This window comes from Anabrus simplex, chromosome 3 (genome assembly GCF_040414725.1).
Source record: "Anabrus simplex isolate iqAnaSimp1 chromosome 3, ASM4041472v1, whole genome shotgun sequence".
NCBI classification, from domain to species: domain Eukaryota; kingdom Metazoa; phylum Arthropoda; class Insecta; order Orthoptera; family Tettigoniidae; genus Anabrus; species Anabrus simplex.
In genome coordinates, this window is record NC_090267.1 from 398658269 (window position 1) to 398946626 (window position 288358).

Below are 288358 nucleotides of genomic sequence, written 5' to 3' on the forward strand. Positions count from 1 at the left end.
GTTTCTTTCTTTGCTTTGATATTTGTCAACTCATGTGCAAATTTATATTGTTCTAATACATCTTGAACAAAAGTGAGTGAATCTATACACATTCAATATACAAGAAAGGAAAATGAATCTTACTGTACCGTACCGTAGGAATGTATGTTTGCATGACATGTTTACCCACTCCTAGAGTTCACTTTCCTTTACACTTAAGAAAATGTACTCAATGAAAATTGTTCTGATGGACTACATATCAATATGTGGCTGGGAGACGTGACCAGTCTTAAGGAAAATTATGAATAGGAAGAGCATTGTCACATTCACCGTTTTGGCACAGCAGCGACGATATGTAATAATCTCACAAGGATGATATTTAGCAAAACATATGAACTGGATTGGCTATTACAAATATTTTATGTGAGCCTCACAAGGTGTTTTATGTACCAATTTATTGGATAGACTCATAATTTTGGAAATCCAAGAATAGAACAAAGTATAAAAACCACATTTTTCTGCAGGGTTGATTGTAAACATGAGCCACATGGCCTAGAGTCTTGCATGGAACCTAAAATATTAGAATACATTGTTCAATTTTGAAAATTGCTTGCATCAACTGGGATTTGAACTGCAAGTGAGAAGATAACACTGCAAACACTCAAATAATACTCCACTTACAAAAATTTATTTAATAGTGGCCATAAGCGTTCCAATGTAGTAAATTGTTTATCATCAAAATCAGTCTTCTTCTTCTTCCTGGCTTCTTTCCCAATTAGAGGATGCTTGGCCAAGGTGGTAAAGGCATGCTCGGTTCACCCGGAAATACGTGGGAAATCAAAAAGTTTAAGAAATGAGATTTCCACTTCAGGAGGTGCACATGCCTCCACCTACATAAGTTGTTCATTCTCTCTCTGTTTTACCATTCTCTGCAAGTTATCAACTATATTTTATGTCTAATTCAAAGGAATAAGCAAGTGCAAATCAAGCTATATAGAGAGATATGAACATTGAAATGAACCCATAATAGGATAAACGCAATGAAAGGTTAGTATGGAAGGAGGGAGGAACAGAAAGGAAACACAAAATAACAATGACAATCTTCACATCTTCATACACTGCTGTCTTGAGACAGTCTGGCTCTCTCCTCATCAATCCCAGTTCTTCTACATTAATTTCTTCTCAGCCCATGATGAGCTTATTTTCACTTTCCAGCTTGATCCATTGAGATGTCGTCTCAACAGATCTGAGAATAATTGGATGTAGAAGAACTGGACTTATGAGGAGAGAGCCAGTCTATTTGAGGATGACTATATATGAAGATTGCTCTTGTTCTGTTGCATTTTTCTTTTCTCCCTCTTCTGTCACTGACCTGATGTTGTGTTTATCCTGGTGTTCCTTTTGATGTTCCTATATATGGCTATATTTTATGTCATTTGCTTTGAAGTATTATTTTGAAGTTAACAATATATTTTAAGACTCCTACTAAGTAGCCATATACAGGAATTTCTATTCATTCTGACAGAAATAACCCAAATCTCTTATTAGTCATATGTTTAGGTTTATTGGGTTGTAGTTACAATTTAAAATAATGAGAAATCTTTGTATCCAGAAATCCCTAATCCATTTATATATATAAAATAAAACAAAGTTTATTTGTTTGTTATACAAATCTACACACCTCCACTGTTCAGTACAGTACAAAACTTTACACCATGGCACTCAGATCACAGAGGTAGTATTTTGTCAAATTAAAAATTTAACGTCATCTTGTAAAGGCATAAAAGAAAAATTAGCAGGCCATAGCAGGAACATTTTAGCTTATTTTATCCCCCTTACTGTGAGAAATAATACTCAGTTAGTCCCAGAGAGACACTAAAAATAACATTTTATGGCCATAAAAGCAACCATTTCCAAGATATTTCCAAAAAAATCCTTGCTCTCGGAAACTGACCAAGAAATGGCCAGCCATAACTATGGTAACACCAGCTCAAGATGTCCCATTCAACTTTTCCCCTAGCTGTGTAAGAGGTACTGCCCAAAAATTGGTGGGGCTAACTTCAACAACTGCATATTTTGTGGTACCACCTCTTATTGTCCTAAAAAAAGGCCTTCGTTAAGTCTTCACCACCTCTCATTGTCCTAAAAAAAGGCCTTCGTTAAGTCTTCAAGGCATGCTGTGATAGCTTACTTTAAAGCTAGATTTTGCTCTATGATACAATCTAGAAATTCATTCTCTGGAAAATTAATCTCACTGCCATGAATGTGTATGGAATGATTGCTTTCAGGTTTGGATTACTTGCTTTAATCGTATGTACCATAGTTTTGCATTCCTCTTATTTCTTGATTCTAAAACAATGCTTACTGCATATTTTCTTGACTCTGTTTATTCTAACTTGTAGAGACTTCATTTTGGTCATGGACTGCAGTAATAGGAAAGTCTGCTCTGAATCTGTCACCTCAACTTCATCATCAGGTCAAATCATAACTGCATGTTTAGTAGTAGAAACTGTTGCTGGTTTATAAGATTGTACTACAACAGCGTAATGAAGCTTTCACGATGACTAAACAAGTCTCAAGGACACTTACGGAATTTAGCAGGGTTTAATATGGAAACGCTGTTTTTCTCATGGTCAGTTTTATATAGATTGCTCCAGGGTTGGAACTCGGAGGCATTTATACATTTACACTCCTAACAGTTTGACATTCTTTATCCTACAGCACTGGATTTTACAATTAGAAAAGATGTACAAAGTTAACAAATTTAAATAAACAACTCACAATAAGTTTAAAAAGTTACCAGACTGCAAAAATTCAAGTGTACTTCAATTTTTTTCTTTCTAATGGTTTAACATTGCACTAACAAATTGAAGGTTTTTGGTGACAGAAGGATGGGAAAGGGCTAGGATTGGGATGGAAGGGGCTGTGGCCTTAGTTAAGGTACAGCCCCAGTATTTGCCTGGTGTGGAAATGGAAGCAATAAAAAACCATCTTCAGGGCTGCCGATGGTGGGATTTGAACCCTCCATATCCCAAATGCAAGCTCACAGCTATGCAATAATTAAATTTCTGCTTGTGATGTATTTTCAATTGTTTGTTGATATAATATTACATTCTATTCTCCCACCTACTGGGAACATCATACTTCCTCATCTGTGCAGGATAGCTGCTCTGTTTCGAGAATGCAAGAAGATTGTAGGAGCTGGGCTGAGTGGCTCAGACAGTTGAGGTGCTGGCATTCTGGCTCCAACTTGGCAGATTCGATCCTGGCTCAATCCGGTGGTATTTGAAGGTGTTCAGATATGTCAGCCTCATGTTGGGTAAATTTACTGGCATATAAAAGAACTCCTGCAGGACTACATTCCGGCACCTCAGCATCTCCGAAAACCATAAAAGTAGTTAGTGGAACATAAAGCCAATAACATTATGTAACGTTGTTGTTGTTGTCGTTGTCGTTTTCGTTGTTGTTGTTGTTGTTGTCGTTGTTGTTGGAAACTTGGGTCTGCCTATTCATGAAGGCATACCTGACCTCAATAGGAACTGGCTAAAATCCAAATATCCACCGATGAACTATGTCCAGAGATTAACAGAGAATCATTTTGATGCAAGTAGGCTACCCAGTGGAGAGAAGAATGGAGATTGAACACCAGTCCTCAGCTTTGGTCTTATTTGAAGATAAACAATCCTGCACCTGGTTTTAATCTACCAAGGAAATCTTGGACTGCCCTTAACAGGATTCAGATCAATCATGCAATCTGTGCCAAGTCTCTTTATAGGTGGGACAAAATTTCATCTCCTCAGTGTGACTGTGATGCTTTCATACAGTCTATTCAGCACATTGTGTCCAAATGGAAGACAAGGGCATATTTAGGAGACTTGTCTGATTTTCAGCTGGCAATCTAGAGTCCTATAGTGGATCAGCACATTAGAACTGAGTATATTCCTTGTCATGTGCCTGTGTAAATAATTGTAAATATTTGTACATAATATTGTGAAAAATAAATAAATAAATAAATAAATAAATAAATAAATAAATAAATACTAATAGGCCTACACTGTGGGTAGAGCCCATCAAAAACTGCTTGTCTTATCATAAAACTACTTTATAGTGAAATTTAGGTGTAGTCTGAGGAATAACACGGTATCTTAAATTATGGAAAATACTGAACTGCAGTGAGGTAATACTCAGGATTCCTTCTGAGAAACATGACATAGATAAAATTTCCAGGGATAAATAATGAGTTTCCACAGATCATGCAACGAATTCTTTAAGATATAGGAAATAGTTACTGTTTTTATAGAGATCATGAAATAAATATTTTATTATTCTTTTTATACAATGTCAGTTTTCATTTAATGAATAAATAAATACATTTATTTGTACAATGATTTACTGTATATAGTACCACACTTTCTACATACAGTTATATACAAATAACTGTGAATTTATGGTGTGATTGTCTATAAGAACAAGAAGTAAATTATACATGCAGCTGTTCTAAAGCTTTGTTAATTCTTAAAAATGATCTATAGAATGGAGGAATAATAAAGGAGACAGTGCAGGCCTACTACAAATTAAATGAATGAAAATTGTTGGTTCCATACATCCAAAGAATGTAACATGTAGAATAGTAACCCATGCAAGTCAGGACTCTAGAATACTGGTACAAGTCTATTTACAAGTAAGGTAGAGAGAAAGGGTACTTCTTTTGACCTAATGATTGATAATATTTTGGTTTCACATATTTTTATTCATCTCTGATTGAGGAGAGGAGGTTCTTCCCAAAGGGTACATGTAATTACTGTACTTCTTTATTAGAATTCTTGATGTACTTGGGGTAAGGAACTGATCGTTTGTCCAAAGATCATGGGTCTACAGTATTATAAAGAGCATTGTCACTGTTTTGCTTTCCTTCTTGTGCTGTTTATTAAATATTTTGTCTTTGACAATTAGTTGTCTACTATTTATCTGATCTTTTATAAAACCTTCAGAAAGTTACAGAAATTCAAGATGATAGAGCATTGACCTTCTGAGCTTAAGTTGGTGGGTTCAGTCCCAACTCATTCCAATGGTATTTGCAAGTGCTCAAATATATCAACCTTTTGTCAGTAGGTTTACTGGCATGTAAAAGAACTCCTACGGGGCAAAATTCTAACACTTTCATATCCCCTGAAAACCATAAAGTAGTTTGTGGGATGTAAAACCAGTTAACATTATTGTAGAAATTCTCAAATTTTAGTTTCTCTGTTTGGCATTGTTAATATTCAGCTTACTGTTTTTCTGGAATAGCTTTCTCTGGACATCTTTCAGTTAATCTAGTTTTCTGGTTCACTCTGCATATGATACCACAGGCTTCAAGAAGTGACTCATGTGTGTTAATGACCACATTATCTGCCTTGTCAAGGCTATACTGTTTGAATACTTCCCATCTGAGTCACACCTTTACGTCCTCCCTGTATAGACAAATCAAAGTGCAAATGTACTTCTAAATTTTGATATTTGACCTTGATAATACTAAGCGAAACATCAATACTATACAGGCTGGTCAGAAACAATGCAAACTGGGTATATGAGCATTAGAGGGTATGGTTATACCGATAAATAATTTGAAAAAAAAAAAATTGATATCTCACACCGTTGCCATTTTATTAGATGTTGAAGTTAGTCAATGAGATCACTTCGTGGGTGAATTCCAATGGACTTTTAAGGTGGAGTTGCTAAATCTGCACGTGGCTTAAGACTGGCTTGACAGCACCAATCGAAGGAAAAAGCTTCTCCTGAGGAAGGATTTTAACATGGATCTCCAAACTGAAATGATCCCAATATAGCAAGTGAATGACTGTGACACTGTCTGAAATCCATGGTGTGTTTGATGCTGATTTCTCAGCATGGCTCTCAAGCTGGTCTTACGTCACGTGGAGATTTAGCAACATCACCTCACAAAGCCCATCTGAATTCACCCGTGAAGTGATCTGATTGGCTAACTCAGCAGCAAATAAATTTTTTTTCAAATTATTCATCAGTATGATTAACCCTCTAATGCTCAAATACTTGGTTCATGTTGTTTTTGACCACTCTGTATACTATTAATGTAATGTAACATAATATTCTTAAAATCTAGAGTTAAATTGATAATGGTAGAGTGTTGGGAATTAGTTTGGTGTATAGATGAGCATTGTCACTGTTTTGCTTTTCTTCTTGTGCTGTTTATTAGATATTTTGTCTTTGACAATTAGTTGTCTACTATTTATCTGATCTTTTATAAAACCTTCAGAAAGTTACAGAAATTCAAGATGGTAGAGCAATGACCTTCTGAGCTTAAGCTGGTAGGTTCAGTCCTAACTCATTCCAATGGTATTTGCAAGTGCTCAAATATACAGAATGGCTAAATAATCTGATGAATTTGCAGTTATCTCCAAATATCACCAAGCATACCATAATATCACAAAGCAACATACTTTTTACTTAGATTTTGGTGGGCTGCTACCTTGAATGGGTATTTTAGCTTTTATGCTAATGATATGAAAGTTACTTGGAATTCAATGAGATTTCCACTGGTTCATACTAGTATTTTCATTTCAATTATCTGAGCATATTAAAAAACCTGACTTTAATATAAATTTAAAAATAGGCTACATGGATGAAAGTTTTGTTTTGAACATGTTATTCAAATGACAGTAATTATATTTGAATAACTTTATGTAGTAACAATTTAGGTGTGAACCTCGTGTGACCTAAAACTAAGTAAAAACACAATGTCTGTGAGGTGCCATTCTATTTGTTTTATGTATTCTTACAAAACTTACTGAGTATGTTATTGTTGTTCCTTCAAACTTTCAGGAGATGCTTCTTCTTGTAAATAATACCATGATTAGGTTTAATTGCTATTATTTACTCATGGTGAAAGGCTTATTATAGTGTCGACTCCTGTGGCGTAGACGCCATGGACCTCTTCTACCACTTTACTTCAAAGTTCTTATATCTTCATGTTTTCATTCATTGTTCTTCTTTTGCATTGTACATTCAAAAAAGAAATATTACATGTCATTAATGCCACTTTTACGGTTGTGAAAGTTTGAAAATGGCAAAACAACTGTTTTTTTGACCTATCAAACGATGCTTCTCGATGAAACAAAGCAAGGTGGAGAAAATGAGGAATGGAATGAAACAGAAAAGGACCATGTTGAAACCCATGCAAAAGACATGGAGACTGAGCAGGAATTACGAGGTAGTGATGTAAGATAGTCTGAATATGATGCGAGTGGATTATCTTCAAACAATTTTATTGGGCACCACAAAGTTAAGTGGTAAAAAAAAAGACTGTCCAGCAAGAAATGTTCAAACTCAGTGGTACAATATTTCTAGTTGATTTTTGGGGTTGCAGGCTTCAGTGGAGAAAGCTAGAACTCCCGAAGAGTGCCAGGAATACTTCTTTGAAGATAAGTTGATTTTTATGATTGTTGAGTTTACTGATAAAAAGCACATTTCTGATGTTCAGCCACATTACACTTGAGGGAGGAATGTTAAAACTACCAATTTGGCTGAAGTGAAAGCACTGTTAGGTATGTTATATCTGTGTGCTGCTACAAAGGATAACCATACTAATGAAGATATATGGGCTACTGATAAGACTCGTATTGAGCTGACCGGGTGAGTTGGCCGTGCGGTTACGGGCGCGCTGCTGTGAGCTTGCATCCGGGAGATAGTGGGTTTGAATCCCACTGTCGGCAGCCCTGAAGTTTGTTTTCCGTGGTTTTCCATTTCCACAGCAGGCAAATGCTGGGTCTATACTTTAATTAAGGTCACGGCCACTTCTTTCCAACTCCTAGGCCTTTCCTATCCCATCGTCGCCATAAGGCCTATCTGTGTCGGTGCGATGTAAAGCCACTAGCAAAAAAAAAAAAGTATTGAGCTGTGCTGCCTAATAATGAGAGAAAAGTGATTCAAATTTTTGCTGTACTGGCTTTGATTTGATGACAAGGATGCCAGAGAGATTAAGAAACAAATTGATAATTCAGCTGCAATCAGAAGATTTTTACCATGTTTGTCACAGTCAGAAATGTTATTGCATTGGAGAGTACTGCAGAGCTGATGAGGAATTAAAAGGCTTAGGGGCAGGTGTCATTTCAGAGAGAGGAAATCCAGCAAGTATGATATAAAAATAGTTGCACAGGTAAGTGCAACACTTCTAAACTTGTAATGTGTGTTGGTAAACAGCTCCTTGGTCCCTTTGATGTCAGTAATAAGCCAACAGATGTTGAACAGCTCACCTCTTTAATTTTCCAAATACCCAGTTGTTTCTTTACAAAAATAAGAAATAAAAAAATAAAATAAAATAAATAAATAAATAAAAAAATGAGAGAACCTCATTCCAGTTAATTTGGTTTTCAAGAAAAGTGTGCATTTGTTTCCTATATTCCTTAAAAAGAGAAGAATGCATTATTAATTTCTACAATGCAACATGACAAAAAAAACTGATACATCAACAGGTGAGAAGAAGAAACCTAAAATAATAATGTTTTACATTTCTACAAAATCTGGTGTTGAGGACCAGCTGAGCAGCACATATGACCTGGCAATTGACAACCTGAATAGTTATAGATGGCCCTTTGCTTTTTTATTTCCTGCAGTATGCTAAGTATGACAGGAATAAATACTACTTTATTCATCATAGCAAGAATGAGGCTGGTATCAAAAAGCGACATCAATTCTTGAAAGTTCCATCACAAGAATTTGCTGAAGATTTCCTATGTGCACGTTTGCAGTACTTATCCCTACCAGGGAACTTGGGCATGATATTCAATGTCTTTTGCCAGAACTCCTAGATAGGGCAGTAAATTCTGGCTCAAAGAGACAAAGGTGTTATAAATGTGATCGATCGAAAAACAGATATTCACATTATAAATGCAGAATTTTAAGAACTGCTTTTACCTACAACATGTAGAAAAAATCTGTTCTGACTACTGACCAGTTGTGAATGTTATCTTGTTTGTTCCTCTTGTCTGTGCATAACTTATGTCCATAGGTGATTTGAAAATTTTCCATAAAATGGTGTAATTTCAGCCATCCAGGGTACATTCGGCCACTGACGCATGGCAGCACTGATTTTCTTCTTCTCCCTATACTACAAAAGATGAATCACTTGCAACAACTAAAATACGTGTGCAACAGAATACTCTATTAACACTCATAGTTCAAACGCAGCACTAACTATTGTCTTGTTGGGTAACATTGGAAAACGAACTGTTCTCCATCCCGAACATTTGATTCTCTCCTCCAGAGGTTTATGGTGTTAGAAAACAAGTACGTATGGTAATTCAATTTGATGCATTTTATTCAAATAGGTTTTTCATGGAATAATTTTGTGATAAAATGATAAAAGTTGTCCTCTTCCAGGATAATTTTGGCTATGCCAAGAAGATACAAGAAAGTTTCAGGCGGCCGTGGGTATTGTAATTAAAATCTCATTTACCTAAAAAATGCATTAGAAGAGATAAAGAAAGGCATAATAATGGTTTGGAAAACATCAAAAGAATATGTTGTTCCATAATTCGTGCATTCTTTCAGCTGAGGTATGCGTTGATGCTTATATGTATCTGCTTCCTTTATACCCTTCTGAGGTATTACTAACCGAGATCTTTTATTTACCTAATTATCTCTGGTGTGTTTTCAAGAAGGAGCTGACTCTACCTAAAACAGAATTTCCCAGAGTTTTCAAGGCGGCTCTGGATGATATAGGGGATGAAAGGTTGAAAGCTAGCCTGAAATCTAGCTTCAAAGCTGCAGAACATTGTCCTCTAAATAGAGATGCTGTCTTAAAAAGACTTACTGACTTTACCAAAAATCAGAGTTCGGAAAAGTCATGGAGCGAATCATTCACAAATCTCCTGAAGATATCTCGATTAAGAGAGAATAATTCCAGATTCAAAGGAAAATGACTGAATGTGAGGCGTGGATGAAGTGTAACCACAAACTGCATTTCAGAGCAACCCCAAGATGAACAGAAACAGCTTAAAGAAAATGGTGAACTTTGCAGCCAAGGAGAGAGAATTTCAACTGAAGACAAGCTGGCAAGTTTGAAAATGCAAGCAGATAGGACTGATAATTATGAAGTAGGAAATTTTGTACTTGTAAAATTTTCCAAAGACAAAATTCAGCGATTTTATGTCGGAGAAGTTAAAGAAACTGGAGAGTACTTATTAGTGAAGTTTTCGAGGAAGAAAGCTGGAAAGGATGTGTTCTTCACTTTCCCAATTAGTAATGATGAACGTGAAGTCCAGAAAGATGATATTGTGAGGAAATTGGAAGTTTGCAACCCAGTCAGACGTGGGTGATACAAATTCAAGAGCTTAATTGACTGCTCAGATATTTTTTAATGTAGAAGTCAGAGTACTGTAAGGACAATCTAAGAGTTTTTCTTTTTCCAACTTGTTTTTCTCTTCATATGCTGGACTGAAGAGAATATGATTTTGCTATCTTGATTATCTTTCATGCCCTTCAACATAGTTATGTAACGTAACACATATCTTTTATATCATTTAATTCTTGTAGGCTTAAATAAACTTGTTTCTTCTTTGGGGTGATTTGTTTACAAATATCTTGAAAATTTGATTGCTATATGTCTGTTTTACCATGAATCATTTTAATTTGTTTGCTGACTATTGATAGTGGCGTTCTACAAGTTTTTAAAAATGTTCACGGTGGCCGAAGTAATACTAAGTCAGAGAAAACTTTGTTTCTTGAGTTATTTATATGGAGGCCTAAGTTAACAATTACTATTATGTACATACATAACAATGAACAAATACAGCAGAACTTACATAATTTTTTTTCTAGAAAATTAGAGGGAGTATTCCATGTTTAAATTAAAAAAATATACAAAAAAGTGGCCGAAGTTATCCCGTTTTATGGTATTTCAATTTTTTCATATATAATGCTTCATATGATTTCTTTTGCCTTTACTTAATTCTACATTGAACATTACGTTTTTCTTAACCTTCATATGTATCATTAAGCAGGTCAGGCCAATAGCTGGAAACTGAGTATGGTGATGATGATAGGAACTGGGAGTAACTGAAAACAAAATAAGAAACTGAGCACCTCCAGAAGAATAATCAAACAAAACAGGTTTCAGGACAGACAACCCTGTAAGAAAACAGGCACCCTCTGGACAAAGGATAGAGGGCAGAAACATAGCCAGAGAATGAGCAAGTACTGGGCAAACATAAGTTGCTCTCTAAGCGGAAAAGTTGAACATCGAAAGAATAATAATAATTACGGCTCAGATGTTTAGGAAAAGTCATACTTTTTCTTTGTCTCTATTTTCTTGTCTGATTGGATGTTGGTGCAAATCAGGTGATTATTGTCACAATTAAGTGATTTTAATTTGTCATATAAATGCATATTTTGGTTATTTTTTGCCATAAGGTCTTATTTTGAGCTATTTTAGTAGAAACATCATATTTCGGTCATATTTTGGCAGTTCGACGACAGCTGTAGGTGTGCGAAATCATCTTCAGCTTACCGAATGCGAACTAGTGTTTACAAAACTGCTTCTCGGTATCACGCTGTTGATACAAGTCGAATAGTCGAATAACCAACCCGCTGTACTCGGCAACCCGGTCTCCCAGGTAGAGACAGAAATAATCCAGAAAATCCCGTCCCAGCAGTGAGCTAATTACTTCTGGTAATCACTCACTTGTCTTTGTTCAGATATTAAGAAACTCAACCTTCTTTCACTTACACAAGCGTTAGTTTACAGTAAATCGTATCCCAACACACATTCCAGTATGCCTAAGGAAAAGTCTTCTACTAGTGGTAAGTTACGAAGCTTTGTTAAGGAATTTGGAGAAGAATATTTCTGTACAGACGGTTTAGTTCTATTTTGCAAGTTGTGTGAAGTGAAAGTTGTGGATGAAAAACGTTTTAATGTGCAACAACATTGTAACATGGCGAAACACAGCAACGATGTCAAACGACAACATGTCGATAAGAAGAGGCAGCAATTGATATTCGATAAGGCTGTTACATCTTCAGCGATGGACAGATGTTCGGATTTTTCAAAGGAACTTTGTGAGATGATGGTGTCTGAAAATATTCCTCTAAACAAGGAGAACAATGCCCATTTCAAGAATTTTCTGGAGAAATACACTAAAAAAATCTGTTCCTAGTGAATCAACACTGCGAAAAAACTATTTATCGCGTTGTTATGAAGATACTCTAAATCGAATATGACACAGTGTAGCAGACAATAAGATTTGGATATCTACTGATGAGACGATGGACACTGCAGATAGATATATAGGGAATGTAATTATTGGAACACTCCGTGCTGATATTTTTCTACTAACCTCAGAAATTTTAGAGAGAGCAAATCATTCAATGATTGCAATTCTTTTTAATAATGCACTAAAAATTTTGTGGAAGGATAAAATTAAGCAGGCAAACATTCTTCTCTTTGTTACTGATGCTGCTCCATACATAGTGAAAGCTGCTGAAGGTCTCAAGCTGTTTTATCCAAGAATGATTCAAGTCACTTGCCTTGCGCATGCTCTGCATAGGGTGGCAGAAGAAATTCGTGGACATTTTCCTGAAGTCGATAAATTAATAATTTTCCTGAAGTCGATAAATTAATATCTAACGTCAATTTTTTTTTTTTTTTTGAAAGCACCACTGCGGGTTGTGACTTTCAAGGAGTTATCTCCTTTGACGCCACTCCCTCCACAGCCAGTTCTTACTAGGTGGGGGACGTGGCTCAATGCTGCCGCGTATTATTGCGTAAACTACTCCACTATCAAAAACATTGTTAACGGCTTCAACAAAGATGTTGCCTCTTCTATCAAGATTGCCCAGGAATTGTTTTCCAACAGTTTGTCAGATAGTTTGGCATATATTAAGTCGAACTTTGGAATTATATCAAGTGTAATTACTCGTTTAGAATCTGCTGGCTTAGAAATTTATGCAAGTATTGACATTGTGAGAAGTGTTGAACTTTCAGTACAACAATCACATGGAATAGTTGGTGACAGTGTAAAATGGAAACTTCAAAATGTGCTTAATCGAAATTTTGATTTTCACCATGTGTGCAAGATAAATGATGTTCTTAGAGAAGAAGGTACCAGTACACTTCAAGAGGAGTGCATACTCGACACCAGTGATTTAACATTATTTAAATATGCACCAATAACGTCTTGTGATGTAGAAAGGAGCTTCTCCTCTTACAAGAATGTGTTAAATGATAATCGAAGGTCTTTCGCACCTGATGCTTTGAAGATGAATCTTGTCATACACTTCAATTCCACCCGCAGAGAAGAATGAAAAAGGTATGCGAGTTTGCACTATAGGCTCCGACGCCCTACCATAATGTACTGAAAGACATCTATTTAATTCGTTTCTTGGTGCTCAGTTTAAACTTTAACGCATTTGAATAATGTTAATGAAATCTGGCTTAAACGTTCCAAAATATATTTTTTAAATAGATTGATTTCTAGTTTTCTCATATTTCAAACCACCAATGCAGGGTGCAAACATGGTCTTTTACAATGTTGTGTGATCTGATCTTAGCGAACTTATTTCACAAAAGTTTGATAAGTGAATCAAGGATATTAGACTGAATAATTGCTGCACATGTATATTAGAAAACTAATATTAAAGTAAGAATAAAGAATTTGGTTAACAAAATAATATGTATCAGAGGAATTACCGTTCCAATCTATAATTTATTTTAAAATGCCCATATTTTGATTAATCATTTTCGGGTCATATTTTGTCATTTTTACGTCATATTTCGTCACTTTTGAGGTCATATTTCCTCATTTTTTAGGTCATATTTGCTTGCTTATTTGGGCTATTTTTAGGTCTTAAACATCCGAGCCCTAATAATAATAATACAAGGAGGAGAACAAAAAAGAAATTGGTATCTGTCAGGTGCCAAGTGATATGTAAAGCAAGCTTTTGGCAAGCAACCTGTCTAGGTTTAATAGAGAACCATGAAATTAAATCATATGGGAATTTTTTTAAATGTAATATAGTACCATCATAACAGCAATTATGGTAAGACTAGATATATATATATATATTTCATATAAGGCTATGAAGTGGACATGCTGTTATGGAATTGGGATCTTCATTTGATTTTGTCTGTTAGATATATTTCAAGGAAAATGATATGAGACACATCAATGACTCAAGAGACAATAATCTCACCATAAATTCACAATAACTATGTTCTATTTTAACATACAAACTTGTGAATTACTGTAATCTGAACATAAACAATTATTGACTTGGAGGATGTGCAAGTATATTTTCATCTTGAATGTGTTAATTTGTACTTCAAGTGTTTATCAGGTTTGTGTGTGCATCTCTAGCACTATTTAGTTTGCCTGCTGAGTGAGCAAATTTAAAAGTTCTTCATGGTCCATGTTATTAAGGGTATGGATGTCTATACCTAAGGCATTTGCCACACTCATCATGTCCAAACCAAATGACTTAAGAAGTTCTATAAAATCCATTTCTTCTCCAGTGAAAGGATTATGCAGTTTAGGGCATGAATGATTACACTGTGGCCATGAACACCTTTCTATTAGATGACGCTGGCAAGACTGGCTGAAGTTGTGAGTTCGATGAGAAGTAACAATGGATCTTTGTTGCCTTCGTCGGTTTCCTCGCCGACCTGCAATGAGAGAAATGAATGAGACAAAGAAGAAAGCAATTACTAGGTAGAGTTAATGTTGTATTTAGTTGTAGACCTTATACAATGGGGCCTAGAACAGCAAATTTCGAGGAGCAGCACGAATTGTGACAGTTTATTTTTGTAACATGAAACACATCCTTTATGTTGCTTACACTCATAAAAGAAATTTATTTTTTCATTGTAAGTATAAACTGTAAACATATTGCTGACAGGTCTTCAAAAGAAGATGAAAAAAGACGAAACATGTACCAAATTATGCATAAATAATTCAAGAATAAATGTATTGCAAAGTGAGGTGTATTGATTAGGTGGATTACATACATACATACATACATACATACATACATACATACATACATACATACATACATACCCCGCGTCGTTCCATCTTAAGTGATGGGTCGGCGAACAAGGCTTCTCCACCAGTTGGGGTCTCTGAACTTCTCTCTTTCTTCGATGCTTTCCAAAGTATGTCCTCATTGTTGAATGTCAATCTTCACCATGTCCTTGTACCTGAGTCTTGGTCGCCCTCTTGGTCTTTTGTCTTCAAGTTTAAGATCATAAGTTTTTTCAGTAATCTGTTATCTCCCATGCGTCGAATATGTCCATACCATCTCAGTCGCTGTGCTGTTATTTTGTCCTGCAGTCTTACAACTTGAGCCTGCTTGCAGATTTCCTCATTACAGACTCTGTCCCTCCGTGATTTACCGATCATGCTACGGACAAATCTAATTTCTGCTGCCTGGATTCTACTAACATCTTTATTTCTCATGGTCTATGTTTTGCAACCATAGGTCAGGATTGATATGTAATAGGTTTCATATATGACTCTCTTACATTTTGTTGGTATTTTCTTATTCCATATTATGTCTTTAACTATTTTGTAAAAGTTGCTACCTGCCTGAATTCTGTGGGAAATTTCCTTGTCTATAGAACCAGTATCAGAGATAACATTTCCAAGATATTTGAATTGATGGTTCATCTGTAGCTGTTTCCCCTCCATTTCAATGTGTCCCATTGGTTGTCTGTATCTCTTCATGACCATAACTCACTTTTCTCTTGGCTGAAGATGAGTCCATATTCTTTAGCAGCTTCTGTCCAGGACTTTATTTGTCCTTTAAGGTCTTCTTTAGAGTCTCCCCACAAGCATATATCGTCTGCGCACAAGATAACTTTCATTTTCTTACCTCCAATGGTTTGGTGAACTTTTCTCTGAATCTCGTTCATCACAGATTTATATCAAAGGTTTCAGTCATTCCTACAGGTGTTTTGACTTTACTTCGGGTATCTTCATACAAATTCTTGATCCGGTGTATCATGTCATCCTGTATTCCAATTTTCTTCAGTGTTTCCCACACCTTCTCTCTGTTTACAGTATCAAATGCGCTCTTGATATCCAGACAGGCTAACCACAAATCTTGGTTGTGTTCGTAGTATTTTTCCATTAACTGACGGACTGTAAAGATTAAATCAGTTGTTGATCTTCCCTTCCTGAATCCATACTGTTCTTCAAAGAGGTTCTCTTCAATAAGGGGCCTGATTTTACGCTCTATAATTCTTTCATAAAGTTTACCAACTTGAGATGTTAAAGTGATGCCTCTATAGTTGAAACATTTCTTTCTATCTCCTTTCTTGAAAATTGGAATTATGATGCCTGTTTTCCAATTGACTGGTATGTCCCCTTCTTTCCAGATCTTACGAAAGAGTCTGTAGATCCAATGTTTTCCAGAAGTGCCCATAGCCATTAATTTCATCAGCACCAGCTGATTTTCCAGTTTCAATGTATTTCCAGGCATATTCTATATCACTCCATGTTAAGTCTAACCCATTGTCAGAGGCAGACTTGCATGAGATAGTACTGGTACTGTCTTTTTTGTGTAGGCTGCATGCAATTCACATTTAGCAATTCATCAAACTAAGTCCTCCAAGTCTCTTTGATCTTCTCATCTTCGGTGATCAGATTTTCATTATCATCTCTTAGGTATTTGGAGTGTTCTTTATCTCTTTTTCTATTTTTCACCATCCCATAAAACATTTTTTATTACCATTAACATCCTCTTTCAATTCATCACTCCACTTGTTCAACCACTTCTCTCGTTCTTCTGTAACAACTTTGTTTGCTTGTTTCTTAGCAACCCTATATAGTTCCTTATTGTGGTCAGTCCAGCCTTTAATGTTTTTAATAAACCCTGACAGTAACATGTCTATAAATATCGTTTTAGTTACACCACACGTCTCGAAGACGTGCCACTCAAAGTCTATTATTTAAAGTTACATTTTGGTAGGCGTTATGCTCTAGAAATAGTTTGCACCAATTGCAAGTTTTATTGAATTCGATCATTTTAATTTACAAGGAAATAGAACGACTGAAAAATTAAAAGAATTGTTTCAGCTAGCATATCTATATTACCATTTGATATTGAACAATTTAAAAACTTTCGTTGTAAGAAGTGATTACAATAAAAAGTCTGAATTTGATATAGGCAAATGAGAAAAAACGCGCTAGATGGCGTTCAAGCGCACGACATGTCAGAAAGTCGTATGGTGTAACTGTCAGGGTTAAGTTGTATCAATATGGACCAATATAATGAAATTTGTTAATTGTATAAGTGGAATGTTCCGAACTGTTGGTGGAGCGATGACGTGGAATGACATTAGTAGACAAATAAGTCTGAGTGGTGTTTTTAAAAGTAGGAAAGATCACAATATGAAGATAAAGTTGGAATTCAAGAGGACAAATTGAAGCAAATATTCATTTATAGGAAGAGGAGTTAGGGATTGGAATAAATCAAGGGAGATGTTCAATAAATTTCCAAATTGTTCACAATTATTTAAGAAAAGACTAGGTAAACAGCAGATGGGTAATCTGCTGCCTGGGCAACTGACCTAACTGCAGATCAGTTGTAACTGATTGATGGAGCAGAATGTCTGAAAGGTTTTGGAATCTTAATTTAGTTCTTCTTTCTTGGAAAAATAGTATCAATACAAGATGCTGAATAAGACTCAATATTACAGTTACGATAATCACTACCTCATCCATCCTTCCTACACCTGATTTAAACGTTTTGGAAAGAGCACAACACATGATCTACGCATTTAAGCACAAGAATGACTAATAGAAAGTAGCAGGTGTTTTCTCATTTATTGCAAACAGATGGATTTTTATTTGTTAAAATTGTTCATTGTTGAAAGTGAGTATGAGAAAGAAGTAATGTAAACATCTGTGATACATGGTATTAGCAGTTACATGAAATATGAAAAATCTATACGTGATATTGGAATTAATTTACGTGATATTAGCACATAGGTTTGATTTCAACCTGATGTGAGGTATTGGAAAAGTAATTTTTAGGCACTGTATAATTTTTTTACAAATGGATAATTACAATAGATTGTAGAGCATAACCTTCTGCTTCTGTACATATTATAATCTCATTTTTGCCAAAAAATCTCTTAAATAGAATTAGTATTAGAACTAGAACTAGGACTGGATAAGTATTAGAACTAGAACAATGATATGCATTAATTTATGACGGAATGTTCAGAGATACCTTTACACTATATGAAAGTAGGTGGGTTAGTTTTCAGTGGTACTATTTGTTTAACATTTACATAAACATTAAATTGGTAAAAGTTCTACTGTCTATGGAAGCTCAAGTTTCTTATGACACTGTTATAAAGTAATTATTATACCTTTTCTTTTCTTGTTTTTACTTCTTTCTGTTTTATTTCTAGTTCGATGATTTTTCTTCCTGCGGCGCCTTCTTGACTCTTCGTTTGGAGATGCTGTTGATGTCAATGAAGTTGTAATATTGACTTGTAACTTTTGACTTCTGGATCGTACCAAGTTCCGTGCTAATTTAACATTTGGCACTGAAGGAGCATCTCCAAGCATTGGAACTGGTGCTCTGTATATTGGAAATAAATTAGACTTCAAATAACTACAGTAAAGTCCAACAACAGCAATCCAAAAATATCACTTAAGCTACCCTATATTAGAAGGAAATGTAATTGAAATGCAAATATATATCTTATTTAGGTAAAGTTGCCCATGAGAAAAAACCTGAAATAATAGGAGAGGAAGTCAGAAAGGCAACAAAGAACCTGAAAAACTGCAAGGTAGGTGTAGTATTACAGCAAAAATCTTCAACGTCATGGAAAATAAGGGTGTGGATATATTACGTCTCTCTATTAAAATATGGACCATTGGACAGTGGCCAAAAGACTTGTGCCTCTCTGTATTTATACCACTGTACAAAAAGAGATCTCCACTGAATGGTGATTACAGATTAATTGCTTTCTTGTCTAGTCCCAGTAAGATTCTTTACTCAATCATAAATAAAATATTAAAATCCTACCGTCTGCCACAGATTTCAGCAGGGCAATTAGTATTTATTCCAGGCAAGAGCAGGAAACAAAAAGTACTGAACATGCACCGGCTAAGTCAAAAAGTTAGGGAGAGTAATGAAACTCTAATTTTATGTATCATAGCATTTGATTTGGTGAAATGGACCTAACTGTGGGAAAAACTGGAAGGTACGGGTGTACTAAAACATCTGATAGGTCTGGTAAAGAGCATATATGACAATGATATAGCAACAATAAGGAATAATGGTTTGTATTCAAGTAATTTCCAGATCAAGGAAGGAGTTAGGCAGGGTTGCTTTCTGTTGCAACTGCTCTTCAATATCTACAGTGAGCACATAATGACGGAGTTCCTTGATAGTTGGGAAGATGGCATTGCTGTAAGTGGTATGCTTATGATATTGTCCTCATAGTTACCTCTCAAAAACACCCAAAAAGTACAGCAGAAGCTTGAAATTTCAAGTCAAAAATCTGGTTTACATCTCAGTAAGAATAAAACAAAAGTGATGATTGTCGATAGAACAAATCAAGCATACTGGAAGAAAGTCAACTCCTTCAAAATGTGGGCATACAGAAGGATGCTAAGAGTATCTTGAACAAAAATTGTACAAACACATCAATCGTGAAACAACTACAGATCAAAAATAAACCTCATCCAAAATTAGCAAAAGATACCTGAAATAATCTCGAAAAGCTTATAATTCTTGGAAAGGTAAATGGGAAGTGGCCAAGAGGACGGAGACCTACATGATGGCTGGATCAACTGGTTTCACAGACTGGCCTGAGCCCAAGACAGAGAAGCCTGGAGAATGATTAAATTTTTTTTTTTTTTTGCTAGTTTGCTTTATGTTGCACCGACACAGATAGGTCTTGTGGCAACGATGGGACAGGAAAGGGCTAGGAGTGGGAAGGAAGCGGCCGTGGCCTTAATTAAGGTACAGCCCCAGCATTTGCCTGGTGTGAAAATGGGAAACCACGGAAAACCATTTTCAGGGCTGCCGACAGTGGGGTTCGAACCTACTATCTCCCGAATACTGGATACTGGCTGCACTTAAGTGACTGCAGCTATCGATCTCGGTGGATCATGAATGAGACAGCAGCATCATAATGCTACTACACCCTCATGAGGGTGAATGGAAAGAGAGTTGCCCAAGGATAAGTTGACCACATTTTTCTTCTGCAACTTTAAATTTTATTTTATGGATTATAGTATAAAAGAAAATAGTAAAATTTATGGATAAAAACAGACATTCTTATATATTCTTATATTAACCTTAGGTCGGTCGCGCTGTATCTGTGAGATATGCGAGTGTTTCAGCACATCATATTTCTTAACGATAAGCTCCATTGTTGTAATTTATGAGCTTCATATCTGTATTGATGATTCACACAAATGCAAAGAGGAGAAGAATTCCACCTAATCAAGTATAGACATGGAGCACTTCAACCCAGAAAACACAAATGACCCTAAATTAATTCGTTCACTTCTATAGGAAAGTGACAGTGACTGTTATAATGAGTGTAATAGTGATGAGAGTTCTGAAAGTGATGATGATATTGTTGAGGAAAGAGAAAATGATGGAGAGTGAGATGGATGTGCATGACTCTTGTTCTGTAGACAAGCCTGGTACATACTTTATATTTCTTAATGAACGGTTTTTATTAACCACCTAATGTATCAATACGGACACTAATAATGAAATTCATTGCTTACACATACTTTATAGGAAAAGATGGTGTGACAAAGTGAAGAAAGATACACTGCTCCTTCCAAGTATGTCAGAGATCTCATAATAAATAATACTGATTAAACTGCCTGGAGTCATTGGTGAAGCAAGAAACAAAGGCACAATTGGATTTGTGGAGCTATTTAGTGACTGAAGATATGCTGGATGATGCAGTTCAATATACAGATCAGTACATAGGAGATGTTCACGCCAACTTCAGAAGAGAAAGGGACTCCAAGTTGACAGACAGATTTGAATTAAAAGCTCTTATTGGCTCATTATATCTGGCAGGTGCACTGAGAGGCAGCAAGCAGAGACTTGTGGAATTGTGGGAAACAGATGGTGATGGTGTTGAGAAGTTCAGACTTGTGATGCTATTATGATATTTCAAATTTCTAATCAGGTGCATTAGTTTCGATGACTGGACGACCAGGGAAGAAAGAGGGAAAATTGATCTCTTGCACCAGTTTGGGACTTGTTCACAAAATTCGTGAATAATAATGTAAAAGCATTACTCTGTTGGACAAAATGTCACACTTGATGAAAAACTAGAAGCGTTCAGAGGAAGATGCAGATTTAGGCTGTGGTATTTATTCTGTTTGTATGTCCATGATATATTTATTATTTAGGAAGGGGCTTAATGAATTCTCTGAAAGTGAGTAAATGCCATAAACTATCTGAGATATCTTAATAAATTAACTTCTTAAGACAAATTTGAGTACTTTTAAGCAACATCATATCTGTATCTGACAGATACATTGTGACCAATCATGTTATATTTTAGTGTGCGACCAACAGAGTGTTAAAGAAGACTGTAAAAACAAGAAATAATATAAGATGCAAGGATATAAGCAAACAGCAATTCCAAGTAGTGAGAATCTTCTTACGTAAATATATATAAATATAAATATAACTTATAATAAAAGGGAAAAACTATAGTTACATATACAAGGAACCAATATATACAAAGATTTTAATGGATATTGACAAACAAGCAAAAATGTTATCTAATTAATTTAAATCTACAAGTAATAGAAAAAGTAACTGAAAAAAAATAAATAAATAAGAAATGGCGTATGGCTTTTAGTGCTGGGAGTGTCTGAGGACAAGTTTGGCTCGCCAGATGCAGGTCTTTTGATTTGACGCCCGTAGGCGACCTGCGCGTCATGATGAGGATGAAATGATTATGAAGACAACACATACACCCAGCCCCCATGTCAGCGAAATTAACCAATTGTGCTTAAAATTCCCAACTCTGCCGGGAATTGAACTCGGGACCCCTGTGACCAAAGGTCAGCAAGCTAACCAGTTAGCCATGGAGCCAGACGGTGATTGTAAAGGGGATTATGGAGGGAGGGAAGACAGCATAAACATAAACAAGGTACTATTATATATTCCAGGTGTGGAAGTACCTAATACCTTTTAAACTACAGTATTACAAAATGGCCTAATTTTAGAGATGATTGATATATCGTGCGGTAAATTATTATAATCAGATATGAGTGAATACTCTATTGCTTTTTATACCAAATTTTGTTGTGTGATTCCTAAGAACACGTAGCTTATATTTCTCCCTTGTCCAATGTGTATGAATTTTACTAACTAAAGGAAATTCAATGTTAGTGAAAATAGATTATGCACAATTTTGTAAATAATCAATATGGAATTAATGATAGAGCAAATTCAAAGGTAATATATCAGTTTCAGAGTAGGGGAGACTGTTGTACCTTGGATCATCATCATCATCATCATCATCATCATCATCATCCCTTTAATTTCATGGCATGTCTCAGGCTATGAAGCCTGCTATTCTGCCAAACAATGTCTTAAAATGTACACACAGTTTAACAAATTGTTACACAAATTACATACACACTATAGTACTAAACTGTACACATAGTTATAGAAACACATTAAATGAAAGAAAAACTTAGTCTACTTAAAATAAAGAAAGTTGTCCTAATTTGTCAATGAAAAAGAAATTTAGCATGAAACTTAGTATTACATGGAATGAAATAAGAAAATAGGAAAACAGAATTCATGTATTTATACTCGACTTAATCTGGGCAAGAATCACTGCCAACATTTCTTTTCAATTACCGATTCACCGGGCGAGTTGGCCGTGCGTGTAGAGGCGCGCGGCTATGAGCTTGCATCCGGGAGATAGTAGGTTCGAATCCCACTATCGGCAGCCCTGAAAATGGTTTTCCGTGGTTTCCCATTTTCACACCAGGCAAATGCTGGGGCTGTACCTTAATTAAGGCCACGGCCGCTTCCTTCCAACTCCTAGGCCTTTCCTATCCCATCGTCGCCATAAGACCTATCTGTGTCGGTGCGACGTAAAGCCCCTAGCAAAAAAAAAAAAAAAAAAAAAAAAAATTTACCGATTCAGATATGGTGTCCCAAATTCCATGTTCAAATTATACTAACATCAGAGAGATTATTATAGAGGGTAGATCTGTGATTTGCAGCTCTTGTTGGGATTTTATGAATGGTTTAGTGTAACTGGAAAGAATCTGTTGGATAAGAGGGGGTCTTTCTGTATATTATTTTGTAGAGTAGAAACAAAGAGTGATAGCTATGATGGTGGTTTAAGTCAATTTAGCTCATGGAATACAGGAGTATATAAAGTGGACAAAAGCATTCTGAGCATACATGTACATGATGTTATAATAGTCAAACAAACACATTGTTAGGTGTGGAACTAACAGCTTTCTGACCTTGAAAGGATGTCTTTCATTCTTTGAAGTGAGTGATGGGGGAAAAATACTTGTTGGAATTATAGCTGTTCTGTATTCTGTCCAGTCAAGGTTTTCGTCCAGTATTAATACTAAGATAACTTTGTTTTTGAAATTGATAATGATTCCATTCAATGCTATTGAGGGGTATTTATGTTTCTTAAGTGATAACGGGTTTTGGATGTATCTATCATTATAGCTTGAGATTTCAAGGGGATGATTCTGAGTCCGTTTAGTTTAGTCCACAGTTCTGCACATGCAAGGCTCAAAATCAATAAAACTGTAGAAAATGCCAGTGGATAGCATAGACAATAGTTATGATTTGTTATGTTAACAAATATGCATGCTGTAGACAAAATATGTTTAGCGTTGAATCTTATTTTGATTGTTTTCATATGCTTTGCAACACATAAATGAAATTGTGTTTGCTACTATAATCACCGCTGTATATTTCTTATCTGGTGAGTGAATTCATATACTGACTGAAGTGATTTATTACAATAATGTACCTTATGTATTCTGACAATCAGGTGTCCAAAAGGTTCTGGATGATCTGGATGTTTTGAAGAAAGCTACTTAAGCAGCCATGGTTCCTCCAGAAACCAACATTTCCATTAAAGAAGCTTGGAAAGTGTACAGTATAAAGTTAGCTACTGTGTTGAGACATTTGTCAAAATGTTGAAACTCTGAAGCTGAAACTTTTGTTATAACCAAAGATATGACAGAAGAAAATTATGGTATTTTTTGAGACCAAAGTTGAAGTACATAAACACAATTGCAAAAATAAACTATGGTACGACCAGCCAGAAAGGGTGTAAGGGAACTGGCCTACAAGTTAGCCCATGTCAGCAGTAACAATTACCCTCAGTTATGAAAAAACTACTACCGTACTACTTGTGTTGTATTCTATCATTGTGAAAGTAATTATGTATCTTCTCCATATAGTTGAAGATTTATAGCTATTTAAAGCCTTCAGAATAAGTTTAAATGTATTTTTTTTTTGCTATGGGCTTTACGTCGCACCGACACAGATAGGTCTTATGGCGATGAAAATGTATTGTTTTTAACTTAAATAATGGTGTACATTATTTCTGTCAACAATCATGACTTCTTGAATTTTTATAAATAAAACAATTCATTTCTTTATAATTTGGTTTTATTTTACAATAACTGTTAGGCAAACACTTTGTTAATAACAATCTATATATATAAAATAAGAGTTTTGTTTGTACATTGCTCAGAATTTTAAAAAAATGTTATTTCTGTATTGGTTGCGTCCACAGTAACAAGGAAGTGCACTTTTTAATTTTCCTTCATCTCTGTCTGTCTACTTGTCTATACGACCGACCGACCGACCGACCGACCGACCGAGAACATGTAATAGCAAATGATATAGATGTTGATTCCCATAGGGAATCTGAAATATTTGTCCTGAATGAGCAAATTTATAATACCAATATAAATGGTCCGTTATTGGACATTATAAATTTTCCAGCTAGCTCATTCTTGGTTGCCAGCGTTTCGCCCTCGTGTGCTAGGGTGGGCTCATCAGTTGGTACCTAGCACACCTACCAATACGCTGGCTAGTGCATACCATGGAGGCCACTGCGTAGGCTAACTGGAGCCACCGGCAGTGCCAGTGCACTAAGAGACTCTGTCTCATCACTAAAAATTGATGCCTGCTTGGCCATCAGATGATATAGATGTTGATTCCCATAGGGAATCTGAAATATTTGTCCTGAATGAGCAAATTTATAATACCACAAATGATCTTTGCTCCAATACGGCTGATGATGACCCCTAGATGGGTCGAAACTAGTACCGTGTAATTTGTAATTTTGTGAATATATTGTAGTATTGAAAAGGTGGAAACGTTTACGTTGTTATTATTATTACTTATATATCATTCTTGGTTGCCAGCGTTTCGCCCTCGTGTGCTAGGGTGGGCTCATCAGTTGGTACCTAGCACACCTACCAATACGCTGGCTAGTGCATACCGTGGAGGGCGAAACACTGGCAACCAAGAATGAGCTAGCTGGAAAATTTATAATGTCCAATAACGGACCATTTATATTGGTATTATAAATTTGCTCATTCAGGACAAATATTTCAGATTCCCTATGGGAATCAACATCTATATCATCTGATGGCCAAGCAGGCATCAATTTTTAGTGATGAGACAGAGTCTCTTAGTGCATTGGCACTGCCGGTGGCTCCAGTTAGCCTACGCAGTGGCCTCCACGGTATGCACTAGCCAGCGTATTGGTAGGTGTGCTAGGTACCAACTGATGAGCCCACCCTAGCACATGAGGGCAAAACGCTGGCAACCAAGAATGAGCTAGCTGGAAAATTTATAATGTCCAATAACGGACCATTTATATTGGTATTATGTAATAGCAAATACATCCCTCCACAACATGTGCAACACAGCTCGCTCCCAGGTCCCACTAAGGTGAGAGGAAAGCAGTGGAACAAGTGGTAAGTAGGTTTCCGTTTTGATGTACCAGGATTACCTACAAGTTTTAAATTACTAATTCACTTTTATGTGGCAGTGACCCTGTCATTTTCTACCATTAGAAAGAATGACGACTAGAATAATCACCACTGAGTTTGGACAGTGAAATCAGAATGACACAATTAGAAAGAACCTTGAGAATTCCACTAGCAATAATAAAACTCACGCAAATAATCTTCTCGCTTCCTTGGTGCTGCTAACTGCATATCCAACTCATCTTCACTGGATAAAGATTCAACGAAATCCTCACAACCTTCCATTTTATTGCGTATTTATTAATTCGTTATTTACTAATTATTACTAACTTATTATTTATTAATTTTTACTTATTTATTATTGCTACTCCTCAATTCACAAGTACCTTAACAGAATTCATTAACAGATTTAGAAATAATTATTACCGCTTAGAGGTTATGGCAATGTTAACAAACCACATTTGAGAAGAACAAGGAACAGAACAGGAGTGGAAATGGACGTGGTCTGTCCAGTGAGTTTCCTCTCTCGCACTTGTATTCCATTGCGCATGTCCGTACTACCGGTTCATGCCACAGGCCACAGGCCACGGGCCACGGATGAGTTCTGGTGGTCAGTAACTGCAGTTTGAGATGTGTTGGAATGCCAAATTTTAGTATGTACATCAGTCTGAGATTGGTTTGGTGTGCGTTGGAACACTTTCTCTCAACTGCGCATGAGTTGGACGGTCAGGGACTCGTGTTGGAACGAACCTATAATTGATCAACAATAACATTACATTGACCATTATTTGTTGAGATGTACTTTGTCTCTTCATCTGCCATTCATCTCCGATAGATGAGATTACTGCTGCATCCTGAGTAAAGCAGCCGGCCTGAATATGGCAAGAAGTAGCTGGGGAGCTAGATAACATATTTTTAGCATGCTATTCCTCTGGTTTATAAATTTTCTGATGACTACTGGCCCGTAAGACACTGATTCATCATAGTATTCCAACTATTAGATCCCTACTCTGAGGCACTGATTGGGATGAACAGTCTGCAAACTTGACGGAATACGGCAGAGGAGTGTTCACAGATGTCTGCAGCCTGCTCACTCTGTAGCGAAGCACGGGCACGTCAACTAGTAGAAAATAATAATATATAAATCCGGAAATATGATTTTGTAGTTGTTACAAAAAGAATGCGGTCCTCAATTACGCACACGTGCAACTATGTTCTGATTAGAGGCGGATGTTGAGAAAGGTTAAGATATTAGATACTTACATTTCAGCACAGTTGTCTGCAATTTGGTAAGGTTGCATTTCCCAACATCTCAGAGCATGGGGAAGAGATATTTCATCTATCTTGACATTTTGCCAGTCTCTTTTTGTTAGGACTGAGTGTGAGATGCAAGATGGAGCAAATACTGCTCTGAAAAATTAAAGAGGAACAACATTTATTTAAAATTAGTAGTACAGACGGACAAAAAGTAAATCCCAAAATACTGATCTCTTCATGGTGAATCTCAAATGAGACATACTTTTATTTCTGAACTGGATTTAAATTTATATTTTATCAGCTTATTTTCTAGTAGATTCATTCTGAATTCTAAAAGTATTAATGTGAAACTTACGTGACATTTAGGAATGAGTTCCGTAAGCTGTCTCCCATCTTATGTATGTAATCCCACTGCTGCTTAGTTACTGGAGCACCCACATTATCTGCTGTCATCTGTGCTTCATCAAAAAGCCATTGAAAGACGAATAGTGGAGCTAAAACATATGTGTTTAAAGTTGATATTAATTTTGTAACTTATTATTTAAGATGTTTCCTTTACATCTTCATTGCATCTAGATTTTACTATTAATTAGCTAATACCATATTCATGAATCCACAGGAACATTTAGAAATTATGTAATGGATAGGATGAAGTTCTAAATTTATTCTAGTCTCTCTCAGCAACACAAAATTTCTAGTTTACAAACAAGGTTAGTGTCAGACCATTGATTTCTTGTTTGATGGTATTTTCAGTTGAGGCGTAGCTGCCTGAATATTTGAAGTTGTTTATGATGTGCAATGGCATCCTGACCAATTTTAAGCTGGACTGTTTCAGTTTCTATGCTTATCACTAAGCCAACAGTCTTATTTCTGTTAATTCTTAATCCTAACTTTTCAAACTCTGTCTTCCAGAGATCTAACTTTACCTGTGCCTTAGATACTGTCTCTCCCCCATAACATCATCAGCAAAGACAAGTGGATTTCTTTTCTTTTTCTTCACAGCTCTGATTACCTCATCCAGTACAGTAATGAAGATGATTGATGATAGACAACTACATTGTTTTACTCTGCTCTTAGTTTTAAACCACTCTAACTTGCCAACTTCACAGCTCCTTGTCTCTCAGAAGAGTTGTCTGATGCAAGAAATAATCTTGCCTGGCACTTCCTTTCATTTCAGACTTCCCCCTTAATATTTTTGTTGTATATTGTCATGAGTTTTCTCTGCGTACAGAAAGACGACAATGTCATTTTTCCCCCCAATGTTTTTCAAGGAGCATTCTGGTTGCACAAATAAGGTTTAATCTACTCAGTTAGAAATCATGCTGCTGCTCCTCATATTTGGGCTCTACAAATTTTATTATTTTGGTTTCAAGAATGGACTTGTATACTTTCAGACCATGAGACAGCTGAGCTATTCCCCTATATTTGGAACAGTTCTTCTTTCTTAAACAATGTGGTTTGTTTTCCTGTTTTATTGCTTTATAAATCTAAGAAAAGTAAGCATGCACAAGCCACAGGCAGGGACATAGACAAGTGGGGGTTACTGGGGGTTAGGAACTTCCCCGCCCCCACCATGGAATTTTTATAAAAGTAAATGAACAGAAACTGCAAGTGAAAGTCGACTCAAAGGGTTGGTTCTTTTGAATATTCATAGAAACAAAATTGTAAAACCAACAGATTTCTTGAAACTATTTTCTAAGAAGCTTTTAAAGTTTAGATTGTAATCTGAACATACCATCCACCACACAACTATTTACTTTGATCATATTGTTCTTGTTCTGCATTTTAATGTAAGATTTTGTAATATACTGGTACTGTAATCCAAAAATGAAAATCCGCAGCCAGTTTCCGGTCATTCAACTAGGTCAGGAATGGAATGAATGAAGCCCCCATCTTGCGGTGAGGATAGGAATTGTGCTGGCTGCCAAAGCCTGTCGCACTCCTCTGGGGCAATGGTTAATGAATGAGTGATGAAATGAAATGATATTGGAGAGTGTTGTTGGAATGAAATATGACAGGGAAAACCAGAGTACCCAGAGAAAAACCTGTCCCACCTCCGCTTTGTCCACCACAAATCTCAAATGGAGTGACTGGGATTTGAACCACAGAACCCAGCGGTGAGAGGCCAGCACTCTGCCCTCTGAGCCATGGAGGCTCTTACTGTAATCTGAATATCAATATAATTTACTTGTATCAGTGTCCTTATGACACTCGTGCATGTGCGCTCCACATACGCACAAACACCAGCATTATGTTCTATCATAATTTTGTAACTATATCCCCCCCTCCCCCCATTCGGTCGATCCTGGCTATGTTACTGCCACAGGGCCGAGATTCTTATGTGAAATCCGATCTAATGAGTTGCGATTATGTTTATAAAATATTACATGCATTGATTAAGATTAAAATGTTTTTTTATCTTTATATGAATTTAGTGTTGGAAAGGAACAAACAAATGTCAAATTAAGTAGTATTTAGAGAGAGAGAAGAATATGAAAATTAATCTGTTATAGGATTAATAAAATGACAGGTTCTTGTGGGAAGAGCAAGCAACAGAAAGAGAAGAAAAAGACAAACATGTAAACACAAAATAGAAGGACAATCTTCACAACAAAAACCAGACCCAGTGGCGCAACAGCCCCAAAGGTCCATGGTCTACTAAACAACCACAGTTTAGCCCGAAAGCCTGCAGATTATGAGGTGTCATGTGGTCAGCACGACACATCCTTTTGGTTGTTATTTTTGGCTTCCTTAGATGGACAGTCTTCACATCTTCTGTTAAATTGGCCCTCCCCTCATCATCCTAGTTTTTTTACATCCATTCCTTCTCAGCTCATTTCTGCTTACTTGTTAGCTTCATCTTCGTCTGTCTTTTCTTTTCTTGCTTCCTCTTCCTGAGCTGACCTGTCATTATGTTAATCCTATTATATTTTCCTTTCATGTCCCTATCTCCCTAAATATGACTTGAAATGAAGGTAGCAACAATGTCTCCATAGTACCACATTCCACAATAACTCAAACAGTTGAGACATACTCATTCATTTAAAATTTTGGACATTTACAGAAAGTATGCTAACAATCTGAATTTCATAATCATTCAGAAATTCAAGGAACACATCTGGAAACATGTACACTTCTTTCTTACCTGATAATGTTGGATAGATTCTATAACCAAAATAACATCTCCAGGGCTCATTGCTATAATGAGCCTTACAGCGATCTGGTACTTGTCCTTGCCATAATACTAGGCCTCTCTTTATTGCCTCAAGAGGAGCTAAGGAGTGTGAGTCATGAGAATAAGGATCTCGATCAAGAAACCATCCTGAATCAGACACTCCTCGTACCTGAATGTGTTTCAAGCCTGCATCTTTATGAAGGAAATCTTTAACTGGATCCAGATTCATGATCACTCCAGTACCACCAGCACTGAAAACATTAAAATTCTTTCGAATATCTTACTATTACTAATGATAATGTAGGTTAATTAAACAACATTTTATTTAATTTGTATCACATATCCTACAGGCTTAGTTCTCTCATGAATTGTGAAAAAGAGAAATCAAATCAGGTAAAAATTAATTATATTAGTCAAAATTGCAACTAAGAAAAAGTTTATAGCCCAGTGTGGAAAACTGTTGAAATATATGCTAATAATATTGAGATTAGTAGTTCTCATATGGTAATTTAAAATCTTCAGATGATTATTGGTATATTGGTATATAAATTCCTTATACATGACAGCTACATGTTTTAAAGAAACAGGCATCAAATGTGAGCAATGGATGAAAGACCGACTGAAATCAAAGATTTATTGCACCATCATTCCTATGTTGCACTTTATGGTACTGAATATTGGCCAAATATGAAAGAGGCAGAAAGTCAACTAAGTTTCATGGAAACAAAAATACTGAGATGGTCAACCAATATCTTTAGACTGAATTTATTTCCAGTCTAGATAAGTAAGGAAATGATTTGACCTTGCACCAATTCAGGAGAAAATAAGCAAAAGTTGACTACTTTAATTTGGATATGGGCTGCAAATGGAAACAGATGAACTGCATGCCAAAGTCATAGTGAAGATGACATTAGCAACAATGAGCACTACATGACAACATTAAAGAGAGTAAATTACATTTTGACGTGGTCTATAACCAAATTAAATGGAGACAGTGGAGTCACATAGATCCTGCCACTAGACAGTACAAAATTTGTTCTTTCCTGTTTGTGATGGTATTATGCTTGTGATGCCTAAAGAATCTTTTTTCTCTGTCCATAGCTCTTATCAACACCCCTTTTAATACTATTGTAAGAAGTTTCAGACAAGACCGGGATCTCAGTGGCAACAAAGATGACGTAATTTAAAAGAATAGTGTACAATACACACATGTACAGTTTATAGTTCTTTACAGTCAGAGATCATGTGTTCACTGCATGAAATAAGACACTATCACATACTGGACTCCTCTCCCTCTCCTTACTTTTTATGGCTATAAAAAAGAATAAAAAGGGGGTTTAATCTGAGAGGAAATACAGTAAATTGTTAAAAATAAAACATGACACCCAAACACACTCATTTCAGAAAGTAGGCCCACATCATTTTGATCACATACTTGTGAAAAACTCTGCCAGATATTTCCATATTCTGGTAATTATTCCCAAATGAAAATAGAGTACAAGTAAAATATTTCTAGCGAGATTGAACAAGTTACTTACCTACTGCCGGCTAACAGAAGAGTTGAAGCATTTTTCAGTCCTAGAGGTAATAGGTCACGTATAACTTGCTGCACAATGTTTGCACCCATGAATGTGAAACGTACTTCTGCCGAGGGTTTAGATCGTGACCCGCTCCATGAATCACTGGTGCAGTATGGTACAAAGCTAAAACATAACAAAAAATGTTTACTATACCAAAGAAGGTTAACTTCCATTAACTTCTGCAGATACAAGACTAGACAAAGTTAAAAATGAATTTCTATATTAACACATAATGGTCTATGGTATTTATTTCACAGGACTGTTGTGATAGATATTGCATATTGAATTACAATATTTTGAGATTTATTACTGAAATGATTGTGAAATAGATGAAACCATCAATAAGGAGGGTGTAAAGAAAAAAAAAATGAATATCACAACAACCAAAATATGAGCTCACTAGAAAGCATTTTCATCTGTCTGCCATCTTGATATTACCCAATATTTCCCTCCAATATGGTCTTGCTCTGAGGCCAAATAGCCATAAATTGACATGAATTGATCCAAATTGTTTCTCCTTTTAGCAACACAAATTAACCATTTACCCCTGTATTTTAAGTTTATTCAGCCCAAGCTCTCGCTATATCAGTTTTTATTATTGATAGTGCGATTTATCAATTTCTCATGTTTAGTTACATTTCAAAATTTCTCATCAGGTTATTCAAAAGATAAATTCTCTTGGATATTACACCTCATAATGTTAATCAGTGTTTGTCTCATCTAGCAGTAGGGAAAGCTATGTGGATCTGAATGGTTGGTGTTCTGGCTATTGGTTCAGAGGACCCCAGGTCTGATTTCTGCCTGGGTCAGAGATTTTAATTTTGTTTAGTTAATTCCTCTAGCTCATGACCTGGGTTGTTGTGTTTGTCTTAATAAACATTCATTTACATACAACATGTCACACTACAAACCTCCACAGAGACAGGCAATAGTGAATACATCCCCCACATACTATGGTCGTCCGATGAGAAGACGCGTGAAGAGCAACATGCGCTAATATCAAGTGCATGACAATAAACATCTGTTCTGTCTGCGGTGATTCTTGCGAACTGGGGTGTTGTTATGAAGTTTAAAAGTGGTAGTGCAATTGTGCTTTAGTTACACATTTACTGTATTTACTACAAAATTAACTGTTTGATAATGAACATGCATATGTTTCGGAGAGCTCACACTGCCTATCACAACTAATGGTTGTAGCTTAGTGTAGTATTTGTTATTCATGCCATACCTAAAAGCTGCCACAACATCTCGTCAGACGCAGATAGTAGGGTCGGCGTCGGGAAAGCCATCCGGCCTCAAAAGTGGGCTAAATTAATAAAAAGTGCTGACCCCCAGGTAACTGGGAAAAGACTGGGAGGAAGAAAATGATTTTGCTCTGTTATAAACTGCCACTGGCATCGATTTCACAGACTTGGATTCAAAAATGTGTTCTTATAGTCATGTTTCATGAAACATAACCAGGTGCTGACAAAATAATTAAGTGGAGGCACACACTTGTATACCACTAGTGTGAAAAAACTATGTAATGAAAAGAGAACAAACAAGTTTATAATCTCCATTAAGTCCAATGATCTCTTTGTTTTTCACTTTACAAGACCAACAAAAACTTCCATTGAAATACTTTGTAAGTAATTCAAGCTCATAGTTTTACATACTGTTGATATGGTGATTATAGCCCTGTGATCTCCAATTTTTATTGGAATCCAAACTACAGGGATGTGAATTTTCATTTCAGAAATCCCACATGCATTGGCCAGGATTCAAACTGTGACTGGCTTGGTGAGAAGCCAGTCCCAATGCTACTTGGCTATCAAGATGTAGAATCAGCAAGCAGGGCCTCTTCACTATAAGGGAGATAATGCAGAATGCAACCCAACACTTCAAAAAATAACTATAAGACACTAGTGTCTGTTGTTTGCATCAGCTGTGGAAATATATACAGGTGTTTGCACTGTTGCCCAGGAAGGATTTCTGTACTGATTTAGAGAGAAGAAAACAACAGAGGGATTTCCACCATCCACTTTATGGATATCAACACACAGCTCAGCAATTCAGTTCTAGGAAGAATTACCTATCCAGAATGCAAATTTTGAAGGCAATGCTGGAAACAAACTGCATCACCAAGTGGAGGAACGAATTGAGCCATCAGAACATCCAGGTCAGAAGAATGTGGTCTGGCAGTGATCAGCCTTACATGATATGGAAAACTTCGAACTGTGTGAGAATGGGTGTTCTACAATGTAAGATCAACTTGCAGAGAGAGAAGGTCTGCTGATGCAGACATTCAGAGTGACTGTAGTGGTGTGCAAGATCTGGACCATTTGATGACCTGCCCACAGCTAGAATTTCCTTGCACAGTTGAAGATATTGTGCAAGTCAGTGATATAGCCATATTGGCTACTAGGTTTTGGAGAACTGTTGTTTGATAGGACAAGGATATAATATTTTAGCTTCTGTAGTAGTGGGGACCTCTCTGAAGATCCAGAGAAACTGAGGAAAGCCATTATGGCCTCAGTTGCAATGGTAGTGAAATCCTGACATTCACTTCCCCAGGGTAAAGAGGGGGCAACGACTGTTTATGACAATTTTGTTATATGCAGGCGACTAACGAATGAAGTGATCGAGTATTTTTCGGTATAAAAAGATCCCCACTAACAAGTGCCAACAGTCTCCTTGAGGGTGGATGAGTGGGTAGAGGTTAGGGCACACTATTGTCCTTGGGATAGGAAATAGTCCCAAAAGGCAGAAGAACCTACAATTGGTCAATGGCATTAGGATGTGGAAGGCAACAGGAAACCACTGCATTAAAGATCCTGAAGGATATCTCTTTAAGTTCATATGGCATGGCTCTGTTTAATGTAAAATTATTATTCGAAGCTTCTATTCCCCCATTCGAATCACCGGGGGGGGAATGCTTGGAACACTGCTATGACTAGAAAGCCCGGCAGTTTTGGAAAGATCAAACTGTACGACAACAAAGTTCGAATTGAAGGACATCCAAAAATGGCACAACTGCACTTCAGAAGATTCTTTCCATGCTGCAACATCACGTTCGGAGCTGACTATGTGGGCCGCCAACCTCTGCTTGGAGAAGGCGCCTCAAGAAGAAGAAGAAGAAGAAGAAGAAGAAGAAGAAGAAGAAGAAGAAGAAGAAGAAGAAGAAGAAGAAGAAGAAGTGGGGAAGAAACCTTAAAATTATGTGATACTGACAGTACAATGTTACATGGATGTTGGGAACAATTTGTCATCTAGTCCTTTTGTTTCTGTTATTTAGCTATTTGCTTTACGTCGCACCGACACAGATAGGTCTTATGGCGATAATGGGATAGGGAAGGCCTAAGAGTGGGAAGGAAACAGCCGTGGCCTTAATTAAGGTATAGCCCCAGCATTTGCCTGGTGTGAAAAATGAGAAACCATGGAAAACTATCTTCAGGGCTGCCGAGAGTGGGATTCGAACCCACTATCTCCCGGATGCAAGCTCACGGCTGCGCGACAATAACCACATGGCCAATTCGCCCGGTCTTTCTTATTTAGTTCAAATAATAAACATACTTACACATGATTTGTATTCCACCAGAAAGGATTTTCTTCTGGATTTGACGATAATATGCCACCAACTAAAACATAAATAATAATTTATGAAATACATGCTATTAAACAGTTACTGTAAATTAATTCAAACACTACTAAACATATTTCAGACTTTTGGAGTTTACATATTTAACTTGATTACAACTGTAATGCTGTGACTGGTAAAAGTTGAATATATCACCAACTCTCTACACCTGCTCTATAGGTGCCCTTCACATTTTATCTCACAATGCTTTGTTAAATGCAATTAAACATTAACAACTGAATGCAATCAGAAAATTTTATATATTTGAGGACTAAACTCAATAATCTCTGTCAAAATAGAAGACCTTGCTGATTAAATGTTGAAAGTTTATTTAGAGTACAATGTGGTCATGAAAATTAAATATTCATAAATTGACATGAAGTGATCCAAATTGTTTATGCTTTTAGCAACCCAAATTAACCATTTACTCCTATATTTTAAGTTTAGTCAGCCAAAAAATTTATTACTGATAGTGCAATTTATCAATTTCTCATGTTTAGTTTCATTTCAAAATTTCTCATCAGATTATTTTGAAAATCATTTTCTAGGATATTACACCTCATCATGTTAATCAGTGTTTTTCCCATCTAGTGGCAGGGAAAGTCATGTGGTTCTGCTGTCTCAATTTCATTTGGTCGTGGGCTATGTCAGGTTGAAGATTTACTCTCTTCATATTATTGTGTAGTGAATGAACTCATTAATGCTTATGTCATCCCTTAGATTTCTTTTCAAAAACTTTCAGCATATAGCTCATATTCAAATTGTACAGTATCTTCTTCTTGAATCAGGTATCAGGTAATCCTGGTGAGGGTCCCATACACTGGAACCATACTCTAGTTGGGGTCTTACCAGAGACTTATATGCTCTCTCCTTTACATCCTTACTGCAACCCCTAAACACCCTCATAACCATGTGCATTCATGGTCCGTGACCAAACCATCATTGTCAATGTTTGCACATTTTCTCCTGGATTCATGCAACACCAAATCATTGGAAATCCAATGTAATCTAGTGATACTGACTGACCATTTTAGAATCTTTGTTTCAGTCACACTAAATTGACTTTCTACTTCTTTTATAGTCGGTCAACATTGGGTATCATAGAGTGAAACAGAATGGATGATGGTGCCATAAATCTTTGATTTTAGTTGGTCTTTCTTCTGGTGCTCATAGGTGATGTCATTTTGTCATTCATCTCTTCATCCACGCATTAATTCTTTCATTCACTTCTTCAATAAATTGGCTAGTGTCCAAAGTTGTAAATCCAATAAGTTTAAACTTATCAACTTGGATTGTTTCAATTTCTTTTAGGTTGAAACCTTCTGTTGAAATGCAGTTTATATAGTGCCAATCAATCATTCCATTCTTGGGTTTGATATTGGAGGTCAAGTTTGTGTTTGGTGATTAGCATGATGTCATCAGCATATAGAAGTCTAGGGGTAATGCTAATGTTATTGATATTTACGTCCCACTGACTTTTACGGTTTTTGGAGATACTGAGGTGCCAGAATTTAGTCCCATAGGAGTTCCTTTATGTGCCAGTAAACCTACAGACACAAGGGTGACATATTTGAGTACCTTCAAATACCACCGGACTGAGCCAGGATCGAACCTGACAAGTTGGCGTCAAAGGGCAATGATTAGTGCAGATTAGCTACTACAGTGTCAGTCACAAGGTTAATTAGCGAGTGGTGACCCTGATGGATGCCAACTGTAATGTCAAAGGCATTGGATGCTCCTCTACTGGCCTGACATTTTATAAAAACATCTGCATCCAACCAATGGGCTACTCTGGGACCCTATCTTATCAAATTGCTAGCCAGATCGTCACGTGGTAAGTTCCAGGAAAGCAACATAGAACAGTTTGTTCATCTCACACCGTTTCTCAATTAGAAGACATACTGTAATTCTCACAAATCCAACCCCCTCTGTGTGGGGGCAGTAGAATAACACCCATGGTATTCCCTGCCTGTCATAAGAGGCAACTAAAGGGGGGTCCTAGAAGCTCTTCTGGGTGAGTTGGTCATGCGGTTAGGGGCGCGCGGCTGTGAGCTTGCATCCAAGAGATAGTGGGTTCGAATCCCACTGTCGGCAGCCCTGAAGATGGTTTTCCATGCTTTCCCATTTTCACACCAGGCAAATGCTGGGGCTGCACCTTAATTAAGGCTATGGCCACTTCCTTCCAACTCCTAGGCTTTCCTATCCCATCATCGCCATAAGACCTATCTGTGTCGATGCAACGTAAAGCCACTAGCAAGAAAAAGTAGAGGCTCTTAACTTGGGAGTGAGGGTTGGCGACCACGGGGCCCTTAGCTGATTCCTGGAATTGATTCCACTTGTGCCAGGCTCCTCACTTTCATCTATTCTATCTGACCTCCTTGGTCGACTCTTGTTTTATTAGGTTCTGAGAATTAGGGAGACTTACATTTTCATGCTCTTTGTGGCCCTTGTCTTTTATTTTTCAAAGTGTCAGATCACTTCTATTTTTTCTCTCTGATTAGTGTTATATAAAGGATGACAGCCCAGTTGTACTTCCTCTTGAAACAATCACCACCACCACCACCACCACCACCACCACCTCTCACAAATCCAACTTAATATTTGGTTAATTTTGCTGATTTTGCTAATCTGTTTGAAGATCTTCATCATGTGACTTAAAAGCTGAATTGGGCTATAATTAGTACACTTGCTGGGATGTTATTTCTCTTTTAATGTGGATGAGTGACGCTGTGTTCCCAGTCGGTCAGCATTTGGCACTTTTTGATAAATTGTTTGAACAGCGATGTTAACCAGCAGTTTCATCTCACCTTTGACAGTACCACAGTGCTACTGCAAGGTCATCCAAGCTAGTGGCTTTTCCTTGCTTCATTTGAGACAAAGCAGTTTTGCCTTTTGTGATGTTGATTTTAGCCACGTTGAAAGCGTATGTGTATATACTTCCTACTGTTTCAGGATGTTCAATTGGTCTGATACTCATGTGAAATAAGGTTAGTTATTTGGTTCTTGATAACAATAAATGCAAAATTATATTCATTGTCATATCTGTGAAGTGTATAGCCCCAATACTATGAGTGAGGATAAATTTCATATGGTAAACTTTGTCACATTTAGGCAGCCTATCATTGTAGGAAGTACAAATAAATAAAATCAAGGAAGGTTGGAACAACATGCTTAATAAGCTGTGAGCAAGTCACAACTCAATCAGTTTCCTAAATTTTGAATAGCCAATATGAACAGTATTTCAATATTAAATGACACAGTTTTCACATTGTCATTGTATTTTCCACAAGTTTCAGGGTCACTTTTTGAAAAAAAATATGTCAGAAAACTTGGACTTCATGAAGTTCTGCACCCAATGGGCTCTGAAGACTTATCTCAGAAACACAACACAAAGTTCTTTGAGTTTTTTTGACCCAAGAGATGTGAAGAACTATTGGACCATATCATCTCAGGGGACAAGACATAGGTGTCCTAAGTGACTCCTGAATCCAAGCTGCAATGGATGGTGTGGTGACACACATCATCACTGACAAAAATGTAATTCAAAAAGACATTCTCAACTTGTGAGATATGTCAACCATGTTTTGGGACAATTGCTGTTCTTAGCTTGTGGACTTCATGTCACTAAAGACAAACATAAATGAAGCTGCATATTGTCAGACCTTAAAGAAATGTTGCCATATAATTGAGAATAAATTAAAGGAGTGGTAATACACAAAAGTGAAATGGAAAAAGACATCTTCAACTTGCTGACTGCCTGAGTTTTGTTGCTTCACATTAATGCGAGACCTCACATTGCTGCTCAAATGTAAACTCATTTGAATATTTTTGTAGGCAACAATTGGATCACTCTCCCTACAGTCTAGACCTTGGACCTAGTGATTGCCACATCTTCCTGTATCTGAATACGTAGGTCGAGTCACAAGTCATGGCAACTATTTTTTTCTCGTGAACAGGAGATAACACGGAAAATATAAGATATGCATTTGGAAACATACGGTATATACTTGCGCATGATGCCACTAGATGGTGTATGTAAACAACAGTGTGGGCCTAAGCATGCCCCCAAGTTCAGTGTGCGAGTGAGAGTGTCACAAAATGGAAGTCAACAAGCAGGAGCAACGATCATATATTAAAATAGCAGTTCTCTGTGGCAGAAATGCATGCCAATGCCATGCAGAGCTGTGGGAAGCATTAGGTGTGCATGCCATGCCCTATAGAACAGTGGCCCAATAAGGTTATGGTAATCCTGTCATACGATGTTCAAGGTGTTCTTGTGTGTCATCCAGTGCGTGAGGGGCACACTGTCAATGCAGTTTATTACAATTCCTTTTTGTTATACCAATTGCACCATGCAGTGCGAACCAAACATCCAGATCTTTTGGACAACGCCATAATCCTACACGATAACGCAACAGCTCACACAGCAGCCATCATTCAGCGTCGCTTACAACGGTGAGGATGGGAAGTTCTTCCACACCTGCTTTATTCGCCTGATCTGAGCACATGTGACTATGATCTAATCCCCGAAGTCAAGAAGCCATTACGTGGAAAATGGTTTACTAACAAAGAGGACATCGTAACAGCATTTCGGAGAGAGGTGTCACACATTAGCGATACACATGCAGAGAATGGTATTCAGCGCCTGCCCCACTGCTGGCAACACACAGTGGAAACCTTGGGTGATTATTTCGAAGGTTTGTAACCAGTGGAGACCTGTCCTTTGTACGTAGTCATGTGTATTTGCTGTCTATACCATAATAAAACAATGTTTACCAATGGCCTGTGTTCTGTCACTTTCCTACAAGAATCTCCTGAAATCAGAATTTGTCTTCAGGCACTGTGCATAAGTACATGCCCTATATTTCCAAATGCATATCTTAGATTTTCCGTGTTGTCTCCTGTTCGTGAGAAAAAAATAGTTGCCATGACTTATGACTTGACCCTCGTATCTGAAGAGGTTTTGTGCTGGTAAGCATTTCCACATGGACAGCAAAGTCGTTATTTCATATGCGGCATTTTGACAAAGCAGGAAAGGCTTTCCTTACAGGCAGCAGACTTCTTTGACAAGGGTTTACAAAAGCTCATCATCATACACTATGACAAATGTTTAAATAACAACAGAAATTGTGTGGGAGAGTAGCTGAAGGAATGTAAAGATCTAGAATAAATGACCCAAACATATTTATTGCAAAATCTTACTTGAGAAATACACCTTACACCTTAAATATATATTGCCAGGCTTAGCTATACTTCCTCAATGCATAATTTTTGTTAAAACATCGGATTTAAGCTGCCAAGAGAACAAGAATGACCAGGGCCGCTGTAGTTCAATCAGAAGAGCATTAGATGACGAGTCCAAAGGTTGTGGGATCGGTTCCCACTGGTGTCAGCTGGGCCATTTTATTCTATACTTAACGTCTCTTCAGCATATACTATAAGTTATATACTTAACATGACTTAGTAAACTCATTGAATTTAATATTACATATAAATATTATTTTGTGATACCATAATGAAATTTAAAAAGAAAGGACAGAACTTAACTGAAACTATATACCATACTTGTTATATGTAAAATGCATTAGAATAGAAGATGTTCACTCGTGTACCATTCCTCACTTCTGGCCATTGTTTTGATGTCATCAGATGCCGTAAGCGCATCCATCGATTATGGCAGCTTCGTTGATCATAACAGTACCATCCTCCTAAAAAATAAATTGCATATTTCGAGTAACTGCAGTCCAAGGAAAGTTATACACAGGGTTTTTTCGTGAGTAATGCATACAACCCACAAAACTAAAATTAAGTAATTTTAAAAAAATGTTCTGGTATGTCAAATTTAATATTTTGAGAGGAATATTTTACAGAAAGCAAAGAAAGTTTTCTGTCATTATGCTACAGGATGTGATGTCATCAAAAAGATACTTATTGACATAAATATATCTTAGAGCTTGGGGTCATCCGAATATTTGTGTAACAAAAGGTGTAATGCGATATTACCTAGCAACAGTACCTTGAGAGCTGCACAGGCCCTGGATCTGTATATCATGGCCATCCATCAATACTTCACATCACAGCCTGCACAGTTGCTAGGTAGCATTTCATCACATATTTTACTGAAAGAAATATTTGATACTCCCAAGGAGAACTACAATAAAATCACTTGTTTCTTCCGTTGCATGCAAAATTTTATTTGTTTCATATAGAAGTTTTGGTTGCTATGGGAACAGCTTAATTCTTGATTTAATTTTTAGCTTACCCCACAATTTACACAAGTATAGTACTATAACAGATGAATTTTGAATTATGTATTTAATAAGGCATTCAAAGTACTTTATTACCTTTCTCTGCAATTTGCTCTCGTACAACAAATACATTTCGAATTATTTAATAAGGCATTCAAAATGCTCCCCATTAACAATCTAGCAATCGCAAAGTCAGATTATGAATTCCTTTCAAACATTTTCAATTACCGCTGGTGGTACATCTGTGCATTCTTTCCTGATCCTTATTTTCAACTTCCGTATTAGCAGGTCTCTTAATAAAGACTCTGTATTTCGAATATTCCCATAAAGAGTAAAAGTGGAAAGAGGTGGTGATTTTGCATGCCACTCTATTATGAAGCTGAGACTAGCATACTTAGGCAACGTTATGTGATCAGATGCATTGAAAAAAGCAATCATGCTAGGAATGATCAGCGGTACAAGAAGACCAGGTTACCAGAGGACTCGTTGCTTAGACACCATTAAAACAGACAAAACTCTCACCCTGGAACAACTAAAGGAGGCAGTGTGGAACAGGACAACTTGGAGAGCGCTAATTCATAGAATCGCCGAGAGTCAGATCCGACTGAACGGATGACATCACATCATCTATAAATCATCTTCCGATCCATCTATTTGGAAACGTTCGAGGGGAAGTACAATCTTGTTGATACCAGATCAAATCATGTGGAATGTTTGGATCTTTAAAATTTCGATGGAAGACAGCAAGAGATGGTATTAGAACTTCATGCAAGAATTCTGAATAATGGTCACCTGTAAGTGTTTTGTCAAAGAAATAAGGGCCCAAAATTCTGATTCCCAGAATTCTTGTCGACATGCTTATGCTGTGTGTGCCAGTATGGACTCTTATCTAACCAATACCTGCAATTTTGTCTGTTCACTTCTCCACCTGGACAAAATAAAGTTTCATCAGAAAATAGCACATTTAATATAAAGATCAGTTTTCTATCACACAGATCACCCATTGTCTCACAGAACTGTACTACTCCAAAGACAGAAATAAAGACTTGCTGTGAAACACTTGTAATGCCACTCAAGGAAAGGTTGTTGATTGTGATGATGAAGAGAAGGAAGAAGGTCAAGCCTAGTAGAATGGAAATACTGTTACTTATGCAACTAGAGGCAGATGACAACCATTTAGATCTACTGTCTGTTTGTATTAAACCTATTTGCAGGCAGCAACAGAGGAAAAGGTGTACAAACTTCTGACCACCACCAAAGAGATACACCATAGTGCTGATAGGAGTAAAATGAAATGTATCTGCTCATCCTAATTTTGTTATTGAAGTCTTCTTCACTTTTTCTTTCCTCTGTTCCTTTCACATGCTGCACATTTTGTGTTGACCTCCCTTAGTACCACTGTTAATTCATTTCTTGCGGTCTAGATGCTTGAAGTATTATTATAATAATTACAAGTTATCCTGCATTGCCTCCTATTGCTTCTCTACAACCAATAACACAGTAATTTTCCAAACAGAACATAATTATTAGTACATATTTCATATTCATTATGACCCTTTTGTTATGATTTCTTTTTCCAAAGTATGCTCATGTCAACAAAATTGAATGAATAATAGAAGTTGATAAAATAAAATAGAAGCACAGAGTAAAAATAATGACATTTTCTTTATTTTTCCTGAACATTCCTAGAGGGCATAATACCCTGATGAGCAACTGAATTAGCTCTTATTTTGGCCAAATGATTGGGGTCTACATGACAAATATCATACAGATCTCCATAGGTCACCAATTCAAGAGTGTACCATGAGTACCGTATGTGGATTTGGGCTAAACAACCGCTGCTAGGGTCAAGTGCTGTGGTTCATGACAGGTTTCATTGTCGACTAGCTCAGATGGTAGGAGGGAACAGACGAACCAGACTGCAGTGATTACTCGTGAATTCATTGTAGGACAACAACTAAGTGTGAGTAGCCATACCATCCCAAGCCATCACCTCGCGACAGATGTCACCATTCCTGTAAGGTACTTCTGCCTACCTCACATCACAAGACACAAAGACTGACAAGGGGACAGGAACACAGTCTTTGGACTCGAAGCATGAATGGGTCCCTCGCACCAGGAGGGTACAGTACAGACTGGTGGTGGTAGTACTCTCATATAGAGACCATTCACATGGGATATAATAGGATGCTTGGTACAACTGCCAATATCCCTTACCGGCGAATTATACAGGAACCTGCTGTCAGATCATCCCGACCCATTTGTTCACCCCCAACATCCTGCAGGTGACCTGTATTTGATGAATACTCCACAGACATGCGGATACTTGCCTAGTCCCTATCGTCACCAGATCCTAATCCTATTGAACACATCTGGGATGCTATGGAGAGGGATGTGAGCCCTCTTAATCCTGCTCTGACCAATTTCCATGCATTATGTGAGGTTGTATTTGGCTTCTTGGATAAATGGTCAAAGTAGTACCCTTTGGTTTAAAGGGCTCCAGGTCTGTTTCCCAGCCAGGTTGGAGATTTTAAACTTAAATCCTTTGGCTCAGGGACTGGGTGTTTGTGCTGCTCCCAACATCCCTGCAACTCGTACACCACACATAACACTATCCTCAACCACAATAACACGCAGTTTCCTATATACCTATATACAGCAGATATTGCCCACCCTCGTTGGAGGGTTCGACTTACAAGCACTGCACCCAGCTAGAAATTGCTGCATGAAACTGTTATGTAAATATGTGAGGTTGTGCAGTGGTCATGGTTCATTATGGCTCCTCAATACTTCCAGTGTCTTGTGGAGTCCACCCACACCGTATTGTTATCATCAGAGCAAAAGGTGGTTCCACATGTACTAGGCAGGTAATTCAATTGCTCATCAGCATATTTGCATGTTGTTGGAACCTAGCAACAACTCAATATATTGACAATCTAGTGTTAAGGAATGAGTCTGTATTTGGCCATGTTACTCACACACATCAATGAGTGCTCTGCTTTGTGATAGTGCAAATACTGTGCATAGGTTTTTGGTTCCGTGACTCTCACTTTTCTACAGATATATATATGGATGAGCTATGGGGAAAGAATATGAAGGTGAAAATCATTGAAGTAATTACAGTTTTATCAATACATTCAGACTGAAGGGAATAATAGAACTTACCCTCAAGGAATATAACCCATCGTTTACTGCCATGTGACTTCCGCAAGTAGAACCTAGAAAGTGAGAAATAGGTTACCAAGACTGATGAAAAATAGCTTGTTTCCCTTGACATACAGGACAGTCGTAGTACCTAACTCCATAGCTGATCATGTTAAGATATGCACTATGAGTAAAAAGAAATGGCTCAAGATTGATGTTGGTGCTGTAGCTGGAAAATACTGAGATGACACTTTTCCCATTCTTACTAACACTTAATTACAGTCGTATACATCAGCATAGAATTTGTTGTAAAGCAGATTATCTGGTGAAGTTAAAACAGAGCAAGTTGCTGCTGTTGTTTTTTAGAGGGAATAATACTTCTTCACAGAGATGACAAACTCAACACAGAGGTAAGCTCACCAGACAAAAATTTAGTCACCAATGGAGAAATCATTATAAGCATAATTTAATACCGTGTAACTTCACCTCTGGACTTGATAACCGCCTGCATTCAGTTAGGAAGTGAGTCCGCGAGGTTGTGCAGGTACTGTTGCATCCAAGTTAAGCCACTCTCTGAGGATTTGATTGTGCAATTCTACCAAATTGCGGGGATGCTGTTGTACAATAATAATTATTAATTAATGATGTGTATTGGAAAAGGTGGACCATACAACATTAATTTAATAATAATTATTGTGATCACAATTCAATATGGATCAAAACCATGAAGTTTATATCTTATGATGCTGTTGTAGGCATTTTACCCGCTGTTCCAACAGGTCCCACATGTTTTCAATGGGGGTAAAGTCAGGTGATTCTGCAGGCCAATTGAGATGTAATAGGGTGGGCGGGTGTTCATAAAACCAGTCACATATGTGTCCAGCCTGATGAACTTTGCTGTTGTCATCTTGAAAAATCAGGGTATCAATAGCATACTCATCACACAGATGTTGACTGAAAGGCAACACCTGATCATCCAAAATGTTTAAATAAACATGCTGGTTTATATTAGCGGTCACCTCAGTGAGCGGACCCAATCCATGATACAAAAATCACCCCGAAAATATCACAGACCCACCTCCGGCTTGAACCTGACCTTGTACACATCCAGAATGAAATGCTTCATTTGGCCTTCGATGTACTCAATGACGTGTGTCACTGGAATATAGGCAAAAATGTGACTCGTCAGACCACATCATGTTCCACCAGTTAGCTACTGTCCACGTTCGATGATTTCTAGCCAATTGAAAATGCGCAGATTTTTAAGCCTGTGTGAGCAATGGCCTCTTGCGAGGTGACCGACTCCAAATGTTTATTGCATGCAGTTCCCGTCGCAATGTTCTCTTGCTAACAGTTTGGGATGGACCTTCATATTCACTGACTGTAGCAATTTCTGTCAGCTTGGATTTTGATTTACAAGCTGTGAACAAGTCTCCAGTCTCTCTCAGTCAGGATCTTTTTCTGACCACAATGCTGACATTGTGTTTCATAGCCACGTGTAGTACACCACTGCTTGTAGACACGCTGAACAGTCCACTGCGAAACATCAACAAAACCAGCAACTTCATGCACCGTATGGTCATGAGCACGGCCAAACACGATTGCCCCCTTTTTTCCACTCTGTCATATCCTCACATCTACCCATGTTGACATACACTGTCCGCTTGAAACATCAATATCTCAGTGATTGCTACTGTCTTATTCTCACGTAGAGGCAATGCGCGTGCGGTTGAGCACGGGACTCGTTTGCTGCGCCATCTGTACAGGCTTAACGATCCATCTGTGCGTGCGTACTAGGGTGACTGATTTTCTGTCCGGTGAGCGTAGTTTGACAGAGCATTCCAGACCATTTAGTACATATCATAAGCTTTTGCTTTTACCTAACTATTGATATGGCCATCATAATTAGTTTTACATGGAATTCCGACCACAAGAACGTGACATTTCGTTTCAAAAATCTCACATGCATTGGACGAGATTCGAACTGCGACCACCTCAGCGAGAATCTAGTAACAATACCACAAAAAATGACACATATCAGAGATGATCTCCGGCATATCACAACAATAATAGACGATAAAGTTGACGCAGAAGTGATCAGGACATGTCAGACAGTCCACATGTTCTTTAGACATAATATTAAGGTAAGATATGTTAAAGTCGACCCAAAAGTTGCACACACTGAAAATACAATAAATTTCGAATTTATCACATCAGTAGATAATTTTTTGCTAATGTTATTACCGACAGTTTACTTTGTTCTCTAATAGAATTAATTTCTGCGTATGTTATATCACTGCCTTCGTCTCATTGTGATACACGGGATAAGACTTGGGTCACAGAAAAATGGGGAAATACGTCGCGATGAAGAAACCAAGTAGCAAAGCGCTATTATTATTATTATTATTATTATTATTATTATTATTATTATTATTATTATTATTATTATTATCATCATCATTATCATTATCATTATTATTATATTTCGTTGTGAAAAGCTGTATAACAAACATGTAAGGATACTGGAGATTTATCTTGGTGATTGATATACAATTACCTGCATTCCTTTCGAGTCAAGCGACTGTTTCAGATTCACAAACGTTGAACCGTCCACTGAGAAACACCAACGATCCAGCTATTTCACACACCGTATGGCCATGAGCACTGCCAAACACGATTGCCCCCTTTTGTCACTCTGTCACATCCTTACATCTGTTGACGTACAGAAGGGTGGCAACGTAGAGACTCGACTAATTTATTCCTCTCCGATTAAAATCTTTTCAATTTGACAGCATCTTTATAGTAGCACTTTATTCTTTTAGTAGACGGCATGTCCAACTTTTTTAGTTGAGAGGTGCAAGTAAAGGTGGTGATAGCTTCGACCAGGAAGCAAGAATTCGTCATCGAAATATATTGCTTAATGAGTTAGTTCAAAAGAAATGTATGTTATACATTCTTTCAAGGCGGAATTACCGAAGTACTAAAGTATGGGATAAAGTGAAGGGGCCTCTCCGAAGATCGTGCTGGAGAAGTTCTAGAGAATATTAATTACTTACGACATGAAGATATTATACATACATGCTTTTATCGAAAAAAAAAATCAACCTGTATTAATAGGCTGTCATTAATGACAAGGTAATACAGATCATTTGTGATAAATGGAGACGTTACGAAGGAGTAAACATAGAAAGGGCGTAATTTCGAAAGTGTAAATTGAAATCAGATATTGTTTTTTTCCAGAAACGACATCATGCACCGAATATGTGATGCCTCAGGAGCCTAACAGGACCTCGGATAGCTATCATAACTATATAGTTAATATCCTCCATGGATAACTGCAAACCCTTCCATGTGTCGGCATACTGTCGAGATATGGTGCCGCGTGCTCCGACCATTATTTCAATTTCTCGAAGACCGGGCGAGATGGCCGTGCGGTTAGGGGCGCGCAGCTGAGAGCTCGCATCCGGGAGATAGTGGGTTCGAACCCCACTGTCGGCAGCACTGAAGATGGTTTTCCGTGGTTTCCCATTTTCATACCAGGCAAATGCCGGGGCTGTATATTAAGGCCACGGCTACTTCCTTCCCATTCCTAGGCTTTTCCTGTCCCATTGTCGCCATAAGACCTATCTGTGTCGGTGCGACGTAAAGCAAAAAATAAAAAAATAAAAATAAAAATCTTGAAGATGGCATTTGGTTTTGTAATAGGGGATTTTGTGTTCGTAAACTTCTTTTTCTCTCTCTCTTTCTAGGTTTAGGCATACCTCTTCTGGTTGGTCTCTGTGGTGTTCGAATCACACAGCTGGGTCTATGACGGAGCCTTTAGGGCTGTTTTCTTTAAAGGCTATTATGTCGATACGACGAGAACTGCCGTTCATGGCCAGTCCACCAGCTTCTTTATGGACATTAAAGGCCTTATTCCTTAGTTCATAGGCTATGAAGGATCTAATTTGATGATGTCGAGTGTTTCGCAGAAGTTCTCCGTGTTTGCAAGATCCTAGGACATGAGCAGGAGTTCTTTCCCTCCGCGGCAACGCCGACAGAAATGGTTGTCCAGGAATCTGACGGGAACAGAGCGTATTGCAGAAACGTTCGTCGTCATTTTTATCTCCTCTCGTTATTAGACAGGCCGATGCGATTTCTGACCTAAGAATTTGCTTATTATCTTCGTATAGTTCTAATCTGAGTCATCTTTGAGTTAGTGAACACCAGGAGGTGATTTCACGATCTCTTAATACTTGCCGATTTTTTTTTTTTTTTTTGTTTCTTACACACATCAATTTAGGAAATATTCAGAATTTTCAAACATTCCTTAGTTTTTTTTACAATCTGTTTTACGTCGCACCGACACAGATAGGTCTTATGGAGACAATGGGCTAAGAAAGAGAAGAAAGTGGCCGTGGCCTTAATTCTTCTTTCTTCTTTATTCGTGTCAGAAGTATCAACTTTACTTACAGATATTTAACAAAAAGCAACAAGATATCTACATTCCTACTATACAAATATACAAGTCTATTATACAGTCACAGATAGAGCAACAATATTCGAGAGCTAGATGATGCTTGCCCAGTATTGGGCGACGTCAATAGCGTTGGGGGAGGCTGCAATCAAGTCTTTCATAGTGCACATTGAAGGACATAAAACACACTGACATAGATGTTTGATCGTCTGCTGCTCTCCGCAGTCACAAAGTGGTGAAAATGGGAAACCACGGAAACCTATCTTCAGGACTGCCAACAGTGGGGTTCGAACCTACAATCTCCAGGATGCAAGCTCACAGCTGCACGCCCCTAACCGCATGGCCAACTCTTTAGTTTCCGTATGAGAATCTCTCGAGGCGTGAACCAACAGATTAACATTCTCAAGGAGTGTGTTGCATGAGGTAATGCATTGAAGGTAAGTTTTCCATAACATTTAGAATAGATCATGTTGCCTGCTACGACGGTAGGAAGTTTCAAGATTTCCTTTGTTGAGCTTTTATCGTCATCAGGCAAAAATTGGAATTTTCCTGGAATCACATGTTAGCAATGAGTATTTAAGACTTGGGCAGATGGAGCCATTCAAGACTATGAATCACTCGCGGTGCTTTCCTGAATGAGAGCGACTTATGTGGATGGTAACTCGCCTCTTACCGCAGAACTGGCATTTCGCTTGTGCAGACTCTTTAATGTGGTTTGAATCTCGAGTGGAGTAACTCTAAGAAATGTCTTCTTCTTCATCTGCTTACCCTCCAGGGTCGGTTTTTCCCTCGGAATCAGAGAGGGATCCCACCTCTACCGCCTCAAGGACAGTGTCCTGGAGCTTCAGACTCTGGGTAGGGGGATACAACTGGGGAGGATGGCCAGTACCTCGCCCAGGCGGCCTCACCTGCTATGCTGAACGGGAGCCGTGTGGGGGGATGGGAAGATTGGAAGGGATAGACAAGGAAGAGGGAAGGAAGCGGCCGTGGCCTTAAGTTAGGTACCATTCCGGCATTTGCCTGGAGAAGTGGGAAACCACGGAAAATCACTTCCAGGATCGCTGAGGAGGGAATCGAACGCCCCTCTACTCAGTTGACCTCCCGAGGCTGGGTGGACACCGTTCCAGCCCTCGTACCACGTTTCAAATTTCGTGGCATAGCCGGGAATCGAACCCGGGCCTCCGGGGTTGGCAGCTAATCACGCTAACCATTACACCACAGAGGCGGACTAAGAAATGTCTGCCGATCGTTTTGTTAGTTTATTCTCGATTTTGAATGGTAAGTGACTGTGCCAAGGATCAGTAGTGGCGATTGGGGGGGGGGGCGAAGGGGTGCCAGGGATCAGTAGCGGCGATTTGGGGGGCAAGGGGGGCCAGGGATCAGTAGCGGTGACTGGGGGGCAAGGGGGGCGGTCGCCCCCCACTTTGTGGAGAAAACATTAAACTTTTATTCCATTTTAGCCGGCTGAAACTAGGAATTATTTTTTTAAAAGCAGTTTGTACAAGCCCTGTTGTCTTATCAGCTAATTCTTTCCTTTATTTTCTTTCATTATTAACAAAATTATTGGTGGAAATACGCACAAAATGTCGTTTGTCGCGGCAAACCGATTTTTATAGCGCCACAGCTAGTAGTGGAGACTTTGCATGTGCTGTGAGGAAGGGTAGCAGGGGTATATGTTTTTTTGTGCCAACATCATGGACACAGGTATGATTCACCCGCTTGTCACATGCATTCGTCAGTCTGGGAGTTTCTTTAGTGTCTATCAGTTCCTTTTTATTTGTACAATCACGCCGCACTTCAATTTAATTGTAACAGATGTGTAATTATTCTTCCTTTGCTGAAAGTTTTATTGTACAGTATTGAATCAACATCTCAAAAAAGTATTATTACCACACTTTGGGTAAACTGTCAATCTTTACCTCTCTCGAAAATCGCTCAGAGAGCTTAAAAAACTTACTATTTTGTAGCTTTTTTTTTTCCAAGTTTGATGTATATACTCCCCCCTCCCCCAATCACCCGCTATATCCCACAAAACCCGGGTGCTTTTTGTTGTCTGTACCTCCCCCACCCCCCACTTCTAATTGCCAATCACCACTACTGCCAGGGATATTCAATAGATTTGAATCTTTGATAGTGTGTTTTTATCAGGACGCACGTGCCATACATGAACAATACCCCTTTCCCTGAGAAAGGACTGTTCGAAAAGAAAAGGTATTTAATTGTAATAGGCTGTTCTGTCCATGGATGTTGCGGAGTTGGTCTTCGGGTACCCTATCAAATTACCATGTAGGCTATTTGATTGCATAATGTGATTTGAGTTTTGATGTAATGATACGGTAACGCCTGTATACAGTAGACTGTTCCTTGTTAATAATTATATGTATACCCACGAGGAGCTTAGTCGGTGGATCCAGGGAGGGTCTCCGCCCACAAGTGGCCACGGCTGGTCCGTGGTCCAACAGCTCTGCACTCCGACCGGCCAACCGAGCAGAGGAGCCTCTGCATTCGGGAGACGGGACAGGGCTGGACCTCACGGCTGTCCCCAACCGTCGGCTGTTCTGAGAATGGTTTTCCATTCTCCTGCACTAAGGCGAATGCGGGGACAGTTCCTAGTATAGGCTACGGCCGCCAACCGCCTCACCTTCTCCGTGCATCTCCTTCACTGTAGCAAATCTCCCGGCCTGAGAGACGTTACCGTCTAAGAGGCCCTCCTCCCCCTTCAGGGAAAGAAGTAGTAGTAGAGGAACTTAATTGTCTTCATTGAAATATTTAAATATGCATCAGTATAATTTCAATATTCCTACTGAGCTTGGTATAACGTAAACAAAATACTATAACTTGATATACAGCCTACGTATACTGTATAGGCCTATACTGGAAGAGGAAATTTAATTTAATTTTTTAAGATTTCGTCTGGTTATTGCTATTATTCTTATTATTCAGCCCTCATAAGGCAGACCCTCCGACAAGGGTGGGTGACATCTGCCGTGTATGGGGGAATGCGTGTCAGTGTGATGGCGGATAGTGTTGTGAGTGATGTGTGAGTTGCAGGGATGTTGAGGACATTACAAACACGTATTTAAGGTTAAAATCTCCGACCCTGCCAGGGATCGAACCCGGGGCCCTCTGAACCGAAGGCGACGACGCCAAGGAGCCGAACGAAGTTGAAATGATATATCTTCACTAACCTGATGTTTATGCTTAGACACAGCTGACACAGTGGTAACAAAAGTAGGCTATGTGTGGCAATATATAATTTGCTGTAAAGTCTGAGTATGTAATTGGCTTCGGTTAATATAATTACGAGTCACAATGAAACAGAGTCCAAACATATTCAAATAAAGATATGTGTATTTTTACATGTCTAGCCCACTAAGGATAGGTTATGTCCGATAAACGACAATCGCACACTATGATTATATCAAATAATTCGATTTGAGTTTACACAAACAACATAAGTTAACATATAGGCCCTACTACAAAATAATTATATAAAATTACTATCTACACAATAAAATAATCAATTAATGGCCGTAAAGTATTATTAGGTATCACATTCTCAGGACTTAATCACCAGTAAAGGCGGACATGTCTATTCCCGTTTGGTTATCGTAGCATTTAGAAATGATTGCCAGTTATGAAGAGCTCCTGGAATTCATTCAACTTACAAGAGAAATGGTACCAGGTTTATTCTTGGATATAAAGAAAAAAGACTATCATAGAGAAAACAACTGAATGCCAAAGTTACGAGTAGTAAAAGCCACTACCTTCCGCTCCCATACGGACTTTCACAGCCTGTAGGGTGACGACTAACAGACTGGAGATATCCTTCGAAACATAACTTCACGTTTACTGATAACCATATGTGTTCGCTCTGTGAATATAAATAAATAAATAAATAAATAAATAAATAAATAAATAAATAAATAAATAAATAAATAAATAAATAAATCACTCGATCAATCAAATGATGCAATTATACGGTATATTAACAAATCTAATATTCAGGAAAGTATTGCAGGTTTTCCTATCAGATATCCTCTAATTTCTTTCTGCGTTACGATATAAATTGGTTAACATTCCATAATAATAATAATAATAATAATAATAATAATAATAATAATAATAATAATAATAATAATAATAATAATAATAATAATAATTGTACCGGGCGGTACACCTCCACGCCGCTAATTTAAAATTTGCGCCAGTTGAAACTCCTCTGCTGGAGGAAGTCTGAACTTTATCTACGGTATTAATTTTTAAGTTTCTCAGAAGATGTCACTACTTGGAAATTTTGGAGTTTTTGAACTGTGTCATTTTTTATGTATTTTTGTTTTACCTGTAGTGAGAAGTGTGAACTTTCTCTTCTAGAGGACACTACTGAAAACCTACAATGGTGCACCCTAGTGCGAAGTGAAAGAACTGTTTTTTGGAGAAATTTTTATTTCAAAAGTTTGTTTCTTGTTAAATTTCTTTCTGTTATTGTTTGAGTTGGCTGTATACCCCTCTCTTTCCCCTTGTTTTGTATTTAGCCAATCCCGAATTTCTTTAATTAATTTCTGACCAATCTGATGTATCTTCCCCCAACTTGAATATGCTGCTTATCCCTAACCAATAAAGTTTTGGTGGGAGGGTGTTCTCATTCCAAAAACGCCTCGAACTTTCCGCGAGAGTATATAAACTGCTGATTTTTGGGTCTCTGCGCCACTTCTGTTCCATCTTTTAGTGTGTAAAGTACATAGCAGGGGGCGGGAAGCGCCTCTTTCTTCGGCAACAGTCAACAACAAGGTAATGGCCGATTAATAACTTCTTTCCTTGCTAGCTCAGCAGTTTAACTCTCGGGGCGGGTCCGAAGCTTTTCCATAATGTAACCTTCCTCAAAATGTAAAGACACTTAGTATCTATTCTATCTTTTAAACTGCATATCGGGATAGAGAGTGCTTAACCCTCTCGAGCTCCCACTCATATTGTTTTGAGGTGAACTTATTTTTTTCTCAACCTATTCTTCTTTAACGTAATGTAAATTGTTCCTTTCTAAAGTCACCTCTTTAGTATGGGATTAGCCCTTGCATTAATGGCCTAGTGCCAAGTAGGTTTTAAACAAATGTATTAGGAGAGCAAGTCGCCTCCTTTCAATTGGTTATTTTTGAGGTCATGTAATTAACCTTTTTCTCACTTAATAGGCCTCAGTAGGTTGGGTATTTTGCCCCTGTGTCTATGTCCTTAGAGGACAACTTGAAGGTGGAATTTGGTGTGGCCTTTGACAGGCTTAAATTTTGAGGGCAAGTTGCTCTTTCTTGAAAATTTTGTTTTCTGCGCGCCGCCTCAAGGAGGCCTTACTGTGTAATTTGGAGCAAGTGCTCCTGGGCATGAATGGGGTTTTCTGCCCCTCTGTTGAAACTTGTTTTGGGGTAAAGTTGGGCTAATTGCCCAAGAATTGTGAGTTAGGGGCTCGAAGCCCAAATCTTGTGAATACTGTAATCGTAATTTGTTACCTTGCTACTCTGTACCTGCCATTCGTGTTATTTCTGAATTTTGAAAAGAGAATATAACCTTGTTAAATTTTACATCAACTTTAATTTCGTAGTTTGAGACCCGTTCACCCCCGCACCTTCTTTCACCTCTACCTACCACAAAAACTTGGTAATAATAATAATAATAATAATAATAATAATAATAATAATAATAATAATAATAATAATAATAATAATAATAATAATAATAATAATGGTGGCCTGAGAGGATCCATTAAAAATACGGAAGTCCAGATCACAGTACCCTTGTGCAACATACCCTGCCAAGTATTTGCCACCCATCAATTGCCTCGCTACACGTTTTCGATTCTGTCGCTCCATCACTTTCCCATACCTCATTGGTTTACTGAAGGAAAGTTACTCTGGCTCGTGTAAAGCTCCGAGTTACGACTTAGAAATATGCCTATGAGACGAGATTTCTTCACATTTCAGGGAGAGGTGATGATAAGTCCACTCCGTGTATTAGCCTCTGAAGTACAATGTTTTAGAGGTCATTTTCTCCTGAGTACATTGACGCATGAAGGCTTGCCTATCCTATTTATTACAGGAGTATTAACGTTGACTGGCATTCAGAAATGAGCGGATAAGCAAGTCAATACAGAGAAGACGAGGAAATTTTTCGCTGCCCCCGAGGTTCTCTATCAAACTGAAGAAGAGATGGACTTTCAGGATCGTGTGCTTCATTGAATCAATGGGCAGGGACAGGATTTTGGATATTATATTCCGAGTTAAGAAACTACCAGTATTTGTTTCTAGTGGTTAGCCACATGGTGTCGTATGAGTTGCGCCGAGTATAAGTTGCGCCGTGTTAAAATCAGTATAACTTGCGCCGTGGTCATTAATCATTCTAGGAACTAGAGGTCTTGTTTGGGAATTCCACAGGTAAGTTTAGTGTTTCAGAATGTGACAGTGTCCACTCCCTACCAAGGTTTTGAAAAAGCTTCTTCATGATGCTGATTGAACGTAGGCTTCCCATCACTGCTCCGGGGGTTAAATCTACGATAACTTTAGATAGCGTTTATGCTGGACAAAGCTGGCGTCAAACTATTATTTCTGATTTCTTCATATTTATATCAGCATCACTGTTTGAAACAATTCCATTTGTCATTTATTAATCTTTCATACCCAGGAAATGTGACAGGCCTCGCCAGGGCACACAATTTCCTTTCTTTGGCAGTAGCTATGGTTCATTCTTGAGCCCTATCACTTCATAAGGGGTGCATGTCGGCGAAACGTAGGGTGAGACAGTTTTTTTCTGTTTTCACTGGTCATTCTTTATTCAACAAATTCGCTACATTCCATTTGCCATCCATTAATCTTTGTCCGCAAAAGCACGTCAGATCTCGCATTCGGCAATATTTTCTGCCTTTAGCGATATTTCATCCTTCATTCATTCTATTCCTGACCCTATCAGTTAGCTACAAACAGGCTGTGGATATTCTTCATAAGACTGAAAGACTGATTCCATGTTTCCACACTTGGTTTGTAAATTAAGTCAAACTACGTAGTTATACACATTTCACCCACTAATATAAATATGATGCAGCTTTTCTAAATATGCAAGAAACCAACATTGATAGAGTGAATACTGAGCTCGATAGCTGCAGTCGCTTAAGTGCGGCCAGTATCCAGTATACGGGAGATAGTAGGTTCGAACCCCACTGTCGGCAGCCCTGAAAATGGTTTTCCGTGGTTTCCCATCTTCACACCAGGCAAATGCTGGGGCTGTACCTTCCCACTCCTAGCCCTTTCCTGTCCCATCGTCGCCGTAAGACCTATCTGTGTCGGTGCGACGTAAAACAACTAGCAAAAAAAAGATAGAGTGAATGATATTTTTTTATATATTAATTTCAAAATCTCAGTACTACAGATATTCACAGACATTCCTTGAACTTGGAAATAACCCCCTGCGGTGCAGCGCAGGTATCAGATGCTTAAGACAGCTGTCAAACCACTTCTACTCCCAGTGGGGAATCTCCACGGCGCAAATTATACCCGGCGCAACTTTTACTCGGCGCAACTCATACAGAACCAGCCACATGTCTAGCATATTGGTTCTTTTATGCAAACTAATTATGGAATAAATAGACTTTAGTCCGTACGGACTAAAATATTTGTCATAAAATCCTATTTTTACAAAAGTGACACGAAAATCAATTGATTTTATCGCATCATAGTACTGCTTATCATTGTTAGAGTAATGTCTCTGATTTAATTTAATTTCGTGTGGCTATTTCTAGCCGAGTGCAGCCCTTGTAAGGCAGACCCTCCGATGAGGGTGGGCGGCATCTGCCAGGGGTAGGTAACTGCGTGTTGTTGTGGTGGAGGATAGTGTTATGTGTGGTGTGTGAGTTGTAGGGATGTTGGGGACAGCACAAGCACCCAGCCCCCGGGGCCACTGGAATTAACCAATGAAGGTTAAAATCCCCGACCTGGCCGCGAGTCGAACCCGGGACCCTCTAAACCGAAGGCCAGTACGCTGACCATTCAGCCAGCGAGTCGGACAATGTATCTGATGAAAAGACCAGACAAGCCTTCCTGTAGTAACGAGCCCAGGATCAAACGGTTTCAATACGCGGGCCTAAAGCACCACTTGGCGTAAATGCTATAGAGATCAACGTATTGCTGTTATTAGACCCACGTATTAATATATGCACATGAAGTCTGTAACCTGCCTTGTTTACATGCTATTTAGACAGGAAAATGGAAGAGAATAATCTGTAAATAACCCCAGCACACATGGGCATTATTTTGAATGCACATTTGTATAGATAAATTAAAATTACGTAGGTCCATTTACTTTATAAAAATATTTATGTCACGTATATGAAATGATGTCGTAAAATATCTTTGTTATAATTTAGACCATTTACAGCTTTGCAGCACCCTAATCAAGTCAATATCAATACGTGAAATAATTTAGTCAGATAATTTGAACTTACCCAGCATTAGATCCATCATTACATGTAATGTTGGAAGTGGTTAAGAACACTCTCTTCAAACCATGTTGCTCATCCAAACCACAGCCTTCGAGGATCTAGAGACAGAAGGAGACACCATTCTTAAATAGTATTCAAGAACAACTAAGCCTATTTTTAATTATATTTTACATATTTTATTCATACCTTCATCAGTTTCTGTATTGCATTCAGTGGTGGTGCGCTGTAATCCGAAACCAAATTTGAATTCAGTTCTTCGTTACTTGAAGTACTTCTTATTTCCTGGGGTCGTCCAAGGGCTTGAATCATAACACTCACTACCACACAAAACTGAAAGTGAAGCAAAATTAAGATTTTTAAAAAGATTTTGATCCTTCGTAAGAGCAGCAAGTGATACATAAAAAATAACAAGATTTCTCTGATTTGGGATGGTGAGAATATTTGGTTGGTTGATTTACTCATTGTGACTTCTAAGACGTAGCTGCAAGATGATATATCTTAGTTCAGATTCCGGACACTTTTTATAGAATGTTCATATCACAGACACACTAAAAGTTTAGAAGTCAGATTACTGGCTGACCTCTGTGATCTAGGTACATCCCTTGATTTGAGTAAGTCCGTGCTGTTTATGATACCTATGTATAGAGTGTCTTAGGACTACTACTACTACTAATTTCTTCTTGATCTGTTTACCTTCCAGGGTTGGTTTTTCCCTCGGACTCAGCGAGGGATCCCACCTGTACTGCCTCAAGGGTAGTGTCCTGGAGCATGAGACTTTCGGTCGGTTGATACATCTGGGAAGGAGGACCAGTACCTCTCCCAGGCAGCCTCACCTGCTATGTTGAACAGGGGTCTTTTGGGGGGATGAGAAGATTGGAAGGGATAGACAAGGAAGAGGAAAGGAAGCGGCCGTGGCCTTAAGTTAGATACCATTCCGGCATTTGCCTGGAGGAGAAGTGGAAAACCACGGAAAACCACTTCCAGGATCGCTGAGGAGGGAATCGAACCCTCCTCTACTCAGTTGACCTCCCGATGCTGAGTGGATCCCGTTTCAGGCCTCGTACCACTTTTCAAATTGCGTGGCAGAGCCGGGAATCGAACCCATGCCTCTGGGGGTGGCAGCTAATTACGCTAACCACTACGCCACAGAGGCGGACAATAATAATAATAATAATAATAATAATAATAATAATAATAATAATAATAATAATAATAATAATAATAATAATAATAATAATGATAACCTGGAATTTCTTAAACAGAACACTAGTACTTTCCTTGAAAGTATTCTTACTCACAATCCTTCGAACTGGTTAGAACTCAAAGACGTACTTTTGAAGGCTTCTCGAAATGTTGGCACACCACCCAGGAAAAACATAGGTGGTGGAATGAAACCTGCGACAAGGCCATAAACTTTAGAACTAAAGCCTGGCAGAATTGGAATTCTCATAAAACTGAACAAACCTGGCAGGAATTTACCAAAATACAGAAATAAACATAAAAAATTATCAGGTCTGAAAAACGCAAATACGAACACTACAGATTGGCAGAAATTAAACAAGATTTTACAGAAAACAATACACGAAACTTCTGTAAAACATTCAGAGAAGAATGATCAAATTATCAGGCACCTGGTCTTTGCTTCAAACGCCCAGATGGGACACTGGAAACGATTAATCAAGAGAACTGAAAACTTCTAGCAGTTTATTTCCAGTATCTTTTAAACTGTGAATCCCCTAAAGAACAACTCACCTTAATAAAAACCCTTATCTAATCAAGATTCAGAACCCCCAACACAGGAAGAAGTCAAAGAAATAATCCAAGGACTCAAAAATAACACAGCCCCGGGGGAAGATGGTATAATTGCCGAAATGCTGAAGATAGGAGGTGACAGCGTATCCCGGAAAATCCGCTCGATTCTTGAGGAGAACATCTGAATCACTGAAGAAATCCCGGAAGATTGGAAATGTGCGCTAATCCATCCACTACACAAGAAAGGGGATAAAACGAACATCAATAATTATAGAGGAATTAGCTCGATACCAGTTGCTTACAAATTCTTTCCCAAAGCCCTGCTCACTAGACTTGAGAAACAAACAGACCATCTAATTGGTGAATACCAGACAGGTTTCCGAAAAGGAAGATCTTGTACAGAACAAATCCTTAATCTCAAAATTATGCTCCAAATGCGCAAAACAAGACAAACAGTCATTACTTTTTTAGATTTCAGAAAAGCATATGACTCCATAGACCATCAAACACTTTTCAGTACTCTAGAAGAATTTCAAGTGGATAAAAAAGAAGAGAATTAATCAAACAAACATTAACTGGCACTACTTCAAAAGTTAAATTCCTAGGCGAAATATCTGAGCCTTTTCCTGTTAATACCGAGGTCCGTCAAGGGGATGGTTTATCTCCGTTACTGTTCAACTTGGTACTTGAGAAAGTAATCAGGACCTGGGAAAAGGAAACTAAAGAAATAACCCTTGGAAGACAACGTAAAGACAGAATTCACGTGCAATGTCTGGTCTTTGCTGATGACATAGCAATCCTTTCCAATAATAGGCATGAAGCAATTCATTCCATTGAAAAACTACATGAAATTGTCATCAAAACGGGACTTCAAATTTCGTATGAGAAAACTCAGTACATGGAAAGAGCCTCACGATACTTAGATGGACAACCTATGATAATTAAATTCGGCAAAATTGTTCAAGTGAACTAATTTAAATATTTGGGAGAAATTATTCAGACCTCTGGTTTAAACCGCAAAGCAAATAAAGAAAGATTTTCAAGATTACAGAAAGAATACAGGATCACTTGGAACAGGTATAATAAAAAATCAGTATCTCGGAATACAAAACTTAGACACTATAATACAGTAATCAAACCTGAAGCGTTATATGCCTCAGAAATCTTAATCATTGGTGGGGCTTTAACCAAAGACATTGAGAAACAAGAAAGGAAAATTTTACGAAAACTTTTTGGCCCAGTTTGTATAGATGCAATATGCAATATGGAGGAAAAAATCATCCCAGGAGATATATTGTCATTCTGAAAAAAAATTCTCACATTTTTCGGAAAAGACGATTGAAATTTTATGCACACATTATCAGAATGAACACTAACAGGCTAACTAAAAGAATTCCCAACCTGGCCCTTTCATTAAAAACCAAGAACAGCTGGCTTCGTGAAATTGAAACAGAACTCCAGGAAATCAACATATCAGAAGACAGGACAGATGTAAATTCAGAACCAAAATCGACAATCACCACGTTGAAGATAATCCCAAGACCAGAGCTACTATAGCTTGGACAGAAGAACGAAGGAAGAAGCTCAGCGAGAGGATGAAGAGATTTTGGGAGGAAAAGAAGGCCAACACATCAGCTAAGCAAGTTCAACCGTACTCATAACGATGTAAAAAAAAACTTTTAATACAGAAAATAAACCATTTTTTGCCTACTACATTACGGCTGTAGTTAACAATTAGATACGATTCCCCAAAGATAAAACATTATAGTGAAATCTTATTAAAAATGTGGTGAATGAATGTTAAAAAATGAGAATAGCAACCTTCATTTTTTAAATTTATGATACAGAGGTTTTACCAGTTCATTGTCACAATAGTTCAGGTGTCAGTCTGCAGAATGTCTTACTCTTCCAAGTGCAGGACATTCAAAAAACAGGTAATGTACGTACAGTTCGAGGGGATCTACAAAAGCATGAACATCTTAAATCGCTCAAAATACGACTTAAATTTACCATGCCCAGATAAGAAGTGAGTAAGCACAAAGTTCGGCACACGTATTTTACACCGGGCGAGTTGGCCATGTGGTTATGGGCGCGCAGCTGTGAGCTCGCATCCAGGAGATAGTGGGTTCGAACCCCACTGTCGGCAGCCCTGAAGATGGTTTTCCGTGGTTTCCCATTTTCACACCAGGCATATGCTGGGGCTGTGCCTTAGTGAATGCCACGGCCGATTCCTTGCCATTCCTGGACCTTTCCTATCTCATCGTCACCATAAGACCTATCTGTGTCGGTGCGACGTAAAACAAATAACAAAAAAAAAAGTATTTTACACTAAAGAAATCTTGGGAAATAATTTTTCTCTCGCAATGGGTCCTTTTAATGTAGCGGTCCCGATATTATTCCACTGGGGGGTTGTACGAGTTCTATTGTATGAAATTTCCATCGTAAATTTTCAGATTCTTTTGCTAGGAGGCCTCCGTGGCTCAGACAGCAGCGCGCCGGCCTCTCACCGCTGAGTTCCGTGGTTCAAATCCCGGTCACTCCATGTGAGATTTGTGCTGGACAAAGCGGAGATGAGACAGGTTTTTCTCGGGCTACTGCGGGTTTCCGTGTCCTCTTTCATTCCAGTAACACTCTCCAATATCCTTTCATCTGTCACTCATTAATCATTGCTCCAGAAGAGTGTGACAGGCTTCGGGCAGCCGGCACAATTCCTAACCTCGCCGCTAGATGGGGATTCATTCATTCCATTTCTTTTTTTTTTCTTTTTGCTATTTGCTTTACGTCGCACCTACACATACCGGTCCTATGGCGACGATGGGATAGGAAATACCTAGGAGTGGGAAGGAAGCGGCCGTGGCCTTAATTAATTTGCCTGGTGTGAAAACGGGAAACCACGGGAAACCATCTTCAGGACTGCCGACAGTGGGATTCGAACCCACTACCTCCCGGATGCAAGCTCACAGCTGCGCGACTCTAACTGCACGGCCAACTCGCCCGGTCATTCCTTTTCTGACCTGGTCGAATGACTGGAAACAGGCTGTGGATTTTAATTTTTCCATTTTGCTAGGAGGTGATTTTTCATTTCTGATTGTCCCTATGTGTCTACGAGCTCAGGAGAGACACGACCGTTTATTGAGTTCAGTGCTGCCTGTGAATTGCTTTGTAATTTTTCCTTTTTGTTACAACAATAATAATAATAATAATAATAATAATAATAATAATAATAATAATAATCATCATCATCATCATCATCATCAATCATCATCCTCAAACCCCATGACGTAACAGCCCCGAGAGTTCTTGGCCTAGCAAACGACCGCTGCTCAGCCCGAAGGCCTGCAGATTACGAGGTATTGTGTGGTCTGCACGACGAATCCTCTCAGCCGTTTTTCTTGATTTTCTAGACCGGGGACGCTATCTCACCGTCAGATAGCTCATCAATTGTAGTCACGTAGGGTGAGTTGACCTCGAATCAGCCCTCAGACCCAGGTAAAAATACCCTGACCTAGCCGGAATCGAACCCTGAGCCTCCGAGTGAGAGACAGGCATGTTATCCCAACACCACAGGGCCGTTAATAATAATAATAATAATAATAATAATAATAATAATAATAATAATAATAATAATAATAATAATAATAATAATAATAATAAGCAGATGCATTGAAATTAGAAGGATTAAGGTGAACAGGATCTCTAACCAAATACTGTACGAAGGTAGTTAGAATCATCGTCAATACACACAAGATTTTAATGCACTACAGACTTTGAAAATATTACGTATGAAAAATAGAGTGGATGAAACTTGTAACACGGACGGTGCAACTATAGTATTACTTATTCCAAGGACGATTGCACTTGGGCGAATCGACGTTGGTATTTGCTTATCACAGCGAGCAGGTGACAGCGGAGTGAGCAGGGGGTACGTCAGTACAACGAATACAGTGATCACAATGATCTCACATTGCTGACAGGACGAGATGATTTTTTAGAGATTTCAGAACTATTCCGGGGCTAGCGACGTTAGAGCGAAAGGATTCACTGTGTCATCAAGGACTTACCGACTAACTAATCACTCATATATTAAGTGCGCTACTGTACCTGGAGACAGATCACCGGACATAAACAATCCTATTCAGAACACACAAGGATGATGCAAACTTTTGGCTGGGAAGACTTGGAAATAATGAGACGAACAACTCCACTAAGCAGAATGTTTCTATGAAGGGATGGTTTGGAATAACGTTAGCAGACAAAGCTCGCGTGGAGATTTTAAATGTAGGAAATATCATGATATTAACTTGGAATTCAAAAGGACAAACTAGGGGAAGTATTCGTTTATAGGAAGAGGATCAAGGACTGGAATAACTTGTAAAGGAAAATGCTTGATAAATTTCCAGCTGCTTCGCAATCATTTAAGAAAAGACTAGGTAAACAGCTGATTTAAGCACCTTCAAATACCACCGGACTGAGCCAGGATCGAACCTGCCAAGTTGAGGCCAGAAGAGCGGCGCCTCGACCGTGTGGGCCACTCAGCCCGACTTTAGTATTACGCAGTAATATATTTCGTGAATAACGGGCGCAGCATAACATTGTTCAATAGAATTTAGACTTTCTTCTTTTTTTCTTAATCTGTTTACCCTCCAGGGTCAGTTTTCCCTCTGACTCAGCGAGGGATCCCACCTCTACCGCCTCAAGGGCAGTGTCCTGGAGCGTGAGACATTGGGTTGGGGGATACAACTGGGGAGGATGTCCAGTACCTCGTCCAGGCGGCCTCACCTGCTATGCTGAACAGGGTCCTTCGTGGGGGATGGGAAGATTGGAAGGGATAGACAAGGAAGAGGGAAGAGGCGGCCGTGGCCTTAAGTTTGGTACCATCCCGGCATTTGCCCGGAGGAGAAGTGGGAAACCACGGAAAACCACTCCCAGTATGGCTGAGATGGCAATCGAACCCACCACTACTCAGTTGACCTCCCGAGGCTGAGTGGACCCCGTTCCAGCCCTCGTACCACTTTTCAAATTTCGTGGCAGAGCCGGGAATAGAACCCGGGCCTCCGGGGGTGGCAGCTAAGCACACTAACCACTACACCACAGAGGCGAACGAATTTAGAATTTAATACGTTATATTCGTATACTGAGAGCCTCCGTGGCCCTAAATGCGGATCAATAGTGGTTGGTTGATATCAAGCAATATTAGATGTTTTAGCGATCTCGGAGCTTAAGTTTCGGAACTTTAACGGTTTAGTCGGTCAAGACACGAAAATGAATATCCAGTCATTCAACCGGATGAGGAATGGAATGAATGAAACCCCTATTTTGCGGTGAGGAATTATGCCGGCTGCTGAAGCCTGTCGCACTCCTCTGGGGCAATGATTAATGACTGACAGATGAAATGAAACGATATTGGAGAGTGTCGCTGGAATGAAAGACTAGAGTACCCCGAGAAAAACCCGTCCCGACTCCACTTTATCCAGCACAAATAGATTCTAAATATGAAGTTTGGTCAAGATCTCTTCAGCCGTTTACCCGTGATGGTGGAACAAACAAACAAACAAACAAACAAACAAACAAACAAACAAACAAACAAACAAACAAACAAACAAACAAACAAACAAACAAACAAACAAACAAACAAACAAACAAACAAACAAACAAACAAACAAACAAAAAGACACGAAAGCTAAACACTACTGATACGATCTTGAGTTGACCCAAAACGGATAAATATATTTAAAATGGCGAGATAAATGACATTACAGACAGCGGACCCCCTACAATTGTATTTATAAGATATAACGGCATCTTTAAAGCTTATTTTCAAAGATTATAAAGTCACCAATTTGTATGAATAACTAACATTTTCGTCCGCCTCTGTGGTGTAGTGGTTAGCGTGATTAGCTGCCACCCCCGGAGGCCCGGGTTCGATTCCCGGCTCTGCCACGAAATTTGAAAAGTGGTACGAGGGCTGGAACGGGGTCCACTCAGCCTCGGGAGGTCAACTGAGTAGAGGTGGGTTCGATTCCCACCTCGGCCATCCTGGAAGTGGTTTTCCGTGGTTTCCCACTTCTCCTCCAGGCGAATGCCGGGATGGTACCTAACTTAAGGCCACGGCCGCTTCCTTCCCTCTTCCTTGCCTATCCCTTCCACTCTTCCCATCCCTTCACAAGGCCCCTGTTCAGCATAGCAGGTGAGGCCGCCTGGGCGAGGTACTGGTCATACTCCCCAGTTGTATCCCCGACCAAGAGTCTGAAGCTCCAGGACACTGCCCTTGAGGCGGTAGAGGTGGGATCCCTCGCTAAGTCCGAGGGAAAAACCGAACCTGGAGGGTAAACAGATGATGATGATGATGAACTAACATTTTCGGTAAATGCAGCGTAGACGTTCATAACCTTCGCACTCCTCTCGATGTTCTACCAACCGTGAATGAATCATCAGGAATACATAATAAGTCTTACGGGCCAGAACAGTGGTTGCTTGATTGGCACCTGTACGGAGGTGCTATTAAAAGTAGAGGTATATTTAGAACAAATGTACTCAAGTCAGTCCTGTGGTAGCGGTACGGAAGACACTAGGTGACGGTTTCGTTTTCCTTATCTACAGTCTGAAAATCTTTCTCCTTCCAGTGGTGCCAGCCAGCACTTCCTTCTGAGGCTTTGAAGATAGGCCGACTGTGGCAGTAACCGTTCTTTACTGCAGGCGCCCAGGACTTTATTGCTTCTCCAGAGCGGCGAAGATAGCTATGTTTGAGTCTCGCTGCATTCATAGCTTTCACGAACTCCGAGACCAGGCTGTAATACCACAAGGGCGGGTTTGGACACATAGCTTATTTGCATGAAGGGAACGTCGCTTCTTTCATCTCGCCTATTCACGTTCCAAGAACAGTTCCTTTCTATTTGCTAAAGAAACCTAAACAGATCATTAAACTGTTCCCGTTTATTATTCCTCTTTAAGGAAATTAGTGTGGCAAAATCTTGAGGTTTTGAAACTCAATTCATCTTTGTAAGATCTTCTAATAAAAAAAAATCTTAAACGAAATGACGCAAGAACGAAGGGTACATACAGAGATGAAGCAAGGCGGTTCAAGTTGTTGTTATATATTTCTCTTTCTCTTTTTATTTTGTTCTTGTTATTGCTGTTGTTTAGGAACTGGAAAAAATGATCACCAGCCCCAATAAGCTTCGTGTGCGAAATCAGTCGTTATCATGATAGTATTTTGGTCTATGTAAAGATGCGTGCCCCAGGACATTTAAGATCGGTAAATGTCAGCGCCGGACTCGAACAACGAATATACTTAATGTTACAACGATCCATGTTTAACTCAGAGGTTCTCGAACATTATAAAGATAGTACCCCTCACTAATGATTAAAAGTTGAATATACCCCTACGATAAAATGTCCCGAAATAATAGGTTAAAAAGTATGAGTGCTTGCCAAATTATGAAGGCAGATTCTAATCGATTAAGCAGTTCTTTTAAAAACACTTTGTAAATAATAGGACAAGACAGTGAAGGAATATATAACAACAATTTTAGGATTATGTTTGTGTGTATCAAATATTAAGCAATTATAACAAAAAACGCAGCATTCCATGTTTTTATCAAAGTTTACTAAACACTATGTGTTAGCTTCAATCTGTAATTCTGTTTTTTTTTAAATAGCGAAAGTTTAAAACAAAAAATAAGTAAAAGTGAACTTGGTCTATTTCATGTGCATGTGTCAAACTGTTAACGTTCAAGATGCTTCGTAACTTTAAGTGCTTAAGTATTGTTGAAGCCATACTCACCAACGTATTAACGGTAACTGAACGGTGTTAAAATAATTGTGTATAAACAACAATTTGCAAGTAAAATACAGGGTGTAATTTATATAAGGTACGACATTTGAACTGGTGATGGGAGACCGTATTCTAAACAGACATCTTCAAAAAAAGTTACTCCTATCACAAAACTTCGGTCAATGTTTTTGAGAAATCAATATAGACACTGGATACTCCATCTGCTAAACAGAACGTCAACAATACAACTGTGATTTCCCCAGGTCGCCCTCTCCTCCAAGGCTGTGCAATGTAGGCCTATGTCAATGTAACTCGAAGTTAGTGCTCTACCTGCAGACAAACTCTGAGTACAGGTGAAATGGCTTTATCAAATCATGAAATGTGTGATATGATTTGTCTTTCTTTCCGTTTTGCTTTACGTCGCATCGATACAGATAGGTCTTATGGCGACGATGGGACAGGAAAGACCTAGGAATGGGAAGGAAGCGGCCGTGGCCTTAATTAAGGTACAGTCCCAGCATTTTCCTGGTGTAAAAATGGCAAACCACGGAAAACCATCTTCAGGCCCAACAACAACAACAACAACATCAATTTGTTTAAAATTTAATTTGTTCTATTATATCTTCCCGCGTTGCTGTAAGCTCGCATCCGGGAGATAGTGGGTTCGAACCCCTTAACCACACAGCCAACTCGCCCGGAATCTGCCACGAAATTGGAGAAATATTACGAGGGATGGAACGGGGTCCACTCAGCCTCGGAAAGTCAAATGAGTAGAGGGGGGGGGGGGGTTCGATTCCCACGTCAGTCATCCTCGAAGTGGTTTACCGTGGTTTCCCACCACTCCTCCAGGCAAGTGTCGGGACTGTACCTAACTTAAGACCATGGCCGCTTCCTTCTCTTTTCCTTGCCTATCCCTTCCAATCTTCCCATCCTCCAACAAAGCCCCTACTCAGTATAGCAGGTGAGGACGCCTGGGCGAGGTAATGGTCCTCCAAGCCAGTTTCATCCCCCAACCCAAAGTCTCACTGCCCTTGAGGTGGTAGAGGTGGGATCCCTCGCTGAGTCCGATGGAAAAGCCAACCCTGGAGGGTAAACAGATTAAGAAAGAAAAAAAGAAAGAAAGAAAGAAAGAAAGAAAGAAAGTAAGAAGAATAAACCAATAAATACATACAGTTATACTCAAGTCACAGTTCAAGGTAAATTGTACTACACAAAAAACTACATAATGCAATTAACGACGTTCTCAAAGAGAAAATGCCTGTGTTGAAAAATACTACTGAAATTGCAGTCTAAATGCGGGAAGCGAAATATTTTAAGGAAGATCGCGAAAATGAATTGCAGATCAGTATTTAGGCCTGTTTGATTAAATGCGAGTAATTTTCGGCGCTAAAACGGAAAGAGAAATTTAAGAAATATTGTCTTAAAGTAAGTTACAGAAAAATAAAGGAAAGTGAGAATTCCGGTGCTGTTACACATCGTTCAATAGGAATCCGCTAAATATGTAAGTTTATAGAACAGTTATGCGAGCGTAATTTAGTGCACCGAGTTCTTGCTTCAATTGAGGTACTCTAGCTAGGAGGAAGGTAAATGGCCTGTCCTCCTCCACGGCCTCGGGAACTTGTAATGTGCCATTAGCACAATGACGCCCTATTTACTCCTCAAATTGCAGCCAATCACCGATTTCACGAGCACTACGCAGCGCGGTCTTCTCTTGTTGTGGTCCGGCGCTGCGGGGCGGAACAGAACGGGAAGAGATGGACATTCAACATCCTCCTGCTGGGCTGGGATGGGAGAGGAGTATTCCTCCATGTTATGTTACAAAGACCCAGCCAAGGTCCATCTAATCAGTTTTACCGATCACGATTGGTATATCTCGGATGTTCTTGACCTTAGAATCACAAAATATTCACACAAATTGCTCTTAAAAATTAACGAACTATCGATTAGACTTGCTAGAAGTGATGGGATAATCGAATACAAAATAACAGTTTATTCAATTATTTTTTCCATGATATTATATTTTCTGTTAATCGATTGTTTTTAGAATATTCCTCGAAATTCCATTCGAATGAATGAGGCAATCGGATAGTGAATGCTTTCGAGACAATCGAATGAAAAGTAATCCAAATATTGTCATTTGTCCCACCGTGTGGTTAGGGGCGCGTAGCGGTGAGCTTGCATCCGAGAGATAGTGGGTTCGAACCGCACTGTCGGCAGCCCTGAAGATGGTTTTCCGTGGTTTCCCATTTTGACGCCAGGCAAATTCTGGGGTTGTACCTTAATTAAGGCCACGGGCGCTTCCTTCCCACTCGTAGCCCTTTGCTGTCCCATCGTTGCCATAAGACTTATCTGTGTCGGTGAGACGTAAAAAGCAACTTGTTAAAAAAACTGACTCTATAAAAGTCGGACATGACAATAAAGGTTCGAAATGTTTTTAAAATTCTTATTTGAAGTGTCTAAATAAAGCAACTCTCCTCTTGACCACCTTTCTCCTTTGCCAATTAGCCAATTGTAAAATATATGCCGAGTTTCAAAAAAGTATGCTCTGCCACTTTCATGTGATGCTCGGAAAAGCAATCACTAACACACTAGATGACCCAAAAGTCTGTTAACATTTGACGAGGCAATACTTCACGGAATATTGGAGGTAGAGAGGTAATAATTGACACACATGGGGTTTTATTGACACCAAAATAAAGTAAATAAAGCTTCACTAACAGTGCCTCTTCTGGTAACGTCAACACGCCACGATTGCAGGCGCATCTGACGCCCTCTCTCACGACAGCTCCTTTTATACAGTACACGGGTCTCACGTGACATCGCCGACGTGTTGCTGTCCAGCACCATCTGTTTACCTGTTTGTGCACTCATTGTTGGTGTCAATAAAACCCCATGTCATGCCAATCATGTCTGTCAATTATTATCTCTTTTCCTTCAATATTCCGTGAAGTATTGCCTCGTCAAATGTTAATGGACTTTTGGGTCATTCTGTGCATACATACATACATACATACATACATACATACATACATAATGTACATAAATGCAGTGCTCCTTTTCTAGGAGGAAAGGTGCCGGTACTCCCCATGTAGGTGCTACAGCAGAGGTGCTCAGCTGGGTGCCCGTTGAGGCTAGCCCAGTGCGGCCGGGCAGGCGTGACGTAAATGCGGGCAGCTTACGTAGCAATAGCGGGGTAGTTTCGTATCGAGTGGGGGCATAGAAATTTACTATCCAAGATTAAAGTACAACAACAACAACAACGTAAATGTATTTACCAAATAGATGTACGGTATGTCTTCAAATAAATAACCTAACTGATCCGGTAAGCATGATTTGATTGTTGGTGAGTTTATCAGATAATTTAAACCCAAGCATTCACAAGCCACAGCTTATCCACCTTAACTCTGTATTATATTAGAAATGCTTCTAAAGCATTGTAAAAATTGTAGTTCATTACGTACATTACAAAAGTATTTGAGGTTGTAGGCCTCTTTATAATGAAAATGAAAACCTACAACCTGTTTTCCAGTCATCGACCGGGTCAGGGATGTAATGAATGAATCATATATAGGCTGTTAGTACAATGGAGTTGCCACTCCCAAAGTGATTTACTAATGACTGATAGATGCTATGAAATGAGAATGGATAGTGTTGCTGGAATGAAAGATGACAGGGAAAACCGGAGTACCGTGAGAAAAACCTGTCCCGCCTCCGCATTGTCCAGCACAAATCTCACATGGAGTGACCGGGATTTGAACCACAGTATCCAGCGGTGAAGGGCCGACGCGTTGCCGTCTGAGCCACGGAGGCTCTCCTGTTTATAGTATCTGATCAAAGTACGTAAACTGCATTGAACATAACTTATTTCTTACAACGTAAATTGAAAATGGCATGGATTTCTGTCTCCTTTCTTTCATTACTTCCTGGCTTCATTTCAAACTCGTGTATCGCCGCGCTGATCGAGAGTAACTGGGAGAATTTCGCCCAATCTTCACGGCCTGTGACGTAGCCACAACGTCACTGTCAGCCTGCCTGCCCGCCCGGTTAGGCTGATGACACACGGAGCGGTTTTCGCCGAGTCGGCAGCCGAGTCGGCGCATGTTTCTGTTGTATCAGATGGGATGAAACAGACAGAGCGGTGCTCGCCGACAGGCGGCAGATTTGCCGACTCGGCCTGTCGTGTAGCTGGCGGTGCAGCGAGCGTTTTGAAGACTTTGTGCGCGCTCTAGCACCATAGATTTAATACATTCAGCTGAATCACGGCCGACTTGATGCTTCGCTCTAGTCGGGCGTGGCTGAATTTACGCGGCGATTGCATCATTGGTAGGTATTCTTGTATTAGATATCATGAAGTATCTTTGAAATTCAATAATATACACGTAAAAGGACATATAGAGTAAGTAGACTTTTGGAATAAGAATAAGAACAATCCTTTATTTTTCGGTAATTTTAGCTAGCTTCCTCACCTAACGTCACGCTCGCTAATGTGTTTTGTCCACTGCTTATAAGCAGTCATTTTAGATGCAGTTCGAGCAGGCAGTGGTTTCGTCACAGTCGGCAAAAACCGCTCTGTGTATCAATCACAGGCGGCTGCCGACTCGGCAAAAACCGCTCCGTGTGTCATCAGCCTTACTGTGCTGTGCACTCGCGGAAAGAAATACCCAGCGTGACCACCTCTGAGCTACAGTATTACAGCTACTTCCACATTTCTAACATACTAACAAACTTCGATATACCCTCGTCGTCCCCATCCGCTCCGTTTCCCCAGCAGAAGCCATATTTTGCGAAACTGTTCCACGTTCACGCCTATCATTATCAGAATCTGCTTCTTTTTGACCCGGTGGATCTTCGATCTTCATGATCCTCTTCACCACCAGTATTTTCGGTGCTAGTTGTTTGTTTTACAGGATCACAAGTAGACTTGACGATTTCCACCTCATCAGTCTTCCTTATTGTACTGACTGACATAAAGTAACTACTTATTGTACTCATTTTGAACAAGGACTGCATTGATTTAACTTACAGTAGATTAATTCAAACCTGTCCGGCTCCATGGCTAAGTGGTTAGCGTGCTGGCCTTTGGTCACAGAGGTCCCGGGTTTGATTCTGGGCAGAGTCAGGAATTTTAACCATCATTGGTTAATTTCACTGAAACGGGGGCTGGGTGTATGTGTCGTCATCTTAATCTCATCCTCATCACGACGCGCAGGTCACCTACGGGAGTCAAATCAAACGACCTGCACCTGGCGAGCCGAACATGTCCTCGGACACTCCCGGCACTAAAAGCCATACACCATTTCATTTTATTTCAATTCAAAACTCACGCGAACTGGAACCGGTTATCTAACGCTAGAAACAATCGGAAGTGAACAGAATTTCCTGTTTTTGCCGCGTTACCAACCTATGAAGCCTATGAAACATATAAGTATGGTACCAACTTGCGAGAATCAAAACTGAAAATTTAATTCGTACCATCTGCTAGAATATTTATGATAAATTTCTCTGTCAGTAAATCGCAATTCTTTTTTTTAACTTGAGAAAATAAGCTACCGGTACTGCATACCGTTGTGTAACAGCAGAAAAAAAAAAGCACTGCGTACATACATACATAACTTGAATCAGTGGTCTCTAAGGTCTTTATATAACTGTTACGGAGTTGTCCGTGGTAGGTAGAGGTGAAAGAAGGTGCTGGGATGAACAGGTCTCAAGCTACGAAATTAAAGTTAATTTAAAATTTAACAAGGTTATATTTTCTTTGCAAAATCAAGAAATAACAAGAATGGCAGGTACAGAGTAGCAAAGCAACTATTCGAGAATGCACAATTACAGAGTTACAGGATTTGGGCTCCGAGAGCCGGACACACAATTCTTGAGCAATAAGCCCAACTTTCCTTGTATACAAGGTTCAACAAAGGGGCAGAAAACCCCAATCATGCCTAGGAGCACTTGCTCCCCTTTACACAGTAAAGCCTCCTCGAGGCACGCAAAAACAAATTTTTATTTTGGAAAGAGCAACCCGCTCTCAAAGTTCTAGCCTATCAAAGGCTACACCAAATTCCACCTTCAAGCTGTCCTCCAAGGACATAGACACAGGGGTACAAATACCCAACCTACTGAGGCCTATTAAGTGAAGAAACAGAAATATTACATGGCCTCGACAACACCAACTTGAGAGGAGGCACAACTGCACTCCTAATATATTTTACTAAAACCTACTTGGCACTAGGCCGCTTATGCAAGGGCTAATCCCATACTAAAGAGGTGACTTATATAAGAAAATGATTTACATTACATTAGAAGGGAAGAAACGGTTGTGAAAATAAGTTCACCTCAAAGCAATATGAGTGGGAGCTCGAGAGGGTTAAGCACTCTCTATCCCAATTTGTAGTTAAAAAAAAGATAGAATAGATACCAAGTGTTTTTACATTTTAGGGGAAAGTTACATGGTAAAACGCTTCGGACCTGCCCCGAGAGTTAAACTGCTGAGCTAGCAAGAAAAGAAGTTATTAAACGGCCATTACCTGGTAGTTGAACTGCTGCCCGAAGAAAGAGGCGCTACCCGCCCCCTGCTACATAATTTACACACTGATAGCTGTTACTGAAGTGGCGCGGAGAGCCGAAAATCAGCAGTTTATATACTCTCGCGGAAAGTTCGAGGCGTTTCAAGAATGAGAACACCCTCCCACAAGAATTTTATTGGCTAACCAAGAAAACCCCTACACAAGATGAAGAAGAAACACATTATTGGTGGAAAATTAATTCGAGAAATTCGGGATCGGTAAATTCAAAACAAGGGGAAAGAAAGGGTTAATATTGCCAACTTAAACAATGACTGAAAGAAATTTAACAAAGAACAAACTTTTGAACCCAAAATTTCTCCAAAAACACAGTTATTTCACTTCGCACTAGGGTGCACCATTGTAGTTCTTCAGTAGTGTCCTCTAGAAGAGAATGTTCACACTTCTTACTACAGGCAAAACAAAAATACATTGAAAATGACACTGTTCAGAACACTTCAAAATTTACAAGTAGTGACACCTTCTGAAAAACTTGAGAATTAGCACTGTAGTTAAAGTTCAGGCTTCCTCCAGTAGGAGAGTTTCAACTGGCGCAAATTTTAAATTAGCGGCGCGGAGGTGTACCGCCCGGTACAATAACATGGAAGGTTTTTATTAGTCAAACAAAGTGGTCATTTTCATAAGGTAAAACAAAACGTCAATTGTATTTATGGAGATATTCGAACCATGGTCGGCTTGGTGAGAAGCCAGGGATTGAAATAACCGAATTAATGGCTCTGACAACACCACCACCAACACCAAGGATGACGGCCCGCAATACAAGTACTGATTTAGAGTGAGAAGTAAATCCTAGTTTTACCCTGGAAGTTCAAAGGCGCAGCACACGGGTTTATATTGGATTAAATGAGGACATGGAACAATCACATCCGAAGCTGGAGACTGATGGTTGCACGACGCCCGTTCCATTAAGCTCTTAACTACGCTGTATCCGAATGCTTGGCGGAAGTCCATTCAATAACTGTTGTCAGTTTGCAAGGAAGACCAAGCATAGAGCAACAGACCTATGAACAATTCTTAACTATGTAGCCAACGAAAATGTATGAGATTCTAAGAAAATAACTGAAGATAATCTTTTATCAGATGTGTCATCCCAGCTAATGATAACTAGATTTGGAAATTGGCCACCTTAACAACTCAGCGTTTAGATACTCGTTCAATAAACTGCTCTCTAAACACAGGACGTAAACAAACTAACGCTGCTTTAATGCATTCGAATGACGTTGAAATATGAAGTTCATTGACCCTTACAGAGAGACATAATAGCCGAGTGACACAGTCGCTGACTTCTCAGCAAGACTGCTCGCTGTCGTTCAGATCGATAGGAAACTGCAGGTCACTTGATTATGATGACGAAATCAATAGTCACGTAAAACTAGAAGCTTGTTTGTTTTTCGGACCTAACTATTTTCATTTATCTCTTTCGGTTTAATAGCGGTCTGTCTGTCTTGTTACCAGCCTAGAGGTTGACTCGATCCTCAAATACCATCACCAAAAGTTATGTGGTTATAGTTTAACTGCATAAACCAACAGCACCATAATGAGGCACATTAGGCAATACAAGGAGTATTTCCCATTGCTTTCCTGAGTGGACCAGAGAGTAATAGTGGGCATCGCACTCAGTAACGAGTCCCACTCCTGGCTCAGTTGTCAACGATTCTTGGCCGGGCCGGGGATTTTAGCTGCGTCTGCTTAATTCCTTTGGCTCGGGGACTGGATGCTTACTTTTGTTTTAATTCATACTTCTCCATTCATACAAAACACACACCACTGTCAAGAACAACTGAGGCTTCAATATTTTTTTTACAATTTCTTTAACGTCAGATCGACACAGATAGATCTTATCGTGACGATGGAATGGGAAAGGCTTAGGAATGGGCCGGAAACGGCGGGTGGCCTTAACTAAGGTACAGTCTCAACGTTTGCCTGGAATGAAAATGGGAAACCACGGAAAACTATCTTCAGAGCTGTCGAAAGTGGGGTTCGAACCCACTATCTCCCTGTTGCAAGCTCACAGCTGCGCGCCCCCTAATCGCACGGCCAAATCGCCCGGTACTGAAACTTCAATACACCCCTTCACATAGGATTGTCTTCAGGAAGGGTGTCCGGTTGAAAAACTGCGCTCAAGTTCACTAGTACGACACAGATCGCACAAACGATCCAAATAGAGTGTGGGGAAAGCGGTGGAAATGGACGGAAAGAAAGAAAGAAAGAAACAGAAAAAGAGAAAGAAAAATTACACTGAAGAAAGATGGACATTCGCAAACTTCCGAATGTTAGTGTTGTGAGGGGTAGTAGTTTTAAGAGGAAGTAGGCCTACAGCTAGGCAACCATGTTCAATGCTGGTACAAACCTGACAGAAGTAGTCGGAATTTTGAAGGGCGGGAAAAGTCCATTCGACACTCCCATGTCAGATAATCGTTGAGACATTTAATCTTTCATAATATATATATATATATATGAAAAAAAGAAAGAATGAATTTGTCTGATATTTATTCCTGTTTTCACTCGTATATTGCGCATCGCTAGAAACCTCCCGATTTCATTGTTTGTCATCATCATCATCATCATCTGTTTACCCTCCAGGTTCGGTTTTTCCCTCGGACTTAGCGAGGGATCCCACCTCTACCGCCTCAAGGGCAGTGTCCTGGAGCTTCAGACTCTTGGTCAAGGGATACAACTGGGGAGTATGACCAGTACCTCGCCCAGGCGGCCTCACCTGCTATGGTGAACAGGGGCCTTGTAGGGGGATGGGAAGATTGGAAGGGATAGGCAAGGAATAGGGAAGGAAGCGGCCGTGGCCTTAAGTTAGGTACCATCCCGGCATTTGCCTGGAGGAGAAGTGGGAAACCACGGAAAACCACTTCCAGGATGGCTGAGGTGGGAATCGAACCCACCTCTACTCAGTTGACCTCCCGAGGCTGAGTGGAGCCCGTTCCAGCCCTCGTACCACTTTTCAAATTTCGTGGCAGAGCCGGGAATCGAACCCGGACCTCCGGGGGTGGCAGCTAATCACGCTAACCACTACACCACAGAGGCGGACTTCATTGTTTGTTCTATTCAGTATAGCAGTGGTTCTCAAACTGTTTGGGGTACGCCTGAGACTTTTAGTAGGGCACGCGAGCAATCTTCAAGGAAGAAATCGAGGAAAAATTAAAATATAGATTTAAAAAAATATTTTTACAATTTACTTTACGTCGCTCCGACAAAGATAGGTGTTATGGAGACGATGGGATAGGAAAGGGCTAGGAGTGGGAAAGAAGCGACCGCGGCCTTAATTAAGGTGCAGCCCCAGCATTTGTCTGATGTGAAAATGGCAAACCAAGGAAAACCATCTTCAGGGCTGCCGAAAGTGGGGTTCGAACCCACTATCTCCGGAATGCAGGTGCGTGACCCAAGCCGCGAAGAGCTTGAAGTAGAGTGTGATGTTTGTGAGGTAGGTAGTAGCTCCGTTTGGCCATCGGCTTATACCACCCGCCGTACCATATTTTAGGCAGTATGCATGCGTAATGTGTAAGAAACAATTCTAAGAACATTGCTGCACTACGGCCGTACACATCACTTCATTGCGGCTTCAGGACGTATTCTACATACGTAATATGTAAGAAAGAATTCTAAGTACATCAGTACACAGCAGCTGCAGGTTGTATGCATGCTTGAGAAGCACATAGGCGAACAGACGTTTTCACATTGGAAAATACTGAAATGTATGTCAGCAAAGCCGTAAGTTATCCATCATAAAATAATACCTGAGTTACAAGCATCAAATTTTCAACTTCATTTTTAATGTTGAGATTCGACATGGCACTACAGCCCTTGGGGGCCTTGGCCTACCAAGCGACCGCTGCTCAGCCCGAAGGCCTGCAGATTACGAGGTGTCATATGGTCAGTACGACGAATCCTCTCGGCCGAGGTCCACTCCGCCTACGTGATTAGAATTGAGGAGCTATCTGACGGTGAGATAGCGGCCCCGGTCTCGAAAACCAAGAATAACGGCCGAGAGGACGACACCTCGTAATCTGCAGGCCTTCGGGCTGAGCAGCGGTCGCTTGGTAGGCCAAGGCCCTTCAAGGGCTGTAGTGCCATGGGGGGGGGGGGTCAAACCAGCCCTCAGGTCCAGGTAAAAATCCCTGACCTGGCTGGGAATCGAACCCGTGGCCTCCGGGTAAGAGGCAAGCACGCTACCTCTACACCACGGGGCCGGCGTATGACTTGTAATACAACTAGATAACGTCTTGAATAAGAATCCATGTCGGGAAACGTACCATCGCCGCACTCAAAATGTTACCACGTGGCAAGCTTTTGATATTCCATGTTGACCGTGAGGCCTTTCGCACATCCGCACCAATCACGCGTACCTTCACGATTGTCGTAGCCAATGAGATGACTCGCTGACTCTTAAGGAATCTGCGATTGTCGTAGCCAATGAGATGACTCGCTGACTCAGGAATCTGCATTTCTCCCTCACATGCAGTCACTATTGCAGCATAAGGGGAACAGGAAGGCGATATCTGCAAAATTAAAGCCTGGATGAGATCCTTAATCAATGGACCTTCTAACTAGTCGCTGCATCATCACTTCCTTATATCAGCTCTTAAGCAGGGAAGTTGCTTAGAAAGTTCAGTAGTCGATGCTGGTGTTCTAGGTGTGTTGTGTTTCATTGCGAATTGTTGAGGTGTGGGGACAATGGGAAAATGGTATAAATAACAGCTTGAAATGTCAAAACCTTTTGAAATCAAAGCTGGAATTAGACAAGGTGAAGGTCTTTCTCCAATACTTAACTGTGTTTTAGAGAAAGAGATCAGAGAACGCAAAACCAAACTGCAAAGAAAAGACATTAAGGAAATCAGAACTGGATAAAAAGGAACTCTGACATTAAACCGAACTGTTTAGCCTTTGCAGATGATTTAGCTATTCTATCAGGCAATAAAGAGGATGAAATGATGATGAAGACGACACATACACCCAGCCCCCGTGCCAGTGAAATTAACCAATGATGGTTAAAATTCCCGACCCAGCCGGGAATAGAACCTGGGACCGCTGGGACCAAAGGCCGGCACGCTAACCATTTAGCCATGGAGCCGGTCACAGTCACAATGATGTGAGTTTATCTAGCCTCATTGATGTAAGGTTGCACCGGTTCGGGCAGTGCCACATCGACTTCTGTTCAGTTGTGACCAGATAGCCCGAGGGAGGTGTAATACAGTTAGTTTTATGGTGGAGTCATGAGTTTCAATCAGAACACGAGGTGGAGGTTTAGACCACTCATCCTTCCATATATCATCATCATCATCATCTGTTTACCCTCCAGGTTCGGTTTTTCCCTCGGACTTAGCGAGGGATCCCACCTCTACCGCCTCAAGGGCAGTGTCCTGGAGCTTCAGACTCTTGGTCGGGGATACAACTGGGGAGTATGACCAGTACCTCGCCCAGGCGGCCTCACCTGCTATGCTGAACAGGGGCCTTGTGGAGGGATGGGAAGATTGGAAGGGATAGGCAAGGAAGAGGGAAGGAAGCGGCCGTGGCCTTAAGTTAGGTACCATCCCGGCATTCGCCTGGAGAAGTGGGAAACCACGGAAAACCGCTTCCAGGATAGCTGAGGTGGGAATCGAACCCACCTCTACTCAGTTGACCTCCCGAGGCTGAGTGGACCCCGTTCCAGCCCTCGTACCACTTTTCAAATTTCGTTGCAGACCCGGGAATCGAACCCGGACCTCCGGGGGTGGCAGCTAATCACGCTAACCACTACACCACAGAGGCGGACCTTCCATATATTTTGGGAGTTAAACCGAGTTGAAGTAAGTTCTATAGCAGCCTTGTAGGCTGGTTTTAGTGACTTCAGCCTGGATGTAGTGATTTGGTTGACGTCTTGTTGGATAGGGAGAACGTCATTCTTCATTATTCTAGTCACAGACGGACAAGAGTTTCCTGTCACTTGATGTGAGGGGGAACAATATTACTCAGTACAGGTAGCTACTGAGATGGAGTGCAGTGAAGAGTGCCAGAGATTGTCCTCATTGTCTGGCGGAGTTGGATATCAAACAGTTGTCAATGGGAGTTGTGAAAAAAACCTACAACCTGTTTTCCAGTCATTGACCGGGTCAGGGATGGAATGAATGAAGCAGATATAGGCTGTTAGTACGATGGGGTCGCCACTCCCAAAGTGATGTATTAATGAATGATAGATGCTATGAAATGAGAATGGAGAGTGTTGCTGGAATGAAATATGACAGGGAAAACCGGAGTACCCGGAGAAAAACTTGTCCAGCACAAATCTCACATGGAGCGACCTGGATTTGAACCACGGTATCCAGCAGTGAGAGGCCGACGCGCTGCCGTCTGAGCCACGGAGGCTCCTCAATGGGAGTTGTTCAACCATATTTCTGCACAGTATTCAGCTGGAGAGCATACGAATGTCAAAGCAGTGGTCCTAAGAGTGTTAGCATCAGCGCCCCATGATGTTCCAGCTAACCTGCTGAGTAGGTTATTACGGATTTTTAGTTTTTAGTTTTTTTTTTTTTTAAGTTTCAATATTATGGCTGTAAGTCAGTGCTCTGTCCAATATCACTCTTAAGTACTTCGGACAGCTGTTGTATTTTAAATATTGCTTCCCGAACATCACTCTAACGACTCCTCTGATTTGGATTGCACCGAACTCCGTCGCACCTTCAAATCATTTTTGCTCGGCCGGGTGGCTCACCATCTATAACTTAGCTTCCCGCCGATTCAATCAGCATATTGGGCCGACACCTAGTTGGTAGTCAGCCTCCCCAGCACCATGTCCAGCTGCGTGCTCCATGACATCGATCCCGCTCTCTCTGACCAGGACTTACTTGCCAAACTCCAAATGGCACACGTCCCAGCCCGAAGCGTCTCAAGGATACTGCAAGACTTCGTCCCTACACGTCGGGTCCTGCTACATCTCCACTCAGCTGACGCCGTTTCACATTTTCTCGCCAGCGGAATCTACTTGGACAGCCAGATCCACCGAGTGACATCTTGTCCTTCGTACTTTGCCAACGAAACACCACCACAGTGGACTCCGTCCCAACCATCTTCCTCTCATTTCTACACAACTCCCATCGCCACCACCACCAGCACCACCATCACCACTACCATCGCAACGACCAGCACGCCCTCCATCCCTCTCTATCCTTCTGTCCCGGTCACAACTGTTATAACATGCCATCCTTCTCCTCTCATGACTTCTTTTCTCCCTGTCTGCCCTAGCCCTGAAGGACCTCAACACCTGAACCAACCCACTGAGACATCTCCGTCTACAGCTGCAGCACTGCCTTCGTCACCACCATCTACGCACGCCGCCGACGCAGCAGCCTCCGCCGCACCACCATCCACGCAGTCCTCATCGACCTGTCACACCATGTACAGCTGTGTGATACGCGGAGTGGATCCTGCTCTCTCAGCTCGAACGATTCTCCAGGAACTTCAAGCCGAAGGCGTCCCAGTTCGTCGCGTCTTTCGGATCAAGAACTCCTCCGGCCCGACGTATATGGTCCGCATACACCTTCCAACTGCCGAAGATGTCCAACGACTTATTGCCAATGGAGCTTACATCTATCGCCATCGTCATAAAGTTGAGCCCTCTCTCTCCCCACCTCAACCTATTCGCCAACGTTTCAACCCACCATATTGCCGCCCCCGGCCAATTCCTCCTTTCCAACCTAGTACACCCGTTTGCCCACGCCTTTCCCCACCTAGTTTCTTCCCTCCACCACCTCCAACGCTAGATATCATCCGACTCCTCATCACTTCCCTTAACAATATCACAACAATTCTGCAACTCCTCACATTCCATTTCCACCCTGCTACATTCATTTAAACTTCACTCCTCGCGCACAATTCCTATCGTTCCCATCTCCCCAGCTAAGAAGACCCACCGTTACTTCCTCATGAATATTTACATCGCTATCCCCATCTTCCTCTTCTATCACACCTTCTACTTCTTTTCCCTTCTCCCGGCCCGAGAGATCGCGACACGATCTAGGGGGCCCGCCCCGCCTTCGGGCGGGGAATGAAAACTCTCAAGCAAGCAAGCAAGCATCACTCTATGTTGGTATTTTGCCTGCAAGTTTCCATGGTGAAATGTGGTTACCTCAGGTTTGGAAGGACTTGGTCGAAATCGCCACTTTCTGAAATAAACATCCAGCTTCTGATAAGTGTAACAGTGCAATCGACGTTACACGGTCCTCGACGCAGTTTGTTGGAACCATGGTGCTTGATTAGACGTGTCTAAAGAAACAGTGTGTTACCTGAGGAATTGAGATGTCTCCTCGAAGCCCTTCGCAGTGAATTCTGAGACTTTTTTTTAGCAATTTTGATAATGTGTTGAAAGTCCACGGCGATATTTCTGGAGCACTTGATAGATTGTTACAAAAAGTGATTTCAGAAGAAGTTTCTGTCTCCAAGCTGTTCAGTGTATTATGAGTTGGAACGTTATGCGTATAACCAACCAGAAATAATTGAAACTTTGGATTACGTAGGAAAATTGAATCAGAATGAACACGTACAAAACTTAAAAAATTAAGCTGGTGAAGCAGTAAAGGGTTGAGTACTGTATAGTACAACATGCGACAAAAAACAATACTGTGGTGATTTTCTAAAGTTTTAGTAGGCATGAAGTTCAGTGTACTGTGGATGAATTCAAAGAACCACTGTTTTTATTATGTACATACAGTACACAGCTCAGAGTGTTTCCTTTCCTGCACTGTCAGTATACTTTTGAAATACTGTACACCCACCCTGTAGATTGGACACTCCGCTACATAGGACCCACTTTTAACGAACCGTAGGTGTCCATCTTAGAGGGGTTTCACTGTACACCGTTCGCCACATTCGAAGCGATGTCGATATAAGGATCAGGATACTATCACTGCCTTCATGATATACAGGCCGTACTGTAGTTCTGATGACGTCACACTTTAGGTCGGACTTGGAGGCGATACGCATCCGCTCCGCTTGAATAACACATCATCATCATCATCATCATCATCATCATCATCTGTTTACCCTCCAGGTTCGGTTTTTCCCACGGACGTAGCGAGGGATCCCACCTCTACCGCCTCAAGGGCAGTGTCCTGGAGCTTCAGACTCTTGGTCGGGGGATACAACTGGGGAGTATGACCAGTACCTCGCCCAAGCGGCCTCACCTGCTATGCTGAACAGGGGCCTTGTGGAGGGATAGGAAGATTGGAAGGGATAGGCAAGGAAGAGGGAAGGAAGCGGCCGTGGCCTTAAGTTAGGTACAATCCCGGCATTCGCCTGGAGGAGAATTGGGAAACCACGGAAAACTACTTCCAGGATGGCTGAGGTGGGAATCGAACCCACCTCTACTCAGTTGACCTCCCGAGGCTGAGTGGACCCCGTTCCAGCCCTCGTACCACTTTTCAAATTTCGTGGCAGAGCCGGCACGGTCACTTCCTTCCCTCTTCCTTGTCCGTCCCTTCCAATCGTCCCACCCCTCAACTAGGCCCCTGTTTAGCATAGCAGGTTAGGCCACCTGGGCGAGGTACTGGTCATACTGCCCAGTTGTATCCCCCGACTCAAAGTCTCACGCTTCAGGACACTGCCCTTGAGGCGGTAGAGGTGGGATCCCTCGCTCAGTTCGAGGGAGAAACCAACCCTGGAGGGTAAACGGATTAAGAAAGAAAGAAAGAAAGAAAGAAAGAAAGAAAGAAGAGGAAATAATAATAATAATAATAATAATAATAATAATAATAATAATAATAATAATAGTCGTATGGCCTCAGCTACCGTGTGGAAGAATTTTAATTTGACGCCATCTGGCTGTTTGCTCGTCAATATCGACGTTCCGTTTTATTCTAAGCCTACTAAATGGGAGAGAAAACCAAATCTCTTTTGGGCGGCGTCTATGGCTAACAAGAAGAGGCCAGATCCTTCGTCCAACCGATTTTAACGAGCTTCGATGTACCTTTTGGGGGACACTCAGCAGTAACTCGTGTAAAAGGGTTGAGGTCAATACGCTTTCTTTTTCGAAAACATTGAGGTGAAATATCATGACGCAGGATCCGCTTCTGACCAAGTGGAGGTGACAGAACACTAACAAGCGAACAAATTTTACTTTAAAATGTCAGGTCAGCAACCTAATAATTTCCGAAAAATGGATGAATCCCCGATTTCAGTGCAACGCATATATACTCTGGAGAGTAACACCGCAGGCAACCGGCTGTGAGCTTGATCTCTAGAGACAGCGGGTTGAGCCCCACTGTCGGCAGCCCTGAAGTTCGTTTTCCGTTGTTTCCCATTTCTACACCAGGCAAATGCTGGGACTGTAAAGGCCAGGGACGCTTATTTCACAATTCTAGCAATTTCCTAACCTACTGTCGCCATAAGACCCTATCTGTGTCGGTGCGACGTAAAGTCAATTATTAAAACATATATTTTGTACCAAAAATACAGCTGCAAATAGACGCAAACTCACGTCGTCGCGGTTCGCAGACAAGCACGACGACCAATCGGCCACCGTTCCGGTTGCCTGCGGTGAAACTCGCCAAGTGTACGTTGCGTTGGAATCGGAGTCCGGCTCCATGGCTAAATGGTTAGCGTGCTGGCCTTTGGTGACAGGGGTCCCGCGTTCGATTCCTGGCAGGGTCGGGAATTTTAACCATATTTGGTTAATTCCCCTGGCACGGGGCCTGGGTGTTCTGTATGTGTCGTCTTCATCATAATTTCATTCTTATCACGACACGCAGGTCGCCTATGGGCATCAAATCAAAAGACCTGCACCAGGCCTGTCCGGAGGCGACACGTCAGTATTATTATTATTATTATTATTATTATTATTATTATTATTATTATTATTATTATTATTATTATCTGGGATACATCAGTTTTTTCGGAAATTATTAGGTTACGGACCCGACATGTTTAAGTAAAATTTGTTCGCCTTTTAGTGTTCTATCGCCTCCATTTGGTCCGAAGAGGATCCTGCGTCATGACATTTTAAGTCATTTTTTTCGAAAAGGAAAGCGTATTGACTTAACACGAATTACTGTTGAGTGTCTCCCTACAGGTACATCGAAGCTCGTTGAAATCGATTGGACGCAGGATCTGGGCTCTCCTTGTGAGTTTTAATGAATTTTGTCGGGTAGATACCAAATGTATTACCGGAAATCTTTTGCATGCTGACATCGTACGACATAGAGTGTCGAATGAACATTTTTCCGCCCAGTTGAAATAGTTCAGTGAAAGTAACAAATTTGATCTATCCATACTAGAAGATATAGTGCATTCTAAACATTAGGTCTCGCCAGCAACGGTACGAATACTGTAATAATTAGGGATAAAGTCCTTTCTATGAAACAATGACAGAAATCTGATGCTGAATACGACCTGGATTCTAGACGGCCGAGAACTAATACTGTGGTGTACTGTAGTTGAACTACGCTTTACGACCATTTTATGCATCGGCACAGGCGGCTTTGAAGACAGCGCATTGCCACACGTGTCTAAATCGTTCGGAACACTTAGGAAAATTAACAGGTACTTGGGGCCTGCATTTTCCAAGCTCGTTATCGTAATTGTAGTCTGATGTGTTTTCAGGTTAGTAACGCTTTGCCTTGTAATTACCGCACGATGACGTCACGCAGGGTCCGCCCATCACTCAAGCCTCGTTAACGAAACACCTGACAACAAATTGCTTCTCGCTCACAAAACCTGAATGGCGGTTCTCAACCATTGGGCCGCGGATTTTCAGGGCACACGCAGCTTTAATTGAAAACATTATAGAAAAGAGCACATGACTGTTGTTTTGATTAAGTGGATAATTTAAGTTTCATTCCTTCGAGATATTTTGGGGGTAGATTTCATAGGAAAGGAGTGGTGTAAAACTATTACTGTGTTCAATTTCTTTAAGAACAAACATTAGCTTTAAATTGAAATGGAAAATGTGAAAATTACAAGCAGTCTCAGGCTCTTTAGACGTTTATTACGTAATACATTCCTAAACTTATTTATGGAGCGTGATCAATTTAAATGATTTTAAAAACGCTTTTTAGAAATCTATTTTTTTAAAGCCGGGGTTAGAAGCTCAGACGGTAGGGCTCAAGATGGTGTGTTCGATCCCTGCTCAGTTCGGTGATATTTGAAGGTGCTCAAATACATCAGCCTCGGGACGTAAAAGAACTCCTGCGGGAAAAATTCTGGCACTTCGGCGTCTCTGAGGACCGTAAAAGTAGTTACCTGGACGTTAAACAAATAACATTATATTATTATTATTATTATTATTATTATTATTATTATTATTATTATTTTAGTCCGCCTCTGTAATGTAGTGGTTAATAAGATTAGCTGCCATCCCCGGAGGCCACGAAATTTGAAAAGTGATGATGATGATGATGATGATGATGATGATGATGATGCTTGTTGTTTAAAGGGGCCTAACATCTAGGTCACTGGCCCCTAATTGTACGAAATGAGACGAAATAAAATGACAAATTAAAAGCCCCAAAACATCCACTAATCACAATTCAAAACGTGAGGACGAAGAATGAATGGATGGATGGATGGATGGATGGATGGATGGATGGATGGATGGATGGATGGATGGATGGATGGATATGAATTTAAAACGATCAGTGGAACCGACCCACAGTGCCTCACATCCAAAGAAGCTGGCGTAGGACAATAGTAGTAATGACCAAGGGACTGCTTCTATAGCACAATACTGAATCGATGATACTTATAGTCGAAAGGGGTCCAAAATCCAAGTCAGCGGCCCCTCACAATGTTACTTATCGCTAGGAAAGTAGAACCATGGTATTTGTCATGTTGCGGTACTAATCAAGAGTAGCGTAGACTCGCGGTATTCCACACATTATGGTACTACTCACAGGTAATGAAATTCGCACATGTATTACAGACCTACGCTTTTTCGCACATTGCGGTGCCATTTACAGGCAACGCAAACCTATGGTGTTAGTCACATAAGTGTACTAACCACAGGAACTCGTACTATCCCGTGGTGTTCCTCATATAGTGGGTACTAATCATAGGCAAGTCAGAACCATGGGTTCCCTCATCCCATGGTGTCACTCATATAGTGCTACGAATCACTGGTACTGTAAAAACAGTCGCGCTCTCGTATGCTACTAATCACAAACCTACAGTATTTGTTACCCAACATAGTGGTACCTACTACGCTCAAGTTAAAGCGCCCCATGGTGTTCCCCGCGTAGTGGTACTAATCACAAGTAGTTTCATGGTTCTAATTTGATCATCTCTTAGTCGCCCCTTTTAGTCGCCTCCTACGACAGGCAGTGGATAACGTGAGTGAATTCTTCGTCTGCGTCCCCCACCCACAGGGGGGTAATTTGAAAAGTGGTACGAGCGCTCGGACGGGGTCCACTCAGCCTCGGGAGGTCAACTGAGTGGAGGGGGGTTCGATTCCCACCTCAGCCATCCTCTAAATGGTTTCCCCACTTCTCCTACAGGCAAATACCGGGATGTTACCTAACTTAAGGCCACAGCCGTTTCCTTCCGTCTTCCTTGTCTACCCCTTGCAAACTTCCCATCCCTTCACAAAAACCCTGTTCAGCATAGTAGGTCAGGCAGCCCGGATGATGTACTGGTCCTCCTTCCCAGTTGTATCCCGACCCAAAGTCACACGCACCAGGACACTGCCCTTGAGGCGGTACAGGTGGGATCCCTCGCTGAGTCCGAAGAAAAAACCAACCCTGGAGGGTAAACGGATTAAGAAAGAAAGAAGAAAGATTATTGTTTTAAATAACAATTGTAACTTCGCCGGTAAGTTCAGATTTTTGCTTCATCCGTTGTTTTTATCGTGGACTGTGTAGACCAAAGTAGAAAGTAGGTTCAGTTCAACTTTAGCCTGCATTTTGTTGTTTGTTATACTGTGCCACGGGAAAGTAGCTTAGTCTAATGTAATTTATCGAAACTAGGCATCTGATAATCGAGATGTGCTCTAAGCTCCATTTTATTTGATTAGTACATAGTAGCGTAGCGATTGTCATACACCCCCAATTAAATACTGTATTACTAAAGTGAGGAAAAAAATAATCTCAGTTTCAAATATCTTATACTTTCTCAATATTTATGAAAACGAGCAAGTCCTCAAGCCTCATTAGATCCAACTCACCCCCGTCGGATAAGCGTATGGTTCTTACGTTCAAAGAAAGGTAAAAACTTGAAAATGTGTGTTACTTTCATAATTGTACAAAACCATATGTTAAGGCATGATGTAAATCATCCAAACGAAAGTTATCTTGGACGTCAGATTACTACAGGTTTATTTAATTTCCAATGTGACGTTTGCATTAAGAAATCAGATCATTGAACCACTAAATCTACCTGATGAGGAAATAGAATTTATGATTCACCGTTACTCCTGACTTTGCATTACTTTGAAAACGAAAAGTTCACGTTTTCTTTCACGAAACCCGTGATACAGAAAATTAGAATACACCCCTCAAATGACTGGTGATATTTGCTCAACTTAGCTGGGAAAATATTTTAAAAAAGTGAAAGACGTACGATCGGAGTAAGTAGTGATCACTACAGTGGTGGAATTAGTATAAAGGCAGTATAAGGGCACGTAGTTTTGTGTGCGGAAAAAGTTTATTTACTTAGTACTGCAAGCATTTTCCCCGTACAGTTTACAATAAAAGCATTCAAAATACTCATTTTACGTTTAGTATTTGCACAGAAAAAGAAACATACATTATACTTATGTGAAAATTGATATAAAGGCACGTAAACTAAGGTAAACAGTAAACATATCAACAATGACCTAGTGTGTAGTTGGACTTCCATTGTTTTTAATCACTCTTAATAATCCTCTTGGGCATTGATTGTATAAGCGCAATGATCACTTCTGCTGTGATTGAGGTCCACTCCATTTGAATTCCAGTTTTCAAGTCAGCCACAGAGCAAGCTGCCGTCCATTGTGATAAACACGCCTTGCTAGGATCCCCCATAAATTCTCTATTGGATTTAAATCTGGACTTCTTGATGGCCAGCTCATAAGTGCAATTCTTTTATCTTGAAACCACTTCCTTGTGTTGGCAGACCTGTTTGGAAAATTAAACTATAATCGTCAAATTACTCACACATACGGACCAATTCAAATTCCAACATTTCTGTATAATCATCAGATTTCATTTTGAGGTGCAGCCATGCTATTTTAGAAGTGTCTTTAGCACAGAATGCTGCCCAGATCATAACGCTGCCACCGCCAAAAAGTTCTACTCATTCGAACTTTTTCTTCGTTGCGGACATCATGCCAATAATGCTGAAAACCATCTGGCCCATTCAAATTAAACTTCTTCTCATCACTGAATATTACTTTGTTCCATTCTAAGGTCCAAGACATACTGTATGTTCTTCAACAAACTTCAATCTAGCCTCCTTATGAGCATTGTTTAAAGGTGGCTTACGGAGCCGTTTCTCGAATGCAAGACTCTCGTCTTCAGCCAGGATTTGTCTAACGCGCCTGTAAGTGACTGGTAACTGCAAATCAGCCACAATTTGAGAGGAACACAAGATGTTAATTTTTGCTTTACGGAGAATCTAACGCTTATCCGATACTGACAATTTTATTGTCCGACCAATATTGCCATTGTGTCCGTACTGTGCACCCAATTTGACAAAATTATCAATAACACAAATTGAACGCCCTAATTTCTTATCAGTTTGGCGATTAGACAGGCTCACATCTTTGCTCTTCACCTGCCATAGGCTTTCCACGTGGCATTATTGCAACTGCTGTACGTGTGAACTGTATGACGTTTGCAGACACACCTCCAAGCAACAGTGTAACTGTTTACGTTTACCATTGATGCAAGTCAAACAGCGGATCTGCCTTTATACCAGCTTCCACCCCTTGACTGTCGTTCTTCTGTTATTTAAGTACTAATGCTAAAGGTAAAATGAGAATGTATTTTGTATGCTTTGATTATATAACGTGCGGGAAAAAATGCGTACAATCTATATATATAAAATAAGTTTTGTCTGTACATTGCTCAGAATTTAAAAAGAATGGTGTTTTTGTATCGGTCATGTCCACAGTAACAAGGAAATGCAGTTTTAAATTTTTCCGTCGTCTCTGTCTGTCTGTACACGCATCACGAGAAAATGGATGAACAGAATTTAATGCAAATCCGTATGTAAAGTCGGAGAATAAGCCACTACAATCTAGGATATAATTGTATTCACGCTGAGTGAAATGGTAGTTTAGGAGAAGGGCTAAAATTTAATTCTCAAATATTTATGTTATTAGTGGTCATATCGATCAACACTACATAGACTAAGTAATGTTGTGCAAAATTAAATTTCCGATCATTTATGTCTTGTACATTTTTATCGTACCGGCTATGATAAGAGTGGTATCACAGTGTAGGAAGAAAACTAAATGTTAAGGCCTACAACATCGAAAGCTCATAAAATTGATCAACAATAACATTTCATTGACCATTGTTTGTTGTGATGTTCTTTGTATCTTCTGTTGCCACTCATCTTCGATAGATGGGATTACTGCTATTTACCGAGTATAAAAGCCTGCCTAAATATTGGCGTTAAGTAGCTGGGGAGTTAGACAACTTCTGTGGCCATTCCAACTCTGGAGCATTGGACTGTTAGATCGGCAGCGTAGTACTGTTCGTTAAAGGTGAGAAAATGTGTGGTTTTTCATTTGATCGAGTATTTCGTAAAGTAGCATTGCTTTTAATCGCGACATTCCTACTGACTTATGTTGATTTCAGTTGGGAAAACCACTTATAGAGTCTTTTTGAGGATGTAAAATTCAGGTGGAGAGTGAGTGTCTGCCATCATAACGAAAACTCTGCAACTCTATTGTAACTGATAATAAGCAAAAAAGGCTGCCATTACAATGAAAATTCCCTAACCCAGTCTTCACAAGAGAAAATATGTCGCGTTTGTGGGGTAACGTTAAGAGCTACCGGTATGCAATTTAATACAGTTTTACTCACAACGTACACACTACCTAACCTAGAATTCTGTATACAATATAAAATTCCGTAGCGAAGCACGGGTACATCAGCTAGTACCTACTGTACGTCCAACTCCGAGATGTAGTGGTTATCTTGATTAGCTGCCACTCCCGGAGGCCCGGGTTCGATTCCCGGCTCTGCCACGAAAGATGAAACGTGATACGCGGGCTGGAGCGGTGCCTACTCAGCCTCGGGAGGTCAGCTGAGATGGGGGGTGTGCGTTCTATTCCCACCTCAGCCATTCTCGAATTGGTTTTCCGCCGTTTCCAACTTCTCCTCTAGGCAAATGCCGACATGGTAATCAATCAATCAATCAATCAATCAATCAATCAATCAATCAATCAATCAATCAATCAATCAATCAATACTGATCTGCATTTAGGGCAGTCGCCCAGGTGGCAGATTCCCTATCTATTGTTCTCCTAGCCTTTTCTTAAATGATCGCAAAAGTTGGAAAATGATTCAACATCTCCCTTGGTAAGTTATTCCAATCCCTAACTCCCATTCCTATAAACGAATATTTGCCCCAATTTGTCCTCTTGAATTCCAACTTTATCTTCATATTGTGATCTTTCCTACTTTTAAAGACACCACTCAAACTTATTCGTCTACTGATGTCCTCCCACGCCATCTCCACTGACAGCTCGGAACATACCACTTCTTAACCGAGCAGCTCGTCTCCTTTCTCTCAATTCTTCCCAGCCCAAACTTTGCAACATTTTTGTAACGCTACTCTTTTGTCTGAAATCACCCAGAACAAATCGAGCTACTTTTCTTTCGATTTTTTCCAGATCTTGAGTCAAGTAATCCTGGTGAGGGTCCTATACACTAGAACCATACTCTAGGTGGGGTCTTACCAGAGACTTATATGCCCTCTCCTTTACATCCTTACTACAACCCCTAAATACTCTCATAACCATGTGCAGAGATCTGTACCCTTTATTAACAATCATATTTATGTGAGTACCCCAATGAAGGCCTTTTCTTAGGTACTTACAATGACCCACAAAAGGAACTTTCACCCCCATCAACGCAGTAATTATCACTCAGAGGACTTTTCCTATTTGTGAATCTCACAACCTGGGCGAGGTACTGGTCATACTCCCCAGTTGTATCCCCGACCAAGAGTCTGAAGCTCCAGGACACTGCCCTTGAGGCGGTAGAGGTGGGATCCCTCGCTCAGTCCGAGGGAAAAACCGAACCTGGAGGGTAAACCGATGATGATGATGATGATAAACCCCGTTTATCACCATACCATTGCCTACCGACAACACTATCGATGTCACCCTGCAGCCGCTCACAATGTTGTAACTTATTTATTACTAGCAAATGTACCCGTGATCTCTACGGTATTCTACATTGTATTCGAATATCGAAGTAAATACCGTGCATGCAGTAAATAAGATTGTCTTGAAATTGCATGTCTCTTAGCTTATCCGAGAAACAGCATGGGGAGGTCCCCATACGTTGTTTCCAATGTAAAGTGTTTGTTACGTATTTGTGATGGCAACGGCAGGCTCACTTGCCTACTGCCATTCACAATCGTGTTCGGAAATATACATTATAATTGCAGGCCCCATTGCCTACTGCGCGGTCACAATCGATTTGGGGAGTTTTCGTTACAATGGCAGTCCCCTTTCCTACTTCCAGACAGATAACAGTTGAGCAGTTTCTATTATAATGACAGGCAACTACCCTACTATCAGTCGAAATTGAGCTGTGCAGTTATCATTATAATGTCAGGCCCCTTTTCCTACTGCCAGCCAGCTTACTGCCAGTCACACCAAGTTGGTGAGTTTCCATGAAAATAGCAGGCCACTATGTCTAATGCCAGTCATATTTTAGATGGGTACATTTGTTTATGTCCGCCTCTGTGGTGTAGTGGTTAGCGTGATTAGCTGCCACCCCCGGAGGCCCGGGTTCGATTCCCGGCTCTGCCACGAAATTTGAAAAGTGGTACGAGGGCCGGAACGGGGTCCACTCAGCCTCGGGAGGTCAACTGAGTAGAGGTGGGTTCGATTCCCACCTCAGCCATCCTGGAAGTGGTTTTCCGTGGTTTCCCACTTCTCCTCCAGGCGAATGCCACGGCCACGGCCGCTTCCTTCCAATCTTCCCATCCCTCCACAAGGCCCCTGTTCAGCATAGCAGGTGAGGCCGCCTGGGCGAGGTACTGGTCATACTCCCCAGTTGTATCCCCGACCAAGAGTCTGAAGCTCCAGGACACTGCCCTTGAGGCGGTAGAGGTGGGATCCCTCGCTCAGTCCGAGGGAAAAACCGAACCTGGAGGGTAAACCGATGATGATGATGATGATGACATTTGTTTATAATGGCGGGCATCCTGGCCTACTGCCAAACACAATCGGGTAGGGGAGTTTTAAACAAAACTGCATGCTCCCTGCAAGTCAAATCGAGAAGTGAACTATTCGTTACAATGGTAGGCCTTCCTTACTAATGCCAGTTACACAGGAGTTGGAGAAGGACCTCATTCCTACTGACAGTCAAAGTTGGTGTGGGGAGTAGGGCCTACTGATTACAATAGCAGACACACGCTTTCTCGATCGCTATAAATCGACTTCAGTGAATATATATAGATGGACATACGAAAGTATATGCGTGTTTACAATATTGCAGACCTTCATTTACAGATTAACTGCTGCTAAACGTACGTCATATGGACAGAAGGTTGTACCATATGACGCCGGATTTAGTGGCCTAAATGGCTGACTCTACGATATCTCTCTATTCTTGGGTCAGACGGAGTTAGAAACGATGAACAGGGTAAAGTTTTGTAAAATTAACTCACATTGCATTACTTTTCGGATAATTATGTGACAGCTACATACAGTAGGGCCTACATAGCATTTTGCCCACATGTGGCTACTGGGTGGGCCAATTTTCGTGAAGAGTTTGATGATTATATATTTACTCTAAGTGATTGAAAGTATGAATTATGCATTGAAAGGTCAAAATTTACTTAATATCGATTAATAGAGAAAAATCAAACATAAAAGGGATAGAGATACGACAAAAAGTTTTAAGACCAAATTGAACGGAGATTGTGCATTCCGTTATGTGATAGGACTTCCCGAAGGTCTGCACCATCATTAAAATTGCCTCCATATTTCGATATTCTTCGGAGATAAAATGTGAAAAATTTAAAGATCTTGGAAGTTCCATCCGTTACAAGCTAAAACGTATAATTTTGTCAAATTTCAATTTTCCTTTTCGTCTGGCAGATTATGCCGCAATCTGGATTTCGGTCGAGGAGCGTAAAAATTAGGACTTCTCAGGAAACTAAACAAAAAAAAATATGCAGATGGTCATTATTACCCCTTAAACGGGTAGTTGTGCGAAAATTTCGTCAAAATAGTCAATGTAGGGGCACACAGTATTTACTATTTTATTTATATAGATAAGGAATCTGCTCCACGTACAACTCCTTTTAGGCTATGCCCAGGGAATTAACCTGCAAAACTGACCATTCACGATATCTCCCTTATTAATCCTAATGACGAAAAAATGCACATGAAAAAAGTTTTAGAAATGGAATTCCATCACCTTTGGTCGATTTCCAGTCAGGTTGGTCTTGTACTGTATATACAGTATTGTGGAAGAGTAAAATCACCATTTACCGAGCTCGATAGCTGCAGTCGCTAAAGTGCGGCCAGTATCCAGTATTCGGGAGATCGTGGGTTCGAGCCCCACTGTCGGCAGCCCTGAAGATGGTTTTCCGTGGTTTCCCATTTTCACACCAGGCAAATGCTGGGGCTGTACCTTAATTAAGGCCGCGGCCGCTTCCTTCCCACTCCTAGGCCCTTCCTGCCTTATCGTCGCCATAAGACCTATCTGTGTCGGCGCGACGTAAAGCAAATAACAAAAAAAAAAAAAAAATCACCATTTCGGTTCCCTATAAACCACCAGTCCATTCCGGGAATATGAAATGTTATTGACCTTTAAAACCTACCTTTGGGCAGGTGGATGCTAAATATAAAGTTTGATTCGAATATCTTCAGTAGTTTTCAAATTGTAAGAAATACGCTTTACACGCACCCGCTCTTGAGTAAAGTCCGATGGGACTTGTACAGAAAAACGGTCCGTTAATTATATCTCCCTTATTATTCCTCGTATCGAAATGATGCACATGAGAAAAAAGGTTTAGAAATGAATTTCAATTAAGGCAGGTAGATTTCCATTAAGTTTGGTTGTGTATATTTTGTGGGAGTGCAAAATCACGGTTTCGGTTTCGTATAAACCCCCAATCAGTTCAGGGATTTAGAAACAATATTTGCCCTAACAAGGACAGGTGGATTCTAAATATGAAGTTTGGTGGAAATATATCCAGTAGATTCTAGCACTCGCGTACATACGGAGTAATTAAGGAAGAAAATACTACAGTTAAGAAAGTTGAAATTAATAGAAAATGGATTATAACTGAGGACAGCCGAATAACGACAAATATGTAAATGCCAAGTGAATGTATTGGAAAATCAAATGCCCCTCAATAAATTATACTGGTGTGAGTTATGGATATAATAAAGCGGTAACAGAGGAGAAATTTAGGCGCAGTGATTCTTAGGTAAACAGATAAGAAGATGACTAATGGAGTTATTACTTAATCTATTCGAGGGCGGTTATAACCTCCAACGATATTCCGCCAATATCCCGCAGATAGGCCGATTGGCGCCTCTCTTGCCTTCTACCCAAGGAACAACCACGAATTTAAAAGCATGATGAGAAAAATGGCAATACGTTACTTCTCTGCTGGCAAGCAGTCAGAGACGTTGCCATGGTATAAATAATAATTTCGTGTGGCTATTTCTAGCCGAGTGCAGCCCTTGTAAGGCAGACCCTCCGATGAGGGTGGGCGGCATCTGCCATGTGTAGGTAACTGCGTGTTATTGTGGTGGAGGATAGTGTTATGTGTGGTGTGTGAGTTGCAGGAATGTTGGAGACAGCACAAACACCCAGCCCCTGGGCCATTAGAATTAACCAATTAAGGTTAAAATCCCCGACCCGACCGGGAATCGAACCCGGGTCCCTCTGAACGCTGACCATTCAGCCAACGAGTCGGACGTTGCCATGGTAACCTGTAGGTTCGTTGTCGGTCTGTCGGTCACAGAATGAAAAATAGTAAATTTCTCCGTCATGTGAACATAACGAAAGTTGTTTTAATGAAGAGACGTTTCACGTACGGTCCATGGAGTTTACAGAACATCAATAGTATAAGAGAAAATGGAGGAAAACCGTTCTGGATTTCCTATAAACCCCCCGTCTATTCAAAGATTTTAAAATGATATGCATATCGAAACCTTCCCCGGGATGAGTATTCTCTAAATATGAAGTTTAGTTGAGATCTATCCGGCCGTTTCGACGTGATGGTGGAACAGAAAAACAGACAAGCAAACAAACAAACAAACAAACAAACAAACAAACAAACAAACAAACAAACAAACAAACATGAAAAGTAAAAACCACCGATTCGGTCTTGAGTTGACCTAAAACGGATAAATATCTGAAAAATTGGCAAAACAAAAGAAATTACAGACAGCGGACCCCCTACAACTTTATTTATATAGACTCTGTACAGAATAACATCATCTGCAAACAGCCTTATCTCTGATTCCACTTCTTTACACATATCATTGATATATACAGGGTGAAGCGTAATTCGCGCACTCGGGCGTCGCAGCGCGACTCCTCACATGCCAGCAATAAAAAAATGTCTCTCACAAAACTTCGTCCTGGGAGTATATCCGGCAGAAAAAGGACGTTGAAGTGTGGCAATCTGGCAACACTGTAACCACATGTAGAGTAACTACCTCTGTCAGCACACATTAGTCGTGCTGTACAGTTAGTGCAGTGGGTAGAGTTCTTGGTTGGCATGCAGGAGGTCGATGGTTCGATCCTGAGTTCAGGCGCATTTTTATTTGCTAATTTCCATCTGACATTACCTACTGTAATACAGTAAGACACCGTTTCTGAGGTCATATGTATCCTACATTTACAACAACATAATAATAGTAATAATAATAATAATAATGCATTGAGATACGTACTAAACAGCATGCGGTTACCAGACGCAATGTTGAAAGGCAGAATTATTGGGACCATGGTGATAACACATACAAATTGTGACCGAGTTTGGACATTATTCGCACAGCACGTTGCTAGGCCTACTGGTAACGTAAGGCCCTAACGAAATGTAACGGACCTGAACGAGGCAAGAATAATAGTTGGTACTAATCCATGGGTCCGCCTCTGTGGTGTAGTGGTTAGCGTGATTAGCTGCCACCCCCGGAGGGGGTGAATATACCACGAAATTTGAAAAGTGGTACGAGGGCTGGAACGGAGTCCACTCAGCCTCGGGAGGTCAACTGAGTAGAGGTGGGTTCGATTCCCACCTCAGCCATCCTGGAAGTGGTTTTCCGTGGTTTCCCACTTCTCCTCCAGGCGAATGCCACGGCCACGGCCGCTTCCTTCCAATCTTCCCATCCCTCCACAAGGCCCCTGTTCAGCATAGCAGGTGAGGCCGCCTGGGCGAGGTACTGGTCATACTCCCCAGTTGTATCCCCGACCAAGAGTCTGAAGCTCCAGGACACTGCCCTTGAGGCGGTAGAGGTGGGATCCCTCGCTCAGTCCGAGGGAAAAACCGAACCTGGAGGGTAAACCGATGATGATGATGATGATGACATTTGTTTATAATGGCGGGCATCCTGGCCTACTGCCAAACACAATCGGGTAGGGGAGTTTTAAACAAAACTGCATGCTCCCTGCAAGTCAAATCGAGAAGTGAACTATTCGTTACAATGGTAGGCCTTCCTTACTAATGCCAGTTACACAGGAGTTGGAGAAGGACCTCATTCCTACTGACAGTCAAAGTTGGTGTGGGGAGTAGGGCCTACTGATTACAATAGCAGACACACGCTTTCTCGATCGCTATAAATCGACTTCAGTGAATATATATAGATGGACATACGAAAGTATATGCGTGTTTACAATATTGCAGACCTTCATTTACAGATTAACTGCTGCTAAACGTACGTCATATGGACAGAAGGTTGTACCATATGACGCCGGATTTAGTGGCCTAAATGGCTGACTCTACGATATCTCATCTATTCTTGGGTCAGACGGAGTTAGAAACGATGAACAGGGTAAACTTAAAAAAACAACTAAAAACTAAAAATCCGTAATAACCTACTCAGCAGGTTAGCTGGAACATCATGGGGCGCTGATGCTAACACTCTTAGGACCACTGCTTTGACATTCGTATGCTCTCCAGCTGAATACTGTGCAGAAATATGGTTGAACAACTCCCATTGAGGAGCCTCCGTGGCTCAGACGGCAGCGCGTCGGCCTCTCACTGCTGGATACCGTGGTTCAAATCCCGGTCGCTCCATGTGAGATTTGTGCTGGACAAGTTTTTCTCCGGGTACTCCGGTTTTCCCTGTCATATTTCATTCCAGCAACACTCTCCATTCTCATTTCATAGCATCTATCATTCATTAATACATCACTTTGGGAGTGGCGACCCCATCGTACTAACAGCCTATATCTGCTTCATTCATTCCATCCCTGACCCGGTCAATGACTGGAAAACAGGTTGTAGGTTTTTTCACAACTCCCATTGACAACTGTTTGACCAACTCCGCCAGACAATGAGGACAATCTCTGGCACTCTTCACTGCACTCCATCTCAGTAGCTACCTGTACTGAGTAATATTGTTCCCCCTCACATCAAGTGACAGGAAACTCTTGTCCGTCTGTGACTAGAATAATGAAGAATGACGTTCTCCCTATCCAACAAGACGTCAACCAAATCACTACATCCAGGCTGAAGTCACTAAAACCAGCCTACAAGGCTGCTATAAAACTTACTTCAACTCGGTTTAACTCCCAAAATATATGGAAGGTCCGCCTCTGTGGTGTAGTGGTTAGCGTGATTAGCTGCCACCCCCGGAGGTCCGGGTTCGATTCCCGGGTCTGCAACGAAATTTGAAAAGTGGTACGAGGGCTGGAACGGGGTCCACTCAGCCTCGGGAGGTCAACTGAGTAGAGGTGGGTTCGATTCCCACCTCAGCTATCCTGGAAGCGGTTTTCCGTGGTTTCCCACTTCTCCAGGCGAATGCCGGGATGGTACCTAACTTAAGGCCACGGCCGCTTCCTTCCCTCTTCCTTGTCTTCCCATCCCTCCACAAGGCCCCTGTTCAGCATAGCAGGTGAGGCCGCCTGGGCGAGGTACTGGTCATACTCCCCAGTTGTATCCCCCGACCAAGAGTCTGAAGCTCCAGGACACTGCCATTGAGGCGGTAGAGGTGGGATCCCTCGCTAAGTCCGAGGGAAAAACCGAACCTGGAGGGTAAACAGATGATGATGATGACTAATCTATGGGATCATTGGAGGAGGGTACAAAGAAAACAGGTTTCACATCTAGTAGATGAAGTGGTGCGAATAAATTCACGCCCACAACGTGGAAAGGGCGCCTTTCAAAGAAAACGATTATTCATCCATTTCTAGGATCGTAGTATGTAAGTGCAAATGGTTTCTAGAGGACCCACTGCAATCGCTGTTGACGATTAAGATGCCAGGTACCATACCACCTGGACTACATTTACGAAATAAAAAACATACGCCTCAAACCAGGATTGAACACTCGACCTCCTGCATGCTAACCCAAAACTCTATCCACTGCACCAACTGTACAGTACGACTAACTTCTGCTGACAGAGGTAGTTACCCTACATGTGGTTACAGTGTTGCCAGATTACTTTTCAACGTCGTTTTTCTGCCGGATATACTCGCAAGACGAAATTTTGTAAGAGACATTTTTTTATTGCTGGCATGTGAGGAGTCGCGCTGCGACGCCCGAGTGCGCGAATTACGCTTCACCCTATATATATATATATAAGAAAACAAAGGTCCAATAATACTGCCTTGAGGAATTCCCCTCTTAATTAATTCTCTGAGTTCTATTTTCTAGAAATATAGCCACCCATTCAGTCTCTCATTTTTCTAGTCCAATAGCACTCATTTTTGCCAGTAGTCTTCCATGATCTACCCTATCAAATGCCTTAATAATAATAATAATAATAATAATAATAATAATAATAATAATAATAATAATAATAATAATAATAATAATAATAATAATAATTGTTGACACCTTATAGAGGCCGCCTCTGTGGTGTAGTGGTTAGCGTGATTAGCTGCCACCCCCGGAGGTCCGGGTTCGATTCCCGGCTCTGCCACGAAATTTGAAAAGTGGTACGAGGGCTGGAACGGGGTCCACTCAGCCTCGGGAGGTCAACTGAGTAGAGGTGGGTTCGATTCCCACCTCAGCCATCCTCGAAGTGGTTTTCCGTGGTTTCCCACTTCTCCTCCAGGCGAATGCCGGGATGGTACCTAACTTAAGGCCACGGCCGCTTCCTTCCCTCTTCCTTGCCTATCCCATCCAGTCTTCCCATCCCTCCCCAAGGCCCCTGTTCAGCATAGCAGGTGAGGCCGCCTGGGCGAGGTACTGGTCATACTCCCCAGTTGTATCCCCCGACCAAGAGTCTGAAGCTCCAGGACACTGCCCTTGAGGCGGTAGAGGTGGGATCCCTCGCTAAGTCCGAGGGAAAAACCGAACCTGGAGGGTAAACAGATGATGATGATGATGATGATGACACCTTATAGGCGACTTGTGCGTCTGTGAAGATGGGGCTCTAGGTAAGATGAATTTTGATGTTGATGACGACACAAACACCCAACCCCCGAGCTCGAGGAATGAACCAATCTGTTCAGTGCTTACCCATTTAGCTTGTAAGTTACTCACAATCTTAGAAAGGCTGAAAAGCCTTGCTATAGCTCTTGCTGCTAATCAAATCTAACGCGTATTACAAAGCAAGAAATATGTTCTTCAAAGCCACTTCTCTTTTACGAGCTTAATTCTGAGAGCAAAGACTCGGAGCTAATCATTATATCCCATTTAGTGCCGAGGTTACGCATTTTTAAGCCTTTACTTTCCACTCTTCCACGAGCTTCTATGACGTGCAATGAAAGATACCTTTAGATTTGCGGAATGATTGCTAATGAACCAGTCTTGGCGTGCTCATTAGGCAGCTGGTGTTGGTATAAGTGACTATTTTCTTTAAGGATCATAACAGCAATATCATGAACCACTGACAAATGTTACGGAATGAGGAAGAGCAATAAAATGATCCTCGAAGAATAAGAATACTGTATAGGGGATGGGTATGGAACTCCAGAAGATGAAATACATCCAAGGTCCCACAAATATAGTCCTCAACCTGTTAAGTCATACTTCTGACGCGTTCAGTACGATCTGAGGTCTCGAAGAGTGTTTAGTCATGTTGAGTGGCTCAGACGGTTGAGGTGCTGGCCTTCAACCCCCAATTTAGCATGTTCGATCCTGGCTCAGCCCGGTGCTATTTGAAGGGCTCAAATACGTTAGCCTCGTTTCGGTAGATTTGCTGACACGTAAAAACAATAACATTATTATTATTTAATCAGTTTACTGCCCAAGGTTGGTTTTTCTCTCGAACTCGGCGAGAGATCCCATCTCTACCGCCCCGAGAGCAGTGTCTTGGAGCGTGAGAATTTAGGTCTGGGGATACAACTGGGAAGGAGGACCAATGTCTCTTCCACGCGGCCTCACCTGCTATGCTGAAAAAGGACCTTGTAGGGGGATGGGAAGATCGGAAGAGATAGACAAGGAAGGGGGAAGGAATCGGCCGTGGCCTTCAATTAGGTACCATCCCGGCATTTGCCTGGAGGGGAAGTGGCAAATCACGGAAAACCACTTCAAGGATGGCTGAGGTGGGAATTGTACCCCCGCTCTACTCAGTTGACCTCACAAGGCTGAGTGGATCCCGTTCCAACCCTCGTACCACTTTTCAGATTTCGTGGTAGAGCCGGGAATCTAACCCGGGCCTTCGGGGGTGGCAGCTAATCACACTAACCACTACTCTGCAGGTGACGTACTACAATTTATTTATTTAATTAATCCGTTTGCCCTCCAGGGTTAGTTTTTTGACAGATTTTCATAATATCCAACTTTAAACCACAACAAAGCAAGCAAAAACATCCGATTACTCCGCCGTTCTAAAAAAGAGACCGAAAACAGGTCTGCAGGACCATAATCGAGTGCGCAGCGATCGAAGGAATATCGTCAGAGCAAGAAGAGTTTTTACTTTCTACTAATTTCTCGTACTATATTTTCAACGAATGGAAAAGGATTTAAAAATATAAAAAGTGAGTTAACAGCTATTGAAGGCGTAGACTCGCTCTCAAAGGGCATGACCACCTCCTTTCAAAAATGGCACTTGGAGCTGTAAAACTGATGACAGGGTGAAAGCAATTATATTTATTTTTAGGAGAGGAAGAACTGTAGAATTTTTTAAACCCAAACTTCATAAAAAAAATTTCTTGCAAGCTGCTTTACGTCACACCGACACAGATAGGTCTTGTGGCGACGATGGGATGGGAAAGGGCTAGGAGTAGGAAGGAAGCGTCCGGGGCCTTAATTGAGGTACAGGTACATTTGCCAGGTGTGAAAATGGGAAACCACGGAAAACCATTTTCAGGGCTGCCGACAGTGGGGTTCGAACCCACTATCTCCCGAATACTGGATATTGGCTGCACTTAAGCGACTGCAGCTATCGAGCTCGGTCTCCATAAATCAATGCATGGCCAAAATTTCAGTCAAGACTCTCTGAAGAATGAAGCAAAAGACGCAATTCTTCAAGACGAAGTTCGCTGATTAAAAAATTCGCTAGCAGATGACAGGAATGCACTTTTTGTTCACTGTTAGTAGGGACTCTGAGTACCTTTTACCATCGTTTGATGTACGTTCAGTTCTCAGCCTGAAATCTGGTTGGATCCTCAACAGCTTCACCATCAGCTGTCATAGATGGTCTAGGCATCACTGAAGAGGCATACTACGGAGTGAGGTTGTTTCCCGTTGCTTTCCTCCCTGAACCAGAAGTTGCTATTGCATATAAGTCTACCAATACCATTGAAATGCTTGCCCCAACCGACCATATGAGCAACATGTTCACACTATTCTTAGCAGGCACTGGCTGCATACGCAATGGCATTACTAGCATCGCTCATATTGTACGTCAATTACTTTCATTTTGTCAAAGGCAAGACTGTCAAGACTGAGACTGATCAATGAAAGTAACAAAACTGCTCTAGTATATACCAGAAGACATAGTGCACTGTAAACACTAGGTCTCGCCAGCAAAGGCATCATCATTTGATAAAATGCGTTATTGGTCGTGGGCTTTGAATAGGGGCCCCTGGATTTAAACATGATAAATACAGCTTAACGTGGAAAGTGGTAAAAGTAATAATCTGTTCTCAGCCTCCGGCTTCAGAATTGGCTTCCCGAGCAATACATATTCCGTGTACTGTCGCGAAAAGTGAGTTTGCACACTTCTATATAAAGGTGACAGAAAAAATCTTTATTGGAAAGATGCACATTGAATCAATTTTTACCGAATCGTTCGCACTTTTCTTAGGAACTTTTTAACGTGGTTAAGGAATTTTCGACATTTGAAATTATATTGGCAAATATCATTAGGCAAAGTAAAAGACAGCCTCCCGCAGCATTAAAATGTAATTTGTACAAAGAAATAAACCTTAAGTCCATCTGGAGAGTGTACAGATGGACCAAAATTCAGTTTACATTGGTAAACCTTAATCTTTTCTGTAATACAAATAACACTGTGTTGTGTGCTGTAGCTTTATAAATATGTAAAATCACTCTTTACCTGCTGAATTAAGAAACAGTCATGGGCCCCTCACAAGCCTTGGGCCCTCCGCCCTGCGGGGTCAGCGGGGTCCTTATCGCCACCACTAAACATAGACCATCTCAAAGAAAGTATTACCAACATCATTTCGAAAATCGCTCCCATCACAGTAGCAGACGTTTTACGCAACTGGGAGCATCGAACAGAAGCATGTTATCAAGCAGCCGGTATCCATATCGAATACATACGATGATTTTCCATTTTTCCCATGTTGGTCCATCCTGTAATACCGAGCTCGATAGCTGCAGTCGCTTAAGTGCGGCCAGTATCCAGTAATCGGGAGATAATGGGTTCGAACCCCACTGTCGGCAGCCCTGAAGATGGTTTTCCGTGGTTTCCTATTTTCACACTAGGAAAATGCTGGGACTGTACCTTAATTAACGCCACGGCCACTTCCTTCCCACTCCTAGCCCCTTCCTATCCCATCGTCGCCATAAGACCTATCTGTGTCGGTGCGACGTAAAGCAACTTGTAAAAAGAAAACATCCTGTAGTGTTTACAGTGCACCATGACCTCTGGTACGGGATAGAGTAAGTTTTTATTTTTTATTTTTTACTTCCATCGACCTGTCTCAGTCTGATCTTAGTTTCGACTGTATTAAAATATGATATGAGTGATGAACACCATTCCTTATGCATCCAGTTCGTGTGGCAAAGGAAGTTAAAGGTATGGTGAGTAGGGCGGGTCGGCTGGTGGGCTTGCACAGACTAAATCAATAAGGAAAATCTTGCTTGTTGTTTTAAGGGGCCTAACATCGAAGATCATCGGCCCAGTAAGGAAAAGAAACGAAAAACTTCTCGTATCCATAGCACGTCTCTTCAACGGCTTTCTGTGACAATGAAATGTGCGATTACTGAGGATCCAGCAAGTCTTCTGGCTGAGGACTTGACATGCATGCAATTACTAACAAACTGCGAGAAAATAAAAGAACTTTCTGCAGCATATCTGACATATTTCTGTAGTGAATGGAGTCATCCTGGCTCATAATCCTGAAGCCACGTCATTTTCCAACCGAACATTTCAACCTAGGATCGGCCGGGATTTGAACTTCGGTCGTCCGGATGGATTGCCAGCTGCTAAACCAATGCGCTAAATCACTTCCCCATCAATTAATATACTTAATAATAATAAACTGAATAATAGGAATAATAATAATAAGGAGAAGAATAAGAATAATAACTTGTCTCCTTCAGTTTCCTGCCTTTTGTAATTGGTTCTTCCCAAAACAAATAAAGCTAAAATCATCCCTACATACTTTTATCATAATGTAATATTCTTTTGCGAACAGACAACGGTGATCGTTACTAAGATGTTCTGGCGTTGTACCCATGATGCATACAGTTCATGTTGTGGTATAATAATAACAATAATAATAATCGATTGAGAGAGAAAGAGAGAGTCTGGTCGATTGTGATGATACTGGTCATCCCCGCGCGTTCGGTAGTCACGTGGTTCGCTCGCAGCTCCCGCCTGGCTCCAGGCAGCGCCTTTGTGCCAAGCCGCCTGTAGTAGCTCATTTCCAAACGAGGATAATCGCTGGCTGGCTTTGACACTGACAAAACATTCCCCTCCCTTCATCTCTGGCTACCTGTGGTTCACAGCCGCCACGAGAGAAAAGGTTACCTGAAAAGCCACGCCACCGGGGAGTTCTACTACAGATGTAGCCTCTTATCGTGCCGGCATCTTTCTTTTTTCTTTCTTCCTACTAGTTAAGGAACAAGGGAGAGAAGGGAGCCTTTTCAAAAGCCTTAATCTTTAGCAGTGATCTGACAACGGAGTATTTCGGATTTGTTGGACCAAGGAATATCCCATTACGTGGAGAAAGGTGTTCAAGCAACCAAAGTTTTTCTTATCTCCACAGACAGAGAAGCAACCTTTCAAAATAAGAATCACAGTCAATAGGTTTACAACCTGGGTAATTATTTTAGAAGCTGTGGCGACTTCAGGCGGTTAGATGACATCTTCCCTCGTCGCCAAGAAAGCGGTGGGGAGGATTTTATTTGCGTCTGCACAATCAATTCTGAGAAAAAAAGAATAAGCCCAAGCTTGAAAGACATTATTCTCTAACAATGACTTTCTCGGAAAGTTTTAAAGCTCTAGCGAGAAATCGGATAATTAAATTCGCAGACTGTATGCCCAGTTGGTGTTATCGCTTGTCTTTGAGTCAATCGCCGTGTCCCTTGGTTTGGCCATGGCTCAACTTATGGCGTACCTAGGTACGCTTGACTTCGTACATTGCATTATCACTTACTGCCCGAAATAAGACGTTTATAAATGTTTAAGGTATGGATTTTGTGTGGATATATGTTGTAAAACAAGAAGGTTGGTTTTGTCGAAAGTTGATAGTGAATTTATCCGAAGTGAACATTTATATTATTCAACGTCTTTGTGGCGTAGTCCTTAGTGTGATTAGCTGCCACCCCCAGAGACCCGAGTTCGATTCCTGGCTCTGCCACGAAATTTGAAAAGTGGTACGAGGGATGGAACGGGGTCCACTCAGCCTCGCGAGGACAACTGAGTAGAGGGGGGTTCGATTCCCGCCTCAGCCATCCTCGAAGTAGTTTTCCGTGGTTTCTCCACTCTTCTCTAGGCAAGTACCGGGATGGCACCTAACTTAAGGCCACAGCCGCTTCCTTCCCTCTTCCTTGTCTGTCCCTTTCAATCTTTCCATCCCCCACGCGGCCCCTCTTCAGCATAGCAGGTGAGGCCGCCTGGGCGAGGTACTAGTCCTCCTTGCCAGTTGTATCCCCGACCTAAAGTCTCAGGCTCCAGGACACTGCCCTTGAGGCGGTAGAGGTGGGATCCCTCGCTGATTCCGAGGGAAAAACCGACCCTGGAAGGTAAACTGATTAAGAAAGGAAGAAAGATGCAACAGTAGTATAGTATTTTCGGGAATATGATTATTGTTTTCAATTATCTGGGATTAGTATTAATGTGAATTAATCGCAGTTTTACAGTCGCATGCCATTCCTGTTGCCAATCCTGTCTTGTTAAGTAGTGTTATGGTTTGTATGGAAATGAAAATGTGTATTAAAACGATCATATACACCCAGTCCATGAGCTAGAACAGAGGTCCTCAGCTGGGCGCCCGTAGGGCCAGTGCGGCCGGGCTGGCGTGACGTAAATGCGGGCAGCTTACGTAGCAAGCATACGTCACAGTGAAGCGAGAGAGCGAACGCACTTTGCAGGAAGGGAACGGTGACGTTCGATTGTCATTACACGAAGCTCTGCTTCATTACTGGAAATGCTGAACGGGGCACAGCATTTAAGAAGAAACGCTATAATCGCAAGAAAATGGACCTTTTCAAGATATTCGTGTTTGATTTATACTGCGCTCGATGTAAAGAGTCAGTTTTATTTTCTTATATTTATACATTCAAAGAAAACGAACACATAATATTGTTGTTTTATAATTTACAAAGGTACATGGTTTAAGCGTACAAGCTATGATTTGCAATTCCTTGGATGGGAATGACATTATTCCCATTTCTTAAAAAGTAAAATTCCTAAATTCAGCAAAAAAAATAATGTATTTACATAATTCAACACGTTTACCGCTTAATTTTGCACAGCGTTGTTGTGTTGTTTGAATCCCTCTGTTTACTGAATTTGAAAATAGTATTTAAAACTTATCAGGCGTCCGATGATAATACACCCCCACCCCCACCTAACCACAAGCCACAGCTTATCCACCTTAACTCTATATTATATTAGAAATGCTTCTAAAATACCTCTTAAAATTTAATAGTGAAAATTACAATTCATTACCTATATTACAAAAATATTTGAGGCTGTAGGCCTTTTTAATGATATCCGATCAAAATATGTACGTAAACTGCAATGAACATAACTTATTTCTTACAACGTACATTGAAAATGACGTGGATTTCTGCCTTCTTTCTTTCATTACTTTCTGCCTTCATTTCAAACTCGGATATGACCGCAGTGATCGAGAGCGACTGGGAGAACTTCGCCCAACTTTCACGGCCTGTGACGTTGCTACAAAGTCACTGTCAGCCTGCCTGCCCGCCCTCTTACTGTGCTGGGCGCCCTCGGAAAGAAATGCCCAGCGCGAGCACCTCTGAGCTAGAAGAACAAACCAAACGCAGCTAAATTCTCTGGACCTGTCGGGAATCGAGGCTAAGATCCTATGACCCGAAGAATAATTTGCTGAGCATTCAGCTAAGGAGCCGGAAATTTTCAGGATAATAATAACACTAATAATATTAATAATAATAATAATAATAATAATAATATTAATAATAATATTAATTATAATAAAGGTTTGACAAACAACTAGAAGTTTGACAAACAACTAGAAGCTAAAGAAATAAAGATTCTAAGCAAGAAGGAATATGGAAGAAGGCACAATCATGAACTATATCTGAATTTGGAGAAAATGACAGACCCTCTTAGGAAAAGAAGGATTTCTTTCCATGATCACTTAACACGAATAAGACCAGAAAGATGTTCACTCGGATTTTTGCCTACTTTCTGAATAAGGAAACTAAAGGGGTCTGGTTCACTGAGGTGGAAAGGGATTTACAAGAATTTGAGATCTTATGTAATGACATCCTGCAACGTTACCCTTTAAAGAAGAAACTTGCAGGTCTACAGAGTCTACAGTTTTCGAACAAAACCTAAACTGAAGACAGGCAAGACGTGAACCGAAGAACGGAAGGAAGCTCACCGAAGAAGGATGCGGGAGTACTGGGCGAGTATTAAAGCTCAAGACAGAAATCGGTTGAAATAGCGTGGTCCATATCTGGCCGAAACAAAACGAAAGATTAATAATAAACCATGGCGCAACAGTCCCGAAAAGCCACGGCCTACCAGGCGACCGCTGTTCAGCCCTAAGTGTCATGTGCTCAGCACGACGAATCCTCACGGCCATTATTCTTGGCTTTCTAGACCGCAATAATAACAAGAATAAAAATAATAACACAACTAAGTAACGAGTACAAGAGCCATGACCTCCTCTAAGGATCTAAACTTGGGGGAAATGGCAGGACGACTACGGAAATTTCAGCTGAGTCTGCCTGTACTCCCAGATATTTCACTTTTAAGCGTGCAATTTTATAGTTATACGTGATTGTCGATATCGACACCTCCAAGGTTATTTGGAATCCGAACCACATGAATTTAAAATTTAACTTCAACAATCCCACATGTATTGATCGGGATTCGAAATGCGGCTGCCTGAGTTTCCTTTTTCGTCATCTTTTCGATGAGAGCTCCCTTAGTCCCCTCATTTCCTCTACCAACCCGACGGTAATTTACTGAGATCTGAGGTGTCTTGCTTTCCGTCTTTCATGGTCCATCTCTTCTTTGGCCAATACCTTCATTCTTCGAAGGGTCCTCCTCTTTTTATGATTATTAATTAATTAATACTGTAAAAAAATGAAATGGCGTATGGCTTTTAGTGCCGGGAGTGTCCGAAGACATGTTAGGCTCGCCAGGTGCAGGTCTTTTGGTGTGACTCCCATAGGCGACCTGCACGTCGTGATGAGGATGAAATGATGAAGACGACATACACACCCAGTCCCCGTGCCAGAGAAATTAACCAATTAAGGTTAAAATTCCCGACACTGCCGGGAATCGAACCCGGGACCCCTGTGACCAAAGGCCAGCACGCTAACTATTTAGCCATGGAGCCGGACATTAATACAGTTTAAGGGACATTCTCACCTGCGTTACCGATTCATAAAGTGGGACCAGAGAGTACTGCAGGGTCTGCCTGACATTGAAAGCTGTGGGATTCATCTGAAAGGAAAGTCATCGGTCAGTAGATTTATAGTGATATTGGTTCTGTCAGAATCACTGTGTTCTAATTTCAATTGATGAAGCTGAAGTTGCTATCGCTATCAAAGTGCATGAAGTTAAGAGAGGACAAAACGTTAATTTAACTGCCATTGCAGCGGCTGCCTACAGTAGTTGAGGCGGTAAACCATGTATGGTAGGGACTGATTGGCCGAAGTGGTGAAGACGTGCTCTGTTCATCCGTAAGGACATGGAATCGATTCCCCGTCAGGAAGCCGAAAAATTTAAGAAACGAGATCTCCGCTCTGCCAGGTTAATTTCTGGGGGCAAAGGCGGCCGGGCGTAGAGCTAACCACTCTACCCCATCAAGTGCCGAGGTTACGGACAGTGGAAGCCTTTACCTTCCACCCCTCCAAGGGCCTTATGGCCTGTATGAATATGACTTCACCCCGAATCATGTATGGTTCACACGAAAGGAAAACTGTTTGATTTCCTGTGAGAAAATCGAGTAATTTAGAAACGAGACTTGCACTTCTTTAGAGGTACGTGACCTTGGAGTTCAGTAATGCATTACAGAAACAGGTACCAAGTCAATTATTGATGTGTTAAGTTGTGCAGTCTTAGAGCTACTCTACCGCGCTTCTTACATGAGATGGCTTGGGTTTAGTTCTGTTACTGTATATCTGGGTGAAAGCGGAGTATATGGAAAGGATATACAGTCTTCTTCTTTTCCTACCGCTTTTCCCATACCTGTGGGGTCGCGGGTGCGAACTGCGTCGCACGTGTGGATTTGGCCCTATTTTACGGCCGGAGGTCCTTCCTGACGCCAACCCTATACGGAGGGATGGGAAAGGATGTACAATAGAAGAAGATATTTAAGGCGAATAACCCTTGCGTAACGGTAGACCGTGTTCACCAATAGTATTTCACCGAGTATTACGTTACTTCAAGATACATATTTCAAGTAGGCCTACGTTTTTGTCATGTTACTGAGGTCAAGTAGGTCATGAAACTCCTTCCCTTTCTCTACTACTTTTCGTCCCCCTGTGGGTGGGGCGGAAGAATATTATCGAAGATATCCTCCGTCTGTCGTAAGAGGCGAATAAAAGCGGTCCTTGGGGCTCTTAACTTTGGAACGTGGATAAGCGACCACGGGGCCCTTGGCTGAGTCTGGCATTGCCTCCACTTGTGTCAGGCTTCTCGCTTTCATCTGTCCTATCTGACCTCCACTGGTCAATCTTTGTTCTTTTCTGACCCCGAGAGTAAGCTATTAGATTTCCGACGCCTAGGGACTTTCATTTTTCACGGCCTTCGTGACCCTTGCCTTTCTTTGACCAATACCTTAATTTTTTAAAGTGTCGGACCCCTTCCATTTTAACATGGATAAGTTTTTGGGCTGGGGTCTATCTGGAATAATTAGTGTGATCAATTTAGCGTAGACAATTGTGTGTGGGCAGAAAACGGACAACTTAGTAACCAGTGCTCGTCATTCGTCTGTACTATGTCTTCGCCATCGTCTTCCTCACGTTATTCTTCTTCTGGAAAGATGTGGTTGGACTTATGTTTTATCATCCAGCCATGAACACAAGTTATTAAAGTCACCACTTACACATATATCACTCACAATTAACAGAAATAGTGTTGGTTGTCAGAAAAACACGCCACATGAATCACACGAGACATGATGACCTCACTTAATAAGGGGAGGAAGGAGATCTATATCCCACCAAAACGTATGATAAACATTTTGCAATGGAAAAGATTACACAAAAAGTTGTTAGGGGTTTATAAAACAATACGTGCATCATCAAGAAACTGGTTTAAGCTGTTAACAAGAGTAGGAGTGAGGGAGGATAATAAACACGAAATACTTGTAGGAAAGCGTTGTGTGTGTCCTCCGCGCCTACAATCTCCGCAGCCCGCCCGACACATTGATGTTTCCAGAGACCACGAGGCAGACTGCAGTGCGCTGACGTAATCGTCAGTGACGTCAGCCAGCGCTATAAAAGGAGCAACGTTTCTCGACTCTCCAGGACTCCTACAGTGTCAAACGACCAGACTACACCGCAAGTCAGACACGGAGGTACCCTCTTAAAAATGTGTGCTGAACAGGTGGACTGATTCCTGGCCGTGAGGTTTCATCTCTGGACAGTGCCTCATTCATCCTGCATCCCGTAGCCACGTCGAGCACCCATCCAAGCATTCTGCTACTTATACAAGTCCCTACAGTGCTCCGACTCCAATAATAGCATTCTGTTATATATGAACACAAGACGCAAGTTCCTTGCAAGTTACACGCCTCCTGTTAGTATTCTGCTAATACGAACTCTCTCTACAAGTTACACTTGTTATTATACGTGACGGATAGTTTTTGACTATCAAGAACATTCTCTCGTTTGAACAGACTGTCTCATCAAGACAAGATTGAATGTATTTAGGAATCTCAATTTGTAAATATTATTCAGGCCCTCAGCCTTCTACCCTATATTAACTTTAAACGTGTGCAACTCAACAAGCTTCAAGAAAAGTTTCGTTCTATTTCATGTACATATTGTATAAAAATGTTGAAGCAATAAACTTTTATGTTGTGCCTTGTATACCAAGTTCCTTGTATACAACGGAAAGGGGATGGTCATTTGAGCCAAAGAGGATAGAAAGCGCTGTCGGGGAACAGCATAAGTAGGACAGTGAAAAAAAGAGGTGATTAATATCAGCATCAGGCAAGCCGCAATCTCAGGAAGTTGGGGGAGAAAGATGTAAACGATTTTTATATTGGGGAGTAAGAGCATCATTAAAACGTAGACGTATAATAGATATGATATGGCACCGAGAGTACGTGCCATAATAAAACCACGGTTTAGGAGGAAAAACAGGTTGTAATTGATGATAAAAACGTCCCTTTTCTCGTGACGATTCATTCCAATCGGACTGCCATTGTCGGTACGATATAGCCCGCACTTCATGAATGAGATCAGAAGGAGGGGTCGCTAGAGAAAGAGGGGGAGATTGTTGTGATGTTTTACCGTGTGCCAGAACTCTGCCTTCTGTATACAGTAGGTGCAATTGGCGCCGTGTTTTAAACGAGTTTCCATTATCTTTGACTGGCACTTCGTCTAGGTCACAGTAAAGCCCCTTACACAGGGTACCTTCACCGAAGGCAGCAGAATTTTTCCCATAATACGTAACTTGCAAATTTATATTGTGTGCACCATTTTGTTGGACGTAGATCTTGATAGGTGGGGCTAGCTATCTTGTGACATGGTATCGGAATGTTGTGTGCTAGATCAGCTGACATATTATTGGACGTAGATCATAATGGTGCTTGATTTTAAAGGGGCCTGACATCTAGGTCATCGGCCCTTAATGGTACGAAATGAGACGAAATGCAATGACAATTTAATAGTCCAAAATTCATCCACTGACTAGAATTTAAAATGTGATGATGAAGAATGAAAGGATAAATATGAATTTAAAATAATCAGCGGAGACAATTCACAATACTGAAAGATAAAAATATTTCCCAAATCGATCCACACAGGGCGAGTTGGTCGTGCGGTTAGGAGCGCACAGCTGTGAGCTTGCATCCGGGAGATAGTGGGTTCGAACCCCACTGTCGGCGGCTCTGAAGATGGTTTCCCGTGGTTTCCCATTTTCACACCAGGCAAATGCTCGGGCTGTACCTTAATTAAGGCCACGGCCGCTTACTTCCCATTCTTAGGCTTTTCCTATCCCATCGTCGCCATAAGACCTATGTCGGTGCGACGTAAAACAAATCGCGAGAAAATAAATCGATCCACTGGCTAGAATTCAAAATGATGACGATGAACAATGTTAATGAACTTAAAACAATCAGTGGATCTGACCCGCAATGCCTCACCTTAACAGAAACTATATTGAAAAATTAGTATTACTGACCAAGGGACTGCTTACAAACCACAATTCTGAATCGATGATTCTTATTGTCCATAGCGGTCCAAAATCCAGGCCAACAGCCTCTCATAATGGTACTTATCGCTAGTAAAGAAGAACCATGGTATTTCTCAAGTTGCGATACTAATCAAGAGTAGCGTAGACTCACGGTGTTCCAAACATTGTGCTACTACTCACAAGTATTGTACGTCGCACAAGTAACGCAGACCTATGGTATTTCTCACATAATGGGGCCACTCGTTGACAACGCAAACCCGTGGTGTTCCTCACATAGTGGGTACTAATCACAGGCAACGTAAGCGTGTGTTAACATGTAGTGGTACTAATCACGGGTACTGTAAACTCATAGTGACCCATCCACTATTGCTACTAATCACAAATCTATTGTGTACCTAACATAGTGGTACTACTCGCAAGTAAAGGCGACTTATGGTTTTCTCCGCGTGATGGTACTAATGACAAGTAGTTTCATTGTTCTAATTCCAATCATCCCTTGCTCGCCCCTTTTAGTCGCCTCTTACGACAGGCAGGGGATACCGTGGGTGTATTCTTCATCCATGTCGCCCACCCATAAGGGGTACCTGAACTCTTTACCTCCCCCGTACCCCCCTGCAAGACTCTCTCGTCTTCATATCCATGATTCTATATTTTTCCATGTAGCGGAGAAATGTTTTCCCTCTGATTGGTGTTAATAAAGGATGTTTGTCCAGCTGTACTTCCTCTTAAAACAGTAACCACCACCACCACCACCACCACCACCACCACCACCACCACCACCACCACCATCACCATCTTTACCACTTAACGCACCGTAGTCTTCTCCAGTGTCTATGTTTTTTTTTGGTGGGGGGGGGGACGGAGGGGGGCTCGTTTGCATTGGATGCACGCTTGCGCGAGTAAACTGGTGGTACGAGCTTGTGCAAGCTTGCACCACAAGAAACAAAATAATCTGATCGAGTCGTAATGATGTGGAATCTCACTGGCGGAAAGTTATATTGTGCGCACGTTTTCTCGTGGTTGCACCACCAATTTTATGAAACAAAATAATTTGTTTCCAGACGCAAGCGTGCTGCACGTCGATTGAAGCTGCCAAGTGCTTTTGTTTTGTTAAACGCTTTTCTTCAACATCTTAACAATGGATAATGAAATGCTGATTTTTAGCGTACACGAAGAACTGGCAATTTTGGACGATAACGATAAAAAATACAGTAACATAGACTACATTAGGAAACTGTAGCTTGAAACAGCGACTTAATGTGGAATGCCAAATAAGTTCAAATTTTATGCAATAATAAATACATGTAACATTTACAAACATTTAATCTTGTGCTATCGAGTTTAACTGTGCAGATATGCAATGACCTGAGGTAAATGTTATGCATTAGTTTTAAGTATTTAATGTAACTTTATTATTGATCCGTTATAAGAGCGCGGGTTAAAAATAGAAGCATTTTAAAGTGTAAATATTTAATGTCACACGAAAATGGTAAACATAGCATTTGTAACATAATTTTTATAAATCTACGTATTATAACATTCTTTAATATTAAAACTAATGAATAACAGCATGCAAGTATTTAGCAAAATATATTAGCTTTATGAATATTTCATTCTAGTGAAAAAACAGGTAATATTTATGATATTTAAGGAAAGATGATAATGCTAATTACACAATTTTAATTACTCAAAGTGCAGTTTAGATCGAACAGGCTGAAAGATGTATTATACGCCCATGAAACTCGCTTATCACAACTCTACAGTTATTAAACCGTTAATAAATTCATTTCATTATTTGAATATTTGAGTTTTTACAACCTTCTGACTTTGTGTACTATATCTCAATTTGTATAGTCATATATATAAATTTGATTCAATACACGTACAGAGCGGTATATACTTGAAAATTAAATAAAATTACTTCATGTAGAAAGTTAAGAAATTAGGTAATTTTTGAAGAACGTAGGCTATAATTTAACTCAATGTAACAAGGAGTTTTTTTTTTTCGGAGACACACATACCCTAAAGTTTGATTGTCTCGAGATTAATGGAGTTATTTTTCCTGGATGTAATAAAAAAAATCAAAGGCATCATTCAGAAATACCGAGAGAACTTCTCCGATTGTTTGACTAGATCAGGAAAAATACGATTGTATTCTCCAACTCCTCTCAGTAAAATATCAATCCATTCATTCTTTTCTTATTACTACTGAATCCATACCTAAAATCATTAAAATAAAACACCATTTTCCATTATAAAACGCTCACCGTCCGATGAATCTATTTTGGAAGCCTACTCGCGACCGTGATGCATACAGTATAACCACTCCACGCCAATGCAAGCTACTTGTGCACGCTCGCATCACCAGATACTCGAGCAAGCGTGCATTCAATGTAAACGAACCCGTACGGATAGTGGAAGCTTTTACGTTTGCCTTTGTGGTCAGTACGGAGAAGACTTTGCTTTGTGGGGTAAAAGCAATTGTTTCAGACCTGATTTCTTATAACTTACAGGAGGCAGAAGTAGAACGAGAGTTGCTTCGGTGACAGAAAATAAAGTTCTGTAAGTGTCGCTAGAGTCGGAGATGAACTAACTAAATCCACGACACCAAGATATTAAAGTTTTATTAGTCAATAGAAAATTTACGAGATATAATTTAAGTTTCTTTAAAGAAAATGCAATGAAACATTGCAATCACCCATTCAGATAAAGAAGTGCACATTTTACGCAAATAATGAATTATGGTGCCTTTGCTGGCGGGACCTAGTGTTTACAGTGTACTATGTCTTCTGGTATGGGCTAGAGCAATTTTGTTACTTTCATTGATCTGTCTCAGTCTTATACTTCGCTTTGACAAGATGAAAGTGACTGAGGTATGAGTGATGTTAGTAATGCCATTCCTTCTGCAGCCAGTCCCCGCTATGAATGGTGTGAAAATGTTGCTCATAGGGTCGGTTGGTGCATGCATTTTGGTGGGCTTGGCAGACTGATATGTAATAGCAACTTCTGGCTCGGTGAGGAAAGCAACGGGAAACTACCTCACTCCTCATTTCCCTAGTACGCCTCTTCAGTGATGCCTAAGCCATCTATGACAGCTGATGGCGGAGCTGTTGAGTATCCAACCAGCCTTCGGGCTGAGCACTAAACAAATATGCAATGAATTATGATTTACACTTAAAACTTTAACCCCTGTCAAAGAAAGAATTTGACAGCATTTCTGGGTTCTTCTCGGTCCGTCTGTTTCACCGGCTAAACTCTTTAATAAGCGCATCTGCTAGCGGCCGACTCATGAATGCTGTCTCTCGTCTTCCGACCACACGTGTTCTCTCAATTATTTCATCAATGACGACTGCGTTCATTTCCTCTACATGATCATAGCATGCTCCAAATTTTCCTATCCGACTGTCTTTCTGCTTTATTATTTACAGTATATAAGTGTATGTATGTATGTATGTATGTATGTATGTATGTATGTATGTATTTCCAACCCTTGTCCCTTTTCTCTACGGCGTTGGGTATGAATTGAGATGGATCTTCGTAGCGAGTTTTTACGACCGGATGCACTACCTGGCGTCAACCTCATCAGAGGAGTTAATGAGATGAAATGAATGACGTGATGTATGATGGAAGGGTGAGAGTGAAACCCGACGCCGGCACATAGCCTATACCTGTCGAACAGCATCAAGTGGTCTGCTCAAGGCTTAACGTCGCCGTCCGACGGACGAAGCACTATCAACAGCGTCATATGCCCTCACTCCATATAAGCACTGAGGAAAGGTTTGGAATTAAATCCAGACTTTAAGACATTGTATACCAGCACCTCCCCTACCCTGCCGGCCAATATTCTGATGGTGACATTTTAACCGGCTAACCACGGTGTCGGACGATATAGACTTGACGCCTTAGCGATCAAGGTCACCAGGCGGCCGCTTTTATTATTTATAAGTAATATGCTTGTTTTCATAATTTCATACCTGACGAGGTGTTCACAGGCATACTAGAAAAGAGAGTGTGATCAATGATGGAGAGTAAACTGCATGAAAAGTGGATGGTTTCAGATCAAAGAACACACCGGGATAAGATTTTCAGTATAGTCCCATCTTTCTTTCTTTCTTCCTTTCTTTCTTTCTTTCTTTCTTTCTTAGACTGTTTACCCTCCAGGGTTGGTTTTTCCCTCGGACTCAGCGAAGGATCCCACCTCTACCGCCTCAAGGACAGTGCCCTGGAACGTGAGACATTGGGTCGGGGATACAACTGAGGAGGAGAACCAGTACCTCGCCCAGGTGGGCCTCACCTGCTATGCTGAACAAGGGCCTTGTGGGGGGAAGGGGAGACTGGAAGGGATAGGTACCATCCCGGCATTTGCTTGGACGAGAAATTGGAAACCACGGAAATCCACTTCGAGGATGGCTGAGGTGGGAATCGAACCCACTTCTATTCAGTTGACATCCCGAGGCTGAATGGACCCCGTTTCAGCCCTCGTAACACTTTTCAAATTTCGTGGGAGAGCCGGGAATCGAACCCGAGCCTCCGGGGGGGGGGGGGCAGCTAATCACGCTAACCACTACCCCACAGAGTATAGTCCCATAATATATAAAATTCTACGAGAGGAAGAAAAGGTCTATGACAGAGTACCAAGGAAAAATATGCTGGCCATACCGAGGTATTTTGGGTTCAGGAGTAGGTTATTAGAGGCAACCAAATGCATTTATGTTGACAAGCTAAATGACTGAACTCGCACTTGGATCAATGGTATTCTGTAGGAATGTAGTGATTTCCGAAACGCATCTATCCTCATATCGCTGTTTCCATGCCGATTTCTTAATAACGGAGGAAAAGCTGGGTGAAGTTAGGATCTCTTATGCATAAGCTGTCCGCCTCTGTGGTGTAGTAGTTAGTGTGATTAGCTGCCACCCTCAGTGAGCCGGGTTCGATTCCTGGCTCTGCCACGAACTTTTAGTGGTCGAAGACTGGAAGGTGGTCTGTCAGCCTCGGGAGGTGAACTGAGTAGAGGGGTTCGATTCCCACCTCAGCCATCCTCAAAGTGGTTTTCCGTGTTTTCCCACTTCTCCTCCAGGCAAATACCGGGATGGTACCTAACTTAAGGCCACGGCCGCTTCTTTACCTCTTCCTTGTCTATCCCTTCCAATCTTCCCATCTCCCACAAGGCCCCTGTTTACTATAAGAGGTGAAGCCACCTGCGCGAGATACTAGTCTTCGTCCCCAGTTGTATCCCCGACCAAAAGTCTGACGCTCCAGGATACTGCCCTTGAGGCAGTAGAGGTGGGATTCCTCAATGAGTCCGAGGGAAAAAACCAACCCTGGACGGTAAACGGATAAATAATAAATAATAATATGCATAAGCTACAACTCAGTTTAATACTCTTGAAATTAGCGAGAATGATTACGGCTACAAAACGATAGGAATAAAGGCAGAAAGGGTACTCGCAATGAAAATCTTAGTTAGTAATGAACTCTATGGATGAAACTGATGAAGTTGTGTGTATGTACTGCCTTCATTGGCTGGTTCGTGTGAGGCGAATGGAGGAAGATAGTCTACAGTAATGGAGTCGCCTTACACGTAGAAGACTAAGGGGACGAAATATGGTTTCAGCTGTAATGATTTTAACATAAGAAGTGAAGAGATAAACGAGGCACAAAGCTAGTTGCAAATAGAGGAATGTAGAAGCACTTAGACTTACAGACTGAACACTGAAATACATTCTAGTAAATGAAGAAGTTGTGGGCATGATATCAAATTTCGAAATCTTTATGTGACCCGGTGACATTCTTAATCTTTGAACCATATTCCAACGTACGACTCGTTGACTGAATGGTCAGAGCACTGGCCTTCGGTTCAGAGGGTTCCGGGTTGGATTCCCGGCCGGGTCGGGGATTTTAACCTTCATTGGTTAATTCCAGTGGCCTAGGAGCTGGGTATTTGCGCTGTCTCTAACATCCTTGCAACTCATACACCACACATAACACCATCCCCCACCACAATAACACGCGTTACCACCGAGCACAGAATAACATACAGAAGGCAATGTGCCGTCTGAGTTGAAGTCAGTGCACACCAGCGGCCGCCATGTTGTTTGTACCAAAACATTGGAGACCAGTTAGTGTAAGTAAGTGAATAGTGCACCACGTGTGAAGTAAATAAAGGAAGTTTGTGTTATGATTTTAAAATGCCGACTTGTGTAGCGTATGGATGTGCAAGCAGAGCTTCAAAGAAAATACCAGGGATAACTTTTCACAGGTAAGCAATATATTTTTGCGAATATTCAGTGCCGAATTGTTTTCCACTTGCACATGCAGTATAGGTTAAGAAGCCCCTTTATCATTTACAGTTTTCCTAAAGATAATGAACGGCGGAAGAAATGGATAAGAGCTATACGAAGGGAAAATTGGTCCCCCACACCTTTCAGCACTATATGTTCAGCTCACTTTACTGAACGTGATTGTGATCGTACTTCATTGTGTGTCGTAAGTCTGAGGGAATGGACTGTGCCATCTGTGTTTGCTGCTTTCCCAAAGTACCTACAAATACAATCAAAGGTTAGTTTCTCTTCATTTTAGCATTTGATTGAGAAATGTCGAAATACATATTTATAGAGTAAGCCTGCTATTTCTTAAATTTATTTTACAGGAAAGGAGGGTCCTTAAAAACATAAAGACTATGGAAATGACTTCATTAGACTCCTCTACAGCAGTCCAGGAAGTACCTGTTGTGGAAAAATCTATCTGTAATAAAAGTGCAGAAATGTGTTTTAGTGCTCAAGTAGATCTAGGCCTATTTACCTCATACTGGTCTTCCAGGATATCTTTATTATTGACCGTGTATTATTTTGTTTATAGGCCTACAGACTGTGTATATTTTTATTGGGTATGATATTATGTGTGGATGTGTACTGTATATGGTATCTCTAAAATAGGTTTTTATGAAAATGTTCCATTATTTTTAGCTGCACCTTGCAAATCGGCATTCGTTTGAGCTAAATACAATCTGATATAATAACAGGCTATTTGTGCTCATATTTCCGAATTTTTAACTACCGTTACTGCGATTAAAACAGTGTTCTGGAGGGTCCCGTGCTTATAATTATGACTAAGGCGCTTTTCTACTGCGTTAGATATGTTAACCAATGAAATAATGTTACAGAAATATTTTAAAATGACAGACTCTGATAGGAATTAACGTGACTCGGATAAGAATTAACTAACACTGCGGGTAATACCAACATGGCGATGCGCGCAAAACTCGGCTTCAGCGAGCCAATGCATTGCGGTAGGCATTGCCATCTCTATGTTATTCTGTGCTCGGTGCGCGTTACCTACACATGGCAGATGCCGCCCACCCTCATCGAAAGGTCTGCCTTACAAGGGCTGCACCCGACTGGAAATAGCCACCTACATAATTTCGTAGCGTTAAGTAGAAGAAGTGATAAATGATTCTCATATGAATAATGGGTATAACAGTAATGTTGTATCATTTGAAAAAGACTGGATTACTTTTACTGCCTGGTGCAGCCTTTTAAGGCAAACCCTCCGACGGGTTACGCGGTGTCTGTCTCTGCCTTGCATGGGAAACTTCGTGTTGGTGTGGTGTTTGAAGTGCTGTAATGCAGCGAACAGCACAAATATCCAATCCTTGAGCCAAGGGAATTAATCGATTGATATTAGACTAAAATCCCTCGAACTGGCCGGATATCGAGCTGTGGGTCTAGAGGACCAAAGGCCAACACGTTGACAGTCAGCCCTGGAACTGGACCTCCTCAGATTATGCCCTTAAGATCTTCTACTCTTCCCTTCCTAGTTATTTCTGTTACTCGAATGTGATATACTATGCCAGCGAGACTAAAACATACTCCTTGCTCCCCAGTTAAGTTTCATGCAAGCGGGACTCTCCTACGGCGAGACTGGTGGAATAAGCTCGCTCTATTCGTTGGTCGGGTGAATCGAGTAGAAGCAGAAGCATTCTGTTCCAAATTAGTGCCCAGATTACGAATAGTGGAAGCTTTCACTTTCTGCTTCTCCAGATTCCTACATCATCTGTGCGGAGACGTCTTTGATTTTTACAACGTGTCGATACAATGTGACCGAGTGAGTTGGCCGCACGGTTAGGGTCACGTAGCTGCGAGCTTGCATTCGGGAGAAGTGTTAAGAAAATGTTGCAAACCTTGGGCTGGGGAAACTTTGGAGCAAGGAGACGAGCTAAGCGGGATATTCCGAGCTGTCAGTGGAGAGATGAAGCGGAATGACATTAGTAAACGAATACATCTGAGTATAGCTTTTAAAGGAAACTTGAGAGAACCTTTAAAAGGCAGGAAAGATAAAATTGGAATTCAAGAGGGCACATTGGGGCAAATAATAATTTATGAGAAGAACTTGTCATATTCTCTCAGAGCATTCAGTACTTTTATAGAGTCGAAGAAGTTTATGTTTTTATAGTAAATATTTTCGTTGTGTACTTTCAATTCCTGGAGGCTATGGATATTTTTCAAAACACATTTATTTAGTTTACTAAACCAGATAAATATTTTAAATTATATCTCATTTTTAGTATTGGTCTAGGAAACATTTCATACGAACGTGGGATCGTCCTTTTTTCTCTCTAGAATTTCCAGATCCCCTATTTCTGTTATCAGAAATACCGGGAGTCCCTCAAGTTCAGTAACACTTTTAATTTATTACACAAAAACTAAAAATGATACAGTTTCGTGTGTATATAATATTGAAAAGGAATTCAAACTCTTTTGTTTGAATTAAACAGCTAATGCTTGTATGTTTGTAGTTCTCGAATTCGCCACAGTTGGTATTTCGTAAAGATTGCGACTTGCGGCGAAGAGCACGGCTTCTGTATGTTGAAATTCTCCAAAAGTAAGAGTGCTACAGATGTGCAACGCAAGTTCAGGACTGAGTACGGCAAAGACGCACCATGCAGGAAGGCTATTTACGCCTGGCATGCCTAATTTATACTGGTTGCTTGTGTCCTAAGAAACGAAGTGGCCGTCCTACAGTGAGTGAAGAGACCGTTACTGTGTGAGAGAGCCATTCATAAGAAGTCCGAAAAAGATCAGTTCGTAGAGCAATGGTTGTTCCCACAAATGCAAGAAGATTCCGACAATTTCCTGTTCCAGCAAGACGGTGCAAGAGTTTGATTACCATGTAAACATATTCCGAGTTATACGTGTTACCCATATCGAATCAATGTGAAATCAAAGACTGGAAAACAAACCATTTGAGTTCCTCTGTAATACGATATATATGAAAGCTGTATGCCCGCCTAGTGGCCATGATCGTTAAGGCATTGAAGTCTAAACGGTCTGACACCGTGGTTAGCCGGTTCGAGTCCCGTTGCTTGAAAAACATATCACCATCAGAATGTTGGCCGACAGAGGAGGTGGTGGTATACCATTTCTAATCACTACACTGCGTGCCAAGAGCCTGGATTAAATTCCAAACCTCTCCGCAGTGCTCATATGGAGTGAGGGCATATGATGCTGTTGATGGTGATTCGTCCGTCGGATGGAGACCATAAGCCTTGAGCAGACCCCTTGGTGCTATTCTGCAGGAATAGGCTATAAGCTGGCGGCGGGTTTCACCCTCTCCATTCCTACTACCATATATAACGTAATTAATTTCATCTCGTTAACTCCTCTGATGAGGTTGACGTCAGGAAAGACATCCGGTCATAAAAACCCGCCACGACAGATTCACCTCACCTCATACCCGACCCCGTAGAGAAACGGCACAAGGGTTGGACAAACAAACATATATGAAACCTGTATCATTTGTAGTTTTTGTGCAAAAAAGTGTTACCAGACTTTAGCGACTTCCTGTTTTTAAAGAAAACTTTAAAATAGTCTACACTATTCTCGAGTAGTCCGCAAACCTGTACAATGAATTTTTCGCAGATGATGTTATGATCCCTAGTCTCTACCTCAGCACCTTTGTACGGACCTATGCAGATAGGTACCTTACTATTCAGATACATTACGCCCTTGTATAAACTTTCCGTGCGCGGCTACACTCTGCCTACTTGTTAATTACTGTGTTTGTGCACGTTCTTTTTCGTCCACAATGACCTTTACATTGTAATTACATGTTTCCTTTGATCTATCTGGGTGGCGCCTTCCGTAATAACATCATAACGTATGTTTCGAATCTCACAACTTGCAGAACTGATCTACATACAAGTGAAGTGTAATTAACTCTCCGACATTGCAAATTAGATTTAATCTACTGGCGGGTCGGCCCGTCTCGTGCCTTTCTCCTTGGCTTTTCTTGCCATCATCAATGTCAGCATAGTCTGTACATCCGTTAAAAATAAAAGACTGCCCATGATTACGAGACTAATTATATTTATTGGATGTAACCTCTTGGTAGGTAAATACTATACTTGTATGTTAAAAAATATATTCATTGGTTAACAGTTAAGTCCCTAAGGAGGGCGTGACAGTCAAATGGCATAGTCACTGGCTTCTCACCAGGCCAGTGGCAGCTCGAATCCCGACCAAAACATATGGGACTTTTAACATGAAATATTATGTCGCTGTGGTTCGTATTTCACACAAATATAGAGGTTCCGTGGCTATGATTACGATATTAACAGTCATGTAAACTGTAAGTTACAGAGCTCGATAGCTGCAGTCGCTTAAGTGCGGCCAGTATCCAGTAATCGGGAGAGAGTGGGTTCAGGCCCCACTGTCGGCAGCCCTGAAGATGGTTTTCCGTGGTTTCCCATTTTCACACCAGGCAAATGCCAGGGCCGTACTTTAATTAAGGCCACGGCCGCTTCCTTCCACTTCCTAGGCCTTTCCTATCCCATCGTCGCCATAAGACCTATCTGTGTCGGTTCGACGTAAAGCAAAGAGCAAAAAAATAAAAAATAAAAAAACTGTAAGTTTTCTTGCTTAGTCCCTATACTGGCGAAGTTATTACATAATTCTTTATTAATCGATTGTACAACGAGTACTGGGTTCAAAGTAGTTTTAAGAATTGGGGAAGGCTGTAATCTTTCACCTTTATTATGCATAATGTACATGGATCCTTTACCGAAAGCAGAACAAAATGTACATGGATCCTTTGTTGAAAGCTGTAAAAACGTACGCGTAGTGTATCGTGGTGGGGCGAAGAAGAGGTAAAAACGTCAGGGAAGGGATTCAATTAGGGGAAAATGCAGGAAACATGCAGCTTACACCGACGAAGCCGTAGCCTGGCAATTTCCATACACAGAGTGTCCGCTTGTTTGTACCGAGTGCCTTACATTACATTTGTAGAACGTAAAGTCTATTTTCACAGTTCGCTTTACGTCGCACCGACACAGATAGGTCATATGCCGACGATGGGATAGGAAAGGCCTAGGAGTGGGAAGGAAGTGGTCGTGGCCTTAATTAAGGTACTGCCCCAACATTTGCCTGGTGTGAAAGTGGGAAACAACAGAAAACCCTCTTCAGGGCTGCCGACAGTGGGGTTAGAATCCACTATCTCCCGAATGCAAGCTCACAGCTGCGAGCACCTAACTGCACGACCAACTCGTACTGTTACAGTTTTCATGTATGACATATGTAAAAACTGAGTCATATAGAGAGGTGTGTAGACAATTTCAGGACACATTTCCTGACATTCCAGCTGCAAGTAGGAAGACTGTGAGATTTCTTATTCGTAAATTAAGAACAAGGGGATTACGAAATACTGCAATTCCTAAGTGACGACTTGGTTTTAATGACAGACTGTAGAACTACAACTGATGAACTTCATCTTATTCCAATACCCTTATTGACAAAATATCCAATTCTCAAGTGAAATGTCCACCTATTCAACACTATATCATACATTTATTTATGTATTATTTTTGTAGAACGCATGTTTCGTCTCCTATGGAGACATCTTCAGTTCCTTAAAGGACCCAGCTTAAAATTACAAGGACAACACTTAAAATCATTATTGCAGATATAGTTTTTTTAAATGGTTAAATCTTTAGACTTAATAGTATCTTGAGCATCAAACTTTCTATCTATATGGACACACATTTAGAAATAAAATAATTCTCCGAAAACCGTAAACGTGGTTAGAGGGACGTAAAGCAAATAGCATTATTAATAAAATATATATTTTTAGATACAATCCAAAGTCGGATGAAGTCAACATAAAATAGGGATTCAAATCCATGAATTGTCTATGATGTTAATATGTTCCACTAAAATAAGTATAATGTTGAAGGGAAATTCTTCTCAGATATTGCGTTATTTAAACTTCATTCGACTCTAGATTGTATTTAAAAATGATTTTATTTCTAAGTGTGTGTTCTATACAGTAGATTGCACGTTTAGTGCTCAAGGTTCTATTGAACCTAAAGACTTCAACCATTTTAAAAACTATATATGAAAAAATACTTTTAAGTGTTATCCTTGTAATTTTATGCTGTGTCTTTTTAGGAACTGAAGATGCCTCCTAGGAGAAGAAACATGTATTCCAGAAAAATAATAGGCTACATAATTAAATGTACGACATAATAGAGCGTTGAATAGGTGGACCTTTTCACTTAAGAATTGCACTGTGTAGAAGTTTGCAATATAATATCTTCGACCTCGAAAGAAATCCAGGAAGTATGATATGAAAATGAGCAATTCCAAGACTGGAGTCAAGTAAGTCGGAAGTGGATCATTTCTCTTCTTAGCATTTGTTTGAAACATCACGAGCATTCTTACAAAGAGTATACGTAGAATGAAACATAAGAAAGAAGAAAACAACAAACGCATGTAGCAGGACTTCCTGCAATCTCCTGATTAACAGACTCGGGCGCTACCCACTGAACCACAGATCCTAGATCACTTCGTTAACGTTTAGTTGGTATAAGCCTTTTGAAATGTAGCCCTACGTATACACACACTGAGTCTCAAGACATACTGAGTCTAACCATCGTCATCTTGTTCTCCCTCTACTTCTCTTATCCTCCATAACAGAGTCCATTATTCTCCTCCATTCGCCTCACATGACCCTCACCACCAAAGCCGGTTTACGCGTAAAGCTTCCTACATCAAGTTCATTCCTAACTTATCCTTTATCTCCTCATGTCGATTACCCTCCTGCCATTGTTCCCACATGTTTGTACCAAAATCATTCTCGCTTCTTTCATTCTTGTTACTTCTAACTTATGAATAAGATATCCTGAGTCCACCCATCTTTTGCTCCAGTAAAGCAAAGTTTGTCTGAAAACAGCCCGATGTGAAGATAGTTTCTTCCGGGAGCTGACTTCCTTCTCACAGAATACTGTTGATCGCAGCTACGAGGTCACTGCATTAGCTTTACTTCACCTTGGTTCAATATCACTTACTATACTACCATCGTGGGACAACACACATCCTAAATAATTGAAATTATTTACCTATCACAGCTTTTTATCCACTATCTGACATTCAATTCTCTTGGATTTCTTAAATAATGATATCAATTTAGTCTTGTTAAAGGCTAATTTTCATACCATTTCATTGCACCTACTGTGATTTCAAGGCTTTCAGACAAATCTGCCTTTAAGACCAAGTCATCAGCGTAGGCCAGACCGCTTACTGCATTTCCATCTAATTGAATCCATCCCTGCCACTTAATACATTTCAGCAGATGATCCATGTAAAGTACGAACAACAAAGGTGAAATACACTGACTGACAGAGCAAATGCAACATCAAGAAGGAGTGGTCAGAACTTTATGCCAATTGCAGGGTAGACTGACGTCACTGAGGTATGCTCATGATGTGAAATGCGCCGCTGTGCTGCGCACGTAGCGAAAGATAAATGGGACACGGCGTTGGCGAATGGCCCACTTCGTACCGTGATTTCTCAGCCGACAGTCATTGTAGAACGTGTTGTCGTGTGCCACAGGACACGTGTATAGCTAAGAATGCCAGGCCGCCGTCAACGAAGGCATTTCCAGCAGACAGACGACTTTACGAGGGGTATGGTGATCGGGCTGAGAAGGGCAGGTTGGTCGCTTCGTCAAATCGCAGCCGATACCCATAGGGATGTGTCCACGGTGCAGCGCCTGTGGCGAAGATGGTTGGCGCAGGGACATGTGGCACGTGCGAGGGGTCCAGGCGCAGCCCGAGTGACGTCAGCACGCGAGGATCGGCGCATCCGCCGCCAAGCGGTGGCAGCCCCGCACGCCACGTCAACCGCCATTCTTCAGCATGTGCAAGACACCCTGGCTGTTCCAATATCGACCAGAACAATTTCCCGTCGATTGGTTGAAGGAGGCCTGCACTCCCGGCGTCCGCTCAGAAGACTCAGAAGACTACCATTGACTCCACAGCATAGACGTGCACGCCTGGCATGGTGCCGGGCTAGAGCGACTTGGATGAGGGAATGGCGGAAAGTCGTGTTCTCCGATGAGTCACCCTTCTGTTCTGTCAGTGATAGTCACCGCAGACGAGTGTGGCGTCGGCGTGGAGAAAGGTCAAATCTGGCAGTAACTGTGGAGCGCCCTACCGCTAGACAACGCGGCATCATGGTTTGGGGCGCTATTGCGTATGATTCCACGTCACCTCTAGTGCGTATTGAAGGCACGTTAAAAGCCCACCGCTACGTGCAGCATGTGCTGCGGCCGGTGGCACTCCCGTACCTTCAGGGGCTGCCCAATGCTCTGTTTCAGCAGGATAATGCCCGCCCACACACTGCTCGCATCTCCCAACAGGCTCTACGAGGTGTACAGATGCTTCCGTGGCCAGCGTACTCTCCGGATCTCTCACCAATCGAACACGTGTAGGATCTCATTGGACGCCGTTTGCAAACTCTGCCCCAGCCTCGTACGGACGACCAACTGTGGCAAATGGTTGACAGAGAATGGAGAACCATCCCTCAGGACACCATCCGCACTCTTATTGACTCTGTACCTCGACGTGTTTCTGCGTGCATCGTCGCTCGCGGTGGTCCTACATCCTACTGAGTCGATGCCGTGCGCATTGTGTAACCTGCATATCGGTTTGAAATAAACATCAATTATTCGTCCGTGCCGTCTCTGTTTTTTCCCCAACTTTCATCCCTTTCGAACCACTCCTTCTTGGTGTTGCATTTGCTCTGTCAGTCAGTGTATTACAGCCTTAAGCCTGTCTAACCCTGTAAGTATCTTGAATTAAGAACTCATTCTACCATCAATTCTCACTATGGCCCAATTACCGACCATGTTTTAATCGATAATACCAGAATATCTGATCTGCCCCAGTGCCTTTGGGACGTTCATACAGTGTGATTTCATACGCATGTAAGCGTGGCGGGCTTGCTGTGACAGAAACACAACACTAGCGTGAGGATTTATTACGTTAGGGTAGTAATAGCAGGCACTATGAAGAGTTCCAACCTTGTCACAGGCGATTAAAGTATTGTCCTCCTGCATTCACACATTCCTGATGTATTTTGATGAAATTTCCATTCACACACTTTAGTTCTGCTTCAATAATTATCCTTATTTCTGTTGTTATACTGTCTTTAGTTTCTTCTACAGTGTGAGGATTATTTATGTACATTTCATCATTTAGATTTACCCACAAATAAACGTTACACACTGCAAGATCGGCGTACGGGGAAGGGGCATAATCTTTTTGAAATCGTCCTGCCATGAAAAACCTCCGTTATATCGTCCATGGAAGTAGCAGCAGAGTAGGGCCTGTGGAAAAATCTTGTTGAAAATATCCATTTTCTACCTGAGATTTTTTGTGCTCCAGTATCTATTGATTTGTGAAGCAACATAAATGAAACCATGTCTCATCAAAAATAAGGAAAATATCAAATGCGGATCAGCGATGGCGTTAACATTGCTTTGCAAAACCCAATTACAGAAATGGACTAATTTACCATCGTCAAGGGATCGTAATTCATGGATGATAGGCCTAGTCACTGAGCCAGGATTCAAATGTAAAAGTTCAGTAGCCGTATGGACTGAGGTCTGGAAACACCTACTTGCAGTGCAACATGTTATAGTGATTTCTTTTGTGAGTGTTATTATGATAGGCTAATTTCAGCGGGTTTTTTCCTCAGTTAGAAACCGTTTTGCGCTTAGGAATTGCAGTGTTTTGTAATCCCCGTGTTCTAAATTTACTAACAAGAAATCTCACAGTCTTCCTACTTGCAGCTGGAATGTCAGGAAATGTGTACTGAAATTGTTTACACACCTCTCTATATGACTCGGTTTTTATATATGTCATGCATGAAAACTCTTTGTAATCGAGCGAGTTGGTCGGGCGGTTAGGGTCGCGCAACTGTGAGCTTGCATTAGGGAGACAGTGGGTTCGAACCCCACTGTCGGCAGTCCTGAAGATGGTTTTCCGTGGTCTCCCATTCTCCAACCAGGCAAATCTTGTGGCTGTACCTTAATTAAGGCCACGGCCACTTCCTTCCCACTCCTAGCCCTTTCCTATCCCATCGTTGCCATAAGACCTATCCGTGTGGGTGCGACGTAAAGCTAATTGTAAAAATAGACATATGTCTTACGTTTTACAAAGGTAATGTAAGGCACTCGGTACAAACAAGCGGACACTCTGTGATGTTTGGGACATCACGGCAAGTATTAAATTATTGAACTGTATAATTAACTGATAAGATGTATATATTTAATCACTGGTAGGTCATTTTTAAAATAATATGTATATATGTAGGGTTTTAATCGTCCATTTCACATCATCATTTCATTTCTTTGTACCGCGGCTATAACGTATCCTGAACGAACAACTGTCCGACTCGTTGGCTGAACGGTCAGCGTACTGGTCTTCGGTTCAGAGGGTCCCGGGTTCGACTCCCGGCCGGGTCGGGGATTTTAACCTAAATTGGTTAATTCCAATGGCACGGGGACTGGGTGTATGTGTTGTCTTCACCATCATTTCATCCTCATCACGACGCGCAGGTCGCCTACGGGAGTCGAATAGAAAGACCTGGACCTGGAGAGCCGAACCCTTCCTGGGATATCCCGGCACTCAAAGCCATACGACATTTCATTTCAACGAACAACTTATTGTGTAAAGTATTTCAACATCATTCATATTAATAGCTTGCAGTAAATTTTCCAATAGTCGTAGTGAGGTGACTGGAGTCAGCAGGCTAATTTCAGCCCATTTCCAAGAAAAGGACGTTATCAAGGTTACGAGAGATCTTACTCTCTCCACCTTATGAAGAGATAGTTGAAACATTATGAATGCCTACTTTTCGAAGTTCGCTACCTGACGCTTTGATTTCGCGAGAAAGTTCAGCCTATGTGAATGGACGTAATGAAGCAAGATGATGGATTCACAGCAATACATAGGAGAAGGGATGAGACCTCGAATCTTACTGGACCATGTGATATGGTTGATGGAGGGAGATTTTGATGGCTATATACTCGCCGACAAGAGCTGGAGGAGATTTTTACTCGTATTGGGACTCGTATTCATATTGAGATTCACACTGGTACTCGTACTCTTGGAAGACACTCTACGACGATTCTACGTCTGCAGATCGGAGAAGACTTAAACTTAGTTCACTTCGCATATGAGTAGTATACTACTCAAAAGTTACTCTCATTGGTACCTGTTATTTCAATGACGAGAGGTAAAGTCAATGGGAGACCGGTTTTGACTGGTATAGGGCAGGAGAGCTGTTGTTATGAATTTAGTTACGCTACTGTTCCGTAATACGGAAGAATACAAGTGTATTCTCTCCATGAACATAACCCATGGTGGTTTTGCATTTATAATTAGGACTCATTACGACTTTATGTAAAGAGTACAGTAGGAAGTGTTAAAGGCAGGAAAAGCAGAAGCACGACTGGAATCCACACAAGAGATGACGCCGCCTCTACGAGAGATCCATCAGTCTTAAGTTTCAGATAACAGAGTCTACAAATGGTGAGCTAATGGCATAAATTACTGCAAGTCTTCGCGCAACAGTTCATTTTCATACAGTTTATTTCATTCATTTTTTTTTTTTGCTTCCGTAAGTTCATATTTCGTTGAAAATTAAATGTCATATGGCTTTTAGTGCCGGGAGATCCCAGGACGGGTTCGGCTCGCCAAGTGCAGGTCTTTCTATTTGACTCCCGTAGGTGACCTGCACGTCTTGATGAGGATGAAATGATGATGAAGAAACACATACACCCAGCCCCCGTGCCATTGTAATTAACCGATTAAGGTTAAAATCCCCGTCCCGGCCGGGAATCGACCCTCTGAACCGAAGGCCAGTACGCTGACCGTTCAGCCAACGAGTTGGACTCAGATTTCGTTAATTCGCCGTTACGTCACGTTTTTCATCTTAATAAATAGCGGTTTTAATTTGTATTTTCTGAAATTATTATTAATGATCCTTAAATTCCAAGTTAGTGTACTTAATGATTTGTGTTCCGTCACCCCACCCCTAGGAGTTTTTTGGGTCTCATTACGTATTATTATTATTATTATTATTATTATTATTATTATTATTATTATTATTAATTACCAACTATCGTTTTCAAGCCATAAGAGTAGTATAATTGGACAGTTCGGCGGCCACCTCCACCTCAGGCTCCCAGTGGCCACCTCCACCTCCTCCTCCGCCGCCGCCTCCGCCCGCGGGGAATTTGAATTTTGGCGGGAAATTTGAATTTTGGCGCGAGATTTGAATTTGTAAACAAAGCCACGTGCTTTTTGACAGCTGTCATCGACAACAACGCAACGCTAACCTCACTGCTGCCATCTTGACGGGCCTAAACCTCACTAGTGCCAACTTAACCTAACTAGAATGAGGTAAACAAAGCCACGTGTTTTTTGACAGCCACGTGCTTTTTGACAGACAACAACGCATCGCAAACCTCAGTACTACCATCTTGACGGGCCTAAACCTCAGTAGTGCCAACTTAACCTAACTAGCATGAGGTAAACAAAGCCACGTGCTTTTTGACAGCCACGTGCTTTTTGACAGATTTGTAAACAAAGCCACGTGCTTTTTGACAGCTCGCATCAACAACAACGCATCGCAAACCTCAGTACTACCATCTTGACGGGCCTAAACCTCAGTAGTGCCAACTTAACCTAACTAGCATGAGGTAAACAAAGCCACGTGTTTTTTGACAGCCACGTGCTTTTCAACAGATTTGTAAACAAAGCCACGTGCTTTTTGACAGACAACAACGCATCGCTAACCTCAGTACTGCCATCTTGACGGGAATAAACCTCGGTGGTACCAACTTAACCTAACTAGCTCGAGATAAACAAAGCCACGTGCTTTTTGACAGCTGTCATCCGCCATCTTTAAACCACAAAGCACTGTGCTGCCCTCTATATCGCAGTAGCTGCAAAATTCGTCACCTGTCATCGGCAGTGCTGCCATCTTGACGGGTCTAAACCTTAGTGCTACCAACTTAACCTCACTAGCGCGAGATAAACAAAGCCACGTGTTTTTTGACAGCTGTCATCCGCCATCTTTAATCTATAGAGCACAGTGCTGCCCTCTTTAGCTACTTACCTTTGAAATGTGGTGGCGGATAATTTGAAAAATGCTTTTTTGACAGCAGCCATCTTGCATCGCAAACCTCAGTGCTGCCCTCTTTAGCTAGATACCTGTGGTGGCAGACAATTCCACGTGACAGCAGCCATCTTTAATCAAGAGAGCACCGTGCTGCCCTCTATGTGGTGGTGGTAAATTCCACGTGGTCTTGTTTGGAAACAAACTCACGCGCTTTTTTGACAGCCGTCATCCGCCATCTTTAATCACAGTGCTGCACTCTATGTGGTGGTGGCAAATTCTACGTGCTCTTGTTGGGAAACAAAGCCACGTGCTTTTTTTTGACAGCTGTCATCCGCCATCTTTGAGCACTGTGCTGCGGGCAATTTCGTCAGCTGTCATCCGCCATCTTTGAGAACAGTGCTGCACTCTATGTGGTGGCGGTAAATTCCACGTGCTTTACAAACCTATGCGCTTTTCTGACAGCTGTCATCCGCCATCTTTAATCCAGAGAGAACAGTGCTGCCCTCTATGTAGCGGTGGCAAATTCCAAGTGCTTTACAAACCTATGCGCTTTTCTGACAGCCGTCATCCGCCATCTTTGAGAACAGTGCTGCCCTCTATGTGGTGACGGCAAATTCCACGTAGAAACAAAGCCATGTGCTTTTTTGACAGCTGTCATCCGCTATCTTTAATCACCGTGCTGCCCGGTGGCGGCAAATTCCACGTGCTCTTGTTTGGAAACAAAGCCATGTGCTTTTTTGACAGCTGTTATCCGCCATCTTTAATCACCGTGCTGCCCGGTGGCGGCAAATTCCACGTGCTTTACAAACCTATGTGCTTTTTTGACAGCTGTCATCCGCCATCTTTAAGCTGTAAATCCCCGATTCTCATGTTAGAAGTTGTAAAACAGATTCTTAATCCGAGTTATTTGACGTCAGGAAGGGCAACCGGTCGAAACAATAGTGTATGACGTGAGAGGCTAGATACTGCCAGTTTTGCATCAGGAAGGGCGACTAGTCTTAAAGCAAATTCTTGTGATTTAAAAAATCTTAGTTTTGCGTCAGGAAGGGCATCCGGCCGTAAAACAATAGTTCGTGATTTAAAATCTAAGAAGTGCATCCAGCTGTAAATCCCCGATTCCCCGTGTTAGACGTTGTAAAACAGATTCTTAATCCGAGTTGCCAGGAAGGGGCAACCGGTTGAAAACTATAGTGTATGAGGTTAGATACTGCTAGTTTTGCATCAGGAAGGATAACTCAACAAATTCATGCGATTTAAACACATTTTTATTCCCAAGAGAATCGAACCCGAGACTACCGGGTGAGAGGCATGCATACTGTAGGCTATAGATTTATTCTACAGTCCTTGAAGCATCGGCACAGTCATTCTGAGCGAGTTGTGTGGAATGCGTGTGTTAGCTGAAATTGTACACGTATCTTCCGGCTCGACCTTGAACGAGGACACTGCGTGCTTGTAACTCGCGAACGTCTTCTTAGCTGAGTCCCATGTAAGCTCTTAAAACACAGTACTAATTAAGGTTGTAAAATATTCTGAAATAGTACTCCTCTGTGGTGTAGTAGTTAGCTGCTACCCTCGGAGGTCCGAGTTCGATTCCTGGCTCTGCCACGGAATGTGTAGCATTTAGCCTATGTAAGTTCCTAACGTAAAATATCATGATTGTACGGAGAGGTTAAAACACATCAACAGCCCTTACTTATTGCTAGCTTTCTTGCACACCCCGCCTCACACCATAGTTTTACGACCGGCTGCCCTTCCTGACTAGGATTTTAAATCGCAGTATACGTGATAAATTTGTTGTAGCGGGTTTTATAACTAGATATCCCGGTACCGACACATAGCCTACTCCCGCTGAAGAAGCCTGCACAAGGCTTATTGCCTCCATCCGACAAATGAATCACCGTCAAGTCTTGTACTCAAAAAATCATTTTCGAAGGAGTCTGCACAAGGTTTAACGCCCCCATCAACAGCCCTTACTTAATGTTTTATAACTAGATATCCCGGTACCGACACATAGCCTACTCCCGCTGAAGAAGCCTGCACAAGGCTTATTGCCTCCATCCGACAAATGAATTACCATCAACACTCTTGTACTCAAAAAATCATTTTCGAAGGAGTCTGCACAAGGTTTAACGTCGCCATCAACAACCCTTACTTATAGCTAGCTTTTTTGCACACCCCGCCTCACACCATAGCTTTATACGGCCGGTTGCCCTTCCTGACTAGGATTTTAAATCGATATCCCGACATAGCCTACTCCTACCGAAGAAGCCAGCTTAACACCTCCATCCAACAAATGAATCACCCTCAAACACTCTTCAATCATTCTCGCTACTTCGGTAGATAGCGGGTTCGAACTGGAAGCCGTAAATGTTAGGCGAGGGACCTGCGTGATCGTCATTGCATGATCTAGCCGGATGCCCTTCCCGACGGTATAAGTTGCTAGGATTTGAATCGCGTACCCCGACTAGAAGAAGCCTGCACATAGCTTAACGCCTCCATCCGACGAATGAATCACCCTCAACACTCTCCAATCATTCTCGCTACTTCGGGGATAGCGGGTTCGAACTAGAAGCCGTAAATGCTAGGCGAGGAGCCTGCGCGATCGTCATTACATGATCTAGCTAAATGTAGTTTTAGCCCAATACCTTTAAGTGCCTACAGGTAAGGAATACCGCGGATGTAGCTTAGTACCCTCCCGTTTAAGTCCAGAAGTCGAGGATCGCGCGCTAACTTTCCAAGGCTCGATCCACTGCAGAACTCTTAAATTCTGACACCTCGGCGTCAACAGGAGGTTCGATTCCGGCTTAAATACGTCAGCCTGCGGGACTACAGGAGTGCTCTTGTTGCATTCGTTCCGACTGTACTGCAGTTGTCAGCGATTTTCACATCCGCTTGGTAACAAGCAGCATATTTACTCGCCGCAGTCTGCGTGAAGTGCTTACAGTTCTCTGTATGCGTTTATCACGTACACATCTCCCGTCTACGTACTGTCTGCTGTGAATATTATTCTTCAGCCTTTATCTTAAGGTAAGCTAGAACTGTTAGTTACTGTCTGCAAAGCAACTTCTACGCTAGGTAATAGACATCTACATTCATATATGTTTGTTCTTTTCTTTTTAGGTACCGTTCGAGTTACAGGCTTGAAAGTACGCATTTTATTCATCCGAGTAACAGTCTGCAGCACATTCATTTTTAAGGTATGTTTTCGAACTTTGAGTTGTAAAGATAACTAGGCTAGCTGATACACCCTACACTACATTCATATATGTTTGTTCTTTTCTTTTTTTAGGTACCGTTCGAGTTACAGGCTTGAAAGTACGCATTTTATTCATCCGAGTAACAGTCTGCAGCACATTCATTTTTTTTTAAGGTATGTTTTCGAACTTTGAGTTGTAAAGATAACTAGGCTAGCTGATGCACCCTACACTGCATTCATATATGTTTATTCTTTTCTTTTTAGATTCGACCAGAATATTATCATTCAAGTTTCAGGCTTGAACGCACGCATTTTATTCATCCGAGTAACAGTTTGCAGCGCGAAGATTTTAAGGTATGTCTGACCTCTATTCGTTGAAACTTGGTTTCTTCTAAAACATCGTAACTTTAGTCTATTGATAAATAGTTGTTCTCTTTAATCCTCACGCTATAGACGAGGTGCGTACATAGCTATGTCTGCCCTCAACGGGCTGAAAGTTGGTTTCTTCTGTAACTTTAAGCTAATCATAAATAGTTGTTCTCTTTAATCTACATACTATAGACGTGGTATAATTTCAAACACGTACACATAGCTATGTCCGTCCTCAACAGGCTTAAACTTGGTTTCTTCCGTAACTTTAAGCTATTCATAAATAATTGTTCTCTTCAACCTACATACTATAGACGTGGTATAATTTCAAACACGCACACATAGCTATGTCCGTCCTCAACAGGCTTAAACTTGGTTTCTTCCGAACATCGTAACTTTAAGCTAATCATAAATAGTTGTTCTCTTTAATCAACATACTATAGACGTGGTATGATTTCAAACACGTACACATAGCTACGTCTGCCCTCAACGGGCTGAAAGTTGGTTTCTTCTGTAACTTTAAGCTAATCATAAATAGTTGTTCTCTTTAATCTACATACTATAGACGTGGTATAATTTCAAACACGTACACATAGCTATGTCCGTCCTCAACAGGCTTAAACTTGGTTTCTTCCGAACATCGTAACTTTAGTCTATTGATAAATAGTTGTTCTCTTTAATCTACATACTATAGACGTAGTATAATTTCAAACACGCACACATAGCTATGTCTGCCCTCAACAGGTTGAAAGTTGGTTTCTTCCGAACATCGTAACTTTAAGCTAATCATAAATAGTTGTTCTCTTTAATCAACATACTATAGACGTGGTATAATTTCAAACACGTACACATAGCTATGTCTGCCCTCAACGGGCTGAAACTTGGTTTCTTCTAAAACATCGTAACTTTAGTCTATTGACAAATAGTTATTTTCTTTAATCTGCATGTCATAGAAGAGGTTAATCTTATAATTTCAAACACGCACGCATAGCTATGTCTGACCTCAGCAGGCTGAAACTTGGTTTCTTCTAAAACATCGTAACTTCAGTCTATTGACAAATAGTTATTTTCTTTAATCTACATACTATAGACGTAGTATAATTTCAAACACGCACACATAGCTATGTCTGCCCTCAACAGGTTGAAAGTTGGTTTCTTCCGAACATCGTAACTTTAAGCTAATCATAAATAGTTGTTCTCTTTAATCCTCATACTATAGACGTGGTATAATTTCAAACACGTACACGTAGCTATGTCTGTCCTCAACAGGTTGAAACTTGGTTTCTTCTAAAACATCGTAACTTTAGTCTATTGACAAATAGTTATTTTCTTTAATCTGCATGTCATAGAAGAGGTTAATCTTATAATTTCAAACACGCACGCATAGCTATGTCTGACCTCAGCAGGCTGAAACTTGGTTTCTTCTAAAACATCGTAACTTTAGTCTATTGATAAATAGTTGTTCTCTTTAATCCTCACGCTATAGACGAGGTGCGTACATAGCTATATCTGCCCTCAACAGGCTGAAACTTGGTTTCTTCTAAAACATCGTAACTTTAGTCTATTGATAAATAGTTATTTTCTTTAATCCGCATGCCATAGGAGAGGTTAATCGTATAATTTCAAACTCACAGTCATGTCCGACCTCTATAGGTTGAACATCGCAACTTTAGGCTAATCTCTATTGGTTGTTCTCTTTTCAGATGTTTCCCTGCTCGCAGTGTGATATAACGTTTACAAGAAGAGATGCCCTCACACGACATTCACAAATCAAACATAGAGAAGCGTCTACGTTCACCTGCGAGCAGTGTGAGACATCGTTTACAAGGCGAGATAACTTCATGCGCCATATGAAATCAAAACACCCTAGCATAACATCTGCTTTATGTGATGTTTGCGGGCTGTACTTCGCTAATGTAGAGCAATACCAGGCTCACTTAGCAGAGGTACATCAAATATCTACTTGCCCTCAGGTAGTAGTAGGGAAAAAGCGTGCAGCTACTGATGTAGCTGTAGAAAGTACTAGTAGTAAAAAACCTAGAAAAAATCATGAACTTCAAACTATTCACTGCGAGCACTGTAACACTGATGTACCATCTTCGCATTTTCAGGGACACTTACGGAGTAATGCGCATAAAAATAATGCGTGTAGAAGTGGTAGTAACGCAAACATCGAGGAAATTAATACAGCATTTAAAAGTAGGATTGCTAGTTACCGAATTCGCACCAGTCAAAAGTTTCAGAGCACTTCAAACTTTTTAAATTGCGTTCAACCGGATGTACAACAGCTTCTTGCTAAATCTTTGTCCAATCATAGTTTATTTAAAGTTAATTTTGAACTTTTCGCCTTGTACATTAAAAGCACGGATGAATCCGAAATAACGGACATTAAATCATTTAATACGAAGAATTTTGTCATAAGTCAGTCGACTAATTTTGGTGATGTACTTAGGGATGTCTCTAACATTATTTCAACTAAGAGCGAGGAATTTCAGGAAAAGGAATCAGGGTGGGCTTTAGTTGAGATAATGTATCTAGAAGTTAACATCAATAAGTACAATCCCATGCGAGGTTCATCGTACATCGAGCTGCCGACATGGATTCAGCGAAAAGAAGCTGTTGTAAACATCCAAAACAATGACGAAGCATGTTTTGCATGGGAGGTGATGTCAGCTTTAAATCCTGCGAAATCAGACGTAGCTAAGAGAACATCATCGTATCCACACTATTCAACGCAGCTAAATTTCGATAGTATAGAATTTCCTGTACAGATAAAGGATATTAAGCACTTTGAGGAACTAAATAACATTAGTATCAATGTGTATGGTGTAGAGAAAAAGTCTGTAGTAGGTCCTCTGTATTATACATGTCATAAGAAGAGTACTCACGTTAATTTACTCTATATTGAAAACAGTGAGAATAGCCACTTTTGCTGGATTAAAAATCTGAGTAGACTTGTTGGCAATCAGTTGTCAAAACATGATGGTAAAAAGTGGCTATGTGATGGATGCTTGCAGTATTTTAGAACTGAAGATCAGTTAACGAAGCATTCCAAGAATGACTGCAATCATGTACGTACAGAGATACCTACTACAGGCAATAATGTTTTAAAATTTACAAATTTTCACAAGCAGATGTGGGTACCGTTCGTGATTTATGCAGACTTTGAAGCCATCCTCACGCCATGCAACACATGCTCACCTAATCCTGACAACTCTTTCACTAATACTACGCACATGCATGTCCCGTATAGCTTCGCGTATTACATCAAGTGTAGTTACGATAGTACGCTTAACAAGTTAGAGCTGTATCGAGGACATGATGCTGCTAAAGTATTTTTAGAAAGACTTGAAAGTGATGCAGTTCGTCTCGGTCGTATTCTGAATAGTAATATTCCTATGAAGCCACTCACCGACATTCAGTTAAATGATCATGAACGTGCTACAAAGTGTAGCATTTGTGATGGGGAATTTTCCGAAAATGACCCTAAAGTTTTTGATCATGATCATTTAACTGGTTTCTACAGATGTGCCGCTCATTATAGCTGTAATCTTAAGTATAGAGTTCCTAAATTCATCCCTGTAATTTTTCATAACTTATCTGGTTACGACTCTCATTTCATCATTTCACAATTTGGAGCTTCGGATGAAAAAGTAGATATAATCCCTCAGAATAAAGAGCGGTACATTGCGTTTGCAAAGTCTGTAAAAGTAGATGCTGAGCATTCTATAAAACTGAGATTCCTTGACTCGTTTCGCTTTATGGTGAGTAGCCTCGATAAACTTTCTAGTCATTTACAGCCTGAACAATTTACGGAAATTCGACGCGTTTTCCCTGAAGAAGCGCAGTTTAATTTACTTCGGCGTAAGGGTGTTTTTTGTTACGAATATCTCGACTGCTTAGACCGCCTCGAAGAACGTGCCTTACCATCGAAACAATCCTTTTACAGCTCGCTGAATTCAGCAGATATTAGTGATGATGACTATTTACATGCACAACATATCTGGGAGCAGTTCCACATTCAAACGCTGGGTGAATACTCCGATTTATATTTAAAGACAGATGTACTTTTGTTAGCTGATGTTTTTGAAAATTTTCGCTGTGTTTGCATGAACACCTACAGCCTTGACCCATGTCAGTATTTTACTGCACCTGGGTTAAGTTGGGACGCGATGTTAAAATACACGCGTGTGAATTTGGAACTGCTGTCCGATATCGATATGGTGCACTTTATAAAAGCATCCATTCGAGGCGGTCTGAGTCAGTGCAGCGGCCGATATTCGAGGGCTAATAATAAGTACATGCCGAGTTTCGATTCTAGTCAGGAATCTCAGTATATCGTTTATCTGGATGCTAATAATCAGTATGGGTGGGCGATGAGTCAGCATCTACCGGTGAGTGGTTTCCGCTGGCTGACGCAGTGCGAAATTGATGCTTTACAGCTACACGCCCTAGGCGATGAAGCTAGTAAAGGTTATTTCCTCGAAGTTGACTTACAGTATCCTAAAGAGTTACACACTTCTCATAATGACCTACCGTTCTGCCCTGAAAATATGAAGCCCCCGTACATTGCATCAACGACGAAAATGCTCATTGCTAATTTATGCGATAAATCTAAGTATATCATTCATTACCGAAATTTAAAACAGTGTTTGCAGCATGGTTTGAAGTTATCCAAAATTCATCGCGTACTAGAATTTAATCAGTCACCGTGGCTAAAGCCATATATCGATCTGAACAATAATTTAAGAACGAATGCGGTTAACGAGTTTGAAAAAGATTTCTACAAGCTCATGAATAACAGTGTGTTTGGTAAGACTATTGAGAATGTTGACAAACGCGTTGATGTAAAATTGATTACAAACTGGGATAATATTAAGAAAAGGTATGGTGCTAACTATTTAATAAGTAAACCAAATTTCCACAGCTGCACCATCATACATGAGAATTTAGTTATTATACAGATGAATCGTGTCAAGGTTAAGTATGACAAACCTACCTACGTCGGCTTCACAGTACTTGAATTGGCTAAAACACTCATGTATGAATTCCATTACGATTATATGATGAAGAAGTACGCGCATAATGCGCAATTGCTCTACACAGATACCGATTCGTTTATTTATCAAATCAAAACTGATGACTATTACAATGATATAAAGCCTGACTTGGGTAGGTTTGATACGAGTAACTATCCTGCAGATAATCAATATCATCTGCCGCTAGTGAACAAAAAGTTTCTAGGTAAAATGAAAGATGAATGTGCTGGGAATATTATCGATTCATTTGTAGGTACTAAATCCAAGTCATATTGCATAAAACTCTTAAATGAATTACAAATAAAGAGATTGAAGGGGGTTAAAAAGAATGTCGTTCAGAATCAGCTAAGTTTTGAAAACTATAACAATTGCATTAAAAGTAATCCACCTGTTTTTCATAAGCAAATGTCTGTCATTAGCAGCAAGAAGCACCAGTTGTACACACATTTAATTAGTAAGGTAGCCCTTATTAGCGATGATTGTAAACGGTTTGTCATCCCAAATTCTACCAACACGCTAGCCTGGGGGCATAGTAGTATTGATAAGTACTACTTTACATAAACATTATGCTAGAGGTGTGTGTGTGTACTTACGTTACGCTATCTTACATCACAAAGAGGTACGCTGAGAGTGTAGTACGGCAAGTTTAAACTTGTACATTCAAGAATTGCATCGAGAAGTACGCTAGGGTAAAATGATTGGAGATAAAACGTGTACATACAAGATGTAAATAAATAATGTAGAATTAGCATATTCTTTTATTTTAGGTTAGGTATCACCTTCCTCCCGCTCCTTATTTGCAAGATAGAGTTTTTGTTTATTACTCATAGAAGAAGAAAGAAGGTGATGAGCAGTTTCGTAAGTATAGTTCGGTAAGTATCTCGAGAGCAGAATTTTTTTTTTTTTGTCAAAAAAGCACATAGGTTTGTAAAGCACGTGGAATTTGCCGCCACCGGGCAGCACGGTGATTAAAGATGGCGGATGACAGCTGTCAAAAAAGCACATGGCTTTGTTTCCAAACAAGAGCACGTGGAATTTGCCGCCACCGGGCAGCACGGTGATTAAAGATGGCGGATGATAGCTGTCAAAGGTAAGTAGCTAAAGAGGGGACAGCACGGTGATTAAAGATGGCAGATGACAGCTGCACATGGCTTTGTTTCCAAACAAGAGCACGTGGAATTTGCCGCCACCGGGCAGCACGGTGATTAAAGATAGCGGATGACAGCTGTCAAAAAAGCACATGGCTTTGTTTCTACGTGGAATTTGCCGTCACCACATAGAGGGCAGCACTGTTCTCAAAGATGGCGGATGACGGCTGTCAGAAAAGCGCATAGGTTTGTAAAGCACTTGGAATTTGCCACCGCTACATAGAGGGCAGCACTGTTCTCTCTGGATTAAAGATGGCGGATGACAGCTGTCAGAAAAGCGCATAGGTTTGTAAAGCACGTGGAATTTACCGCCACCACATAGAGTGCAGCACTGTTCTCAAAGATGGCGGATGACAGCTGACGAAATTGCCCGCAGCACAGTGCTCAAAGATGGCGGATGACAGCTGTCAAAAAAAAGCACGTGGCTTTGTTTCCCAACAAGAGCACGTAGAATTTGCCACCACCACATAGAGTGCAGCACTGTGATTAAAGATGGCGGATGACGGCTGTCAAAAAAGCGCGTGAGTTTGTTTCCAAACAAGACCACGTGGAATTTACCACCACCACATAGAGGGCAGCACGGTGCTCTCTTGATTAAAGATGGCTGCTGTCACGTGGAATTGTCTGCCACCACAGGTATCTAGCTAAAGAGGGCAGCACTGAGGTTTGCGATGCAAGATGGCTGCTGTCAAAAAAGCATTTTTCAAATTATCCGCCACCACATTTCAAAGGTAAGTAGCTAAAGAGGGCAGCACTGTGCTCTATAGATTAAAGATGGCGGATGACAGCTGTCAAAAAACACGTGGCTTTGTTTATCTCGCGCTAGTGAGGTTAAGTTGGTAGCACTAAGGTTTAGACCCGTCAAGATGGCAGCACTGCCGATGACAGGTGACGAATTTTGCAGCTACTGCGATATAGAGGGCAGCACAGTGCTTTGTGGTTTAAAGATGGCGGATGACAGCTGTCAAAAAGCACGTGGCTGTCAAATGCACGTGGCTTTGTTTATCTCGAGCTAGTTAGGTTAAGTTGGTACCACCGAGGTTTATTCCCGTCAAGATGGCAGTACTGAGGTTAGCGATGCGTTGTTGTCTGTCAAAAAGCACGTGGCTTTGTTTATAAATCTGTTGAAAAGCACGTGGCTGTCAAAAAACACGTGGCTTTGTTTACCTCATGCTAGTTAGGTTAAGTTGGCACTACTGAGGTTTAGGCCCGTCAAGATGGTAGTACTGAGGTTTGCGATGCGTTGTTGTTGATGCGAGCTGTCAAAAAGCACGTGGCTTTGTTTACAAATCTGTCAAAAAGCACGTGGCTGTCAAAAAGCACGTGGCTTTGTTTACCTCATGCTAGTTAGGTTAAGTTGGCACTACTGAGGTTTAGGCCCGTCAAGATGGTAGTACTGAGGTTTGCGATGCGTTGTTGTCTGTCAAAAAGCACGTGGCTGTCAAAAAACACGTGGCTTTGTTTACCTCATTCTAGTTAGGTTAAGTTGGCACTAGTGAGGTTTAGGCCCGTCAAGATGGCAGCAGTGAGGTTAGCGTTGCGTTGTTGTCGATGACAGCTGTCAAAAAGCACGTGGCTTTGTTTACAAATTCAAATCTCGCGCCAAAATTCAAATTTCCCGCCAAAATTCAAATTTCCCGCGGGCGGCGGCGGAGGCGGCGGCGGAGGAGGAGGTGGAGGTGGCCACTGGGAGCCTGAGGTGGAGGTGGCCGCCGAACTGTCCAATTATACTACTCATAAGCTTGAAGGCTGGCGCCCATGGGATATTGTTTATGGAGAAACAATGAGATATCATTTATTTATTTTAATATTAAAGTGACCCGCCACGTTATAATTTTGTCACACATCTGTGGGCAGAGTGGGTACGTCACAACTCTGCGTACGGAAATTGCCAGGCTACGGCTGCGTCGGAACCTCTTCTTCGCCCCACCTCGACGATACACTGCGCGGATGACACCTGTGTGTTTTCACTGAAGTCGCTTGCATGCGATAGTCCGGGCAGGACTGTATTTGAGGGGCCACCTTCACGTACTATCAGAACGAAAAAGATAGTGACCCCTCTACGTGAAGATCCTCTTGTGAGATGACGCGCAGTCTTTATGAGCAGTCTCACTCCCTCTTCGGCAATTTGTGCGTACTGAGCACAGTGTGCAGAGTAAAGGCTGATAAGCTTCAACTGAACAGACGTGGCACGGCGCCTACTGTATATAGGTAGAGAGTGCGCTCGAATCTTCTGGGGTAGTGTAGATTACTCTCAGTTGACAAGGAATTCCAGTCCATCCCAGTAAGAATGACAGTATGTTTTCATGAAAACAGAACTGTACCTCTGTTAAATCAAACTTTGTAATTAAATTTTATGTACTTAGGTAGCATAAAGTACTGCAGAAGTGTTCTCAGTTTTACATGAGGCTGCGAAATTGCTACGAACATACTTTAAGCAGTACTGCCACATTTTTTTCTACTCAGAAACTTGAAAACAGGTTATTTATTTCCTTTGATTTAGGTTCTTTCTTTCTACAACTTGCTTTACGTCGCACCGACACAGATAGGTCTTATGGCGACGATGGGACAGGAAAGAACTAGGAGTGGGAAGGAATCGTCCGTGGCCTTAATAAGGAACAGCCTGGTGGTAAAATGAGAAACTACGGAAAGCCATCTGCAGGGCTTCCGACAGTGGGGCTCGAATCCACTATCTCCCGGAAGCATGCAAGTACGGTGACCATTCACTCCTTTAATTTACAAATTAACATTTTATAAAATAAATGCTCAAGTACCACGGAGGCGGAATACTGGTGCAATGTTTTAGTATATAACCTCCATATTATAGTATCTGAGGTTCGAATCTTGGTTAATAAATATGATGTCGGGCTGAGTAGCCTTCTGAGTCCAACTTGGCAGGTTCGATCCCGGCTCAGTCCGGTGGTATTTGAAGGTGCTCAAATAAGTCAGCCTCGTGTTGATAGATTTACTGTCACGTAGAAGAACTCCTGCGGCACGAAATTCCGGCACCTCAGCTTCTCCGAAAACCATCAAAATGTGGGTAGAGGGACATATAACCAATAACATTATTACTTATTTTAATTGTTTAGAGCCTCCGTGGCTCAGGCGGCAGCCACTGGCCTCTCACCGTTGGGTTCCGCGCATCAAATGCCGGTCTCTCCGTGTAAGATTTGTGCTGAACAAAGCGGAGGCGGGACAGGTTTCTCTCCGGGTACTCCTGTTTACCCTGCTATCTTTCATTCCAGCAATACTCTCCAATATCATTTAATTTCACCTGTTAGTCATTAATCATTGCCCCAGATAAGTGCGACAGGCTTCGGCAGCAGGCACAATTCCTATCCTTGGCGCTAGATGGGGCTTCATTCATTCCATTCCTGACCAGGTCGAATGACTGGAAACAGGCTATGGATATTCATGTTCATTTTAATGGCTTCCTTGAATTGAAGGCTGCCTCTCGACAGAGCTTACCAAAGAAATACAAAACAAATAACATGTACACGAACAATAATTCATCTAGAATTAAATGAACAACGGATATAAACAAAAGGGTGAAGTGGGAAAGCAGTAAACAGTATGTAATAATGATAATAATGATATGTGTCCGCCTCTATAGTGCAGTGGTTAGTGTATTTAGCTGCCATCCCCGAAGGCCCGGGTTCGATTTCCGGTTTTCCCACGGAATTTGAAACGTGGTACGAGGACTGGAACGGGGTTCACTCAGCCTCTGGAGGTCAACTGAGTAGAGGGGGTTCGATTCCCACCTCATCCATCCTCGAAGTGGTTTCCCACATCTGCAGGCAAATACCGTGATGGCATTTAAGGCGAAGGACGCTTCCTTTTCTCTTGCTTGTCTCTCTCTTCCAATCCTCCCACCCCCCATCCATAAAAGGCCCCTATTCAGCATAGCAGGTGAGTCCGCCTGGTCGAGGTACTGGTCCTCCTTCCCAGTTGTATTCTCGACCCAGGGTCTCACACTCCAATACATTGTCCTTGAAGCGGTAAAATGTGGGATCCCTCGCTCAGTCCGAGGGAAAAACCAGCCCTGGAAAGGTAAAATGATTAAGAAAGAAAGAAGTATGGTAGATACATGGACGTTTGCAATATTATATAGAAGGGATAAGTTAGGAAGCATACAACTGGTTTTTAATATAGTATACATATCTAGTCATTGGAGGCTATTAGAGAAATGCCTTTTATGTCTAGCCGAAGGCGAAGTTTTCTGCTGAAATTGACAAATAATTCTGTGATGGTCCCTTTGGCTCCAATTAGTAGGCTAACAACTTCTGTTTCCCTATGAACGTCGTTTTTCGTCAGGAGTGAGCCATACACATATGAGTCAACCCAAACACACGAGTCAGGTAGATGTGACAGTACAGATCTATTGTAGAGGGAATGGTGCGAAAAATATGCTGTTCATAAGACGTTATGGATTAAACTGGATGTACAGTAAACAGTGAAGTATTGGGAATCCGAATACGAAAGTTTGCCCCGTGTTTCTTAGATATAACTCAATACACTTTTGCTATGCGGCCTGCCTGTCATTGTGTTCCAGGCGCACGCTCCCCGAGGGCATGAGGATCGTTAAGGAAATGGAGGTAGTGTGGATGAGTAGTAACTAACGTAGTTCCGAGAATATCTATCAGCACTGCACGCCATTCATAAGAACGTCAGGTGGACAGGTGTTCCCTAATGGGGAACCGCATTATCCCCCGCTGGCGTATTACGATACAAGCCGTAAAGGAAGAAGGTCGATATTTTTAAATAGCCTCTCTAACGCAGATTTACCGAACCGAGTCATGCGAAGTTAATATGCACTTCGGTTCTTCATATACTCTTAGATAACTGGCATTACCTCTCGTGACTCAGTCTTATAATTCAATTTGCCGCCTGTGATTCTAAACAGGGTCGGCAGCGATTCAACTCAGTGAGAGAGGAGGCTCTTGCCAGAGCCGACTGACTGAACGTGTTGGGAACTCGGGCACGTAGTGAGTATTTTGTGGTTTGTTTACTTCTACTTATCAAGAGTCGGTGAATCTCCTGTCTCCCTTAACACGTTTTCTCAAATATAATCCAAATCTGGAAGCAGATTTCTTTTAAAAATCGTAATAACGTGTAATAATATTCCTGATTATTTTCACTTCTGATAATAATAATAATAATAATAATAATAATAATAATAATAATAATAATAATAATAATAATAATCAAGGTTAAGACTGGCGTTCGACAAGGCGATGGACTGTCATCACTCCTTTTCTTCTTTTCAATGTCCTCCTGGATAAAGTTATTCGAAAGTGGGAGAAAGAACTCAAAATTCAGAACCATTGGAAACCAACTCAATTCGGACGAACAAAAGAAGACATCAAGATCAGTTGCTTGGCTTTCGCAGACGACCTAGCAATACTAGTGGACAGTAAAAAATGAAATGGCGTATGGCTTTTAGTGCCGGGAGTGTCTGAGGACATGCTCGGTTCGCCAGGTGCAGGTCTTTTGATTTGACTCCCGTAGGCGACCTGCTCGTCGTGATGAGGATGAAATGATGATGAAGACGACACATACACCCAGTCCCCGTGCCGGCGAAATTAACCAATGATGGTTAAAATTCCCGACCCTTCCGGGAATCGAACCCGGGACCCCTGTGGCCAAAGTCGAGCACGCTAACCATTTAGCCATGGAGCCGGACACTAGCGGACAGTGAAATCACAGCAATCAAGCTGATAGAAGTCCTCAAGGAATGTGCTGAAAAAGTTGGGTTATAAATTTTATTTGAGAAAACCAAGTTCATTTGTACTGGATTCAACATCCAGAAACTAAACACAAAATGCGGGACAGATAAAACGCGTTGCACACTGCAATTACCTTGGTGAAATTGTAGAACCAACAGGGTTAGGAAAGGAAGCACAGAAAGTTCGCCTACAGAAACTCTAGAGAGCTTACTGGAAAACATGCGACAATTACAACAAAAACTACAAACACTACAATACTGTGATCAAACCTGAAGAACGAAAGGCCATGAGGATAATTATTGGTCCAGAAAAAAACTGAGGACAGATACAGATTGAAATACCGTAAAACAGGAAACTGTCCAACCTGGCAGCAAATATTAGAAAATGAAGACTGAAATTATATGGACACGTTCAAAGACTCCCAACAACAAGGCATACATACATGGTCATGATATACAACAGAAAATTGAAGAGTCTACTGTGGATCCAATAAGTCAAAACGGACCTGGAGAAAGCCCAGATACAGTGTGTCCCGTTCTCAGCGGGGCCGGTATTCGATATGCACATGCACACTCAGAGCGGTGTATTCATAAGTTCATGCTGACTCACTGCACAGCCACAAGGCGGCCAGTTACTCGAGTTTTGTGTCGTGGGAAGCCGTGAAGTGAAACGTTTGTTGGAAGAGGAAGTGTGGCTGAATTACAGTAGAATTAATTAGATCAATTACATTTTTACATCGTTGAAATGCCAGTGAACAATGAGTTTCTATGTATGACACATATGTAACAACAGAGTCATGTAGAGAGGTGTGCAGGCTATTTCAGGAGAGATTTCCCGGGGTTCCAGTTCCAGAGATACAGTTAGATGTCTCGTGAATAAATTACGAACAACGGGATCACTTAATACTGTAATTCCAAAACAGACACGAAGTGTTCTATCGGAAGAAAAAATCGACGACATTAACACATCACTCCTACGACCTCCCACAAAATCTGTACCATGTGTTGCACAACAAGTCGGTATCTCAAAATCCTCAGTACATAGTGCCACTAAAATATTGAAATTGAAATCTTACAGGGTGACTATCGTCCACCAATTACGACCCTGTGATGATGAAGCCAGAGCAAATTTCTGTATTTGAACGCTGCAAAATATTGCTCTGTTGACCCACATTTAATAATTTTCACAGATGAGGCATGGTTTCATTTGAGTTGTCATGTTTCTTCACAAAACGATAGGTACTGGAGCACTGAAAATCCGCGATTAATTCACGAAGTTCCTTTAAATGACCATAAAATTGGTGCATGGTGTGCTGCAACCGCAGAACCAATATTACGCCCCATATTTTTCAACGGTAAAATAAAATATGAGAGATACCGCAAGAATATTCTCGCACCATTTTTTCAAATGTTGACAGATAATGAGATAATATCTTTATATGCTCAAAGTTTTAACTGTAAGAATATTTATCCTGGCGATGCATAGAGGCTGGTGTCCCGCAGGGGTCTGTCTCAGGACCGCTTCTCTTTTTCGTCTATATCAACTATATTACGTCGTCGGTTAACAGCTGGAGACACCGCATGTACGCTGACGATACACAATTATGCTTTCACTGTGAACTGGAAAGACTAAGTGATGAAATTACAAATTTCAATAGAGACTTAGAAGAAATTTGTAACCCGACTAACAAGCATGGGATAAGACAAGTTACCTGTCATGGAGAATAAAAGAAGCAGTAGGAGATCAAGGTGACGGTGATCAGAATAGGTTCTTAATGATTAAACGGTAAGGGGTGTAACTAAATGAGGCCACAGAGCTAACTCAATAAGGTAGAGTCTCAGGATATAATAATTTCTCATCCACGACTTTGTTAAGAAATCATAGGCAACTTCACATTTCCAAACTTCTACCTACAAAATTCACCAATTTATTTCAGCACATCAGTCAAAGATGCCGATGATACAATACATGAGCATCTTTTATGGAAGCAGGAGATTATCAGCGTTTCCAGGAAAGTATTCGCGATACTTAACTCACTTAGAAGATTCCGCAACATATTTACTCGATTACTAAAGGAACGCCTCATTTTGCACCCTTGTACTGTGACACCGTGTACAACGACCTGCCTGCTACTTTTAGTGACAAATTATAACACGCGCAAAACGCCTGTGTTCGCTATATATGTAGCCTAAGTTACTCTGATCATGTTACACCCGTTTATGATGAACATGATTGGCTAAAACTTAAACATCACCGTAATCTTCATACTTTATGCCTTCTTCATAGGATATTCTCCACATTCTTACCTCCTTACTTGTACAGTCAGTTTCACCGCCTCTCTTTCAATCATAGTTTGCGAACATGGTCAAAATCTGATACACTCATATCGAAAACTATCTTTAATGTTGCCGACGGTGGGTGGGATTCAAACTCACCATTTCAAGAATGCAAGGTCACAGCTATGCGTTCATAAATTGTTGTTCATATGTTAATATTGTAGTTTAGCCTTTCTTCAACCTGTAGACTGTATACGTATAAGCACATTTTTGTTATTAAGCACAATGTAAATTAGCTAATTAACATTTTATAATACTAGTCATGTCATAATTGTGTATATCATCATCATCATCATCATCATCATCATCATGTACTAGCAAAGTGTACAACCCTAAGGTTGGTTGGCAGCAGACTGCAAAGGTTCCGGCTTTGTGCCATTCTCTTCAGTTCTACATGAAATTGGCATCCCAGCTCCTCCACCCGTTGACCTATTCCAGTCTAGGCCTTTCCCTACAATTTCTTTCTTAGTTAATGATTAAGATGTCTCACCCGAAGATCCGATCATGGGATTATTCCGGAACAGTTCACAAAAGCACTCTTCATCATACAGTAGAACTGCTGATCCTTGGGATATCCTGGGGATCTTTAATGAGGTGGTTTCCCCTTGCCTTTCACATCCTATGCCGTTCACGATTTCCGCCTTTAGGGGTGATTTCTGATGCCAAGGATAGGAGAGTGCCCTGTACCTCCTCCTGCTCATCCATCCTCCGAAGATATTGTTGGCACCTGGAAGAGGGGGACTACTATACCGGTGGTCACTCGCTCGGACGCAGCTGTGAGCTTGCAATCGGGAGATAGTGGGTTCGACCCCACTATCGGCAGCCCTGAAGATGGTTAACTGTGGTTTTCCATTTTCATATCAGGCAAATATGAGCTGTATCGATATGATATCAGCTGTACCTTGATTAAGCCCATGAGCGCTTCCTTCCCACTCCTATCCCTTTCCTATCGTCGCCGTAAGACCTATCTATGTCGGTGCGACGTAAAGCAAATTAAAAACGATCTAATATTCACATCCAATTGTCGCACAGTCTAAGTTGCAGGAAGTTAAAGCTGAACGTGCATGATCATATTGAGGTAAGGTAAGGGTTATTCTGCCCGAAGGCAGGTCCGAACCTCCGCAGAGGTGTTTTTCCTGAGCCGGAGTTTACGCGCGGTAGGGTGGCCAGTTCCTTTCCGCTCCTCCATTCCCTTACCCCCCACCAACAGCGCGTGGCAACCCATCCAACTCCTGACCACGCCCGATGTTGCTTAACTTCGGAGATCTCACGGGATCCGGTGTTTCAACACGGCTACGGCCGTTGGCGATCATATTGAAGGAACATTTAAATATATTAACAGATAAAAGGGAAAAAAGAAACCGTGGAAATAATGTATATGTTTATAGATAAACTGCCTACGGCCGTGATATAATGCGGTCTTCATTTGTCAACACCATATTAGTTCCCTCTCTAAGAGAATGAAAGCGTTGGAACACCAGCACTCGCAAGGCGTCACACCAAGTGTATAAACTATAAAGCCAAGAATGTTTAGGGACGTTGTGATATCGCATTCGATATGGTATCTTGATATCAATACTCAAGCGAAAGAAATATCGATACTTCGATAATAGCGGAAACAATCGTTTACAGTATTGTCGCATTGTTGAGGCATTTCCTAATCTAGAGATAACGAAAGAGCCGAAACGAATTAAAAATAAAAATTGCAAAAAATATTTTATAAATCCTTACAATATAAAGAAACTGGCTGCTATCCCCGTTTGGTACCCTATAGTGATATCCTTTTAAATTTCGGAGTGGAGAGTTTAGAAATTCGCAGATGGAATAATGCAGTAAAATTTATTTTTAAAATGGTAAACTATGCCATTAATAATCCTGAATTACTGTCTCTCTTACATTTCCATGTACCTCGCTTAAATTCCAGAAATAACACAACATTTTTAAATGAAAGAAACCAGGACGTGTGCTCATGGTAACTCGCCGGTGAATAGACTCTGTAGTATCTTCAACAGTGCCGTTCAGAAAAATAATGGCCTTGACTTCAGTCTGCCAATGTGCGAGTTTCTCTTCATCGCGCCATTGTATGGAGTTATAAAAATACGGGAAATTGTAAGGTGAAGTCCTCTAATATTATTCTTGTACGTGAATTGCTTCATTTCTTTTATAATTTTACTTTGTCGTGTGTTTTTAATCATGTGAATATAAGGCTCTTTAGTTTTAAGAAAATACTCTGATAGTTTACATTATAGGTGATTAGATAAAATTGGAGAATATAGTTTAGATATAAGTAGCGCCATGTTAATTGTAGTTTATGTGACGTAGTTGCCACTGTAATTGAGACATTAAGTCCTGTAGTGTGCAATGAATAAATAAATAAATAAATAAATAAATAAATAAATAAATAAATAAATAAATAAATAAATAAATAACAATTAACAAAACCTTTAAAAGTCCTCTTCGGTTTCGATTTGGCCAACTATGCATCACAGTCTATACAATATTTTTCACCGTTTCAGCCCTAATTCTCTACCAGTATGTTGTCATCCTTTCTTCTACTTCTGTTCTCTTGTAGAGGATTATTTTTCCATCACCGGTGCCATAGGAAAACCTCTGAACTCCTTGACTAGTTGTATAATATATCGCTGTCCCCTATGTCATCTCCTTTCATCCTCCTCTGAACCAAGTCTGAGCTCAGTTCCTTTCGTCTCATCATTCTGAGTAACCCCCTGTCATTGTTTCCACCTATTTGTACATACATCTTCCTTATATACTATTATGCCTTTCAGCGTCCAGTCTGAATGGATTGAATCAATGCCTCTATAATCCTCTATTTGAAACTAGCTCTGAGACCTGGTTTAGTTCCATACCTCTTGACCTCAAACCGCTAGAAAATAAATCTAACCATCGTCGTCTTGGTCTCCCTCTACTTCTCTTACGCTCCACGGCCGAGTCCATTATTCTCCTAGGTAGCCTGCCCTCCTCCATTCACCTCACATGACCCCACCATCGAACCGCTTCATCCATTGAGTTCTTTCTTAATTTATCTCATCCTGCCGAGTACCCTTCTGCCATTGATTCCACCTCTTTATATCAGCGACCGTTCTTCTGCTTTCATGTCTGTCACTTCTTACTTAACCCAGATTTCATCCCCGTACAGTAAAATCTAGTCCATGTAAAGATAGTTTCGTATAGGAGCTGTCTTCTTTCTTGCTGAACTGAGAACTCGCTGCATTATCTTTGCTACACCTTGAACCAGTGTCACTTTCTATACTACCACCCTGCGAGAATGCACATCCTAAATACTTGAAATGATCTACCTGTCTTAGGTTTGTATTTCCTTCCTGACATTATTTTAGCTTTATTCGCTACTGACATCACTTTAGTCTTGGAAAGGTTAATTTTCATGTCATGCTCGCTGCACCTATTTTCAAGTTCCAAGTTACTAGATTGCAGGCTGTCAGCATAGTATGCCATTAAGACCAACTCTTCGGCATAGACCAGACTTCTTACTACATTTTCACCTAACTGAATCCCTCCCTGCCACTACCTTCCAGTAGATGATTCATGTAAACTATGAACAATAAAGATAAAAGCTTACAGCCTTATCTAACCCCTGTAAGTACCTTGAACCACGTACTCATTCTCACTGCAGTCCAACTGTCAACATAAACGCCTTTGATGCTTTTAATAATCTTCCCTTAAACCCATAATCTTTTAGTATGGCGAACATCATTTTCCTCGGTACTCTGTCATATGCCTTCTCTAGATCTACGAAACATAAACGTAACTCTTTTTTCCTCTCGTACCATTTATCAATCATCTGACACATACAGAAAATCTCATCCTGAAGCACCTCTGTGGCCTGAGACCACACTGGATTTCATCCAACTTACTCACAACCACTGTTCGCAACTTCCGTTATGAAATGCCAGTGAATACTTTCCCTGGTATACTGATCAACGAAAAACCTCGAGAGTTATTGCAATTTTTTCCTGTTCTTTTGATTATAGATAGGTGAAATTATTGCTTTCGTCCAATCAGAAGGTACATTGCTAACATTCCATACTAATATTTTTACTCTATTAAGCAATCTCGTCCCTGCCTTCCCACTATATTTCGCCTTTCCAAGCCTAATTTCATCTTTTCATGCTGATTTATGACAATGAATTTTTTTTACCATCCTTTCCGCTTTCTCAAGCGTAGTTTCACTGACGTCATTGTTCTCCTACCCATGAGGTCGGTTGTTCGCCACGTCAGCAGAAATATTTACTGTCCAGAAAGGTTTCCCTGTCGCTTGATCAAGCCCTTCCAGGTTATTGCCAAAATCAGCCCATGATTTCTTCTTGGATTCAACAATTATTTTTTTCACTCTATTTCTTTCACATTCGGACGTCTGTATCAGTCCTTGTTTGGAGCAATTTCTAATGCGCCCTCTTTTTACGTTTTCTTTACGTATACAAGCTGCCTTCACTTCATCATTCCACAGGATGTTCCCTTTTCCCCACCATTATATACACAGAAATTCGTAGGCATTCCCTTGCTGTTTCTAGTACAGCATCCTTGTATGCCATCCGTTCTCTTTCTATACCCTCAACCTGCTTACTGCCTATTATTTGGAACATTTCACTAATCATTTCGATGTACTTCTGTACAATTTCTTCGTCCTGGTGATTTTATACCCTTATTCGCCTGCAGGCAGATTTCACTTTCTCTGTCTTAGGCCTAGTGATGCTTAGTTCATTACAGATAGTTAGTGGTCTGTATTAACAAAAAATCTCCTGAATACCCGCATATTCCTAACAGATTTCCTAAATTCAAAGTCAGTTATGATATAGACTCTTATGGATCTGGTGGCCGTACCCTCTCATGTGCAGCAGTGAATAGCCTTATGATTTAAGAGTGTATTTGTAACTGCCAATCACAATCCCATACTACCACAAAAGTCCAGGAAACGCTCCCCATTCCTTTTAACTTCCATATCTTCCCCACATTTATCCATCACCTTTCCGTATCCTTTAGTTCTAACGCTCACATTGAAATTGCCCATTGGCACTATCCTGTCCTTGCTGTTGACCCTGACTACGATGTCTTTCAGTGCTTCACAAAACTTGTCAACTTCATCCTCATCTGCAGCCTCACATGGTGAATATACTGAGAAAATTCACGCCCTGAGGCCTCCAAATGACAAGTCTACGCTCATTTACTTTCCTAATGAACAGTTCTACCCCACACAATGTTCTTTCATTTCTAACACCTGTTGAGACCACTTTACAGTCTTCTTTGTCTTCCTCGTTACCTCCTCTTACCCGAATATCTTTAACTCTCAACACATCCAGACGCATCGCTGACTCAGTCAGTTCTACTTTCTTTCTTCCATAAACCCCATTAATATTGATAGCTCCCGACTGAATTCCATTTTGCTCGCCAAGTTGTTTTCAAAGAGTTTCTCGCCTGTCAAATGGAAGTGGGACTCCGTCACTCCTATAGGTCCGAGGCTTGCTTAAGACGTTCTGAGTGTGCTCGATAAAAGGTCTGTGAAGCAGGATGCTATTCTACTCACTCATAGTCTCAGTGAGAATCTCTCCTCTAACGGGTTAGGGACCACAGGGGTTTGTATAATTCTAGCCACATGAGCACTAGGAAGTCTATGCTTCATAATATGTCCTAGATGCCCACTCCTATTCCAGAACAGCTGGTATCTCGATTCGCAGGACCAATTACTAGGCCACTCAGTAGTTTACCATGGTTCGCCAACTAGGACGTGACTACAGAAACCCACACAACAAACCACCTTGCTGCTTTCATGTCTATTAGTTCCAGCTTATGAATATTCTGAGTCTACCTAGCTCGTACAGTACCGTACATTTTGTCTGAACACTGTAAAAGTACATTTATTTATGCACAGCTATAGAAGAGAAAGAAAATACACAAGTGGCATCCTTGTCGATAGGTGTGTTGGATATTTAGAATGTTTTTCGATGTCCTTTGGGCTCGGCATTAAATGGGTTACATTGTATTGATTGACTGACATATTCCGTCTTCAAAAAAACGTGCAGTAAAGTACTGTCTTCATTATCTTCACTAAATACTAGTCAGCAGACTCTAGAAAGCTCACAATAATTTCATTCTATCAATTTACAATGTAAAGCTACGTGCCCTGCTAGTATTAACGTTGCTCAACCTGCAACCTGTTACAACATTCTAGATTTATCTTGATTTCATTATGAAGATCTCATCATTGATCCAACAATTAGATTTGAGACCAACGAAAACCAGCCGGAAGAGGTCGATGCAGAAAAAAGAATTTATGAAGAAACGGTGGACTTCTATAAGCATAAGTATAAGCTCTCATCCATCTCTGTAATCGGCTTGATGTTAGGTGCTCGAGGAACTATACCTACATTTTTTGTCAACTTCTGCAATACCTTTGGGCTGAATAGAGATTTCATATATAACATCGCGATTACCACACTCCAGAAGTCCATCATGATCTTCAAGAACCATGCTTGCGGACCTCAAACAAATGTTTGACCTGCCTCACTCGATTGCCTACACGTTAACATCATACGATATCCATATATTGTTGTTAAGGTACTCTTTGTCTTTGAGCAACCTGCAGCTGTTGCAGGAAGATTGTACAATATAATAAAATAACAATCATTATCTCAACAGAAACAGCTTGATTATCGCTGCTCACACCACCAAACGATACTCTTACTACGTCACCTTAGACATAGCAACTCTATTGTGGAAAACTCACGCGACATCACGCCAGGTTCCTCTTTTAAAGCATAATAAACTCTTATAATGAAGAATAAGTGTTCGTAGCGGTGATTGTTACTTTAAAATAAAACGAGATGATCCCTTTGCCGTATCCTCTGTCTGTCGGAAAAATATGACTTCCTAGATGCTTACAACATGAGAGGATATATATATATGTAGAGAGAGAAAAAGAGAAAAAGGAAAGCAATGGCAAATTACCTGACTATTCGTCATGCCTTGTATACCTCATTATCGAGATGTCATAGGTTTCTTGGGGGGTTTCCTTATGACCACATAACCTTTGGTTGTGGTATTTGAGGATTTAACCCGTCTCCAGGCTGAAGACTTGATAGAAATACATATATGTACGCCATTTATGAATGGATCTCAACCTACTTGATTACAATTCAGGAGCTAACCGACGGTGAGATAGAGGTCTCGGTCTACAAAGCTAAGAATAACGGCCGAGAGGGTTCGTCATGCCGACCACACGACACCTAGTGACCTGCAGGCCTTCGAGCTGAACAACGGTCGCTTTGTAGGCCATGGCTCTGCGGGGCTGTTGTGCCATACAGTTTGGTTTTATGTATGAATGGACGGAGTGAGATTGGTTGATTGATTGGCGACCATCGGATTATTATCTGAGTCTGGAATTGTTTCCACTTGCTTTTACAAGACTCCTAAATGTATATTTCCTGTTCGACTTCATTTGATCACCTATTGTTCTCTTCCGAATAAATTGGTATATGTGGCCTCGAGAGCCTTTATTTTCGCGGCCTTTTGCCCCTTCCCTCGGATTATTAGAGTTAAAAAGGGATAGTTATCTAGATGTACCGAGCGGATTTGCCCTGCAATTAGGTACGTGCAGCTGCGAGCTTGCATTCGGGAGACAGTGGGTTCGAACCCCACTGTTGGCAGCCCTGAAAATTGATTTCCATGGTTTCCCATTTTCACACCCGGCAAATGCTGGGGCTGTACCTTAATTAAGGTCATGGATCTTCCTTCCCACTCCTAGCCTTTTCCGATTCCATTTTCACCATAAGACCTATATGTGTCGGTGCGAGATAAAGCAAATAATAATAATAATAATAATAATAATAATAATAATAATAATAATAATAATAATAATAATAATAATAATAATGACCACAAACAACCAGCCCTCCAGCTAGAGGAATTAACCAGTCACGGTTATAATTCCCGGCCCCTTCAGGAATTGAACCCCGGTCCTTCTGACCATTCAGCTAAGGAGACGGACTATAAGTTTGGCACTTCGAAGAACGAAATAATCGGTTAAAGAAAGGAAATGACCATGAAAAGGATGAAAATAAAAATCTTTATGCGTCGAGAAACCTTATACAGTCGAGGCTGGAAGAAAGTTGACTAAGTGATGCTAAATAGGAAAAGCAGAATTGATCAGTCTGGCACAAATAGCTGGAAACTTTGCAGTACATTTGTTAAGAAAGAAGTCATACTTTGCAATGTAGGTAAGGGTTATTCTGCCCGAAAGCAGGTCCGAACCTCCGCAGAGGTGTTCCTGAGCCGGAGTTTACGTGCGGTAGGGTGGCCAGTTCCTTTCCGCTCCTCCATTCCCTTACCCCCCACCAACAGCGCGTGGCAACCCATCCAACTCCTGACCACGCCCAATGTTGCTTAACTTCGGAGATCTCACGGGATCCGGTGTTTCAACACGGCTACGGCCGTTGGCACTTTCCATTGTCGACTCAGTTAAATGTGACTTAAAAGCTTTCCAGTCTGTCAAACACGCAAGTTCAATATAAATATTACACTGTAATATACCTGTAAAAAACACATTATTTACAAGGAATAAAAATAAACAAAGAATGACGTGTTTCGTTCTTGAAAGAACATCATCAGATCCTATCAACTTATCTTAATGTCCGGCTCCATGGCTAAATGGTTAGCGTGATGGCCTTTGGCCACAGGGGTCCCGGGTTCCATTCCCGGCAGGGTCGGGAATTTTAACCATCATTGGTTAATTTCGCTGGCACGGGGGCTGGGTGTTTGTGCCGTCTTCATCATCATTTCATCTTCATCACGACGCGTAGGTCGCCTACGGGAGTCAAATCAAAAGACCTGCACCTGGCGAGCCGAACTTGTCCTCGGACACTCCCGGTACTAAAAGCCATACGCTATTCTTTTTAAAACTTATCATAATGAACTCCTGCCTTGTCTCCTCTCCAGCAACCAACATAAGTTCCAGATTTCAACTTCATAGGTGTTTCGAAACAAATAAACAAATATTTCCAAATATTGAGTGCGACTTGTTTAATAGTGCGTATTGTATTCCTTTTTCAATAGTGTATTCTTTACAGGTTTTTACAGTGTTTTTTCTTTTTACATGTATGTTATAGTGTATGCCCTTGCTGGTGGGATGTAGTGTTTACAGTGCACTACGTCTTCTGGTATGGGCTAGAATAAATTTGTTATTTTCATTGACCCGTCTCATTCTCATCCTTGGCTTTGACAGTATGAAAGTGGCCGAGGTAAAGCGATGCTAGTAATACCATTCCTTCTGCAGCCAGTCCCTCTTATGAATGGTGTGAAAATATCGCTCATAGGGTCGGTTGGCGCATGCATTTCAGTGGACTTGGCAGATTGTTGGTAATAGCAACTATTAGCCCAGTGAGGAAAGCAACGAGAAACTACCTCACTTCTCATTTGCCTAGTACGGCTCTTCAGTGATTTTTAGGCTGTCTTTGACAGCGGTTGGCGGAGCTGTGGAGGATCAAACCAGTCTTCGGGCTGAATACCCAACACACACATGTTAGAGTGTGTAATGTTTAACCTGTGTGTTTGACAGACTAAAAAGGTTTTAAGTTACATTTAACTAAGTCGACACTGGGAAGTATAGCTTTCTTCTTAAGAAATTATTCAGCCAGTCGGGCAAATTACGAAGCCAAGAAGCTGAAGTCAGTTAAAATCAAAATAATGAGCATAGATAAATCAATTTACGTTCTTTTTTCTATTTGCTTTACGTCGCACCGACACAGATACGTCTTACGGTGACGATGGGATAGGAAAGACCTAGGAATTGGAAGGAAGCGTCCGTGGCCTTAATTAAGGTACAGCCCCGGCATTTGCCTGGTGTGAAAATGGGAAACCACGGAAAACCATCTTCAGGGCTGCCGACAGTGGGGCTCGAACCCACTATCTCCCGATTAGTGGATACTGGCCGCACTTAAGCGACTGCAGCTATCGAGCTCGGTCAATTACGTTTAATAAGAAATGTATAGAATTAAGGCTCGTTCCCGAGTACATACCCATAAAAGCTAAACCCTCAACAACCTCGGCTAAAATATCAACGTCCCAAACAGTTATTACGGACCAGAAACGAAATTTTGTTTGCGTACATAAAGAAACAGGAAATCAACAAACAAATTCTACGCATTCATTTAAACCTAAGTAACTATTTGCACCGCCTTCAGCGGACTCTAATTTTTTACACGACTGCATTACAAAAGAACCAATCAAGGAACAAAATGTAATTGACAGTAAAATATATGACCTAAACTTGGAGGGGAGAGAAGGAAGGACTTTATTAAGATAGGTTCCAGATTTCAGTTTCATAGATATTTGGATAAGAATGAAGATACATATTTCCAAACAATGAGCGTGACCTGATAGAATCTGATGATGTTATTTTAAGAACGCAACATGTCATTCTTTGTTTAATAGTGTGTAATTTGATTCCGTTTCCAATAGTGTTTCTTACAGGTATGTTAATAGTAAAACATTTACATCGAACTTGTTCGACACACTGAAAATCTTTTAAGTTACATTGCAATACATGGTAAGGGACTCTGTGGCGCCTCTTCACGTTTCCAACCTGAGAGCTCCTGGAGGCTAATTAATATTGCTCGACTGAACAATCTAAGAACAGAAATTAGCATATTACCTCCGTTACAGGGCACGAAGGACCCTGGAGGATACCTGCTACTATTCATAAACTTAGCACTGAGTGGGGAGACAGTAATTAGCTCTATGTCTGGCTACCTTTTCTTCCTGGAACTAACCTGATGCTCACTTCTGATGCAGACTTAGTGAACCATGGGATCAGTGTACTTCGGAAGAGGATGTTTTCGTTTTTACATTTCTCTGTCTGAGGAGAAAACGAACTCATGTCCTTCAATATGGGCCAAACATACCTTTACCACCTCGGCTAGTCAACCCCCAAAATCAAATATTACAGTAATATTTCAGAATGATTAAATCAATGTCCAGTAAATGCAGTGAAATAATTCAACCTGCGCCTGTATAGGAATTGAAGATAAACAAAGCAAGTATGTAGGTTCATGTGACTTAATATGATAGTAGGTAGATATGTGACTTTCAATTTTATGAGGAATCATAGCGTCGTGTCATATTTACTTTCAAAAATCCATCGCATCGATCGAGATTCGAAACGCGGTTGCCTTGAGAACTCAAAAAGTGATGTCACTCGTCTATCATGCCTCTGACGCACCGAGGTAACCGTGGATGGTAATTAGAATGGAATGATTGGGAAAGAGAAAATGGAAATTAATTATGAATAACCCTTCGTCTTTTATGAGAAGAGTACATGAAATACAGACACCAAGGAGAGAGAGAGAGAGATGGAAATGAAACGTGGGATAATCAAAAGAACTGAGAAGTTCAAATATGTAGGGGGAATGGATACAACCAAATGGGCTGGATAAAGGGACAAATAAGGGAAGAGCTAGAAAACTGGAACTGGCCTACAGACTAACTCGCAATAGTTACAACAAGCGAGCAATATCCCACAAGGAGCTACAGCACAGTGGCTGGAAAAGTTCAAGGGGGTTGCTGAGGAAACTGTACTTACAGCAGATGTGATCAACAAGAGAAAAAAGCCGAATAGACAACATCAAGACATTCGCACCAAAATGTAGGCTGAAACTGATCATATCCAAGGAGCAGAGAAAGATCATAACAATTTGTTTTACGTCGCACCGACAGAGATAGGTCTTATGGCGATGATGGAATAGGAAAGGACTAGGAGTGGGAAGGAAGCGGCCGTGGCCTTAATTAAGGTATAGCTCCAGCATTTGCCGGTGTGAAAATAGGAAAAAACGGATAACCATTTTCAGGGCTGCCGATAGTGGGGTTCGAACCCACTATCCCGCGCGATGCAAGCTCACAGCTGCGCGCCACAAACCGCACGGCCGAGAAAGATCAAAGGTTGGCGGTTACAGCGTGGATCTCAGCCCACAAGTGGCCACGGCTGGTCCGTGGTCCGACAGCTCTGCACTCCGACCGGCCAACGAGCAGAGGAGGGGTTGCCATGGCTCTACCGTGGCCCTACACCTCTGTATTCAGGAGACGGAGGGGGGCTGGTTCGCACCGTCGGCTGTCTTGAGAATGGTTTTCCGCGGATTTCCATTCTCCTGCACTAAGGCGAATGCCGGGACAGTTCCTAGTATAGGCCACGGTCGCCAACCCTCTCACCTTCTCCAATACAAGTCTCCTCGCCTGAGAGACGGCGACATCGTCTAGGAGACCCGCCTTCCCCTTCAGGGGAGGAATAAAAACATTTCGTAGAAGTATTAGTAAGATCAGAAGTGGAAGAATGAAGAGATTCCGGGAGAAGGAGAAGAAGAAGAAGAAAAGTAGAACCAGATAGCCTTAGGCTCTATGCAGCCCAAAGGTCCTTCGTAAATTGATTTTAAAATGTTGCTGCTGGTATTTGCTTGATGGCAAGGACAATGCAGTCAGTAGCTGCGTGTACGCCTTTTCTGAAAGTCGCGCTGTGCTGTCTGAACTAACGAGTGTTAATGCTCGAAACTGAACATTAGGTCAATACGTTTTCGTTTTCGAAATAATTGAGGTCAAATGTCATGACGCAGCATCCGTCTCAGACCAAGTAGAGGTGATAGAACACTAAAAGGCGAACAAGTTTTACTTAAACATGTCAGGTCCGCAACCTAATAATTTCCGAAAAATTGATGGATCCCCGATTCCAAATAACTCAGAAATTCGTGGGTTTTATTCCCCGTTAGGAAGTCGAAAAAATCAGAATGAGATTATCACTTCTGGAGATGGAAATGGTCTTGAGGTTCACTCCGACTAGACCATAAATGAGTACCAGGTTATTTCCTGGCGTTGAGATAACCACTCTATCTCTATTAGTGCTGAGGTTGCGAATTAGTGGAAACCTTTACCTTCCACTTCTGCAAGTGCCTTTGTGGCATGTGAAGAGGTGTTTTTGCTTCTATTTTTTAGCGATCAGACAAAAAAGGTTGGTTTTCAAACGTACGTAGGTAACGTGCTTAAAGTAATTATTTACTATATCAATGTACCACTAAATCTTCTTCTTCTACCGCTTTTACCCACACCTGTGGGGTCGCGGGTGCGAACTGCGTCCCACATGTGGATTTGGCATTGTTTTACAACCGGATGCCCTTCCTGACGCCAACCATATATGGAGGGATGTAATCACTATTGCGTGTTTCTGTGGTGGTTGGTAGTGTAATGTGTTGTCTGAATATGATGAGGAGAGTGTTGGGACGGCCACGTACACCCAGTCCCCGAGCCAGAAGAATTAATTAGAAGCGATTAAATCCCCGACCCGGCCGGGATTCGAACCCGAGACCCTCTGAACCGAAGGCTAGTAGGCTGACAATTCAGCCAACGAGTCGGATATCAATGCACCACTGCATAATTGTACTAAAACACGAAACAAATGCAGTGCGCTGATCAGTTCATTTTACCTTCCCTTGTAGGCAGCACTAGTTTAGAGCGGAGTAATAAAAACCACCATAAGATGTACAGGAGACATTCATTATTGATGTTGATGGTGATGATTGTTGCGTTAAGGGTCCTAACATGTAGGCCATCTGCCCACATACGTTATATTCCGCCGCCAATATCATTAAAGATTAAGCCTCCAGTCAATCTTGATTGTCGTAACATCAAAATAATAATAATAACACCAGGCAAATGCTGGGGCTGTACCTTAATTAAGGCCACGGCCGCTTCCTTCCAACTCCTAGCCCTTTCGTGTCCCATCGTCGCCATAAGACCTATCTGTGTCGGTGCGACGAAAAGCAACTAGCAAAATAATAATAATAATAATAATAATAATAATAATAATAATAAAATAATAATAATAATAATAATAATACCCAGACGGTAGAGCTCTGGTCTTATGAGCTCTTATTGGTGGGTTCGATCCCGGTCCAGTCCGGTAGTATATGATTTACTGGCACGTAAAAGAACACCTCCGGGGCAAAATAATGGCACCTCAGCGTCGCCGGAAACCGCAAAAGTAGTTATTGTTATTGTTATTGTTTTTACGTACCACTAAGTACTTTTACGGTTTTTAGAGGGACGTAACAACCAATAATAATAATAATAATAATAATAATAATAATAATAATAATAATAATAATAATAATAATAATAATAATAATAATAATCATAACCACGGGACCTCCAGTTTTACATATATTATGAATCACAAGGACGTAATTTTTCGGTAACATTTGCAATTAGTAGCAATCATTAAAGCCTCCAAGTAAGAATTGCAGAAACAGTAGTATTTGGCACCTTGCACTGTACATTGAATAATTTAACTTCACAGAGTCAGCCCATTTAACGCAACTGTAATAGAATGTGCATGGTCGAGCGAAGGCTTAAACAGCGCGCTGGAAATGTATCGCTCCCATTGGCTGCTATCGCACGGAAGCGCGTTAAACACTGCATGTTAAATAATGTATATTGGAAATACATTCCTATCATATACTGAAATTTATTCTGATGAACTCGAAGCGAGGACACGAGGAAGGTGAATCGAAAATTTTACACCACACTGTGTCGAATATAACGTGTGAACTGGTTTGTTATTTCACACTTAGTAATATGATCCATCATCTTCCCGAGTATAATATTTCACAATGAAAGAAAAAAAGTATTATGAGGTTGTGGCCCAGGTTGCAATATTATACTGTGAGAATAACCATTAACTTTTGTTTCACGCGCATGTCATCCTTCCCGTTCACTTCGAAATTCAGATTCATAACACTTATAAATAAAGTACTGACACTTGTTTGTCAACACGGAAATAAACTTTAATTAGGAATATTATAAAAAATATATGTTTCCAGCCAAGTAAAATATTACTGTGGGACATAAATATAGATAATTACTTGACTGTGAAGGCTATCGCTTGCTGCGGTCTATTCTGCCTTACCTGGAGCACAGTCGTCATGGTCTCCTGGCACTTCCACCTTCCCATGTGTTCACCTGCCGCCAGATCTCGCTCGACTGATGGCTCCTGCGGCTGGTATCCAGGTAACATGCTCCTCTGGAGCGGGTTTAGGATCTAGAAGCTCCAAAGCTATTCTACCAGAGGAGGGATAAGGATCTTGAACTTTCAATGCTCGCACCTGCTGATTGTGTGATAACGCGAACATAAATTACACGCTCCCGGTAATGGGAAAGGGATCTAGAATATTCAACCTGATCTTCATCTTGTAGAGAAAGGATCCAACGTTACTGGTGCGATGAATCTCATTTCCATTTACCAACGATCTGCATGTAGGGCTGACACCCAGGTCGCAGATTCCCTGTCAACTGTTTACCTAGAAAAATCCACAGCCTGTTTCCAGTCATTCGATCGGGTCAGGAATGGAATGAATGAAGCCCCCATCTAGCGGCGAGGATAGGAATTGTGCCGACTACCGAAGTCTGTCGCACTCCTCTGGAACAATGATTACTGAATGACAGATGAAATGAAATGATACTGGAGAGTGTTGCTGGAATTAAATATGACAGGAAAAACCGGAGTACCCGGAGAAAAATCTGTTCCGCCTCCGTTTTGTCCAGCACAAATCTCACATAGAGCGACCGGGATTTGAACCACGGAGCCCAGCAGTGAGAAGCCGGCGCGCTGCCGCCTGAGCCATGGAGGCTTTCAACCGTTTACCTAGAATTTTCTTAAATGATTTCTAGAGGATGAAAATTTATGGAACATCCCCCTTGGCAAATTATTCCAGTCCCTAATTACTCTTCCCATAAACGAATATTTAGCCCAATTCTTCCTCTTGAATTCCAATTCTTCATATCAAGCTTATTCGTCTACTAATGTCATCCACGCTATATCTCCACCGACAGCTTGGAACATACCGCTTACTCCAACGACTCCTCTCCTCACTCCCAAGTCTTACCATCCCTAAGATTGTAACATTTTCATACTAGGCTGTTGCCCTCTGGATCTTTTCCAGTTCTCGAATTAAGCGATCCTGGTGAGGGTACCATACACTAGAACCATGCCCTAATTGGGATCTTACCAGTGACTCATACGCTCTCTCCTTTACATACCGGGCTGAGTGGCGCAGACGGTTGAGGCGCTGGCCTCCTGACTCCAACTTGGCAGGTTCGATCCTGGGGCTCAGTCCGGTGGTATTACCTCAGTCCCGTGTCGGTAGGTTTTCTGGCACGTAAATGAACTGCAAAACAAAACTCCGGCACCTCGGTGTCTCCGAAAACCTGTCAAAAAGTAGTTAGTGGGGCGTAAAAAACAATGACATTAACATTAAATCTCTTTTAGAGCCTTACTAACGGGCGAGTTGGCCGTGCGGTTAGGGGTGCGCAGCTGTGAGCTTGCATCCGGGAGATAGTGGGTTCGAACCCCACTGTCGGCAGCCCCGAAGGAGGTTTTCCGTGGTTTCCCATTTTCACACCAGGCAAATACTGGGGCTGTACCTTAATTAAGGGTATGGCCGCTTCCTTCCCTCTCCTATGCCTTTCATATCCCGCCGTCGCCATAAGACCTGTTTGTGTCGCTGCGACGTAAAAATAGAAGAAAAAAGAAAATAAGATAATATGGAGTCAGTGCACCAATACCGTCGATTGTTAACTATGACTTGTCCGGCTCCATGGCAAAATGGTGGTTAGCATTGTGGCCTTTGGTCCAACGAGTCCCAGGTTCGATTCCTGGCCGGGTCGGGATTTTTAACTTTTTGGTGGCTGGATTTTTGTGCCGTCGTCAAGATTAGAAATAATCTTACGTAGAGTCCCTTCGTCACAGACGCGCAGGTTGCCCATATGGTGTCAACTCCAAAAACCTGCACCAGGCCTCTCCGAAGGCCACACGCCACTGTTATTATTATTTTTCACGAATGGATCAGTTAGGACCACGCGGAATCAAAATTTGTTGAGCTTTCCTCCTTGCCCAATAGTGCAGTTTCATCGATTGTTGTAATTTCTCTTCCTCCGATCTCGTCTTCCGTAAATCCATCGTGTGAACAATTTTCCTAATTACATTTCTATCCTGCAGATTTAGTGATCCTAATTCTGTGAGGTCTTTCTCTACTTGCTTATACCATTTTGGTCTCGTACGTTTGATTTGCAAAAATTTGTGTGTTTGATAAGTAAGTCTGTTGTTATTTATTATTTGCAAATGGTTTATAAATTGAATTTGTCGCAGTCCCATCGTATCAGTAAGTTTGGATATTTAAAAATATATTTGTAAGTTGGGTTTGGGGTAATGTATTCCATTTTTAATTCTTGGCCCTAAGATTTTGCTCATGAATTTCCTTTTTTAGTCTCTCATTGTTCCTTTAAAATTTTATGATGTAAGTTGAGCGTTGTCCGCCTCTGTGGTGTAGTGGTTAGTGTGATTAGCTGCCACCCCCAGAGGCCCGGGTTCGATTCCCGGCTCTGCCATGAAATTTGATAAGTGGTACGAGGGCTGGAACGGGGTCCGCTCCGCCTCGGGAGGCCAACTGAGTAGAGGTGGGTTTGATTCCCACTTCAGCCATCCTGGAAGTGGTTTTCCGTGGTTTCCCACTTCTCCTCCAGGCAAATGCCGGTATGGTACCTAACTTAAGGCGACGGCCGCTTCCTTCCCTCTTCCTTGTCTATCCCGTCCTATCTTCCGATCCCCCCACAAGGCCCCTGTTCAGTATAGCAGGTGAGGCCGCCTGGGCGAGGTATTGGTCATCCTCCCCAGTTGTATCCCCCGACCCACGCTCACCCTCCAGGACACTGCCCTTGAGGCGGTATAGGTGGGATCCCTCGCTGAGTCAGAGGGAAAAGCCAGCCCTGGAGGGTAAACATATTAAGAAAGAAGTTGAGCGTTTCTGAAGCATAAAGAACTTCAGGTTTGATCACTGTTAAATGATGACGAATTTTACTGTTCCAGGAAAAACTTTTTTTTGTTATAAACATTCTTTGTGTGTTGAAAATCATTTTCATTTTCTGAATTCTTGAAGCTACTGGTTTATTTTCATTGACATTTTCAGTGATCCAATCATCTAAGTACTTAAATTCCTTTACTCTTACAATTTTATTCATATCAATGGTAAGTGCAGGTAGAGCAGTTTTGATATTTCTTCATATGAAATTTTAAGTCCTTTTTTGTTATAATTATTATTTATTTTACCGCGCCAGGAATTGCTTTTAGGGCACATCGTATTTCGGCATCGTTTGAATATGAGCAGCTAACTGCTCCCAGAATTCATCCGTGTCATCATCAGGGCATCAACTCTGCGATGAGCAGCAAGAAAAGATATGTATAACAGCCGTATTAAAAAAAAAGGAGTCAAATTTCCATATCTACATACGCTGACTGACAGAGCAAATGCAACACCAAGAAGAAGTGGTTCGAAAGGGATGAAAGTTGGGGAAAAAACAGAGACGGCACGGACGAATAATTGTTGTTTATTTCAAACCGATATGCAGGTTACACAATGCGCACGGCATCGACTCAGGACCACCGCGAGCGGCGATGCACGCAGAAACACGTCGAGGTACAGAGTCAATAAGAGTGCGGATGGTGTCCTTTGGGATGGTTCTCCATTCTCTGTCAACCATTTGCCACAGTTGGTCGTCCGTACGAGGCTGGGGCAGAGTTTGCAAACGGCGTCCAATGAGATCCCACACGTGTTCGATTGGTGAGAGATCCGGAGAGTACGCTGGCCACGGAAGCATCTGTACACCTCGTAGAGCCCGTTGGGAGATGCGAGCAGTGTGTGGGCGGGCATTATCCTGCTGAAACAGAGCATTGGGCAGCCCCTGAAGGTACGGGAGTGCCACCGGCCGCAGCACATGCTGCACGTAGCGGTGGGCATTTAACGTGCCTTGAATACGCACTAGAGGTGACGTGGAATCATACGCAATAGCGCCCCAAACCATGATGCCACGTTGTCTAGCGGTAGGGCGCTCCACAGTTACTGCCGGATTTGACCTTTCTCCACGCCGACGTCACACTCGTCTGCGGTGACTATCACTGACAGAACAGAAGCGTGACTCATCGGAGAACACGACGTTCCGCCATTCCCTCATCCAAGTCGCTCTAGCCCGGCACAATACTAGGCGTGCACGTCTATGCTGTGGAGTCAATGGTAGTCTTCTGAGTCTTCTGAGCGGACGCCGGGAGTGCAGGCCTCCTTCAACCAATCGACGGGAAATTGTTCTGGTCGATATTGGAACAGCCAGGGTGTCTTGCACATGCTGAAGAATGGCGGTTGACGTGGCGTGCGGGGCTGCCACCGCTTGGCGGCGGATGCGCCGATCCTCGCGTGCTGACGTCACTCGGGCTGCGCCTGGACCCCTCGCACGTGCCACATGTCCCTGCGCCAACCATCTTCGCCACAGGCGCTGCACCGTGGACACATCCCTATGGGTATCGGCTGCGATTTGACGAAGCGACCAACCTGCCCTTCTCAGCCCGATCACCATACCCCTCGTAAAGTCGTCTGTCTGCTGGAAATGCCTCCGTTGACGGCGGCCTGGCATTCTTAGCTACACACGTGTCCTGTGGCACACGACAACACGTTCTACAATGACTGTCGGCTGAGAAATCACGGTACGAAGTGGGCCATTCGCCAACGCCGTGTCCCATTTATCGTTCGCTACGTGCGCAGCACAGAGGCGCATTTCACATCATGAGCATACCTCAGTGACGTCAGTCTACCCTGCAATTGGCATAAAGTTCTGACCACTCCTTCTTGGTGTTGCATTTGCTCTGTCACTCAGTGTATATAAAATAAGCGTTTTGTCTGTATATTGCTCAGAATGTAAAAAGGATGGCATTTCTGTATCGATCGTGTCCACAGTAACAAGGAAATGCACTTTTTACTTTTCCGTAATTTCTGTCTGTCTGTCTGTCTGTCTGTCTGTCTGTCTGTCTGTCTGTCTGTCTGTCTGTCTGTCTGTCTGTCTGTACAAGCATACGGCTGAAGGGAATTTAATGAAAATCGGTATGCAAAGTCAGGGAGTAAGTCTCTGCAATCTAGGCTATAAATAATTGTATTCCGCTGAGCGAAATGGTAGCTTAGGGGAAGGCTTAAAATTGAATTCTCAAAATTTTATGTTATTAGTGGTCATATCTTAACGAAAAATGGTATTCAAAGTCAAGGTAATAAGTCGATATAAGCTAACCCATAAATAATTGTATTCACGCTGTATGAAATACAAATATTGATGTTATTAGTGGTCCTATCCTAATGAAAATCGGTATTCAAAGTCGGGGAATAAGTAGCTATAATCTAGACCATAAATAATTGTATTCACGCTGAATGAAATAGTAGTTTAGGGGAAGGCCTAAAATTTAATTTTCAAATATTAATGTTATTGGCGTATCGATAAATACTACATAACTAAAGTTATATAGTATTAAATATCCCATCATTCATGTCTTATACATTGTTACCGAATTTTGATTGTTGTTACTAAGTCCACATCAGCGCCGAGTCACAAAAACATGGGTAAGCAGAATTTAATGAAAATCGGTATGAAAAGTCGGAGATAAGGAACTACACTCTACGCTATAAATAATGTTATAAGACGTCCTAATAATTATCACAGAGTCGAAAGAAAACTAAATGTGATGGCCTACAATATAGAAAGCTCATAACATTGATTAACAATAACATTACATTGAGCACTCTTTGTTGTGACGTGCTTTGTGACTTCTGTTGCCACTCCCGTTAGATAGGATTACTGCTGCGTACCGAGTGTTCTTTTTATTCGCTTTACGTCGCACCGATTCAGATAGGTCTTACGATGACGGTGGGATAGGAAAGGGCTTGGAGTGTGAAGGAAGCGACCTTGGCCTTAAATAATTTACAGCCCCAGCATTTGCCTGGTGTGAAAATGGGAAACCAAGGAATACCATCTTTAGGGCTGCCGACAGTGGAGTTCGAATCCACTGTCTCCTGGATGCAAGCTCACAGCTGCGTGCTCCTAACCACACGGCCAAATTGCCCGGTCGTACCGAGTGTAACAGTCTGCCTGAATATTGGCGGGAAGTAGCTGGGGAGTTAGATAATTTTCTTCTTTAATATGCCATACCTCTGGTTCAGAAATTTTCTGATACTACTGGTACGTGACACACTGGATCGTAATAGCATTCGAGCTATTCAATCCCGACTCTGAGGCACCGATTGGAATGAGCAGTTTGCGTATTTCACGGAACAATAGCACAGGAGTGTTCACGGCAGTCTGCGACCTGGTCATTCCAGCTCTGGAACTTTAGACTGTTAGATCGGTGCCGAAGTACTCTTCGTTAAAAGTGAGAAAATGTGCTATTTTTCCTTTGATCGAATATTTTATATTAATAACATTGCTTTTAATCCTTACATTCCTACTGAAGTTTTTCTAATAACCTATCTTGACTTTAGTTAGGAAATCCACAAAATCAGTCTTTCTGAGAATCCCGTAGTGAAGCAGGGTACACCAGCTAGTGGGAAAATAAAATGATCATAAATACGTCTTATATGTCTGTAGGTCATGGCCACCCATCAACGGTTGCGTATTTCAGATGACCGCTAGCCATAAGACATAGTCTGCACGGTTCCCAGATAACATTGTCTGGCCATCCACCCATACTTTATATCACAACCTACACGGTTTCTAGGTTACATTTCCGTCACACATTTTGTTTCAAGAGTGGTGGTGGTGGTGGTGATTATTGTTTTAAGAGGAAGTACAACTGGGCAACTATACCCTATATAACACTAATCAGGGAGAAAAAATGGAAGGAATCCGGCACTTCAAAAAATTGAAGTTATCGCCCAAAGAACGACAAGGGCGGCGAAGGGTGTGAAAGATTAAAACCTCTCTTTTTTTTCACAATATTCTTTACGTCGCACCGACACAGATAGGTCTTATGGCGACGGTGGGATAGGAAAGGGCTAGCATTGGGAAGGAAGCGACCAGCATTTGCCTGGTGTGAAAATAGGAAACAACGAAAAACCAACTTCAGGGCTACCGACAGCCACTTGCTCGGTAATGAAGGATTCCCTAGGCATCGATACCGTCGGGATCGGAAAAGAACAGGTTGACCAACCGATATTGGATAGGACAGATGAAGGTGAGGAACCTGGAACAAGTAAGTGGAAGCAATGCCAGGACTCAGCCAAGGGTCAAGGGGTCACCAACCCACGCTTCCAAGTTGAGAGCCCCTTGGGTCTCCTTTAGTCACCTCTTACGACAGGCAGGGGTGTTTTTTGTACCATAGCACTACTTCGTCACACAAGTTTTCGGAAGAACCCCAGGTCTATGTTTATGTCAAAACAAAAACTTATATACCGAGCAAATGGCCGTGCGGTTATGGTCACGCGGTTGTGAGCTTAGATGTCCCACTGCCGACATCCCTGAAGATGGTTTTCCGTACTTTCCCATTTTCACATCACGAAAATGCTAGGGCTGTACCTTAATTAAGGCCACCCCCGCTTCCTTCCCACTTCTAGCCCTTTCCTATCCCATCGTCGCCATAAGACCTATCTGTGTCGGTGCGACATAAAGCAACTTGTAAAACATTAAAAAAAAGAATTATGATCGTGGGTGTCGGAGCTCATAACGCCCTTAACAGGACCATGTCGAGAATAGCGTGCAGAGTAGCGGACACTGCAGTCTCGCAGGAAAAACGCCAGAAAGAAGAAGCAGTAGAAGAAGAAGAATTTCAAAATTATAAAATGTACTGGCGAATTACAGATGGTGGTGATGATCATTGTTTTGAGCAGTAACCTTGTAGTTTTACGTGACTCTTGATATCATTATCATAGTCACGAAACTTGTAGTTGTATGTGAAATTAGAGCCGCACGGATGTGACTCCTCATTTCAATAACTCCACCTATATTAGACGCGATTCTAACTACGACTAACTTGGTGATAAGCCAGTGATTATACCACTCGGCTATTATTAAATGACCGAGCTCGATAGCTGCAATCGCTTAAGTGCGGCCAGTATCCAGTATTCGGGAGATAGTAGGTTCGAACCCCACTGTCGGCAGCCCTGAAAATGGTTTTCCGTGGTTTCCCATTTTCACACCAGGCAAATGCTGGGGCTGTACCTTAATTAAGGCCATGACCACTACCTTTCCACTCCTAGCCCTTCCCTGTCCCATCGTCGCCTTAAGACCTATCTGTGTCGGTGCGACGTAAAGCAACTAGCACAAAAAAAAAAAAAAAATTAAATGAAATATTGTCACTCCAGTGGAGCGTAATTATACGCTTTTAACGGCTTACTTTATTAGGACAATCTGTGACATGTACGTAATCCATGAAAATTAATTATGCACTCTTAGTTCTGTTTAAATCTATTCTTCTTCTTCTTGTTATTATTATTATTATTATTATTATTATTATTATTATTATTATTATTATTATTATTATTAGCAAATCACCAAAGTCTGGCGAGTAGAGTTACCAATGTTGTGTCAATATTCGATGATATCGGTTTGAGTTCGCAGCCCTATCCAACTCCGCAATGTAATGTTTAGCGCTGGAGAACAGTTCCAGTTTCTAAAAAATTACTATATTCCAAATAAAAGTTCCAAAATAACAGTCCTGGCTTTAGGAGGTGGGGGAATTAGAAAATATCAACAAACCTCCTGTTCGTTCATGCTAATTCCAAAAATTATTTCCTCACTGCGAGTTTCATGCTATGTTTAAATTGGATGCGCTTTAGCGTAGTTGAGTCTAAACAAGGTAAACTGGTACCTATCTTTATCTCCAAGGTACTAGGAGCAATATGAGTAGGATTGCAGGAATATTTAGCTGATGATTTGAATACTTAAAGAGACTTGCTAGGTGAAGCTGAATCTCTGAACCAAGAAATCTGCATCGAGTGACATAAGACTTTCACATAATTATTTTTACTCATCTGACGGTATTTATACATCATCTTCTACATAAAAGGCTAACTTCGACTGTCCGTAATCAACGCCCAGCCAAAACTACGCGACATAAAGAAATGAAATTTTGGGGATGCATTTATATTACAGTGTTGGTACTCACAAAGAGAGGATTTTTGGATATTCCATGCTAAGGGGGTGAAAAAAGAGGGGGGTGAACTGTTTAAATGAGTACATCTGTATCTCCAAAACTTAATAGTTTGCAGATGTAATAATTGGTATCTGGAATCTCCTTCAAAAATAAAAAAACATTTTTGTCCCTTTCCTCAAAATCAAGTTGGCGGCACAATCTACCAGATGAGCTAGAAAACTCAAATTTGGCAAGATTTTAAGTTTTAGCCTTTAACCGACGGAAAAGTTCCAAGATGTTCAAATTTTTCACTTTTCACCCCCGGAAAACAGGAGTGATTAAAGGGGGTGAATTTTTAAATGAGTATATCAAGAGTATATATTTTTTAAAAATGTAACATTCAACAGACGTGAAAATTTTTATTTGGAATCTCATGTAAAAGTAATGAAACATGTACAATTTCTTCTCGGAAAATCCACTTAAGGGGAAGTGAAAAAGGGGGGCGAATTCATTTTTTTTGCTACTTGCTTTACGTCGCACCAACACAGATAGATCTTATGGCGACGATGGGATAGGAACGGGCTAGGAGTTGGAAGGAAGCGGCCGTGGCCTTAATTAAGGTATAGCCCCAGCATTTGTCTGGTGTGAAAATGGGAAACCACGGAAAACCATCTTCAGGGCTGCCAACAGTGGGGTTCGAACCCACTATCTCCCGTATGCAAGCTCACAGCTGCGCGCCCTTAACCTCATGGTCAACTCGCCCGGTGGGTGAATTCTTAAAATGAGCATATCTACAGTATATCTAAAAAAATGAACATGTTACAAACGTGAAAATTGGTATTACTAACGTCTTTTAAAAATAGAGAAACACGTATTTTTTTGTTTCCGGAAAAATACTTTGGTACAAAGGACTGAAAATGAATTTTTTTTTTTTTTAGGATACTGATATCATATAACTGAAGATGTTACAGACGTGAAAATTGGCATTTGAAATCTTCATTAAAAAAGAAACTCGTAATTTTTGTTTTCGGAAAATCCACTTAGGGGGCTTACAAAGAAGTGAAATACTGGTTGAAGTATTTATTATGACACTTATATAAATAAAATCGTAACCATCGTGTCTCTGTACATTCACTATTTTGGCGAAATTTTCTTACAGTTATTCGTTTAATGTGTAATAATGACTAGCTGCACATATTTTGGCTTTCGTTTCCTGAAAGTCCTCATTTTTATACCTTTTCCCAAAATCAATTTGGCGGCACAATCTACCAGATGAACTAGAAAATTGAAATTTGGCAAAATTTTAAGTTTTAGCCTTTCACCGACGGAAAAGTTCCAAGATATTTAAATTTTTCACTTTTCACCCCCGGAAAATATAGAAATACGGAGGCAATTTGAATGACGGTGTAGACCTTCGTTTCGATTAATTTCGTGGCTAAAGAGTAAGTCGTATAACAAAACGGATGGCACAAACTCAGTTCAGTTTGGAGTGATCTACAACTTTGGTCCTATAATGTTTTGTCGTATTTCTGTTCCTCTTGCGTTAGATTTGGCTAAGTTTCTCGATTGTACGTAGACTATGTCCGTTTTACACGTATAATTCATAGTTTGACGCACTCATAAGAAAGACGGAATCATCAAATTCGGCACGAAATATTGGCTCTCCCAGTAGCCATTTGTGAGCTAAATTCTGTGTTTCTCGCGTCGCATAAGTATACCAAAAGTAATTCAATATATAGGAACCGTACCCAAATTTCGCCCTATTCAAAGATTCTTAATCTAAAATTTCATAGGATCAACCATTAGGCCGCTAAAAGAGGCTTCTTATGGTGCAATCCGTTTGACTTTACGTCGTACCGTTTAGCAGCATTTAATCTGTAAATGAAGGTCTGCAATATGTAAACATACATATACTTTCGTATGTCGATCTATATATATTCATTGAAGTCGATTTTTTGCTACCTAGAAGGGGTGTGTCTGTCGTTATAATTAATATTTTATAAATCGACTAGCAATTAGGCCTACCCACGACTTCGCTCGCGTGGATTTCGTAATTTGATCAAAGTAATCGTTCCTCGGCATTGTATTAAGACATTATCTGAAAATTCCTCAAATATAAAAACTCGCCCAAAAATTGAGTTTCATTTACCCCAGAAATTCTTTGTAAACCATGTTTGTGGTACTGTATTACCTTTTGGGGCTAAGACAACCATGCGACATAGAGAAACAGTCTTCTCTCAAGTCGAAAAAATGAATACCTTTTTTATTTTTGAAGGAGATTCCAAATACCTGTTCCCACATATGTAACATCTTTAGTTTTTGAGATATACATAAGTATCCCCAGAAAAAAGAATTCAACCCCTTGATCAGTCCTGCCCCCACACTCACTCCCGCCTAAGTGTTTTTTCCGAAAACACAAATACATGTTTCTTTATTTTCAAAGGAGTTTCCAATAACAATTTTCACATCTGTAACATCTTCAGTTTCTAGGATATAAGTATCATCATAAAAGTAATTCAACTATTTATCATCCCCTGTTAAGTGCCTTCTCCGAAAACAAAAAGGTACAGATTCCTGTATTTTTAAAGGACTTTCCAAATTCCTAGTTTCTTGTCTCTAACATGTTAAGTTTTTTACATATAATGTAGATATACGGTACCGGTACTGATTTTAAAAATTCACCCGCTTTTCCAATTCTCTTCAGCCCCTTAACTGAATTTTCCGAAAACAAAAAAAAAAATACGTGTTTCATTATTTTTAAAGGAGATTCCAAATACCAGCTTTCATACGTCTTTAAAACCTTCAGTTTTTGAGATAAATGTATACTCATAAGAATAATTCAACTTCTTCTTCTTCCTCGCCGGGCTGAGTGGCTCAGACGGTTAAGGCGCTGGCCTTCTAACCCCAACTTGGCAGGTTCGATCCTGGCTCAGTCCGATGGTATTTGAAGGTGCTCAAATACGACAGCCCCGTGTCGGTAGATTTATTGGCACGTAAAAGAACTCCTGCGGGACTAAATTCCGGCACCTCGGCGTCTCCGAAGACCTTAAAAAAGTAGTTAGTGGGACGTAAAACAAATAACATTCATCTTCTTCTTCTTCTTCTTCTTCACTTCTTTCCACCCCTCTCCAGCCTTAAGTGGACTTCCCGAAAACAAAAATACGTTTCTCTTTATTTTGAAAGGACATTCAAAATACCAACTTTCAAGTCTGTAACAGTTTCACTTTTTAAGATAAAGCAGGGCCTCTCAGGGTGCATGCCCCGTGCAGTGCACGGGCGCATGATGCAGGAGACGACTTCACTAGGTTGACCAGAGTGCAAACCCCCACTCCACTTCTACACCTTTTCTCACCTGTTCGGCCAGTCTTCGCCTTCTCCACCTTCCCCGCTGATCTTCCCCTCACTGCGAAATGTTTATGTGCGGTGAGCGATGACACTGCTGATGGGACAACGTTACCAGTGTTAAAACACTACTTTCAATTTGGTTTGAGCAGACAATATATTTTCCCTAGCTCTTCTTTTCCTTTATCTTTGCAATGATACTAGTTATGCCTGCAACAAGGGGCCGGCCGACAGCAATTTGAGAGCCTCCTTTAAATTACAATAGGAAATAGGCCTACTCGCACGCAATCTAGCTTTCGTACAAGTCAAAGCAGGAAAAAGTACCTTTCACATATGCATGTGGAACCAAACAGAAATAATCTTAGCTGCTTCTCGATGCAGCTTAGGAAAATCTTCCTTCGAAAAATTCTCGTAGAATTTGAGCAACGCGTTTGTATTGGAAAACAGATCTTTTTGATTAACTTATCACATAATTATTGTCCCACGGATTAAGCATTTGGCTTTATCGTCACGACTGGCAAAGCAATACGAAAGTTCCCATTTTGATTAAAATGGACTTTCGGAAGTCTTTGCTTTCTTTGAAACAGGTTGCTCCATTATTATGTTGTCTTGCGCTTATCTATTTCACTGATAAACAAGCCGTCTATCACCGAACGCTTCGTCGCTCTCAGCGCACTACACCATCCGATTCAAGCCGAGTTGAGTCGAGTCGGAACGATGCACAGTGCACGGAGTCTCTGCGCCTCGATATGCACGCGTGAGATTTTGAGCCTTTTAGAGGCCCTGAGATAAAGTATCCGGATAAACATATTTCAACTCCCCATTTAATTATTTTCAAACCCACACCCCTTACGTCGATTTTCCGAAGAAAAAAAAACAACACATGCGTGTTTCTTCATTTTTAGAGGAGATTCCAAATACGAATTTACACGCCTGTAACATCTTCAGTTTTTGAGATATAAGTATACTCATAAAAGCAATTCAACTCCATTTTTCCACCCCACTTCTACCCGTTAAGTTGTTCCCACTCTCCCAAAAGTGCGTGTTTCTTTATTTTTAAAGGAGATTCCAAATATCAATCTTCACGTCTTTAGCATATTTAGTTTTTGAGATATAAGTATCCTCACACAAATAATTCAAACTTATTTTACAATTCATTCATCCCCCTTAAGTGGATTTTCCGAACATAAAAGAAAACGTGTTTCTTTACTATGAAAGAATATTCCAAATACAAATGTCCATGCCTCTAACATCTTCAGTTTCTAAGATATAAGTATCCTCATAAAAATAATTCAACTATTTCTTTTCACCCCCTGTTAAGTTTCTCCGAAAACAAAAATGTACAGGTTCCTGTAGTTTTTTTTGCTAACTGCTTTACGTTGCACCGACACAGATAGGTCTTATGGCGGCGATGGGATAGGAAAGGCCTAGGCATGGGAAGGAAGCGGCCGTGGCCTTAAATGAGGTACAGCCCCAGCATTTGCCTGGTGTGAAAATGGGAGACCACGTAAAACCATCTTCAGGGCTGCCGACGTTGGGGTTCGAACCCACTATCTCCTGGATGCAAGCTCATAGCTGCGCGCCCCTCACCGTACGGCCAGCTCGCCCGGTGCCTGTATTCTTAAAGGACTTTCCAAATTCCAAGTTCTTGTCCCTAACATGTTAAGTTTTTGACATATAATGTAGATATACCGGTACTCATTTTAAAAATTCACCAGCTTTTCCAATTCTTTTCAGCTCCTTAACTGGATTTTCCGAAAACAAAAAAATATGTTTCATTATTTTTAAAGGAGATTCCAAATACCAGTTTTATGCCTGTACGTCTGTAACACCTTTAGTTTTTGAAATAAATGTATACTCATAAGAATAATTCAACTTCTTCTTCCACCGAGCTCGATAGCTGCAGTCGCTTAAGTGCGCCCAGTATCCAGTAATCGGGAGATAGTGGGTTCGAGCCCCACTGTCGGCGGCCCTGAAGATGGTGTTCCGTGGTTTCCCATTTTCACACCAGGCAAATGCCGGGGCTGTACCATAATTAAGGCCACGGCTGCTTCCTTCCAATTCCTAGGCCTTTCCTATCCCATCGTCGCCATAAGACCTATCTGTGTCGGTGCGACGTAAAGCAAATAGAAAAAAAAAAACTTCTTCTTCTTCAAGTCGGTAGATGCAGAGTGGGTTTCGGCCCTTGAATTTCGTCCCTTAAGAGGCCACAGCTTGTCCGTGGTCCAACAGCTCTGTTCTCTGACCGGCCAACCGAGCAGAGGAAAGGTGGCCACGGCTCTACTGTGGCTCTACGCCTCTGCATTCGGGAGACGGGACAGGGGCACAGGGCTGTCCTTAGAATGGTTTTCCGTGGTTGACCATTCTCCTGCATTAAGGCGAATGCCGGGACAGTTCGTAGTGTAGGCCACGTTCGCCCACCCCCTCACATCTACTTCACCGTAACAAATCTCCCGGCCTGAGAGACGGCGTTACCGTCTAAGAGGCTCATCTCCCCCTTCAGGGGAGGAATGAAAACGTTTAGTAGTAGTAGTAGTAGTAGTAGTAGTAGTAGTAGTAGTAGTAGTAGTAGTAAAGGTTGTCCCATTTGCGATCACTTCCATTACAGTGGAAAACAAGAATGTGCAGAAAGACCAGTTCGTGTCGCTTTTGCGACCACTGTAAAATTATTAGCAGCCTATCAGGGTTTTCCAACGTCCATACAGCAGGGGGACTGCTAATTAAGGCGTACTCCACACAACCTCTTCCAACCCGTTCCCTCTCTCTTGAGGTTTGAGGTAGTATTAGTCTACAGTTTTTAATATACTGTAATTAATCCAGCTGTAGACATCCATCGTTGATGTAGCTTTTGTTGTTGTTATCTGCATGCTTACTTACGACATGCAGGTCATTGAGACCAAGAAAGGCAAGCTTTGTGCTGTATATAATGGATACTCTTACAGGAATTTACGGAAAAGTCAGGGATGTTTGGTGACACGCATTTTTTTATCCTTGTCTTTACGTCGCACCGACACAGATAAGTCTTATGGCGACAATGGGATAGAAAAGGGCTAGGAGTAGGAAGGAGGGAGCCGTAGCCTTAACTAAGGTATAGCCCCAGCATTTCCTTGTTGTGAAAATAGGAAACCACGGAAAACCATCCTTAGGGCTATCTAAAATGGGATTCGAACCCACTATTTCCCGAATACAATATCATATTTTCGCGCTATCATTACAGAATTATCACTGCTTTAACTTATTTTAATCTAAACATTTTCTTAACATTAATTTCTGGAATCTTGTACATCTGATCCGAGCGTACAGACAAAAATTATCATTTTATTTATATAGGTGAAAGCCGCGCGTTTTAACGCGCTACGGCTATGGAGTCAAGCTCTGCATTCGGGAAACGCGTGGGTTCGAACCCCACCGTCGGCTGTTCTCAGAATGGTTTCTGTGGTTTAATATTTTCACTTCCAGGCAAATGCCGGTACAGTTCCTATCCGTAGGCCAGAGCTGAGTCCTCCCACCTCTTACCCAATCTCATTCACCATAACACATTTCATCTTCATTAGCTCCTCAACTGAGGTTGATGCCAGGAAGGGCATCCGGCCGTTGAAACATACTGTAGGCCTATAAATTAATCTCATATCATCCCGACCCGGTATCAAGAAACGAGACTAAGGGGTAGACATACATACAGATAGATGAAAGTAGGCTAATTATATAATGAGCAGCTGTTTACTTAAAAGTGTCAGCATGAATGTTTGAACAGTCTGAGCATTATTTAAACAGTAATTTAATATTGTCCCCTATTGTGTAAGAAAGTGTAAGATAACTGTTATGTCTGAGATGAGCTATAATTGCTTCAAAAAAGGTAGCAATGTCGAAGAAGCAAAGTGTCAATGATTTTAATACGCCGATCTTTTGGCCGACTTCTTAAAACTCATTTAACCATCTTGACAACCACAAGTATCTGGTAATTCTAAATAAAAGTTTCATTTGAATCCTGTTTATTCTCTGTCAGTCCCGATATTAACGCATCAGTCTCAAACGGTAAATATAAGTAATTTAATGATGTTCAACATACGATTCGTAAGAATTCTGGTATGTAGTTTACCGAGCTCGATAGCTGCAGTCGCTTAAGTGCGGCCAGTATCCAGTATTCGGGAGATAGTAGGTTCGAACCCCACTGTCGGCAGCCCTGAAAGTGGTTTTCCGTTGTTTCCCATTTTCACACCAGGCAAATGCTGGGGCTGTACCTTAATTAAGGCCACGGCCGCTTCCTTCCCACTCCTAGCCCTCCCCTATCCCATCGTCGCCATAAGACCTATCTGTGTCGGTGCGACGTAAAGCAACTAGCAAAAAAAAAAAAAAAAAAAAAAAAAAAAGTAGTTTCGCCAGTTTCTTCAGGGATGTCTTGCTGTACCAGTCCTTCAGTAAGGAATTCCCTCACAGCAACCCGACTGTTTGTATGACACTGATAAGAGTGATCGCAAATGGGACGACACCTGCTAATTAGGGCGTACTCCACACAAGCTCTCCCTTGAGGTTTTTTTTTAGATAATCGAGACGAATAAAGGCAAGACTTGTACTTTATATAATGGATACTCGTACAGAAATTTACTGAAAAGTCAGGGATATTTGGTGACATGGGTTTTCTTATCGGCGGCTCTACATTGCACCGACAAAGATAGGTCTTATGGCAACAATGGGATAAGGAAGGGCTAGGAGTGGGAAGGAAGTGGCTGTGGCCTTAATTAAGGTACAGCCCCAGCATGTTTCTGCTTGTTGTGAAAAGAGGAAACCACAGAAAACCATCTTCAGGGCTACCGACAATGGGATTCGAACCCACTATTTCCCAAATGCAATCTCATCTTTTCGCGCTATGATTATAGAATTATTACATCTTCAACTTATTTTAATCTAAACAGTTTCTTAACATTAAGTTCTAGAATCTTGTACATTTAATCAGATCGTACAGACAAAAAATTATCATTTTATTTATATAGGTGAAAGTAGGCGAGTGGCCGCGCGTTATGGCAATGGAGCCAAGCTCTGCATTTGGGAAACGTGTGGGTTCGAACCCCCCCCCGTCGGCTGTTCTCAGAGTGGTTTTCTGTGGTTTAATATTTTCACTTCCAGGCAAATGCCGGTACAGTTCCTATTCATAGGCCAGAGCTGAGTCAATTTCATTCACCATAACACATTTCATCTTCATTAGCTCCTTAACTGAGTTTGGTCCGACTCGTTGGATGAACGGTCAGCGTACTGGCCTTCGGTTCAGAGTGTCCCGGGTTCGATTTCCGGCCGGGTCGGGGATTTTAACTTTAATTGGTTAATTACAATGGCACGGGGGCTAGGTGCATGTGTTGCCTTCATCATCATTTCATCCTCATCACGACGCGCAGGTCACCTACGGGAGTCAAATAGAAAGACCTGCACCTGGCGAGCCGAACCCGTCCTGGGATATCCCGGCACTAAAAGCCATACGACATTTCATTACTGAGTTTGGTGCCAGGGAAGGCATCCGGCCGTAGAAACATCCCGTTTAAATTGATCTCATCTCATCTCCTCCCGGTATTAAGAAACGAGAATAAGGCGTAGACATAAATACAGATGGATGAAAGTAGGCTAATTATATTTTGAGTAGCTGCTTACTTAACGTTTCAGTATGATGTATGAACAGTTTGAGCATTGTTTAAGCAGTAATTTAATAGTGTCCCCTATTGTAGAAGAAAGTGTAGGTGAACTGTTAAGTTTGAGATGAGCTACAATTGCTTCCAAAAGGGTAGCACTATCGAAGAAGCAAAGTGTTACAGCAAAATCCTTCGTTTTGAAATTGGAAAGTGTAAAATTCAACGGTTTTTAATACGCCCATCTTCTGTCCTACTTCTTAAAACTCATTTAACTCCGTTTGCACCCACAACCATCTAGTAACTCTAAATAAAAGGTTCATTTGAGTCCTGTTTATTCTCTGTCAATCCCAATATTAACGCATCACTCTCAAACGATAAATATACGTAATTTAATGAGTTTCAACATACGATTCGTAAGAATCCTAGTACGTAGTTTGGCCAGTTACTTGAGGGATATCTTCCTGTACCAGTCCTTCAGTAGCGAATTCCCTCACAGCAACCTGTTTGTATGTCACTGATAAGAGTGATCGCAAATGGGACTGATCGCAAATGGGACGGTAGTAGTAGTAGTAGTAGTAGTAGTAGTAGTAGTAGTAGTAGTAGTAGTAGTAGTAGTAGTAGTAGTTCTTCACTTCTTACCACCCCCACCCCCTCCAGCCTTAAGTGGACTTTCCGAACAAAAATTCGTTTTTCTTTATTTTGAAAGGAAATTCAAAATGCCAACATTCACGTCTGTAGCAGCTTTAGTTCTTAAGATAAAGGATCCGGATAAACATATTTCAACTCCTTATTTACTTATTTTCAAACACACACCCCTTATGTCGATTTTACGAAAAAAAAAAAACAAATGCGTGTTTCTTCATTTTTAAAGGAGATTCCAAATACTAATTTACACGTCTGTAACATCTTCTGTTTTTGAGATTTAAGTATACTCATAAAAGCAATTCAATTACTTTTTTCACCCACTTTCCTACCCGTTAAGTTGATTCCCCCTCCCCAAAAGTGCGTGTTTCTTTATTTTTAAAGGATATTCCAAATACTAATTTTCACATCTTTAATATCTTTAGTTTTTGAGATATAAGTATCTTCACACAAAGAATTCTTCTAATTTTTCAATTCATTCATCCCCCTTAAGTGGATTTTCCGAAGACAAAAGAAAACGTGTTTCTTTACTATGAAATCATATTCCAAATACAAATGTTAATGCCTCTAACATCTTCAGTTTCTAATTTATAAGTATCCTCATAAAAATAATTCAACTATTTTTCACTTCTTTTCGCCCCTGTTAATTGAGTTCTCCGAAAACAAAAATGTACAGGTTCCTGTGCTTTTTTTTGCTATTTGCTTTACGTCGCACCGACACATATATGTCTTATGGCGACGATGGGATAGGAAAGGCCTAGGAATGGGAAGGAAACGGCCGTGGCCTTAATTGAGGTACAGCCCCAGCATTTGCCTGGTGTAAAAATGGGAGACATCGGAAAACCATATTCAGGGCTGCCGACGGTGGGGTTCGAAGCCACTATCTCCTGGATGCAAGCTCACAGCTGAGCGCCCCTAGCCGCACGGCCATCTAGCCCGGTGGCTGTATTTTTGAAGCACTTTCCAAATTCCTAGTTTCTTGTCTCTAACACGTTAAGTTTTTGGCATATAATGTAGATATACGGGTACTAATTTAAAAATTCACCCGCTTTTCTAATTCTTTTCACCCCCTTAAATGGATTTTCCGAAAACAAAATACGTGTTTCATTATTTTTAAAGGAGATTGAAAATACCAGTTTTCATACCTGTACGTCTGTAACACCTTCAGTTTTTTTAGATAAATGTGTACTCATAAGAATAATTCAACTTCTTCTTCACTTCTTTACACCTCTCTCCCGCCTCAAGTGGACTTTCCGAAAACAAAAACATAAAAAATAAAATAAAATACGTTTTTCTTTATTTTGATAGGAATTTATAAATACCATCTTTCACGTCTGTAACAGCTTCAGTTTTTAAGATAAAGTATCCGGATAAATATTTCAGCTCCTTATTTATTTATTATCAACCCCACACCCCTTACGCCGATTTTCGAAAAAAAAGAAAGAAAAACAAATGCGTGTTTCTTTATTTTTAAAGGAGATTCCAAATACTAATTTACACGTCTTTAACATCTTCAGTTTCTGCGATACAAGTATCCTCATAAAAAATTCAACTCCTTGTTCACTACAGCCCGTTAAGTTGATCCCCCACCCCCACCCCACCTTCCAAAAGGTACGTGTTTCTTTATTCTTTTAAGGTGATTCCAAATACAAATTTCCACGTGTGTAACCTTAAATTTTTGAGATATAAGTTTGTCAATAAAAAGAACTAAAATTTTTCACTTCCTTTGACCCTCCCTCCCGTAAGTGAACATTTCGAAAAACAGAAAAACTTGTTTCTCTATTTATAATGGAGCTTCCAAGTGTCAGTTATAACGACTGTAACATCTTCAGTTCTGAGATGAATGTATCCTCATAAAAAAGAATTAAACTCCTTTTACACCGCCCCTCCCTCAAATCGATCTTCCCCCCCGCCCCCAAATGCGTATTTCTTTATTTTTAAAGGAGACTCCAAATATTAATTTTCACGTCTGTAACATCTTTAGTTTTTGAGATATGCACCTAAATATCCTCATACAAGGTATTCAACTAATTTTTCAATTAATTCACCCTCCTTAAGTGAATTTTCCAAAGACAAAATATTACGTGTTTCTTTACTTTGAAATAAAATTCCAAACACAAATTTTGAGGTCTGTAACATCTTCGGCTTTTGAAATATAAGTATCCTCATGAAAAGAATTCAACTCCTTTTTCATCCCCCTCCCCCGCCCGTTAAGTTGGTTTACCCCCACCCAAAAATGCGTGTTTCTTTATTTGTAAAGGAGATTATAAATACCATTTTTCAAGCCTGTAACCTGCAGTTTTGAGATAGATGTAAGTTTCTACAGAAAAAAAGAATTAAAATTTTTTACTTCCTTTCACACTTCCCACTCAAGTCAATTTTCCAAAAACAAACAGTACCTGTTTCTTTAAAGCTTACATATACCAATTATCACGACTGCAACATCTTAAGGTTTTGAGATATATGTATCCTCGTAAAACGAATACATCTCCGTTTTCACCCCACCCCCCCATTTTCTAAGTTGATTCCCCCACCAAATGCGTGTTTCTTCATTTTTAAAAGTATTCCAAATACCAGTTTTCACGTTTGTAACATCCTTAGATTTTTTGGTATATTACATTCTCATACAAATAATTCAACTAATTTTTCAATTCTTTCCACACCCCCCTTTAATTTTTTTCCGAAAACCAAAGAATACGTGTTTTCTTATTTTTAAAGGAGATTCCAAATACCAATTTTCACGACTGCAACATGTTAGTTTTTGAGATATACTGTAGGTACGCTAATTTTAAACTTTCGCCCCCATTTTCAGTTCCCCTTAACTGGATTTTCCGAAAAAAATATATATGTTTCTTTACATTTACAGGAAATTCCAAATACCAGTTTTCAAATCTGTAATATGTTACGTGTCTGCAATAATGTGCAGATATAGTCTTTTTTAAATTCACCCCGTTTGTAACCCCTGTTCACCCCTATTTATCAGATTATCCAAAAACACAAAAATACGTGTTTCTTTATTTTCAAAGGAGACTCCACAATTTTCATGTCTGTAATATCTTCAGGTTTTGAGATATACGTCTCCTCATGAAAGGTGTTCAACCATTTTCTCTCCTTTTTCATCCCCCTTAATGGGATTTTCCGAAAACAAAAATACGGGTTTCTTTAGTTTTAAAGGAGATTCCAAATACCAATTTTTACGCCTGTAAACTTTTAAGTTTTTGAGATATAGATATCCTCATTTTAAAATTCACCCCTTTTTCACCCCCTTAGTGACGGAATATCCAAAAATCCTCCCTTAGCGAGCTCCTACATGTTAATATGAATGTATCCTCAAAATTTCATTTTATTGTGTCCAGTAGTTTTGGCTCGGCGATGATGAATCAGTCAGTCTGCCAGTCAGTCAGTCAGTACAAGTTATTTTACATGATATATATAATATACAGATAGTGACTGTCACCAGGAAGGCGTCTGCTATTTTAACCAATACTCCCCACATCGAATTTGACTGGCAGTAGGAATGGGGTCCTTCTCCAACTCCAGTACAATTGGCATTGTAAAGAGGGCCTACCACTGTAATGAATACTTCCCTTCCCGATTTGATTGGCAGAAGGCAAGGGAGCATGCACTTTTCTTCAAAACTCCCGTAGCCGATTGTGTCTGGAAGTAGGAGAGGCGGCCTGCCATTGTAACGAAAACTCCCCAAACCGATTTTGACCGCACAGTAGACATAGGGGCCTTCTATTACAATGAAAACTTCCCAACTCGATTGTGAATGGAGGGAGGCAAGTGAGCCGGCCGTTATCATCACAACTCCGCAACTCGCACTTTACATTGGAAACCGACGTATAGTGACCTCCCCATGCTGTTTCTTTCATAACGCTAAGACACATGGAATTTAAAAAAATCTTATTCACTTCGTGAACAGTAATTTTCTTCGATATCCGTATACGATGAAAATACCGTAGCGAAGCACGGGTAGGCCTATATTTGCTAGTTTAAAATAACAGAATAATTGTTAGGATATATTCTAATAACTATTATTTACAAACTGTTCTAGAAAGCACAACACAAACAACCGTAAAGCGCGTTAAAAATAGTGGTGGTTTCGATGCACGTAGTTAAACGCGGTGAGAATTTAAAAATCCACAATTCTAGCCCTTCAGGTAAGCAACTCAGTTTTGAAAACATCCTAGGGATATGAGCTATGAATGTTAGGGAAATAAAATATAATAAAGAATCAGAATATATTCTTTATGTATTCCTAAAAATTAAAATCCCTTTCTTAAATCATCGTTATCCGGTCTATTAGATTAGCAATTTGCCTTTTTCTACCTGTACGAGCGTTAATGTGAGCCAATGCATTGTTTTACTTAAGCACCACTGCAAGCGCTAATATGAGTCAATGCATTGTTTTACTTAAGCACCACTGCGAGCGCTAATATGAGTCAATGCATTGTTTTACTTAAGCACCACTGCGAGCGCTAATATGAGTCAATGCATTGTTTTACTTAAGCACCACTGCGAGCGCTAGTATGAGTCAATGGATTGTTTTACTTAAGCACCACTGCGAGCGCTATTATGAGCCAATGCATTGTTTTACTTAAGCACCACTGCGAGCGCTAATGTGAGCCAATGCATTGTTTTACTCAAGCACCACTGCGAGCGCTAATATGAGTCAATGCATTGTTTTACTTAAGCACCACTGCGAGCGCTAATATGAGTCAATGCATTGTTTTACTTAAGCACCACTGCGAGCGCTATTATGAGCCAATGCATTGTTTTACTTAAGCACCACTGCGAGCGCTAATGTGAGCCAATGCATTGTTTTACTCAAGCACCACCGCGAGCGCTAATATGAGCCAATGCCTTGTTTTACTTACTGCACCACTGCGAGCGCTAATGCCAGCCAATGCATTGTTTTACTTTAGCACCACTGCGAGCGCTAATGTGAGCCAATGCATTGTTTTACTTAAGCACCACTGCGAGCTCTAAAGTGAGTCAATGCAGAGTTTCACTGAAGCCCTTATAACCACATTTCCAAAAATACAAAAAGCCTGAGGGTATTGAACCTAGGAACACATTACAGACATAATTATGTAAATAAGTTAATTTGGCTAGGATTTAAATAAAAGAGAAAACAAGTAAAGAAACAAGCGATTTTAGGTTGTTTTTACGGAACTGCATTTTGGCTAGAAGTGATTTTCGAAATTTGTTTTACTAGTTTGATAGAGCTCTCCAAGACTCACAATTCGAAAACTTTCAGGGCCCTTTAGTCCTTCAACTTCGGCACAATTGAGGAAATTGCTTAATTTTACGTTTTTCGTAGTATGAGTATCCCTACTTTGTCTGCTGAGAAGTGTTTTCAACTTTAAAAGGACAAAGATTAATAATAAGCGTCATGTCATGGATACATTCGCGAATTCGCTGTCGTGAAATATTGCTGACTAAGACGCGCACCTCTTACATGCTGATATTACGCGGGTTTCCTTCCCTGGTCCTTTGGTGTTCACAGCCGTTCATTGCCCAAAGCAACATCGAAACCGCTGTAGAGAACTAGCACTAACGTTTTCCCGGAGTCGGAACCATCAGCCAACCAGCGGTGCTTGCGAGGTTCTCAAGATTTCTAAACCTTTCAGTGTTGAGCTAGCAATGCTTCCGTGAATTGACTAAGCGTCTCCAGAATCCTCTGTCTGTAACTGGCCGCTTCCTTCCCACTTCTAGCCCTGTCCTGTCCCATCGTCGCCGTAAGGCCTATCTGTGTCGGTGCGACGTAAAACAACTAGCAAAAAAATAAAAAATAAAAATACTTACTTACTTACTTACTTACTTACTTACTTACTTACTTACTTACTTACTTACTTACTTACTTACTTACTTACTTACTTACTCTGTTTAGCCTCCAGGATTTGTTTTCCCTCGGACTCACCGAGGAATCCCACCTCTACCGCCTCAAGGGCAATGTCCTGGAACGGGAGACATTGGGTCGGGGGATACAACTGGGGAGAATGGCCAGTACCTAGCCCAGACGACCTCACCTGCTATTCTGAACAGGGACCTTGTGGGGGATGGGAAGATTGGAAGGGACAGACAAGGAAGAGGGAAGGAAGCGGCCGTGCCTTAAGTTAGGTACCATCCCGGCATTTGCCTGGAGAAGAAGTGGGGAAACCGCGGAAAACCACTTCCAGCATGGCTGAGGTGCGAATCGAACCCACCTCTACTCATTTGACCTCCCGAGGCTGAGTTGGCCCCGTTCCAGTCCTCGTACCACTTTTCAAATTTCGTGGCAGAGCCGGTAAACGAACCCGGCCCTCCGCTGGGGGGGGGGAGGGGTGGCAGCTAATTACACTAACCACTACAACACAGAGGTGGACAGAGGGGAATATACCTAACAAAACTTTTAAACCGTTGTTCAGCGAACCGGATTTCTGTGCTTTGCTGTTATATTGGTAGCATTTTGTTTCGGAGATGTACATTTTATTTATCATATCTCTCTCCACAATACGGGGGCGTAATTCGTTCACTGGCTCAACTATTGCATTCCCACCCGGATCCTAGTCGAGATTTTCAATTCAGAAACCACAAGCCAAAACCAAAATGAGCCTGCGTGACTCCAGCGTCCCTAGAATATCTGGGATAAGCTGAAGACAGTTTTATTTCTCTCCAGAATATTTTGTAGCCTACTCTTTGATCGGAAACTACACACATTATAACAATAGTAGTATAGTCTAAAATAGATAATTTGCTCTCTGGAAAAGGGAATATTCAGCGTGCGGTTTGAAGGTTAACCCAAACATTCCCAGTCTTGCAATGATGTCTAGGACTTGGAAAACCGAGCTCGATAGCTGCAGTCGCTTAAGTGCGGCCAGTATCCAGTATTCGGGAGATAGTAGGTTCGAATCCCACTGTCGGCAGCCCTGAAGATGGTTTTCTGTGGTTTCCCATTTTCACACCAGGCAAATGCTGGGGCTGTACCTTAATTAAGGCCACGGCCGCTTCCTTCCCACTCCTAGCCCTTCCCTGTCCCATCGTCGCCATAAGACCTATCTGTGTCGGTGCGACGTAAAGCAAATATCAAAAAAAAAAAAAAAGACTTGGAAAAAACAAAACAAAAAAAACAAAAAACAAAAAAACCCCAGGGTTTTGTTAATCTGAACGTGGAAATAACTGTTGAATGTCTGTGACCGGCAATGCCATTTTGTTTCCTATTTTATACGTGTGGCCATTCTGTACAATTCTCATATCAATTGCAACTTCCTTTCGAGAGATCACCGACTCGTGGAAGCGGCCGTGGCCTTAAATAAGGTACAGCCTGGTGTGAAAATGGGAAACCACGGAAAACCATCTTCAGGGCTGCCGACAGTGGGATTCAAACCCACTATCCCCCGGATGCAAGCTCACAGCTGCACTCCCCTGACTGCACGGCCAGCTCGCCCGGTAAGAATAAGCTTTCATCGGCTGACATATAGTACTTTAAGGTGTTTTTGATCTCTATGTACTGTGACCGTTCACCGTTATGCCATGGAGATGTTAGGAGGTCTGGCTAATTATATATGCCGTTTTCCGCAACATCCTGTGACATATAACGCAGTAGTTAGCATTCTGTATGCTTAACCGGGGTATGATCCGCGACGAGCCAGTCCGGAGGGAGCATTTTTCCTACGCTGTGACGAGAAGAAGACAGCGCAGTATTGTTAACCTTGAAACCGCGCTCTCTTTCCGAGCGAGTGAGAAGAGATGATAACGCTACGCACGGAGATGGAGGTTTTTTGAGACAGGGCCAAATTAAGGTGTGTTAACCGTTGAAAAATAAATGCCCACTAAAAATTCAACACCGCATTCATTAGTACCACTTCACCATAATTTACGAAAAAGAGGAAGAAGAAGAATACTTCTATATGAGATAATTTTTCTAAATTTATAAATCAGGTCTCATTCGAGCAAATGTATTTTATGCTGACTGTCAATGCATATAAACACAATACTTTAAATATGGATCATTAATGACGCCTATCATACAGTAGTACGCAGATCAAAGGCGACTACTGAAATCTGACAACATGTGGAAAAAAGTGGGAGATATTGCATGATGAAACATGACGCGTGATTTTCCAAAAGGACGCTTTGGAAATTATGAATAACCTACTGATCGCTTTGGTTTCACAGATGTTCAGTAGAAAGTAGAGGTCATGAGCTTTAATTCGATTGTTATCACGTCGTTCAAAAACTTCGATTACCGGACCGTCATTTCCAACAGGGACACATTTCACTTCCCCCCTGACCATTTTTCCGAAGGTTATAAATATAGCCTGGACCGAGACACTGTATCTCATTCTCATCCGTGTAGCTGCAGTGGTAACACGTTACTTAATTGTCGTCTGTATAGTGGCAGCTCAACATATCAGAAGCGGACTTGGATATCAGTTACTTGGATATCAGTGTATCAAGTGTTGTGCCATTGAAGAAACACATCAATGTGACTTAATATTTTTACGGAATAAGCCGTGTGGTACAAGTTAATGTACATAATTGCCGAATAGAAGCCTTAATTTGGCATTTCAATATCACAATCGTCGAAGATAGTTAATTATGACTTATGGTGTAATCACCAACGGAGGACAAACGCTTCAGGTTATTTAGCGTGGTGAGACAGTTAATTAATATATGCAGGGGCTAATTATCACCGCTCCTGAGCATTTAAGAACGAGTGACATTTAGCAAAAATTAAATAACTGTTCTTGACAAAATTAATATTCGCATCCTCCAGGGACATTCGTTGTGATAGTCTGTGTGACGGTCAGGGAATGAACAGTGATTTTTACAAACGTATCACTACTTATGTTAATCTGTTTGAACTTAAGAGTGGATCTTGTTACAAGTAGGCCCCCTTTGAAAGTGCATAAAACAGTATTTGATAACTCATTCTCCATTTTTCTGTATGTTCGTGAGTGGTCGTCGAACCCAAGACTCGGAGCCTGCAAGAGTCGCGCCTCAGTGCCTGCAATCAGCTTTACAAGGATCGTCCCGAAATTCAACTGAGAAAACAGCAGTTCGTGTCATGGATCGTCGTATGAAGAAGAACCAAGGACTACTAGGAACAATAATATTCATCATGTTCGTGTAAAGATCTAAGATGTACCCTAGATGACAGCAAGCCTTACTCACCAAATGTTAAGTACATACTTTAATATACCCTAAACACGAGAGATGCATGCCAGTAATAATAATATTTGTAAATATTATAATGTCATAATTAAATATTAAATATATAGGAAACTTTATGCGCGTATGACTGGGAAAGATTTATTATTATTAATTAGGATCATCAAGTGATTTTTAAGATAATCATTGATATTTAACAAAATTCATTTGCATGAATTATTATATAAACTTCAAAGTTCTTAGCTTATATGAACTATCTTTGGGAAGAACGGCAAGTTAGCTAGATTTATATTTCTTCGTCTGGTAAAGATCTTCAGAGTAGTTTGAATATAAATGATACTTTGAGATTCGGGTATTTGTAATCCCGGATAATATTAGATAATCATTGGAGTTGATCCAAACCGAGGTGTAATTTATTTATTTATTATATATGAAATTGTGAGAATAAAATAACCTGAAATAATGGGGTTTTCTCTGTGAATTAAATGAACGGATTGAGATACGATGCCAAGACATGAGAGGGCGAAGCTGTAACATGTTTTGTTGTTGGAGTGATAAGGAAGAATAAATAATTATAGCTGTTGTGAGATATAAAATTGGGCTGAATATATAGCCAGATAACGAGTAATAAGAAATAATGGCTTTGAAGTGAGTGCATACTTGACAATGAGCCGAGATGATATGTACGAGAAATGAAAGGGAGAGTGGCGGAAGATGTATGGTATCCACAACCCAGGACTAGTCACAGCTGTTATTGTGATGAACAGGTATATGCTGGTCGACCGTAGGCCGAGCAAACTTTGCAGTCTCTAGCAAAGCGATGTTAACGGGCCAAGCTCTTTTCATTTACCAAGATAATCTCAATCCTATTCTAATTATACGTTGCAAGTAACACGGATAATTTCCGGATTTTGTGAAGGATAGATCCCTTCTCGTGCTAAGCATTAATTTAGCCTCTGATTGGAGTCCAAAAATTTTTACCTTGGAAGCCGAAGCCTGTTGGTTCGAATGATATTGGAGCGAAGATTTAACCAGATATTATAGCTTGGTTAAGCCATATCTTCAAGATGTGTTGTGTAAATATATTCGATATTTTTTTATATATATGTTTCTGTGTGTTTTATTATTTCCCAAAATGATATGGTGATGGGTTTGATTCCAGCTTTGACTGATTTTCTTTAAATATATAATTTGTTAGGTAAACCCAGGATACGCACATATATGTTCAGCGTGTATGTTCATCGTAAGTGTTCAATGTAAATATACATTTGTCGTGGTCAAATGGATCACATGTTCGATACTCGGCAATGCAATCTCGTGTGTATATCAGATGTGCTTATATTGTGTTATAATTTCTTTTCTTTTCTCCAAATCATGACCGGTAGACAAAGGACACTATTTAATATCCAGTTATGACTAACACATGAAGGATATCTGGTTCTTACCCAGGATGCTCGAGTTCGATCCTAGGTACCGGAACCATATTTAATATCCATTGTGACGAGAGTTTAACAAATAAATTCAATATCCATTTTTTTAAATATCATGTATCAGTGTATGTTGATCGAATGGTGTACATCAAGAATTAATTATGCCAAGACAATTTCAAGAAAAGAAGGCATATAATGTATATAATGGTATCAGTTTAATTGTTTCTTTTACTCATATGTTGAGATACAACATTCGTTGTGTGGTTCATATCAGTATAATAAATATGTTTAGAATATATACTTGAACGGAGATTCTTCTCATTTAACAAATATTAGCATATTCCTCTCATATTATAGATCCTACTTTCATTATTATTTTAGATAGTGCCTATTTTATTTCTTTATCGGACATTCCATTACCCATATTGCTCTACGAATTCAGCCGGTGATCTTATGAAAGTAGGGAGGATGGGACTTCAAGCCTGGTAAGTGACTTCTGGCGGTTCTCATCGAAATGTTCCATCTGTACATCTGTTTGTGAAACCAAATTAAGTAATATTGCCTTGATATACCTAATGTAAGCCTTATTTTTATTGCCCAATTTTTGGGGCCAGTTTCATTTTGTCGCCCGATGTGTTCAGAGCTGGTTCATACTTAATTTGGTGCGACAATTAAAGCCCTAACGGTTGCAGTATGTAGCATTTTAACGTGTTTTCATATTATTACATGTTTTTTTTCTAGGTTGTAAATGTTTCGTATACTTTTATTAACTTGTTGATTTTAAATTACATGACCCTACGCAAGCTTCGAAACCGGTCCCATACGTATGAAATGGTGTAATTTTTAGTTATTCCATTTAATTTTGCATTGAATGGTGGGTAATTCCTCTCCTATTCTCCTGAATACTGTGTCAGTAGGGATCAAATATGAAGTTTCTCGTTTACGATATGATCAGCATACTAAACAAAATGAGGAAAAGAATAATATTGTTCCAGGTAAAACCGTAAATATAGCAACAATACTTGTGGGTTCGCCCTCTTTAGTCGCTTCTTTCCACAGGCGAGGGATATCGCGGATTCACTGAATTATTCACCTGCAGTACTTGATGAAAAAATGAAATGTCGTATGGCTTTTAGTGCTGGGATATCCCAGGACGGGTTCGGCTCGCCAGGTGCAGGTCTTTCTATTTGACTCCCGTAGGCGACCTGCGCGTCGTGATGAGGATGAAATAACGATGAAGAAAACACATACACCCAGCCCCCGTGCCATTGGAATTAACCAATTAAGGTTAAAATCCCCGACCCGGCCGGGAATCGAACCCGGGACCCTCTGAACCGAAGGCCAGTACGCTGACCGTTCAGCCAACGAGTCGGAGAGTGCTTGATGAATGGCCGAGAGTAAAATAAAATCAACTTAAAGAGGTCTAGAATTAATGATAGCTCTCTCGTGCGGGGGTGTTTATTTCTACGGTGCAGAAGAAATATACAAATTATCTTTCTGAAAATAACTGACATTACACCATACCGCAGCCGTGAACTAACTTCCGCGTGCCAGGGAAATGCCGTCACTCTTCATTCGAGTTTACCGTACATAGGTAAACCACAACAGAGACATGGGTAGGTCTGGTGAAGATGGGACTGACTTCATGTTTACAACGTGAGATTTTCTTAAAATGAGGATTTCCTCAGAAGTTGCCGCTAGGCGAACAGGTTTCGTGACAGAGGCGAGCTAATGTGACACGCACGTGACAGCTAGCCGGTGACTCATCGCACGGACTTACGTGACCACTAACTTGTTTTTGACGCCCCAGATAAGAAACAAATGCCTCAATCATAGAGGAAGAAGTTTAACATCTTAAAGAAAGGAAAAGATTTTGCTGTCGGCTACGTTTCCTAGTCTGAGTTCTGAGATGCTAATACATCTTACTGTAGCATAACATGTCTTTTCTTTACATACATACATACATAGGGCCTACATACTGTACAGTTTTATTGTAGTTTGTTATGCAGTTCAGCGTGAAGTCTAAAAATGATAAGGTAAGGGTGTTTTCTGCCCGAATGCAGGTCCGAACCTCCGCAGAGGTGTACCTATTGATCTAATATCTAATTCTCTAAATACAGAAGCCACCCCTCATTTAATTAAACTTTATAATAAACCTAATCACTTAATTACCTTAATGTTAGTAAACTATTTATTTCTCACTTTAATTGTAATTGTAAAAATCACAAACATCTTCCAAGGCCCTTTACGACAAAAATTTTAATGGCCAAACCTATACGAGTATCACACCCTTTACTTAAAATTGCTAACAATGCCTTAAATTACAAATTACAAAGTCCGGTCATGTACCGTAAGAATTCACTTGGCTAGAAAATCGTGCGCTATTTCAAACAAGTTCGAGAAAACACTAGATGTAACACATATACATTCAGTCCAACAGGACAAACGCAAACAAGTTCAAGATAAGAGTATTACTCACTACAAGAAAAAAAAAAAAAAAAAAAGAAATTGAATTACCAAAGTTTTCGAGAGTATTGACACACAGAAAGTTCATTTTCACATAAATTCGAACAGCGTTCCAAACAAAGGAATTAAACATCCAGCTGCTCCCTTATGGATACATAATCGAGTACAACCACTCGAGAAAATAGTCATGCGAAGTTTACAATACCTCATGGTCGAAGAATAAGTCCCATACTGGTGTGAAAATTTACATCAGCGTAACACAAACATGTTGCCCTCTCTCCAACAGTCGAAGAACACCTCGAAGTAGCGGGCATAGAGAGATGCTTACATAGGCCAGTTGGAGAGGGGAGGTACCGGGGAAGTCACCACACACTGCACTAGAAACGCCGAGAATCCGTGAAGAGTGTAGAATCTAGAGCCGATGACGTCATCCAAGTTTGACCCATGTAATCGGCTGACAGTAGTCCCGTAGCTGTGGCAGTGTGCGGATGTCAAACGCCGGGAAGAAAGCAGCGGAAAATGACGAATATGGCGGAGGAGAGTTGACAATGTTTCAAGCGCAAAGTAATGAACAGGTTGAAAGAACATTGTAGAGGAAAATACTTGAGTAATGGTTCTCTAAACATCCGCAAATAATTATCTTATTTTCTGTTTATATTGCTTGTAACTTAAATATGCACACGGGTATAAACGAATCGCCATCCATGCGAGAAGAAGATGTAATGAACATCAGGTTCCGTGCTGCGAGGATCAGCCAATACTAATTCAGGAGTATACAAGAGTCTACTAAAGCTATTGTGCTGGGCAAAGGACAACACTAATGGTATAATACGTATGTTGGAAAGATAAAGTGGATACTTATTTAACTGCATACTACGGTCTGAGGTAGAGACGAGCTGTAGTCCTCCACATTGTCATAGTGGACTCGGCTAACACCTGTCGGACAGATTTATGTCAGGCAGCCCTGAGGTTTCCGGGCGTGATTTGTACAAACTTCTCTGCGTTATTTCGTCGCAGACCTTGCAGATTCCTTGGTTTTTGGCCATGCATGTGTGACTTGACATATCCAAACATGTGTGCGGTCCGGTGAATTTGGGGGCCAAGGATTGTCTCCATAAGGACCACACATTGTAATGACAGAAGTGTACTTGCCCTTGTAATCCCTGTCGTTCATTGCATGCAGACGCTATTGGCGATCGGGAAATATTTTGAGATAATGGCAATGACACACGGTGGAAAGGATGTGTCCTCAATTGAAAGCGCAGCAACTTGCGTGGGTTCTACAGGGTCTCTCATATAAACTCAGACCAAACGCACGGTGTTTGTACTCGTCGCTACGGCAGCTGCCTCAGCCGAACTTACGTCGCGCGCGGCTGCCCTGCTTGAAGTGTGTATACTGTACAATCTTATATGACGTAAATGCGGTGGTGGTGGTGGTGGTGATTATTGTTTTAAGAGGAAGTACAACTAGGCAACCATCCTCTATATAACACTAATGAGAGAGAAAAAAATGGAAGGGGTCCGACACTTCGAAAAATGAAGATATCGGCCAAAGGAAGACAAGGGCCACGAAGGGCGTGAAAATGAAAGACTCCCTAGCCCTCGCAAACCTAATAGCGTCGGGGTCAGAAAAGAACAAGAGTTGACCAAGGGAGGTCGGATAGGATAGATGAAAGCGAGGAGCCTGGCACAAGTAAGTGGAAGAAATGCCAGGACTCAGCTGAGGGCCCCGTGGTCGCCAACCCACGCTCCAAAGTTCAGAGCCCCTGAGGCTCCTTTTAGTCGCCTCTTACGACAGGCAGGGGATACCGTGGGTGTTATTCTACCGCCCCCACCCACAGGGAGGACGTAAATGCGGGCAGCTTACGTAACAAGTATACGTCACAGTGAAGCGAGAGAGTGAACACACTTTGCAGGGAAGGAAGGGAGCAGTGATTACGAAGCTCTCCTCCACTACTCATTGAAATGCTGATTGGGATACAGTATTTAAAACAAAGCGAAAAAACCTGACCTTTTCAAGATATTCCGAATTGATTTATACTGCGCTCGATATAAACAGTCAGTTTTATTTTCTTATATTTATTAATTCGCCGCCTCTGTGGTGTAGTGGTTAGCGTGATTAGCTGCCACCCCCGGAGGCCCGGGTTCGATTCCCGGCTCTGCCACGAAATTTGAAAAGTGGTACGAGGGCTGGAACGGGGTCCACTCAGCCTCGGGAGGTCAACTGAGTAGAGGTGGGTTCGATTCCCACCTCAGCCATCCTGGAAGTGGTTTTCCGTGGTTTCCCACTTCTCCTCCAGGCGAATGCCGGGATGGTACCTAACTTAAGGCCACGGCCGCTTCCTTCCCTCTTCCTTGCCTATCCCTTCCAATCTTCCCATCCCTCCACAAGGCCCCTGTTCAGCATAGCAGGTGAGGCCGCCTGGGCGACGTACTGGTCATACTCCCCAGTTGTATCCCCCGACCAAGAGTCTGAAGCTCCAGGACACTGCCCTTGAGGCGGTAGAGGTGGGATCCCTCGCTAAGTCCGAGGGAAAAACCGAACCTGGAGGGTAAACAGATGATGATGATGATGATGATGATGATATTTATTAATTCAAACAAAAATGACACGTTATAGTTTTTTGTTATAATCTTCAAAGGTACAGGTTTAAACGTACAAACTACGATTCCTGGCATGGACATAACAGTATTTTCATATTAAAAAAAGTAAAATTCCTGTTATTCATTAAGCAAAAAGTAATATAATTACATAATTCAACAAGTTTACTGCTTGATTTTGCACAGTGTTGTAGTGTTGTGTGACTTTCTCTGTTCACTGAATTTCTGAAAATAGTATTTTAAGTTTAACAGGCGTCCAATGATAGTAGCTACCCTCTAAATAGCGAGAGGGATTTTCATCACGAGTGAGGACATAGATATTTACTATCCAAAATTAAAGTACAACAACAGTGTAATTACATCTACCAGAACCTTCAAATAAATAATCTAACACTTGTCATTCGCGGTAAGCTTGATTGGATTGTTGATGAGTTTATCAGATAATTTAAATCCAAACAACCACAAGCCACAGCTTATGCACCTTAGCTCTGAATTATATTAGAAATATTTCTAAAGCACCTCTTAAAACGTAATAGCGAAAATTGTAATTCATTACGTGCATTATAAAAATATTTGAGGTTGTAGGCCTAACTCTTTATTGTATCCGGTCAAAATGAACGTAAATAACTTATTTCTTACAACGTAAATTGAAAATGACGTGGATTTCTAGCCTCCTTTCATTATTTTCTGCCTCCATTTCAAACTCGGGGTATTGCCGCAGTGATCAGGAGTGACTGGGAGAACTTCGCCCAAACTTTACGGCCTGTGACGTAGCCGCTACAACGTCACAGTGCTTGAATAGCACACGCTGCGCTCATCGCCTGCCAGTCCGCCCAGCATGTGCACCTCTGTTTTAAAAGATGCTGGAAATGTCGTCCTTCCTGCGTTATACAGACACTGTATCTGGTAACTACATTCTGGCTGACGCGATTAAGTTCTGCCACTGTAATGTTTCTGATTTCATTCGTAATGTTTTCCTCAGTTCTCCAATGTGTGAGGATGTGTTCGATACACTTTTTCTTTCAGTTTACCCCAAAAGTAAAAAATCACACACTGTTAGATCTGGGGAACGAGGGGGAAATAGACCAGCACTGATGATTCTGTATGCAAACACTTTCCAGATAGTAAGAAGGGAATCGTCTGCTGTATGAGCAGAGGGTAAATCTTGTTGAAACCCCCCACACGATTTTTTCTTCTTCCGTTAACTGATAGAAGAACGGCATCAAAATATCATCTTCGTACCTCTCTGCATTTACTGTCGTTTCGAAAAAAATAGAGCCAATTATTCGTCTTGCACTAACAGCACACCAAACACCAATCTTCCTGTCATAATGAGGGAGTTCATAAAGACCATTAGGATTTAATGCACACCAACAGCGAGAGTTATGGCTGTCCACACGACCATTAAGATGAAACCAGAACTTTTACACACGAAAATTCGGTGTTGCAATGATAAATGTCTCACTATGTTAACAGATGAGATTGAGACTGGCGACTGATGCTTGCCAGGTCGAACACGTGCAGGCTGCTTGCGTGCGCCTCCCATACTGTAGCTGCCGCAGCGTAGAGTACAAACATTGTGCATTCTGGCTGGGCTTATATGAGAGACCCTGTCTGATATCTTCCTGTTTTTTCTACGCACTCGTGCGCTCCTGTGAGGAACGGTGAGATCATTCCCCAGGAACATGTCTCGTCATTTCATTAGGTCATGATACGAGGGTGACACCTGTGCTGAGTTCTAAGCAGTCGTTGAACACGGGTCGCGCTCCCAAAGCGAGCGTACCGCACGGCATGTTGAGTATGTTGCTGTGGAAGACCACCGTACTGTGAAAATGGTGGGTTACTTGAGTCACACGCATGTGCCCCCACCACACGGACATGGCGGGAAACCTTACCAGCTCAATCTCCCAACTCTCACAAGCCGCCCGTTCACATTGAACCACTGAAAAAGTAGTCCCTGCTTATTCCTATGGGAAACAACGGAAAACCATCTTCAGGGCTGCCGACAGTGGGGCTCGAACCCACTATCTCCCGATTACTGGATACTGGACGCACTTAAGCGACTGCAGCTATCGAGCTCGGTCCTGCTTATTCCAGAACGTCTTTACTATCATGGATATATTTTCGGGTTGGGGGTCTACCTGGAATTAGCGTCTTCAGTTAGCGTAGGCAATTTTGCGTGGAGAGGAAACCTACACCGTGGTAACCTGGCAACCAGTCATCTCGTTGTGCCAGAATTCCGCCTTCTGTATAGAGTAGGTGCAACTGGCGCCGTGTTCTGAACTAATTGCTACGGTCTTTGATTCTCGTTTCGATTAGATCACAGCAAAGCTCGAAGGTAGCAGAATTGTTCTCATAATAAGGTGCGAATATTTATGGCAATAATAATAATAATAATAATAATAATAATAATAATAATAATAATAATAATAATAATAATAATAATAATAATAATAATAATAATAATAATAATAATAATAATAATAATAATAATAATAATAATAATAATCAAAAGGATTCGAATGCGGGGCGCGCAGCTGTGAGCTTGCATCCGGGAGATAGTGGGTTCGAACCCCACTGTCGGCAGCCCTGAAGATGGTTTTCCGTGGTTTCCCATTTTTACACCAGACAAATGTTGGGGCTGTACCTTAATTAAGGCCACGGCTGCTTCCTTCCTTCTCCTAGGCCTTTTCTATCCCATCGTCGTTATAAGACCTACCTGTATCGGTGCGACGTAAAGCCACTAGCAAAAAAAAGGTTCGGATGTTAAGGAAAAGTCATATTTCTTTCTTGATGTCATTTTATCCGAAATCTTAAAAATAACTGTGAATGATGGATCCCTGACCCCGTTTAGAGCAATTTTAAGTTGCATATAAATGCATATTTCAGCCATTTTTCTAGTTTTGGTCATATTTTGCTCATTTTAAGTTGCATATAAATGCATATTCCAGCCATTTTTCTAGTTTTGGTCATATTTTGTTTATTTTAAGTTGCATATAAATACATATTTCAGCCATTTTGCTAGTTTTGGTCATATTTTGTTTAAGTTGCATATAAATGCATATTTCAGCCATTTTTCTAGGTTTGGTCATATTTTGTTTAAGTTGCATATAAATGCATATTTCAGCCACTTTTCTAGGTTTGGCCATATTTTGTTTATTTTAAGTTGCATATAAATGCATATTTCAGCCATTTTGCTAGTTTTGGACATATGTTGTTTATTTAAGTTGCATATAAATACATATTTCAGCCATTTTGCTAGTTTTGGTCATATTTTGTTTATTTTAAGTTGCATATAAATGCATATTTCAGCCATTTTGCTAGTTTTGGTCATATTTTGTTTATTTTAAGTTGCATATAAATGCATATTTCAGCCATTTTGCTAGTTTTGGACATATTTTGTTTATTTTAAGTTGCATATAAATACATATTTCAGCCATTTTTCTAGGTTTGGTCATATTTTGTTTATTTTAAGTTGCTTATAAATGCATATTTCAGCCATTTTGCTAGTTTTGGTCATATTTTGTTTAAGTCGCATATGAATGCATATTTCAGCCATTTTTCTAGGTTTGGTCATATTTTGTTTAAGTTGCATATAAATGCATATTTCAGCCATTTTTCTAGGTTTGGTCATATTTTGTTTATTTTAAGTTGCATATAAATGCATATTTCAGCCATTTTTCTAGTTTTGGTCATATTTTGCTCATTTTAAGTTGCATATAAATACATATTTCGGCCATTTTTCTAGTTTTGGCCATATATTGTTTATTTTAAGTTGCATATAAATGCATATTTCAGCCATTTTGCTAGTTTTGGACATATTTTGTTTATTTTAAGTTGCATATAAATGCATATTTCAGCCATTTTGCTAGTTTTGGTCATATTTTGTTTATTTTAAGTTGCATATTTCGGACATTTTTCTATTTTTGGTCATATTTTGTTTATTTTAAGTTGCATATAAATGCATATTTCAGCCATTTTGCTAGTTTTGGTCATATTTTGTTTATTTTAAGTTGCATATAAATGCATATTTAAGTCATTTTTCTAGTTTTGGTCATATTTTGCTCATTTTAGTGATATAAGGTCATATTTTATTATATTTTGAGAATTTGTATTTAAATCGAGGCTTCATTTTTAACAAGGTACATGTTATCTCGGTCGAGTTTCAAACACAGGACTTCAAAATACTGTAGTTGCATTTTTCTTTCTTTTCCCAAAACATATAGGTCGCAGGTTCAGATGGCATGATACCGAGAAAGAGATGCTGTACAAAAGTACACCGACAGATATTAAAATGCATGCTAATATTTCGTCTTCTTGATTCTTTTATTGGGAAAAAGGAGTGAGAACTGCACCTCAGGGCTATTACAAAAATGTATAAACTTTGCACGTACCTACTGTAGTCTCTGTCAGTTTGTATGATTAATGTTTCTCTTGTATTATCGGTAATCACTTTTTGGCACATTTAATATTAGAAATACTTTAATACCTGCTACGTATCCCTAAAATACTTAGGTCATATTTGACCTTTTTGGGTCATATTTAATAAATTACTTGTAAGGGTGTATTTGCTTGCATATTTTGTACTTCCTTAGGTCATAAACTTCTGAATAATAATAATAATAATAATAATAATAATAATAATAATAATAATAATAATAATAATAATAATAATAATAATAATAATAATAATAATAATAATAATAATAATAATAATAATAATAATAATAACTAGGTCGTGAACAGAAGTACAAGAAAGTTATAGGAAATTACCCTGCTCACAAAAAAAACAATCCCAACGGCAAAAGACTGGTGTCCATTTGCGAAAATCACAACCTGCAGGTCATGTCGACCCACTTTCGCCATCTACCCAGAAAGCAAATGACTTGGCGTTCTCCCGTCCAAGCTCTCGGAGAGTTCCAAATTGATCATGTTGCAATCTCCAGGAGAAACAGCCCTGAGATTATGAATGTCGAGGTAAAGAAAGGCATCAATGTGGCCTCAGATCATTATATGTCTCTTATCAAATTCAAACCAATTCCCGCAAACACAAGGAAGACAACCAAACAGATCACACGCTTCGACAATGATAAACTTCGGCAAAGGGTCGAGGAGTTCCAGGAGAAGGCTAGACCAAATGACTGTGACTTTAACAACGCCAAAAGTCTCCTTGTTGAGGCCGCCAAAGACGTTGCAGAAATCAAGAGAAGCAAAAAGCATGCCTGGTGGAATGGTACCTGCGAATCAGTCCTCCAAGAAAGACTCAATGCGTGGAAACAGTACTACTTTTTTTTTTTTTTGCTAGGGGCTTTACGTCGCACCGACACAGATAGGTCTTATGGCGACGGTGGGACAGGAAAGGCCTAGGAGTTGGAAGGAAGCGGCCGTGGCCTTAATTAAGGTACAGCCCCAGCATTTGCCTGGTGTGAAAATGGGAAACCACGGAAAACCATTTTCAGGGCTGCCGATAGTGGGATTCGAACCTACTATCTCCCGGATGCAAGCTCACAGCCGCGCGCCTCTACGCGCACGGCCAACTCGCCCGGTAACAGTACTACTCTACGAAATCAGAAAATGATTGGGAAACCTACAAAACCCAACGTGCCCAAGCAGCTAGGGTGTTCAGAACTGAGAAACGTAAATACGAAAAATCTCTCATTGAAAAGATAGAACAAAACTTTAGGAAGAATGAAAGCAGAGAGTACTACAGAGCCTTCAAACGCAAACTCACTGGCTATAAACCACCATCTCTATGCTTTGAGCGAAAGGACGGTACACTGGCGACGTCAAATGAAGAAAATTGCAGCATTCTGGCAGACTACTTCAAGAATTTACTTAATTGCTCTAAACCGCAAAGCGCCATTGAGACCAAGGAACCCTTACTCAGGTACCCAGATTCCAGACCACCCGACAGAGATGAAATCAAGCGCCACATTGCCCGTCTCAAAAATAACAAAGCGCCGGGGGAAGACTCAGTAGTAACAGAACTATGGAAATATGCCCCAGAGGAATCACTTGATATCTTGCAAAAGCAAATAGAAGAAATTTGGATCAAGGAGACCCTACCCGAAGATTGGAAAATAGCTTTGATCCATCCATTACACAAAAAAGGCAGCATGAAGAACATCAACAACTACAGAGGAATATCTTTGCTACCCGTGACTTACAAAATTCTATCACTTGCTATCCTGGAGCGTTTGGAAGCACAAGTCGAACATCAAATAGGTGAATACCAAGGAGGGTTCAGAAAAGGTCGCTCAACAGCTGAACAGATCCAAAATCTCAAAACGATCATCAGATATTGTGCACTAAGGTCCAAGCAGTAAGTGTCTGTCTTTGTGGACTTTAAGAAAGCGTACGACTCCATTGACCGGGAAGTCCTGCTAAACATCTTAAATGAATTTGGAGTTGATTTGAAACTGCTGGCATTAATTAGAGCCACCCTGACCGATACAAAATCCAAGGTGAAGTTCCACGGATGTGTCTCGCATTCCTTTGACATCAAAACAGGAGTCCGACAAGGTGATGGGCTATCCCCGATACTCTTCAACTGTGTTCTTGAAAAGATCATCAGAACCTGGCGGGTGAGATTACAGGAAACCAACTACAGTCCATTGAGAATAGGAACCAAATCCAAGGGGATCGCAACAGACTGCTTAGCATTTGCCGATGATATTGCTGTTATCTCAAACGACATAGAAACCGCTAGAGCTCAAGTTGAAATTTTAAAGGAAATTGCCGAACAAACTGGTTTGCAGATATCGTTTGAGAAAACAGAAGTAATGACTAACATCAAAGAGGCTCCACCAAAACTCCATACAAAATACGGGAACATCACCCGAGTAGACAAATTCAAATACCTGGGTGTGATCATCATGAAAAATGGACTGGACAAAGAAGCACTTCAGGAGCGAGTACGCAAACTGGAAATTGCCTACCAAACATCCCGCACAATCTACAACAAAAAATGCCTTTCCCAAAACACCAAGATACGTCACTATGAAACAGTTCTGAAGCCAGTAGTTCTATATGCAGCCGAAACCCTGTCTCTAAATGCCAACAAAGGACTCCTTGAAGAACTGGAGAAAAGAGAACGCAAAATTGTGAAAGGAATCTTGGGATCAAAGTACAGAAATGGAATCCATCAAAAGAGATCCAACAAGGAAGTCTACAGCAAAATAGAGAAAATTACCGACACAATCAGAAAAAGACGGGCACGATTTTACGGTCATCTGAAAAGAATGGACGAAAGAAATTTAACTAAAGAAATATTTCACTTTTTTGATTCAAACCCCAAAACCACAATTCCCTGCTTTAGAAATACCAAAGACGACCTGCAAATGCTACATATCTCAGCTGAAGACGCCCTTAACAGAGATCTCTTCCGCAAGAAAATATTGACGAACGGGCTAAACCGAGACGAGCAACCGAAGAGAAGACACGGTGCCCCTTGGACAGAGGTGCGTAAGCAGGCCCACTCACAAAGAATGAGGGAAATTTGGGCTCTAAAGAAGGCCAAGTTCAGTGTCAAATGCAACAAGACTTAACGTGGTCCTTGATGGCCCCAGCGAATTATATATATATATATATATATATATATATATATATAATAATATTAATAATGGCGTGTGGCCTCCGAAGAGGCCTGTAGGTCTTTCGAGTTGATGCCTTATACGTGACCTGCGCGTCTGTGTGACGACCCGACCGGGAATCGAACCCGGGATCCACTGGACCAAAGGCCAGCACGCTAACCATTTATCCATGGAGCCGAACATTTATGGTCGTAAAACTGTGTGCTAAATCAGTGACCATTGTGTTGGACGCAGATCTTGATAGGTTGGGCTATCTTGTGACATGGGATGGGAAAGTTGTGGGCTGCCATATTGTTAGGCGTAGATCACGATGCTAGATAATTCTTTTGATTTATCGAAACCCTGTATCTCACCTGTGGGTGGAGTGACTGGATGCATTAGCTGTAACCCCTGGATGTCGTAATGCTAGTAAATCCGCATGTAAGCTTGCATCCGGGAGATAGTGCGTTCGAACCCCACTGTAGGCAGCCCTGAAGATGGTTTTTTTGTAGTTTCCCCATTTTCACACTAGGCAAATGCTGGGGTTGTACCTTATAAGGTATCTACTAGTACTACTAAAATGTTTTCATTCCTCCCCTGAAGGGGGGTGGCGGATCTCTTAGACGTTAACGTCGTCTTTCAGGCCGGGGTATTTGTTACGGCGAAGGAGATGCTCGGAGAATGTGAGGGGGTTTGCGGCCGTTTCCTATACTAGGATCTGTTCCGGCATTCCCCTCAGTGCAGGAGAATAGAAAACCACGGAAAATCATTCTCAGGACAGCTGACAGTTGGGGCCAGCCATGAGGTCCAGTCCTGTCCCGTCTCCCGAATGCAGAGGCTTAGAGCCACGATAGAGCCGTGGCCACTGAGCAACTGCAAAGTGACCTCGATAATGTTGTGAGATGGACAGCAGGCAATGGTATGTTGATAAACGGGGTTAAAAGTCAGGTTGTGAGTTTCACAAATAGAAAAAAGTCCTCTCAGTTTTAATTACTGCGTTGATGGGGTAAAAGTTCCTGTTGGGGATCATTGTAAGTATCTAGGTGTTAATATAAGGAAAGACCTTCATTGGGGTAATCACATAAATGGGATTGTAAATAAAGGGTACAGATCTCTGTACATGGTTATGACGGTGTTTAGGGGTTGTAGTAAGGATGTAAAGGAGAGGGCATATAAGTCTCTGGTAAGACCCCAACTAGAGTATGGTTCCAGTGTATGGGACCCTCGCCAGGATTACCTGATTCAAGAATTGGAAAAAATCCAAAGAAAAGCAGCTCGATTTGTTCTGGGTGATTTCCGACAAAAGAGTAGCGTTACAAAAATGTTGCAAAGTTTGGGTTGGGAAGAATTGAGAGAAAGAAGAAGAGCTGCTCGACTAAGTGGTATGTTCCGAGCTGTCAGCGGATGGCGTGGAATGACATTAGTAGACGAATAAGTTTGAGTGGCGTTTATAAAAGTAGGAAAGATCACAATATGAAGATAAAGTTGGAATTCAAGAGGACAAACTGGGGCAAATATTGATTTATAGGAAGGGGAGTTAGGGATTGGAATAACTTACCAAGGGAGACGTTCAATAAATTTCCAATTTCTTTGAAATCATTTAGGAAAAGGCTAGGAAAACAACAGATAGGGAATCTGCCACCTGAGCGACTGCCCTAAATGCAGATCAGTATTGATTGATTGATCCTCTGAAGCCACTCCTCCTCTGCTTGGTTGGCCGGTCAGAGCGCAGAGCTATTGGACCAGAGACCAACCGTGGCCACTTACGGGCCGAGACCCACACTGCATCTACCGGCGAGCGTTGTATCTTCGAGCATATTAAATAGTAAGGAACGTTACTGCAACCTACAGACGAGAGGAGAAACGATCTGGTGCATTCCTTGACTGACAAGTGTGTCTTATTGAAGTGTGTTTTTGGACTGCGTGCAGTTACGGCTTTTTATGAAACGAACTGTGTACATTGCCCCTAAGAGACAAGGACAATCCTGTGCGAGTCGGAAAAGGAAACTTGTGCATACCCGCGGAGCATTATCTCTGTCTCCATCACACACCGAACTTCCCCTCCCTGCCCCTCTCTCGCAGTGGCTGGCTCGGTGTCCGGACATTTGCGGTCACTGCAGCGGTTCTGTATGAGTTGCGCCGAGTAAAAGTTGCGCCGGGTATAATTTGCGCCGTGGAGATTCCCCACTGGGAGTAGAAGTGGTTTGACAGCTGTCTTAAGCATCTGATACCTGCGCTGCACCGCAGGGGGTTATTTCCAAGTTCAAGGAATGTCTGTGAATATCTGTAGTACTGAGATTTTGAAATTAATATATAAAAAATATCATTCACTCTATCTTTTTTTTTGCTAGTTGTTTTACGTCGCACCGACACAGATATGTCTTACGGCGACGATGGGACAGGAAAGGGCTAGGAGTGGGAAGGTACAGCCCCAGCATTTGCCTGGTGTGAAGATGGGAAACCACGGAAAACCATTTTCAGGGCTGCCGACAGTGGGGTTCGAACCTACTATCTCCCGTATACTGGATACTGGCCGCACTTAAGCGACTGCAGCTATCGAGCTCAGTATTCACTCTATCAATGTTGGTTTCTTGCATATTTAGAAAACCTGCATCATATTTATATCAGTGGGTGAAATGTGTATAACTACGTAGTTTGACTTAATTTACAAACCATGTGTGGAAACAGTCTTATGAAGAATATCCACAGCCTGTTTGTAGCTAACTGATAGGGTCAGGAATAGAATGAATGAAGGATGAAATACCGCTAAAGGAAGAAAATATTGCCGAATGCGAGATCTGACGTGCTTTTGCGGACAAAGATTTATGGATGGCAAATGGAATGTAGCGAATTTGTTGAATAAAGAATGACCAGTGAAAACAGAAAAAAACTGTCTCACCCTACGTTTCCCCGACATGCACCCCTTATGAAGTGATAGGGCTCAAGAATGAACCATAGCTACTGCCAAAGAAAGGAAATTGTGTGCCCTGGCGAGGCCTGTCGCATTCCCTGGGTATGAAAGATTAATAAATGACAAATGGAATTGTTTCAAACAGTAATGCTGATATAAATATGAAGAAATCAGAAATAATAGTTTGACGCCAGCTTTGTCCAGCATAAACGCTATCTAAAGTTATCGTAGATTTAACCCCCGGAGCAGTGATGGGAAGCCTACGTTCCATCAGCGTCATGAAGAAGCTTTTTCAAAACCCTGGTAGGGAGTGGACACTGTCACATTCTGAAACACTAAACTTCCCTGTGGAATTCCCAAACAAGACCTCTAGTTCCTAGAATGATTAATGACCACGGCGCAAGTTATACTGATTTTAACACGGCGCAACTTATACTCGGCGCAACTCATACGACAACACTGCAGCAGGGGATGGGCCTCATTAGCTTAATCTCCGGGTATCCCCGCTAACCTGCCTGAGCTATGTACCGCTCCCTCCTTGCAGATCAACATTATTTTTTCTCTCGCCGGCATTGTTTAGAGAATGATACCTTCAGACACAAACACAATTCTATATCGAAATTTCCTGGTGTAAGTATTTACCGCTGTGTGCTGTAAAGGATTTGACATTCACTAATAAGGCAACTGGTTATATGTACAGAAAGTATAGGGAAGGTCAACATGAAATCGTCACCTGGGTGTGTCTGAAGGAGAAGAACAAGTCATGTCATCCTTTTGGTAACATACAATTCTGTAGATGATAAATAAATATATTCTATTTCATATCCGGCCTCTCTTGATCAACTATTGTTCTCTTCCGACCCCCACGGTACGATGATTGCCAAGCCCAAGGAGTCTTAAATTTTCACGTCCTTCGTGGCCTTTCCCTTCTTTTTTCTCTAAAAGGGAGTCGGACTTATTCGAATTTTTTCTCTTTATTTTGAAAGGAGGATGGTGGCACCGTTCTAATTTCTCACAAAAACAGTAATCACCACCATCACGAAAACGAAATCATCATTCAATCAAACAATCACTACTGATCTGCATTTAGGGCAGTCGCCCAGGTGGCAGATTCCCTATCTGTTGTTTTCCTATCACCGGCGGTGTGAACGGTGTAGTACACGTGTTGACTTGGCCCTGTTTTTTGCCCGGATACCCTTCCTAATTTCAACCCTGTGTGGAGACCCTTCCTGATTTCAACCCTGTGTGAAGGGATGCATTCACTATGGCGATTTTCTGCGGTATTTGTTAGTGTAGTGCGTTAACCAGATGCGATTAAAATCCCCGACCCGTCCTGGAATCGAACCCAGAACCTCTGATTCGAATACCTTGACGCCAATCATTTAGCTAATATAAAAACGAAATATGAGTAAAACATTTGAAGTACACACAGAAAATAACAATTTTATTTGTAGGCCTAAAGATTTTGTTCCAAGGCTTTGTAATTTTTCACAAGCTTGTATATTTGATATTTAAACTCTAATACTCCACAAAGTGAACTTTTATATACAAACATCAGAGGCTAATTCAAAAAATAAGTTTCCTATTTATTTATCGTGGAATAATTAAAGGTAGGCCAAGGTAAAAAAAAACACTGTTTTATTCCGCACCAGTCCTTCATTTTTAGAAAAACAAAAGTTAATTCATCGTTACTTAATTAAATTTATTTATTTATTTATTTATTTATTTATTTATTTATTTATTTATTTATTTATTTATTTATTTATTTATTTATTTACTGGCCTCCGTGGCTAGGTGGCAGCGCACCGGACTCTCACCGCTGGGTTCCGTGGTTCAAATCCCGGTCACTCCATGTGAGATTTGTGCTGGACGAAGTGGAGGCGGGACAGGTTTTTCTCCGGGCACTCCGGATTTTCCTGTCATGTTTCATTCCAGCAACACTCTTCAATATAATTTCATTTCATCTGTCAGTCATTAATCATTACCCCAGAGGAGTGCGACAGGCTTCGGCAGCCGGCACAATTCCTATCCTCGCCGCTAGATGGGAGCTTCATTCATTCCATCCCTGACCCGGTCAAATGACTGGAATCAGGCTGTGGATTTTCATTTATTTATTTACTGATTTATGTATTCATTTATTTCTGGTAGTCTAACGTCACGCTAACATATTTTTCGGAGAAAATGCGATGGGAAAGAATTAGACTCAGTGACTCACACGGTTGAGGCGCTGGTCTTCTGGCCACAACTGGCAGGTTCGATCGTGCCATCACACGCTCCCAAGTTGTGAGCGCCCCGGGGCCCATTTAGTCGCCTCTTACGATAGGCAGGGGATACCGTGGATGTATTCTTCGTCTGCGTCCCCGACCCAGAGGGGGGCACAACCTCCAAATTCGAGTACCGGTACATACAATAATTTGTTCGACAGTAAATTACATGTTTTAAAATGCTGATTCCCATCACACTTTATCCAGGCTTTAGATTGGCGTAGTTATTGTACTGAAATAAATTTGGCGTGTTTAAAATCAGCTGAACTAAAGCTTCGTCAATTATTTTTGTCGCTTTTAGGTAAGCGTCGTTATAATTTAGTTCCTTTGTACAAGATAATCATACTTAAGTCGCTTTTCAAGCTTAATGAGAAATTTAGGAAATACACACACACACACACACACACACACACACACACACACACACACACACACACACACACACACACACACACACACACACACACACACACACACACACACACACACTCACTCGCACTCAATTAAAAATGTTGATCTGCAAGGAGCGAGCAGCTATTCAGGCAGGTTAGCGGGGATACCCCGAGATTAAGCTAATGCGAGCCATCCCCTGCTGCAGTGACCGCAAATGTCCTGTGACAACTGGGGAATTTCTGTGAGTGGGCACAAATTTATCTCAGTGACCGCAAATGTCCGGCGACCGCAAATGTCCGTGACCGCAATTGTCCGGCAACCGCTGGCTCTCTGGCATAGCAAATACGACGAGTTCATCACTCGGAAGTAACAAAGTAACCTCATTTTCGCGAAAACAAACATTTTTTCCGCCAATCCGATTGCGCCATTGTTCTTAACATAACACGAAGAGCATTCCTGATTATTTTTTCTGTCGGTAAAATTCTGATCCACCCTGCATTGTCTTCTGTAGTTTTGGTTCCCTGATCACCTTCAATTCCGACATACTGTAGGAGGTGTGGTGGTCATTGTGATCATTTTTCTCCACGATTCCCTGTCAGTGACTTGGCTTATTACATTATGTACTGGTAATCTGGCTGATCCGCCTTGTCGAGACTCTTCCTCGTGGCCTCTGTCCCTTGGATTTTCTGACTCTCTTCTTATCACATGGCCAACGTAGTGTATTTCAGCTGGCGGAGCCAAACCTGGCCTGAGATTCTCCTTTCAATTTTAAGCTCTTTTAGGACGGAGTTATTTGTGCGGTGATCGGTCCATGGAATTCTTAACATTCTTCTCCATCAAAACATTTTAGATGCATCGATCTTATTTATCTCTCTCTTTCTTAATGTCCACGATTCATATCCGTGCATTAACATGGGGAATACTAGACAATTTACCAGTCTTATTTTTTGGGTTATTGTAAATCTGTTGGTCCTTCCACAGTCTTCAATATTTTTTCATTGCCACCTTAGCCAGGCTGCATCTTCGTTTTATCTATTCTCCTGATCACCCGGCATTACTTATCAGAGATCCAAGATAGATGTATTCACTGACAAATTCAAATCGATCAATCCGCTTTATTTCTGGATGGTTATTCTGCCTGTCACTGTCATTATGGTTCAGTATGTCAGTATGGTTCCAGTGTATGGGACCCTCACCAGGATTACTCGATTCGAGAACGGGAAAACAATCCAAAGAAAAGCAGCTCGATTTGTTCTGGGTGATTTACGACAAAAGAGTAGCGTTATAAAAATGTTGCAAAGTTTGGGCTGGGAAGACTTGGGAGAAAGGAGACGAGCTGCTCGACTAAGCGGTACGTTCCGAGCTGTCAGTGGAGAGATGGATGGAATAATGGATGGATGGATGAAGGTTGGAATTCAAGAGGACAAATTGGGGCAAATGTTCGTTTATAGGTAGTGGAGTTAGCGATTGGAATAACTTACCAAGGGAGATGTTCAATAAATTTCCAATTTCTTTGCAATCATTTAAGAAAAGGCTAGGAAAACAACATAGGGAATCTGTCGCTTGGGCGACTTCCCTAAATGCAGATCAGTAGTGATTGAAAATTGAAATTGTGAATATTTTCCTTTTCAGATAACTGAGTGAGTTCAAATAATTCTTCTGATCTGTTTGCTAAGAAAGCGGTATCGTCAGCAAAGCTCAAATTGTTAATTTTTTGGCCATTAACTAAAGTATCACCTTTAAATCCGTCCAGAGCTTTCCGCATGGTATACTCCACATACAGACATGGACAAAAGTATTCATACCCCAACCCACCCAAAACAAAATGCTTTATTGCTGGACCAATATGGAGTTCAGGTCAAAATTACAAACCCAAACGTATACCTTGTGCAGCAGTGTACATTAAAAAGCACAAAATAAACTGGAAGTAAATAACAGTACATAACAAAGCAACAAATTCGTACTCCATGACACTACTTATCTGGACATAAGTATTCATACCATATTCCAGAAGAGTTCACAACTCAATGAAGAAACAGACATTACCAACTCGATCAGTAGCGCGTTTGTTTGTCTTTCCTGCATATTATTTCTTTTAACCTGCTGGGCATTGAGAACACCAGTTTTCGTCTTAGTTCAGATGAATAATGTTTCCCCCTTCTTTTTGTAATACCGGTTTCAAGTGTGGTTTACCTGTTTTCTTAGTCTGGACTCCAATTCATTCCATAGATGTTCGATGGGGTTGGTATCCGGCGATTGGGAAGGTGTTGTTAATGTGTGCGGCGTGTTGTAGAGTACCCACAAACGAACAATTTCCGCCGTATGTTTGGGGTCATTGTCGTGTTGGAAGTAAAAATCATTAGCATTCCCAAGCTATTCGGCGCTTTTGCGAACGTTTTATTTCAGGATGTTCAAATATTGAAATCTGTTCATAAATAGCAACTCCCCGACACCTGATGCGGCCATTGAGCCCCACACCATAACCCCACCCCCGCCGTGCTTCACAGTGGTAACGAGGTTCTGCTCATCGAGCTCTGTGTTAGGGCGTCGCCACACTAAAATGCGTCCATCACTTCGGAAAATATTAAATTTACTCTCATCTGTAAACATCACTGTCGACCAAAACGCATTGTCTTTCACCACATATTCTTTTGCAAATTGTAGTCTCTTCCGTCGATACACTTTCGTTATGTGCGGTTTCTTTCTGGGACCCTAGATCGATACCCAGCACGATGAAGGAAGCTCCTTACTGTTTTGTGTGACACTGCATGATGGAAATATTCTGCCAGCTGCGATGCTATTGCCGAAGATGTAGTGTGTGGTTGTTTTTAATTGTGGTTACTTTGAACCTTTCTTCTGGTGCGGTCAGTTTCTTCGGACGTCCACTTCTTTTCTTGCTCATAAGAACATTCTGTCCTTTTAACCTATTTATGATGCTTTGCACAGTTGGTTTACTTCTTACAATGATGTTTCCGATCTCGGAATACGATTTCCCTTGGTGGTGAAGGCGTAGAATAAGTCGTCTCTCTTCAAGAGACGTTTTCCTAGTTTTCCTCGCCATTGGACTAGTGGCGTCTATGACCAGTTGATCAATCCGTTTCTCTCTGCATCTACTACATAACTAATGCCACGGAACAACCAAGGTTTCTGTATATTCGTTCGAGTCCCATTTTTACACGTAAGGTATGAATACTTATGTCCAGAGAAGTAGTGTCATGGAGTACGCATTTGTTGCTTTGTTATGTACTGTTATTTACTTCCAGTTTATTTTGTGCTTTGTAATGACCACTGCTGTACAAGGTATACGTTTGGTTTTGTAATTTTGACCTGTAGACTACTCCGTATTGGTCCAGCAATAAAGCATTTTGCTTTGGGTGGGTTGGGGTATGAATACTTTTGTCCATGTCTGTATATATTGAAGAGTGAGGCAACAATGGTTCCCTGCCTTTTAACTGATCGATTCTGGTGCTATTCATCTATACATTGTGTATTGATTAATTTACGAATTACCTTTGATGATGGTAAGGTAAGGGTTATTCTGCCCGAAGGCAGGTCCGAACCTCCGCAGAGGTGTTCCTGAGCCGGAGTTTACGTGCGGTAGGGTGGCCAGTTCCTTTCCGCTCCTCCATTCCCGTAAGATGTTAACCCATCCAACTCCTAACCACGCCCAATGTTGCTTAACTTCGGAGATCTCGCGCGATCCGGTGTTTCAACACGGCTACGGCCGTTGGCTTTGATGACGAAGGATGGTGAAATCTAGTCAAACAAAATTACCATTAATAGAGCATTCGTAGTCAACCATTTATATAATTTCCTTCGAAATAATCCCAGCGGTTTCATCTACATAGAATCACAAGACATGTGGTTATTATTAGAACAAAGTTCTTTAGCTTTGTGTGCCAATGAAGTGTTTTATACTAAGCTATTTTATATCGCCCGATGCTAGTAAATTGTGTGCTAACAGAAGAGAGTAAAGAAAGCAAGCTGAAGATCAGCCTCACGTGATAGCAGTTGTTCACAGAGACGCCGACGTCCATTAGTAGGGTTTATTGAATCTGTCAGCACGTTTATAGCGTTCTCTATTTTCATACATCTTAACTTAGAATCTGACTGCTCTCCTCAAACAAAGCAGATCACAATGCTATCTGGAGCACTCTTGTCTTGGAATCTGACGCGCCTTTGTGACTTTTCGAACACCACTATTTCTTAAAGATTTCCACTCATTCTTCCTCGGTGTACAGTCTGATAGAGCCATCATCTTCAAATACTCTGAACCTAAACAATTGTTTTATTTAAAATTTTACTCAATGTATAAAGTCAATCACAAACTCAAATCTTCAACAATACTTTTCTGCTTAATCATTCCCCTACTCGTTTATACATATAATAAAATAAAGTCCTCGATAAGTGTCTGCCTGTGTCTTCTTTCTTTCTTTCTTTGTCTGTTTGCCTTCCAGGGTTGGTTTTTACCCTGGACTCAGAGAGAGATCCCACCTCTACCGCCTCAAGGGCATTGTCCTTGAGCTTGAGACTTTGGTTTGGGGGATAGAGCTGGGGAGGAGGACCAGTACCTCGCCCAGGCGACCTCATCTGCTATGCTGAACAGGGGCTTTGTAGGAAGATTGGAAAGGATAGACAAGGAAGAGGGAAGGAAGCGGCCGTGGCCGTTAGTTACCATTTCGGCATTTGCCTGGAGGAGAAGTGGGAAACCACGGAAAACCACTTCGAGGATGGCTGAGGTGTGAATCGAACCCACCTCTACTCAGTTGACCTCCCGAGGCTGAGTGGATCTCGTTCCAGCCCTCCTACCACACTTTTAAATTTTGTGGCAGAGCCGGGAATCGAACTCGGGCCTCCGGGGGTGGCAGCTAGTCACGCTAAACACTAGTCTGCCTGTGTCTGTGTGGGCTAATCTAGAGAACCAGGGAAGGGATCTTCATGCAGTTTTCACCGCTGTATTGAGGAAGGTTGGGTGAATGAGACATTGATCTGTAACAAAAGGGAGCCCAGCAGTGGCGACTTTAGTGGAGATCAAAGAAAAGACGGCTCTCCGTGCGCTTCCTTGGCTTACGCAACTTAAACCGTTGACGATAGATACCAGGTATGCGTGGAGAATTTCTTCAGTTCCTTTAAACTGAATCACCCTGTTGTTGGTAGTATAGCATTTCAGTTCAGCTGTTAACCTGAAAACAAAGCATAGCTTCAAAGATAAGGTATAATTTAAAATTTTTGGCAAAAATGTGGTTGTGTAGTTAATTCTAATTTGAATGCTTGTTCTATAAGGGTTGGTAGTTGTTGTAGAACTTTCAGTATCTTATAAAATCAACACTGTTATACAAAATTATACGTTTACACATGTAAAACAATGGACACCAATGATTTTCATGAAGTATGTGACAGACTATATTCTGTACATCGTTACTTCGTTGTAGAAAAGACTAATCATTACAGCAAATAGAAAATAGGCATGTTCATTGATACTAATAAGGAAGAACTGGAGAAACTTCTAGGAAAGTACTGTGAATGGGACTCTGCCAAATTACCAGTTCTCGTATTTACTGGGAAGTCAAATTTGCCTACCCTTTAGTGCCCGAAATATCTGGCCCCACGGCTAAGTGGTAAGCGTGCTGGCCTTTGGTAACAGGGGTCCCGGGTTCGATTCCCGGGAAGATCGGGCATTTTAACCATAATTGGTTAATATCGCTGGCACGGGGGCTGGGTGTATGTGTCGTCTTCATCATCATTTCATCCTCATCACGACGCGCAGGTCGCCTACGGGAGTCAAATCAAAAGACCTGCACCTGACAAGCCGAACTTGTTCTCGGACACTCCAGGTACTAAAAGCCATACACGCCATTTCATTTCAGTGCTCGAAATCATGCCCTGTAACAGATTTGAAAAGCTCTTTAAGATCTCTGCATTCCAAAAACAATTTCAATGTGATAAACAACGAAAAGAATGACAGATTATGGAAACTTAGACTCTGGTAGGAAAAACGTTAGGAACTTTGTCGGGTAGAGCCGCTGAAGGAAAACTGCAGTGTGGATAAAAGAATGTGCAACATCAAGAAACATGAAACATCAAGAACATGTGGAATCAGATTAATATTTACAAGTTAATCTCACAATCTTTTCCAGAAAGGAGATTTTATCCTTCTCAGTGCTACATACATGCAACATTCCAAAATTTCCAAAATATTTCGAATATCCAAACAATTTCTCTGAATATGTTTGGGTACTGAATGGTTAATAGTAAAATCAATAGATTTCACCTCCCAACTTCAAGCTTTTGTCTCGCAGCAGGGTTCTCATCTTTAGGAGATTAATTTGATTTATATTCCCACGCGGATCTCTAAGTTCGAATTTAAACTTTAAGAAATCCATCTGCCTGGGTACATTACCTAGAGCATCCATTCTACTTGGAGTCATAGATGGTCAAGTAAATCTCTATGTCACGTTGTAATGAAGTCTATAACTTTTATTTTCTGGGAGTTGACTTAAGGCCCGCTCCCACCTAGAGGAATGGAATCGAATAGAACCGAACAGAATTTGTTTTTAACATGTGTTTAAATGGGAGATAGAGCTGGCGATCACCACGAGTCGAATTGAATCGAACCGAACGGAACAGGATTCTCTGTCAAAAATATTTTTCGACTAGCGGAGTGGAATCGAACAGAATTATCAAGATTCGTGCAACTTCGTAGACGGTCGGGTCGAGATCTTTTGGACGAACATTTGGCGGCAAATGTGTATCACCTTCAGCTGGAAAGTCAGCTGTTTCTTGGATACGGTCGGGAACGTTATGTTTTGTGTTAGTTAATTTAATTTATTAATACAAGACACGGAAAACTTACCAGTTTAATTCAAAAATATAATTTCCTCTACTACAAGACCCACGAGCATTACTACAACAACGTAAAAATAATGTCTGGGAGGAAATAAGCAAGGCTATGAAAAACCATACTAGAATATTAAATTTTGTGGTAGGTTACTGTAGTCTATATACAATTTATTTCATAATTTTTGTTGACTTCCTCACAAAATTATGTTATGATGGAGTATACATACGGTATATCAGTACGATAATTGACACCACATCTCATATGGGATCTATATTTAAGAGTTTATTATATTTACAGTGAACGATTTCTAAGTCGCATTCCCTAGGTTTCAAACTGTCGTATATGTGTTCCTAACAAATAGTAGGCTACTGTATACGAATTGCTCTGTTGTGGACAATAACTACACTTCGCTGTCTTTAATTAATGTTACAGAGAGTTGGTCGTGCGGTTAGGGTGGCGTAGATGTGAGTTTTCATTCGGGAGATAGTGAGTTCGAAAACCACTGTCGGCAGCACTGAAAATGGTTTCTCGTGGTTTCCCCATTTTTCACACCAGGTAAATGCTCGGCCCGTACCTTAATTAAGGCCACGGTCCTAGCCCTTTCCTATCCCATCGTCGCCATAAGACCTATCTGTGTCGGTACAACGCAAAGCAGATTGTAAAAAAATAATGGTGAGGGTACCTCGATTAATGATTTCATCCTGCCACAGGATACAATCTGGTATATTAAAGTTGTTTTAAAAAGGATCACGGACTCCCATTGCATCTGAGGTAGCATTTCCTCCTGTAAAATTGAACTTTTCTGTTAAATTCTGCTATCTGAAATAGTTATTGAAATTGCAATACAATAACTCTGAGGTACCGTCGAGACTTAGCTTCATCGTGCAATAAACATTCAAAGAAGTTTGAATAGTCTTCTTTCGGCTCTCCGATCTCTGCCTCCTCACTCCTTCTGTCAGGCCGTCCATTGCAAGCCTGAAGTTTCCCGTAGAATCCCGTTCGATTCTGTTCCGCTAGATGTGAGCGGTCGAGTGGAAATTTCGGCTGTTCGGTTCGATTAGATTCCAATAGGTGGGAGCGAGCCTTTAGAGTCCAATTGTGTCACTACTACGTTGTCTACCAGGCGTTGTAGAGCCTCAAAGCTGTCAGTCAAGATGATAGTGTCACATGCCTTATTCACCAACTTATCGTTAATTTTTGTTTCATTTGATGTCTCTTGCAGAACATATCGGGATAACGCACAGCCCGGAGTTGTTTTACTCTGTTCTGAACACAGTACTCGCGTATGAAACAGATTTATGCATAGGTAAATTTAATAATTGTTTTAAGTCCCTCCAATTGCAATAGATTATCGGGCGAGTTGGCCGTGGGGTTAGAGGCGCACAGCCGTGAGCTTGAATCCGGGAGATAATGGGTTTCAGTCCTACTGACGGCAGCCCTGAAGATAGTATTTCGTGGTTTCCTATTTTCACACCTGGAAAATGCTGGGGCTGTACCTTAATTTTTTTTTGTTGCCATCTGCTTTACGTCGCACCGACACAGATAGGTCTTTTGGCGACGATGGGACAAGAAATGCCTAGGAATGGGAAGGACGCCGCCGTGGCCTTAATTAAGGTACAGTCCCAGCATTTAGAATAGAATAGAAATATATTTATTTATTAATTACAAGTAGAACCAGAGGTCCCTTTGGCTGTAACTAACTGCCACTTTAACTTAAGTGTATCAACTAATTTACACTATCTAATAAAAATAATACAAACGGGAAACCACGGAAAACCATCTTCAGGGCTTCCGACAGTGGGGTTCGAACTCACTATCTCCCGGATGCGAGCTCACAGTTGGGCGCCCCTAACCGCACGGCCAACTCGCCCGATGTACCTCAATTAAGGCCATGGAAAATATTAATGAGATTATCTTCAAGATGTCCGCCTCTGTGGTGTAGTGGTTAGTGTGATTAGCTGCTAACCCCGGAGGCCCGGGTACGATTCCCGGCTCTTTCTTTATTTCTTTCTTTCTTTCTTTCTTTCTTTCTTTCCTTCTTAATCTGCTTACCCTCCGGGTCTGTTTTTTCCCCGGACTCAGAGAGGGATCCCACCTCTACCGCCTCAAGGACAGTATCCTGGTGCTTATGACTCTGGGTCAGGGATACAACTGGGGAGGATGACCAGTACCTAGCCCAGGCGGCCTCACCTGCTATGGTGAACAGGGGCCTTGCGGGGAGATGGGAAGATTGGAAGGGATAGACAAGGAAGAGGGAAGGAAGCGACCGTGGCCTTAAGCTAGGTACCATCCTGGCATTTACCTGGAGGAGAAGTGGGAAACCACGTAAAACCTCTTCCAGGATGGCTGAGGTGGGAATCGAACCCAACTCTACTCAGTTGACCTCCCGAGGCTGAGTGAACCCCGTTCCAGCCCTCGTACCACTTTTCAAATTTCTTCGGGAATCGAACCTTGGCCTCCGGGGGCGGACAGAGGCGAACAATCCACTTGTTCACTTCAATTTTTCTTCAGTATCAGTGTACGTGTACAATGGTAATTATACTCGTATATATCGTTGCTAGGCAATGAAACCTCGTAATTCCACTCAAGAGAAAAACAACGTTTCTCCATCTGCCTTGTGAAGGCTTGTCGTGTTGTCTAAGAGGGGAAGAGAGGACTCCAATAGTCGAATAACTGAGCTATCATTAAGCACTGAAGATACCAGGAACAGTTCTCCGGCCATTGCTCACCGCTAAGTTTTAGGCTTTTTTACGAGTTTTCCTTGGCCTAACGACGATATATAGGCCTATAAAAACGCCCCTGTTATTGTTGGGGGAACAGGATGGTGTAGCGACTCAGTTGCTTGCCTGTCATCTGGGCAACCATGGTTTGATTGCTGGTGTTACTGTGAAAATCCCATGGTGTCAGGAAGATCATGCGACCTTACATCTCCGGCCGCAACTCTTTTATGCCTCAGTGCGTGGTCGGACCCTGAGCAACCGGGATAAGCTGGAGAAGATGATGATGACGATGATGATTATAGTTAATTTTATTTGGCATTCAACAACAATCATTTGTTATTTCTGGTATGATTGCAATATTCTCATACTTCGGGGGTACAGTTAGATTTTGGGGGTACGCCAACCAAAATGTTTGAATACCACTGTACTAGACAATTTCAGGAACATCATTTAGGATTTTTTGTTACGATATAAATACTCCATCACTTAATTTTTACTGTTAATGAAATGTTTATATTTTCATACCCCTCCCTCTCCCTACACCCCCCCCCCCCCTCCGACCCACACAAACTGAAATATAGCAACAACTTAGATTAATGTGATACACGATAACATGAAGGTTACTCTCAAACCTTGGCGAGGAAATATAGCACACATTCAGTTGTTTTATCTCGCCGCTCAACATCTTGGGTTTAGTGTATTTCCTTGGAACACTTAAAAGATTACATAATGTAGACACCATTAAGTTACAAAACTTTTAAGGATAATGCACATGTTTTGTTTCAAGTGGCCGTCCAGATAATGACGTAGGCTTAGTAACTTGTCTTTTGTACTGCGGGGATAGTACAGTGGTCTCAGCACTCTATATAAAATAATAATAATAATAATAATAATAATAATAATAATAATAATAATAATAATAATAATAATAATAATAATAATAATAATCATCATCATCATCATCATCTGTTTACCCTCCAGGTTCGGTTTTTCCCTCGGACTTAGCGAGGGATCCCACCTCTACCGCCTCAAGGGCAGTGTCCTGGAGCTTCAGACTCTTGGTCGGGGGATACAACTGGGGAGTATGACCAGTACCTCGCCCAGGCGGCCTCACCTGCTATGCTGAACAGGGGCCTTGCGGAGGGATGGGAAGATTGGAAGGGATAGGCAAGGAAGAGGGAAGGAATCGGCCGTGGCCTTAAGTTAGGAACCATCCCGGCATTCGCCTGGAGGAGAAGTGGGAAACCACGGAAAACCACTTCCAGGATGGCTGAGGTGGGAATCGAACCCATCTCTACTCAGTTGACCTCCCGAGGCTGAGTGGACCCCGTTCCAGCCCTCGTACCACTTTTCAAAAAAATTCGTGGCAGAGCCGGGAATCGAACCCGGGCCTCCGGGGGTGGCAGCTAATCACGCTAACCACTACACCACAGAGGCGGACAATAATAATAATAATAATAATAATAATAATAATAATAATAATAATAATAATAATAATAATAATAATAATAATAATAATAATAATAATAATAATAATAATAATAATAATAATAATTTATTTTCCGTGTCCAGATACACTGGTTAAATAATGCTTTTCCAACATTCGGCTACAAGAACAGCTTTATCATTGGCCCCCAGAACATCTTCCTTCGTTCACGGTGATGGTAAATGCTGACAAACCAGAAGGTATTCTTTATCCTGTAGTAGTCCACAATCACAGGTCATGTCTCCCTATACATAGCCCCACTTAACTAGGTTAAACTTGCACTTTGAAACACCTGTCTTCAGTCGATTGGTGGTATCAACAAGTGGTATAAGCCACCGTGGCTCAGGCGGCAGCGCGTCGGCCTCTCACCGCTGGGTTCCGCGGTTCAAATACCGGTTACTCCATGTGAGATTTGTGCTGGACAAAGCAGAGGCGGGACAGGTTTTTCTCCGGGTACTCCGTTTTTCGCTGTCATTCCAGCAACACTCTCCATTAACATTTCATTTCATCTGTCAGTCATTTATCATTGTCGCAGAGGAGTGTGACAGGCTTCGGCAGCCGGCACATTTCCTATCCTCGCCGCTAGATGGGGCTTCATTCACTCATTCCATTCCTGACCCGGTCGAATGCCTAGAAACAGGCTGAGGATTTTCATTTTCAACAAGTGGTATGGTTGTTCTTAAAAACTCTCTCTTGACCTGAGTCTAACAGGCTGAATTTGATGGCCATAAAGGGAGTGACGTGGATCGGTTGATTGCTTCCGACATTCAACTTCAGCAGCTACTTTCCTTCTTATGTGAGGAGGGGTGAAATAATAATAATAATAATAATAATAATAATAATAATAATAATAATAATAATAATAATAATAATAATAATAATAATAATAATACCAAACTCCATGGCACTACAGCCCTTGAAGGGCCTTGGCCTACCAAGCGACCACTGCTCAGCCCGAAGGCCTGCAGATTACGAGGTGTCGTGTGGTCAGCACAACGAATCCTCTAGGCCGTTATTCTTGGCTTTCTAGACCGGGGTCGCTATCTCACCGTCAGATAGCTCCTCAATTCTAATCACGTAGGCTGAGTAGACCTCGAAGCAGCCCTCAGGTCCAGGTAAAAATCCCTGACTCGGCCGGGAATCGAACCCGGGGCCTCCGGGTAAGAGACAGACACGCTACCCCTACACCACGGGGCTGGCAATAATAATAATAATAATAATAATAATAATAATAATAATAATAATAATAATAATAATAATAATAATAATGTCCGCTTCTGCGGTGTAGTGGTTAGCGTGATTAGCTGCCATCCCCAGAGGCCTGGGTTCGAATCCTGGCTCTGCCACGAAATTTGAAAAGTGGTACGAGGGATGGAACGGGATACACTCAGCCTCGGGAGGTCAACTGAGTAGAGGAGGGTTCGATTTCCACCTTATCCATCCTCGAAATGGTTTTCCGTGGTTTCCCACTTGTGCTCCAGGCAAATATGGTACCTAACTTAAGGTCACGGCCGCTTCCTTCCCTCTTCCTTGCCTATCCTTTCCGATCTTCCCATCGCCCCCACAAGGCCCCTGTTCAGCATAGCAGGTGAGGTCGCCTGGGCGAGGTACTGGTCCTACTTCCCAATTGTATCCCCTGACCGAAAGTCTCAAGCTCCAGGACACTGCCCATTAGGCAGTAGAGATGGAATCCCTTGCTGAGTCCGGGGGAAAATCCAACCCTGGAGGTTAAACTGATTAAGAAAGAAATAAAATACTACTACTACTACTAAAAACAAAACCCCATGGCACTACAGCCCTTGAAGGGCCTTGGCCTACCAAGCGACCGCTGCTCAGCCCGAAGGCCTGCAGATTACGAGGTGTCGTGTGGTCAGCACGACGAATCCTCTCGGCCGTTATTCTTGGCTTTCTAGACCGGGGCCGCCATCTCACCGTCAGATAGCTCCTCAATTCTAATCACGTAGGCTGAGTGGACCTCGAACCAGCCCTCAGGTCCAGGTAAAAATCCCTGACCTGGCTGGGAATCGAACCCGGGGCCTCCGGTTAAGAGACAGGCAAGCTACCCCTACACCACGGGGCTGGCACTACTACAACTACTACTACTGATAATAATAATGAAAACCTACAACCTGTTTTCGAGTCAATGACCCGCCTCCGCTTTGTCCAGCACAAATCTCACATGGAGTGACCGGGATTTGCACCACGGAACCCAGCGGTGAGAGACCGACGCGCTACCGCCTGAGCCACGAAGGCTAATAATAATAATAATAATAATAATAATAAACTAGGATAAATCATGGCGTCAGTTCTCTAATTTAGTAGAACCCAGTGGCGATACGAGACATTTTGAAAAGTGTTACCAGACTCCTCCTTGTGAGTATATTTTCGCTCGCACCGCAGCTTTTTTTAAAAATTAGTAGTGCAGATGCCATTTAATAACAGTGGTAGGCTTAATAACTTACTTCTGTATAAGATAACATAACTTGAAATTGGGTGGTGAAGGTCATAGGCCTTGCACTATTTTTCACAAGGTCTGATTTTGTGTAGAGGACAGAAAATTCCCTTTTAGGTTTTATGCAGTCGAAATTTGGTCCATGATGTCAATTCTCCTGCACTAAGGTGTAGTACTTCATCTCCATACTAGTACTACTACACAAGGTAAGTTTTCACCACACTGAAACTCTTGTAACACTGCAAGGAGATGTTAGAGAAGGAAAGAGCAGAACGGTCAGCGCTTACATCACATAACCATTGCAAATCTCTGTACCATCAGTCATGAAAATATCGTACTATTTATTCTTTTAGATTCCTTCACGAAATGTTTAAGAGAATGCGTGGGTCTGACTTTTGCAGTTATGTTTTTGTTTTATTCAAAGGATCTTAACGAAATTGGTGCGATCATTAAACTTTCTATTATTGTTGATTATGGCGATGATGGGATAGGAAAGGCCTAAGAGTGGGAAAGAAGCGGTCGTGGCCTTAACTAAGGTGACAGTCCAAGCAGTTGCCTGTTGTGAAGATGGGAAACCACGGAAAACCATCTTCTGGGCTGCCTACAGTGGGTTTCGAACCAACTATCTCCCGGATGCAAGCTCACAGCTGCGCGCCCCTAACCGTACGGCCAATTTGCCCGGATGTATTATTAGTAAAGGACTGTCCGGATTAAGCGAAGTCCGGAGTAATGAGGTCCGGATTAATGAGGTTCTACTGTATTCCAGAAGCCAAAGACACAGAGTTGTTGCATTTGAACACCCTCAGATGGTATGGATCGAACGCAATATCTTAGGAACAGTAGGAGGACGTCTAACTTACAACACCACAAAGACGTAAAGCGTACAGTGTAAAAGCATAGTAGGAGTAAAGCAAGCAAGCAAGTTTGTAGCTTTACGTGAGAGTTAATTTCATGATCACTGCCATGGGACCTTCAGTCTTACGTGGAATCCGAACGAAGGGAAAGCGAATTTTCATTTTTAAATTTCCACAAGCATTGGCAACCTCGGCCACCTGGGTGAGAAAGCAGCATTGAGCGCTCAACGCATGTTACGACATTCTTCAGGATCTATACCACAGCCTGTCTGTTTTGTAAGTCTGTCAGTCCCAGTTCCTTTATGTCCTTCCTTCTGAGTTTCCGTCAGCCAGGTGATACGGACTTTCTTGTTTCACCAGAAGGTGAATAGGCGGTTGGCCAGTATGTTGTAAGACACATGACCATAGAAAGTTACCCTCCTGTTCCTAGCACAGTCAGTGTGTTTCTGTTTTGGAGGAGAACTCTGAATTGACACGTCGACGGTGTTTCTTAGCTTCCAGGACCGTAATTAGATTTTTTCTGAGAATTCTTCTCTCTCTGGGGTTGAGACATCTTAATCAACATTTTTCATCACATACCACACTTCACCTTACCGCGCCCGTAAATAGTGTGAAGATAAACTTACCTCTTCACAAACAAGAGTTGATAGCGGTCGGATAATGTTCGCATCTCTGCAGGAAAGACTTCCCTGAGAAACGAATTAATGTCATGCTAATGTTTCCCTTGGATTTGACTGTTTTCCTTCTATACTTGCAAGTTTTGTTTTGTGTTCTTTTCAGGGCATCGTCCTTAAGTTATAAAATTTAATCAACATTTTTCTCTTAATTGAAATGACTTCTTTTTACATATCAGATTTTGATAATAGATTATTTAAAAAAGGAAAGCTACGTAAAATTCCAACAGACTTTCGTTAACTGTCCATTCACATTTCAGAAATGAATTTGAGTTTGTAGTTATGTGGAGTTTGCATTGATTTTTATTACTTTTGATAGTCCGAATAGTCCTTTACTTTGAACATTTTGATTGTTGGTAACAACCTAGTAAAGTCCGATTCCTTGGCTGAATGGTCAGCGTTGAGGCCTTCGGATCAGAAAGTCCCGGGTTCGATTCCCGGCCGGGTCGGGGATTTAAATCGCGCCTGATTAATTATTCTGGCTCGGAGACTAGCTATTGATGCTTGTTCCAACACTCTTCTCTTCATATTCAGACAACACACCACACTACTAACCACCACAGAAACACGCAATAGCGATTACATTCCTCGACATAAGGCTGGCGTCAGGAAGGCCATCCAGCCATAAAACAGGGCCCACCGAGCTCGATAGCTGCAGTCGCTTAAATGCGGCCAGTATCCAATATTCGGGAGATAGTAGGTTCGAACCCCACTGTCAGCAGCCCTGAAGATGGTTTTCCGTGGTCTCCCATTTTCACACCAGGCAAATGCTGGGGCTGTACCTTAATTAAGGCCACGGCCGCTTCCTTCCCACTCCCAGCCCTTCCCTGTCCCATCGTTGCCATAAGACCTATCTGTGTCGGTGTGACGTAAAGCAACTAGAAAAAAAAAAAAAAAAACAGGGCCAAATCCACATGTGCGACACAGTTCACATCCGCGACCCCACTGACGTGGGAAAAGCTGAATAATAATAATAATAATAATAATAATAATAATAATAATAATAATAATAATAATAATAATAATAATAAGTTAACAACCTAATAAACATTACATACACTTTTGTGTCTTTATATTCTCAAATTATCTTTTGTGACCTTGAAGGGAATACTCCTTACTACAGAACGTAAGAAACAGGGTGACCAACTGTTGAAAGATGGAATGAGGGAGAAGACAACAAAAAAGGGGGAACATCCCACAATTTTGGGGGACAGCTACATTTTCAGCTGTAATTTTAAAAACAAGAAAAATTGTAACATTTTCAAAAGCATTGTACTTCTTTTCCAGTCTGTGGGTTCCAGGTACATCCGGAACGATTCTCAAAAAATGTTATAACATCATACTTTTGGTAACGGTTGCGCTACGTTCACTTGAAGCCAGATGGCAGGACAGTTGCGTATTGTGAAAATTCATACCGATGACAATAACGTGAAAATTCGTTCACTTAAAAAATGAAACAATTGCGGCACATTTACAAAATATATTAACATGCGGGACGGTTGGTCACCCTAGTAGGAAATATAATCTTTCCACAAGACCATAGGAAGCTACCCTCCTTTTTATGGCTCAGGACAGGTAGCGATCGTGACCTTAATTAGGGCACAGCCCCGCATAAATGTAATAGTACGGGATGAATACATCCGTCAACGTCCCTTATTGACGAACGTTACAGGAACTTTCCGTCAGACGATGTCCGCCCATTCATCTCCCAGTACCCTGAAAGAGACCTGTATTTACAGCAAGGCAATGCGCCGGCTTATCGCTTCCGGATTGTTGCCGAATGGTTCGATGAACACTCTAAGGACATGAAAATTATTGCCTATCACGGTCTCCCGACCTCAATCCTCTAGGGTCCTTCTGTTTTCTCTACTTCAGAACTTCCCGAAAGACTTCATTTATTTGTAGAATAAACCTTCACCTTCAAACTTAGCCCTACCAAATAATTCTCAAGGTGGAGGTAAGGAGAATGTAGCTAATTTTCAAGAAAGATAACGTAGCAATTTATTTAGGGAAATCTGTAAAATCGTCTGGTTCTCGAAGGGAAAACCTGGCCCACGAATCAAAAACTAAATCTCTTCGACTGTATGAAAAACAAATGATTGAACTGTCTTTATCATTCCAATAACCTTCTGACTGGGATTTCTCAAATGAAATGTTTTAAATTACAACCAGCATCGCTGGAAACGAGCCCGATACCTTGAGCATAAGGGACGAGCACCTAACGAACAACGTTACACAGTTCGTCTCTGAGCTTACCTTTGAGGGGCTAATTTCGGTTTACTAAATCAGCTACATGCTATCTGACCCGAAGGAGAAGCGAATTGTTTACTCATATTTTCACTTCTAAGACAAACAATAATACACAAATATACACACCCAAACTTTCGTAAGATAAAGCTGTCCTGAAAACAAGATTGGAGGATTTCCAAGAATGGTGCTTAATAGATATATATTAATATCAAACTCGATAAGATCTGACAGTTGTCTGTATAGATAAACCGGATTATAATAAATATGGCAAAGAGCCGTAAGTAGTCTCTATACAGTCTCCGAAAGCCTCTGGAGGAGCGGAAAATAAAGGCTTGTACTATCAGCACTAAGTGAGTTCTTTCTATCTATCTATCTATCTATCTATCTATCTATCTATCTATCTATCTATCTATCTATCTATCTATCTATCTATCTATCACATGGTTTTCTTTTACTGCTAGGAGTGTCAGAGGACATGTTTCGCTCTCCTGGTGCAGGTCTTTCTATTTGACACCCTTGGGCGACCTGCACATCATGATCTGGGATGATGATGATAAAGAGGTAGGGTTAAACCCGATGTCCGTACGGAGCCTACTCCTGACAAATAACATAAGGGGTCTGCTCAAAGATTTACCTATCACCATCAACAGCCCTCACTCCATATGAAAACTGCGAAGAGATTTGGAATCGAATCCAGGCGTTAGGCACGCAACCTAGTGATTAGATATCGGTCACCCATCCAAGTACTGACAACGCTCCATGTTGCTTAACTGCGGTGATCGGACAGCAACCGGTGTATTCAAAATGATATGGCCGTTAGATATGGTATACCACCACCCCTCCTACCCTACCGGCCAACATTCTGATTGTGAAGTTTTTTCGACCAACGGGACTCGATTTGGCTAACCAGTGTCAGACAATATAGACTTGACGCTTTAATGACCATGGCCACCAGACGGGCTACTAAGTTAGATATGGTGGTTAGCTCTATTCGACTGCCTTTGCTCCCAGGAATTAACCTGGTACCCATTTATGATGAAGACTGAGTGAAACCCAGGTCATGCACCTCTTCAGAAGAAGAAGAAGAAGAAGAAGAAGAGGAAGAAGAAGAAGAAGAAGAAGAAGAAGAGCGTACAAGTGATAACCTCGCTAAGAAATCCCCTCAATTTAGATATCTTCTTCTTCTTTATCTGTTTACTCTCCAGGGTCGGTTTTTCCCTCTGACTCAGCGAGGGATCCCACTTCTACCGCGTCATGGGCAGTGTCCTGGAGCTTCAGACTCTAGGTCGGGGATACAACTGGGGAGGATGACCAGTACCTCGCCCAGGCGGCCTCACCTGCTATGCTGAACAGGGGCCTTGCGTGGGGATGGAAAGATTGGAAGGGATAGACAAGGAAGAGGGAAGGAAGTGGCCGTGTCGTTAAGTTAGGTACCATCCCGACATTTGCCTGGAGGAGAGGTGGGAAACCATGGAAAATCACTTCCAGGATGGCTGAGGTGGGAATGGAACCCATCTCTACTCAGTTGACCTCCCGAGGCTGAGTGGACCGCGTTCCAGCCCTCGTACCACTTTTCAAATTTCGTGGCAGAGCCGGGAATCGAACCCGGGCCTCCCGTGGTGGCAGCTAACCACTATAGCAAAGAGGTGGACCAATTTAGATATATAGTCTGATGTATACTCGATCGGCTTCTTGTTCAGCGTGCTGATCTTCAGTTCAGGGGACCGCAGTTTCGATTCCCGGTAAGGGCGGGAATTTTGACTGCGTATGGCGACTGGGTTTTTGTGTTCGTTTTAATACCCTTCTCTTCATCTTTTGCAAACAATTACATATTACCTTTGCATGCTGCCATTTCTTGATGGATACAGTACTTTTTATATCCATCTCTTGGCACAGGCCAGAGTAAAGTGTAGCTTCCACCGAAGTCCCAGTCTCATCCATGGCTGTGACAATATGGAAGCTGCTGGGGTATGGGTGGTGCTGAGTAATGACATTCAGAGCACGACTAGTGCATGAGTGTTATGAAAGGTGTTGCTCATAGGGTCAGTCGTGCTGCAATAACACCTTCTGACCCAGTGAGGAAAGCAATGGCAAACTACCTCACTCCTCGTCTTGCCTAGTACGCCTCATTTTGGTGCTGCCATACGTTTTTGCGGTTTCCTTATAACCGCATAACCTTTCGTGGTGCTATTTGAGGATCCAACCAGCCTCTGGGCTGATGACCTAACAGACAGACAGACAGACAGACAGACAGACAGACAGACAGACAGACAGACAGACAGACAGACAGACAGACAGACAGACAGACAGACAGACAGACAGACAGACAGACAGACAGACATATTACCTGCAATACACCACACTGCCAACCATCACAGAAACGCGCAATAGTGAATACATCCTTGAAAAGAGTTCGAGTCAGGAAAGACATCCTGTGCCGACCCCAGTAAATTGGGAAAACACCTAAGAAGAAGAAGAAGAAGAAGAAGAGAAGAGGAAAAGGACGAAGACGAAGACGAAGAAGAAGCAGAAACAGCTCTGATACTATTCTACAGGGAGAATTGTAATGAGAAAGGGGCAGATTTCTATGACATGTCATATTTGTTCTAAGAATTGTTCTAAGAGTTTTATCTTAATTTCTATGTAATAACACCTGTCTATGACTGTGTATCTATTTCGCCTTTAAAGTCATATCTTGGATCTATCTGAGATATTGGTGATATTTTTGCTTTCTTTTGTCAAATTCCATATAATAGTATGTACTGTATTAGCGGTAGGTGAGTTTCTGAGGCAAACGTTCATATATTACTACTGCAGCAGGTAGATTACGTCTTTCTGTGGAAGAAATATTTAATTTATTAGAGAAAGAATTCTACAACATTTTTAAATTATTAAACAAAGAATGGATAACACTAGGAAGAATAGGATTTTCTTTTGCATTTACAAATATTTGGCAGAAGGAAATCAAAAAGAAAAGCACTAAAAAAAAAATAAAGGGTAGGGTACATGTTTGTCGTAAAATAGATAGTACTCTACTACACCTAGGACAAAAAGAAAAAGAAAAAACAAGAAAAAAATAAAAGAAAAGGAATGGGATGGTAATTTGTGGAATAAACATCATCAGTTTTAAGAACAGTAAATGTAGCAATAGTCAAATAATTGTTAATAGATTAATGCAATGCATGAATCAAATAAATGAATTGCAATAAAATAATACTCTCTCCGCAGTTTTAGGCCATCCATAACTAGGGGGTGGGAGTATTCTATTCCATTATATTCTATTTATTCTTAGCAGGTAGCAATCAAAGCATGGACAAAGGTGGCTGATTGAAAATGAGCTCAACTTTGACAGTGAATGACAGTATTTTTAATTAAGCAGCTTGGCTTAAAACGTCTTAATTTCACTCGCTTCTGAATGGTCACGCTGCCACGATTTTGGTTTCCTGGAAAAGTGAGGGTAGCGGAGCTAACTTGGTTTGAGATCGCAATTTCAGTATTTCAGTGTGATTTCAACATGGCTAATGAGAGTGAAAAACTGAGGTTATTCATTCAAGAATTTTAGTGATGTTATTTTATACTGTCACTGCCTTCGTGATATACAGGCCGTACTGAACCTCCGATGACGTCACACAAAGAGGCGAACTGTTTCCTCCGTCTGACCCGTGTAATGCAAGGACGTGATGCGTCTGTACCTTTTGTAATTATGAAATATTTACAAATGTTGTATTAATATTACAGGTGAGATCACTAAAACCTGTAATCGCATCATAACTCGTACGTCAAGTCTATGTAATTTTAGGAGAAGTAGATTTGAAGTGCGATCTACGCGGTCAAAGCTGCAGTGTTTTACTCGTCAATGTACCCAACAAATAATGATTATGCATTAATAAAAATATGGAGACAACAAACGTGCAATAATAAATTTTATTTCTATACTTCTAGATGGCCATAAATACAGTAGCTATGTTAGTACTTTTTTTTTGGACACTTCTGGCACTATCCTTCGGAGACTTTCTTGAGATCCTTTCTTCTATATAAACATTTGTATAATTTTTTGTTTAGGAATAGCCCATGTTTTCCCAAATATTAATGCACTGATCAACCAGATGTATTAGTTACTTCCCACATTCACAGAAACTGCCGAGGAATGGTTCTTACTCACATTAATTTTGGGGAGAAGAGGCAGCGCGTACTCAACATTACGAACCCAAGAATTAACCATATGTAGGTTCCATTGGTTACTGTCCACTTTTATACTTGTTCTGTATCAACAATGAAACGCTCTGCTATAAATCTGTGAAACAAGAAAGTCAAAAGCAGAACTCATCATCAGCTCTGGAAAATGAGTGAAACATACACCTTTATTCTTCGTAACAGGTATTTTTTCGGTTGGAATTTTCGTTTCTCATAAAGGTTACCTGGCCGCATACGAAGAAAATGAAAATATTAATGTCTATTTACTTTCATAGTTGTATTTTCGCCGTGGTACGCACAAGTTCTCAGCGTTGTGGCAAATGCAAACTTTCGCACACTGTATTTAAATTTGTACCACATTATATTTCCACAAAAACGTGTTATACGATAAAAATTAAATGAATAAATTACACGAGAAGTATTACGTCCCTTGAATTTACATTACTCACCACGTGAAGATACCATGCCTAACCTAAACTATGAGGTCTCATTATCTTAATAACAGCTGTTTACGTAAATCGTGATGCGATGAATTTAAAGAAAAAAACATGCAATATACTTAAATATAAATTTTTGTGAATATTGAATTTCCACGACCACATTGTAATCGAAAGCGAAACAAAAATGGCCAACCAGACACCAGTGGGATCCGAACCCACAACCTAACATCTCTTCATCACGTACTAAATGTACGTAACACGGCCTAATAGGTTGAAAGTCGCTTTCGATTACAATGTGGTCGTGAAAATTCAATATTCATTGACTTGGCCCTCAACGGGCAACTTAAACGCACTCTACAGTGTGATGGTAGTAGTACCAGACCTGTAGCTTAGATCCTTTCCAACAGAACAGAGATGACCTAGGCCACCATAGCTCAATTGGTAGAGCAACCGACGCGAAATCGGGAGGTTGTGGGTTCGGATCCCACTGGTGTCTGGTTGGCCATTTTTGTTCTGTACCTAACATATCTTCAACACGTACTAAATGTACGTAACACGACCTAATAGGTTGAAAGTCGCTTTCGATAAATTTTTGTCTCTCAACGGTCAAAATTATCCTAAGAATGCCCCCAATCCTTATGGATTACATTCACAAGTACAACTTGTAACATTAACTTAGCTCGCCTCAATCGATCAGCTGATTGGCTTGGCGCGCTTTCTACAGTACGGCCTGTATATTACGAAGGCAGTGATACCGTAAAACCGTGAAGTTACGGATACGGCTCAAGGGCTTTGTAATGTGCAACAACACTGTAATACCGGTCAGCATCAAAGGTGTTTAACAAGATTCTCCGCCACGGAGAACAGCCAGAGACTGAATTTTGAGGGAGCTCCTTCAAATACGGACTCATTAGATAACGTTTGAGAATTTCATAAAGATCTCTGCACCATGAAGGTTACTTCCATCCAATATTTCTATAAAAGAAGTAATTAGTGTCAGCTTCAGATCTTACTTAGAGAAGGCAGTTCGTAATAAATCAACTTAGAAAAGGATATATATCCTCTTTCTATGAAGATGTGTTAAGTAAGATAAGATCTACTGTTTCCAACAATAAGATATTGGTTTCAATGGACAAACTAATCGATGTAAATGGGAGATGCGTAGCTAAAGAAAGAGGCTGCCTGCTGTCATTTCTTGATGGGTGCAGTACTTTTGCATCCAACTCATAGCACAGGCCAGAGCGAAGTGTAGCTTCCACCGATGTCTCAGCCTCATCCATGGCTGTGGCAATATAGACGCTGCTGGGGTGTGGGTGGTGTCATTGTGGTGTCATTGTTTTTGTGGTTTCCCTATAACTGCATAGCCATCGGTGGTGCTATTTGAGGATCCAACCAGCCTCTGGGCTGATGACCTATTAGACAGACAGAATGAAAGAGGTTCGACCTAGTGAAGTGTTTCTTCTAACATGCTAAGTTCTGCAAAAAGTATATAAACCATTCCGCCATTGCAGTGTTGTCTGATGATGCTACGAAGCTGCTCTGGCCAGATGATGTAAAGAGGGAAAGCATTTTTTCTTATTATATTAGACAGGTTTGCGAAATTAATAACTAGTTTGATAGAAGGCAGTTTGGGTTTAGGAAAGGTTATTCCACTGAAGCTCAACTTGTATGATTCCAGCAAGATATAGCAGATATCCTGGATTCAGAAAGTCAAATGGACTGTATCGCGATTGACCTATGTAAGACATTTGATAGGGTAGATCATGGGAGAATACTGGTAAAAATGAGTGCAGTTGGATTTGACAAATGAGTGACTGAATGGATGGCTATGTTTCTAGAAAATAGATCTCAGAGAATTAGAGTAGGCGAACCTTTATCTGCCCCTGTAATAATTAAGAGCTGAATTCCTCAAGGCAGTATTATTGTACCTTTATGTTTTCTCATATATATAAATGATATGTGTAAAGAAGTGGAATCAGAGATAAGGCTTTTTGGAGACAATGTTATTCTGTACAGAGTAATAAATAAGTTACAAGATTGTGAGCAACTGCAAAATAACCTCGATAATGTTGTGAGATGGACAGCAGTCAATGGTATGATAATAAACGGGGTTAAAAGTCAGGTTATGAGTTTCACAAATAGTAAAAGTCCTTTCAGTTTTAATTACTGCGCTGATGGGGCGAAAGTTCCTTTTGGGGATCCTTGTAAGTACCTGGGTGTTAATATAAGGAAACATCTTCACTGGGGTAATCACATAAATATGATTGTAAATAAAGGCTACAGATTTCTGCACGTGGTTATGAGGGTATTTAGGGGATGTAGTAAGGATGTAAAGGAAAGGGCATATATATCTCTGGTAAGACCCCAACTAGGGTATGGTTCCAGTATGTGGGACCCTCACCAGGATTACTTGATTCAAGAACTGGGAAAAATCCAAAGAAAAGCAGCTCGATTTGTTCTGGGTGATTTCCGACAAAAGAGTAGCGTTAGAAAAATGTTGCAAAGTTTGTGCTGGGAAGACTTGGGAGAAAGGACACGAGCTGCTCGACTAAGTGGTATGTTCCGAGCTGTCAGTGGAGAGATGGCGCGGAATGACATCAGTAGACGAATAAGTTCGAGTGGTGTCTTTAAAAGTAGGACAGATAACAACATGAAGATAAAGTTTGAATTCAATAGGACAAATTAGGGCAAATATTCGTTTATAGGAAGGAGAGTTAGGGATTGGAATAACTTACCAAGGGGAATGTTCAATAAATTTCCAATTTCTTTGAAATGATTTAAGAAAAGGGTAGAAAAACAACAGATAGGGTATCTGCCACCTGGGTGACTGCCTTACATGCAGATCAGTAGTGACTGACTGATTGATTGATTGATTGATTGATTGATTAATTGATTGATTGATTGATTGATTGATTGATTAAGGGAAAACATTCTACTGTTTGTAACCGATGCCGCCCGTACAAGACTTAGGCAGGGAAATGACTTAAACTACATTAACCCAAAATGGCCCATGTTACGTGTCTTACGCATGGTTTGCATAGACTGGCAGAAGAGGCTCGAAAGAATTACCCCGACGTAGACAAGCTAATTTTTAACGGGAAGAAAATGTTCCTAAAGGATCCACTTCGACTACAGAAAATAAAAGTAACAGTTTCTCTTCTACCTCTTTCTTCCTCAACCTATCGTTACTTGCTGGGAGATGGAGCTCGATGATACTCGAACTTTTTTCAGAAATTATGGTTCTTTTGAGAGGTTGATTCAAGAGTTTGGTCCTTCTGATTCATCACATATTAAAATTGCGCAAGTTTTGATTTCATATAAGAGCTTTGTCGGAAACTTGGCGTACATAACATCAAGCTTCGGCAGAATATCAAAATAAATCAATCATTTTGAAACTTCGGGGCTTCCACTTTGTGATGCACTGAAAATTCTGAAACAAACTGAGGATGATCTAAAGCGAGAAAAAAATGAATTGGCTGATGCAATTAGTGTAAAACTGGAACGGGTGCTGTTGTCTAATGTAGCTTATTGTACGCTTCGCAAGATAAGTGACATTCTTTGTGAACATGAAGAAAAATTTGAGGATTCTGAACCGGAATTTTTCCCGGATGAAATAACTTTATTCAAATTTGCTCCCATAACGTCATGTGATGTCAAATGGAGTTAGCATAGGTATAAAAAAGGCCTGTCAATCAGGATTATCGTCTTTTAGGTAATATGAACGAGCCGGACTCCCTGGCCGTCTTCCGTCTTCTCCTGATAGTCTGTTGGTCAGTGCGCCTCATGTAATAGCGTATATTCTGGTTTGGGCGAGAAACAACGTCAGAGCATTTTCGCCAAGTGACTCCCGTCTGCACGCTAGAAGCATCGCAACACGATGCACGTTCTTCTCCAACTCTGATAACTGTAATTAACCAACAGTAGTAGTATACTGGACGTACTTCTTGGCTTACCATCCTCTTTATCACTCCAGTAGAGGTAAAGTTTCCTTCTCTTGTCTTGAGGTCCTGAGCTCGATTCTCGGTTCCATCAAGTATCTGAAATCTGGATCGGGGCTCGAACATGGTTCTGTCAGCCGCGTCAACTCAGCTGAGGAGAAATATGGTATGACAGACAGCGAAACCTGTCACGATAGCTGAGCCGTTATGCTATCCACGTGACACTCCTCTGCACCAGGCTGAGTGGTTGATACGGTAGAAGCGCTGTTCATCGGAGCCTGCGTTGACACGTTCGATCCCGGCTCACTCTGGTGCTCAAATATGCCAGCCTCGTGTCGGCGGATTTACTGTCTCGTACAGAAACTTCTGTGGAACCTCGGCGTCTCTGTAAAGGTAGCTAGTGAGACGTAAACCCAATTGATTTATTATTATTATTTTATTATTATTATTATTATTATTATTATTATTATTATTATTATTATTATTATTACAATATTTTACAATATACAGTGGTATTGAAAACCATAATTATACAAGAAAGAATCGCCTCTCATACGTACATATAAAATATTTACAAATCATTTCTACTGATGATTCGCGTGGGAGAGTCGTGCAGTGAATGTTCTATCTCAAAGAACTTCCCAATGATGTGGCAGGTGACTAGTATGACTGCTTTTTGTAGCTCTATGTAGCTGAGGGGGATGTAGACTGAGGACTTGAACTGAGAATTTTAAGACCTATGCAATGTCATTGGAGTAAGACCATTGCACGCTATGGCTATTAGCACTGTGATAACTTTCTTCGCTCTCCAGATTGTTTTAATTTCCACTGACAAATGGGAGTACTTGGATTTTTTTTCTGTGAGTGTTGCCTACAGGTTGTGGCAACTAGGGCATTCAATAACTGTGATGTAGCAGGCTTCCCGGGTCTTAACAAGCAGCACGATGTCTTGTCTATTACATGGTGTTGTCTTGTCAGTGGTGTTACATTTAACTAACTACAAAAGTTTTTATTCTGTACCCTAAAGGGGTAGGGCAGGCCTCTTAGAGTGTAACACCGTCTCTCAGGCCAGGGTGATTTGGAGCGATGAATGTGATGTATGGAGAAGGTGAAGAGGTTGGCGGACGTGGCCTATACTAGGATCTGTTTCGGCTTTCGACTTAGTGCAGGAAAAATGGAAAAGGACGGAAAATCATTCACAGTACAGTCGACGGTGGGGACCAGCCTCTCTCTGTCTCCCAAATGCAGAGGCGTAGAGCCACGGCAGAGCCGTGTACACCACTCCTCTGTTCGGTTGATCAGTCGGAGTGCAGAGCTGTCGGACTACGGAACAGCCGTGGCTACTTATAGGCCGAAAACCGCTCTGCATACACAGACCATGTTACTTATATCCTAACAAAGTCTTCAGTACTCATTTTCAAGGAATGACGGTGGTGTGCAAGTCCTGTAAATTGATGAGTATTTACAAGTGATCCTCACGCAAGTGTGATGTTAGCAAGGGACATTTGAAAGTGTTGCAGCAACAATTGTGACAGGAAACAATATTTCCTGCTAATGCCTCACCATGTTCATAGGAGGACGACAGCAAATGATGGGGCGTGCAGAGTTCAACCTTCTATGGAATGTATGTGTTACACTTCGCAAAATGGACTCCACCGACGCTCACAAAATGTTCAAAACTAACCTTTAACTTGCACCGTGAACACCAAATGAAAAATGATGCGCCACAGTGATCACAAAAGGCGTCAGGAATATCAAAGTGATGGAAAGTGACGGCATGCGAACCAGGCTGTCTGTCGTACAGTTTACTGTGAAACTGGCTATCCTTTATGGTGTACCTGCAGAAAGTGTGATGAAATGTTTTGTAGATGCGGAAAAAGCAGACATCTAGAGGTTGAATTTGTCCCGTGGTTCTAGATGGTGTAAACTGCAGTATCCCATACTTTCCAGGAGGGATGTTTTTCTCCAACATAGTATGTCTTTTATAGATAGACCAGAATTCAAGCAACAGGAAGTTACTTTCACTAGCTAACGGCTAAAAGCAGTGTTCATATCATATCCGTATTTCCGCTAAAACCATTTTGCCCGCTCAAACCAAAACACCCTACTGCCCTTGTAGGTCCGTGGCTCACGACAGAATCGTTGGAGGCAGAAACCTCTCGCAACACATTTAATAACTTCCCATTTCCTCTTCAGATCCCTGATTGTAGGTGTTGAAAACGAATTCCTTACTGAGCGTTGGGGTAAGGTTGGTTACCTCATCCACAAATACTCGAGCTGATTCTGCAGTTTGCTGTGCATCGTCAACGGCTTCGTTTGGAATCTCGTTATTTTACGCCACCCAATGCTGTAGCTCCGTTTGAAGTTGTGCAACGATACACTACACCCCTTGAAATCATTGTAACCTATGTCCTGCGCAATTTTAAGCCTATAACGCATTAGGACACTATCACGCACACCATATAACTTGTCCTGAGTGTCCTTGAATCGCTCAAACAACAGGTTTTTTTTTTTTAGCAAGTTTGCCTTGTCCTCCCTTGAAGTAACATAGTTTTTCTTATGCACCACGCTGTCATATTGCTGCGGACATATTACTGATTAGTAATTGTTTTGTACTATGTTGTGGAAGGTCATTCATGTGCGTAATTATGTCTTGTACCCGCTTGTTGGACAACGATTGTTCTTTACTACGCTTCACTGGAGCCGTGAGTTGTGGCTTCGATGTGGACGTTGAACTACATGGCTAGACATTTATTTCTATTATCACTTTCACAAGTAACGTCACTAGTGCACTGCGCATGTGCAGTGTCCACGTATTCGACAGTATACGACACTAAACATTCCACCTGCTCGTCTAGCAAAAATGCACTCTGCGAAATGTTTTGCGTTCCTTTATGACGGAATGTCAACGTCCGCAACTGTTGCTCTAGATATAAGGCAATCTTTACTTTGTTTATGGTTGCCATTGCACCGCTTTATATCAAGCAGAATAGACTAGACTGCTAACTACTACTAGGATTGTTATAATGTACGTATCGACTGTGCCATTCAACTGCGTCTCACGCTCAGTTCACCTGACGTCAAACTTTGGGTGGAACTTTGAGGCGATACGCATCCGCTCCGCTTGAATAACACACTCGTTTAAATTACTTAAGAAATTGTTTATAAAACCAAAAACTATTCATAAATATTTGTTAGTTCTGACATACAGTGCATATCCTTCCCCGTAACGTTCTATTTCTCGCGTATATCCGTTCGTTTCCGTGTGTAGAGGCTAACACTTAGAGACATTTGCCATTTATATCCATTTTCTAGTCAACTGGAACATTCACATCATACACACAGACAGAAAACAAGCAACCAATTATCAATACAATATACTACAAATGTAGATTATTCCGGCACCACCAATTCAGTACTTACAAGAAAGATTACGAGTAAGCTAACCTCCAACAATACCAAAACATTTACTGCCACTGTCATGAAATTCAGTTATTGTTTAAAAAATATAGATTTTTAAACAGCAAATAATGCCTTGTCCGCCTCTGTGGTGTAGTGGTTAGCGTGATTAGCTGCCACCCCTGGAGGTCCGGGTTCGATTCCCGGCTCTGCCAAGAAATTGGTACGAGGGCTGGAACGGGGTCCACTCTGCCTCGGGAGGTCAACTGAGTAGAGGTGGGTTCGATTCCCACCTCAGCCATCCTGGAAGTGGTTTTCCGTGGTTTCCCACTTCTCCTCCAGGCAAATGCCGGGATGGTACCTAACTTAAGGCCACAGCCGCTTCCTTCCCTCTTCCTTGCCTGTCCCATCCAACCTTCCCATCCCTCCACTGGCCCCTGTTCAACATAGCAGGTGAGGCCGCCTGGGCGAGTTACTGGTCATTCTCCCCAGTTCTATCCCCCGACCCAAAGTCTGAATCTCCAGGACACTGCCCTTGAGGCGGTAGAGGTGGAATCCCTCGCTGAGTCCGAGGGAAAAACCGACCCTGGCGGGTAAACAGATTACGAACGAATGAAATAATGCCTTACGATTATTTTCATATTCAATGTTCATGGAATAAGCCTGTTCCATTGCCTATGATATGAAATTTGATGGGGAAAATCTCTGCAGTGTTATTTCACAATACATTTCTACCTAAAATGGCGAAATGCATAAATTGGACTTGAATTTTCAAATACACCGAATTCAAATAAGCCGTAAGCCTGATAACATAAAAATATATCTAATGTTACCCATGTTTTTGACATAACAAGGAATTTTAACTCACTATCTGGACGAGACACTCTTATTTCAAATAAGCCGTAAGCCTGATAACATAAAAATATATCTAATGTTACCCATGTTTTTGACATAACAAGGAATTTTAACTCACCATCTGGACGAGACACTCTTATTTCAAATAAGCCGTAAGTCTGATAACATAAAAGTATATCTAATGTTACCCATGTTTTTGACATAATAAGAAATTTTAACTCACCATCTGGACGAGACACTCTTATTTCCCTCAGGATTTAGTCTTCAAGAAAGTGGTTGATACACACGACTATGTGGTCATTAACTATTAATTCCTACCTAGGAATAGCCTTCTTCGATAACCTCTCTACATCACAAGGAAACACAAATACTGGAGTGTACTCTCCTCGTTTATAATTTGGCTTTGCAGTCAGGCACACAGCAACTCTTAGCATGGTGATTTCTCTCACTGATAACCTTAATAGAATTATATACACATCGTGGTTGATAATAAAACGCTGAATGCACTCACTCAATTCCTTTTACACTATGGATATACCATTACACAAATAAACTACAAAATTAAAACACAGCAGAACGATATTCTTAACCTATAGTCTCACACGAATATACCCTCACACTAAGTTTTCTTCACTAATTGAGGACTTTTCGCTTAATAATAGTGTCGATAACGACTCAGTCTGATATATATCGGAGTAAACATGCGGTCAACACTAACAATTTCAATAACACTGCGAAGAATTCACATGTAACTCAGCTAACTCACGTGCTAAACTTCACCCCTAACGATCAGCTGATTGCTTTCCCGCGCTTGCTACAGTACGGCCTGCACTTCACGAAGGCAGTGCCTTTGGCTTCACTGCCCTCTCGTCATCAGCAGCCAATATTGTGCATGCGTGGTAGACGGCAGATGGAGCTTCGAACGCATTCAATACCATTGGACATTTGCGACTTCGCACTCGTTTGAGGCCCTTGTTAGTGAGTTGGTACTGATGGTAAATTATTTCTGCTACTTGATCCCCGGCATTCAGAAGTGATGTGTTGTATTGTCTTAACGAATGTGGACCATCGGCGACACAAATTAGATTCTAACGACTTTATTATTGTTATTATCCCAATATCTGCTGGTCGTTTGGCTTAATGCGGTCGTCTCGGTAGTCTTAGGATTTTAATGGGATGCATATGCCACGAGTTCAGGCTTTTGAAATATACACCTACTTGAACAGCCGGAGACCTCTGATTCTATACGCACTCTTCAAAGTATTTTGTTCTTCAAAGTCCAAGGTTTGGAACACGGCTCCTCAGTCTTGTGGGGAAGTGTTGATATGAGAAGTAGTGAATCTGATCAAGAAAGCTAAGCAATATATTTGAGGGAGTTGTCGCATACCTCCAAACTCTGGTGGCCGTATTCTGTTCTAGGCTCCGTACGGGACTACAGGCCTATAGACAACGGATGCAGCTCGTTTGAAGCAGACAAAACTTACAAATACCTACAGTGTACCTTATTTGTGGATAATTCTGACGAGATTCTTAGAAATTACAAAAGAACGGTAAAAATGTCCCCATGGTCGATGGAGGTCCCTGGAGGAGTGAGAAGTTGGCGGGTTCGATCCTGGTGGTCTATGACAGTCTCATGTCGGTAGATTTACCTGCACGTGAAATCATTCCTGTGGGACAATATTCTGGAACCTCTTCATTTCTGGAAAACGCGTAAGTGGCACATAAAATTTAATAATAATAATAATAATAATAATAATAATAATAATAATAATAATAATAATAATAATAATAATAATAATAATAATAATAATAATTGTACCGGGAGGTACATCTCAACTCCGCACATTCAAAAGAAGCGCCTTAAAAACTCTATCTATCAAATAAAACGTGAAACAACTACTGCATGAAGTTGGGACATTAATCAGAAGATGTCACTACTGAATAACTCAGAAGTTTGTCATTTCTAAGTTTCCTAAATTGATTGGATTTATTTTGTTTTGGTATACATCAAGAAGTTTGAACTTTTCCCCATAGATGACTCTACAAAAATTGAGGTCACGCACTCTGGTGCAAGGTGGAATAATTTGTTATTGAAAGAAATTTTGCGTTTATAGGTTTTCTCAAGGAAATTAACTTTCATTTATTTTTCTTTATATATTTCAAGGTTTGTAACACTCCCTTCTCTTCCCACCAGCTTTGGTATCTGGCCAATCAAACTTTTCTGTAATTATTTTTTCAGCCTATCACAGGCTTCATGTTGGTTTTCGGTTGTAACTTTTGATTCTGCCAATAAAAATGAGAGGGTGTGTCCGGATTTAGTCCAGAATCCTCTCGAATAATCCCCTCGGGTATGTAAGCTGAGGCTTTTCTGGCTACCTTGTCTTATTGATCGTCGTCTTTATGAGTGTGTTAAGACAGGAGGCGAGGGGCCTCATTCTTCGGCAAGCAGAACACCAGCCCGGGTAATGGCCACTAATTTTCTATCTTTGTAGCTGCCTCCGCAAACTTATTCGAGGGGAAGGTTCTAAACTTTAAATATGTAACCATCTCATTCTGAAATGTAATAGTCTTCTTTTCTAATGTAAACTTCATAAATGTCTTTAACTGCAAATCGGGGATAGTGAGTGTGTTACCCTCTCGAGTTCCCCTTCAATTTATCGTGAGGTGACTACGATTTTGTAACTGTTTCTCTTTTTCGTAAAGCATTAAATTAACGTTCATTCGAGTCACCTCAGTAGCTTGGGATTAGCCCCTGTATTATCGGGCCGAGAGGCCAATTAGGATTTTATACTTAATTTTCTAGGAGCGCAAGTGTACGCCTCCATTCATTTGTATTCGGCCCAGTAATTTAACCTGTTCTTTTCCACGAAGGCCCAGTAGGCTGGGTACTCGTTACCCCTGTGTACTAAATTGTAAAATTGCAAGTTGGGCCTAGAGAGGCCAGAAATTCGTAAGATTTTGTAAGAAATTGGGAGCGCAGTCTCCTTGGTTAATGTTGGAGAGTATGTAAGCTGTTTTATGTGATTGCTGTAATATTGAGGATGCCTTTGGAAGGCTGTTTTTGTAACCGCTGGAGCAATGTGCTCTTAAATGGTATTTTGGGATATTTCTGTACTTATCTATCTAAATTCCACATATGGAAACTTGTAAATTTGGAGCCTGAAGCTCAAAACTTGTAAACTACTTATCCTTTGGTTTTCTATTTTGTATCTCTATTGCTATTTTGTACCTGATTACCAGTGCCTGAAAATATTGTTGGTTAGCTTTGAGATTCTAAAAGAAATATAACCTTTATTTAAAGTTTTAAATTAATTTTTGATACCGTAGTTAAACCCATTTAAGCCCAGACCTTCTTTCACCTCTCTGCGTTCCACAGATACCCCGGAATAATAATAATAATAATAATAATAATAATAATAATAATAATAATAATAACCGAGCAAGTGGCTGAGCGGTTTTGGTTACGTAGCTATCACCTTGCATTCGGGAGATAGTGGGTTTGTATCCCACTGATGGCAGCCTCGAAGATGGTTTTCCATTGTTTCTCATTTTCACACCAGGCAAATGCTGGGTCTGTACTTTAATTAAGGCCACGTTCGCTTGCTTCCCACTCCTAGCCCTTTCCTATCCCATCGTCGCTATAAAAACCATCTGTGTCAGTGTGACGTAAAAAACAAATTGTAGAAATTAAAGAAAAGTAGTAAATCATAGAGTCCTCACAATTCTTTAGAGTGAAGTGGCCAGCACGAGACCACAGTTGTTGAGTCTGGCATTGCTTCAGGTTGATTGTGTCACACTCCTCTTCTTCATTTTTCTTATTTGACCTCTGTTGGTGAACTCTTGTTCTCTTCCTACCCTGGCGGTATTCAGTTTGTGTCTACCTTTTTCCTACTTTTCACGGCACTTCCCTTCTTAAGCTGATTCATCCATTCTTGGAAGGATCTCTTTTGTCCTGAGATATGCATGTTTTTACTGGCTTTACGCCATACCGACTCAGACAGGTCCTACAGTGACGATGGGACAGGGCAGGGCAAGAACTGGGGAGGAAGCGATCATGGCCTTAAGTAAGGTACAGGAACTTGGTGGAAAAATGGGCCTGCTGACAATGGGGTTCGAACTCACTATCTCTGGAACGCAAGTTAACAGCTACACGGTGCGAACCGCTCAGATAATTCGCTCAGTTCGATTAGTGCTAAGAGTGGCTGATGATTCCGATCATAACCACCTTCATTAGATTACTGATCTTTATTGTCATCACCACAGAAATTAATAAACATTTATCTTATCTGTACCTATACATGTAACAAGCTCGTTTGAGACTTGTGGTGAATTGACTATGCTATTGATTGTAAACACTGATAGTGCTATGGGTCCTGATATGTTAATAGAGAACCGAGCAAGTGGCTGCGCTAGTGGGTTCGAATCCCACTGTCGGCAGCTCTGAAGGTGGTTTTCCGTGGTTTCCACTTTTTCACACCAGGCAAATGCTGAACCTTAATTAAGGACACGGTCGCTTCCTTTCCATTCCTAGCCCTATCCCAACCCCCTTCCTGTGGGTGGGGGTGGTAGAATAACACCCACGGTATCCCCTGCCTGTCGTATGAGGTGACTAAGAGGGGTCCCAAGGGCTCTTAGTTTGGGAGCATGGTTTGGCGACTATGCGGCCCTCAGCTGAGTCCTGGCATTGCTTCCACTTACTTGTGCCAGTCTCCTCACTTTCATTTATCCTATCCGACCTTCCTCGGTCAACTCTTGTTCTTTTCCAACGCCGGCGGTATTAGAGCACTCGAGGCCTAGAGAGTTTCTCATTTTCACGCCCTTCGTGGCCGATATCTTCATTTTTCGAAATGTCGGATCCCTTCCAGTTTTTCTCTCTGATTAGTGTTATATACAGGATGGTCGCCTAGTTGTAATTCCTCTTAAAACAATAATCACCACCATCTGTCCTATCCCAGGTTGCAATGTAAAGCAAATTAAAAAAGATAAAAGGAAATATAAGTACAGTAGGCCTATGAAAATGAAAATCCTCAGTCTGTTTTCAGTCGCTCAACCGGGTCAAGAATGTAATGAATGAAGCGGCGAGGATAGGAATTGTGCCGGCTGCCGAAGCCTGTCGCATTCCTTTGGGGCAATGATTAATGACTGACAGATGAAGTGAAACGATATTGGAGAATGTCGCTGGAAGAAAGATGAGAGGAAAAACCGGAGTACCAGGAAAAAACCTATCCCGCCTCCGCATTGTCCAGCACAAATCTCACATGGAGTGACCGGGATTTGAACCACGGAACGCAGCGGTGAGAGACCGGCACGCTGCTGCCTGAGCCACGGAGGCTCATATATACAGTATATTAGAGAAAAATAATGTAGCCGGGCTGAGTGGCTCAGACGGTTGAGGCGCTGGCCTTCTGACCCCAACTTGGCAGGTTTGATCACAGCTCACTCCGGTGGGTATTTGAAGATGCTGAAATACGTCAGCCTCGTGTCCGTAGATTTACTTGCACGTTACAGAACTCCGGTGGGACTAAATTCCGGCACCTCGGCGTCCCCGAAAACCTCAAAAGTAGTTCATGGGACGTAAAACCAATAACATTATTATTATTAAATATAATGTACATATTTCTTCGCTAACCTTAGGGGAGCAGGTGTTTTGGATAAAAATATGTATGGTAGATAGTGAGGTACCAAGTCACGATATGCTGACGTTCTTGTGAAGTGGTTACAGGATCTAGCTGTGGACGAAGCTAGATCCTTGCACCAGTTAAGTTGTCCCCATTCCGCGCGGCTCTTGACACGACAGAGCGGAGCGGTGACTTCAAAGGCTCTCCGTGTTTACATAATAGTGGTCCAGGCAAGTACAGAGCCCCCTCTCCTCTTCCTCCTCCCTCTCTTTCCCCTTAGCTAGCGGGAAACAATATGAGGCTGGTACTTCAAAGCCCCATGCCGCCTCGGTGCAGGGCAGCTGCTACTCGGGCCGCTAATGATCGCGAGCCAGGGGTTGGGAGGCCTGCCTCTCGTAAATCACGATAATTGCGTCGCGCTACAATGATTGATCTATGCTAGATTAGTTCTCCTCCTTAGACTTACTTGCAGAATGAAGATTAATAAAAATCTCAGTAAGGATCTTCTCAACTTAATGATGCTCCGACTGTTTGATCGTACCACCGACTACTCTGATAACTTGAAGGACGAATGAGGGTGATACACGACCATTAAACAAGCCGCTGTTAGAGAAGTTGAAGTTGAGCGGGAAGTACTTAGGTCTGTGTTATCCAACATTTCTTCGCATTAGAATGCCAACAACGTTTAGGGTATATAATAATAATAATAATAATAATAATAATAATAATAATAATAATAATAATAATAATAATAATAATAATAATAATAATAATAATACCGAGCGAGTAGGCCGCGTGGTTAGGGTCGTATAGCTGTGAGCTTGCATTCGGGAGATGGTTTATTCGGATCCCACCGTCGGCAACTCTCAAGATGGTTTTCCGTGGTTTCCACATTTTCACACCAGACAAATGCTGGGCCTGTACTTTAATTAAGGCCACAACCGCATCATTCGCAGTCCTAGCCCGTTACTATCCTTGAGTCGCCAAAAACTTCGAATTGTTCATGCGACGTTAAACCAGAAGCTAATAATAATAATAATAATAAAAATAATGAAAATGAAAATCCACAGCCTGATTTCAGTCATTCGACCGCGTCAGGAATGGAATGAATGAAGCCCCCATCTAGCGGTGAGGATGGGAATTGTGCCGGCTGCCGAAGCCTTTCGCACTCATCTGGGGCAATGATTAATGACTGACATATGAAATGAAATGATATCGGAGAGTGTTGCTGGAATGAAAGATGACAGGGAAAACCGGAGTGGAAAAACCTACAACCTGTAACCTGTCTCGCCTCCGCTTCGTCCAGCACAAATCTCACATGGAAGTGAGCGGGATTTGGACCACAGAACCCGGCGGTTAGAGGCCGGCGCGCTGCCGCCTGAGCCACGGAGTCTCTAATAATAATAATAATAATAATAATAATAATAATAATAATAATAATAATAATAATAATAATCCGGCTCGTTGGCTGAATGGTTAGCATACTGGTCTTCTGTTCAGATGGCCTTGGGTTAGATTCCCAGCAGGGACAGGGATTTTACCTATGTAGGTATCCCCTGCATGTCCCCCAGGGGCTGTCGACATTGGACTTGTGCCAGACTCCTAACTTTCACCTTTGCTATTCGATCTTCTTTGGTCAACACTTGTTCTCCTCCGTACCCTAGCCTGATGGTATTGGGATAGTGTGACCTAGAGAGTTTCATTTTAAGGCCTATCATCGTCTTTCCCTACTTTTATTCTTGGAAGATACGCCATCTTCTGCGCCGCTTGAGATACTGCTCAATTTCATCATCTCCTACTGTATGAGAACATTTCGTAGTTTCCTGGAAAACATCTCAGAGGAAGGCGAAAGAAAACACAAAATTATCCCAGAATATTTTTAGGAACGCACCTATTATTTCATTGAAATAAGTTCACACAATCACCTTGGGTAGAGAACGATGAACGAACATAGACCTGGGTTATTGATTCAGCAGTAGTTTTCTTTGTTACAATGCGACTGGATATGTTCATAAACATCCTCTTTATTTTGCTTTCGCACTTTGAGTTCTTTATGTAATGGCAAACTACCTCACTCCTCGTCTTGCCTAGTACGCCTCATTTTGGTGCTGCCATTGGTTTCTGCGGTTTCCTTATAACCGCATAACCTTTGGTGGTGCTATTTGAGGATCCAACCAGCCTCTGGGCTGATGACCTAACAGACGTGTGTAAGATTCCGTATACTCTCTTGTTTTACCCTTACCGACATCATCCATGACCCATGAATTCTATCAAACCGTTCTGGGTAACTGATTAAAGGTCATATTCTGCCTGGATATCATAAAACATTTGCGAATGTATGTTTATAAAATTTCTATTGTAATTTTGAATACACTGGCCGAAAATGAAATCCCAACACCAAATAGACATTACTTTAAAATGCAATTTAGGCTTTCCAGATCACAGTTTCAAGTATGCGCGTGAAGACATGTGGCAGAGTAGTACATTAATAACCGCTGTAGTCGTCACGATTTTGAATGCAAGCATGCAAACGTGCATGCATTGTGTCGTACAGGTACTGTGTGTCGTTTTGTGGGATGTTGTTCCACAACTGTTGCACTTGGTCAGTCAAATCAACAACGATTAATGCTGGTGTTGGATGACGCTGAATTGGTCGTCCCGTATTGCCCTGTACGTGTTCGATGGTTGAAAGGTCTGGTGATCTCGCAGGCCAAGGCAACTGGTCGACACTCTGTAGAGCACGTTGGGTGACAGCATCAATAGGAGCACGAGCGTTATACGGTTAGAATACTACGAATAAATGGCAGCACAACCAATTCATTCACCAATCTGACGTACAAGTCCACTGTCAAAGTTCTTGGGATAACGACAAAAGTGCTCCCACTGTCAAAAGAAATCGCTCCCCAGACCACATCTCCTGGTTTAGTCCAGTATGTCGACGTCGCAAACAGTTTGGTTCCAAGCACTCACCTGGCCTCTTTCTTACCACCTACGGCCATCAATGGCACCAAGACAGAAACAGCTCTCATCTCAGAACATAACACATCATCACTCCGCCCTCCAATGGGCTCTAGCTTGATACCACTGAAGTCGCAGATGGCAGTGATTCGGAATTCGTAGCTGTTACTCAAGGAATCGATTTGATACAGTTCGCTGTGTCACTCTGGTGCCAACTGAAGGTCTAATTGCTACTGCAGATGCAATACGATCCACTGCAGCCATGTGGCGGTTATGGCGGTCTTCCTTCTCCGTAGACAAATCCTTCCCGTGATCATTGTTGCCAAGACCAATGCCCTGTGGATACATCGTACCAAGTCCTTGTGCGATATCGCGGAAAGAGCCGCCTTCTCGTAGCTCTATTACACGGCCTCGCTGAAATTCAGTAAGCTGCTGATGCTGCCTTCTTCGTCTTCTTAAAAGCATGTTTGACTTTCATCTCCCTCACAACGTCAACACCAAACGATGAGTAACAGTCACGAAGTGTACAGTGCGTATTTAAAGCAAAGTTGCTTTGCAAGGTCATAGTGGGTCTACTAGCACCTCTCTTCGCCGACTAGCGCGCAAATCTGAATAGGCGTCATCTTTCAGATGTGTAAACACGCCTCCTGAATTTCGTGTATCTGGCACGACTCTTTCTTTGGTGTTGGAGTTTCATTTTGCGCCAGTGTGCGTAACATTTTCAAGATCTACAAAACATTAAAATTTATTTACTCACGAAAAAATCAAAAGTTTCGTAAGTTTTGTGCTTTTTAACTCACCAGAGTGTACACGTATGACAAATATTGCATGACTTTTCTGATCAACAATTGTGCGCATAAATCACATATAAAATGTCTCAACGTAACATAAGAAATTATTTTGCCTTGGGTCACGAGTGACGCAAGTGTCCTGAAAGGTTAAGGGAAGATGGTTGCCCAGCTGTACTTCCTCATAAAAAAACTACTACCACCACCACTGGTTTCTACTGTGGGCAGAGTTACTCCTGAGCTCCGAGTCTTTTCTTGTCATTTATAAACTTTACGACCTGCTGGCAGAGAACTGACTTATAGACTTCTGAGCGAAAAGAAAAAAAAAAAAAAAAAAACCCACACCCTTCGTTTTAACCCATCACGACCATTTTTTGTAATGATTTTCTTAGTTGCTATAAGACATTATACGTAATTTTATTCATCTGTTTATCTATATATCGTCCCTTAAGAAACAATGATTACCGGGCGAGTTAGCCGTGCGGTTAGAGGCACGTGGCTATGAGCTTGCATTCGGGAGATAGTGGGTTCGAATCCCACTGTCGGCAGCCCTGAAGATGGTTTTCCGTGGTTTCCCATTTTCACACCAGGCAAATGCTGGGGCTGTACCTTAATTAAGGCCATGGCCGCTTCCTTCCAACTCCTAGGCCTTTCCTATCCCATCGTCGCCATAAGACCTGTCTGTGTCGGTGCGACGTAGAGCAACTAGCAAAAAAAAAAAAATGACTATGCTCTTCCTATCCATTATGTTCCTTAAGACTGGTCACGTCTCCCACAGCCACATACGGATATGTAGTCCATGAGAACAATTTTCGTTATGCTCATTTTCCTATACCGTTGTTTAAAGGAAAATAAACCTTACCGTAAGTTGGCATTTAGTATTTGCGCACTCCTACAGTAGCCTGTATTTAAGGTTCATTTTCCTTTATAGCTTTGCCTAGGTGCCTGCGTAAAATGGTTTGTTCCTTGATGATGCCATTGTCCATGTTCCTTCTCACCCAAATTTTCTCACCTTTTAAGTTGCTGGTATTCCTCAACACTATTTCCGCCATCAGGGTTGATGTTAACTTAACCTTGATCGGTCTCCTACCCTTCACTTTCCCCACTCTACAGTATATGCATCGTCTATCTCCATTTCACTAAAGTTTATCTTCATTTTACTTTGTATCACTTCTACCACTTTAAATACTATTTCCACCTTGCTTTCGTTGTCTCTTTCCGGTACACCATAAATAGAAAGGTTTTTCCTCCTGAACTCTTGGTTTGTCCTGTTTTCAGACCACTTTACTTGCTTCAGTTCCTCCTCTAAATCCCTGACTTTGGTCCTCAGTCGTTCTACTTCTTCCGTGTTATGAGCCACTCTCCCTTTTATCACATTCATCTCCTCTTTAACACACTGTTTTTTTCTTTATTTATTTCCTTGGCTTGTTCTCTGATTAGGTCTCTTGTTTCCTCGTCCTGACATGCTTCTTTGATCAGTTCCTTATTCATTTCGAATTCTTCCCATCCGATTGCACCAACTGGTCCAGGCCCCGGGTTTAGCTCAACTCCACCTATTTCCAATAAAGTTGCTATTACTGCGGCTACCAACAAGGTTACCAATACACCCATTTGCTGCCCATATTTCATCTCTCCTCTCACTTTTTCACATTTCACTCCTCCATTCCACCTTACTATAGCTGCCCTGTACTGCACTAGTGAATCGCCCATGTTCAGCACTCTACTCAGCACATCCGGTCACTCCACTGTCTCGCTCACGACTGCGGTTTTTTTTCCTTTATACATCAGCATAGGAAAATGAGCACAACGAAAACTGTTCTGATGAACTGCATATCCATATGTGGCTGAGGGGCGTGACCAGTCTTATGGAACACAATGGATACGAAGAGTATTGTCAGATACGCGGTATTGTTTCTTAAATAAAATTGGATGTTGGTATATTTGAGATTAATAGGCTCAAAAACTATTGGACCGATTTCGCTGACAATTTCAGAGTTTGTTCTCATTCCTTCTGAGAGGGTTTATGAAGTACTTTGAACGAAATCCGATGGGTAGTTATTTTATGATGAGTAATTTCAGGCAATTTTATTTAACTGCAAAGCAGCACCAAGACTGGATCGACTTGGTGGACAGATTGTCATTAGGCCACAGCAGCTTACGCTACATCATGATAGTCCGGTAATAAATGCTGTTTATAGGAGGTTGGGGACACGCCGCCATGTTTTATAAAGTACCTTTCTTGATAGGAGGTTCATTCTTATGCCTGATATTTGGAAATAGCAATCCAACAAGCCGTGATCGAGATGTAGGCTACTGTACTTTCATGTCATAGGGCCAACTTTGAAAGGTCTGCCCAATTTGAAGACTGTAGCTGTGAATTACATGTGTAAAATATTTAAGAAACTGTGAAAAATGTAGAATATTAACAGTGGAATGACACGAGTTATCACTCACTCCTAACGAAGAGAACTGGGGGTTCCCAGCGAGCAAAGGCGAGTCTATGTAATATATCTATAGGTCTATTATATAAACGTTATTGTGTGGGTATGTATGTATTACATCTCCTCCTGAACCACTGGTGCGATTTCAATCAAACTTGGTACACTTATGACTTAGTATCAGGAGACAATCCGCGGTGGGTGGGTGGGTGGGGTAAGACACCACAAGCACTCTGAAGGGAGGGAGTTGAGGTATAAAAATAATATAAAATAGTGTCGAATCTGTACTTTTCGGGGTCGCTGAGATAAATAGTGACACTTCGGATTTTTTAAAAGTACAAGTTCATCCCCCTTTGGAGTGGAGGGCGAGTGGGGAGTGAGATATAAAACTAATCGAAAATAGTGCCGAATCCATACTTTTCGGGGTCGCTGAGATGAATAGTGACACTCCGGATGTCGTATAAGTCCAAGTTGGGCCCTAATCGGCAAGGGTGTGAGGAGGAGCGAAGAAATGAAAATGCCCAAATGACCGAGATTATGAATGTTTGTCTGTATGTTCCAGCATAGGTGTCAACTAAACTTGGTACAAATATCACCTACTATCTGGAAAAAATACTGTAGGGGCAAGACACCCCTAGAAGCCCTAGGGAAGGGGGCTAAATGAAATTATAACTAAAAACGACCGATGTTAGTGTTGAATACATACTTTTCTGGACTATGGGAGTGATTTCAACCAAACTTGGTATACTTATGACTTACTATCAGGAGACAAACTGCGTGGAGGTGTGATAACCACAGCATTACTAGGGATAGGGTAGGAGGGGGTGAGATGTAAAAATAATCGAAAACAGTGTCGAATCCACAGTTTTCGGGGTCGCTGAGGAAAACAGTGACACTCCGGACATCACTGAAGTCAATGTTCAACCCCCAGCGGCGGGGAGATGAGAAGGGGTGGAAAAGAAAATGTCAAAAATGACCAAAATTACGCATGTATATGTGTTTCTTCCAGAAAAGCCCTCATACAAAATAGATACACATATTACTTACTATAAAAGATACTGTTGGGGTAAAACACCCGTAGAACTCCTAGTGGACGTGGTGACATTTAAAAAACAAACGAAAATTACTGATATTAATGTTGAATGCATCATTTACGAGGTCGCTGAGTTGAACTGTGACTGTCTGGATGGTAACGTCATACTTCATCGCAATCAGTATGAAGGTTCGGAAGGGGTGGAAATGAATGTAAAATTAACCGAGATTATGGATGCATGCGGGTATGTTCCAGAATAGCTCACGACGAAACTTGGTACACATATGACTTACCGTCTGGGAAAAAATACTATAGAGATGAAACATTCCAACCCCCGCTGGGGGTGGGGAATCGGAGAGGATGACATGTAGAGGGAATGGAAAATAACCGATATTAATGTCGAATCCATAGTTTACATGTCTCTGAGACGAACTGTGGCGATCTGGATAACATTTAAGTCCACGTTCAGCCTCCATGTCTCTGAGACGAATTGTGGCGATCTGGATAACATTTAAGTCCACGTTCAGCCTCCAATGAGACGGGCTTAATAGTGAATAGTCTAAAATGACCGAGATTAGTGTTGAATTCACTACTTTTGGGGTCGCAAGGATGATTGGTAACAGTCTCAATGAAAGTTGAAATCGTGTACAACATATCCAGAGCGCGACTGATAAATAGATGTAGTTATCACTTATTATTATTTTGAAAGGATCAAAATACTTCCCAGACAATTCGAGCTTCCACAAGGACAAAGTATAAATCGAAAATTAAATAATCTAAAATTTGGAATCAAACACATCTAAATAACTCTCAAACTACATAAGAGATAATAGAATCAACATCCCAAAAAGGAATTTATAAAAATTCACTTCACACGTAACTGGTTATAGAAATCTTAAAGATAAATATGTCCGCCTCTGTGGTGTAGTGGTTAGTGTGATTAGCTGCCACCCCCGGAGGCCCGGGTTCGATTCCCGGCTCTGCCACGAAATTTGAAAAGTGGTACGAGGGCTGGAACGTGGTCCACTCAGCCTCGGGAGGTCAACTGAGTAGAGGTGGGTTCGATTCCCACCTCAGCCATCCTGGAAGTGGTTTTCCGTGGTTTCCCACTTCTCCTCCGGGAAATGCTGGGATGGTACCTAGCTTAAGGCGTCGGCCGCTTCCTTCCCTCTTCCTTGCTTATCCTTTCCAATCTTCCCATCCCCCGCAAGGCCCCTGTTCACCATAGCAGGTGAGGCCGCCTGGGCGAGGTACTGGTCATCCTCCCCAGTTGTACCCCCAGACCCAATGTCGGCGGTAGAGGATGGATTCCTCACTGAGTTCGAGGGAAAAACCAACCCTGGAAGGTAAGCAGATTAAGAAAGAAAGAAAATATAAACATTCAAAAACCATCCGGGCAACGCTGGATACCGCAGCTAGTTAAAATGTATAATAATGAAGGTCTAATTAAATATATTTCTGCCTAGTGTAGGAATAGGTGATAATGCCATGGATAGCAAAATCTGTTGTCAATATCTAAGATGACAAATGAGCATTATGGAACCTTGTAGAAGGAGACAAGAGACAAGAGATCTCGGAGAAAACCTCCCACCTTCGCAATGACATGCAGACAGCCTAAAAGTTGTCAAATCGAAAATGTCTAAACGTGATACCCGAGCCATATGATATTATTATTATTATTATTATTATTAATATTCTTCTTCTTCTTCTTCTTCTTATTATTATTAATCTTTACAGGGTCCGTCTGGAATGGAAGGTCAGGGGTATTGTTAGGTACCAGTAATCAACAGGACTGACAACCTCTCCACCCTATGGACCGCCTGAAAAGGAAACTTTTACGAAACAAAGGTAATAAATTCTTCCTCCCTGGCGATATTAAATCATTTCGCAAGTAAACGTGTAAATAACCTGTTGTGAAGCCATCTATTTTGTGAAGATGGGTAGTGATTAACGGGCTTGATTTTCAAAGCATTCGTTAACTATACCATTATAGATTATTTGGATTCATTGCAACGTAGCGTGTCTTCATCTAATATATAGGCCTACTGTTCCTCAGAGTGATCCAGTGGTTAAGTTTTTGAGTTCCGAATCATCGTGTTCGGCCAGGTTAAATGAGCGCTGGCATTCTGAGCCCAAGTTAGCTCAGTCCTATGGTATTCGGAGAGGCTCAAATGAACAAACCAACCCCATGACGCAACAGACCCGAAGGGCTATGGCCTACCAAGCAACCGCTGCTCAGCCCGAATGCCTGCAGATTATGAGGTGTCGTGTGGTCAGTACGACGATTCCTCTCGGCCGTTATTCTCGGCTTTCTAGAGCGGGGCCGCTATCTCACCGTCAGATAGCTCCTCAATTGTAATCACATAGGCTGAGTGGACCTCGAACCAGCCCTCAGATTAATGTAAAAATCCCTGAGCTGGCCGGGAATCGAACCCGGGGCCTCCGTGTAAGAGGCAAGCACGCTACCTCTACACCGCGAGGCCGGAACGGAAGACAACTCCTGTAGGTTATAGTTTCCGGTACCTCGGCGTCTCCAAAAATCGTAATAGTAGTAGTAGTAGTAGTAGTTAGAGGTAGGGTTAGTGGGACTTAAACAATAGTATAACGATAAAGAGAAATCATATTCTTGTGGCTTTTTGAATCGTGAAATTACTAGTGTTTCGCCTTAGTGTGGCCGCGGACTCGTCAGTTACCGTAGATTGCCACGACGCGGGTGTTTAGTGACCTGTTGAGACACCATGGAGCCAGCCATGCTGAAGGTGAGATGGATAGATCGAATCACAAATGTAGAGACACTGAATCGAAATGATGAGAAAAGAACGATTTGACGAAATTTGACCAGAATAAGAGACGCAACGATAGGGCATATCTTAAGACACCCAGGTCTTGTTCAGTTACGTTTTGAGGGAAGTTTAGGTGGTGAAAACGGTAGGGGTAGACCAGGGTATAAATATAACAAACAGATTAGATGTAGTAGTTACGTAGAAATGAAAAGGTTAGCATAGAATAAGGTGGCATGGAGAGCTGCATCAAACCATTCTATGGACTGATGACCTAAACACCAACAGCATAACGCATACCCCAGCTATACCTGAACTTAGGCCTAAATACTGAGTTTCGAAAATTCTGGTAAACGGTTTTCCCGTGACGCCACAATAAATAAATAAATAAATAAATAAATAAATAAATAAATAAATAAATGAAGAAGTACTGGGCCGATCGAAAGAGGAAGAACCGTAAATGAATGATACTTAACGTGGTCCATAGTAGACCTATTCGAAAACAAGAAGAATAAATAAATAAATAAATAAATAAATAAATAAATAGATAAATAAATAAATAAATAAATAAATAAATAAATAAATCACGAACAACTGAACTTAACCTGTCTTTGACTTTTGCATAACTTACCTAGGCCTAACTGTTATTACGTAGGCTGAGAGGACCTCGAACCAGCCCTCAGAGCCAGGTATAAATCCCTGACCTGGCCTGGAATCGAACGCGGGGGCTCCGAGTAAGAGGCAGGCATACCAGTTACAGTTACAAACGAAATTTGTGCCAAAAATTTGAAGTGCACACACGAAATTTTATTCATATTGATAAGTACAGAACTGGCAGTTTAATTTAATCCAGCTCCACCAACTTGTTGGGTATAGAAATAGATCAATCTCAACCTTCCCTGAGACTGAACATTTTTTGACGATGCTGAATTTGACATGGACACGCGGTATACTGCAAGTAGCGGTTTCCATACGTTACGCGCATGACTACAGCGAGTACATGCACTGCTAGAAGGCAGGCAAAAAGAACGAAAAATATCCTGTTTATTTCAGCGAAGTCAGGGGGAACGAAGTGAATTCTTTACCGAAAACTTACAGTGGCATTATAATGAGACAGTCCAATTGTAGGTTAGGACGTGGCTCAAAACAGTAGTTATCAACTTTTGTAAGCCCGCGGCAGTCACCAAAAATGACAGAAACACAGTCATGAGGGGAGGTGTCATAGGTGCCGACTTTGAATAGGTTATGAGAGAGGCGGGCTGTGAACGGCACGAAGTTGTTTGTGTGTGCCAGTAGCACCAGACCGCCGCTCCTGGGGACACCACGCTTATTGCTTCTTTTCTTCTTTGAACTGAAGGTGAAAAATGGGGAGTAATATGTAGGTACAATATGATTTAAAACTACACCACCTCTAGTATTGTTCAGCAGAGCAGCTCCTTGCCTTAGCATTAATAAGATCGTGTTTAACACAGAGTGGTTCCGAAATAAGCTCTGGTTATTATTTCAGATTAGGTGCTAGATACATCGAGGTCACCAGTCTCGGGTACACTTTTGGACACACACATTTTTAATGATAAATGGAAGCGAGTTAAATCTCTTGGACAGCTAGCGACTACCAAGCCGAAGTGGCGAGGGCTCTCTTGGTTAGTCCAGAACGATGAGAGTTGCAATCCCTGTCAGGAAGTCAAGGGATTTCGAAAGGAGATTTCCACTTTTGAGCAGGCACATGGCTCTGGAGTTCATTCGGTCTACAACAGAAATTAGTACTTCGTATGCACACATGCATACATACATTCAGACAGACAGACAGACAGACAGACAGACAGACAGACAGACAGACAGACAGACAGACAGACAGACAGACAGACAGACAGACAGACAGACATTACAGGGTCTCTCTCTTATAAACCCAGACCGAGCGCACGGTGTTTCTACTCTGCGCTACAGCAGCTGCTTCAGCCCATCCTACGTCGTGCGCGGTCGCCCTGCTTTAAGCATGTATACTATCTTATATGAAATCTTATAAAAGATGATGGCAGTGTCATCCTTCATAATGAGAGACTTCATAAACACCATTAGGATTTTTTGCACACCAATAGCAAGAGTTCAGCCTACGTGATTAGAACTGAAGAGCTATCTGACGATGAGATAGCGGCCCCGGTCTAGGAAGCCAAGAATAACGGCTAAGAGGATTCGTCGTGCTGACCACGCGACACCTCGTAATCTGCAGGCCTTCGGACTGAGTAGCGGTCGCTTTGTAGGCCAAGGCCCTTCAAGGGCTGTAGTGCCATGGGGTTTGGTTTGGTTGGAATATCAAGAGTTATGACTGTTCACACGAGCATTAAGATAAAACCAGGCCTTATCCGAAAAAAACACAAGCTGTGAAAATCGTTGAATGCGTCGCATACCCGTCGAGCCGACTCGTACTGTACTTAAAATAACTTTTACATACAAAAATACGGAGTTGCAATAACTCTCTCAACATGTTAACAGCTGAGATTCAGACTGCGTACTGATGCTAGGTCGAACACGTGGTCGATAGATGCAGAGTGGGTCGCTCAGCGCCCTCAGGGCCGCCACGTAATAAATACGTAATAGGAACATAATCATAGAATATTTTTAAATGTATAATTCTTAAAATATATACTTAAATTGGCATATTTACTATAAATGTATGTGTATTAATAAATACTTTAATATCTTGTTAATAACTAAATAGATAATGAATATAGGTTATTTGTGAGCTTGCATCCGGGAGATAGTGGGTTCGAATCCCCCTGCCAGCAGCCCTGAAGATGGTTCTCCGTGGTTTCCCATTTTCAGAGGCTGTGCCTTAATAAAGGCTACGGTCGCTTCCTTCCAACTCCTAGGCCTTTCTTATCCCATCGTCGCCATAAGACCTATCTGTGTCGGTGCAACATAAAGCCACTAGCGAAAAAATATAGGTTATTATATTTAAATCCCATTATCTCATGTATATATTATATAAACATATTAATATATTGAACCCATGACCTTTGTGCCCTAAGAACATTATGCATAAATTGACAATTTAATTAGAAGTTCGATTCTTGATAGCATGGATTTGACACGTGACGAGGGGATGATTACCTTCGGTCCCACGCTATGGCATACGTGACGTCAGTCGCACGTGTAAACGGCGGAAGAATCTTAAGCCAGTTTTGGGAACTATTTCAAAGCGCGTGTATATGGCGTGCCCCAAGCCAAGTCAAAATATATAGTGCCTATCAAAGGAGGTCATTTATCCCACAAATCGAACACGAACAAATTTTTAATATCCATGAACACTACCGCCAGAAATGTAGCAAGTATGTAGTCACCTTCAAAACTCTTGTAATTACAGTTTAGTTAAGTCAGAAAATTTATAGAAATTTTCTTGGCGACAAAGGGAGATGCCCGAAGAGAGGGGGTAACTGGTATAAATATGAAGGGACGCCATGACGAAGTCTCCTTCTCCTGCATTTATGGTACGAAGCGGACGATAAAGTGTTGAGCTGCTCTGTGAAATCAAACAACAAAAGTAGACTAAGTTCAACCGCAGATTTTAGCCATTGTGGCTGGGGTCTTGACTCCTTGTGAAGATAGTTTTCTTGAGCGGAAATAATTGTACCAGATAGGACGGTCAAAGTACTGAATAAATTCTCCTGTGATAATTCAAGAAATTCGTGTGCGGAAGTAATTACAGTCCATCGTGTGCACTCAAAGAGAAAAAAAGTGAAGGGCATTTATTTTTTATGCTTTATTCCAGGAAATATGAAGAAATATAATAATCTGTAAAGCCAGAAATGTAAAAATGGCTAAATAAAAATGCCAGGGTAGCAGGTGAGCCCTATGACGAACACTGGCGTGACTACATAAGGTATGTGACTTTCCATCTTACTACCTATTATATCTTGTTTCATGATCTCTAAATGTGTATTTGAATGGGGATATACGACGCAGAGGTCACCCCTATTAAGTTTTGTAAATGTTAGAATACGAATGAAAGAGTCATTTGTTTTATTTTCCACTTGGATAAAATTTTTGAAGTCTTGCGAGTGCCGTATGAAGTTGTAAAGAGTTATTGAATAGGGTTTCGAAGTGATATCACGTCCAATGTAGATCGTCATTTCCGTGTGTTTACTGCCTATATTTTGTGATGTCAAATTAAGATCTTCATTCGGCGTAAAATTTTTCTGTCTGTTTTTTTTCTATTTGCTTTACGTCGCACCGACACAGATATGTCTTACGGCGACGATGGGATAGGAAAGGCCTAGGAAGTGGAAGGAAGCGACCGTGGCCTTAATTAAGGTACAGCCCCGGCATTTGCCTGGTGTGAAAATGGGAAACCACGGAAAACCATCTTCAGGGCTGCCGACAGTGGGGCTCGAACCCACGATCTCCCGATTACTGGATACTGGCCGCAATTAAGCGACTGCAGCTATCGAGCTCGGTTTTCCTGTCTGTAAGTTTGACGTAAATAATATAGAAATCCATGGTTACTCATTTTCAATCGATTGGAAGCGCGCTGTCGGGTGAGAATCTAGTGTGATGAATTTGGTCACGGAGAGAAACGTTTTTTTCTAGGCCCATTTTAAACTGTGTCTGACTGACAATAAAAAAGATCTAGTAGAATTTTCAGGCATTTTTGTGAAAATCCAGTTATTAAATACGATATTATTTTATGCGAAGTATTCATTATTAATGCATTGTGCGATATTAGACGTCGGGATTTCTAGTAAGGATTTTATTCCAGTTCTTTTGTCGGTGATAGTTGTGAGTGGGGAAACAGAGGTTTGTTTTGTTGTATGAGTCGAGATGAGATTTGTGAATCAGGGTGTAGACCTGTCAATGAAGCCGGGACATGGAAGCCCGAGGAATATTTTATAATGTTGGGAATGGAAAGCAATATATAGAAATCCATAGCGGTATTAATTTGCGACGCGTATAATTATTGTGGGCATCTTGAAGCATAATCTGTGCATTTTGTTGTTTAGAATATCGTATTTGTTTAATTATGTCTACAGAGTTTAAAAGGGAGCATTTTGAGAAGCCAGTCAGGTAGAATGAAACAGATGTATCGTGTAACTGCCAAGCGAACTTGGGGGCGAGAGGCCTCAGCTGAGAGGGGTTCACCGTAAGATAACGGGACACGCGTGGAACTGAGGTTGTATTTCTCGGCCGGGGAGAACGTTAAATGTTGGATTTAGTTGAAATTTTCATCCGGTAATAACCTGAGTGTTCTTAGGTACTGTAAAATTTGTTTAATTGGGGACGTAATGAACATTTGAAACCACGAACTTCGAGTATAATGAACAAGAGTACGATTAGCCAAATTCAGGGTTGTCCAAAATATAGAGCGATGGTAGTGATTATGGTTTGTCTGTGAGGGGTGCGCAAACTTTATAAATGTTATGACGAGATATGACATCGTAATTATATGGCGAGTTGCTTTTGGTTTGTACGTAGATTATTAGGATATCCAAGTGTTAATAATGGCTAGGATTAGATTAGATTTAATGTGTGAGATCATGAGACAAGATATATAACTGGACATGAATTATGTAACAATTCTTTCCCAGCCAGATAAACATCACAGGATTGAATTTACATCACAGCTGCGTAGGAATTTGTGAAGAAACCAGAGTCCGCGGAGATAGAAATTGTTGTTCTTTAAGATTTCATTAAATCATTTAAATTTATTTAATTATTAAATTCAGTGAAACAGCATTTTGAAATAACTTTAATCAAGCGAATAACTTGGAGATGCATTCTGGAAATCTTAGTTTGTTTTCTGGGGAATATGTAAATGGTAACGTAACGATTAATGGGACATATCCGAAGGAAATGGATTTTACTGCCACAAAGCTTGTGAGCATTGCTATTGTTGTAATTATTTAACTTTGATTGATTAAGCAGTGAATGTGCTGGGGATAGTAAAGTGGAAACTTTGGTCATCAACCGATGTAATTTAATTGTGTTTAGCCTTCAGCCTAGAAACTTTGATGGTCAGGGGGTCATCAACCTCAGTGACTTAGATTAGGGCCATATGTCACTGTAGCATCATTTTCCTTGCGGTCATCATCCACAATGACTTTAAAGTAACTTAGAAGTTTGTCGGTCCATGACATAGACGCAGGTCACATCGATTCAATTAAGGGTCCATGTTGTATAACCACTGTGTGGCACACACCGATTGGACGGCCTTAATTATACCCAGAGTCCAGAGTTCGTGTTACGAGGGCTGGACCATAACGAATCACTATGATTGTACATGTGGTCTCACATGGAAGCCGAATTTAAGGATTTCCAGACTTTCCTTTCTTTAATAAAAAATGAGACAATGGTTTCTAGTAAGAATGCCCATCAGGCAGACACGTCAAAGGTTCACCAGTATTCTAACCTTCTATGTAATAAGATGATTGTGGTGTCCAGTGGACACGATTGATTTCAGTGATACCGTTGACATATCGGAATGCTTCAAAATTTCCTGAATAAATAGGAATCTTTGAAACAGACCTTTCATTTAGTAGATAGATTAGAATTACTGAACCCTACCTTTACCTCAGCAAGTGACGAAGAACTCGATACGACCCAAGAGACAGATCTCATGAAGTTTGCTGATAGGTAAGAAAGGTAGGTATCCCTAAATATAAAGGGTACAATATACATCTATATTTAATATATAGTGGCCACGGCTGGTCCGTGGTCCAACAGCTCTGCACTCTGACCGACCAACCGAGCAGAGGAGGGGTGGCCACAGCTCTACCGTGGCTCTACGCCTCTGCATTCGGGAGACGGGACAGGGGTGGACTTCACGGCTGGCCCCAACCGTCGGCTGTACTGAGAATGGTTTTTCCGTGGTTTTCCATTCTCCTGCACTAGGCGAATGCCGGGACAGTTTCTAGTATAGGCCACGGCTGCCAACCCCATCACCTCTCCGAGCATCTCCTTCACCGTAACAAATCTCCCGGCCTGAGAGACGGCGTCACCGTCCAAGAGTCCCGCCTCCCCCTTCAGGGGAGGGATGAAAACGATTTAGTCGAACACTTGCACGCACCGTGCAAGGCCAAGAACTATGCGCGCACCTCCCGTACAGCTGTTTAGATCTCCGGGGTAAAAACGCAGCTGGACGGTGTGGGTTTATAAGATAAACCCTGCATATCTTCGTCACAAACTGTTATGCGTTTCAGCGTTTAATCAGCGATCGTCTGTGAATTAACTAATCACCACCACAATCTATACCGAACATGATCAGCTGCTTCGTTTAGTTCTATACCTCTTAGCATTAAATCATTTAAAGCCCTGTCTAAACACTGCAGCCTTGGTCTGGCTCTTTTTCCAGCCCTCCATTACCAAGTCCATTACTCTCCTAGATAACCTGTCCTCATTCATTCGCCTCACGTGAACCCACCACCGAAGCTCTTATATGTGTACAGCTTCATTCATCCAATTCATTCCTAACTTTGCTTTAATGTCCTCAATACGAGTGCACTCCTGTCATTTTTCTCACCTGCTTTCATGTCCGTTGCTAGTCCGACTCGTTGGCTGAATGGTCAGCGTACTGTCCTTCGGTTCAGAGGGTCCTGGGTTCGATTCCCGGCCGGGTCGGGGATTTTAACCTTCATTGGTTAATTCCATTGGCCCGGGGGCTGGGTGTTTGTGCTGTCCCCAACATCCCTGCAACTCACACACCACACATAACACTATCCTCCACCACAATAACACGCAGTTACCTACACATGGCAGATGCCGCCCACCCTCATCGGAGGATCTGTCTTACAAGGGCTGCACTCGGCTAGAAATAGCCACACGAAATTATAATTATCATGTCCGTTACTTTTAGCTTATGAATCAGATACGCCGAGTTTACTCTGCTTACACTCCTTTACACATGAACAATGAAGTTGGTCTGAAAACAGGCCGGTGTAAAGATGAAAATAATGAAATGGCGTATGGCTTTTAGTGCCGGGAGTCCCCGAGGACATGTTCGGCTCGCCAGGTGCAGGTCTTTTGAGTTGAAACCCGTAGGCGACCTGCGCGTCGTGATGAGGATGAAATGATGATGAAGACCACACATACACCCAGCCCCCGTGTCAGCGAAATTAACCAATGATGGTTAAAATTCCCGACCCTGTCGGGAAGCGAACCCGGGACCCCTGTGACCAAAGGCCATTTAGCCATGGAGCCGGACGATTTCTTCGCAACTGACATCACTTTTATCTTGAAAATGCCCATGTTCATATCATACTAGCTGCACCTTTTTCAGTCTCCAAGATATTAGATAGGACGCTTTCAGCACAATCTGTCATTGGCAAAACTGCTTACTTCATGTCCACCTAACTGAATTTATCTCTGCCATTTTACACCTTCCAGTAAATGATCCATGTATACTATGAACAACGAATGTGAAAGATTACAGCCTTGCCTACCCCTGTAATTACTTTGAACCATCAGTTCTCACTGTGACCCGATTGTCGATATAAATTCCTTTGATTGCCTGTAATAACCTACCCTTAAAGCCTTCATGGCGCAGGCGGCAGCGCGCCGGCCTCCCGTCGTGGTTTAAATCCCGGTCACTCCTTGTGAGATTTTTGCTGGACAAGTAGAGGCGGGATAGGTTTTCCTACGGGTACTCCAGTTCTGCATGTCATCTTCCATTCCAGCAACACTCTCCAATATCATTTCATTCCACCCGTCAGTCATTAACCATGGCCCCAGAGAAGTGCGACAGGTTTCGGCAGTCAGCACAATTCTTTTCCTCGCCACTCACCTGATCCATTCTTTGTGTTATAGGGGTAGCGAACCTGCCTGTTACTTACAGGTTCTTGATTCGATTTCCGTCTAGGCCGAAGTTGTTTACCTGGATTTGAGAACTGGTTCGAGGTCGATTTTCTAATCAGATTTGAGTTTAGTGACTACCTCCCCATTTCTTTCTGGCAATTTGAAGATTATTAGAGGTCGATTTAAATTTTTGTGGTTCATTAAGCTACTTATAAGTTTTAAACTAATATAGTGAATATGATATTTTTGTAGATCTGCTGGACAATAAAAAATAACCTAAAAGTAAATCACGTCACTACAGCCCTGATAGGTCTTGGCTTACTAAGCGATCGCTGCTCAACTTAATGGCCTAAAAATTACAATACGTGGCGACATGGATTTGATACGGGTTTTCGGATACGGATACGTCTGGATGATACAGTGGAGGAAAAATTGTCGCGTTAATATTTATTTTTGAGTTATAAAATGTGTTCGTAGACATGGAAATTCATGTTCTCAGTAGATGTATAGTGAACGTTGCCCACCCTTGCAATCACCCGGTACCGAGTGAACTCTTCGCAACCAACCATCACCTTCTCTCTTACTCAAAATGTGGCTCACCTTATACATCTGCCACGATGTAAAATTTCCGATTAAAGATCAATTTTCAACCTGAGAAGTATTGCATCAAAACCATCTATGCTGGCTACATTTCTCCGAACTCTTCAGGAGTTCACAGGTCTTTCCATTCTGTGTCATTTCGCAGAAAGTCTTCTTGTTCTGAGAAAGAAGGGACGATGTCTGAACGTACATTTTCGTTGTGATATTTACGATCTGTTCGTAAATTAACTTGCTCTATGTCACCCGGTGGAACGAAATTAACTCACCTCTCGTACAAAGAGTGATTGTTACAGTATTCTGTTCTGTTGAAGACGAAAAGCTGGATAGCAAAGTAAGTACAAAGTTGTGTCTCACGAAGCCTTTTGACCATTGTCCTGAGGAAACCATAAATCTGTTTCCGATCTTTACTGGCGGAACAGGCAGAAGCGCGGACCTTCCATTTGTCTTGTTGGCTTACTTTGTCCTGAAGTCATACGTACCACCTACCACCAGAGAGCGAAGGAACCGCCTCAATGCATTTTACCAACATTGCTTTGTCATGCCAGCAGGCCCCTCTTCAGTCCAGCGTAACTCTGGAGACATACGCAATAAAACGAACAATTTGAGCATACATTAGTTTATCTGCTAAGGGGCTGAGAATCTAGGATGATGTGCAATACATTCTGAAAACATCTTCTGCATAACAATATAAGAGTAACTAAGGCCACGGTCGCTTCCTTTCCTCTTCCTTGTCTATCCCTTCCCATTTTCCCATCTCCCCACAAAGTCTCTGTTCAGTATAGCAGTTGAGGCCGTCTGGGCGAGGTACTGGTCCTCCTCTCCACTTTTCTCCCCCAACCCAATGTCTCATGCTCCAGGAAACTACCCTTGAGGCGGTAGAGGTGGGATCCCTCATTGACTCAGAGGGAAAAACCAACCCTGGAGTGTAAATGGATTAAGAAAGAAGGAAAGTTTACAGGAAGTTCGATCATGTGCTCGTACGCATTGTATCTATAAGAAACGCAACAAAAGCGGACAAACAAGCTTGACTTTAAGTCATAAGCCAACACTTCATAGGAAATGTGATAGGAATATTCCGAATAATATCCAATTCATTTTTTGTTTATTTCGAGAAAAAGGTACCGGTGGTGCCGGTACTGCGTACCGTTGGGTACCGCCGCAATAATAATAATAATAATAATAATAATAATAATAATAATAATAATAATAATAATAATAATAATAATAATATAATAATAATAATAATAATTTTTAATTTCGTGTGGCTATTTATAGCCGAGTGCAACCCTTGTAAGGCAGACCCCCCGATGAGGGTGGGCAGCAGGGAACTGCGTGTTATTGTGGAGGTGGATAGTATTATGTGTGGTGTGTGAGTTGCAAGGATGTTGGGAACAGCACAAACACCCAGCCCCCGAGCCACTGGAATTAACCAAAGAAGGTTAAAATCCCCGACCCGGCCGGGAATCGAACCCGGGACCCTCTGAACCGAAGGCCAGTACGCTGACCATTCAGCCAACGAGTCGGAAATAATAATAATAATAATAATAATAATAATAATAATAATAATAATAATAATAATAATAATAATAATAATAATAATAATAATAATAATAATAATAATAAGCTCCGTGATGTAGGTGTGGCGTGTCTGTCTCTTACTCGGAGGCCCTGGGTTCCATTTCTGGCTAGGCATGACAAATCAATTGTGAACTGAGGGTGGAACGGAATTCAGTCAGCCTTGTGAGACCAACTGACGAGCAGTTGATACGAGAGGCAGCGAACCTGGCCAGGAAAGTAAGTTATAGGCTGATGCTGTCATCGCGCTCTCCAGTATCTGTAGATCACCTGTCTGGAGTCCGGCTCCTTGACTGAGCTGAGCGTAGTGCTCTTCGATTGAAAGGTCCCCGGTTTTGATTCCCGGCCGGGTCGGATATTTTAACCTTAAATGGTTAATTCCATTGGCCAGGGCAATGGGTGTTTGTACTGTCCCCAACATCCCTGCAGCTCATACACCACACACAACACTATCCTTCACTAGAATAACACGTAGTTTACTATAGAGCAGATGCCACCCACCGTCATCGGAGCGTCTACCTTGCAAGGGATACACCACACGAAATTAAGAAAAAATATCTGTCTGGAGAATAGTTGTCTAGGCAGGCCATGGGCCGTTGGATCTCGGAATTGTGTTGCTTTGTTATCATTTTGCTAGGTACCATCCCCAGCATTCTTTTACAGTGGGGAACTGTAGATGATCGCCTTTTACTTAACCAAGAGTGGTATAGACCCCAGAGGTTGTGTAGATAAAATTCAGACTGATCTACAGGAGAATCTCACAAAATTGAGATGAAGCTCATTTTCAGTTCAGTTTCAACTTTTGTTGTATACATTCATCGTTGCGTAATAAATTCTTCTTTTTCCATTTTGTGAGTTAGTGTCTTATGCTCTACTTCTCTGCCGCTTTTACCGTTATTACTGCACCTAAGTATTTGAATCTGTTGACTCTTTTGATTCCTTTGTTTTTGGATATTGAAATTTCTGCAAGTGCATTGTTCTATTCTGTTTCTTCCTAGGAAACTTGTAATTCTATTTTGGGCGCACACTTTTCAAGTTCTTCTGAGGCTTTTGCTAGTATGATTAAATCATGTGCAAAAGCTAATTGGTTTGTTACACTTCGTGTGTTTGATGTTCCTTTTACAACTGATTCGTAGATTCCTTTTTAAAAATATATATTTCAACCTGTTGTCGTATTAGGCCTACACTTTCCTGTGCAAAGGTGAATGGTATAGGGGAGAGTCCATGCCCTAATTATTATTATTATTATTATTATTATTATTATTATTATTATACAACTGCTTTAGCACTAGTATATTCTTCAGCTGAATACTGTTCTGCTGAATGGCTGAGTAGTTCCCATACTCGTCTGGTCGATGCCCAGCTGCGCCATACAATGAGAATCATATCTGGCACCCTGCACTCCACTCCTGTACAGTGGTTACCCGTATTGAGCCACATTCAACCTCCTCACATCAGACGACAAAATGCCCTTGTCAGATTATGGACTAAGGTGATGATGAACAGTTCACTTCCCATCCACCAGGATACAGAAGAAAACGCCGTTGCGAGACTGAAATCCCGGAAACCTGCCTGGAAGACGGCCAGAGAACTAACTGACATACCTTTTAGACCTGACGAAGCATGGAAGCAAGAATGGGCCAGATTGCACCCACATGGTCTAATCAACATTGATGACCCAACATCACAACCTCCTGGGTTCAACCTCCCACGCACCACCTGGGCTAGATTAAACAGGATCGTTGGAAGAACTGCTTCTGCACTACATCAATGGGGGTGGTTGGAGTCTCCTTCCTGCAACTGTGGTGCTGAAGTGCAAACCATCAGCCACATCGTGAAAGAATGTCCTCTACGAGCATTCACTGGGCCTATGGAGGAGCTACGTCAAGTAACCCCTACGGCACTCACTTGGCTGGAAGGACTTGACATCAGCTTGTGATGAAATCTCAGAACCTGCAGTTATGTGTGTGTGTGTGTGTGTACCTCCTAGTTAGTCTGTAAATACTCTATATCCATGTATATACATATGCTTATATATTTCTAATAACACTTATATGTAAAATACATTTCAAACGATTGTCAAATGAAGCATCGTACGCTAAATAATAATAATAATAATAATAATAATAATAATAATAATAATAAATTATTATTATTGTTACGAATAAAACTCCGTCTGTTTTATTACTCAAATTTATTTCAGGATGACCCAATAAAAGCAAATACACACACACACACACACACATACATAAACACAATTCTAATTAACCGAGAATGGCCACACTCACTAATTGCTGTCTATTTACAAGTCTCTCTTCCTTATGGCGCAGTAGGCGGCCCGGCCCGTTGCTATACCTGGGACGCTAATCCTTACTTTCACTTCCCCAAGTCCAGTTAACTTATACAGCAGCTCTGTGTAGACCGCTGGATCTGAACACAGGGCTACGGGCTATACAACCTCGATGACTGTTCGTTGGTTCGACTCCAGATACAGTCCAGTAATTCACATATTCACATGCAGTGAACAACCAAATAGCAACAGCTCAACACTATTCTACAGCAGAACGATACTCACAACACAGTTCCATTTACACTCACACTCACACTCACGATAGCGGCTTCCCTCGCTGACTCACAGCGATCCTCTGTCCACAGAGATACTCAAACACGCAGTACTCTCAGTACACAGTCTTCCATTCCGTTACTCCAGCCCACCTACTCACTGAATTCTCCGACACCACAACAACAGCTCCTGGTTCAGACCTCGGTAGGACACTAGCGACATCCTACACCTCTGTCGCCCTCAGCCCAGCCACCGAACCCTAACACACTGAGTCTCTCACTGACTTCACCACGGAGTCCAACACTGACCCCGAGTCCAATACCAACACTGGCTCCATCACGGAGTCCAACACTGACCGACCGTCCGCGGCTAGCCTACCTTTTTATAGCTCGGGTGATATGAACCAGAACATTCGCGAGGTGGCTAGAGGTGGAACATTCCCGTTCAATCTCCAAGAAATTCACAGGTAAGCCAGCCGACGAGAACAATACACGGAAAGGCCGGCCATACTACACAAGCCGGCTGGGAGATCACCGGTCGTCTGAGTCACTAGCACCTTCCTGAAGTGCCGAAATGGGCCACTACGGGGCTGGCACATAACATTATTGTTATTATTATTATTATCGATCAGCCCGCCTGGTGGCCATGATCGTTAAGGCGTTGAAGAATAAATGGTCTGACACCATTGTTAGCCGGTTCGAGTCTCGTTGGTCGAAAAATTGTCATCATCAGAATGTTGGCTGGCAGGGTAGGGGAAGTGGTGGTGTACAATTCCTAACCACTAGATTGCATGCCAAAAGCCTGGATTAAATTTCAAACCTCTCCGCGGTGCTCATATGGAGTGAAGGCATATGACGCTGTTGATGGTGATTCTTCCGTCGGATGGGGACTTTAAGCCTTAAGCAAGCCCCTTGGTGCTATTCTACAGAAGCAGGCTATGTGCCGGCACCAGGTTTCATCCTTTCCTTTCTTACTATAATTTATAACGTCATTCATTTCATCTCATTACCTCCTCTGATGAGGTTGCCGTCAGGAAGAGCATCCGGCCATAAAAACCTGCAACGACAGATTCATCTCAACTCAAACTCGACCCCGTAGAGAAACGGGACAAGGGTTGGACAAACAAATATTATCGATTCATTTAGGCGAATGGTGTCAGCAACTGATTTGTGAACGCACCGCCCTCCATGGATCATTTCCTTTTTACGAAAAAATCGAACGAGGCAGTGACTGGGTGACGGCTGCCCGTTTTGACGTGGAATACCTCCCGCTGATAGACAAAACGAAAATGCACAGGCTGTTTCCAGTCATTCGACTGGGTCAGGAATGGAATGAATGAAGCCCCATCTAGCGACGAGGATAGGAATTGTGCCGGCTGCCGAAGCCTGTCGCACTCCTCTGGGGCAATGATTAATGAATGACAGATGAAATGAAATGATGTTGGAGAGTGTTACTGGAATGAAATATGACAGGGAAAACCGGAGTACCCGGAGAACAATCTGTCCCGCCTTCGCTTTGTCCAGCACAAATCTCACATGGAGTGACCGGGATTTGAACCATGGAACCCAGCGGTGAGAGGCCGACGCGCTGCCACCTGAGTCACGGGGCTTGCCCCGCTGATAGGTATTGTCGAAATAAACTATGTAGTCAGTATGGATTAGACATGTTGATGTTGACATTTTCTTTCTCATTGTAAACAAATGTACACTTCTTCCAGTCAAATTCGATGCAGTCCTACCACGGGTCTGCGATATGAAAGTAATAAAGGCCTATTGTAGGTAGCCTATATGGAAAAATGTCGACGTCTTTATTACGGGCGAAAATTAAATCTATAAAGCACGCAGAGTCGTGGGAGATTCAACAAGCGCACCGGACCCTCTTCATCATCACCACGGCGATCAGTATCCACATCCATGAGTTCCAAATTATTTGGCACCACCGGGGCAGGAGATACGCTCGTAGCGCTGAACACGCTTCACGATGTTCGGCCTCCTTAACTTTCAGGCGCTTCTGCTAAATCTTTTGAAACTCGACGATGATGATTTTGAACTTCCTCTCGATTGCGTTTTCGATAATTTTGTAGCCATCTATTGTCCATTCGTAGCGTCATTTTTCGAAAGAAATTTTTCGCAATTCATCGCACCGCAGTTTTCTCAAATGTTCGCTATTTGAGTCTTCTATAAGTTATCATAAACTTGCATAACTCACCGAGACGAATCAAACGAACCCTCACATGACGTGCTACCACGCCGCAGTTCAGAGCTACACAACCACAAAAACCGATGGCAACACCAAAATGAGGCGTACTAGGCAAGACGAGGAGTGAGCTAGTTTGCCATTGCTTTCCTCACTGGGTTAGACAGTGCTATTGTAGCATGACTAACCCTATGAGTAACACCTTTCATGTTCGCTGTTTTTTTTCTTTTTTTTTTTTTTTTGCTAGGGGCTTTACGTCGCACCGACACAGATAGGTCTTATGGCGACGATGGGATAGGAAAGGCCTAGGAGTTGGAAGGAAGCGGCCGTGGCCTTAATTAAGGTACAGCCCCAGCATTTGCCTGGTGTGAAAATGGGAAACCACGGAAAACCATCTTCAGGGCTGCCGATAGTGGGATTCGAACCTACTATCTCCCGGGTGCAAGCTCACAGCCGCGCGCCTCTACGCGCACGGCCAACTCGCCCGGTCATGTTCGCTGTTTGAGTCTTCTTTAACGTAAACTTGTATAACTCACTGAGACGAATCAAACGAACTACGTGCTACCACGCTGGAGTTCAGAGCTACACTATTGGTTAGCCTCACAGCATGGCAATTTTAGTACCTCAAGATGTCGGCGCTACTGCATAACCCGATTTCGTCATACCGAAGTAAGACTCTTGTCTGTCTGTTAAGTCATCAGCCCAGAGGCTGGTTGGATCCTCAAATAGCACCACCAAAGGCTATGCAGTTATGGGAAAACCACAAAACCCAATGGCAGCTTCAAAATGAGGCTTAGGCAAGATGACGAGTGAGGTAGTTTGCCATTGCTTTCCTCACTGGGTCAGATGACTAACCCTATGAGCAACATGACACTCAGATACACTGCTTGTGCTCTGAATGTCATTACTCAGCAGCTTCCATATTGTCACAGACATGGATGATACTGGGACTTCGGTGGAAGCTACACTTCGCTCGGGCCTGTGCCAAAGGATAGATGCAAAAGTACTGTATCCATGAAGAAATGACACCAGGTGGGTAAATTGGCCCTTCGTATCTATAACATTTCATTGCCTACCAAAAGGCCTTTGATTGTGTTTCGTGGCCGAAGAAGTTGTGGTGCGTTCTAGAGGAAATGGGAATTCCACCTTATAAAAGGTTTATATGATAACAACTTGGCCAAAGTCGGAGTTGATGGTGATCTATCATCAAGTTTCAAAGTCTCCAAATCTTTATCACTTCAATTGTTTAACATCTATGATGAATATATCATGAGGCATGCCCTCGACAGTTGGTAAGGAGGATTTTCGATTGGTGGGAAGAGAATTAATAACCTCCGTTTTGCAGACGGCACCACACTTGTAGCCAGAAGTATAGAGGAGTATGTTGAGATAATGGATCGTGTACAACAGGAAAGTCACTATCTCGGCATGGAAATTAATTGGAGCAAAACAAAACCAATGATTTTCAACAAAGGTGCAGAAATTCAGCTGCCACAGCACCTGAACAGTCTCCAAAGAGTCTGCCAGTTTCCTTATCTTGATTCAATAATCGAGGATACTAGTAGCTGCGAAATATAAATCAAATGTCGCATCATTCTAGGACGTACAGCTATGGCAAAATTAAAGAAGAGCAATATCTATGAATACGAAGAAAAATTAGTCCATTCACTTGTGTTTTCGATCTTCCTGTATGGACCATAAAGGCTAAAGACAGGAACCGAATCAACGCCTTTGAAATGTGGTGTTGGAGAAGAATGTTGCGAATAACGTGGACAGCCAGGGGAACAAATGATTCTGTCATCCGGGAAATTTGAATACAAGAAAGTCTATGTCAAGTTGTGTACCAGAGAATATTGCAATTCTTTGGTCACATTATACTATGAGAAGAGAGGATGACAACCTGGAAAAATTAATTGTCCAAGGAAACGTTTCTGGCACAAGGACACGAGGATGGGTCGCAAGAAGATGGGTTGATCAAGTAAGATAAATCATGGACTTACCATGGAGAGTTACTGTCCGGGAAACGCAAGTACGTAGGCCTACAGAATAGTATCAGCTTATAAAAGAAACAACAAAGTCCTTGGGTCACGATACTCAGTCATGAGTGAAACGACTGTAGAGAGAGATCTATAACATTGTCATCGGAAGTGTTGTCTAGAAATGATTACCATTTGAAACATTTAATATTTTCGTAACGCTCACTTGTCTTTTTTTTTTGCTATTTGCTTTACGTCGCACCGACACAGATACGTCTTATGGCGACGATGGGATAGAAAAGGCCTAGGAAGTGAAAGGAAGCGGCCGTGGCCTTAATTAAGATACAGCCCCGGCATTTGCCTGGTGTGAAAATGGGAAACCACGGAAAACCATCTTCCGGGCTGCCTACAGTGGGGCTCGAACCCACTATCTCCCGATTACTGGATACTGGCCGCACTTAAGCGACTGCAGCTATCGAGTTCGGTCACTTGTCTGTGTAAGGTCCCGAAACTATAGACGTATAAGTTATATCCTACGTTAAAAGCACACGAAAATTGGTAAATGTGTTAACCACTTCATGTAAACAAAAGGAGAGCAGCATTGGTTAAGAATACAGGCCCTTGAAAAGTACCTCAGAGAGGAAGCAGACGGCTACAGGTCGAGATCTCTTCCATTAATCATCCTGACCGTCCCAGCTGAGCTTTCTTAGTTCACAACACAATCTCTTATCGAGTGGGGGCTCGTACTTTGTTAATATTAAAATAATGATCTTCATAACATAGTGGAAATGGTCAGAAATTATGTTTTGTCCTTTTTAATAATAAAGGAAGTTCCTACTTCACACTTCCACGAACGGCATAAAGGAACATACTTCCTGAAATGCCAACCAATGGGGATGTGGAATTTCTGGAAAAGACACAATTCTAAAGGATTGCGAGTCATTTTCTTTATAAACAGAAGATAGAAGAGAAAGTTGCGGCATCTTTGACGGCTGCTAACCCTTTTAATTTGGAGAGGGTTTAGGAAGCTGCCCGTGAAATGGTTGCCGAGGAAGGGTTGTTAAAGGCCGGAACGAACCGTGTGATGTGGATAATTTGCATCTCATTTCAGAACTTTAAACTATCATGTTCCCAAATTACCAAGTTTGTTGATAACCGTAATATATATCCCTGGTTCTAAATACGCATAACTCACTGCCCCTAATGCTAGATCCCTGCAGTCCATTCATTTGACTTTAGTCACACCAGCACACCTGTGCCCGTCTAATTGGTGTTTAGGCAGCAAAGTTTCAGAAATTTTGATTCCTGTGATTCTAAATGATCGTGAACTATTGAAAAATTTAATGACGAAAATACAGCTTATGATGCCTAAATTTGCTTAGACTTACCGGTGCTGCTAAAATAATAATCAACAAACATGTCTCGAAGTGACATTTATAAAGTCGAATTACCCTTAATATATACTGTACAGTCCGCCTCGATGGTGTAGTGGTTAGTTTGTTTAGCTGCCACCCGCGGAGTCCCGGGTTCGATTTCCAGCTCCGCCACGAAATTTGAAAAGTGGTACGAGGGCTGGAACGTAGTCCATTCAGCCTCGGGAGGTCAACTGAGTAGAGAGGGTTTCGATTCCCACCTCAGCTATCCTCGAAGTGGTTTTCCGTGGTTTCCCACTTTTTCTCCAGGCAAATGCCGGGATGGTACGTAAGTTAAGGCCACGACCGCTTCCTTCCCTCATTCTTGCCTATTCCTTTGAATCTTCTACCCCTCACAAGGCCCCTGTTCAGCATAGCAGGTGAGGCCGCCTGGGCGACTAGTGGTCCTTCTTACCTGTTGTATCCCCGACCAAATGTCTTACGCTCCAGGCGATAGATGTGGGATCCCGAGAGAATAATCAACCCTGGATGGTAACCGAATTAAATAATGAAAAATGAAATGAAATGGCGTATGGCTTTTAGTGCCGGGAGTGTCCGGGGACAAGTTCGGCTCGCCAGATGCAGGTCTTATGATTTGACTCCCGTAGGCGACCTGTGCGTCATGATGAGGATGAAATGATGATGGAGACAACACATAACTTACATCCAGTCCCCGTGCCAGCGAAATTAACCAATTAAGGTTAAAATTCCCGACCCTGCCGGGAATCGAACCCCTGTGACCAAAGGCCAGCACGCTAACCATTTAGCCATGGAGCCGGACAATTAAATAATAATAAATACTGTAATATACTGTACAGTGGAGCAATCTTCTTCTCCTTCTTGTTCTTCTGTTTCTTTTCCCTGACCCTGTTAGGGTCGCGGGTGCGAACTGTGTGGTACACATGGAATTGCCTCTATTTTACGGCCGTACCTGTGTGGAGGGATATAAGATTCATTGTTACATGTTTTCTGTGGTACAGTAGGTAGTGAAGTGCTGTGTTGAGTGTGTAAGAAGAAATGTATACCGACAATGGGACAAACACAAACGTACAGTCACCGAGCGAGCCGGCCGTGCTAGTTGAATCGCGAAGCTATGATCTTGCATTCGGAAGACGGTAGGTTCGAATCCCACCGTCGGCAGTCCTGAAAATGGTTTTCCATGGTTTCCCATTTTCACACTAATCATATGCTGGGGTTGTACCCTGTATTTTCTCAATCCTTGCCATTTTCCATCCTTGCGTCACCGAAAACCTTCGAAGTGTCAGTGCGACGTTAAACAACTAACAGAAAACACGTACAAACACACAGCCCTCGTACCACTAGGCACAACTAAACTCTCCGACCACGGAAACTGAACCTGGGACTATCAAGCTCAGAGCGGAAATTGGCAGAACTTAAACATCGTATTCGTTAAAATCAAATAGATAGGCAGTCGACTTACTAATACTGACTTGATAAGGACTATCTATCTTCCTTCTGACATCTTCATCGAAACTAATTCTTCGATATTCATACACATACAGTACATTCACTTTAATCAGAATTGATCTAACGTAAAGTGGAGATTATAGGGCAACACGAGCTGTGTTGCCAACCCATAAATCGTTTTTCCGCTAAATTTTAGTTGAAAATCTGCTAAATTCCGCTAAATTTCGAATTGAAGCAAAATGGCATACAATACCAGCTGTTTTAATAAAAGAGATTAAATCAACACTCACCAGTTTCAGAACAGGAGTTCATCATCTTCTCCTCCCCGTACTATATGCTCTAAAGTAGATGTGTGCACGGTTACTAGATTAGTCTACTAACCGTGGATGTGTGCTGGGTTGACGTCCTGTGGTTTCATATGAAGCTACATAGTACTATTCTTTTTCAAAGAATATGCTGGCAATTCACAGCAGCAAAGCCCATACGGACATTTTAAAATCTATTTCGAAAGTTATTTTCACTTTCATTACTGTTTTCATTGTTTCTGATAAGTGCGGAAAGAAATAATGTCAAACAATTTCGCATTTATATTGCACTGCCAATAGACTCACCGTCCGTATTTGAGATCACTGGGAAGCTCAACCAACTAGTATTTTAAACTTTAATTATTAACTACTCTTTACGAAATATCTGACTAGTTTCTAACCTTTTCTTTCGACGTACCAAAAAGAACCTGATGTCAAAAGAAACACGATATCAAACAAGGCACTACCCGGCTCATCAAGAGTACAGTAACGATTAACAAATTCTGACTGAAGACAGAGCTGGTCTAGAAAACGAGTGGTAGTATGCAGCACAAGTTCAGTACAAGGGGAATAAGTAGACTATTATACCGTACTAAGTTCTATATTATTTTTTTCTCCTGGTGATGAAAGGTGATACTGTTACCACTGAAAATCGCTAAAAGAAGTTTGAAAATCCGTCAAAAAATTCGCTGTCTGCTAAATGGAAAATGTATCCCTTGTTTCATTTAAAAATTCGCCAAATTTGGCGGAAAATCCGCTGAGTTGGCAACACTGAACATACGAGAATAAATGAAACCACTTTTCCCTTCGCGAAAATCAGATGATCATAAATATGTCTCCCGGTCGTGACCATCCATCAGTGGCTGCTAATTTGAGATGTCAACTAGCCATAAACATAGCCTGCACGATTGCTAGGTAACATTGTTTGATCATACCTTACATCGCTGCCTGCATGGATGATGTGGTTACACTTCGTCACACATTTTGTCGCGTCAAGTTACACAAATTTTCGGGTGACTCGCCGCCGTAAGAATTATATTTACAGTAGAACCCCGTTTAACGGAACTTAGCTTAACCGGAACCCGGCTTAACCGAAATGCTCTGGCAAAATTGTATTTTAATATTTTGGTCTTACCCTCTCGTTCTTAACCGTCGATATTAGTAATTATCTTGCTATATGTGCTGAGAGCTACTAGGGAAACCCTATTTTTATATTATGACTTATGCCAGAATATACGTGTAGCATAAAACAAAACAGCTTCTTACGCTCAAGTTCGTTCCATGATACATTTTTCTTGAACAAGCAGGAATTATTATTATCACTATGTTATTATCATTATCATAATAATTATGATTACTGTATTATTCGCTATAAAGATTATGCAGACGACTCCAACCTTGACAACAGCAGTTCTGAGAATCGAGTTACATTAGATGATGGATTTAATGCATTGGAGGTAAGATTGATTTAGAAATTTTATTAAAATACAGTACTGCACGCTTTAATTACAGTACTGTAATAAAAATACTGTATACAGTATTCAGTTCAGTACCAACAAAACAATTGTTTAATTATTTCAGATCGCTTTGCGTTTTGTTGAACAAAGCAATTAATCTATACCAGCTGATGTATTGTTGATAACGGTGGCGCGACATAGCTGCACGACAGCGCTGCACCAAGAACATTCAGAAGAAAATCACTCATTTTATACAATGAGTGACATTATCGTCCAGTGTGTATTATCAATGCCGTAGCTAAGGTATATGAACATATATTACACCATAAGATTTTTAACCATGTTAAGATTGCTCTGTCAGAATTTCAACATGGATTTGTACCCAATAGATGTTATCACCAATCTTTTGGGTTATACTCAAAGTTTGTATGATACCATAAATACCAACGGAATGACTGATGTTGTTTATATGGATTTGGAAAAAGCATTCGATAAAGTCGACCATAGAATTTTAATTACAAAAATGTATAAATTTGGTTTTTGTAAACAGTTGTTGCAGTTAATTTGTTCATATTTAAAAAACCGACAGCAGTTTGTTTATTTTAACAATGGAATTTCAGATAATTTTATCAGTCCTTCTGGTGTTCCGCAAGGTTCAAATCTTGGACCTCTCTTGTTTTTAATTCTAATTAATGATTTACCAGACAATATTTGCCACTCTAACTGTTTACTTTTTGCTGATGATTTGAAACTTTACAAATACATTAGCGACCACCACGACCAAGATGAGTTGCAAATGGACATTAATAATGTCATTTCTTGGTGTGAAATTAATAATTTGCCTTTGAATGTTAGTAAATGTAAATATATTACGTTTACCAGGAGGAAGGAACTTGAAGTCTCAGCCTATCATATACGGGGGGAAAAATTGGATAGGGTTTTAACGTTTAAGGATCTTGGTATAATTTTTGACGGTAAGCTAACGTTCAACAATCATATCAATACAATAACAAAGAATGCTAACCGAATGCTAGGATTTTTGATAAGAACTTCGAGACCATTTACTCAGCCCTCTGTACTGAATAAATTATATATTACCTTGGTACGAAGCATACTGGAATATTCTGTAATAATCTGGAGCCCGTATACAAAACAACAAGTGAATGCCATTGAAATTATACAAAACAAATTCCTACGTTACCTTTATTTCAAAACTTTTAAGACTTTTTGCCCTTTCGACACATCAACCCAGTTATTAAGGAATATTTTTCAATTTACTTCATTGAAAACCAGACGGTCCCTAATTTCTATACAAATACTAAGAAAAAATTGTAATAGGACGATTTGATTCCTTGGACCTGTTAAGACGCATTTCATTCCATGTTCCGCAGACAAGATCACGTCAGCACCAATTATTTCACGTTCAAACGTCAAGAACATTGCATCAGTCAAATTAACCTTTCGTAAAAATGACAACGCTTTACAACACCGTAACAAAAGAAGTCGATATATTCACCAAATCGGATAAAGAATTCAGTAAGAAACTAGAAGCCTGCCTTTACAATGTGTAAATTTTTGATAATTCCTTCTTTCTGGTATTCTTCATATTTCCCAGTGTACTCATTCGTGTTTTAAGTTTCTTTGTTTTTGCATTGTCTTTTGCTTTGTATTACTGTGTGATTTCTTAGTGAATGTTTCATTTATTATTAACTGTAAATGGTATCATATATAAAGTTAATTTTGTTCTATTTTGTTTTTTGTTCATTTTTAACTTTGTTTTTGTTAAACTTTAACTTCATAGATACAGATTGTTACTGAATGTCAAGAAGGTACTTAATTGGGTGTAAAACCTGTGTACTTTCAGGTAAATAAATAAATAAATAAATAAATAAATAAATAAATAAATAAATAAATAAATAAATAAATAAATAAATAAATAAATAAATAAATAAATAAATAAATAAATAAATAAATAATGTAAACATTTTAATGTTAATATACAGTATGCACCTTTGCTTAACAGAGTTTATGCATTTTTATTTCGACATTTAACTTCCGATAATATTTACCATGTCATTCGAAAAAACGCGTCAACCGAAGTGGCTCCGCCCCCTTTATTTCGAATAAACAGGGTTCTACTGTATGTCAAAAGAGAATTTAAAAATCAACAGAGTTTTCTTAGGCTCAGCCACACATCACGTTCTCTCCGACATTTCGGATGTATAAAATATTCATGAAGTTTGTAACCAAATCTAAAGGTTCTACACAAACTCTTCATCTGATGTTTTAGGAGCAGCACTTCAAAGGCCTTTAACCTTTGGCGCTCGTATGTCAGTACTCATTAGCATATATGTTTATTGTAAAAATAGCGCGCGTTAGCTGCAACATTTAAGCGTTTCGCTATTTATGAGCAATATCCCCCTGTGGGTGCGGGAGGTAGAATAATACCCACGGTATCCCCTGCCTGTCGTAAGAGGCGACTAAAAGGGGCCCCAGGGGCTCTCAACTTGGGAGCGTGAGTTGGCGACCACGGGGCCATTTGCTGAGTCCTGGCATTACTTCCACGTACTTGTACCAGCCTTCTCACTTTCATCTATCCTATCCGACCTCCCTTGGCCAATGCTTGTTCCTTTCCGACCCCGACGGTATTAGAGTACTCGAGGCCTAGGGAGTCTTTCATTCTCACGCTCTACGTGGCCCTTGTCTTTCTTTGGCCGATATCTTAATTTTTTCGAAGTCTCGGACCCCTCCCTTTTTTCTCTCTGATTAGTGTTATATAGAGGATGGTTGCCTAGTTGCACTTCCTCTTAAAACAATAATCATCACCACCACCACCATCACGTCTACAAAGTAACAGTTCGTGGTCTTTGGAAAATATTTTTTCCTATGAAGACGATGGACAGCTAAGAAGAAAGCCAGCCATACGCTCAGGAGATTAAAAGGTACTTTGCTGCGTATTATAACATCAGAACAATGAAAAGCGAAAAGAAGCCTTCTTCTTCCCAGGGAACTTATTCTATGGAACTAGGTTTTCATAAGGATGTTTGCTGTGAAACAAAACGCAAGCAAGCAATCAAGCTAGCTTATAGTTTTACGTGTCTGTTGACATCGTGATCATAGCTACAGGACCTCTTGTTCTACGTGGGATTCGAACCACAAGGAAGGAATTTTTCTTTCAAGAATCCCATTGTATATTTGATTTGAGACCTGCTATACGTAACGCAAAAGTGAGTTAGAGAGGCACACCCACAAATTTGGCATTTCCATCATTTATGTAACTATAGGCTATACAGTGCAGTATTATATTTCGGTTTGAGATTACAGCAAGGCCACGATTATTCGAGTTTCGGATCATCCGAGGTACTTTTCATACATAGTATATATAAAATAGGTGCAGAGGCGAAATTGTTTGTCGCATCGTATAGTGAAGACTACACGCGTGTGTGATGCTGAAAATGATGTACCTAACTTTTGGCAAAGTCACTGATGAATACAAGAAGTCCGCACTAATCTATTTTGATTTGGGCTGGATAGGGCAGGAATGATGTCAGGGCAATGTCCATCCTGGTCCCCCACATGGCTACGGGTCTGTCCTGTGTGCATCTAATATCCTGTACGTCACTAACCGAGTAATGTCCACGTACTTGATAGAGCTTATCAGACCCCCTGTGGGTGGGGGACGCAGACGAATACACCCACGGTATCCTCTGCCTGTCGTAAGAGGCGACTAAAAGGGGCGACCAAGGGATGATTGAATTAGAACCATGAAACCATGAAACTACTTGAGATTAGTACCACCACGGGGAACACCATGGGTCGCTTTTACTTGCGCGTAATACCACTATGTTAGGTACCAAATTGTTTTGTAATTAGTAGCGAAAGAGTACGATGCCGGCTTTTACAGTACCTGTGATTAGTACCACTATATGAGCGACACCATGGTTCTGGCTTGCCTATGATTAGTACCCACTATATGAGGAACACCACGGGATAGTGCGAATTCCTGTGGTTAATACACTTATGTGATGAACACCATAGGTTTGCGTTGCCTGTAAATGGCGCCGCAAAGTGTGAAACACCGTAGGTCTGTATTACATGTGCGAATTTCATTACCTGTGAGTAGTACCATACGGTGTGGAATACCGCGAGTCTACGCTACTTTTGATTAGTACCGCACCATGACAAATACCATGGTTCTACTTTTCCAGCGATAAGTACCATTATGCGGGGCCGATGACTTGGATTTTGTACCCCTTTAGACTAAAAGCATCATCGATTATGTATTATGCTATAGACGCAATGCCTTTGTCAGTAATACTATTATTTCACGTCAGTTTCTGTGAATGCGAGGCATTGAGGGTCGGATCCACTGATTGTTTTAAATTCATATCCATCTATTCATTCTTCGTCCTCACGTTTTGAATTCTGATCAGTGGAGAATTTTGGACTTTTAATTTGTCATTCCATTTCGTCTCATTTCGTACCTTTAGGGACCGATGACCTAAATGTTAGGCCCATTTAAACAACAATCATCATGATCATCATCATCATCATCATCACCACCATCACCAGAGCTCATCAGATAACACAGCGTTACAAGTCTTGAGGGGTTGCTATGAGAAGCCTTCCTTCCCTTGTTAGCAGGGCGGGTGGGTTAAAAGCATTCCGACAATTATCGAGGGTCCGAGGGGCGGGTCGCTAACGATCAATCGATTACCGCCACTAATCGCTCGTCTGTCGGAGTGACAGAGTAAGCATCTGTCAAGTCGAACGTTTAGTGTAGTCTTGTAAGACACAGGACCCTTCACCCTTTTACTACCTTCCCTAACAAAAGATATCTCAGATGTCAAACGTTCTGAAGACCTGAAACGATGTTCCAAGATGTCTATTGAGGCGTTCTTGTCGTACATTTAGCTTGTCCTACCTGCTTCGGAGGGGCAGTGGTAGAGTGTTCAGTTTATGATCCCGAGTTTGCTATTCGATCCCGGTCGAGGCAAACGATTTTCTAAAGGCAAGGAAAAAATCTTAATAATCCATGCCCATGCTTTTAACATGCTAAGGACTTCGGTTCGAATTCTTGCGTTTTTTTGTTCGTGGCTCTACGTCGCACCGACACAGATAGGTCTTATGGCGACGATGGGATAGGAAAGGCCTGGGAGTTGGAAGGAAGCGTCCGTGGCCTTAATTAAGATACAGCCTCAGCATTTGCCTGGTGTGAAAATGGGAAACCACGGGAAACCATCATCGCGCCCCTGACCGCATGGCCAATTGGCCCGGTGGGTTCGAATTTCGGCCGATGAATGTATGAATTTTAAATAAATAACCACGCCTCTGTAGTTCATGTCATCGGAACGGCAGTCGGCATAGTTTACTGGAGGGCAGCTTTCACGGCAGATCGTCATGCCTGCAATTAATAGAAGCTTCCGGGAAGTTTCTGGCCTTTACGTTGCCAAGTCCAAAATTCTTTAACTTTCGACATTCAACTTCTTGTTAGTGTTAAGAAACTAATAATTGTTGTTTACGACTAATTTCAGAATTATTAACAAATAGTTATAAAATGAAGGAAGTCATCGTTTGATTTATTTTAATCCATTTCATCTGGAGATAATGTAATTGATTAAGTTTTTAGATGTCACTGAGAAATTTTCTGCTTCGTCACCAATATACAACCGATGTCAGTAAATGGAATTGAATTATTCGTTAAGAAAACTAACTCTAGAATAAATATATAATTTTGTTCCTTTTCTTCTAAACGTACGAAGATCACAAACATCTAGAGTGTGTTGCTCGTGTTTTTTTGAAGTTCGGAAACAAAATTCAAGTTTTTGCAGAAGCTGTCTTAATGTACTTCTTTAAAACAGTTTTATTACTTACCGACCTTTCTTTAAAATCTTGTAGAACTCATGTTGAATTAAATCGCAAGTGAAGTCATCCAGTTAGTTAAATTTCATCTTTTCGTTGTTGTTGTTGTTGTTGTTGTTTGAAACATCAGTCCATAGACAAGTTTGATACAGCTCTCCATGCCACTCTATCCTGTGCTAACTTTTCATTTCTACATAACTACTACATCCTACATCTGTTCTAATCTGTTTGTCATATTCGTATCTTGGTCTACTCCTACCGTTGTTACCACCTACACTTCCCTCAAAAACAAACTGTATAAGTCCTGGGTGTCTTAAGATGTGCTCTATCATTCTATCTTTTCTAGTCAAATTTAGCCAAATCGATCTCCTCTTACCAATTCGATTCAGGATCTCGTCATTCGTGATTCTGTCTACCCATCTCACCTTTAGCAGTTTTCTGTAACACTATGTTTCAAAAGCTTCTATTATCTTTCTTTCTGAACTAGTTATCGTCCATGTTTCACTTCCATACAATGCCACGCTCCACACGAAAGTCTTCAAAAATATCTTTCTAATTTCTATGTCAATGTTCGAGGTGAATAAATTTATTTTCTTAAGAAAGGCCTTCCTTGTTTGTGCTGGTCTGCATTTTTTGTCCTTCTTCTGTCATTGTTAGTTATTTTACTACCCAAGTAACAATATTCATCTACTTCCTTCAAGACTTAATTTCGTGATCTAATGTTACCTGCATCACCTGCCTTCGTTCGACTGCACTCCATTACTTTTGTTTTGGACTTCATAATTTCATCTTTTATTCCTTCTCCAAGACTCTGTCCATACCATTCAGCAATTTCTCCAGATCTTTTGCAGTCGCAGATAAAATAACAATGTCATCGGCAAATCTCAGGGTTTTGATTTTCTCTCCTTGGACTTTGATTTCCTTTCCAAATTCATCTTTGATTTCCTTTGTCGTCTGTTCTATGTAAACATCGAAAAGGAGAGGGGACAAACTGCAGCCTTGCCTCACTCCTTTCTGGATTGCTGCCTCTTTTTCAAAGCCCTCGATTCTTACCACTGCAGACTGATTTTTGTATAGATTGTAGATAATTCTCCTTTCTCGGTATCTGATCCCGATCACGTTCAGAATCTCAAACAGCTTGGTCCAACCAACATTATCGAATGACTTCTCTAGATCTACGAAAGCCATGTACGTGGGCTTGTCTTTCTTAATTCGGTCCTCTAAGATCAGACGTAAAGTCAGGATTGCTTCACGTGTT

The 288358-nt window shown here is 41.2% G+C and overlaps 1 protein-coding gene across 1 annotated transcript; it reads right to left on the bottom strand.

The window, feature by feature from the left end:
- Positions 1-14113: 14113 nt before the first annotated feature.
- On the bottom strand, positions 14114-165856 carry Notum (palmitoleoyl-protein carboxylesterase notum). The gene is made up of 12 exons (XM_067144549.2): positions 165804-165856; positions 58133-58276; positions 57950-58044; positions 45036-45088; positions 41235-41330; positions 35563-35623; positions 31965-32129; positions 30397-30677; positions 27607-27745; positions 27258-27404; positions 18368-18582; positions 14114-14653 (listed from the first exon to the last, which is right to left on the bottom strand). The coding sequence occupies exons 1-12, from the start codon at positions 165846-165848 to the stop codon at positions 14355-14357; spliced, it is 1740 nt and encodes a 579-aa protein (XP_067000650.2). The 5' UTR covers positions 165849-165856; the 3' UTR covers positions 14114-14354.
- Positions 165857-288358: the final 122502 nt, after the last annotated feature.

Coding starts and splice junctions, on each gene's coding strand:
- Notum (XM_067144549.2), bottom strand. CDS start 165,848: ATGGGAAGGTGGAAGTGCCAGGAGACCATGACGACTGTGCTCCAG. Junction 41,331..45,035: donor ATGGGTTATATTCCTTGAGG/GTAAGTTCTATT, acceptor TTTATTTTTTAG/GAGGATGGTACTGTTATGAT. Junction 14,654..18,367: donor TAAAAACAAGAAAAGAAAAG/GTATAATAATTA, acceptor CTCTCATTGCAG/GTCGGCGAGGAAACCGACGA.